The 288,358-nt window shown below is 38.8% G+C and overlaps 1 protein-coding gene and 2 long non-coding RNA genes across 7 annotated transcripts; 2 read left to right on the top strand and 1 right to left on the bottom strand.

Annotated features, from left to right (window-relative positions):
* The first annotated feature begins 156,432 nt into the window (after window positions 1-156,432).
* On the top strand, window positions 156,433-213,097 carry LOC112448033 (uncharacterized). 4 transcript variants are annotated; one of them, XR_009496003.1, is made up of 4 exons: window positions 156,433-157,411; window positions 157,948-158,004; window positions 162,079-162,179; window positions 212,673-213,097. It is a non-coding gene; the product is annotated as an uncharacterized lncRNA (long non-coding RNA). The 4 variants fall into 4 exon arrangements; XR_009496000.1 differs by lacking the exon at window positions 212,673-213,097 and adding an exon at window positions 200,712-201,366 and having other exon boundaries at window positions 162,079-162,217; XR_009496001.1 differs by lacking the exon at window positions 212,673-213,097 and adding an exon at window positions 200,712-201,366 and having other exon boundaries at window positions 157,038-157,411.
* On the bottom strand, window positions 183,636-288,021 carry FRK (fyn related Src family tyrosine kinase). 2 transcript variants are annotated; one of them, XR_009495999.1, is made up of 9 exons: window positions 286,860-288,021; window positions 227,268-227,389; window positions 205,882-206,045; window positions 203,582-203,750; window positions 200,724-200,882; window positions 191,899-192,080; window positions 190,061-190,226; window positions 189,352-189,681; window positions 183,636-186,990 (listed from the first exon to the last, which is right to left on the bottom strand). XR_009495999.1 is itself a non-coding variant. In XM_002690084.7 (8 exons), the coding sequence occupies exons 1-8, from the start codon at window positions 287,231-287,233 to the stop codon at window positions 189,473-189,475; spliced, it is 1,545 nt and encodes a 514-aa protein (XP_002690130.2). In that variant the 5' UTR covers window positions 287,234-288,021; the 3' UTR covers window positions 187,741-189,472. The 2 variants fall into 2 exon arrangements, 1 of the variants encoding a protein (XP_002690130.2); XM_002690084.7 differs by lacking the exon at window positions 183,636-186,990 and having other exon boundaries at window positions 187,741-189,681.
* On the top strand, window positions 219,788-228,594 carry LOC132346217 (uncharacterized). The gene is made up of 2 exons (XR_009496004.1): window positions 219,788-220,128; window positions 227,444-228,594. It is a non-coding gene; the product is annotated as an uncharacterized lncRNA (long non-coding RNA).
* Window positions 288,022-288,358: the final 337 nt, after the last annotated feature.

Genomic DNA, 288,358 nt, shown 5'->3' with positions numbered 1-288,358 from the left:
TAGACCTTGGAAATCACTTTTCGGTTGTCTGTCACTGGAGTTGGTACTGTTGGTACTGATGGGATTTGAAGATAAGAATAAATGAGATCTCTAAGCCTTAAGTCAGGCTTCTACCACTAAGGAGGATTCCAACTTGGCCAGCTTCAAATTTCCTTCAAATCTCCTTCTCTATCTTCCATTACAGTGATCCTTGCTTGAATAAAGAGTAAGGAAGGAAAGACAGCGGAGAGAGCAAGAGGCAAACACTGATAAAAGCTGGGGCATTTGGAGGGAGACAGTGGGAGTGAAAGGCTGAAAGAAGTGGCACGCATGGACAATAGATACGAAAGAAGGAAATGAAGTTGCAAGAGTTAGCACAGGGCATTGTGTCCTCTTCATAATAATTACAAATGGAAGTGTTGAGTCATTTTAAAATTTCACTTATTTGCATGTGCTCTTTTGATGAGCAATTAATTCCATACACACTTGTGGATCATGTCTTAGGAACAATATATGTGTCAGTGAATTTGGAATGGGTTTCAGCCCACCTTCTCCTGCTGTATCCACTGCATTTTCCTTTTCCACCACAGCCAGACAACCAGCTCTATGTCCTAGATAGATACATTCAAGTGGAACAAAGATTTTCAATATTGACCACAAAATAACCTAAGAAGGGCTGACCCTGATCATTCTTACTTTGTACGTTAAAAGTAGAACATCAATCAAAAACTTAAACAGTAAATAAGTTTTAAAATTTGAAGAAGTAAAGTGTAATAAAAGTCATGTTACTTAAAACAATCATAACTTAGTACTCTAAAGGAGGAATTACTTTGTTATAAGATAAATAGAACCTGGAAATTATGCCCACTAAGTAATCTAAGCTTCTTTCTAAATATCAGCAATTATTTATGTATTTGTTCTGAAAATGTGCCTTGCATTACACAGATAGTCATGGAAATTTTTTCTGTATAGGTAATAAGGCTAATGTTATTTCTATTAAATTAGATAAACTATCTTCTGAAAAAAATCCAAATACAAGAATATCTCCTTCCCTGTAATAAAATCTGTATAATTTGAACTCTTGTTCCAAGATAGGAAAGTGGACAGTGACCCATAGGAACTTTAAATATGGATTTGATTAAATCATGTATTCAAAAACGTCTTATATGCCCTAAGAAGAGCGATTTCATCACAGTCAGCAGTATCATTCTAAATTCCATCAGGAAATAGAAATCACATTGTAGGTTAAACAGTGGAAGTTTAATATAAAGAATGACTATGAAATTTTTTTAAAGTAACTATAAGATATAAGGCCACTTTATATGTTGCCTAGGGCTGAGGGAGAATACTCAGGGAAGAAAAAACTTGGAAGGGGTAGAGTAGGTGTGATCCAACACAGCAAATCGGAGAACAGTTCACCGACCCAGCCAGGCCAGAGCTGGCCTGTAACTGCTGGCAAGCAATAGGCCACCCTCCAGAGCGCAGACGGGGGGACAGGTGATTCAATCAATTTCTTGTAGCTAACAGGACTTATGGAGAAGGCAATGGCACCCCACTCCAGTACTTCTGCCTGGAAAATCCCATGGACAGAGGAGCCTGGAAGGCTGCGCCGGTCCATGGGGTCGCTGAAGGTCAGACACGAATGAGCGACTTCCCTTTCACTTTTCACTTTCATGCATTGGAGAAGGAAATGGCAACCCACTCCAGTATTCTTGCCTGGAGAATCCCAGGGACGGAAAAGCCTGGTAGGCTGCAGTTCATGGGGTCGCACAGAGTCGGACACGACTGAAGCGACTTAGCAGCAGCAACAGGACTTAGGTCCACGTTACCTCACTGGCTACAAGTTGAGGACTGCTCTCTGTTCACAGAGGCCACCCACACTCTTCACAGGTCCCCTCACTTCCTCTTCAAACCTAGCAATGAGGTGTCAGCCCTATTCATACTTTGAATCTCTCTGACTTCCCTTCTGCAATCACTCCCAGCTATTGAAGGGCTCTTGGGATTCAATAAGTCCCTCCCAGATAATCCCTCAAGATTAAGATCCACTAATTATACACCTGCAAGTTAACTTCTTTTTGAAATAACATAATCACAGGACTACTAGCAAGTAGCCAAAGCCACATCAAATTCTACCAACCATTCTAGTCAACTGAGGATGCCTTTTAGGCCACATTTTTGATTAATCAACTCTTACAACTAGAAAGCTGGGACTATAGACTATTAGTATACTGGTAACTAAGTTTATGTTCATTTGCCTGCTTGAACTTCTAGAGGGCTAAATTATGAGGCTTTTTGAGTCAGAGTGTTTATTAGCCATAATTTCCCTGTGATATTATATTAGTATATAATGGTTGGTGAATATTAATTTTTTATCATTACTTTCTCATTCTGCACTCCAGATGCCAAAAATTATGGGTGGATCAGTCAACCCTATGGAGCCTTTCAAGCTGGCATAAGGCAAACTGCCTGTTAGCTCCCAGGCTGTGGCGTCACTCAATGGGTTCCTTAGTACCTGCCAAAACAGACCCAACTCGATCTATTTCTTTGTAAACCAAGACTCATGGTTTAAAAGGTGGGAGCCAGCTAAGAGCTACAGAGAATCCATTTAAAAATATCTTGAATTCAACACACAAGCCTTCATTCTATCAATATTTAACATATATGTACCAAGGGTCTACTCTGACAAGCACTAACTAGGCCTCTGGGTACTGCAGTGAAGAAGATAGATAAGGTGTGTGATCTCAAGAAGTTTATATTCTCGTGGAGAAAACAATGAACAAATAAATATTAGACAATAATGTAAATAAGAAACCATCAGAACATGCTAACTGTTATGGAGAGAATTTAAGCAGGATGGTGTGAGAAGGAGTTAGTTACTGCATGTGTACTTTAGTTTGGGTGGTCAGAGAAGGCTTCTCAGAACCAAAGACACTTAATATAACATCTGAATGGCAAGGAAAGGTCATTGAAAGGGCATTCAGGCATAAGGAACAGCTAGTATCAAGGCCCTAAGTCAGGCAGAGACATGGAAAGGAACAGAAAGACCAGTGTGGCAAAAACTCAGTGGCCAAGATGGGGGGATGGGGTGGGGAGAGGGAGGTTATTAATATGTAATGAGGTAAACATCAGGCAGGGAGCAGATTTACACAGGGTGTTCTAAGCCAAGCAAGGCAATACATTTGGACTTTATTCTAAGACTCATGATAGCGTTTGGGATGTTTTAACAGGGAAGTGACGTGAGTCTATTATTCATTTTAAAAGATTACTCTTGGTACTTTAGTAAATGATAATGAAGAAAAATAGAGGTAGAGAAAGTATTTAAGAGGCTATTCTCGGCAAGAGAGGATGGTGGCCTAGACCAAGGAAGCAGTGTTGAAGTTAAAGGACACAAGGGATATGCTTTGAGAGAAAGATGACAGAACCTACTGAGTGAGGATTTCGGGTTGGGCTGGAAGGAAAAGAGAATTGAGAATCATTCCTAGGTTAGTGCCTTGAGCAACTAACTGGGTACATTGTGGTGCCATTTAATGAGGTGGAAAAGACAATGGAGAAGCAGGTCTCAGGAGAAAAACAGAAGTTCCCATTGTCTGTGTTAAAGAGATCTCAAATATATAGTAAGATATTTTTACTTTTTTGAGGTGTGGTAAAAGCATTGACTGGAAATACAGTTTTTGAAGGTGACACTGACAGCCGCAGGATTCACAAGCCCACCCAGAGAACACAGAGAGACAGAGGAGGAAGAGAAGTGGTGTAGAACAGAGAATACAGGAAATACCTAAAAAAAAAAAGTTCCAAGAAGACGAAAATAGTTGACTACATGAATCATACTGGTTCCTCAGTTGGGATTCAGAATAAACCTTCTCACATTTTCTACTCTGCTACACAGAAAAACATACAGAAAAGAGTAATTCCAAGCATATCATGCTGTAACTGTTTCTCTAAAAATTCAACTGAAATGTTAACAACTGAGGCAAAATAATATGCAAATATTTCTACCTCCAGTTTTCCTATTTCATTGTTGCTCTAAATTTAATGCTACTTAGAGGGGAGTCTTTGGTCTAAAATTTGGAGGGGAGGGTATTTACACAAATACACATATACTTACATACATGAACTGACTCATATGCACACGAACATACATTATAGATGCATGAGTATCATATATACATATATATATATATAATGTAGCAATTTTTAAAATTACCTTTTTTATGCTTGGACTTTTACCCAGCATTCCAGAGAAGTTGCAGTCATAGGAATAGACCGTCCTCTGCATCAGTAGATTCACCAATAGAATCCCTTTATCTGTTCAGGAAGGCAGGGTTTGCCTGGTTAACTCTAGTGCTCTTTGGTTGACCGACTTGGTTCCCATCTTCCTCTGGCACGTCCTAGTTATATTTCTACAGCGAGATTAATTAAAGGCTCTGGGACTCAATTACTTAATCATTTAATTTTGGTCAGAAAAACTATCCACCTCATAGAGGTTTCTCAAGATTAAACAAAATAATTTGTTGTTCAGTCACTAAGTTGTATCTGACTCTTTTGAGACCCCATGGACTGTAGTCCATGAAGCTCCTCTGTCCATAGGATTCTTCAGGAAAGAACACTGGAGTGGGTTGTCATTTCCTTCTCCAGGGGAATCTTCCCAACCCAGGGATCGAATCCATGTCTCTTATGTCTCCTGAATTGGCAGGCGGGTTCTTTACCACTAGCATCTGGGAAGCCCCCAATAACATGTGACAGACAGCAAAACCCACAGTGCTCTCCAAGACTGCCAGTGCCTCCCTCTGTGATCACGGCTCAACCAGCCCTGCCCAGGGATTCCTACTGTCTCTGCACTGCAAGCTGCAGTGGAACGGCCAGAATACTTTCCAAAAAATATTCTATTTCAGTATCACATTTCTAATACAGGCCATAAAAAATCTTTTTAAATGTATGAATCCATACTCTTTTTGTAAAGAAGGCCAATATATTTTTAGTTAATTTCCATTAAGTGTATCTAGATTTTCATGATCACTGCTGGCTTGTAGGATGAATGTTCTACTTAGCTTTCTGGCTGGGTAAGAGGTTGTCTGAGAGAGCTCCCTGAGGCCTGATTTCCATGTTTACCCACATACCTCAGCAGAGCTCCAAGCTCAGAGCTGTTGTTGAGGGTCCCCAGGTTCCTCTAGCCCAAGGCTCTGCCTGTGGCCATGAAGCTCACTCACTTCCACTCATTCCTTTGGCCATTAGTAATGTCTTCTGTCCATTTTAACTTTTCATGAGTTCATGTCTTCTGCCTCACTAAACAGATTTTAAGGCCCCTAAAGTCAGAGTGCTTTGAAGTGATCAATAACTCTGATTTTATTTGCAAATAAAACCAAGGATCTAGTTTTAAAGGTGTTTCCTATATTTCCTATATTTAACCTAACTGTTCTCTCATTATAAAACACTAGTCCCTACTTGTATATCTTAACAAGTAGGTACACAGTATATGTAATCAGAGAGGAAATGTAACATCTTTTAAAAGACTACATGGATATATAGATGGCTAGAAACTCAATCAATAACTTTGCAGTGAAATAACAACAATGAAAATAGGTACTCAAATAAATGCTCATTATCTGAGCATCCACTATATATCAGGGATATATGTTTACACATCAATTTTAAACCTCATAAAAATTTATCAAATTTGGTTTTATTAGCCTTGTTTTACAGATGAGGAAACTGAGTCTTGAGTAACACTCATACTCTCACAATTAGTCAATATTATACCCAGGGTCCACATCCAAGTCAGGCTAGGTATAAAATCCAACTCAGAACCACTATACTGTTCTTTCACCAAGTTGGCTAATGCTGCACAAGCTAGACTCTCAGTCTTGAGGAATGAGTCACCTAATTCCAAGCCCTTGCTGCAACAGCAACTAGTCAGGATCATGCTTATCTGTCTTTCTCAGTAGCCACGATGCCCAAGCCCACAACACCCTGGCTGCTAGTTCCAGAAAATTCTATCATTATTTCCAAACTCCTAAGAAGATCAATAACACAAATGAAAGGGGGAGCTGGATCTGCCTTTAGTCCTACCAGGATAAGATGTACCTGCAAAATAAGCAAACTTTTTTTCTCTTTCAAAAAGTCTTCCATTTAAAGAGAACAGTACTAACATCCTTGAGGAAAAACAATGAATTTTTGTTTGAGAAGTTATTTTGAGTTATGTAATTATTGGAAATACTTCCAGACTGGATCTACTAAAAAATATCCTGTAACCAAACTTTCTTTAGAAGGATTGCAAGATTTTCAGTTTGAGACTAACCTGTCAACGTTTTCCGAACTGAAATCATAATAAATAATTCTTAGTATACAAATTCTTATTTTATAGTCACAGTGCATGTGGCTGATATTTGGAAAAAGGCCTAGAAACCCTACAATTATAATCAAGTTTATAAATTCTCTTCTCACTTAATTATAAATCCTGATTACATTTTCTCTGCCAGATTCCTGCCTAATGTTCCCGTTTGATAATGAGCTCCATAAAAGCTATCCAGTGCACATGATTTCATGCAATGTTTCCCCAGGTACCAATGTACTCCGACTTGAAAAGTTTACTCTGAGTCCATGCATTTGGAAGTGAACTTCCCAAATTCTGTCAGTCTCTGATGTGCCTCCATGAAGCCCACTAACTAGGTCACAGAAGTAGAAAAGAAATTCTTCTAAATAGTAATGAGAATGACTTATCCTCCTTTCCTAAACGTGAAGATTCCTTTCAGAGATTAAAAGGTTTAAGTATGGGCTTCCCTGGTGGCTCAGTGGTAAAGAATCCACCTGGCAACACAGGAGACATGCAAGCCCTGGTCCGGAAAGATCCCACATGCCTTGGGACAACTAAGCCCGTGTACCACAACTATTGAGTCTGTGCTCTGAGCCCAGGAGCCAGCACTCTGCGATAAGAGAAGCCACCACCATGAGAAGCCCATGCACCGCACCTAAAAAGGAGACCCACTTGTTGCAACTAGAGAAAAGCTCGTACAGCAACGAAGACCCAGAATGGCCAAAAATAAATGCACATTTAAAAAAAAAAGTTTCTGTAAACCTGCAGTGAGTATAGCAAAATCTAGATACAGATGATAAAGATCCTGATATAATCATACAATGATGCAATTTAACCTCCTTCCAGACCAATTTCCCCAAAAGTAGTAGAGGGAAGTGCCTAGGAAACTCTTTACTACTGAAGATGAGTCAGTGTTGTATCTAACAGGGATTTCTCCCCTTTTTTGAGAGGTGTTCTCAAACACTGTTCTGGGACCTTCTTCTGTTAATTAAGAATGCCAAACAGCATCATTTGAATTTTTCTTAACAAACCCAGTCACTGTAATAAGGAAATACACACAATGAGCAAAGTGTAATGCTGACATATTCAAGTTAAACAAAAATGTGTGTAGACACATCTTATTCTGTAATTTATAAGAAAAACCTTATTTTCAGATATGTTTCTTAGGAAAATAATTAACATTCCTGAGTTTTTATGTCAGCCCCAGTAAATATCATACTCCATCAAGGAAGCTCCAGAAAAAAAGACAGGAAGGAGGATCACCAGATTATAAATTTATGGATTTTTCATATTGTGTAGATAAGAAGAAATGCCACTATTAGCTTTTTCCAAACCAAGATCACTTGTTGGAGAGCAGATGATGGAAGGAGTGAGATGCCACTCCTTGGGGTTAAAATGCTTGCTTCATTCTTCCCTTTTATTAATTCTACAATGAAAATATCAGGGTTCTTCTCTCTTTTCCTTGTGTGTGTGTCACTTTAATGCTTAGTCACTTTAGTCGTGTCCAACTCTTTGCGACCCCATGGACTGTAGCCCTCCAGGATCCTCTGTCCATGGGATTCTCCTGGCAAGAATACTGGAAAAGGTTGATCCCCTCTCCTCCAGGGGATCTTCCTGACCCAAAGATCGAACCTGTGTCCCCTGCATTAGAGGTGGATTCTTCACCCCCGGGCCACCAGAAAAGCCTTTTTCTTCCGCTTGTGTAATTTCATTATTATAAAATTCATATTTACATAGTGTCATGTATTCCTGTTTACAAATTTTGTCTCAGTCTAGCAATGAGTTTAATCATTCCACCGAATTTGAAAAACCTTGCCAGTTATTTTCACACATTAACAAGGAACTTCAGAGAAGAAGATGAGCCGTAACAGATGAAAACTGGAAATCAGTCACTCGTCACAAGGTCAGTCAGCTGATTTTAATAATTAACAGAGAGGAATTAAGTACATCTTGGAAACTTTTTTCAAAACAATGACAAGTCTTCAATCTTACTGTTTCTTTGTCAGGTATATTGACCTTTTGGTCTTATGACATAGCAATTAGTGCCCTACAGCCCCTAATTCCACAAATGGAGAAGAGACAGGTTTTTAAATGAAAAAGAAAAAGAAAAATCCGAGATAGTGATCATTTACTATTTTTCATCAAACTTTTGTTCTAAAGTGTTTTTGTATTCTAACTATATTGTGTTTTGTTAGAAATGAAGGAAAGAATATATATAATAATGGCAGTCAAGATTTCCAAGAAAAAGACAGTCTTAGAAAAAAAAATTAATGAAATTGCTCAGTGATGCTCTCAAAATAGCAGTCATATCATCAAAAACGCAGTCTAACAATATCTGTTGATAAATGTATTGACTTCAAGAAGGTTCATATCATCTTTAAAGTTCAAGTGTGTGAAATACTAATAAATATGTGAGGTTTTGTTCTATGAGCATCTATGTCTACATTTTTTAAGTAGATGTAGGAGATGATACATTGTAACTAGAGAATAATACAAAAAGTAATTTATGTAGAGTGTCCATGTTTATATATCCCATATACTTAAGAAAAAACTAAAAACTATCTCATCCCATCTTTCTCCTTTGTTGTAGGTAAATAAATAGCAATAATGAATTATAGATTTTTATAACACTTTTATTCCAAAGATATAACAAAGGGACCTGTGCCTTGAATGTGGTAAAGAATCACAAAATGAAAGTACAAGTGAGGAAACTTCTAGAAAATAGGATTGCCAGATAAAATGGAAGAGGCCCAGTTAAATCTGAATTTCAGATAAACAACAAATTGTTTTTCAATATAAGTATGTTCAAAGTATTATATGGGACTTTCATACTAAAAAATATATTCATATAAAATTTAAATTTAACTGGGAGTATAGTTTTTTGTTTTTGTTTCGAAATTGGACAGTGCTACTAAATATATTAATGGGTACCACATTGTTGTATTCAGAGGGCCACCAAGTCATTGCCACATTTATCATTTGCACAGGACCCTGTACTGCGTCATGCTATGTGTCTGAACACAGAGTTTTTATCCCCACTATCATTTGAAAATCAAGCTCATTTCCCTTTGAGCATAGTTTGAAGTCAACTCCTACCACCACATTTGCTGTTGTATGATTAGATCCAGTTCCTTAAGATTTCTCTTCTTTAATAAAATTAATTAAATTTAATCAATTTTTATTGCAATGTAGTTGATTTACCTTAATGTTTCTTTTCTTCAGTCTTTCTACTTGTGAAAATTAGGATATTGATATACACCTCATAAGTGTAGTGAAATAATTGAAATATTGTCCATGACTTGTGCAGTGCAATACTTGACAAATAGTAATAGATTTAGTAAAGCAAAGAATCTGCCTGCAATGCAGGAGACATGGGTTCAATCCCTGGGTCAAGAAGATCCCCTGGAGAAGACAATGGCAACTCACTCCAGTATTCTTGCCTGGAGAATTCCATGGACAGGGGAGCCTGGTGAGTTACAGTCCATGGGGCTGCAAAGAGTCATACATGACAGCGACTAATACACACACACAGGGATTAATAGAGAGGACTCTGGAATTGAATATCCTGGATCCAAAGTTTGCCACTTCCTAATCATGTGGCTTTGGAGAAGGCAATGGCATCCCACTCCAGTACTCTTGCCTGGAAAATCCCATGGATGGAGGAGCCTGGTAGGCTGCAATCCATGATGTCGCTAAGAGTTGGACACGACTGAGCGACTTCACTTTCACTTTCCACTTTCATGCATTGGAGAAGGAAATGGCAACCTACTCCAGTGTTCTTGCCTGGAGAACCCCAGGGATGGGAGAGCCTGGTGGGCAGCCATCTATGGGGTCGCACAGAGTCGGACACGACTGAAGCGACTTAGCAGCAGCAGCAGCAGCAGTCATGTGGCCTTAAGCAACTTACTACCTACTGTTGCTTCAAGTTCTTCATTTAAGCCTTAAGGATAATGATGATGTTTTTCATACCGTTGTTGTAGAGTTTAAAGAACTGCTGCTGCACATAAAGTCTGGACTCTGGGCTTCATGATAATTTTATAATGATGGATTCAAACAATTAATATTTTAAGGATGTAAATAAGCACTTGCTAATAAATGTACAATTTGCAACCTAACATTACCAAATTCAAGTATGTTGCATCCACATTTGAAACTATTGCATCAAAATTTTGCCTTTTACATTGAATTTTGTGTTAAAAATCACCTCCTAAATTTTAATCTCTGTCACTATTAGGATAAAAATGCATATCTAACCAATAGGTATGTTTACTAGAACAGCTGAAATAAAAATTTAGCAAGACTATATATTCTCTCACCTGGCTTGAAGTTAACAACCCAGTATCTATTTATAAACTGTCAGAGCTTTCTAAAAAATTGTTCCAATTTCTTCCACAAATTTAATATCAAACCTGGAGCATATGGACTGATTGAAAGATGACTTGATTGAAAGATGTTTCTACTGAAAGAAATAAAATGCTAAACTGATGAAATTACTGGAACCCTGTGAACCCAGCGTTCACATTTTTACCTGTATCTAGTGGTACTGAGAAGGCAATGGCACCCCACTCCAGTACTCTTGCCTGGAAAATCTCATGGACAGAGGAGCCTGGTAAGGTGAAGTCCATGGGGTCACGAAGAGTTGGACATGACTGAGCGACTTCACTTTCACTTTTCACTTTCATGCATTAGAGAAGGAAATGGCAACCCACTCCAGTGTTCTTGCCTGGAGAATCCCAGAGACGGGGGAGCCTGGTGGGCTGCCGTCTATGGGGTCACACAGAGTTGGACACGACTGAAGTGACTTAGCAGCAGCAATGGTACTGAATATGATCCCATTAAACAGCTCCCAAGATAAAAACAAAAGCTTTAAAATAAAACTGAATTAAAACTTAGAAATTATGGCAGTTTGTTTTCTACACTCTTTTCCTCTCTAAAATATTTGTTTTAAAAAATAAATAAATAAATACTTCAAAAGATGATTACAGGGCAACAAAATTAGTATGAAGTCTGAATTAGCAACACCTATGCAGTCGGTTCATCAGTATACACTAATTCATGATGTGGAACAAACTGACCCCCAAACTTACATGGCATAATACAACAAAATGTTTATTTCTGATTCATCTATAGTTCAGTGTGGGTCAGTGAAGGCTTCTGTTCCATATACTTATTTAGGGATCTCAGCAGGTTAAGATTTGAAGGTTCCACTTTGGTGTTCACAGTGGCAGAAAAGTAGAAAACCTATGCCTGTACAAAAATGCCTTGACCGAGAAGTGACAAGGTCACTTTCACCTCAACCTGTTGACTAGAAAGTCACGTGGTTGCAAGTAACTGGAATAAGTCAAGACTGTGAGAGAGAACAAGGACAGCTAGTGAAAAATAAATGTCTCTGCTAAGAGGCTAGTATTATCCAATAGTCAAGTGCAATTCTCACCATCACGGCTCTTCCGAAAGACGTGAAGGTCCTAGTAACAAAAGCCTGCCCTTGCTTCACAATAAACAGTTGCTGTTCTATTTCCCCCAGACAGTAGAGATAAAAGAGTGAACAAGCTTATGGTTCAAGGAATTTAATTATTTTTTTCTAACCAGCTATAGTTGAACTTGTCAGCCATGTTGATATTGAGTAATTGCCTATATATCTTGTCTTTCCTCACAATTTGATTTCTTTTCATAATGAAGGCTCAAGGAATTTGTTGTTTCCTTTAGTACAGATGTTCTTCATTTGATGTTATAAATGTGCTGCTGAAAAGTTGTGCGTAAATCAGATTTTTATAAATCGAATCACATTCCCATTAACTTTATCTTTGCTTCTGCTTCACAGTAGCTCCATACAATTTATCTTTAAATTAGTCTTAGTTTTACAGAGAAGAGTGACAGGTCAGAGGGTATTTCCCAATAGGCTGGGATAAGACTAAACCTTCCATCACCAGGCTATGGACTGTTTCTTCACATTGACAGGTTATCAGAGTCTACTTAGGGAAGAAGTGCTCAGTTTTTGAAAACAAAAGAGAAAAGGAAAAGCTGGCAGAGAAACAGGTATGAGACAAAGGGATTTAATTCCATTTTAAGAGTATATCAACCAATAAATATTACTTAATCTGAATGCAAGTGACTTTTATGTAATGCAATATGCTAGTCCAGAGCTTTGAAATCTATTTCATCAGACAAAGTTATCAAACATACTAGCAATCCCATTTCAAGGACTCATTTGATGGAAATGAAAAATTTGCACTGAAACAAGGAAAAGCAAGGAAGTGTAAAACAGGAGGCATAGGCAAAGTATTTAGTAATCTGTCCAGAAGTATGTTCCTGCACTAATTTTGTTAGCTACATACTAAGAAAAAAAATCCTGAACAATACTGTTAATTGAAAGTTGCACAGTACAACTTTCTTGTATTTTGTCTTTTTCCCCCAAATGATTTACTATAGTTTCTGGTGACTTGGAGAATAGTCAGTTCAGCATGAAAGAGCTTTCTTTAGCTGTTTTTTTTTCCCCTGCTAGCCCAACTTTTATTCCAATGGTCATTCACTGAGCCATAGCGGTCACAGAGTCTCAGAATCTTAGAGAAGAAACTCAAAAGACCACCAGTTCTCTTTTGTGCTTTCTGAGCCATATTCCACCAAAGTAAGAGGAAATAAAAAAGAAAAATTAAAAGACCAGAAGATGAGTAGCACAGAGTACAAATGCCTTTGTAGGAACAGCTAAGAAGATAATTCCTATTTGACTTAGAAAGATTAGCAAGGATGTTTAACTTTTCCAACCACATTGTTTTTCCATGTATTTTCCACATCTATACTGATTACATAATGTCATACATAGCCCTCTCTCCAGTTATATATGCATTGAATATACTGTTGTTTTGTTGTAGTACAGTTGTTATTTGATACATGCTAAATATCACAAAGATACTTGAGAATAGCAGTGTTTTGTCAGAATCAGTACTGAGTTTCAGAAATCAGAATAAACATTAAAGGAGAGATTAAGAAAAAGAGGTCCATTGACAAATTAGCGGGAAAAGCCAGAAATTAAATTACAAAGGATTAAGTTGCTTAGTTAAAATCAGAGATTAGAAGACAATTTGGGAAGCTATATGGAGGAAACAGGGGCTTCCCAGGTGGCACTATAGGTAAGAACCTTCCAGCCAATGCAGGAGACATAAGAGACACGGGTTCAGTCCCTGGGTTGGGAAGACCCCTTGGAGGAGGACTTGGCAACCGACTCTAGTTCCTTTCCTGGAGAAACCCATGGATAGAGGAGCCTGGCCGACTACAGTCCATGAGGTCACAAAGAACAGGACATGACTGAAGCCACTTAGCATGCACACCCACATGGAGAAAGTAACTTGTCAAACAATGAAATATTCAGGCTTTCTATTCCAGACTAAGAAGTTTCCTGAGACTCAGGACCATGCCTTGAAAATCCCTGGATTTATAATTTGTTACTTAAGATATATAAAACAATATACAGTATGCTGCTAAGTCTCTTCAGTCGTGTCCAACTCTGTGTGACCCCGTAGACAGCAGCCCACCAGGCTCCACCATCCCTGGGATTCTCCAGGCAAGAACACTGGAGTGGGTTGCCATTTGGTGCCAAATTGCTTTCCAGAATAACTAGACCATTCCACACTCCCACCAGCAGTCTATAAAGATTCCTGTATCCTCATATCCTTGTCAGGAATTGGTATACTCCATATTTCTGACTTTGGCCTACATGATAGATAAAAAGCACATTCCATCACTATTTTAATTTCTCTGATTTTTAATGAATTGAAGTATCTCTTCAAATGTATGTTAGAATTTTTATCTCTTCTTCTGCAAATTGCCTGTTTGTAATTTTTGCTAATTTTCCTATTATCTTTTATTTATTGCTACTTTTTTTGCTCCCTTTATATTCTAGATCAGTGCTTCTATAACTAATGTGAAGGATCTACTTTATTTTCAATGTAATACAATCAGTCACATATCAACAGTTTTATAAATCAGTTCAGTTCAGTTCAGTCACTCAGTCATGTCCGACTCTTTATGACCCCATGAACCGCAGCACACAAGGCCTCCCTGTCCATCACCAACTCCCGGAGTTTACCCAAACTCATGTCCATTGAGTCAGTGATGCCATCCAACCATCTCATCCTCTGTCATCCCCTTCTCCTCCTGCCCTCATTTGTTCCCAGCATCAGGGTTTTTTCAAATGAGTCAGTTCTTCGCATCAGGTGGGCAAACTATTGTAGTTTCAGCTTCAACATCAGTCCTTCCAATGAACACCCAGGACTGAGCTCCTTTAGGATGGACTGGTTGGATCTCCTTACAGTCCAAGGGACTCTCGAGAGTCTTCTCCAACAACCACAGTTCAAAAGCATCAGTTCTTCGGTGCTCAGCTTTCTTTATGGTCCAACTCTCACATTCATACATGACCACTGGAAAAACCATGGCCTTGACTAGATGGACCTTTGTTGACAAAGTAATGTCTCTGCTTTTTAACATGTTGTCTAGGTTGGTCATAACTTTCCTTTCAAGGAATAAGCGTCTTTTAATTTCATGACTGCAATCACCATCTGCAGTGATTTTGGAGCCCAAAAAAATAAAGTCAGCCACTGTTTCCCCATCTATTTCCCATGAAGAGATGGGACTGGATGTCATGATCTTAGTTTTATAAATAAAATATAAATAATTAGAAAATAACATTTAAGGATATGCAAAATATAAATATATTTTTATTATTAAAGTTAACATTCAATAAATATAATCAGAACAAAAATAATAGAGGGAAAAGAAAATTGACATACTGACTTAAAGTAAGTAATTATACAGGTAAACAATGTAGAAAATCACTATAAATTCAGAAAATTTTGCACCTCACAGACATAACTATTCAAAAAGCTGTATTCAAAAAAACAAACAATGATTTCCCCTATTAAATGTCTATAAGAAGAATCTGAATGAACATTTTTCACATCAATCTTTAAAGTCTCAAATTTGACAAACGGACTTGATTCTTGAATGTTTACGTCTCTAACCTAAGTTGGACTAGCATCAGTGCTATTGTAGAGGGTAAATTATCTCTGATGGTTTCTATGATTTGTCTTAATAACTCTCATAGTAGAGAAACCAGCCTTATAAAGGCATGTTGATGAAAATGTAAAGAAGAGATTTTAAAACCCATTTTGAATTCTGAAAATCTAGGATATTTATTTTAAGCTTTTATTTAAATTAATGTAAGTGATGTATTTATAAAATTCCTCACCAATCTTTCATCAACAGGTAGTTCCAATGATCTAGCATATAAAGGTGTGGTTCCATTTGAGTTATCATTCAATGAAAGAACTGGATTCCAGATTTATGTTTATATGTGGCTCTTTTGATGAAAAATGAAATTCAAACTGTTTGATAAAATTTGTATGGTTCAGTTATAATTTTTTCATAAATGGGTAATATCAAGATCACTATCTATACCATTGAAAGTTGCTATTTATCATGGCATATGTCATAACAATCTATAGAAACTGTGTTCTTCAAAGCCTCTAAATTTCCATTTTCATGTTTCTCTTATCTGACACACAAAAAATGTTGCCTTATTTGCTTCACATTTAAAATATCAAATGTGTAAGATAAGTAAGTTCAGATGTCCAATTCACATTCTTAAAAAACTGAGACCAAACTATTCTCTCACTTTATAAAATCACTAGACGTTTGTTATAGTTATACTTTCTTGAAATATTTTTCCCCTGAAAACTATCATACCTCAGCAAGCCATCTCTGACTTTCATCTGATGTAGCAATAGAGAATATCAAATTTCATGCAATAACCTTTATAAATCCACAATCTTTATTATGTCACTAAACATTCTGTTTAGTGCAGGTATAGCTTCTTTTTCACAGCAAGACATTTTTGGATGAAGGAAGCATAATGCTGACTTCCGTTCCTGGGAAGCTCCTTAATGTGAGTGACTACTCCAGGATTTTTATTGTCATTCCAGCTGGACCATCAGAATATTCCTCCACCACACTTAAATTTCTAAATGTATTCGTATATTTGCAATCTGGCTTCATTTTCTACATTTCAGAGCAAGTAGTGTTTATCAACAATATACTAGAAAAAAGAATTCTTTCTTATCACTATAATATTTACATCACACATATAGTAAAATAATGACCATGTTAGTAATATCTGTGTAATAATCAAGTTTCAATAAGCATATGTGCCCACTTTATTTGTTCTCTGACTTGGCTTTCTGTTCCATTAGCCAGTTACTGAATATATCAAGCTAATGTGTCATGAGAAAGTAGTACTTGACCTACTTCCTTTGCTGCAGATTCACCAACATGTGTAAGTAAACATCTCTCAGTGACTGACTGTAGTGTCTTAGTCTTCTAAACACAAAGGGCTACTTTATAAGAAAGCCATAAATCACTTATGTGACATACGGAACATCTGATTCTGTTGGTTTTATTTTTTGTTGTTGTTGTTGTTGGTTTTCTTTAATTCAAAGTTCTTCTCCTAAGAATTTCTTCTGGTTTTCAACTTATTTATGCTTTATATGTAAATGCCACTTCAGTTCCAGAGACTTTATGTGTTCATTAGCCAGGACAACTGTGCAAATAACACTCAGTGATTTAGCACTTCACCACTAAATTTAGTTACAAACTTCAACTCAGTGTGAAAGATCACACTTCCATACAAAAGAAGTACAAATCCATGTGGGTCTTCATTTCTTTCAAATTACTTCCAACATCAATATCTGTTCTAATAATTCTACCATATCAAGAAAAGATGTATCTTTTCTTAACCAAAAACCAAACAAAAAACCAAACAGGGGGAAATTTGTAACCATACGTATTTTAGGTTTAAAAATAAATAGCACAAATATTACTTTCCTAAGTTAGCTAATAATGTTAAACTATAAATTTAAAATCAACTAATTTACTTGCTACTTTAAGAATGTATATACACACAAAAAAGAATGCACAAGAAAAATGACATTCTTGCCCATCTGCAAACATCAGCAACTCCCTGAATTGACTTAGCATAAAAATTGGGAGAAATAAAAAAGGACCTGGATTCCCTGACTCTAGAGGAGCTAATGATTCCACTAGATTCAGGGGAGGAACAGAGAGCACGTGAAGCAGACAGAAGGGTTGACTTGGACAGACTGCAGACCCTCTACCTGCTGAATGTCTGATGAACGTGCTAGCTGCTTCTAGCACATGGTAGTTGATTCAAGACTTGTAGAAAACCTAGTAGGCATTTAAGTAGCTTCTATACATCATGTGTGCTTAGAAGCAATAATTATCGCCCTTGTCACTATCACTCAGGAAGAACAACCAATAGTAAATTGTGTGCTGATTGTCCAGCAACCATGAGCTTTATCTATGCCTTAGTCACATCTGAAAAACCAAAGTCCAGTAAATACTCGTAAACCTCAGTGACGGACAATGTGATTAAATACCTAACGCTATGATGATGGTATGAAAGGGGAAGTCCCCAGTGTGTGCACACAGAGGGGTGAGGAGGGATGGGGAGTGTAAATGGGGAAGAATATACTCCATTCAGTATATAATGATGCCAAGAAAACCCACTCTTAACAAGGAAAATAGCCAATACCTATTTCTATGGGGTTTTTTACTTTTTCTTATTTTACCCCCATCACTTTCTACACTATAAACTCCTGCCAGATGGAATCTGAGCCTTACTTATTTTTCTATCTGTAGCACCTGACACATTACCTGGCACATAATGCATCTTCAGTGAATATTTGTTGAACAAGTGGATAGGTGTGTGGATGGATGGATGGATAAATAATATAAATAACAAGGAAATGAATAAAGAAATTATTTTCCCCTAAAATCCAGAAAAAATTGAGACACATTTTGCTTACCATCTTGGACCAGACCCATCCATCAAAATGAAACTAAATTTCATCATCAGTAAAATGGAAAAAAATCATTACCTACCTCACCAATAAACTGTGCGTTAACACATGTGAAAGTATTTTGAGCAACATATAAATATATAAGCACTAGGAATTTTTATTATTTCATTTTATTGTCAGTCTTTGAGATATTTGTTCTCAACTTTAGTATACATGAGTCAATTAGGAGCATATTAAAAATACAAATTCATACTACCAGAGGTTCTCATTCAGAGTTTAGGGTAGGCCTAGGAATTCACATGCTTTACAAGCTTCCAAAGAAATCATGATGTCCAGAGAGTTCACTTGGAGAAACACCATTATAGGGAAGTAGTATGAAAACAGCATTTTCACCACATTCTGACCAAAGACATGTAGTACCGGAGTGCTAAAAAAGGAGTGCAGTAAAGCCATGTCTACACACAGAGCTCATCCAGTTATTTACAACAAAGTAAAATTGTAATCAAATATGCCAGTTTTTTTTTAATTAAGTTTTACTGGAGTAGAGCTGACTTACAATGTTGTATTAGGTTTCCGCGGTACAGTAAACTGAATTAGTTATACATATACATATATACACTCGTTTTTAAGATTCTTTTCCCTTATAAGTTATTACAGAGTATTGAATAGAGTTCACTGTGCTACACAGTAGGGTCTCATTAGTTATCTGTTATATTTAGAGTAGTGTGTATACGTCAATCCTGCTGCTGCTGCTGCTAAGTCGCTTCAGTCGTGTCCAACTCTGTGCAACCCCAGAGATGGCAGTCCACCAGGCTCCCCCGTCCCTGGGATTCTCCAGGCAAGAACGCTGGAGTGGGTTGCCATTGCTTTCTCCAAATGTCAATCCTAATCTCCCCATTTATCCCTCCACTTTTATCTTCCTTGATAATGTTAAATTTGTTTTCTACATCTGTGACTCTATTTCTCTTTCGTAAAGAAGTTCGTTGGTATTTTTTTTAAGATTCAACACATGAGCAATATCATATCATATTTGTCTTTCTCTGATTGGCTTACTTCATACAGTATGACAATCTCTAGGTCTATCCATGTTGCTGCACATGGCATTATTTTGTTCTTTTTTATCGTTCAGTTTAGACACTTAGTCGTGTCTGACTCTTTGTGACCCCGATGAGCTGCAGCACACCAGGCTTCCCTGTCCGTCACCAACTCCCAGACTTACTCAAACTCAAGTCCATTGAGTTAGTGATGCCATGCAACCATCTCATCCTCTGTCATCCCCTTCTTCTCCTGCCTTCAATCTTGCCTAGCATCAATCAGAGTCTTTTCCAATGAATCAGTTTTTCACATCAGATGGCCAAAGTATAGGAGCTTCAGCTTCAGCATCAGTCCTTCTAATGAATATTCAGGACTGATTTCCTTTAGGATGGACTGGTTGGATCTCCTTGCAGTCCAAGGGACTCTCAAAAGTCTTCTCTAACCACAATTCAAAAGCATCAATTCTTCGACACTCAGCTTTCTTTATAGTACAACTCTCACATCCATAACATGACTATTGGAAAAACCAAAGCTTTGACTAGATGGACCTTTGTCAGCAAAGTAATGTCTCTGTTTTTTAATATGCTGTCTAGGTTGGTCATAACTTTTCTTCCAAGGAGCAAGCATCTTTTAATTTCATGGCTGCAATCACCATCTGCAGTGATTTTGGAGCCCCCCCCCAAAAAAAGTCTCTCATTCTTTCCATTGTTTCCCTATCTATTTGCCATGAAGTGATGGGACCAGATACCATGATCTTAGTTTTCCAAATGTTGAGTTTTAAGCCAGCTTTTCACTCTCCACTTTCACTTTCATCAAGAGGCTCTTTGGTTCATCTTTGCCTTCTGCCATAAGTGTGGAGTTATCCGCATATTTGAGATTATATTTTTCCCAGCAATCTTGATTCCAGCTTGTGCTTCATCCAGCCTGGTATTTCACATGATGTACACTGCATAGAAGTTTAAAAAGCAGGGGGACAATATACAGCCTTAAAGTACTCCTTTCCCAGTTTGCACACAGTCTTTCGTTCCATGTCTGGTGCTAACTGTTGCTTCTTGACCTGCATAGAGATTTCTCAGGATGCAGGGAAGGTGGTCTGGTATTCCCATCCCTTGAACAATTTTAGACAGTTTTTTGTGATCTAAATATGACCAACCTAGACAGCATATTAAAAAGCAGAGACATTACTTTGTCTACAAAGGTGCGTCTAGTCAAGGCTATGGTTTTTCCAGTGGTCATGTATGGATGTGAGAGTTGGACTGTGAAGAAAGCTGAGTGCCAAACAATTGATACTTTTGAACTCTGGTGTTGGAGAAGACTCTTGGAAGTCCCATGGACTGCAAAGAGATCCAACCAGTCCATCCTAAAGGAGATCAGTTCTGGATGTTCATTGGAAGGACTGATGTTGAAGCTGAAACTCCAATACTTTGGCCAACTGATGCAAAGAGCTGACTCATTGGAAAAGACCCTGATGCTGGGAAAGATTGAGGGCAGGAGGAGAAAGGGATGACAGAGGATGAGATGGTTGGATAGCATCACTGACTGAATGGACATGGGTTTGATGGACTCCAGGAGTTGGTGATGGACAGGGAAGCCTGGCGTGCTGCGGTTCATGGGGTCGCAAAGAGTCGAACACGACTGAGTGACTGAACTGAACTGAATATAGTCAAAGGTTTTGGCATAATCAATAAAGCAGAAGTAGATGTTTTTCTGGTTTTCTCTTGCTTTTTTGATGATCCAGTGGATGTTAGCAATTGATCTCTGTTCCTCTGCCTTTTCTAAATCCAGCTTGAACATCTGGAAGTTCGTGGTTCACATATTGTTGAAGCCTGACTTGGAGAATTCTGAGCATTACTTTGCTAGCATGTGAGATGAGTGCAATTGTGTGGTAGTTTGAGCATTCTTTGGCATTGCCTTTCTTTGGAACTGGAATGAAAACTGACCTTTTCAAGTCCTGTGGCCATTGCTGAGTTTTCTAAATTTACAGGCATATTGAGTGCAGCACTTTCACAGCATCATCTTTTAGGATTTGAAATAGCTCAACTGGAATTCTATTACCTCCTCTAGCTCTGTTCATAGTGATGTTTCCTAAGGCCTACTTGACTTTGCATTCCAGGATGTCTGGGTCTGGGTGAGTTATATGGGTCATGAAGATGTTTTTTGTGTAGTTCTTCTGTGTATTCTTGCCACCTCTTCTTAATATCTTCTGCTTCTGTTTTTTTTTTTTTTTCAATTCTTTTTTAATGGCTGAGTAATACTCCATTGTATACATGTACCACATCTTTATTCATCCATCCAGCCATGTCTTGCCCATTGTGAACAGTGCTGCAGTGAATACTTGGGTGTATGTATTTTTTCAAATTATGGTTTTATAGATATCTTCAATACTATACAGGCCCTTTCAATACTATAATCATATAAATATCTGAATGAATTAGGTAAAGGTATAAAGAAATTTTAATTTTTCTAACACTTACACCAGATCTGTTACAATGTATCTGCAGAAGTCACCTAAATTAGACAAGAAAATCACTTAGTATATAGAAAATGTTCCCACAAATGGGTTTTAAACACAACTGTGCTTTTTAAATGCTCACATTCTTACAGTTTCTAATGTACACTGCCCTAGTTTGAATTTGTTGAAAAATATGCCTTTATACAAGTGGCATATATTAGGAAACATAATACTCTATATCCTAAGGTGTGAAAAACATCCTTCCAACTCTAATTCATTTAGTTGCAGGACCCCAAATTAAAAAAAAAAAAAAAAAAAAAACCCTTCCCTGTCAAGGAAGTCTTCACAATGCTTCTGAAAGCATTTCTGTCAACATGGCACTGGACTGATCCTTCCCTTTCTTCTCTGACAATCCCAACAACCATAGCATAAGAGAATGTGCCTCAGTGGGGCCACTTAGTACCCTCTCCTGCTGCTGGTGCAGAAGTCACATGGTATCAGTGCCTCAAGGCCGGAAAGCTGGCCTGTTGATGCTGATATGGGGAGAACGGCTTCCTCCTCACCCTTCAAATGACTCTGCACCACACTCTGTCATAGTTATTCTGAATGTTAACCTGCAGGGCAAAATTTTCTCCAAATGTCGAGTGTGAAAACCTGCAGGGCAAAATTTTCTCCAAATGTCGAGAGATGGAGAGTGCTCCATCTCTCATTCCCACTTTCCTCGGACTCAGACCATAAAACATGGGAACTGACCAGAAAATCAACCTCAAAAACCACTCTCCTTTATAAACAGCCTGTCCTGGAACACATATTGTCTTGCTCTGTCTTCCTCTGCCATCCACACACTCTTTGGCACAGTTTTGTAAATGGGATTCTGAAACCTCTGGCATCAGATATTCAAAAGTATTTGTGAAATAGGCAGATTCTCAGGTCATGCTTCAAGCTGCTGACTCAGAATCTCTGGGCTGGATCATGGAATTTGGTTTATGAAAAAGCACCCCTGGTATATTATTAGGCACACTAAATTTTATGGTTCTTTTTCTTTGTACCATTAGCTCATTCTACACAACGGTTTCATTGCATTTGGAAGCTTTAGAATTAATGAGCAATTAATCACATCTTAAAAACTGAGACCTAGATAGACCTGCAGTACTCTGCCGGAGTCATTTAGCCTCCCAGGTGGCGCTAGTGGTAAAGAACCTGCCTAGCAATGCAGGAGACGGAAACATGGGTTTGATCCCTGCGTTGGGAAAATTCCCTGGAGGAGGGCATGGCAACCCACTGCAGTGTTTGCCTGGAGAATCCCATGGACAGAGGAGCCTGATGGGCTATGGTCCACTGGTTCGCAAAGAGTTGGACATGACTGAAGTGACTTACGCACAAGCATAGGGTTGACCAGAAGGAATGAAGAGCAGAGATGTCTTAGCATTGCCTGCTATATGACAGAACTTCTCCAAAGTACTAGCAATATAAAAAATAAATTTCCCCTTAATGCCATATCAGGCAGGATTTAGGACATTAAACTAGATGGACCCTCTTTAGAAAGAAGCAGCCGTTTATATTGATATGTTTAAAGGTTGCTTGGTAACCCTTAGCCTGATGTGGAATGGCATCTTTGACTGACGGATCTGACGTGAAACCAGGGCAGCAGTTCTCAGCATCATGTAGATATACAAGGTATAGGTTAGGCAAATTTCAGGTTCAGTCCCTTGAAATAAAGTTGATATCAAGAACTGGAGAACTAAGATGAAGCCCCAGTTCCAAATAGAATGAGAAGCCAAAGCAAGTAGTCTATCATATGGTGAGAGAAGACTAAATGGGAAGATACTGCCAATTTTCTGAGAACAAGGAACAAACAAATTCCGCTGACTGATGAAGATGAACTCCTAATGTAAATCAGGCATTGTTGCTCCTCTCTTGCTCAGTGATTGGACATGGCCATGCACATAGGGAGTGTTCCATTTCAGATGCATTAAGGTTGTCAGGGGCCAAGTAAGTAGTGAACAATGTTTGCTGAAAAAACAAAAAGAGTTCTGAACCAAAAGCAAACTTGTATCCCAAATCTAAAAAGAAAACCAGGAGAAGGAATGAGGTCAACTGATTAAGTGACTCTCCTACATGACCAAAGCATCTAAGAATACATGCTCCCCAGATATGCTTTGCCATCAGTAGGAAAGTTCCCCAAAGTAATACATTATTTTAAATTGACAATAACTTACTGATGAGAATAAAACTTACAATGTCCAGAAGATTTCAAAATTTAAAAAAAGGAGGAAAACTGGAGAAATGTTTTCACTATGTTGCATGATTAAGAATTGGGAAAAATAATTTCACCAATGCTTCCATAACACAGTTCAAAAGGGATTTAGTAGTCAATTAACATAATTTTTATCAGAACAGTATTAACATACATGAAAATATTTTGGAATCTGAAAGTTACTGTATCAGCAGGGTTTTTAATTATCCTTCATATTCTGGAGACTTGAGGCATGTAATAAAGCAAAGCCCTTCATGGATTCCTCAGAATAGCTACTAACTTCAAATACAACCTCTGGTTATTCAAGTCTTTTCCCCAGGTATCTTGCTACTTCAGATGCAGCTAACATTTCTTATCTATTTTTTAAATGCCAAGGATTCAGCTAAGGGAGTGTGTGTGTGTGTGTGTGTGTGTATAATTTCATGCATTATTCTAGATAGTATGCTTTATTATATATTCCTTCATCTTCTGCACAATGTTATACTACATATTATAAATTAATAAATTGTCATAATGCTTTATAAGATCCATCTCTTATATTTAAAAAAAATGAATCAGTTCCTAGCGACTTAATCACTCCCTAAAAGACTAAGAATTATACATTCTAAAGAGTTGAACAATCTCTCAAAAATCCCCAAATCAGCTCACCCGTGATAGTCGTACCTTTACTACATTTACCTCTTACAAAATGTGCCATTCAAAATAAAAGCTCAATTTGTATTAGAATAACTTAAAGCCTATCCTTGGAATGCATGAAAATGCTTATTATTCTTTAAGATAGTTTAAAGTTTATTTCTTTTCTAGGCAACTCTCTTGTGGATTGTATACTTCCTTCAATCTTCCTTTAAATGAGGAAGCGGTGTTGAATAGTTCCCTAAACCCAACAGAAAAAAAGTCATTTTGCCTTTACTAGACACTGTCTTGGGAGAAACATAACAACCAGAGGAGATGCACAATAGAAGGACATAATAGGATACTGGAAAGAGAATCATTGTCTAGACATCTCAAACAGAGAAAGACAGTATATATTAATAAGATAACAATAAAATTCTTTCAACTTCTTCAAAAGAAAAAACTGCATAGAAAAATGTGATTTAACAAAACTTTTTAATAAATACCAGCACTGGATTATTAAGATGACAGATAAGAGCACTTAATAAAACACGTGTCAAGCAAAATCCAGGCCAGGATCATTTGAGATAAAATAGTCCTATTACCATACAATCTATAAAAGATTAATGAAACCTTTAATGCAAAGCATTTTAATGGAACTGGCTGCATCCTGACCTTACCTAGACTTTTCTAGGACTTTGGCAGTTTTAAGTAGGAAGAATAGCTTTATTCAAGAAGATTTCTTTTCCTTCCAAAATTTGTCCACATTTAAGGAAATGCAGAAATATGATCTTTCCCCTTAACATATAGTACAGTTATCATTCATATATAATCGTCCATAAACTCCTTGAAAAGTCTATTAATCTCTTCAGTATCCATGAACTTAATACCATAATTGTTCTTAACTGTAGCTATAGTAGAAAAACTGCTTGCCTGTTTTCTTGCTAATAACCCACTGGTTTTATGACTGAATTGAAATAAAGCCAGTTCTTCTAGCAATAAAGGTGAGGGTGACCCAGATGAATTAGATAATTGCCTTCACAGCCTATTGATCTTCTATTTGAGGTCTTTTAGGTCTGAATATTTTCTCTTTGCTAATAGAGCTTCACATTTTTTCAGTCGCTAATAAATGTAGCTAGAGTCTAAAGAATATTAGCGGGAAAAAATTGAGGGCGGGATTGTGTTACAATATACCTGAGTTCAAAAGTTCCTTCAGGTCCAACATTTCTACTGCAAAACATGGGATGTATAGCTTAACAACAGGTAACTTCTTCACTCAACCAGGTGTACATTTACCATATGCTGTTTGCTATGTTAGACCTACAGATGAAAAACAGAGAGCTGTCCTGAAGAAATTCAGAGTTTGGTGAGAAGAGTAACACGTATGTAGATATTTAAACATCAATGAAGCAGTATAGGAATGCACAGGTTAATATGAGAGCAGAGATGAGAAAACTTCAGCCCAGTCCAAGGTAAAGGAGTAGAAAAATACAGGCACTGTGAGCCCTTAAATCCAATCCCAAACTAAGAGTCCCTGCTGCAAAAAGTGAAAATGCCATCACAATGTTCCTTGGCTTTGCATAGAAAAAGGACACCTCAGTGAAACTAGAACTGAAACTAGAAACAAGTTAATCACGATAGTAGTGACTGAAACAAATTCACAAAGTGGGCATTTTAAGGGAAGTAGGGCATTGACAGTGTAGGAACAATAGGAAAGAGAGTAGGTAATTTAATATTTTACAACACAATTGCAAAAGAGTAATTGTGATTGGAATCATAAAGGTCATTCTGGAAAATGCAGTATAACGTTGTTAATAATACAGTGTTATTACAACCGTCCTGACCTTTTTTCAGTCAGATCACTTTCCTTGAGATCTACAATCTGTGTTTTGTTCCAGCCTTGGTGTCCTTCTTACTGAAATCCCCTCTCCTTCTCTTTCTCCAATAATCTAGTTCCTGTATGTGATCCTTGTGATTTACAATAAGAAAAGTCTATTTGGTCTCTGTCCTATTTCTGACACAGAGCTCTTAAATTTCTTGGGATTTCTGAACAGAAGAGAGCTATAAAGGGAGCTTTTGTTTTGTTAATGAGATGACTTTTAGACCCTAAGGATAGGAGCTGGTTGCCAATGGAGCCAACCGGGTATTTTTTAGAGGGTCAGAACTTACAGTCCCACCCCCAACCCTTGACTTCTGAGGAGGGGAGAGGGGCTTGAGGTTGGAATTCTATCACCAATGGCCAATGATTTAATCAATTATGCTTATTCCATTAAAGCCCAAAAGGACAGGGTTGGGAGAACGTCCAGGTTGGTGAATAGGTGCAGATTTCTGGAGAACAGGGTTCTCAGAGGGGCATGAAGGCTCAGAGCCCCTACTGATATACCTTGCCCTATACATCTTTTACATCTGACTGTTCCTGAGCCATATTTTATAATAAACCAGTAATCTATTAAGCAAAATGTTTCTCAGTTCTGTGAGCTGCTATAGCAAATTAACAGAAACCAAGAAAGGGATTGTCAGAACCTCCAGTTTGCCATGTGGCTCAGTAGTACAGAATCCACCTGTCAGTGCAGGAGACACAGGTTCAATCCCTAGGTTGGGAAGATCCCCTGGAGTAGGAAGTGGCAACCCACTCCAGTATTCTTGAAAATCCCATTGACTAGAGGAGCTTAGTGGGTTATAGTCCATGGGGTCACAGAGAGTCAGACACAACTGAATGCATCTGCACCTCGTTCAGGAGCCCAGGTAACAACCTGGACTTGTGATTGGCACTCTTAAATTGGAGGAGGACCAGTGGAACCTCCAATCTATAGCTGGTTAGGTAGAAGCCCAGGTGACAACCTGCGTTTGCAAAGGGCATCTGAAGTGTGGGTAGGGGATGCAGCCTTATAGGACTGAGCCCTTAGCCTGTGGAAGCTGGGACTCTCTCTGGGTAGACAGTGTCAGAATTGAATTGAATTGAACTGAACTGAATTGAAGGATGCCCCACTGATACCCAAGAATTGCCTGGTACTGCAGGGATTCCCCCCAAACTGGAAACTAGGTACAAAACCCTTTTACTGGATTTGTTGATGATCCAGCTCTAGACTTACTGACTTGTCTGATCTGGCAGATGTAACAGATTATCACAGACTGTGTGGCAAATAAACAACAGAAACGTATTTCTCACAGTGTCAGAAGCTAGAGGTCAAAGACAAGGTGCTAGCAAATTCGGTGCCTGAAATGTCTGGTGAGAGCCCTCTTCCTGCTTCATAAACAGCTATCTTCTCGCTGTGTCTTCACACAGAAGAAGGGGTAAGGGAGTTCTCCAAAATATTTTTTATAAAGTTCCACTCTTGTGGCCTAATCACCCACCAAAAGCCTCACCTCTAAATGCCATCCCACTGGGTATCAGGTTTCAATGTAAGAATTCAGGGGGGCACAAACATACAATCCATAACACCTACCTTTCCCACAAAGTCTACAAACCTACACTGCTCTTCTTTTTAACATCCATCCACACAACACAGCCATTTGAATCACAAGATTTTAGAACTGAACCAGGAGATATTAGAATGAGAAAGCCCAGTGAGTTTCAGTGACTTGCCCAGGATCACACAGTCAGCAAGGGTCAAGGTCAGAACTAAAACCTGCATCTCTTGAATTTAGTTTGAGATCTTCATTTCATGATACTAATTCTTGTTTTAACATTTGTACAGTTCAGATATAATCCTCACTGAAATTCTTTTTACTAACTTTGTGCAGTAACTGTGGCTTACCTTCAACCCACCCTAACTTCACCCTCCCTCTCTCCCCTGCCTCTGCAGAAAACCAGTGTGTTGATGGCTCCAAGCATCTCTATGCCCAAACCCATGAAAATCTCCTTTATTCCTTTGTGACCAGCTTACACTGAACTAACTGAAACTGAAAAATGTTTTACTCCTAAAATGATGTCACGTATAAGGATGCAGGACAAGGAAGCACTGTAGGTACACAGGATCTTATTAAAAGCCCCCAAATCACACGCATACATAGCTATACATGCTACAAATATCTGCCTGCAATTTGGGATTTTTTTTACCCCTCCACCAAGTAATCCCCAAGTTAAAAATACCTTGTCTTCTCCTTTTATAGTCAACGATGCCAGACACAAACAAATGCCTGATTAACTCATCAGTTTTATTCAAACTGACTTTTGACAGAATAACACATAGCCAGAAATCTCGAATATATTTTTATGTTGACATTCTTTCTATCTATCTAGGCGGTTTGCTTATTTAAGGACCTGGACACTTAGTTTCCTGAAATTAGGAATAATAATTTTTAAGGAGATGGTCAAATTAAATGAGAGAATTTAGATTAGAAGTGGCTGCCCCCATGATGGTAACAGTTCTGTCCCCTGTTGAGTTCAAGTTTTGTAATTTACACTTTGAGCCTGTTACTACCAAGTTACTTCTACAGGTCCAGGCGTGGGCCACACTGCACCCAGCATGTCCAAACATCAGTTTACAAAGGAAGAGAACATAGAGGAATGGGAAAGCAGCAAGGACTACCTGTGCCATCCCTCTACTTAGCGGTTTATGTCAGAGCTCTACATAGAGAGCACTGCTCATAAAATCTGAAGGTTTTCCTCTGTAAAAAAGAGCCTGAAAGACCCGGAGAATGAGCAGCGCTGCTTCAGAGTTTCTGTGGTGCAATGTGACACAGAGTGGAGAAAGCAGGTTTGCATTTCAGAAAAATTAGGAGACAGCACACGAGACACAAACTACACCATTATCCCGAAGAGATGGACTGTCCAGCAGGAACGTCAGCGACAAACACCCTCCAGCAGTTTCATTGGCAGAAGAAGTCAGTGAGTAGACCTGGATCAAAAAGGGAAAGAATCTACCAGATGTGTGTGGCAATTACAGATGAAGCACAAAAATAACAAGCAATTAAAAAAAAATGAGTGAAATTTTTATGAGATTTCAAGGTTATGACTTACACAGGTAAGAGGAGGAGTCAGGGATATATGACTTTCTACTGGTAATGTGATAAAATTGTACCAACCCCTATGCCTACCCAGTGACATCTAGCAGATGGGGTCTTGTAAATGTATAGTATACAAGAGAAATTTAACCAAAGGTTCCCTTTGTTGAAAGTACTTATTATTCAACAAATATTTATTGAAAATCTACTATGTACCAGGCACTGTTCTAGGCACTGGGAATAAGTTGGTGAATGAAAAAACAAAGATTCTTGCCCATATGGAATTTGCTAGTCTAAAGGATGAAAAATAGTAATTTATTTCACCTTAAATTTCAAAACTAAGTAATTTTATCTGGAGAAAACTGTCCGACTACTATAAGGGCAAGGTCCATGAAGACCATATCTGTTTTGCTTCATGTTGCACTCCTAGAAAACTTTATGATATCTGGAGTATGGTGGGCACTCAAAATTTGATAAATGAGACTAATTCTAAGTCATCTTATCTAACAATAGAGGGTGTCGAGGAGGAGGAGCTAAGATGGCAGAGGAGTAGGACGGGGAGAACACTTTCTCCCCCACAAATTCATCAAAAGAACATTTAAACGCCGAGTAAATGCCACAAAACAACTTCTGAATGCCGGCAGAGGACATCAGGCACCCAGAAAAGCAACCCAAGTCTTTGAAAGGAGAGAGAAATACAGCTGCACCCACCAGAACACTGACACAAGCTTCCCTAACCAAGAAACCTTGACAAGCCACCTGTACAAACCCACACAGAGCAAGGAAACGCCACAATAAAGAGAACTCCACAAACTGCCAGAATACAGAAAGGACACCCCAAACTCAGCAATTTAAACAAGATGAAGAGACAGAGGAATACCCAGCAGGTAAAGGAACAGGATAAATGCCCACCAAACCAAACAAAAGAGGAAGAGATAGGGAATATACCTGATAAAGAATTCTGAATAATGATAGTGAAATTGATCCAAAATCTTGAAATCAAAATGGACTCACAGATAAATAGCCTGGAGACAAAGATTGAGAAGATGCAAGAAAGGTTTAACAAGGACCTAGAAGAAATAAAAGAGAGTCAATATATAATGAATAATTCAATAAATGAAATTAAAAACACTCTGGAGGCAACAAATAGTAGAATAACAGAGGCAGAAGATAGGATTAGTGAATTAGAAGATAGAATGGTAGAAATAAGTGAATCAGAGAGGATAAAAGAAAAACGAATTAAAAGAAATGAGGACAATCTCAGAGACCTCCAGGACAATATTAAACGCTACAACATTCGAATCATAGGGGTCCCAGAAGAAGAAGACAAAAAGAAAGACCATGAGAAAATACTTGAGGAGATAATAGTTGAAAACTTCCCTAAAATGGGGAAGGAAATAATCACCCAAGTCCAAGAAACCCAGAGAGTCCCAAACAGGATAAACCCAAGGCAAAACACCCCAAGACACATATTAATCAAATTAACAAAGATCAAACACAAAGAACAAATATTAAAAGCAGCAAGGGAAAAACAACAAATAACACACAAGGGAATTCCCATAAGGATAACAGCTGATCTTTCAATAGAAACTCTTCAAGCCAGGAGGGAATGGCAAGACATACTTAAAGTGATGAAAGAAAATAACCTACAGCCCAGATTATTGTACCTGGCGAGGATCTCATTCAAATATGAAGGAGAAATCAAAAGCTTCTCAGACAAGCAAAAGCTGAGAGAATTCAGCACCACCAAACCAGCTCTCCAACAAATACTAAAGGATATTCTCTAGACAGGAAACACAAAAACGGTGTATAAGCCCGAACCCAAAACAATAAAGTAAATGGCAACGGGATCATACTTATCAGTAATTACCTTAAAAGTAAATGGGTTGAATGCCCCAACCAAAAGACAAAGACTGGCTGAATGGATACAAAAACAAGACCCCTACATATGTTGTCTACAAGAGACCCACCTCAAAACAGGGGAAACATACAGACTGAAAGTGAAGGGCTGGAAAAAGATTTTCCATGCAAATAGGGACCAAAAGAAAGCAGGAGTAGCAATACTTATATCAGATAAAATAGACTTTAAAACAAAGGCTGTGAAAAGAGACAAAGATGGTCACTACATAATGATCAAAGGATCAATCCAAGAAGAAGATATAACAATTATAAATATATATGCACCCAACATGGGAGCGCTGCAATATGTAAGACAAATGCTAACAAGTATGAAAGGAGAAATTAACAATAACACAATAATAGTGGGAGACTTTAATACCCCACTCACACCTATGGATAGATCAACTAAACAGAAAATTAACAAGGAAACACAAACGTTAAACGATACAATAGACCAGTTAGACCTAACTGATATCTATAGGACATTTCATCCCCAAACAATCAATTTCACCTTTTTCTCAAGCGCACATGGAACCTTCTCCAGGATAGATCACATCCTAGGCCATAAATCTACCTTGGTAAATTCAAAAAAATAGAAATCATTCCAAGCATCTTTTCTGACCACAATGCAGTAAGATTAGATCTCAATTACAAGAGAAAAACTATTAAAAATTCCAACATATGGAGGCTGAACAACACGCTGCTGAATAACCAACAAATCACAGAAGAAATCAAAAAAGAAATCAAACTTTGCATAGAAACTAATGAAAATGAAAACACAACAACCCAAAACCTGTGGGACACTTTAAAAGCAATCCTAAGGGGAAAGTTCATAGCAATACAGGCATACCTCAAGAAACAAGAAAAAAGTCAACCTAACCCTACACCTAAAGCAACTAGAAAAGGAAGAAATGAAGAACCCCAGGGTTAGTAGAAGGAAAGAAATCTTAAAAATTAGGGCAGAAATAAATGCAAAAGAAACAAAAGAGACCATAGCAAAAATCAACAAAGCCAAAAGCTGGTTCTTTGAAAGGATAAATAAAATTGACAAACCATTAGCTAGACTCATCAAGAAACAAAGGGAGAAAAATCAAATCAATAAAGTTAGAAATGAAAATGGAGAGATCACAACAGACAACACAGAAATACAAAGGATCATAAGAGACTACTATCAACAATTGTATGCCAATAAAATGGACAACGTGCAAGAAATGGACAAATTCTTAGAAAAGTACAACTTTCCAAAACTGGACCAGGAAGAAATAGAAAATCTTAACAGACCCATCACAAGCACAGAAATTGAAACTGTAATCAAAAATCTTCCAGCAAAAGCCCAGGTCCAGATGGCTTCACAGCTGAATTCTACCAAAATTTAGAGAAGAGCTAACACCTATTCTGCTCAAACTCTTCCAGAAAATTGCAGAGGAAGGTAAACTTCCAAACTCATTCTATGAGGCCACCATCACCCTAATACCAAAACCTGACAAAGATCCCACAAAGAAAGAAAACTACAGGCCAATATCACTGATGAACATAGATGCAAAAAATCCTTAACAAAATTCTAGCAATCAGAATCCAACAACACATTAAAAAGATCATACACCATGACCAAGTGGGCTTTATCCCAGGGATGCAAGGATTCTTCAATATCCGCAAATCAATCAATGTAATACACCACATCAACAAATTGAAAAATAAAAACCTATCTCAATAGATGCAGAGAAAGCCTTTGACAAAATTCAACATCCATTTATGATAAGAACTCTCCAGAAAGCAGGAATAGAAGGAACATACCTCAACATAATAAAAGCTATATATGACAAACCCACAGCAAACATTATCCTCAGTGGTGAAAAATTGAAAGCATTTCCTCTAAAGTCAGGAACAAGACAAGGGTGCCCACTTTCACCATTACTATTCAACATAGTTTTGGAAGTTTTGGCCACAGCAATCAGAGCAGAAAAAGAAATAAAAGGAATCCAAATTGGAAAAGAAGAAGTAAAACTCTCACTGTTTGCAGATGACATGATCCTCTACATAGAAAACCCTAAAGACTCCACCAGAAAATTACTAGAACTAATCAATGATTATAGTAAAGTTGCAGGATATAAAATCAACACACAGAAATCCCTTGCATTCCTATACACTAATAATGAGAAAACAGAAAGAGAAATTAAGGAAACAATTCCATTCACCATTGCAACAGAAAGAATAAAATACTTAGGAATATATCTACCTAAAGAAACTAAAGACCTATATATAGAAAACTATAAAACACTGGTGAAAGAAATCAAAGAGGACACTAATAGATGGAGAAATATACCATGTTCATGGATTGGAAGAATCAATATAGTGAAAATGAGTATACTACCCAAAGCAATTTATAGATTCAACGCAATCCCTATCAAGCTACCAACGATATTCTTCACAGAGCTAGAACAAATAATTCCACAATTTGTATGGAAATACAAAAAACCTCGAATAGCCAAAGCGATCTTGAGAAAGAAGAATGGAACTGGAGGAATCAACCTACCTGACTTCAGGCTCTACTACAAAGTCACAGTTATCAAGACGTATGGTACTGGCACAAAGACAGAAATATTGATCAATGGAACAAAATAGAAAGCCCAGAGATAAATCCACGCACATATGGACACCTTATCTTTGACAAAGGAGGCAAGAATATACAATGGATTAAAGACAGTCTCTTTAACAAGCGGTGCTGGGAAAACTGGTCAACCACTTGTAAAAGAATGAAACTAGAACACTTTCTAACACCATACACAAAAATAAACTCAAAATGGATTAAATATCTCAATGTAAGACCAGAAACTATAAAACTCCTAGAGGAGAACATAGGCAAAACACTCTCCGACATACATCACAGCAGGATCCTCTATGACCCACCTCCCAGAATATTGGAAATAAAAGCAAAAATAAACAAATGGGACCTAATTAAACTTAAAAGCTTCTGCACAACAAAGGAAACTATTAGCAAGGTGAAAAGGCAGCCTTCAGAATGGGAGAAAATAATAGCAAATGAAGCAACTGACAAACAACTAATCTCAAAAATATACAAGCAACTCCACAGCTCAACTCCAGAAAAATAAATGACCCAATCAAAAAATGGGCCAAAGAACTAAATAGACATTTCTCCAAAGAAGACATATAGATGGCTAACAAACACATGAAAAGATGCTCAACATCACTCATTATCAGAGAAATGCAAATCAAAACCACTATGAGGTACCATTTCACGCCAGTCAGAATGGCTGCGATCCAAAAGTCTACAAGCAATAAATGCTGGAGAGGGTATGGAGAAAAGGAAACCCTCTTACACTGTTGGTGGGAATGCAAACTAGTACAGCCACTATGGAGAACAGTGTGGAGATTCCTTAAAAAACTGGAAATAGAACTGCCTTATGATCCAGCAATCCCACTGCTGGGCATACACACTGAGGAAACCAGAAGGGAAAGAGACACATGTACCCCAATGTTCATCGCAGCACTGTTTATAATAGCCAGGACATGGAAGTGACCTAGATGCCCATCAGCAGATGAATGGATAAGCAAGCTGTGGTACATATACACAATGGAGTATTACTCAGCCATTAAAAAGAATTCATTTGAATCAGTTCTAATGAGGTGGATGAAACTGGAGCCTATTATACAGAGTGAAGTAAGCCAGAAAGAAAAACACCAATACAGTATACTAACGCATATATATGGAATTTAGAAAGATGGTAACAATAACCCTGTGTACGAGACAGCAAAAGAGACACTGATGTATACATCAGTCTTATGGACTGTGGGAGAGGGAGAGGGTGGGGAGATTTGGGAGAATGGCATTGAAACATGTATAATACCATGTATGAAATGAGTCGCCAGTCCAGGTTCGATGCACGATACTGGATGCTTGGGGCTGGTGCACTGGGACGACCCAGAGGGAGGGTATGGGGAGGGAGGAGGGAGGAGGGTTCAGGATGGGGAACACAGGTATACCTGTGGCAGATTCATTTTGATATTTGGCAAAACTAATACAATATTGTAAAGTTTAAAAATAAAATAAAATTTTTTAAAAAAACAAACAAACAATAGAGGGTGTCACTATGCTCCATAAAGTGAGTTTTCACATGCCTCTTCATATGGTAAGATAACTTCTACTTTTATTATCATAGCAGGACTCATACAGAATAAGATATACACTAATATATATAAAATAGATACCAAATTAAAACCTAATGTACAGGTCAAGGAACTCTACTCAGTGCTCTGTGGTGACCTAAATAGGAAGGAAATCCAAAAAAGAGGGGATATATGTATACATATAACTGATCCACTTTGCTGTGCGACAGAAACTAACACAACATTGTAAAGCAACTATACTTCAATAAAAATGAAAAAAATGAATAAAACAACCAACTCCTCTTTATTTTTCTTTACCAATTAGTTCCCAGTCTATATACAATATTTAGGAAAAATCACTTTTTATATTGGATTGCTTCTTAGCATTCCTATTACCTGCCTTCTGAGGAATCCATATACAGCTCAAGAAGCAACAGTTGGAACCAGACATGGAACAACAGACTGGTTCCAAATTGGGAAAGGAATATGTCAAGGCTGTATATTGTCACCCTGCTTGTTTAACTTCTAGGCAGAGTCCATCATGCGAAATATCAGGCTGGATGAAGCACAAGCTGGAATCAAGATTGCCAGGAGAAATATTAATAACCTCAGATATGCAGATGACACCACCCTTATGGCAGAAAGTGAAGAACTAAAGAGCCTCTTGATGAAAGTGAAAGAGTAGAGTGAAAAAACTGGCTTAAAACTCAACATTCAGAAAGCTAAGATCATGGCATCTGGTCCCATCACTTCATGGCAAATAGATGGGGAAACAATGGAAACAGTGACAGACTATTTTGGGGGGCTCCAACATCACTGCAGATGGTGACTGCAGCCATGAAATTAAAAGATGTTTGCTTCTTGGAAGAAAAGTTATGACCAACCTAGACAGCAAAGACATTACTTTGCCAACAAAGGTCTGTCTGGTCAAAGCTATGGTTTTTCCAGTAGTCATGTATGGATGTGAGAGTTGGACTATAAAGAAAGCTGAGTGCCTAAGAATTGATGCTTTGGAGCTGTGGTGTTGGAGAAGACTCTTGAGAGCCCCTTGGACAGCAAGGAGATCCAACCAGTCCATCCTAAAGAAAATCAGTCCTGAATAGTCACTGGAAGGACTGATGCTGAAGCTGAAGCGCCAATACTTTGGACACCTGATGCAAAGAGCTGACTCATTGGAAAAGACCCTGATGCTGGGAAAGACTGAAGGCAGGAGGAGAAGGGGATGACAGAGGATGAGATGGTTGGATGGCATCTAACTCAACGTACATGAGTTTGAGCAAGCTCCAGGAGTTGGTGATGGACAGGGAAGCCTGGTGCTGCAGTTCATGTGATCGCAAAGAGTCAGACATGACTGAGGGACTGAAGTGATTATCATATAAAAGGAGTTAGTAGAGTTTTTCACATATGATAGTTTTGGAGGATCACAAACAGATATACTAGTTTCATTAAAAATTTTATGTGATACATAAATTTCATATTCTGTACAAATCAGTTAGGTTAAGTAAGATTAAGAGACTTCAGCCAGCAATGGAAGAAAGGTACCATTAACTAAAATTAAAAAGAAAAAAAAAAGGCTCTACTATCATAAGCAACTAATTAGCAACTAAAACTATAATGTATTTCATTTTCTACCTGAAAAGAAAGGAATCAAAGTTGTTTTCTACCTGAAAAGAAAGGATTAAAAGAATGAGAATCACATCAAAAGAGCTGGTTGTCTTCAGGTAATTCACTCCAGATGTTGATCACGTTAACATTCCTTGGGAATAGACAATAAAGTATCCAGCAGTGGCACCAAGGACTGTCAAAGACTTTCAAGGAAAAAAAAAGAATTTAACCACTACTTTTGATGAGAATAACCCTGAAGTAACTAATAATAGAAACTGAGCAAAATATACTACTGATGTCAAGAACTCGATTTAATTTAGATCTTCTTTAAAGAGGAATATTAATAAAATATACCCTGAGATCACAGGGTGTATTTTTTATCACTTTGTGAAGATAAAATTTCATTAACAGGGACATAAAAAACTATAACAACATGCCAGGGAATATGGATGTAATCATATTAATTGTGATTATTTCACAATAGTGATAAATCAGACATAGAACCTTACTAACCTTCATTTTATTATTTACCCTACATTTTTATGTGCAAAGTTTAAAGTTGCTGTTCTTACAATATCTCAGAGAAAAGTCATTAATAACTGATTTATAGAATTCAATTGAAAAAATATGTACTGAGCTCCCCGCTCTCCACAAAGGATAAGGGCAATGTACTATAGAAGCTTCAGGAAATAAGAAGCAGTTCTTTCCCTCTAGGACATTTCACCCTGGATGTGGGAAATGACTTGTAAACAACAGAACTAATTGCTAAACAGTATTATTATTTTTTAAACAGTATTATTTTTAAAAGTGCAGCTGGGCTGAAGCACTGGGATGACCCAGAGGGATGGTATGAGGAGGAAGGTGGGAGGGAGGTTCAGGATGGGGAACACATGTACACCCGTGGCGGATTCATGTTGATGTATGGCAAAACCAATACAATTTTGTAAATTAGCCTCAAATTTAAATTAAATAAATTTATATTAAAAAATAAATAGAGTCCTAAACAGCTTCCAGCTGTAAATAAATAGAAAAAAAGATAAAAATAGAATTCTCTATATGTTACATTAAAAAAAAACGTGCAGCTGACCATAGAAATGTATTAAGAGGATGGATTGAGTACAAGTATTAGGATTAGGAAAAATTTTGCATTAAGTGGTGGTATTCGAGGCAGAGCCTGAAGTTGGGCTAAGATGTCTGTATTCATATCTGAGAACTTTCCAAGTAGAAGGAGTGTTTCAGCAAATATGGTTTGGAAGTAAAAGTCAAATGAGAGAATATATGTGAACACACTTGGATTCTATGTGCATTGCTTTTGTCAAGTTCTAAGTTTACAATCATTGTTTTTGTAGAGCACTCTGGTATCTAAGCACTAATGAGCACATTCTCTGATTTGAACCTTACAATATTCAGGAATTGTATGTATTAGAAATTAGCATCTGCATCTTATGTCTAGACTTAGGAGACAGAAACTGAAACTCAGAGAAGAAAAGAAATTAGGGAAACTCCATCATGCTAATAAGTGCACAATCCAGATTGGAAATCCTTATTGCTGCCCTTTTACTAAGCCTGTGGGTGGGCCACAATCTTTGTTGTTCCCTAAAATTCTAGTTGTCAGCTAGAAAAAAATGTGATCAGGTTTTAAAAAGTCATCTCTTATCTTTTTTTTTTTTAATTTTATTTTATTTTTAAACTTTACATAATTGTATTAATCATCTCTTATCTTTGCCATGAAAATACTAAGAAAATGTTTTTCTGCTTCCACAGTATTGATTCTGTCTTTGCATATTATGTGAAAGATTAGTTTTATTTTAAAAGAGAAGTAAAATTTCGAAGAAGGAATTCTATCATCATGAGGAAGACCATTTTATCATTTATAAAAATGTAATTAAAAACATTGGGCTTCTTTGTGGGTGAAATGAGGTACGGAATGTGAAAGACTGAGCACAAAATTGTTGCTCAATTAGCATATTTATTCTCTAGCTGAAGATCATCAATAGTCTTGAAAATCAAGTTTGTGTAACATAGTCCTTATACAATGTGCTGCTAAGTCACTTTAGTCGTGTCCGACTCTGTGCGACCCCAGAGACGGCAGCCTACCAGGCTCCCCCATCCCTGGGATTCTCCAGGCAAGAACACTGGAATGGGTTGCCATTTCCTTCTCCAATGCATGAAAGTGAAAAGTGAAAGTCAAGTCGCTCAGTCATGTCTGACTCTTAGCTACCCCATGGACTGCAGCCCACCAGGCTCCTCCGTCCATGAGATTTTCCAGGCAAGAGTACTGGAGTGGGGTGCCATTGCCTATCTTGTTATACCAATGCATGAGACGAAAGAGATGCAGGTTTGATCCCTGGTTCGGGAAGATCCCCTGGAGCAGGAAATGGCAACCCACTCCAGTATGCTTGCCTAGATAATTCCATGGGCAGAGGAGCCTGGTGGGCTACAGTCCATAGGGTTGAAAAGAGCTGAACATGACTGAGCAACTGAGCATGCACACTCACATATACCTACTAATAGATAACATTTTGGATAGCTCAAAATAAAATTTATCAGTATCATGCTCAATTAAGATGAAAATTATCATTAAAATGTCTAGAACATACTCATGAAATATTCTATTCACTCAAGTAAATACAAAAATTGGAAGTCATTTAAATTATTATCCAGTAAATATATAAATGTAAACATTTCTGATAGTTTCGTGGTGAAATAATCTGGCCTACAGTGCTTAATTTTTCAATCAATACTGACATAACATTTTCCTGACTAAAAAGGGTTTTGATTATGTTGAGGGAAAAAGTCAATTAACCTAATAGTGAATTAAACTAATCATTCTGTTATGTATGCTATCAAAGAAAAAGTACAAATCTTTACATTAATAAGGAAAATTTTTGTTAAAAGCACTCTTGAAATAATACAACGGACGATACTATTGCAAAGGGGAGAAGCCCCAAACCATAAACTCTGCAAGCATCTCTCAGTGAAAGAGGGAAGGGATTTTCTTGGTCAAGTCAACAGGCATTTTATCCATATTGGTCAGTAAAGATAAAGGTTTCAAATAATCAATTATGAGAAAAAGGATTGATGCTTTCAAATTGTGGTGCTCAAGAATACTATTGAGAGGTCCTTGGACAACCAGGAAATGAAACCAGTCAATCCTAAAGGAAATAAATCCTGAATATTCACTGGAAGGACTATACTGAAGCTGAAGCTCCAATACTTTGGCCACCTGATGCAAAGAGCTGACTCATTAGAAATGACTGAGGGCAGGAGGAGAAAGGGGTGACAGGATGAAATGGTTGGATGGCATCACTGACTCAATGGACATAAGTTTAAGCAAATTCTGGGAGCTAGTGAAGGACAAGGAAGCCTGGTGTGCTGCAGTTCATGGGATCGCAAAGAGTCTCAACATGACTCAGTGACTGAAAAACAACAATGATTTATGAGCCAAAGAATTGGAATTTGGAGGGTCTGTGTCTGACTTTGTCTTAAGACACAGCACAAAACAATGATATAAATTGTATAAGAACTTTGTTACAGAAACTTGATTTTTAAGACTATTGATGATATTCAGAGAGAAAACATACGGATTGAGCATCTATTTAAAGCAGGAGGCAAGCAAATTAAGCGAAGAAAACAAACAACAAAAATTGAAAAATCCAGAATAAAACCATTTCCCAGAACACACAGGTTGAGAAGATTTCTTAATTAATTCAATTTCCCAGGATCAGGGGGCTCAGGTAAAGTTCAGCATTGTCCCTGCTCATGGACTCAGTGAGTCAGGAATCCAAGCAAGACACAGTGGAGAATGGCTCTATCTATATAGGCTCCATGATCTCTGGTGCCTGGGTTGAGTGACTTAAAGACTATGACTGCCAAGTGGAACACTTTTATGTGGCCTCTTCATGTAGATCGGTTTTCCCACTGAACGGCAGCCTCTGGGTTGTTAGACTTCTTACATGTTGGCCCAGGGCTTTGAGCTCAAATGTTCAAATGAGTAAGACAGAAGCTGTGATGCTTTTATGACACAGGCTCAGAAGTCAGTGTAACTTCCAAAGTACTCTACTGGTCAAAACAAACATAAGCCCACACAGACCCTAAGAGAAGCAAATTAGCCACCTCTTGCTGAAGGAGTGGCAAAGTCACATCGTAGAACAGTAAATGAGAAGAGGACTTTATTGCTACCATTTGGAAAATATAATCTGTCACATTCTTCTAATCTATATTTATAAATATCAAGGGAATATTTATGGCTAAAATTACAAGAAAGTGCTATTTTAGGTGAATTTGGGGAAATAAAGAACCTTTCAAAATGCAATTGTTTTACCTCAGACTCAATAAAATTTTAAAAGACATTAATAATCACAGGCATGTATTAAATTGTACTGAATTATTTTTATTTGACTGCCTTTATTATTATTTCATTATATATTTTATGGGCTTCCCAGGTGGCACTAATGGTAAAGAATCTGCCTGCCAAAGGGGACATAAGAGACATGGGTCCAATCCCTGGGTAGAAAGATTCCCTGTAGGAGGGCATGGCAACCCACTCCAGTATTCCTGCCTGGAGACTCCCATGGACAGAGGAGCCTGATGGGCTATAGTCCATAGGGCTGCACACAGTCGGACATGACTGAAGTGATTTAGTGTGCACACATGTATTATTATTTGATTATATATTTTATAGATACATGTTTTTATAAAATTATGTAAATGTACATTTTCACCTAAGAATAAAGCTTTGCTGAGAGTTAGTGTGTCATAACAGAAAGAACTTAGGCTTTGCATTCTGGCTCAATCACACTGGTGATCCTCAGATGCATTTTCCACAAATCAGGAATAAAGCAGGATGCCCACTCTCATCATAATAATTCAACATTTTACTGGCAAGAAACATAAAAGACCTACTGTACAAAAATGTAAACAATTCTTAAGGACAAAAACTAAGTAAGCAATAAATAAGTCAAACATATCCTCAAATAGAAAAATATAGTAAAGACATAAATCACTAGGTTAATTCATAGCTTCAGCACAATAACAACAAAAAATATAAGATTTTAGAAACAAAATGAACAAACTGATTCTAAAGTTTTTGTGTAATTTTAAAAAATAAGCAAGAGAAAAGAATCTGATAAATAAAAGCAAAGGGGAAGGAGAATGTGTCCTACAACGTATTATAACATATAATAAAGTTCCTAAAATTAATAGTGCAATATTAATCAAGCAAAAAATGTCTATAAATTAAAATTTTACCCCATATAAATTCAGTCAAAACAGTTCATTTGAGGATATCCTAGTATAAGATGCAAAATATTTCTGATATATGCCTTCTTTGAAGTTATATTGATAAAGTATCTTTTATGTAAACAGCCAATGTTGACTGTTAACTTAAGCTACTGTCATTCACGGGCTTCCCAGGTAGCAAGAGTGGTAAAGAACCTGCCTGTCAGTGCAGGAGACATAAGAGACACAGGTTCGATCCCTGGGTTGGAAAGATCCCTGGAGAAGGAAATGGCAACTCACTCCAGTATTCTTGCCTGGAGAATCCCATGGTCAGAGAAGCCCGGCAGGCTACATTCCATAGGGTCTAAAGAGTCAAATATGATTGAAGCAACTTAGCATACTATCATTCACAGCTGATCACACTTTTAACATACAATTCCTTGACATATCACAGATTTCTGTCACATGTCCCATACTAAATATAGTGTTCTCTGACACCAAATAGTAAGGGAAATCTAAAATTGAATATATTTGCACTACTTATAGGTCACTAAATAGCCCTGAAGGCTGTGCTAGCTTTTATTTGAAATATTTTTGTATAAAAATTTAATATTGGTTTACACTCAAGTATTTAAAATTTTATATATTTTGCCCAGAATATATTAGAACACACTATCTTCTTGCCAAAGCATCAAGAAAATAAGACTTTCTCTCCTGACTTCCATACTTCTATCCATTATTCCAGTTTTATAATTCAGAAATTTGAAACTCCTGTTTCATGTCTTCATCTTCCTTATGTCATGTCTCCAGTCACTTTGGCCTCCAACAATTACCTAAATATTTCAGTGGACTCTCCCAACTACAGAGTAAGTACCTCCTCCATAAAAACTCATTATTTAGTGCACCAGAGAACTCCCCCAAAATGATAGAAACCCCTGTCTTCACCCCCTAAAAAAATAATACAAAAACTCAATAAACTGAAACCAGGGAGAGGAGTGGGGAGCAGAGGGCAATGACTATTGGACAAAGCAGAAAGGCACCACTGCCCTAAGAGTAAACCTTTGAGTAAGCGTGGCTGACTCTGAGACACCTGCAATGAGCTAGGGATGCTGGAAGGGACTTTAGGTTGCTAGAGCACCTGGCTGCCTTGGGAGCAATTGCAAATCCTCTCTGGAGAGGCGTATCTCAATTTTGGTCCCCAGGATTCCCACTGATTGTGGTCAAATAAACATGACTTCCTCATCAAATATCACCAAACACACAATGGGACCAGCCATCATTAGTGAGATTCTAGAGAACCAACAAACAACGAATTTATGTACTAAGTATCTAAAATATTTGAAATACCATTTAATGTGCATAATATTGAAAACTAAACATTTTAAAGGAAACTTTAATAAAAACAAAATAACAAAAGAGTAAGCAACAAGAGACTGTAAATAGAACTTATAAAAGTGAAAGATGATTTTGCAATGCAAAGTGTCTGCATCTCACAGATACCACTTCCTTACCGATACCACTGTCACCTTAGACTATTAATAGTGTCTCATTAATTTCCCTGCATTTAAGAAAAGGGATGTGGTACATTGATGTGCCACCCAGATTCCCCATTCCAGGAATGCAACATTCATTCTCTCAGATGCCTGGAGGGTTGGCTGACTACACATTTCAGCCAGTACCTCTCTGGGACTTGTCCTTTGCTCAAGAAAGATGCCTCCTAAGGTCATATCTCATGCTGAGAGCAGCTCATGTCTTATAACCTGTTGCTGTCACAATAAATAGACCCACCATCCTCACCCCAATTCAAGAAATCTCTAAAGGCTTATCACAGCTGGAGTTCCCCTCAGTTTCCAACCAAGGTCCTTGTGACTGACTGTGTTGCAGTCCAACAGTTCTCTGTGCCGAAGCCATCTCCTTCATTCCCTTGCTGCTGCTGCTGCTAAGTCGCTTCAGTCGTGTCCGACTCTGTGCGACCCCATAGATGGCAGCCCACCAGGCTCCCCCGTCCCTGGGATTCTCCAGGCAAGAACACTGGAGTAGGTTGCCATTTCCTTCTCCAATGCATGAAAGTGAAAAGGGAAAGTGAAGTCACTCAGTCGTGTCCGACTCTTAGCGACCCCATGGACTGCAGCCTACCAGGCTCCTCCGTCCATGGGATTCTCCAGGCAAGAGTACTGGAGTGGGGTGCCACCAACTTCATTCCCTTACTAGGTATTAATTCTGAGAGCTTGCCCCAATAAATGGCCTGCATGCAAATCTCTATCTCAGAAGTGCTTCCTGGGGAACTGACAATGTGCTAGGGCAAAAACTGCTCCGTGCTTCAGCTCTCTAATGCCTTCAGTCCCTTCTCTTCTAGCCCAATCTCCACAATTCATTACCTTATATCATCTTAAATGACAGAAACCTTCAACAGTTTTCCATTACTTCAAGCAAAAACACTACATTTTCCTTTTATCATTTAGGACAGTATATGGATTTTAATGTCTTCTTTCCAGCTCTATATCCTTTCATCAGATCCCTTTTTCCAGGGCACTCATTCTGTCCTATTCACTCAGGGGCACTGCCAATTCTGGTCTGGGCTCATGATCAATTTCCTACCTGAATTAAAAGCCTTCACTGCCCCCCAATCCAAAACTTTTCTTCACACTGCATGTGGGTGTGGGTGTGTGTGGGTGTGGGTGTGTGTGTGTGTTAGTCACTCAGTCATGTCCAACTCTTTGCAACCCCATGGACTGCAGCCTGTCAGGCTCCTCTGTCCATGGAATTCTCCAGGCAAGAATACTGGAGTGGCTTGCCATTCCCTTCTCCAGGGGATCTTCCCAATCCTGGGATCGAACCCAGGTCTCCCGCATTGCAGGCAGATTCTTAACTGCTGAGCCACTAGGGTAGCCCTTAGTATTCAACATAATTTCCAGTTTCTCCAAAATGCATGTCTTAGCCATAACAGCTCAAAGCAATGTCTGAGCCAGTGGAGTGCTGCAGCAACCCTGTATAAATTTGCAATCACTGATTATAAATTTATAGGAACTTTGATGGATAGTCAATTTCACACTAGCAGTTTAAAATGAGCCGAGGTGGGAATATTTAACACCACAGAAATCAGCAACACTACAAATGAGGGCTCCTCCCACCCCTTTTCCCTTCCTATTACACAGGACAACTCTGCTGCTCGCCTGGCGGTAGATTTAAATCCGGAACTGCTTTCTGATTTGCAAAGTTTGGCAACCATGACATCTAAACAGGATCATGTTTATGGCAGAGGGGACATTTTATGCTAACTCACAAAACTTTTCCTCTCTGCCTATCCCTCAGTAGTAATTCAGTAATTGATTTTGTAAGGGCAGTGTATCCTTCAGAGTCGTCTTGTACAAAGAACTAGAGGGGAAGAAAAGCAAATGACGGTCAAGAGTCCATTTTCTAAATGTATATCTCCTCTATTCTTTAAATTATTTAGCACCAGCATCCTCCTATATTTTTATTTCAGTCATTGTATCATGGATTTTTCTCAAATCCAATAGAAAAGCAGTCTATAATTTTTAGCTTATGCCACTTTGTTCTCAGTAAGCTATTTTCTTCATATATATATTTCTTCCTTCTTTAATAATTGAGCCTTCCTTGAAATGAACATTTGTTCAAACCTATTTTTGTAAAATATATGACTCAAGACTTTTTCTCTCCAAACATTCTTTGTTCAAAGATGTCATTTGTCACACTATTTCACCTTTCTGCCACTTGGGAACAGAATTTTAATACCACTAACAAACAATATTCTTTACTTATAATTTAGGATAATTAACACAACATAACAATTGACCTTGGTTATTATGGCCTTCCAAGAGAACAATAGAAAATAAAGAAATTCATTTGCCTTTCTTTCTGCTGACACTCCGCACTGTGGCTGGTCGCTCCTGAGACAGGAGACATCCTGCATATCACTTTAGATTCGTGAACCTTGACAAATAAGCTGCTCTCCTGCCGCAGGCTCCAGGGCTGTGTGCTGTCCCATACTGCTGGGTCAGCACCACAATCGAATCCACTCTTCTTTATCTCACTCTTGAGACCTGTGAGCTAAGCCTCACTAACCGAGAGCCCTGGATAACTCAGGAAACCAGGTGTGACAGAGCTGCACACCTGGGCTGTGTCTCTTTTCAAGGTGGTGCTAGTGGTAAAGAACTCACCCACCAATGCAAGAGGCATAGAAGATGAGGGTTTGATCCCTGGGTTGGGAAGATCCCCTGGAAGAGGGCATAACAACCCACTCCAGTATTCTTGCCTGAAGAATCCCAAGAACAGAGGAGCCTGGCAGTCCATGGTCCATACGGACACAAAGAGTGGGACATGACTGAAGCGACTTAGCACAGCACAGCTTACCCATGGGCTTCCCAGATGGCGCTAGTAGTAAAGAACCCCCACCCCCCCCACCCCACCCCCTCCAATGCAGGAGACATGAGATGTGGGTTAGATCCCTGGGTCTGGAAGATCCCCTGGAGGAGGGCATGGCAACTCACTCCAATATTCTTGCCTAGAGAAGCCCATCGACAGAGGAGCCTGGCAGGCTACAGTCCATAGAGCTGCATAGAGTCAGACATGACTGAAGCAGCTTAGCACACATGCATGCTTACCCATTTCTGATCTGTGGCAGAATAGCCTTACTAACACTTGCTGTCTTGCCCTTGAGAGAATCTGCTTGGTTCTTATTCCCCACTTTTCACACTTAATTCCCTGAATGGATGCTTAAGCATTTACACCAGTTATTGGAGACTTTATAGGACACAAAGAGTGTATCACTGAATACCTATTTTAAAGTTTCAAGCTCTATTCTAACACAGTCAAATCAATCAAATCTCAGCATATAAAGGCCTTGAGATTTCACTGTTGTGCTTTTCTGCAATAGTTGAGCAGCACTGGATCATTTGGGATTAGAATACAAGCAAAGATAATGTGGTAAAATAAATGGTGCAATATGTGTCAAATTTACCACAACTACTGGAGGATCTCTTAGCCAAGAGCTCCCACTTATAACTTCCATAGTGAGAAATACAGCCATATTTTGTTTTCATTAAGACTAAGTAAAAGGAGGGAAAGCAAGTAGAATGGGGTCAAGAAAGTATAACACCTGACCTCATGTTAAGTTCTGTACCTGCTTGTGCTGTGATGATTCTACATCACCTTTCATAAGTGATTTAAGCCTGAGCGCTGAGGAATTGATATTTTCGAACTATGGTCCTAGAGAAGACTCTTGATAGTCCCTTGGACAGCAAGGAGATCAAACCAGGCAATCCTAAATGAAATCAACCCTGAATATTCATTGGAAAGACCGATGATGAAACTCCAATACTTTGGCCAACTGATGCGAAGAACTTACTCCCTGGAAAAGACCTTGAAGCTGGGGAAAGACTGAAGGTAGGAGGAGAAGGGGACAACAGGTGATAAGATGGTTGGGTGTCATAATCAACTCAATGGACATGAGTTTGAGCAAACTCCAGGAGATGGTGAAGGACAGGGAAGCCTGGCGTGCTATAGTCCACAGGGTCGCAAAGAGTTGGACATGACTTAGCAACTGACAACAAGTGTTCCAAGATATTTCCTATTGCCCAGTTAGGATGTTTTTCTTTGATTCTGTTCCTCAGAGTGATTGTAGACAAATTATCTGTCTTGTTTGGAGATTTACTGGTCAAGACATTTACATAAAAAATAATCCCTGGACTTCCAGTTTTATCTCTAACAACTTGGAGGTAGTCACTCCCATAATTACAACAAGAAAAAACTGGACAAACTGAAAATTAACTTTTCTTAGATCCATCAAAAAACAGGCTGCCAGGCCTACCGCCATACCAAAATCTGGAGAAACAGTGCATCTAGAGAGTCATACCTGAGATATGTTTAGATGATGTCAAAACTGCAGAAGGCATAAGCTGGTAGAAACAGGTCAATGGTAATTTTAATAAATTGCTTGAGACTGAGTTCCTGAGGACCACACTCTGAGTGCAGTCCCCTACGCTGTCATGGTTTTTACCTCCAAGAACACCACCAGTTCCTTATGTGAAGATCCAAGAAAGAAACTTTATAATTCTAGCAGGAGAAAGGGAAAAGCAATTATTATGAAACATATCCAGAGTGTTTTCCATAATAACAGTTTATTCTCCAAGGACAAAGAATTTTGTAGAGATTCTGAGGGAAGGGCTTTCTCCCTACTCCATCCTGCTCTAGTTTTCCTGCCTCACATAAGGGAAGAAGAACTCAACAGAGTTAACTGCCTTAAGGAGATAGATTGGGAACACTGAATCCAGCGGAGAGTATAGGGGACAACAAGAAAAACTATACCGCTGGAGATCCAATTGTGAAGGTCACAGGACCATTTAAGGATTAAGATTTAATCCGAAAATGATAAAATGCCTTCTCTCTGCACTGGTCACTACTTGCCACTACACCAACAAAGCTCAAGTATAGTAACAGAGTATCTGGAAGGGTTGCAAAGTCTAGACTCTCTCTGGGTCGGAGAGAAGCCTACTTCCCTACTTAGGGAACCCAAAAGGAGAGAGACAAAAGCAAGGTCACTAAATAATTTGAAGTCTTTGGCCTCTATAGCTACAGGAAACACTAGAAGTAGCCAAACTTCTAACAGGTTAACATACATCCTCACACTAAAGAACTATTTATACAAGACCCTCTTCCCAGTACAAGATATACAGCTTACAACAAAAAATTACAAGGCGTCCCAAAAATCAAGAAAATAATAGTGTGAAGACACAAATCAATCATCAGAATGTAACTCAGACATGATATACATGTTAAAAACTCAGACATTATATACATTTTAAAATTATTAGACAGGGAATTTAGGATAACTGTAATTAATCTGGTAAAGACACTAGTGGAAAAGGTAGAAAACATACAGAAATGAGTGGATAATATAAGCAGAGAGATAAAAGCTCTCAGAAAAAAAAAATTAAAATAAAGGCTAGACATCTCAATACTACAACAGAAATGAAAAAATGCCTTCAATGGACTCATCAGTGGATTTGGCACAGAAAGGATCAGTCAACTTAAGTATACATTAATAGAAACTTCCTTAAATGAAATGCAAAGAAAAATAATAAAATAAATAGAACAACATGTCTAAGAACTCAGAGATAATTTGAAAAGGTGTAATATATGTAGAACTGAAATGTCACACAAGAGAGAACAAAGCAGAAGAAATATTTGATGCACTAATTGCCAAGAGCATTCCAAAATTAAGAAGAGATACCAAGCCAAGATTCAGAAAGCTCAAAGAAAAACAAGCAGGATAAGTACCCAGAAGTATCACACCTAGGGATATCAAATTCATAGTTCAAATAAAAATTAAGAATGAATAAAAGCATCTTGAAAGAAACCAGAAGACAAAAATACCTTACCTAAAGAGGAACAACAATAGAAATTACAAGGGACTTAACTTCAGAAATCATGCAAAGAAGAAGAGAGAGAAATGAACTATTTAACTTTCAAAATAGAAAAAAAAAAAAAAACACCTAGAAATATCCTTCAGAAATTATCCTTTCAGAAATGAAACACAGACATATAATCAAACAAAAACTGAGAGAATTCATAACCAGCAGACTTGCCCTGAAAAAAATGTTAGCTCTTCAGGAAGAATACTCAAACTACTGCACAACTTTCACTCATCTCACACGCTAGTAAAGTAATGCTCATATTCTCCAAGCTGGGCTTCAACAGTATGTGAACCATGAACTTCCAGGTGTTCAAGCTGGATCTAGAAAAGGCAGAGGAACCAGAGATCAAATCGCCAACATCCTTTGGATCATTGAAAAAGCAAGAGAGTTCCAGAAAACCATCTATTTCTGCTTTATTGACTACGCCAAAGCTTTGTGTGGATCACAACAAACTGTGGAAAATTCTGAAAGAGATGGGAATACCAGACCACCTGACCTGCCTCTTGAGAAATCTGTATGCAAGTCAGGAAGCAACAGTTAGAACTGGACATGGAACAACAGACTGGTTCCAAATAGGAAGAGGAGTACGTCAAGGCTGTATATTGTCACCCTGCTTATTTAACATAGATGCAGAGTACATCATGAGAAACGCTGGGCTGGAGGAAGCACAAGGTAGGATCAAGATTGCTGGGAGAAATATCAATAACCTCACATATGCAGATGACACCACCCTTATGGCAGAAAGTGAAGAGGAACTAAAGAGCCTCTTGATCAAAGTGAAAGAGGAGAGTGAAAAAGTTGGCTTAAAGCTCAACATTCAGAAAACTAAGATCATGGCATCTGGTCCCATCACTTTATGGGAAATAGATGGGAAAGCAGTGAAAACAGTGACAGACTTTATTTTGGGGGGCTCCAAAAGCACTGCAGATGGTGACTGCAGCCATGAAATTAAAAGACACTTACTCCTTGGAAGGAAAGTTATGACCAACCTAGACAGCATATTAAGAAGCAGAGACATTACTTTGCTGACAAAGGTCTGTTTGGTCAAAGCTATGGTTTTTCCAGTAGTCATGTATCGATGTGAGAGTTGGACAGCTCTTCTCTTTATAAGAAGGCTGAGCACTGAAAAATTAATGCTTTTGAACTGTGGTGTTGGAGAAGACTCTTGAGAGTCCCTTGGACTGCAAGGAGATCCAACCAGTCCATCCTAAAGGAAATCAGTCCTGAATATTCATTGGAAGGACTGATGCTGAAGCTGAAACTAAAAATACTTTGGCCATCTGATGCGAAGAACTGACTCATTTGAAAAGACCCTGATTCTGGGAAAGATTGAGGCAGGAGGAGAAGCGGACAACAGATGAGACGGTTGGATGTCATCACCAACTCAATGGACATGAGTCTGAGTAAACTCCAAGAGTTGGTGATGGACAGGGAGGCCTGGCGTGCTGCAGTCCATTGGGTTACAAAGAGTCAGACAGAACGGAGTGACTGAACTGAATTGATATGTATATATTATTCCATCAACAACTGCATAACAGATATCTTCTAACACTCACATGGAACTTTCACCAAAATAGACCACATTCTGGGCCAGAGAACAGACCTTTAAAAATTGGGAAAAACAGAAATCATAAAAAGCATGTTTTCAGACTGAATGGAATTAAAGTAGGAATTAATAACAAAAATATATCAGTTTCAAAGGACCCATGGGCCAAAGAAAAAATATGAAGAGAAATTTAAAATATTTGAAATAAATGAAAACAGAATATGATTTATCAAAATGTATAGGATGTAATAACAGTGCCAATTAGATAAGAATTTCTGCAAAATAATATTACACATTTCTTGTGGCCATAAAAACCACATCTTCCTTGACCTATTAAATAAATCACTGTAGGAAATCTTTTTTAAAATGTATCAGTTCAGTTCAGTTGCTCAGTCATGTCCGACTCTTTGCCACCCCATGAATTGCAGCACGCCAGGATTACCTGTCCATCACCAACACCTGGAGTTCACCCAAACTCATGTGCATTGAGTCGGTGATGTCATCCAGCCATCTTATCCTCTGTCTTTCACTTCTCCTCCTGCCCCCAATCCCTTCCAGCATAAGGGTCTTTTCCAACGAGCCAACTCTTCACATGAGGTGGCCAAAGTATTGGAGTTTCAGCCTCAGCATCAGTCCTTCCAATGAACACACAGGATTGGTCTCCTTTAGGATGGACTCATTGGATCTCCTTGCAGTCCAAGGGACTCTCAAGAGTCTTCTCCAACACCACAGTTCAAAAGCATCAATTCTTTGGTGCTCAGCTTTCTTCACAGTCCAACTCTCACATCCATACATGACCACTGGAAAAACCATAGCCTTGACTAGACAGACCTTTGTTGGCAAAGTAATGTCTCTGCTTTTCAATATGCTATCTAGGTTGGTCATAACTTTCCTTCCAAGGAGTAAGTGTCTTTTAACTTCATGGCTGCAATCACCATCTGCAGTGATTTTGGAGCACAGAAAAATAAAGTCTGCCACTGTTTTCACTGTTTTCCCATCTATTTCCCATGAAGTGATGGGACCAGATGCCATGATCTTCGTTTTCTGAATGTTGAGCTTTAAGCCAACTTTTTCATTCTCCTCTTTCACTTTGATCAAGAGGCTTTTTAGTTCCTCTTCACTTTCTGCCATAAGGGTGGTGTCATCTGCATATCTGAGGTTATTGATACTTCTCCTGGCAATCTTGATTCCAGCTTGTGCTTCCTCCAGCCCAGCGTTTCTCATGAGGTGCTCTGCATATAAGTTAAACAAGCAGGGTGACAATATACAGCCTTGACGTACTCCTTTTCCTATTTGGAACCAGTCTGTTGTTCCATGTCCAGTTCTAACTGTTGCTTCCTGACCTGCATATAGGTTTCTCAAGAGGCAGGTCAGGTGGTCTGGTATTCCCATCTCTTTCAGAATTTTCCACAGTTTATTGTGATCCACACAGTCAAAGGCTTTGGCATAGTCAATAAAGCAGAAATAGATGGTTTTCTGGAACTCTCTTGCTTTTTTGATGATCCAGAGGATGTTGGCAATTTGATCTCTGGTTCCTCTGCCCTTTCTAAAACCAGCTTGAACAGCTGGAATTTCACAGTTCATGTACTGCTGAAGCCTGGCTTGCAGAATTTTGAGCATTACTTTACTAGCGTGTGAGATGAGTACAATTGTGTGGTAGTTTGATCATTCTTTGGCATTGCCTTTTTTTGGGATTGGAATGAAAACTGACCTTTTGCAGTCCTGTGGCCACTGCTAAGTTTTCCAAATTTGCTGGCATATTGAGTGCAGCACTTTCACAGCATCATCTTTCAGGATTTGAAAGAGCTCCACTGGAATTCCATCACCTCCACTAGCTTTGTTCATAGTGATGCTTTCTAAGGCCCACTTGACTTCACATTCCAGGATGTCTGGCTCAAGGTGAGTGCTCACACCATCATGATTATCTGGATCCTGAAGATCTTTTTTGTACAGTTCTGTGTATTTTTGCCACCTCTTCTTAATATCTTCTGCTTCTGTTAGGTCCATACCATTTCTGTCGTTTATCGAGCCCATCTTTGCATGAAATGTTCCCTTGGTATCTCTAATTTTCTTGAAGAGATCTCTAGTCTTTCCCATTCTGTTGTTTTCCTCTATTTTTTTGCATTGGTTGCTGAGGAAGGCTTTCTTATCTCTCCTTGCTATTCTTTGGAACTCTACATTCAGATACTTATAGCTTTCCTTTTCTTCTTTCCTTTTCGCTTCTCTTCTTTTCATAGCTATTTGTAAGGCCTCCTCAGACAGCTATTTTGGTTTTTTGCATTTCTTTTCCATGGGGTGGTCTTGATCCCTGTCTCCTGTACAATGTCACGAACCTCTGTCCATAGTTCATCAGGCACTTTATCTATCACATCTAGTCCCTTAAACTATTTCTCATTTCCACTGTATAATCATAAGGGATTTGTTTTAGGTCATACCTGAGTGGTTTAGTGGTTTTCCCTACTTTCGTCAATTTAAGTCTGAATTTGGCAATAAGGAGTTCATGATCTGAGCCACAGTCAGCTCCCAGTCTTGTTTTTGCTGACTGTATAGAGCTTCTCCATCTTTGGCTGCAAAGAATATAATCAATCTGATTTCGGTGTTGACCATCTGGTGATGTCCATGTGTAGAGTCTTCTCTTGTGTTGTTGGAAGAGGGAGTTTGCTGTTACCAGTGCGTTCTCTTGGCAAAACTCTATTAGCCTTTTCCCTGCTTCATTCCATATTCCAAGGCCAAATTTGCCTGTTATTCCAGGTGTTTCTTGACTTCCTACTTTTGCATTCCAGTCCCCTATAATGTAAAGGACATCTTTTGGGGGTGTTAGTTCTAAAATGTCTTGGAGGTCTTCATAGAACCGTTCAACTTCAGCTTCCTCAGTGTTACTGTTTGGGGCATAGACTTGGATTACTGTGATATTGAATGGTTTGCCTTGGAAACGAACAGAGATCATTCTGTCGTTTTTGAGATTGAATCCAAGTACTGCATTTTGGACTCTTTCTCTGACCATGATGGCTACTCCATTTCTTCTAGGGGATTCCTGCCCAAAGTAGTAGATATAATGGTCACCTGAGTTAAATTCACCCATTCCCGTCCATGTAGCTAAAGCAGTGCTTAGAAGTTATAGCATTAAATGTATTTATTAAAGAAGAGAGATCTAAAATCAGTAATCACAAAGAGACACCTTAATGCAATTAAAAAAAAATACATTTAGGAGATTGAGAGAATCCCAGAATGTGAAAAAGAATCTAACTTTACAGAATTGTGTTGTTTTCTGTCAAACATCAGCATGAACCAGCCATAGATATGCATGTATCCCCTCCCTTTTGAACCTCCCTCTCATCTCCCTCCCCATCCCACCCCTTTAGACTGATACAGAGCCCCTGTTTGTTGTTTGACAGAAAACAATAAAATTCTATAAAGCAATTATTCTTCAAGTAAAAAACAATTTTTTAAATGAATCTAACTATATTACAAATGTATGAAAAAACTCACTGAAACAGGGAGGGGTGGGTACAACTGACCTAAATAACTTTGGAAATGAATGGATGGTGTAAAACTAAAGACAAAAGAACTGTGCATAAGCACTATGCTCCTGTTGATAAAGTTATTTCCCATCGAAACACAGGTTAACAATTCTGATATCACTACATATATAATGGAATTGAACAATTAAGTAAGTGGGAAATAGATGGTGGGAGCCAGGTTTCTCTGTATTGGAGTGGTAGTTTATAAGTAAGCCATGGGAAGAAGCTAATCCATGTGTTAATGGATGAGAGCTGAAGACTCCATATGAACTGATTTGGCTTGGTGGTGGTTTAGTTGCTAAGTCGTGTCCGACTTTTACGACTGCATGGACTGGAGCCTGCCAGGCCCCTCTGTCCCTGGGATTCTCCAGGCAAGAATACTGGAATGGGTTGCCATTTCCTTCTCCACGGGATTTTCCCAACCCCCAGATTGAACCTGGGTCTCCTGCATTGCAGGCAGATTCTTTACTGACTGAGCTATGAAGGAAGATTGATTTAGCTTATCATGATTTTGTTTTGGCTTAATGTAGGTACAGATTACAGATAGAAATGTTATTATTGACACACGTTTTTCTTGCTCTATGAGCTGAGAAATCCTGAAAGTAAGGCTATCCCAATAACAACTAGCACACGTAGGGCCCAGCTAGTAATTTCTAGTATCATTCTCCAATGAAAGGAACCAAGAATCCTCGAAAAAATGGCTGAATCCAGGACTGAGGTAGAAAGTTTACAAGATGAGTCTGGGGCATCTTGTAGTGTCAGAAAGTAAAGCAGTACTAAAATAAAATAATGAATGAATGAATAAACAAATAAATAATAAAGATGGTCAACTGGAAGCACTCCTAATAGCAAAGCAACAAAATAAAATAGCATTGAATTATAACCTGAAGTTAAAAAAATACCCATGCATTGATATTGACATGGGTTCAGGATGGGGAACACATGTATACCTGTGGTGGATTCATTTCAATATTTGGCAAAACCAATACAATATTGTAAAGTTTAAAAATAAAATAAAAAGACATAAATAAATGATTGAACAAGACAAAAAGTGGAGAAGAGACAAAATCTTTTCTGAAAAAGAATTCTACACCATATATATGAACACTCCACCTTCAAGAGCATAACTTTATCCTGTGCTACACATAATAAATATAGTATAGAAAGAGAGGAGACGCGGACCTGATAAAAGCAACCTTGGCCAAGTGATCAAGGTCGATATCATCAGCAATAAAACATATTGATATCATGTATCCTTGATATGACGTGATAAAAAACGGCATTTTATGCTCTGCTCCCCAAAACCCCCAACTCTAATCTGATCATGAGAAGAACATCAGATAAATCCCAACTGAGAAACATTCTAGGAAATACCTGACTGCGACTTCTTAAAAGTGCCAAAGTCATCAAAAAAAAATTTTTTTATGGGAAAATTTTTGTTGTCAAAGCAAAAACTGCACCAAAGCTAAACACACAAGGAAGAAGACTTTAAGACTATTGCAATATGGTCAAAAGACTGAACTCAACTCCATGGGGGGAGAAAAAAGGCAAGAGAGTTTTAGGAGCTGGGATGAACTAGTTGAAACATTACTGGAAGATACCAGGGGAGAAAAGTTGTCAATGAGGTACATCAAGTGTACTGACTTTTTAGAGTTTGCAAGTATTTTTCTCTAGTAGTGGGTCCTAGTGTTTGCTAGTTGGCACGTATGAAGTTCAAGTCAGGTTCCAACCCTCCTACAGAGACTGGGAGGTAGGGACACTCACTCCTTCCATGTTTATATTTCAGCGATGGTTCCCAGCTTCCTTGAGAAAAATTTCACAGGGTTATAAAAGTGGCAAAAAGCTAGGAGAAAACTTATATTACATTTTCAAGGTGCAGAGAAATATTTACAGTTGCATGTTTTCTAAACCAAATTCTCTAAGGAAGGGGACATTCCCCTTAGTTAAACTGAGGGGAATGTCCCTGTGAAAGCCAAGAGGAGCCTAAGGAGACATGACAACTAAATTTAATGTAGATTTTTGGAAGATCCATTACATTTCTGAAACAGAAAACAGATGATCAATAAAAACAAAGGAAATCTGAATTAAGTATAGAGTTTAAAGACAATACGTTGATTTCAGTTCATTATGACAAACGTACCATTGAAACATAAGATGCTAGTAAGAGGAGACATGAGTGTGGAATTTATGGGAACTATCTCTACTATCTTAACTTTTCTCTAATTCTGAGACCACTCTAAAATTGAAAGTCTGTTAAAAAATAATAATCACTCTTCAATGTTCCAGGCTTCTGGACCTGGTTTTCTTATTGTTTAAATAGTTCGTTTTATAGCAGCTATTGCTAAGGTAGCCACAGAATACAATACTCCAGTTTGTTCGCCATGTGCCAGGCAACGGATTCACTGTTTACAAATAAAAGCTCAGAGAAGGAAGGCTCTCTGTGAAGAATCATTGAAGTCATGTTTGAAAGAAGCACTAAAAGATACATTTCATTCTAAGAGTCTAGGTGAGTTTTTGGTTTGTTAACTATTCAGGGCAAGTATTGGCAAAACAGTTTTATTATCCACTCACTGCTTCTGCCTCTCACTGTTCCTAATGTCCAACACCCAGGGGCCCATACGGTGCTTCAGCCCATGCAGATGCTAAAGTGAAACCTGAGGCTTCAGTTTCAGAGAAAGCAAAGCTTAAGATTTAGGAAGTTTGATGAAGACAGACCCAGAGAAATTGGAAAGATGCCAAAAGGTCATGTTGCTACATGTCAGCTGTGGGTATACTAGCAGGAACCTCAAGATAAACAGGACATGTAACTGATAAACTGTTCAGTTCAGCTCAGTCGCTCATTCGTGTCTGACTCTTGAAGACCCATGGACTGCTGCACGCCAGGCTTTCCTGTCCATCACCAACTCCCGGAGCTTGCTCAAACTCATATCTGTCAAGTCGGTGATGCCATCCAACCATCTCATTTGCTGTCGTCCCCTTCTCCTCCTGCCTTCAGTCTTTCCCAGCATCAGGGTCTTTTCCAATGAGTCAGTTCTTCGCATCAGGTGGCCAAAGTATTGGAGCTTCAGCTTCAACCAAATAAGTTAATAGGTATTTGCATAAAATACCCTCCTAGACTGGGCTAGACTGGATTGGACTGCCTCTGAGCATTGATTTAGTAACTTATCCCTGGAACAGGCTCAAAGGGACAGGCTTTCTCAGCTAAACTATTCACAGCAGTGTACTGTTTTTTTGTCTTTACCAAACCAACAGCACATCTTTCCTTTCCAAATTTCCCCTATAAGAAATGGTTTACACAAAAACTGTAATACTTTTAATGGATCATTATATCAAAGTCACATCTCCCGGTTATGTTACTGGCAGCATAACATGTAACTTTAACACCTTTCATTGAACAAAGCTTGGTTGATGTTAATTAAAAGTTGTTATCAAGTTAAATATCATCCGTATCAGGACACTGTGATATATTTTCATAGTATTAACAGAGTTTCAAATAGCACAAGGACATAATGCAGTTTTACAATGAAACTGATATCTTAGTGATTCTCTCATAGAATTGTGATACTACTTGGTCTTGACCTATTTACAGCATTATATTTTGTGGAGTTTTGTTTGTTTTCTTTAATTTTATTTATTTGCTTATTGCTCTGAATAGACCATTAACTTCAGAGAGGCAGGGCCACTGTTTCCACTCACAAAATCAACAACCAATATATATCTGTTGTTATGACAAAAATCAGAAAAAAATGTGTTCTAAGTCAAAACTGGTTCAAATTTAGTATTTCTCAGAATCTCCATTTCCTCATTCTATTTCCTATTCCTCAAGCTGTCTTCTTTCTACAAATATGGTACCACATAAAATATAATCTATTAGTTTTAATAATTTTTTAAAATTAAAGTTGATTTACATCCTGACTTCCATTTCACATTCCTTCAAATACTTAAAGATAATTATTTACTATTTATCAAGCCTCCGTGGTGTGTATGCAAGTGATTGGCATTAATTAAAACACATAACACCTCAGCGATGTCCATAGTACTTTGCAGAGATCTTTGCTGTGTTGTGCTGTGCTCGGTCACGTCTAATTCTTTGCAGTCCCATGGACTGTAGCCCACCACGTTCCTCTGCCCATGGAATTTTCCTAGAATACTGGAGTGGGGTGCCATTACCTACTCCAGGGGATCTACCTGAGGCAAGGATCAAACCTTTATCTCTTGCTTTAACTGCAATGGCAGGTGGATTCTTTACCACTAGCGCCACCTAGGAAGTCCTACTAAATGATATACCACTTAATATATAAGGAAAAATACTTTCTCAAAATGTAGCAGTCATCCAACAAACAGTTGTTGAATGTATCTAAGGACCCAAGAAAAATAAAGCTTATTCAAATCTATTGAAATAGAATGAAATTACTATTGTTGCTGTTTGCTGTTCAATCACTAAGCCATGTCTGTCTGACTCTTTGCAACCCCATGGACTGTAGCCTGCCAGGCTCCTCTGTCCATGGGATTTCCAGGTAAGAATACTGGAGAGGGTTGTCATTTCCTTCTCTAGGGGATCTTTCAGACCCAGGGATCAAACCTGCATCTCCTGCATTGCAGGCTGATTCTTTACCACTGGCCACCAGGGATGAGGAGAAGGCAATGGCAACCCACTCCAGTACTATTGCCTGGAAAATTCTATGGACGGAGGAGCCTGGTGGGCTGCAGTCCATGGGGTCGCAAAGAGTCGGACACGACTGAGCGACTTCACTTTCACTTTTCACTTTCATGCATTGGAGAAGGAAATGGCAACCCACTCCAGTGTTCTTGCCTGGAGAATCCCAGGGATGGGGGAGCCTGGTGGGCTGCCGTCTATGGGGTCGTACAGAGTCAAACACGACTGAAGTGACTTAGCAGCAGCAGCAACCAGGGATGAAATTACTGTAGTATATGTCAGATTTATAGTTTATATCTCTGGCAATATTTTTTAAACTTTTGGAGATCCATATGTCCAATGTTCACATTTCAAATTTCCATCTTTCGAAGAAATCACTGTTCTGAGTGATGTTATGAGATATCTCTTGTCAGAAAAAAAATTAAGCATTAATTTATACAACAGATTATAATTAATGTTTTGTTCCCCTGCTCACCTTTTTCATTGAGTTTCCTTACTTTTACCAAGTGCCTAGTCACCCATTACTGGTAGAGAAATTACAGTAAAAGACTATAAATTCTTGACTGTTAGTTTCAAAATGCCTCAGACCAGACTTAAGATAGATAAGATTTGAAAGGAATATGACCAGAAAAATCAACAGCCACTCACTCCCCCTCTCCAATTCCCTCCCAATTAGATATTCATTAATAACAAAAGAGAAAAACAAACTGGAATTGGACCATGGCAAAAGGAACAGTTCTGTACCCTGCCAGGTTTTCCAAGTCAAGGGGGAGAAGAGCTAAATGCTCAAGAATGTTTGGAAATAGAAAAACAAATAGAAAACCAAATTCCTCTTTTCCTTTCTGATCAGGACAGCAACCTCCTCACCATTCATGCATAGAAAGTAAGAGAGGGCTGCCTGGGGAGCCATCCTGCCCCTCCCACATGACCAGGAATGGCAGAGAAGTGTAGGCTGAGCAAAGCAGAAGTCTCACAGGCAGGACAAGGGGATACTGCAGTGGAACTTGATATAAACTTATAGACAGTCACTGCGAGCACTAGGTGGGGATGCAGGAACCCTGCACAAACCAGGAGAAATGAACAAGATGACTAAACCTTCCAGAGCATGGCCAGGGTGGACAAAAGGTACCCATGGGCCAGATGCCTCCTCCTCCCCCACCAACACACCTTTGTATGACAGAAACCCAGGAGTTTAGAGCTACTTTTTTCAGGGGAGGAAAGGGAAGGAGAAATTTTCACTCTCTTAAGTTAAATTTGAACTCAAGATAGTGAGGCTTCCCTGGTGGCTCAGATGGTAAAGAATCTGCCTGCAATGCGGGAGACCTGAGTTCGATCTCTAAGTTGGGAAGATTCCCTGGAGGAGGGCATGGCAACCCACTCATCTTCTTGCCTGGATATTCCCCATGTACAAAGGAGCCAGGAGGGTTACAGTCCCTGGGGTAGAAAACAGTCAGACATGACTGAGCAACTAAGCACATGCAATAAGACAAATTTTGAAATGTTGGGATTTCCTTAGGATATCATAGATCAAGTGGTTTTCCATCAAAGGAAATGAGAACCTCCAGTAGTATTTTTAGGCATAAGAAAAAAACTTCATAATTTTGTTCATGAGCACATGCCGTAAAACTATAACCCAACACTTATACACTTATATGATAATGACAATAAATTTTATTTATTAGAAACACAATACCTTTTAACTACTTCAAAGCTCTCTGTATGCATGCGTGTATGCTAAGTTGCTTCACTCGTGTCCGACTCTTTGTGACCCTATGGACTGTAGCCTGCCAGGCTCCTCCTCTGTCCATGGGATTCTCCAGGCAAGAATACTGGAGTGGGTTTTCATGCCCTCCTCCAGGTCCCTTCCCAACTCAGGGATCAAACCTGCATCTCCTTCAGCTCCTACACTGCAGGAAAATTCTTTACCACTGAGCCACTGGGGAAGCCCATGAGAATATGTGTGCGTGTGTGTGTGTGTACACACATATACATATATATGTGTGTGTGTTTAATATATATACTGTGTGTGTGTGTAGATAGATAGATTTCTTTGTCACTTCTGACTACATGGAAAGGTAATTAAGGAGGAAAGTACTAAATGGTGCCCTAGAGTATAATGTAGTGCTAACAAGTGATTTCCCAAAGGTCAGCCTGTTAATCAGTGGGGTGAGACAAACCTAGAACCTTGATCTTTGACCACAAATCTGGTTCCCTTAATACTTTACCAAAATGTCACCTGCATTTGAAAGCTTAAAAAATAACTGGGCTAAGTTATAAAATAAATTGAGACATATGCCATCCCTAGGGGTAAATTATGCTCTGACCAACTCCGAGGGGAGATATGCTGGACACAGCTGCTTCAGGGCAAGCTAGATCTGATTAATCACTGACCAACTAGGCATTTAGATCCACTCATTCATGGACAGGCACAAGAACAGATGTAATATTTTATTCCTCAGGGTTTCCAAGGACAAAGGAGTGCACGGAAGAATTAATCAAGTAAACCCACAATGAATTACTCATTTAAAATAAAATATTGTACATACAGTAATAGGAAAGAACTGGCAAAAAGTATATGTTACAATACTAACCATCTTGTCTCCACAAACTTTAGTTTTTAGTATATAACATAAGTGATAGATTTATTAAAATTGTCTATAAGCTGCTATTCAGAAGCTCAGCACTTTCCCAAACATCACAACAGTTTGAAGGTCAATGACTCTACATGTACAACTGTCCGAGTCAATCCACTTCTATCAAGATACAGACCGCTCCATCGTCTCAAAAAGCAACTCTCTTTCTTTCCAAGTAAAAGAAATAAAGAGTATTTTCTTCTGGGACCTAGTAAGTAATCATACTCCAAGAAAGGATTCAACCATCAAAAGTAAGTAAAATCTGTATAATCATAAAATTCAGTCAGCATGCCTCTTAAGGAAGGAACTGACTTTGTCAAAGCAGCTTGAAAACCTTGTCTCAAGAGCTGAGGAGTCCTAATAACATGAAAAAGATACAATCTAAGAAAGCTTCAAAAGCCAGAATATTCAAGGTCTATGGGCTCAGATTTTCTCCCCTGGATGGTGTTGAAGAGCACTGCCAATGCTTGACACTTTTTCACTTATGTTTCCTACCTTTTTCTTTATGTATGTTGATACATTCATTCAGGTCACAATCAAGTTTTATAGCCTTGGGGCTTCTTTATACTTGCAATGTTCTGGTCTTGTTGTTCAGTCACTAAGTTGTGTTGGACTCTGCAACCCCATGGACTGCAGCACACCAGACTTCCCTGTCCTTCACTGTCTCCCAGAGCTTGCTCCAACTCATGTCCATTGAGTCAATGATGCCATCCAACCATCTCGTCCTCTGTCACCCACTTATCCTCTTGCTCTCAATATTTCCCAGCGTCAGGGTCTTTTCCAGTAAGTTGGCTCTTCATATGAGGTGGCCAAAGTTGTGGTCTATCCTGCATTAATTTTCCAACTCAACTCTCAGAATGCAATCATGTTTTTCTTATTCCCAACATCTTAAAAGAGTCTTACTGTAACTCCACACACTGACCACAGCACTAAAGTACTAGTCAGAATTCTTATCTTGTGAGTTGGAGGCCATCAGGTACATGGAGAAGGAAGAGGACAATGATGAACAGTAATGATAATTTATATTAACAATAAAAATGGTACCACACATATATTCAATTCTTAATAATGAACAAATGTATTCACATACATTATCTCACTTAGAGAAATAAAATATAGCCATAAATCTAAAAACTACTTAGGACATTTGGGTACCTCAAAACAGTACATGCTGGCTAATGAGAGAGAGAACAGAGCTGAAGACCAAGCTTTATCACATGCCATAACTTATGACCCAGGGAAAGTAAAAAGCACTAAGTCCAGGAAGTCTAGTTGAAGTTTATCTATGGGACAAGACACAGGAACCAAGGATGCAATTTCTACTCAAAGTTTAGGCAAATAAACTATGTACCAGGATTCCAAGTGGAAAGACCACAATCACTCAACATTGGGTGGAACATAATGATAAGAAGTTCAAGGCAAAAATCACATGCGAGTTCACCAGTTAGAAATGGTTTTGGCTGCAGATAGCAAACCAAACTTAACCGAACTTAACTGAGGCTTCTATTATTTATTTAACTAGGATTCCAAAAGCAGACATTCTGAGGATTGGCTGAGTCTCAGCAGTGTCACCAAGGACCCAGGTCGTTTGGGTCTTTCTTACATTGTCTTATTTCCATGCTTTTCCCTCCACCCCAATATGGATTCCTTGGCCTCACATATCATTTTAACGTTCCAGGAAAGAAGGAAAGCTTGGGGAAAGCTTTCTCCTTGTAATTTTAGAATGAAATCCCCTCAACAGGTTTTATGAGTGTCTCATTGGTCAGAATAAAATTACATGACCACTCCAGGCCAATTTTTCGCAAAGGGGAATGAAATTATCATAACTGATTTAAAAGGACCATTGCTCATCCTCTAGAGAAGGAGCAGAATAGAAAAGTTGAGATTGGGATTGAAAAAGAATGTGAAGAAAATTCCTTCCCCCTTTTTTAGGACTGAAAATTTAAAATAAACTTTAGCACCCTGCCTCCTCCTCTGTCTCCCTTTTCCTACCCCTCACATTACCCGGTGGTGCCCAGCATCCTGTTCTCTGAGAGTGCCATAGATGTCTGCCCTCACCCTTAGAGAAATTCATATTCGAGGGACATAGACACATTCTGGATCAATTTTGAGAGCAGAGTATATATAGAAGAATTAGATCTATGGCATTAAAAAAGAAGAGAGATGAGGATTAAATCAGTTTTGGGACCTGAACAACAAGAAAGCCAACAACAGAAATGGGAAAAAGGAAAGGAAAAGATACTCAACTTTCTTTCAACATCTCAGCCCACAGACAAAGATCTCTCTGTTCTTTGTTTGTTTTTCTTTATTTAAGTTCAATGAAGGCACCAGTCCTTTCCTCTGGAGGAATTACTCAGACCAAGGAAATCCGTGATCATTTGTAAGGACTGTTGAGTGGTTTTAAGCCAAGAATTTAGAGAAAAGAATAAGCCATTTAAGCAATGTCTTGAGATTGCAGAATAAGAGGAAAATCAGTGAAAATATTCAATTATTCTGACAATTAGTGATCAAAACAGAAAAACAAAATAAGGAGTACACTTTAATTGTTTTATATTAACAGCCTCCAATCCTGAGGTATCAGTTCTACTTTCATTATTTGTACTCTAAAGGGACCCCCCTTATCAGGCAGTCCTTCAAATCAAATAGAAAAACAGGAAGAATAACATCTTTCAATCTTTTAATCTGAACTTACACAATGGAAACTTTTTCCCACTATTATTCTTTTGAAATATTATAGCATAGTAAAACAGAAGGAAGTCAGATTCCAAAATCCACAGGGGAACAAAAGGGAAATAATATCTTTTTGTTCTTTCTCTACCTCCCACGTAAGTCATGCTGTACCTGTTACTTAAGATTCTCTGAATGAATAGCACCAAAAAGTGACTCCATAAAATCAGTAAAACATACACTGCTTAATTCCTGTCAGAGGCACCATCGATACAGGAATATATTACCATTCAATGAAGTTTCAACTGCCAGCTACTGAGATGACCAAGATAAATAGCCAGCATCATCTTAATCTTCAAAAGGTACTTGTTCCTACTGTCATGAAAAATTCCTTCTCTCATGTGATGGAGTTTACCCTGTAAATTAAATCTCTCAAGTAATGGAAGAAATAACCCATGACACTAGTGAAGGAAATTAAATTAGAGTCACTAATAGCAGGTCAGCACCATCTGAGTAGAGGTAATGGAAGTGACCACATGAATGATAAGCAGGTCTTCGTGAGGCTGTGACAGTGTCTCCCAGGAAGTGTGATGAGCATTCATCTAGGTGGCAAGCAATTCACAGTCAAGACACTAACATGTTTATAGTGCAGTTCGACCCGCATCTATGCCAGAGCATGTCAGCCTTTCTGAGGACGATGTTCTAATTCCCTCGTGAAGGCCATTAGGACGAGTTAAAAACGAGGCTCCCTGTTTTCTGGTTAAATCAATTTCTCATTGCCTAGAAACCTTTCTGGCCAGAGCAGATGACCTTTAGAGACAATAAGAATCCCAGAACTAGACTTAAATAACTTTATTTTCTAAAGGGTTAGAGGGAAACAAAAGGAAAATGGTTCCACAGTTCAACAGTCAGAGGGTGGCTGAAACAAATGGAGTTATTTTAGCCTAGTTGTTAGGGCTTGGGGAGCACAGCAGCATCAGTGACAAAATAACCTATTACGTGGGAAAGTTAAAATGGGGCCTTGTACTTTCTAGGTAGCCCTTCTGGACCTCAGCAGTGGTTTACTCTCTAACACCCAATTGAGATCACTGAACTTTTGATATAAAAACAATAACCAAGTAAATAATATGGCTGCTGAGAATGGGTACAAGAGCAGGAAGGAGAGGTGGTAGAAAGGGGGATGAGCAGTCAAGATTGACTTCTAGAAAACCACTGAGGATGGTCTGATGACTGCCATGTAATCCACTCTATTATTTTTACTAAAATCTCAGATTATAAATGGTAAGATCACAGTAAATGTCTGTATTGCCTGAAATATTGTTTAGGGCATTACCAGACTGAAAGGCACACCTAAATTTTTATGTGTCTGAGATGGTGATGCTGTATCTGTTACAGTACAATGCTTTTCCTAAAAGACTGTCCCTAGAGTTACTGATTTACAAAGAGAAATTACTATTGCATAATTTCTATTCTGTTCGCTTTAGTTAAATAGTAATTAGGCATTGCTTGTTGTAATATTTGATATTTTTTCATTTATTTTTATTTATTGCATTAAATATAGAAAATAGAAAGCACCAAGGATAGAAAGTCATTTAATAATAAGTTGATTTTCTACTTTTAAAGTAGAAATTTATTTCTTGATACATAAAACAGTATATGTTATTTTTCTTTTTAATAACTCAGTTTTTGCACAGTTAATCAAAATAAGCACAAACTTTGGATTTTGCTATTATCATGCTTCACAGGCATATGAAGTCAAATCAAAACCATAGCACTGGAGTCAGGAAAGAGAAAATGAATGGCAAGTTTAAACAGTATTTAATAGACTAGAAAACTTTTACACCATTTTGGAAAACACATGGCCTGCACTGGAAGAAACACAAGCTGGAATCAAGATTGCCGGGAGAAATACCAATAACCTCAGATATGCAGATGACACCACCCTTATGGCAGAAAGTGAAGAGGAACTAAAAAGCCTCTTGAGGAGACTGAAAGAGGAGAGTGGAAAAGCTGGCTTAAACCTCAACATTCAGAAAATGAAGATCATGGCATCCAGTCCCATCACTTCATGGCAAATAGATGGGGAAACAGTGGAAACAGACTTTATTTTTCTGGGCTCCAAAATCACTGCAGATGGTGACTGCAGCCATGAGATTAAAAGACGCTTACTCCTTGGAAGGAAAGTTATGACCAACCTAGACAGCATATTCAAAAGCAGAGACATTACTTTGCCAACAAAGGTCCGTCTAGTCAAGGCTATGGTTTTTCCAGTGGTCATGTATGGATGTGAGAGTTGGACTGTGAAGAAGGCTGAGCGCCGAAGAATTGATGCTTTTGAACTGTGGTGTTGGAGAAGACTTATGGGAGTCCCTTGGACTGCAAGGAGATCCAACCAGTCCATTCTGAAGATCAGCCCTGGGATTTCTTTGGAAGGAATGATGCTAAAGCTGAAACTCCAGTACTTTGGCCACCTCATGCGAAGAGCTGACTCATTGGAAAAGACTCTGATGCTGGGAGGGATTGGGGGCAAGAGGAGAAGGGGACGACAGAGGATGAGATGGCTGGATGGCATCACTGACTTGATGGATGTGAGTCTCCATCTCTCTCATCACCACCGGGAGTTGGTGATGGACAGGGAGGCCTGGCGTGCTGCGATTCACGGGGTCGCAAAGAGTCAGACACGACTGAGCGACTGATCTGATCTGAAGCCAGGAAATATGAACCTCAGGGAACATGGTGACTCAGTGACTAAGCACTATGTCAGGTGATGAGTTCTGAGACCCCAAATCTTGCTAACTTCTTAGATTACTAGGTCAAGTTACTTGTTTCTTTGGATCTGCTTTCTCAGCTATACAGTGAAATTATAAAAATAAAAATCTTATCAAATCTGTTTAGAAATAGAATTTTACACGAGTTTTATTGGACATACTGAGTAAAACTCATTCATTTATAGCTGAGTAAAACACGTGGAGCTGTGAATTCAAGTGCTGTGAAATATACATGGATTCATACTTAGTTCTAAATATACACACAATAATTAAAACTTTGCCCCAGTTCCAACTCACTGGTTCTCATGCTTAATAAGATAAAGGAAGAAAGGGGTCCCCATTTAGCAAATCATGAAATTATTTCTTTGAAATATTCATTTACAGTTATGGCTCTATTTTTATCAAAATAGAATCTTTTAGCTGTTAGTAGCAGTTTTCTTAAAACAGCATATCAGAAATTTAGTAAAGAGTATAAAATTGGAGAAAATAAGTCTTTATTTCTTTGTGGGCAAAGATATAAATTTATTTACTCATTATAACTTTTTGTTTTCTTTATAGACCTTTTCCCTTTGAAATGAACTGAGCAAGACTGATTGGCCCTAACAAGGTTAGTTTAAAAATTCAATGAAAAGTTATTATTTGTTGTCTGTCATAAATACAAAGAAAGATTGATTTCCTCCTCTCTCAGAATTGTCTATTCAATACAATAACACAGGAAATTGTTGACAATATAGCAGATATTGAAACATTAATATTAAATTTTACTTTAACTTTTAGTTTTGCTTTAAAAATATATGCAATATAAATACATAATTCTTATACATACTTGGAGATACATATTCACACACAACACACAAACACATACATGCACATATATAGTCATCATCATAATAATATAGTTGGAATATGGGTAATTTTCTTTCTTTTCTGAATTTTTCTGCATGTAAGTTTTTTCTACTGTAAATATATATAGCTTATAATTTTAAAATGTAACAAAATAAATGTAAATCCTCATTCACCAATGTGGAAGAGCTGTGCTAATTCATATTCTAATAATTCTCTTGAATTAATCATTTTTCCTAGGCAATTTTAAGTTAAAAAAAATTAAGATGTCATTTCACATAAAAATAGGCCAATCTCTTAAAAAATTATAAAATTAATAACATTATTTTGCATTTTGTATTATTATATTGTTAAGTAACTCAAAATTTCAGTTAACCTTTGATTTAATCCACCAATTCTGAAATGTTTTCTGCAAAAAATATATAATTTTTCTGTGCCATTGAGACAGGTAAAACAATTGGATATTTCCCATATGAATTGGGTATTACTTAGCCAGCTATCAGCTAGAGTAATTGACAGATTTGCCAATATAATATGTACAGAGCCCAGGCAATTAAATATAAATAGTGAAGTGAGAAACTGGGCAAGAACTGCATAGGGAATGGTAGAGAGTGAACCATAAGCTAGTTTACTCAGTTGATTGCTGCCATGCGGCAATGGCGGCTCACTGAAGGAGAGGCATTAGGTTTCATGAGCAAAAACAAAAACACGGATTTTCAGTTGTAATCTAGAGATTTTTTAAAGCTTTATGTAAGTTAAGCAAAATAACTGTGCTAGTCAAATATAATTTATTACAAACTTGCTCTAATTAGTGTTAGACTTGAGTATTTCAAATATACTTGATTCCTGAATATTATATTTGTGGCCATATAAGTTGCCCATTCAGATTTTCATAAATCCTAACATCTACTCCCTAAAGACTGATCATCTTTATGGTCAATTTGTATTTATATAATACTTTCATATTTGCATGTGTAAATTACTATTATTTATTAAAAATTAATCTAATTTCATAAATCAAAAAGGATAAAAAATATCTCTGGGAGAATCCTCATTAATGATCCCAAAAGATGTAATACGTGGGTATTTATTTTAAGAATTTTAAAAATAATTTGTTCAGCCAAATTAAATCTTACTAGTATTAACTACTTGTGTCCTAGTCATTTAAAATAGTTGCTTACCATGTAGCAACTTCATTCTTATTTATTTCGATGTTCAAAGTACTATCAATAATGAACATGGTATTTCATGTAAATCTCAAATCCTAATATATACATATATCTATGTAATGCACCATTAAGGAAAAGACCATCACCATAAAATCTTCCAGATAAGGACCTCTGTGTCACATGAAAAAGTCATTCCATCAATATGGCAATTCCTTTTGCTGGTTAATCACTTAATCTTAGGCTTTTCTTTGATTTAATTGACGTACACTGATTTACTGCTAATACCAAAAAAAAAAAAAAAAGGTGATGTCAGTTTATAGAATATGGATTTAGATTCACGATTGAGATACAGTCAGGAAATTGAATATACTTGAATATGTAACCTTCACTCCTCTATTAACATTAATTCAACATATTTTTATATGGTAATTATTATGAGCTAGCCCATGTTCCAAGGACAGTGGATAAAATGAAGGTTCTGATTTCATGATTCAAGCACAATAATGCAGACAATTAAAAAAGAAGAAGAAAATGTCAGAGAATAGTGAATCTTCTCTAAACAATTAAAGTAATGTGATAGTGTCAGGGTCACCTTAGATTAAGTGCTCAAGGAAATCTTTTCCCATGACATTTAAACTGAAACTTGAATTATCCTCCCCCCACCCCACACCCTCACCTCCCCCACACACACAGCCATGAAAAGATCAGAAGACAGAATTCCAGGAACACACAGACTAATGTGGCTGGGGTCAGTGGGCAAAGGGAGGGTGTTGAGGCAAGAAGTCCAGGACTTATCCAGAGACAGAGACCAGTCCATACGAGACACTGTAGGGCAAGGGAGGAAGTGAAGTTTGCTCTAAGTGTAGGTGGGAAGTTACATGATTTAAAGTCTGTCTTTCAAAAGATCCCTCTGCTGATCTGTGGAGAATGAACTATGGGGAGGCAGAAGTGCAAATAGACAAGTATTACAGGGAGGGATAATGATGGGTTGGACCATGTATTGTTGGAAGTAGAGAAGATATGTTTTTGCAGGTAGAATCAATTTCACTTGCTTACAATTTGGATGTGGGAAAGCAGGGGGAAAGAGGAAGTGCAGACTCCTCATAGATTTTTGACTTGAGCAGTTGGGTAGGTGTGCTGTGCTTAGTTACTCAGTCGTGTCCAACTCTTTGCAACCCCATGGACTGCAGGCTGCCAGACTCCTCTATCCGTGGTAAAACTATTTACTGAGATGGAAAAATGAGGGAGAAACCAATTTGAGTTAAGGGATGAGAAATACATTTCAGAACAAATTAAGCTTGAATGACTTTTAGATATCCTACAAGAATCAGAGAGTTGGATATCTGAGTCCAGAGTCTTGGAAAAATGTCTTGAATGGCAGCCAGCATAAGGATGGTATATAAGTTAATGTTCCAGGATGATGCTACCTAGGAAGACTGTGTAGTCCAAAAACAAAGAACCCAAAGACTAAGCCCTGGGGCATTCCAAACTTAAACATCAGGGAGGAAGAACCAGCAAAGTCAAAGAAGGAACACCCAGTGAAGTGGATGAAAAAAACAGAAGCTAAGAGAGGAACATTTCAAGAACGAAGTGGTTAACTCTGTTGAATGTTTCTAAGGTCAAATAAGAAACTGGCAGAGAAACTGGCCACTGGATTTGCCAACATGATGATCAATCACAAGAGAGTACCTGACATGGAGAAATAGAATGGATTGAAGCGTGAACAAAAGATGATTTATCAGAGCCAATGACTATAAACAACTCTTTCAAGAAGTTTTGCTTTGAAGACAAGTGGAGAAATGGAGCAGTACCAGCAGGAGAAAAAATTATACTTTGTTCTGTTTGTTTTAATATACACCATGCTGATGTTACCTGGTGACCAAGACAGTTTAAAGTTCTGCTCATCTTTACTAAACTTTAGACAAGCTTCTTCCTGATAGACTCCTGACCTTCCCTTTTACAGTATTTACATTAGAACACTTACAGCCATAAATTCATTCTCTGACCCATTTTAATGTAACTTTTTAAAGGCTCTTTATGTCTCATAAAAAAAGACTCTCTTTCTGAATGAACTGGGAGCCATCTCTTTGAATTGTAATCAAGAAAGATAGCATCCCCATTTCCTAGTCTCAACCAGTCCATTCTAAAGGAGATCAGCCCTGGGTGTTCTTTGGAAGGAATGATGCTAAAGCTGAAACTCCAGTACTTTGGCCACCTCATGCGAAGAGCTGACTCATTGGAAAAAACCCTGATGCTGGGAGGTATTGGGGGCAAGAGGAAAAGGGGACGACAGAGGATGAGATGGCTGGATGGCATCACTGACTCGATGGACGTGAGTTTGAATGAACTCCGGGAGTTGGTGATGGACAGGGAGGCCTGGCGTGCTGCAATTCGTGGGGTCACACAGAGTCAGACACGACTGAAGTGACTTAGCAGCAGCAGCAGCCCTCTACCTTCCTTTGAGTTCACCCTATGAGGAACACGAACAGAAGATCCCAGAAGGAAGGCTTTGATGGGAACATTGCAGTAAGCAGAAATTGTAACTTCAGATGAAGGTTGGCTGGTAGATCTGATTGGAGTGAGATTATGAGGCAATTCATAATTTTCAGTTGTCTGCAGATGTGTGAGGCAAGGTCACAAAAGGTGAGTGAGTTGTGGTGAGGTCTAGGAGCTTTGAAGGGAGGTGCAATGTGGTCTTTGTGAGGCATAGAAGAACCAGAGCATGTTAGCCTGGCAAACTACAAATGCAGGTGAATATTTAGTGCCCTTTCAGATTTATGTTCATAATTCAGATGTAGAATAATAAGCAGAACTGATTGTTCTTTCTTCTGGATGTATATTAAGACAGATAGTTGAGCATAACCAAGGTCAAATATAACTAAACTAGTCTGAGAGTAGGAAAGAGAGATGAGAGAGTTAGATAGTTGTCAAGGGATTGAAAATAATAATAATCCACAGAATCTGACCTGGGTACAGTGGAAAATGAGAACCACGTATCACATAAGGATATCATATAACAGCTACAGTCAAAGCTATGGTTTTTTCCAGTAGTCATGCACAAATGTGAGAGCTGGACCATAAAGAAGGCTAAGCGCCGAAGAATTGATGCTTTTGAACTGTGATGCTGGAGAAGACTCTTGAGAGTCCCTTGGACTGCAAGGAGATCAAACCAGTCAATCCTAAAGGAAATCAATCCTGAATATTCATTGGAAGGACTGATGCTGAAGCTCCAATACTTTGGCCACCAGGACTCATTGGAAAATACCTCAATGCTAGGAAATATTCAAGGCAAAAGGAGAAGGGGACAGCTGAAAAGGAGATGGTTAAAGAGCCCCACCAACTCAACGGACATGAATCTGAGCAAACTCCCGGAGACAGTAGAAGACAGAGGAACATGGCATGCTGCAGTCCACGGGGTCGCAAAGAGTCAAACACAGCTTGGCGCGTGAACAACAGATGCTTGCAACAGGATAAAGAAAGAAATACTAAAAGTCTGCCCAACAAAACAAATATGTAATACAGATTTTCTTTAAGAAGAAATGAACAAGTTCACTTTATCTTCTAACAGGGAAAATAAAGACAACCCAACTTGTATTTATTGATCATTTGTTTGAATAAAAATATGCTAAGCAGCTAAAACAAAAGGAAAAAGATAGTGTGCCTGAAACTTTTCTAATTTCATTCACTTCCAAAGAAACAAAGATGAGCGGATGGGCCTGAAGATAGAGAGTCCCAGTGTGGTCTGCAAGGACACTAAGAAACCTGATTATAGCATGAATGCTCTCCACCTGCTTCTGGGGAGCGGTATGAGAAGGTCCTAAGGCAGCCTCCCTTTGAATTACATGCTCCAAAATACCCATTTTGAAAGTTTATATATATAATGTATTATATATATATACATACACACATACATATTTGTATTTATACACATATATAAGCAAGTACATGTATATTTTACATACATACATACATAAGGGGCTTCCCAGGTGGCACAGTGGTAAAGAATCTGCCTGCCAATGCAGGAGATACTGGACACATGGGTTTGATCCCTGGGTTGGGAAGATCCTCTGGAGGAATAAATGGCAACCACACCAGTATTCTTGCTGAGAGAATCCCATTTATAAAGGAGCCTGGTAGGCTACAGTTCACAGGGTCCCAAAGAGATGGACATGACTTAGCAACTGAGCATGCATGTATACATAAATCAAAATAAAGAACCACCAGATCAAGACTTCGAGATTTTTTTCCAGCCCCAACAAAACAATGTTCAGTAAACAGAGCTTGGCTATAGTAATCAACAAGGGTTTAAACTGGTGTGCTCAAGCTCCCTTCTTTCAGCTCCATATAATGTCAGATGAATCCCCTTGCATTCTCAAGGCTTCAGTTTCCTTATCTATAAAATAAGGAACCTGAAACTTTCATTTCTTCTACAGCTTTCAGTCCAGCCACATTGGAGCAATTAAAAGTAGTTTCTTAAGGATGGAGTGATAAAATTAGACTGGATAAGTATGGAAATAACTGACTATAAAGGACCACATAAGTATAAGAAGTGTTTTTTATATTAGTAGGAACATATTGCTGTGATTTATACAAAGAAAACAGCATTTTAAAAATATCCCACTACCTGCTCATTCTGCATCCATCTGCATTGATAGATGCAACTTTGTACCTATAGGTATTTGGCTTCAAATTACTCAAACTAGGTTACAGATGTCATTGTCATTCTATCTTCCTTCCATATTACTCATCCCAGTTAACATCTAATAGAGTATTTAGGGAGCATTAATTCACTGATCCTTCCCTCATCTCTTAAAACAACAGTATACCCAATATAGCACCAAAGACATAAAGAAGTAGAAAATATAACACTTTCTCTAAAACCATTTAAATTATTGCTGTACATAAAAGATATTTATTGAATTTCTATCACAGTACCAAAACCATTCTGTAAGATAAATATGAATAGAGAACCATTACAAAAAATGAATATGACTAGCGTGAGACATTCAACTAGAATCTAGAATCAACAGTCTCTCACTTCTCTTCAGTATATCCCAATATGTACTTTCAGATCACCACAGCTTGTAAATATATATTTATGCACTGGTTTCAACAGTATGCACATTAGAGCAAAAAAAAAAAAAATTTCCAAAGAAGACAAGGAAACGGACAAAGGTTATGACTGACAGAAAATTCATCACCTCTCCTTCCTGCCCCTAGGCCATGGCACCAAGGTCTTAGAGCATTAGGTTAGCAGCATTTACTCATTTATAATGGAAAGTTAGCAGCATCGGCTGAAAGGATAGACAGAGAAGGAAATAGAACTGAATGATGGCTAAAGCCTTGGGGAATTACTGTTCACAAACAGTAAATGGGAAGAAGAAAAAGAGTCATCCAGAGGAATATTTTTTAACAAACCTAAAAAATAAGAGGGTAATAGTCAATGATTTTACATATTATCAGCTTCCTTTGGGGACCAGTTTTGATTTCATATTTTTGACAGAATATATTTGTAGCAATTTTATTCAGTCATCAACTGTTATTTCACAAATTAATACATGGCACTTGACACAAAATGCCAAAGGAAAAAGAAAAGAAAAATTACTTCTTGTGTAATGATATAATGCTTTCCTATGTTTGTAAAACACCTTTCTACCTAACAGCGTTTTGTGACTCATCTACACCCTTCACGTGCATTCTCATAATCCATCTGGGAGCTCATTAACATGGGACTCGTGTGCACAGATCCAGCACTAATACTTGCTTAGCATCACAGCATCTACCCCACAGGAAAGAAAGTATGCACACACAAACACACACACACAAAAAGATGGACTAATATAAGGCGAATGTGTTTCTAGCCAGCATATCTAAAACGTTTAATTTAAGTAGAGTCAAATTTCATTGTAAGTCAACCCCCCAGGAAGCACTGTTCAAAATGCCAGCATTGGTTTTGGAGAAATTATTCTAGAACAGCCATAGTAAATCTCAAATGGTAGCATCCAACCTCTTAGACACTGGTCATTTAATCCTTTGGCATGGCATTCTGCTCCTATAGGGTGTCTGTCTCTATGCCCATTAAGTCCCTGCCACTCTGGGTGTCATTTACAGCCATCATTTGGGGGCTTTCCAACCATTACTTACGCTAATTTCAAATATCCTGGGACTTAGTCCAATGTTAAAAATGTATTGTTTTCTAAAAGAACCTCTTAATGTGTCATCAGAAGACTAATTCTCTCTAAAAGAATAATTATCCAGCCCAGGGGCACAGAACAGAGGTTTGATTCCAAATAATAAAGCAAATTTAACTCCCCAAGCATACAAGCTGTTGCTGCTTTTGAATAAAAGCACAAATTTGGATCAAAATCCAGTTGCTAGCCCTTTTTTTATTTGACTCACTGCTGATCAGATCTGAATTCCAATGGAAAGACAAAATATTGCACTCAATAAGATATGGGCTTAACTTTTCTCCTTCTGATTCGGAAGAAGAATAGCAACATTTGGTACCCTTCTGACTTCTGCAGGGCTGACTATGTGAGAATATCAGGGCTTTAATCTTTTGTATAAGATCCTGGAAGCATTTATCTAGTCAGCAACAAAAACAAGAAATTCTAGATCTGTGACTGCAAACTTGCAAATCAAAAGCCATTTGACTGTCACATGCATTTTATATGAATAGCTCAATGTACTGGAAAACATTTTTCTACTTGATTATTCATAAATGAAGCACACATTCCAAGTCTCCTCTGCCCTTTATTAATTATACCAGCTTAATTATACAGTAGGTATTTAGTTTGCAATAAGTTGTGTTTGGTGGAGGAAGGAATATTTACCTGAATTCTAAAAATGAAATACTGTGCAATTGCTCCCTGTCAACTAGAATGAATCACTTTAAATCTCTGGCAAAGAACGAAGACCTTGTCCCACCTAAGGTCTCTGACTCTGACTGGAAACCAGACACAGAGTTTTTAAAAGAGCTGCACTTTTGTTTTAAATACCATTTAATGTTTGAAAGTTAGTCACTCAGTGATGCCCGACTCTGCGACCCCATGGACTACAGCCCACCAGGCTCCTCTGTCCATGGAATTCTCCAGGCAAGAATATTTGAGTGGATAGCCATTCCCTTCTCCAGAGAATCTTCCCTACCCAAGGATTGAACCTGGATCTCCTGCCCTGCAAGCAGATTCTTTACCTCCTGAGCCCTGAGGAATGTTTGCTTTACAATAATCGTTTAATGTTTCCTTTACAGTAGTTATTAAAGAAAATCTGCAGAGATGTAGAGAGAATAACCTGCAGGTCCCCCTATCAAACACAATCACCTCAATATTTTGCTATTTCTTTCTGGTCTTTTACTTTCTATACATAGGTTTGTCTTGCTTTTTATATGGTTAAAATCACACAGTGTAAATAATTTTCATCTCGCCTTTTCATTTGAAAATCTCTTAAGCATTTTTAAAATTTTCTGCTTTTCATGAGCACTATTATAAAAAGCAATAGTTTTCTTATTGTTTTTCATTTACTAGGTATACCATAATTTCCACCAGAAATAAACTTTTAAATTAATTTTTAAAATACATGTTTTTAAAACTTTTCCAATTTTTCAATATATAAACTACATATCTCAACATACTTCTGAATAACATTTTTCCATATTTAAAATTATTCCTTACTATAAAATTCCCATAACAGAGTGAAAGGTAATTATAATAGCTATTAAGACATTTCCATAAGCATTGACACATTTTCAGTGGTATACTGAAGAGTTTCATTGTATGTTTGTTAGAGACAAGAATTACCAATTTCTAAACATCTTTATTGTCACCCTGCTTATTTAACTTATATGCAGAGTACATTATGAGAAACACTGGGCTGGAAGAAGCATAAGCTGGAATCAAGATTGCCAGGAGAAATCTCAATAACCTCAGATATGCAGATGACACCACCCTTATGGCAGAAAGTGAAGAGGAACTAAAAGGCCTCTTGATGAAAGTGAAAGAGGAGAGTGAAAAAGTTGGCTTAAAGCTCAACAGTCAGAAAATGAAGATCATGGCATCTGGTCCTATCACTTCATGGCAGATAGATGGGGAAACAGTGGAAACAGTGTCAAATTTTATTTTGGGGGCTCCAAAATCACTGCAGATGGTGATTGCAGCCATGAAATTAAAAGACGCTTACTCCTTGGAAGGAAAGCTATGACCAACCTAGATAGCATATTCAAAAGCAGAGACATTACTTTTCCAACAAAGGTCCGTCTAGTCAAGGCTATGGTTTTTCCAGTGGTCATGTATGGATGTGAGAGTTGGACTGTAAAGAAAGCTGAGCACCGAAGAATTGATGCTTTTGAACTGTGGTGTTGGAGAAGACTCTTGAGAGTCCCTTGGACTGCAAGGAGGTCCAACCAGTCCATCCTAAAGGAGATCAGTCCTGGTTGTTCATTGGAAGAACTGATGCTGAGGCTGAAACTCCAATACTTTGGCCACCTCATGCAAAGAGTTCACTCATTGGAAAAGACCCTGATGCTGGGAGGGATTGGGAGCAGGAGGAGAAGGGGACGACAGGATGAGATGGCTGGATGGCATCACTGACTCGATGGACATGAGTTTGAATAAACTCCGGGAGTTGGTGATGGACAGGTAGGCCTGGCGTGCTGCAATTCATGGGGTCACAAGGAGTTGGACACAACTGAGAGACTGAACTGAACTGAACTGAAACATCTTTATAATGTGGTAAGCAAGCAAGGTAAATCTTTATTGAGCTAAATTTTTTTTTTAATTTCACCTTTATTCTACATTTTTCCAATGTTTTCCTCTTAAATTCAAAGAAATTCATAGTTGAGTGAAACTTTCAAAATCATCTATTCTAACCCTTTTATTTAAAGATTTGGAAATTGCAGGCCAAAAATATGAAGTGATTTGCTAGCTAGATTTGGTTTTGTTTGTTTTTGTTTTTAAGATATTAAACTTCAAACAGGGAGAAAAGAATGACAAGCAGTATCAGTAGTTCCAGCTGATGGGATCGGTTGAATTGATTCATTTATAGGGATACTTTTTGTCTATAAGTTTCTGGCCATGCCAGGGCAAGAACCATTACAATAAAAGAAGCTATTTTTCTTGGCTCCGATCAGCTCTTGTGTTATTATCAGAGTCACCTCTGCCGAGCTATTCTCAATGGCTTCATTTTCATTTCATCACTGGTACCCCAGTCTTCCTATCTTCTGTTAGCCCTCCTAGACTCCTGACATGCCGAGTGTCTTGGCTCGCCACATCACTTTTTGAATCTTTCATTCTCTCTTTGACTAGTGTCACAACACAATCTTGCTTAACCTGTTATCTGATTTCAACACACAACTCAGTCTTCTTTTCCATCCCACACCACCACCATCAATGAACTACAGGAATAACATAAATATACTAGATTCGGTTTTTTTCCTGCCTTACCTCAGCAACTCTTTTATCTTTCTTCCAATTAACAATTATTCTTATAGTGTGACCACATATAACTCATCAGAAATTGCATTAATGAAAATTAAATTTAAAAAGCCAAGTCTTTGACCATTGCTCCATCTCCTTATCTTCTTTTCCCAGTGCCCCTCCTCAATAGTGATCTCCAATTCATTGATCCCAGACCTTTATCATTTTCCATCAACCCCTTCCTAGCTTCAGTTTCCTCATTGGTCTGTCTAGATCATATGATGATATATCACAGTTAATCCTATGCAAATAGTCATAATTAATCCTCCGAAAATATCAGGTTATTTTCCTCTCCCTGTTTATCATCTATCGTCTCAAAAACTCCAATCCTGTATAAACCTGCCCATCTCGTTCTCCATGTCTACACCCAAATAACTGAACACTCCTGGAAAAAAATCACATAAGTAATTGATTTCATTTTAAATTTATGGATAAAAGCCTCCCCTGTCCAGACAACCATGCAATCTTATCATGTTTCTCTTACTAACTCATATCCTCCTTCCCAAAAACATTTCATACCTTATATCTTTTCTTAAATCTCCAAAACCCCTTCTTCTTAGCCCAAATTTCGGCTGGTAATTTATTTCATTTCACACTTCACTGAGAAAATAAAAGCCATCTAAGTCCACAGTTACAAACCTACCTGCATCTGAACCCATTCTCTTATCATAGGTCCTTTATTGAAGGCAAATCCATGTTATCAAGTATAATCCTCTCATGTCTTCACAAGGCTTTTGTTCCTGCAATTATTTCTTTTTCCTACACCAGCCATCTCTTCTAGTCTTCTCAAATGTTTCTATCAATATGCAAATGTGGTTGTGTTTTTAAAACAAAGCAAAGCAAAGGAAACTAAATCTTCCTTTAGCCACACATCCTCAGCTACTGTCTGAATTTTCTGCTTATTTTTACAAATAAATGTCTCTGGAGAGTACTCTTTTGTGAAATCAATACTTTCTTACTTTGTTTAACTCATTCCAATTTGTTTTGTTTCCATCCATCAATGTTGTTCTTACCAAAGTCACCAAACGACCAAGTTGTTAAATCCAATGAATACTTTTCTAGCTTTTTCTAACTAAATGTCAGTCTCAAAATGTGATCGAGGGATCCCTGGAGTACTAAAAAATTTTTAAAGGGGTTTATGTTATAAAATCTATTCTTATAATAATACTGATGACATCAGAGATGATGTTAATTAATGTGATTCTAAAAACATTGTCAAATGGAATATAACAATATTTCACCAATATGTAGAAATCAGTAAACCCATATTTCCTAGGTGATGATGATATTACAACATCACGCATGGGTGAAAATATCCATTCAAAATATAAAGTATACTGATAGATTTTAACATGGCAGAGTATTAAATTTTCACTGATATGGTTTTAGATTCTATATTCCAATTAATTGTTAAGAAATTGCCACTTATCAAGTTCTATTATAGTAAGAAAGAATATCTATAATTATTATTATAGACTGCTAAAATATTACTCCCTTTTCCAACTACATTTTTTGTGAGTCTATATTTTCTTCATATGCTTCGACCAAAACAACAGAACAAAACAGACTGGTAGAGAAGCAGAATTATTAAGCCAAAAAGATTTGCAAAAACATAAACCAATGTCACCATTCTCAATATTTTTGAGAAATATAGTTTTTTCCAAAAAAGTATATTACTTATATTAATGTGAAATGGATTTATTTTTGCTGTTTTTAAAGTAATACATACTTAAAATTTTTCTGCTTTAATTTCTAATAAAGTAAATATTGATGGATACAACCCACAAAAATAGAAGCCCCTTGGGGTTCTCTATAATTTTTAGGAGTGTAAAGACTTGCTGAAACCAAAATCCTGGAAAATATTCCTCCAATCTAATTTCAGTAATAACTGGCATTCTCTCCCTCCCAATATAATTTTCCTCTTTGCTTTTATAATACCATGATCTACTAATTTTCCACTTCCCTGATTTATATACATATATGTGTATATATCAGAGAAGGCAATGGCACCCCACTCTAGTACTCTTGCCTGGAAAATCCCATGAGCGAAGGAGCCTGGTAGGCTACAGTCCATGGGGTCGCAAAGAGTCAGACATGACTGAGCGATTTCACTTTCACTTTTCAGTTTCATGCATTGGAGAAGGGAAATGGCAACCCACTCCAGTGTTCTTGCCTGGAGAATCCCAGGGATGGCGGAGCCTGGTGGGCTGCCGTCTATGGGATCACACAGAGTTGGACATGACTGAAGCAACTTCGCAGCAGCAGCAACACACAATCCTCCTGTTTACCCATTCTCTAAATTATAGAGTGGTTTGGAGCTCTATGCTAGATCCTCCATCTTCTCTTTCTACATTTCCCTTTCTCCAAGATCTCATATACTACTATGACTTTAAATCCCATCTCTATAAGGATAATCCCCAAATTTTCATATTCACTGCACTATTCTCCAACCTTTCCTCTTTGCTCCAGAGTTTATAGACCACCACACATGGTATTTCAAATTGAACATTTCTAAACTATCATGTTGAAAACTTTATAATCAATTTTAACTTCCCAAAACAGTTCTTTCTTGAATTTCCCACATAAAGACCTCAGGTTAAAGACCTGAGGATCATCCTTGAATTTTCTTTCCTATTTTCTCAACATCCAATCTAATAACAAATGGTGATTTTTCTTCCTCTGAAATACAACAAAGCACCTTCTCCACTTCTTCCTATTTTCACTGCTACTAATTCAAGCCATAATCCTTTCTGTTCACCAGATTCTGTCTCTTGCCCAACCCAATTCATTCTCTAGAATGATCATTCTTCTATTATTCTCTCTGTAGTGGTTTAGTCGCTAAGTCATGTCCGACTCTTGCAATCCCATCAACTGTAGCCTGCCAGGCTCGTCTGTCCATGGAATTCTCCAGGCAAGAATACTGGGGTGAACTGCCATTTCCTTCTCCAGAGGATCTTCCCGACCCAGAATCCAACCTGGATCTCCTGTATTACAGGCAGATTCTTTACCGACTGAGCTACGAGGAAGTCCATTATTCTCTATAATAGCACCTTTTTAATTCCTTGTGCATTGCAAAATTCTAACAGTTTTGTGGCTTTATACAGTTCTTCTGTTATCTATCTTCACAACACTGCGAGTTCTATGAGGACAAGGATCTTCTCTGTTTCTATTCACTGCTCTCTCACCTGTTTTTGTTCACTGTTCTTTCTGAAGTGTTTAATATGGTGTGTGCCTCTAACTATGGGTTGATCTTAACCATCAGTCCACAGTGCCTGTGAAATTTCCCGTGGTGGTTTTAACTGAGTCCACTTAGATGAGCTGGAACTATATGTCCTGGAATTCCATTTGCTATGTAGTTCTAAGTTTGGTTTGATTACTGGAGAAATGTTAGATTTTAAAGGCAGAAGTGAAACAGTAACCATCATACTCTGAAATGCATAAAGTGGGAGACACCAGAGCAGAGGGCTCACATTATCATGACCTAATGGCCCACCTTGACACCACCTTGACACCTGACCTCTGCAGAGACTTCTCAAAGTCTTATATACCCAATAGAAAGTTCTAGATTTTCCTGCCAGTCACCTGCATCACTGAGGTCCACTGAGGTGGTAAGAAATAGACATTTCTTTTGTCTTTATGCCCTTCTCCACTTCACATTCAGCTTTTCCACTGGGCCCCCAGCCCTGCAGACCTGTAGCTACCTCAAGCTATATCAGAGATAATAGCTTTCCACATATTTCTTTACCAGTTCACTCAATTTCATAATGTCTAGACCCTATGATAAATTATTTTTTCTATATCAAAAATGTTCTATTTCTTGTATTGAACCCTAGCTGATACATCCCCCCACCAATGAAACAAAGAATTTCATCTAGCCCAACTAGTCTAGATTCCTATCACCAAGACACTGAAGTAAATTGAAAATTGCAGAAAGAAAAAAATCTCACAAATCTCTCTATCAAGTACACATTTTCCAAGGCCCTTGACAGTTTCCCTAACCTTAGAGTAGAAATAAAGATAAGATCCCAAAACTGAATCATGAAGGTTAAGCTCCTTTTATCACCAGAACCCAAAGGATTTTTAAATGTTTTCTGACAAGCATAAAATTCAGGAATTTTGTTTGTTTTTACCAAAACTGTTAAATTGGCATATGTTGCCGTGTGTATAAGCATAATAACAATGCAAGTCACGTAGAAACCAGTAAGGAAAGAGCACCCATTTGTATTATTTCACTAGTTTTTTGAAACACTTTATCAGAATTGCAAAAAGAACTCAGATCTGAAGTACAATCAGATAACTTTTAAAGCCTACCAGACTCATGCTCTGAAATAACCATTTCATATCCATGTAAGAAATTTTATGCTAGAGTTTTAAGTCTGACAATCAATCAGTACATATAAGCAAGCCTATAAGCCTTTGCTGCTCATTCTAAGAAAGATTGTTCTCCAAGTTCAAGTTTTCTGCCAACTACCGACAACAGCACCAATTATTTTCCTTCCATATTCAATCAGTGTATGTGGATAAGCCTGGGCCTCGCTGACAGAGTTGTAAATTTGCAGGTTGTTAAGATTTAATGGAGGGACCCTGCTAGTGATGCTCTATTTGTGGCTCAGACATTCTCACAGAGATGAAAGCAGTCTGGGTCTCAGGGCCCAGTTCAGTCTTTTTACATCTTATTACAGAACTACTCACTGTGATTTCAGGGAAGTTTAATAACTGTATACCTAGAAATAATATCAACTTTAACATCTTCCTGATATATCAATATCCACCTAAACATTGAATCACAAATGACCACCAGGAGGGAAAGCATGGTAGGCAGAATGCTGGACCCTGAAGTTCAGTTCAGTTCAGTTGCTCAGTTGTGTCCGACTCCTTGCGACCCCATGAAACGCAGCACGCCAGGCTTCCCTGAAAATCACCAACTCCTGGAGTTCACTCAAACTCATGTCCATCAAGTCGGTGATGCCATCCAGCCATCTCATCCTCTGTCGTCCCCTTCTCCTCCTGCCCCCAATGCCTCCCAGGATCAGGGTCTTTTCCAATGAGTCAAATCTTCGAATGAGGTGGCCAAAGTATTGGAGTTTCAGCTTCAGCATCAGTCCTTCCAGTGAACACCCAGGACTGATCTCCTTTAGGATGGACTGGTTGGACCTCCTTGCAGTCCAAGGGACTCTCAAGAGTCTTCTCCAACACCACAGTTCAAAAGCATCCATTCTTCAGCACTCAGCTTTCTTCACAGTACAACTCTCACATCTATACATGACCACTGGAAAAACCATAGCCTTGACTAGACGAACATTTGTTGGCAAAGTAATGTCTCTGCTTTTGAATATGCTATCTAGGTTGGCCACAACTTTTCTTCCAAGGAGTAAGCGTCTTTTAATTTCATGGCTACAATCACCATCTGCAGTGATTTTGGAGCCCCCAGATATAAAGTCTGCCACTGTTTCCACTGTTTCCCCATCTATTTCCCATGAAATGATGGGACTAGATGCCATGATCTTCGTTTTCTGACTGTTGAGCTTTAAGCCAACTTTTTCACTCTCCACTTAACTTTCATCAAGAGGCTTTTTAGTTCCTCTTCTCTTTCTGCCATAAGGGTGGTGTCATCTGCATATCTGAGGTTGTTGATATTTCTCCCGGCAATCTTGATTCCAGCTTGTGCTTCCTCCAGCCCAGCGTTTCTCATGATGTACTCTGCATATAAGTTAAATAAGCAGGGTGAGAATATACAGCCTTGACGAACTCCTTTTCCTATTTGGAACCAGTCTGTTGTTCCATGTCCAGTTCTAACTGTTGCTTCCTGACCTACATATAGGTTTCTCAAAAGGCAAGTCAGGTGGTCTGGTATTCCTATGTCTTTCAGAATTTTCCACAGTTTATTGTGATCCACACAGTCAAAGGCTTTGGCATAGTCAATAAAGCAGAAATAGGGCCCTGAAGTTACCCCTGGCCAAATCACCAGATCCTATGAATACTTTATGCTACTGCTGCTAAGTCACTTCAGTCGTGTCTGACTCTGTGCGACCCCATAGGTGCACAGCCCACCTGGATCTGCCATCCCTGGGATTCTCCAAGCAAGACTCTGTGCAACCCCATAGGTGTGCAGCCCACCTGGATCTGCCATCCCTGGGATTCTCCAAGCAAGAACCCTGGAATGCGTTGCCATTTCCTTCTCCAGTGCATGAAAGAGAAAAGTGAAAGTGAAGTAGCTCAGTCATGTCCGACTCTTAGCAACCCCATGACTGCAGCCCACTAGGCTCCTCTGTCCATGCGATTTTCCAGGCAAGAGTACTGGAGTGAGTGGCCATTGCCTTCTCCATGAATACCTTATATAACATGGCAAAAGGGACAGTATGGATATAATTAAGGACTTTGTGATTCAGGACTTTATGATTCTTCTGTTAGGTCCATACCATTTCTGTCCTTTATCGAGCCCATCTTTGCATGAAATGTTCCCTTGGTATCTCTAATTTTCTTGAAGAGATCTCTAGTCTTTCCCATTCTGTTGTTTTCCTTTATTTCTTTGCACTGATCGCTGAGGAAGGCTTTCTTATTTCTTCTTGCTATTCTTTGGAACTCTGCATTCAGATGCTTATATCTTTCCTTTTCTCCTTTGCTTTTTGCTTCTCTTCTTTTCACAGCTATTTGTAAGGCCTCCCCAGACAGCCATTTTGCTTTTTTGCATTTCTTTTCCATGGGGATGCTCTTGATCCCTGTCTCCTGTACAATGTCACGAACCTCAGTCCATAAAGATACCAAGGGAACATTTCATGCAAAGATGGGCTCGATAAAGGACAGAAATGGTATGGACCTAACAGAAGCAGAAGATATTAAGAAGAGGTGGAAAAAATACACTGAACTGTACAAAAGAGATGTTCACGATCCAGATAATCATAATGGTGTGATCACTCACCTACAGCCAGACATCCTAGAATGTGAAGTCAAGTGGGCCTTAGGGAGCATCACTACGAACAAAGCTAGTGGAGGTGAGGGAATTCCAGTTGAGCTATTTCAAGTCCTGAAAGATGACGCTGTGAAAGTGCTGCACGCAATATGCCAGCAAATTTGGCAAACTCAGCAGTGGCCACAGGACTGGAAAAGGTCAGTTTTTATTCCAATCCCAAAGAAAGGCAATGCCAAAAAATGCTCAAACTACCGCACAATTGCACTGATCTCACACGCTAGTAAAGTAATGCTCAAAATTCTCCAAGCCAGGCTTCAACAATACGTGAACCGTGAACTTCCAGATGTTCAAGCTGGTTTTAGAAAAGGCAGAGGAACCAGAGATCAAATTGCCAACATCTGCTGGATCATGAAAAAAGCAAGAGAGTTCCAGAAAAACATCTATTTCTGTTTTATTGACTATGCCAAAGCCTTTGACTGTGTGGATCACAATAAACTGTGGAAAATTCTGAAAGAGATGGGAATACCAGACCACCTGACCTGCCTCTTGAGAAACCTGTGTGCAGGTCAGGAAGCAACAGTTAGAACTGGACATGGAACAACAGACTGGTTCCAAATAGGAAAAGGAGTACGTCAAGGCTGTATATTCTCACCCTGCTTATTTAACTTATATGCAGAGTACATCATTAGAAACACTGGGCTGGAAGAAGCACAAGCTGGGATCAAGATTGCTGGGAGAAATATCAATAATCTCAGATATGCAGATGACACCACTCTTATGGCAGAAAGTGAAGAGGAACTAAAAAGCCTCTTGATGAAGGTGAAAGAAGAGAGTGAAAAAGTTGGCTTAAAACTCAACATATAGAAAAGGAAGACCATGGCATCTGATCCCATCACTTCATGGGAAATAGATGGGGAAACAGTGGAAAAAGTGTCAGACTTTATTTTTTTGGGCTCCAAAATCCCTGCAGATGGTGATTGTAGCCATGAAATTAAAAGATGCTTACTCCTTGGAAGAAAAGTTATTACCAACCTAGATAGCATATTGAAAAGCAGAGACATTACTTTGCCAATAAAGGTCTGTCTAGTCAAGGCTATGGTTTTTCCAGTGGTCATGTATGGATGTGAGAGTTGGACTGTGAAGAAAGCTGAGTGCCAAAGAATTGATGCTTTTGAACTGTGGTGTTGGAGAAGACTCTTGAGAGTCCCTTGGACTGCAAGGAGGTCCAACCAGTCCATTCTGAAGGAGATCAGCCCTGGGTTTTCTTTGGAAGGAATGATGCTAAAGCTGAAACTCCAGTACTTTGGCCACCTCATGCGAAGAGTTGACTCATTGGAAAAGACTCTGATGCTGGGAGGGATTGGGGGCAGGAGGAGAAGGGGGCGACAGAGGATGAGATGACTGGATGGTATCACTGACTCAATGGACGTGAGTCTGGGTGAACTCCGGGAGTTGGTGATGGACAGGGAGGCCTGGCATACTGCGATTCATGGGGTCGCCAAGCGACCAGAACTGAGCGACTGAACTGAACTGAACTGAACCGTGATTCTCTGATTATCCAGGTGGGTCCAGCGTAATCACTAGAGTCCTTGTAAAGCAGAAGGAGTTCCAGAATAAAAAAGGAGACACGACAATAGAAGCAGAGTCAGTGAAGGAGTTATGACAATGCTAGGTTGTTGGCTTTGAAGCAGGAGAAAAGGGCCATGACCAGGAATCCAGGCTGTGTCTGGAAGCTGGGGAAGGCAACATACAGATTCTCTCCTAGAGGCTTCAGAACAAAATAGAAACAGTCCAGCTGATACCTTGACATTAGCCCCCCGAGACTGACCTTGGTCTTCTGCCTTACATGACTGTTAAGATACTAACTTTGGGTTGTTTTAAGGCACTGATTTGTGGTCATTTGTGAAAGTAGCAGTAGGAAACAAACCGATAAGGGTTGTACAACCCAAACCCCTGGGGTTATTAGAATCCAAACCCCTGCCTCTTCCCAAATGCAATCAGAGACAGGTCAGGCTATAGCCTGCCTCTGACCACAGCTTCTGTTTGTCACATTTCAAGGGGCAAAGTCTGACATGCAATCTACTCCAATTGGAGAATAATAATAAAAGCCTGTAGAAGGATGGATGTAGTGACTTTTTAGAACTTAATCTTCCAGATTCATCAGATTAGAAACTGTGATGCGTTCTGGCCTCTGCAGTGCAAGTGAGACTTGCTCACTCCTCACCCCGCATGGTAGTCAAGGACCACCAAACAAATGGCGAAGTTCTGCTTACAGGACTTCTCTAAACTGGTTTCTCTTACACTGTGTAATATTCTTCAGTGGGTGTGTGAATAAAGAGTAAAATTATTTACTACTGATTATCTGCACATGGTTCCACAGAATTTCACTTAGAAATCTTTCTATTTGACATGTGTTTTTAAGATACACAAAAGGGAAAATCATGAAAATTAGAAAATACTGATAGCCAAACCATGAAGAACTGGTTAATTCTATTACAGGAATTCAGCATTGTTCAATTATTTTAAAGTACAACAGATGACTTATCAAAGTGAAAAAAATATTCATGAACTATTAGAGAAGGAAAAAGCATGTAGAATATAGAACTTTTATAATCTTTATGATATATATGATTAGAAAAATACTGAGAATATATACATTAAAATAGTGACTTTAGTTCTTGGAGGATACCTGGAGACTATTATGGATTATTTTCTTACACTTTCATCTGTTTCTCAAACATGTTAAATTTGTTATTTTTGTCATTAGAAAAAATATATTTTTAAAAATTAAAACTCTTAGAACACGTCTGGGAAGCCCAGGGTAACCCACCCAGTGCTACACTGTGGGGCTTCATCCTCTGCTTCTCCTAAGCACAGTCTGTAGCCTCCTAGCTCAGGCTCTCTCTGGGCAGATTCATCAGGCCTGTTGTGTAGGGTTGCTTTTCCATAGTGCTGCCTAATCAGAGTTGGTAACGCTGGGACTAATGGTGCCACTGTTTCAGTAGATGGAGTCTAGTTATTTCATCCCAAAGTGGCTTAACAGTAATAGCAATAATAATAATAATAACAACAGAAGCTAGGGTGTCTTTTATTAAGCACCCCCTATTTGTCAAGCACTGTGCCCGGCCCTTTACTTACATTGCCCTATGTTATGACAACTCCATAATCTAAAAATATCTCATTCTGACATAGAAAGAAACCAACACTGAGATTCTAAAGTATTTTACCAAGACAGGATATGCCAGATAATGTTCTCACCCCAAACTCTGACTTGACTTCTGGAATTTTCACTACCATGTTACTAGTGTGTGCACATGTGAATGTGTGTGTTTACGGAGTTAAATGGTTCACTTGACAATGGAGTACTTACAATGTGCTGTGCACTGTACTTTGTACAACCAAATGAAGGGACTTGCCTTCTCCCTACCTTGTTGATGTAGGAACTGAAGCTCTAAGAGTTTAATTTATCTGGCTGAGGTCACCCAGATGGTAAAGAACAGAACTGTTTAGCCGGGTTTGCTGATTCCAGTGGTCACTCTTCCCCACTGTGCTCCACTCCGTCCCTGAGAACATATACTCCCCTTCCTCTATCACTTTGGCCTCTGGCCTCTGTCTTTCTAGTACTAACAGTTTAGATTCCAGGCTGCCCAGGCCTAGCAGAGATAAAGCAATCCCTGTTCCTGACTCAAGGTTTACTGTTCTGTGGCTTGTCTCCAGGACCTAGCTGCTGTGTCTGAACTCCCTAAGACCATGACCTTCCTACCTTGCTGGCACCTACCCTGCCTGCCTGACTCCCCCAGAATAAACCTCCCCATGTGGGCCTGAGTAGGTCACCACATGCCAGTCCTATCTGCTCATCAGAGTTTAGCTTCTGGCTCTTTGAATGGAGTTCCTGGCAGAACTTTCCTAATTGGCCAAGTTCTTGCCCCATCCCCTGCTGAAGAGTCCTGCCTATCCACTACAGCCCTTCCTATGAAAGTGAAAGTGAAAGTCACTCAGTCTTGTTGGACTCTTTGCAACCCCATGGACTATACAGTCCATGGAATTCACAAGGCCAGAATACTAGAATGGGTAGTCTTTCCCTTCTCCAGGGGATCTTCCCAGCCCAGGGATCAAACCCACGTCTCCTGCATTGCAGGCAGATTCTTTACCAGCTGGGCCACAAGGGAAGCCCAAGAATACTGGAGTGGACAGCCAATCCCTTCTCCAGAGGATCTTCTAGACCCAGGAATCGAACCGTGGTTTTCTGCATTGCAGGTGGATTCTTTACCTGAGCTATCAGGGAAGCCATATCCTATGATAAGGTGCTATAACATGAAAGTAGTCTAAAATTTTCTGCTATTTAAAAATACCATGCTGGCCACTTACAGGAAAACCTAAACAAATGAAGACCACATATATCAAAAATACAAATGGAATATACAAACTGTGATCCAGACAAAAAATTATCGTGGAGACATCATGATGGTCTCTTATGCAAGCACATTATGCAGAATATCAATGCCGCCCAAGTTGATGAATGACCTAGCACAGCACAAATGGCAAATTGCCATCTGAATGTCAAAATCTCAGGTTCCAAGGCAGAAACTATTATCTCTCTAACAAGTCTGAAGGACCTCAGAGCTGCATATCAGACTCTTGAGTAAGCCATCACCCCACTGTTTCAGGCTCACAAAGAGCCTCAAGGTTCTTGCTTCACCGAGCGTGAAATATGTCACTGATTATCACTTTGTGACAGATTTAACATTTTTAATGTAACATCTAATACACAAGATGAATTTTCCACTTCTAAATTCACTAATAGAATCAGAGAGTCCTGGCCCTGCAGGGCTCGAAGAGGTCATCCAATCCATCCCTCAGGCTGCAGGCAGGCCCACACTTACCCTCTCAGATGTGAAAATCTCCCTGGTTTTAGAAGACCTTTCAGCCAGGATGGTTTAACAAATTTCCTCCATGCTCATGAAATGTTAACAGCTCTCACTGGCAGGAAATTTTTTCTTGCCTTTAACCTAAAGCCCTTATGCTGCCTTCTCAGCACATTGCAATGAAAGTACATGTACGCTTTTATTTTACAGTTTTCAGTACTCATTCTTCTCTCTTCATCTTACACAGTAGCAATTGATACATTTTATTATAATTATCTATCTTCTCAGTAGACTGCTAACCCTGGAATTCAGGGATTGGATCTTATTGATACAAGTTTCTAGCAAGATCCTAAAGCTACTATATATAGCCCTTCTATATGTTAGCTCCCTTCTATATGCTAGCTCCCTTCCTTAGCTGTTTTACAGAACTTAGGATATTAGTCATAATTCCCTTTTTAGTTTTTTGTCTGACACTATCTTCTCCACTAGGTGCTGTCAGAACAAAAGAAAGGAATGGGAATATACACCAAAAATATGAACAAAACCCAGATATATTTTGAAGCTGTTAGAGAAATCTTTCTACTTATGGGCTATGCAACAAATACTGTGAGCAGTTTCCTTCAGTGAGCCCTCAGAAGACTCTCAAATAAGCTCACAGGGCAGGATTTGCACAGCTTCCATCACAGATCCATCAGCAGTGCTCACCTATCACATACTCTCACAGGTGAATGTGACGTGGGCCCCCTGTCAGGCAGCTGCAACAGGCTACTGATTAAAATAGAGCTAATGTTTTTGAAAATCTATTTTTTGACCATTTGCTTCTGACTTAAAATTGGGCATTCTGGCTAAAGCAACCAAACTGATTTAGACAGTTAAGTTTCCAAGTTACCATATAGTAAGCAAATTTTAATGGCCCTTCTTCCAGGATGTCATGCCATTCTAAAACTGACTTAAATAACTTAGTCATTTCTTGTAGGTTAACTATATTAAAACTTAAAGGAAAAAAAAAGCCAGATATCCACATAGAGGAAGGGAGACAGGGACACATACGGTAATAAGATTGAGATAATTACTGTCACTGAGGAATAAATTTAGCTTTTTAGGAAGTCAAAACAAAAAGTCATAGGTTTAGAATTTCTAGGCAATGGACAAACTGCTGCTGCTGCTGCTGCTGCTAGGTCACTTCAGTCATGTCCGACTCTGTGCGACCCCATAGACGGCAATCCACCAGGCCCCTCTGTCCCTGGGATTCTCCAAGCAAGAATACTGGAGTGGGTTGCCATTTCCTTCTCCAATGCATGCATGCATGCTAAGTCACTTCAGTTGTGTCCAATTCTGTGCGACCCTATGGACAGCAGCCCACCAGGCTCCTCTGTCCACAGGATTCTTTAGGCAAGAATACTGGAGTGGGTTGCCATTTCCTTCTCCAATGGATAAACTGAATCACATTAATTAATGAAAGAAATCCTAAAAGCACATCTTAGAAGCAAACATTCCCCAGAATTAATTTATAAGAAGACCTCATAAGATTATCTCTTATTTTTAAAAATGAATAAAATATTAAAATAATATTTTCAACAACTGGTCTCTAGAAGCTGTAGAACTATGCTTCAAATTATCATTTCATACACTGACTCTCAGTAAAAGACAACAAAATCCATTGCATTAAAAACACTGGATTTGGTAATGATATCTTAGATATTAATACAATACCAAAAGCATGGTCCATGAAATAAGAATTAATATGTTGGGATCCATTAAAATGAAAAATGGCTGCTCTGCCAAAGATACTGATAAGAGAACGAGAAGACAAACCCCAGACTAGAAACAATATTTGCAAACCACATATCTGACAAAGGACTAGTATTTAAAATACAAAGAACTTTTAAAACTCAATAGTAAAAAAAAAATTACCGGATTAAAAAATGAACAAAAGATCTGGACATCTTACAAAGAAGACATACAGATAAAAATAAGCATATGAAAAGATGCTCTACTGCATAAGTCATTAGGAAAATGCAAATTAAAACAATAATGAAATATCACTACACATCTATCGGGTGGCTGCAATCTAAAACTGACAATATCAAATGTGACAAGGATGTGGAGCAACAGAACTCTTATTCATTACTGGTAGGAATGCAAAATGGTACAGCCACTTTGAAGACAGCTTGGCAGTTTCTTACAAAACTAAACACACTCTCACCATATAATCCAGCATTCATACTCCTTTGTCCAAATGAGCTGGTAATTTAGACAAAAAACCCACACATGAATGTTTTTATCGTATTTATTCATAATTGCTAAGACTTGGAAAGAACAAAGATATCCTTCAGTAAGTGAAGGGCAAACTATGGTACTACATACAATAGAACAATATTAAGTCAAATAATAAATAAATAAAAGCACAAAAATATAAGGAGGAATCTTAACTCAACAGAGCAAAGTTAAAACTTTTCTACCCTCTTTTTCCCAGCTCTTTAAATATTCATGCTTGGTCTCTCTCAGTTCAGTTGCTCAGTTGTGTCCAACTCTTTGTGACCCCATGGACTGCAGCACATCAGGCTTCCCTTTCCATCACCAACTCCCGGAGCTTACTCAAACTCATGTCTATTGAGTCAGTGATGCCATCCAACCATCTCATCTCGCTAATTAAAAGTGAAAGTCGCTCAGTCATGTCTGACTCTTTGAGACCCCATGGACCGTACAGTCCATGGAATTCTCCAGGCCAGAATACTAGAGTGGGTAGACTTTCCCTTCTCCAGGAGATCTTCCCAACCCAGGTCTCCCACACTGCAGGCAGATTCTTCACTAGCTGTGCCACCAGGGAAGCCCAAGAATACTGGAGTGGGTAGCCTACCCCTTTTCTAGCAGATCTTCCCGATCCAGGAATCAAGCCAGGGTCTCCTGCATCACAGGCAGGTTCTTTACCAACTGAGCTATGAGGGAAGCCTATCTCTCTAACTGGTCTCTCTAATTAATCCCTATTCCGCTTCACACATATTAAACACTATCCATCAGTTTTTTCCCCCCTACTTTGATCCTTTTCTTGTACATGAGCATTCTGCCTTATCTCATATACTCTATTTAACTAACACAAACCTCACCCATTTCACCACCTCCAAAATCAACTAACAACAAAACCACAAAGAAAAAGAAAAAAGTCTCTGCTCTTCTTTCTCATAGCTGCCCTCACAAGGTAGGTTAATGTTATCATATCTGTCTAAAGTAGAAGCGTTTGAGGGTATTATTATTATTACTGTTATTATCTCTTCCACAACTATCACACGCCATCAGCCATCAAGTCTTTTTTCAAAATTCCCTGTTCCCTCCTTTTCGCTTGTGTAGCCTTAACACAGATCTTTACCATCTCTTGCCAGGGCCATGGCAACTGTATCATTACTTATACTCAAACTTCAGATGTCTTTGTAAATACAATGAGTATCTTGTCAATTCCCTGCGTATCTTTTTTCTTTGACTTTTTGCTACCTGGTCCAAAACATTGTACCATACTGCATGAGGATTTTCATAATCAGCTTCTAAAATGTCTCTTCAATCTCATGATGTAGGATTCCATGTCATGCAACTCAGGCTCTGGTCACATTCTATCCTCTCTACTTGAAATGCCTTTCTTTTTTTCTTTCTCAGGAAAATTTCAACTTTCAGTTTAATGACTCAAATGTTAACTACTCTATGAATACTCTCCTCTCCCTTGCAAAGTTTTCATTGTTCCTCCTTTGTACTTCCACCACACTCTGCACATACCTCTTTTATTGCTTGGTACAGTCAGTACTGTCATTTTATTTCACTGATTGGCTTCTCTCAATAGAATGAGGAGGTCCTTGAATACTATATCTTTTATAATTTTGAATCTTCTTACCTAATGTAGTATCTTATAAACATATCCCCTCAAAAAATGTCTGTTGATAAACACCTAAATAATATCATTATAAAGTAAACTAATTTTTTCCAGTTTGTTCTGCCAGAAAGGCATGGATCCAGTTCATCTAAAATTCAACAAAGTTGTTTAGTCATGTATTTAAAACATGACAGACTGGGGCAAAGTCATTTGTACTCTGTTTAAAATTGAATACCATTTCCACTCATACAAATTCCATCAATAATCGAGGATCAGAGTTAAAATAAAGTTATGATTCATTCTATAACAAAATCATGGACCTTGGAGCATAGACACTTTCTGTGGAATCAGCAGTCCATACCAGATCAATAAATGCAGGAAAATTCTTATGTTGTTCTTAATTGACTTAGAAAGATAATAATGGCATAACAATGCTCAACAGGAAAACTGATATACTTAAAATGTTCTTATTCCTCATGAAAAAATATGAGATTGAAAGTCCAAGTCTGGTAAACTGGTAAAATTTGATGTCTAAACAAATAATGGCTTACTAATTTTGTCAAAGGGTTATTTTTTCTGAAAATGTAATAAACTCTGCTTCAATGCCATCCCTCTTTGTCTCAGTCATTGTCAAAGGTCAGGGCTGATGAAGGGGCATGGAACGTATGAGGGGCTTAATGAAGGTTTATTGAGTACATAAATGAAAGGAAAGTGAAAGTAATTACACTATATATAAGTAAATATGCATCTTTCAAATTAGGGTGTCAATATTTTTGGTCCCCAAAGATCTTCTGAAGTAGCTTTTCTCACTTTCTTATTTTTCAATAATACACTCAACAAATATTAAGTCTACATAAGCTGAGTGAAATAAGCCAGTAACGAAACAACAAGAACTTTATAATTCTGCTTACATGAGGTACCCAGAAGTAGTCAAAATCAGAGACACAGAGCAGCATGGTGATTCCAGGGGCTGGGGAGAACAGGTGTCAGAAGTTATTGTTTAATGGGTACGGAGTTTCAGTTTTATAAGACGGAAGAGTTTTGGAAATGGACAGTAGTGATGAAAGCATATTATAATCCCAAAGAAAGGCAATGCCAAAGAGTGCTCAAACTACCACACAACTGCACTCATCTCACATGCTAGTAAAGTAATACTCAAAATTCTCCAAGCCAGACTTCAACAGTACATGAACCATGGAACTTCCAAATGTTCAAGCTGGTTTTGAAAAGGCAGAGGAACCAGAGATCAAATTGCCAAGATCCACTGGATCATCGAAAAAGCAAGAGAATTCCAGAAAAACATCTATTTCTGCTTCAATGACTATGCCAAAGCCTTTGACTGTATGGATCACAATAAACCGTGGAAAATTCTGAAAGAGACAGGAATATCAGACCACCTGACCTGCCTCTTGAGAAACCTATAAGTAGGTCAGGAAGCAACAGTTAGAACTGGACATGGAACAACAGATTGGTTCCAAATAGGAAAAGGAGTACGTCAAGGCTGTATATTGTCACCCTGCTTATTTAACTTATACGCAGGGTACATCATGAGAAATGCTGGGCTGGAAGAAGCACAAGCTGGAATCAATATTGCTGGGAGAAATATCAACAACCTCAGATATGCAGATGACACCACCCTTATGGCAGAAGGTGAAGAGGAACTAAAAAGCCTCTTGATGAAAGTGAAAGACAGTGAAAAAGTTGGCTTAAAGCTCAACATTCAAAAAATGAAGATCATGGCATCTGGTCCCATCATTTCATGGCAAATAGATGGGGAGACAGTGAAAACAGTGTCAGAATTTATTTTGGAGGGCTCCAAAATCACTGCAGATGGTGACTGCAGCCATGAAATTAAAAGACGCTTACTCCTTGGAAGGAAAGTTATGACCAACCTAGATAGTATATTCAAAAACAGAGACATTACTTTGCCAACAAAGGTCTGTCTAGTCAAGGCTATGGTTTTTCCAGTGGTCATGTATGGATGTGAGAGTTGGACTGTGAAGAAAGCTGAGTGCCAAAGAATTGATGCTTTTGAACTGTGGTTTTGGAGAAGACTCTTGAAAGTCCCTTGGACTGCAAGGAGGTCCAAACAGTCCATCCTAAAGGAGATCAGTCCTCATTGGAAAGACTGATGCTGAAGCTGAAACTCCAGTACTTTGACCACCTAATGCGAAGAGTTGACTCATTGGAAAAGACCCTGATCCTGGGAGGGATGGGGGGCAGGAGGAGAAGGGGATGACAGAGGATGAGATGGCTGGATGGCATCACCGACTTGATGGACCTGAGTTTGGGTAAACTCCAGGAGTTAGTGATGGACAGGGAGACCTGGCATGCTGCAATTCATGGGGTCGCAGGAGTCAGACAAGACTGAGTGACTGAACTGAACTGAACTGAATACCACCAAACTGTATATTTAAATGGTTAGAATGGTAAATTAAATATTTGTATATTTATCATAATTTTTAAAAAAGAGTACATTTAAGTACCTATACTCAGCTTTGGGAAACAAACAAAACAAGTCCTAGTCTTCAAAAAAAAAAACTAACACAAACTGGTAAGGAAAAGAAAAGAAGATCAATGCCTGAGATATGGAGCATTTTCTAACGTGTTTTAGAAAACACTAGCATCTGAGATGCTACCCAAAACAAAGTGGTCAGCAGACTGGAAAGAGTGGGAAATGTTCAACATTCCGTCTTAGAGATTCAAGATGACACCAGCCAATTATGGTCTCTGAAACAGCATGCAGCAGGGAAATACATTTAACTCAAAAGCTCCCAAGCTTATCTGATGAAATTATTTTCTTTGCATAACAACTATTGATACACCAGCTTCACAGGATACGCTTTAGAAAGTGAGACATTCAAAAGTTCTATAAGTTAGGAGATCTCATGAAAGTAGAGAGGACAGAGGAGGAGCCTCTAACTCTGCCTGATGGAGCTGGAGGCAGAGGCCAGGATAGGGATGAACAAGGCACTACACAGTAGAGAAAACTTCCATATGAAATTCTAGGATGAGAAAAATCAATACCCATTAAGTCTAAAGAAACAATTCATACAGTCATCAAGGTAAATTGTGCTTCCGTAATTCCTAGTTTACATTCATTCTTAGCTCCTAGGCATGCTTTTCAGTTTTTGAAATTGAGGAACATCACGCTGTATAAGAATGTGAAAAGATCTGGAATTAAGTTTCAATTCCACCTGGAGATAGTTTAGTTCTCTGATAACCTTCACAAAGTAGTTCCAATAATCATACTTTTGTCCTGTCTCTGAGAAGTGAACACTCAGAAGTTTGAGAATGTAAGCCCTGTTTTATCACATATCCCTGAACCTGTTGTGGTAATTCTGTTCATATCTTAAGAGGATTTTGACTTGCTTGTAATGATGGTGCCTTCTCCAACACTTTGCATCCAAATTCTGCCCTGGGGTCTGCTGTTCAGCCCCATTCAAGCTCAACCCTGCCTTCTACAAAAGGACATATCTACTTGCCTAGACAGACATTAGTTCCCTTTTGTATGTAGACTCTTGCTTTGTTCCCCTTATGTATGATGATACTCTGTTTGATGCTTACAGGTCTCCCTAAAGCACAGAATAAAACTTTTGTCTATTCTTTTGTCATGAAGAGTCCAGGTTGAGAACAACTCATAACCTCAACTGTTCATGCCCATACTAACTCCATCTCTCACCTCTCTACCCATTTAGCAGGCTTACAAATACAACCAGCTTTCTTTTACCTTTTAAAGCTTTTAACACCAAATATGGGCTTCCCAGGTGGTACTAGTAGTAAAGAACCTGCCTGACAATGCAGGAAACTTAAGAGAGGCAGGTTTGATCCCTGAGTCAGGAAGATCCCCTGGAGGAGGGCATGGCAACCCACTCCAGTATTCTTGCTCAGAGAATCCCATGGACAACCCATAGGGTTGCAAAGAATCAGACACAACTGAAGCAACTTAGCCTGCATGCACACATACCAAATATACCATTAGAGACTTCTTTGGCCCTCTCACAGACTGCCTGGGAAGAGGGACACTGTCTTCCAAGCTTGCCTTCCCTTGCTGAATTCTGAGAACATGTCTTCTCTGTTTTTCTAGGATTTTATTGTTAACTGCTATGAGGAAACTGATGGACAAGTGAAAAAGAATAAGCATGGAAGAGGGACAATGTTTTAAAAATTCTTACAAAATTCTTAAAGTCATAGTATTGACCTGTAGATAACAAGGCCACTTATGCATACTTCATATAGACCATCTCCACACATTCTCAGAAAATAAGCACATACCTTACATACCCTGAAATCAAATCTATGTAAGCAACTGAACTAATGACAGTAGAAGAAAACAGGTTATCAATAAAACATAGGCATTAAAAGGTAAAATAATATTAAATGTTTCAGTGGAGATGTGTAAAGTCTGAGTGTTCAGAAAGAACAGAGAATATTTCTTACAAAAGGAAAAAACTCAAACCAAGCTACTTTAAAAGTGTTCATGTGTATGTCATGAATATAGACATCAACCTCTCCATCTGTGTGTATACATATCTTATTGCAAAGCAAGATTAAGATCTGGAGAAAGACTTTCATCAGATGTGGCTTGGAATTCAGAATTTATCCCTCTGATATTATCTAAAAACAGAAGAGTAAACCCACATTTATTTCCTACAAGGCTAGATTTGTATAAGGAATAGAAGCAAGAAGGAGCCTTGAATGTAATAAAATTTATCCTCTAAAAGTCAGGTGCCAAAGAATTGATGCTTTTGAACTGTGGTGTTGAAGAAGACTCTTGAGAGTCCCTTGGACTGCAAGGACATCCAACCAGTCCATCCTAAAAGAGATCAGTCCTAGGTGTTCATTGGAAGAACTGATGTTGAAGCTGAAACTCCAATACTTTGGCCACCTGATGCGAAGAGCTGACTTATTGGAAAAGACCCTGATGCTGGGAAAGATTGACGGCAGGAGGAGAAGGGGACAACAGAGGATGAGATGGTTGGATGGCATCACCAACTCAATGGACATGGGTTTGGGTGGACTCTGGGAGTTGGTGATAGACAGGGAGGCCTGACCTGCTGCAGTTCATGGGGTCACAAAGAGTTGGACATGACTGAGCAACTGAACTGAACTGAAAAGTCAAGACTTCAGTAAACCAATAATTTTGAATCTCCTATTCCAGGAAAAATCTTAGTTATTAGAAGGCACGTTCCAGAATGCTCTCAGCATCCAGTTAAATCCAACCATTTGCCTTTGGACACTCAGGGTTAAATCATTCATTTCTGATTTTCTAATATTAGTAGTGCTTAACAGAGCTAGTTTATCTGGACAAGTTCTTAGGGACACAATTTATGGATTTTATACACCAGGCCTTCTGGTGAAAGAATGACTTCAATAAGGAGTCAGTCCATGAGAAAAAATAAATATTATAAAAACCAATGGTTTGAGTAAGATTTCATAGGAGTGCAGACTGCCAAAATCATCTTGAAGATGTAGAACATCAAAGAAGAGATCTATGTAATAATAGGAGGTAGGATGGACAAGTAATCACACTAACAAGCTCGACAGTATATAGCTTTACAAAGGAATTGAAGAGGACAAAATGTCTCAGCGTTCTCAAACAACTAAATCCTGAACTGAAAATTAAATTTGAGAACAGATTATTTAAGAATATTTATTAATGAAAATGTTCCCAAGTTGAGAGAATTTATGTTAAGATCAATTTGCACATGCAAACCAGCATGTGAAACTTATAGGAGACCTTCCTCATTGGGGTCCCTGTACTCATAAGACTCCTGCCAGGGAGCCAGGATACAGCCCAGAATGGATGCAAGCTCTGTATTCATAAGGGTTCCCTGTGGTTCACGTGCTCTATCTTTGTACTTTACACATACATCATTCCAAAGTAATACGTTGGGTATAAATTTGAGAATTTAGATAAATTCTCTTTTTTCCTTAGAGATAAAATGAATATTTGTTGTTGCTTAGTCGCTAAGTCATGTCTAACTCTTTGCGACCCCCTGGATGGTAGCCCACCAGGCTCCTCTGTCCATGGGGTTTCCCACACAAGAATACTAGAGTTAGTTGCCATTTCCTTCTCCAGGGGATCCTCCCAACCTAGGGATCAAACCTGCAAGTCTTTTGCATTGGCAGGCAGATTCTTTACCACTGAGTGACCAGGGAAGCTCAGAATGAATATGAGAATACCCTGAAGTTGAAGTGAAGTCGCTCAGTTGTGTCCGACTCTTTGTGACCTCACTGACTGTAGCCTACCAGGCTTCTCCATCCATGGGATTTTCCAGGCAAGAGTACTGGAGTGGGTTGCCATTTCTTTCTCCAGGAGATCTTCCCAACCCAGAGATCAAACCTGGATCTCCAGCATTGCAGGCACACGTTTTACCCTCTGAGCCAACACATAAATAGTTGAGAATACCCTAAAAAGGATATATTTCAAACTCTTAACTGATAAAATCTAAATCCATCTGATAGGTTTTATCTTAGAAATAAGTTAATGTGGAAAAAATGTAACAGCTTAGTAATGGATCACCTACTATTTGCTCTTAAAGGAATTTTACCTGAAGACTGCCCTGGAGCCGCCCTGGAGACTGCGGATGTGTGACGCCAGGTAGAGGTTCTGGGGTACCCTCCAAAAAATAACATATAATAGCTCTTTTAGAGTGAAACTTCCTACTTGTTTCCTTCCAGGTTCATAACCCAAGATGTTTGGCCAATACAAAGAGGATCTACAGAGACCAGTCTTATCAGTTTGCTAATTTTTGCATAGATAAACACCAGAAATATGACAATAACACCATTATTGTAATTTTGCAAAGATGTCTCCTGACATTTTATTTCTAGGAAGAGGGTAGAAGAAAATAGGTTAGGAAACAAAACTATTAAAAGGTGTTATTATTCAGATGTCAAATGAGACAGCTTCTCAAGGTTTGTAAATGATTAAGAGATAACCTTATAATTCTGCAATGAAAACTGTGTAGTGATGCCTAGAAAAAGAGAAAGGCAATTACTTTATTGTCAAGTAGAGTTTATAGAGTAGCAGGACGGGAAGTTGTGTTGATTATTATGTGCTAACACAGCTCTTTAGGGAATTTCTCTCACTCACTATGCCATTTTATAATGGCTATTTAAGAAATTAATAGACTTAATTCAACTAAGCAAATAGTAAATAGCAATGATGATGATAATAGCAACAAATTGTTAAAAGATTAAAACAAACTCCTTAGCACAGAAATACAGTTCTCGCTCCTGTCCATCTCTGACTCTCTTGACCACAAGCCTGTGTCCCTGTCACCTGACCTCCCATCCTGCTCTTGTCAGCCTTTTGCCAGTTTTATAACAGAGGACTTTAAGGACCTGAGACCCATCCCTTTGAAATCCATCATGTAGGAAGACAGTACCCTTATCCCACAGTCTCTGTGGGAAATTAAGAGCCTGACTTAGATAAGTGCCAATCAGCAAAGACAGATATCCCAGTCACATTGACAACCTCCCCCTAACATCCTCCAGGTCTTTTCCATTAGCTGACACCATTGCTCCAAAACTCTCTCTGCCTTTTGTTTCAATGGAGTTGAGTTCAGTCTCTCTCCCTTATTTCAATAGTCGTGACCCCTACTGCAGTAGTCTTGAATAAAGTCTTCTGTGCCTGTTTAACTTGTCTCATGCAATTTTTCTTTGACTTGACAAGCTGAGCAAGCTACTGCACTGCTGCTGACCATTTAAGTAAGGCAAGTTTCACTGTGTCATCCTCTATCACCCTTTGATAAGAGTTAAATTGGGATGACAGGTAGTTAATGTCCCCACCTCTGTGATCCTGCGGTCATACGCAAAGGGTAAATAGGAGAAAAGGAATCCCACTTATTGCTTCTGGGATTAAATTCAGTTGAAGAAATACTCTTAAATAAATGGAAATTTATTCTGAAAGAATTAGTTGTGTTCCACTTCTCGCCCCAAATCTCTTAGCATTATAAATATAACCAATAATTTCTTATGATGATACTATAATAACTGTTCATGTCCTGGTGCTTTAATTAAAGGAAGTCTGATTTACTCTCGACTAGTTACAGTTTAGGAAACAGAGCAGACCCATTCATTTATTTAGATAGCATCAGTTCAGTTCAGTCACTCAGTCGTGTCCAACGCTTTGTGACCCCATGGACTGCTACATGCCAGGCTTCCCTGTTCATCACCAACTCCCAGAGCTTGCTCAAACTCATGCCCATGGAGTCAGTGATGCCATCCAACCATTTCATCCTCTGTCATCCCCTTCTCCTCCTGCCTTCAGTCTTTCCTAGCATCAGGGTCTTTTCTAACGAGTCAGTTTTTCATATCAGGTGGTCAAAGCATTGGAGCTTCAACTTCAGCTTCAGCATCAGTCCTTCCAATGAATATTCAGGACTGATTTCCTTTAGAATGGACTGGTTTGATCTCCTTGCAGTCCAAGGGACTCCAACACCACAGTTCAAAAGCATCAATTCTTCGACACTCAGCTTAGATAGGATAACCTTGTATCTTTTAAGCCTGTCCACACACCCACAAATTAAGGTAAGTACAAAACTATCTGTGTGTGTTTGGTGTGTGTGTATGTCTCTGTGCACACACCTGTGTGCTCAGTCACTCAGTCACAAAAACCCTGACTTTTTGCAACTCCAAGGACTTTAGCCTGGCAGGCTCCTCTGTATCCACACTTCTAAAATATATTTTTCCAACCATTCCATTAGAATATTCTAGCCCATTTTTTTTCCAATGTCTACTGTATCAAACAAAGCGTAAATAGTATTGGTAAGCTGTAAGAACAGGTATGTCAGTACAAATTGACAGCAATTTTTAGAAGTGTAGGGATAAAGCCAACAAAAAAGATGGAGACAAAATATGTTCAGAGTGTCATTCAAGAATTCACAAAAGACATGTTCTGTGAATCATTTTATGTGATGTATATGACTCAGATTTACGTTCCTCTTTTAAATTATTCTGTAAATGGCTCTCCTTTTGGATATTTCAGGATAATTTAGCCACAAAGCACTACATACAGAGGTGACAATTTGTGATTTATTGCTTATGATGCAAAGAAGGTAAAATATACAGAAAAGTTTGTTATTGCAATTTGAGAAAGCAATCCACAAAAGATTTCCTATATTTTTAATCTGAATTACATATTTAAACTGAACTAAAAATGGGATTGTGGGTTGGGTTAGGATTTTTTAATTTTATTCCTTTTGAATTTTAAGTAAAGTTCTCATGACAGGCCTTTTATCTTGTCAGAGTTCAGTGCTAAAGACATATGCCTAATTCAAGTAAGTATAATTTTGGAAATTTTAACCAAAAAGGTATATGCCAAAATATTAATAATGATCATCTTTGGCTAATGAGGGCAATAGGAAATTTTTATATTTCTTTCTCTTTGCTAGTTTTCTTTTCTAAAGATTCTGTATTTAATATGGATCAGTTATACAATAAAAAGCTAAACATGATCAAATAAGTTAGCAAAGGGTTATTCATCAAAAAAATTTATGAATGGGTTCTAAAAATTCCCTATAGGATTCACTAAATTATCAGCTACCATTCATTATTTAATAAATGAATTATCTAGTTAAACTTGCTTTTTATATCAGATTCACAAGGTCACATTATTCTCTGCAAAAAACAGGGAATACACACACACAAACAGCTATTTGATACATGGTGCTCAGACATTACCTTGAGTTGTGCAAAATGAAAGCGATTTTCAAGACCTGAACTAATTTCTCAAAAGTAGCTTAAAAATCCCACAGTGGCTCTCCACTGTGCCCAGGAGGAAATTCAGCAGTCCTCAGGAAGGCTTGCAGACTGTGGGTATCATAATAATGACGATAAAAACAGGTGTTAACAGTCATTGAAAATAGTTTCACATGTTATGCTAAGTATTTTGCAAGGATTAACTCATTTAGTCTTAAAAACTGCCCTCTGTTGTTGATATTATTATTCCCCTTCTTCAGATGCAGCAGACTCAAGCCAGAGGGGTCCAGGTGCTCCTGTGTCATTTGTCAGTCAGGATGAGATTATTGTGGTTCAATAGCAACATTTATTCTAAAATTGGCCAACTCTGGACCATGGTTACAAACTGAGGAACAAAGGGTAGGCTCTTTGAAATATTTTTTTTTTATGAAAAAGAACCTTCTAAAAGGTACAGTTAGTACTACCCAGTATTCATACTAAGATCTCAAATGTTACGAAAATACTTGGAGCTAACAGGCTATTGAGCCTGTCAATTTGTTAACACTAATGTGTTAAATTATACAGTATTTCACAGTTCACAAACCACTGTCATATGTGTTAAATTCATATTCCTCACACCAACGACATAAAACAGGAATCATTTTATAGATGAGAAAACTAAAACTTACAGGTTAAGTGATTTCCCAATGGTTAAACAAAAAACCAGGAGAACTGACATTCAAATGCACATTCTTCTGTTATTTTCACTCTGTTTCAAAAAGTTACATGTCCTTCTAATTCACTATATTATTATCAATATCCAAGGAACAAAAGAACTACACCTTGGGAGAGAAGTAGTAGGGCGCATTAGATTGCTCAGCTTGTCAAAAGTGAGCCGATGGCATCACACTGAATCACCTTAAATTCACCTTCCCCAACTCTCGCATTGATTCACTCTACCACAGGGCTTCAGAAACAGGAGAAGTCAAAACACATGCCCAGTGGACAAGGTAGAGGTCAAATTGCCTAGGGAATCTCCTCCTTAAATACTGAGCCAAGCATGGTATTCATGATAGGGGGTTTAATTATTTTTCTATGTTATGCATATTCTAAGAATAGAAGCTGTGACATCAGGCTGAAGTTCCAATGATGCATTTCAATCACAAATCGCAGGTTTCCACTTTGTCTGTTGGGTCTGAACACTCAATGTGAAGCTAACTACCAAAGAAAGTCATTTGGAGAATAGCTAGGCTGCAATGACGTGAGGCTGGAGTGACATTTCAGCAGCTCCCTCACAGCAATCTCTCCATAAGGACTTTTACAATCGTAGGTCAAGGCCTGTTCCAAATCTGGGTCACTAGAGCCTCATAAATGCCCGTTGGCTCAATCTCTGAGTTTTTGCGTGTGTCACTCACAAAGCAGCTATAATATGTATCACTCACAAAGAGAAAATTTTCAGTAGTTCTCACCAACAACATATAATGCACTCAAAGACACCAAAGAATATAATTTTACAACTGGTAGAAGATAGAAAAATTAATGCATCAAGCACTGTAAGGAATGGCAAAAGGAAAGCTTCCCAGCTCCTTACTGGATCATATGAGACGTCGGAGAATCTGGAGCCTGTCTTCCTTTCTGACCTCCTTGCCCAACTCTCCTGATCCAGGCCTTACCCAAATGAATATTCTTTCAATTCCACTTCCTTCCCTGTCACTGTCTTTGCACAACTACCTAACTTCTGCAGCACAAATACACACATCTTAAGAGTTAGCTCTCTTATGAAAAGCTCCTTTACTTTCCACTTTCAATTTTCCATCCTACATACAGAAAATTCCCAATCTTCCTCTATCCCTCCATATCTCCTGGGATGAACTTCTCTTACAATATCTGTCACATGAAATCATCATCACTTGTTTACATGTTTGTGAGCATTCCACTAAACAATAAGCTGCACTAAATGGTAAGTTCCTCACTGATATCATATTCATCTTCGCAGCTTAGGAAAGTGCTCAGCATAGAACGGAACTGGTTGAAATGAACAATGAATAAAATAAATCATATACACACAGAACCTTTAATCACTTAGCAGTTAAAAGCACAGTCTAAAACCAAAATTGCTTAGGTTCAGAACCTAGTTCTACCCCTTAGTAGCTCTGTGATCTTCAACCAGTTACCTCACCTCTCTGAGCCTGAGAGAGCCTCATCTGTAAAGTGGTCTATTGTGTGATTTCAATGAGTTAATAATAGTAAGTAGAAAAACACTTAAAACATAGCCAGACATCCAATAATTCTTGATAAATGTTAGCTATCATTAGTCATCATATCCCCACAGTATGGCAAGATAACATAGTAGCCAAGAGTGTGAGGTGCACAGTATCACAGGCCTGAATTCAAATCACACTCCTCTGCTTACAAGTTATGTGGCCTTGGGCAATTTGCTTAAAGTTCTTCCTATTTTGGTTTTCTTGTTGCTAGAAAAGGAATAATGCCTATATCATAGAATTTTTCAGAAAGTTACAATTAAATTATATATGATAAATACTTCATAAAAGTAAGTCATTCACTGTGGTAGGGTTTTTTATTGTAAAAAAGTATACAATTCTTTGGGTATTACCCCAAAATGGATGCCCTCACCTACCTGGCACTTGTATTTGTACCTCATTAGCTTTGGGGGGCTGCAAAATTAAGTCACTGAAGAAGCAGAAAGTGTGTTGTGTTTTGGACATTAAGCAAGATAAGTTCATGCCTCCAGTTCTAGTTCTCCAGGAAACAGAATATGCTACTTGCTGCTTTTGAACATAGTTATCTGTGCCAGTCCAGGGCCTGCTTGCTCTTAGATTCATTTCCAAGTATCCCACTGTACTCTATATACCATGGATATGGCAAGTGGAAAACTAGCTCTTGCAATGGAGAGGGTGTGGCAATAGGTTGGAGGGTGAGGGAAAACAGGGTATTTCTCCTCTTCCCTCTGCCTAGGGCAGCTTCACATCTCCATTACGGTTTAAGTTCCCACCAGAGCGGCCCATCCTGGTCCCTCTTTTGGGATGACTTGATCCCTAAGGACCTCTCTCTCTCCAGCCTAGGGCAATGGCTGTCATTGCTCATTTCTGGATTTCCTTACAATTCCAAAAATAACTCTCAGCTCATCACATCACCAATGTAAACAATTCCCTGCATTTATTCCCCTGTGGTTTCTGTTTTCCTAGCTAGACCCTGATTGATCCAGTAATCTCTTTCCTCTCTGCCTTTCATTTGACTGGTTTAGCAAAGACCTGCTTAGCTTGCCTTCCTTCACACACCCAGGAACACACACCTATGCACCGTGCTGCTCTCTCCTGCTTAAAGAACAAAGGCAGGCTTCTGTGGTCTGGGACAAACTGGCCACATGGGTTGATTCTGAAGTGACCGCAATATCATCTAATGCAGCAGCTCCTGGCTCTCCAGCGGGGGATAGTCTGCCTCTTGTCCATTTGCAGGGAACAATGTCTAGAGACATGGTTGTTACAGTGGGCTGTGGCAAGCTACCGGCGTTTAGTGTTCAGAGGCCAGGAATGCATGCTGCTGAATATCCTACAATGCACCAGAAAAGAATTCTCAGGCCCAAAGTGTCAGCAATCAGTTGAGAACCTCTGATCTAATGATACAAAACCCCACACTTTCAAGCTGCTAGATGTGTCTGAGTTACTGCAGGTCACAGAGACTACTTGGAATCTGAAACTACTGCCAGTGATCACGCAGCAGAGATCTTGCCCAAGGCTTGCCATGTACAATTCATATTGGTCGATCTGCATAAACTTGAATCTCACTAATATCTTTGTTTTGTCCATACGCATACTGAGAAGACAGAAGAACAGCGTGCATCCAAAGAGACTGGATTTTCAGATAGGGATCTTTCTGTTAAATCATTGTTTTAAAAATCTTACTACTTGATTGTACCAGCCCTCCTGTGCAGCAAATGATAAATTTTTCATAATATATTGTTTTTTTTTAAAGTAATCATCATATACTTCTACTAGAATATTCGTAATATTTTCTTTTACAAGAGAAGAACTGGCTCGCCTGCTCCCAATCATATTTCTCTTCCCTGTTGTGTCTGTTTTTATCTCAGCATGTTTTGCATACATGGAGCTCTGTGGCCGGGTCTCCCTGTTTTGTATATCACCAGCTGTGAGGCCTTAGAGGACCACTTTCTCATTTAAGACCTCATGGGCCAAACGAAGAAGTTGATCTAGTTAAAAGCTCTCTTCCCATTGTAAAACTTTACTCAATTACATATCTCCAGCACTTAAGTAACATATTTATATATTGGCTCTTTAGGGAGCAAAATTTATATAAAGCCAATAAAAGTTTTCATCAAGGCCTAGTTCATTCAATATCCAAGCCCTAATAAATAAAACTGAGACATGGAATGTTACAAGACCCGTGTTCCCTCCTCCTAATCTTGCTAAAATGTGTGTAAAAGTGCCTCCGAGAGATGACAAAGAACAAACCTGTCACACAGACTCAAATCACTGCTGGTCTCTTTCTGCCAACTTGGAGTGAGAACGGACTCCATGCTGCAGGACTGAGTTCCAAAAACACCAACTTCTGCAATTACCCAAGGATTTCTACTTCTCTGGGTTTCCCTGGTTGCCTAGACAGTAAAGAATCCACCTGCAATGCAGGAGACCTGGGCTAGATCCCTGGGTCAGGAAGATCCCCTGGAGAAGGGCCTGGGAACCCACTCCAAGATTCTTGCCTGAGAAATCCCACGGACAGAGGAGCCCAGTGGGCTGCAGTAGATGGGTTGCAAAGAGTCAGACATGGCAGATCGACTATCACTTTCCTTTTTTTTTTTTTTTTCCGCTTTCCACTTCTCTGTCTACTGAAAAGAAATGAAAATATATATAAATCTAGTTCCTTTCCCAAAAGAACAGTCAAAAGAGGCATAGGCAACTGTACTCTTCTGCAGGTTAAAAAGAGGCTGACTTTTTTAAGAATAAGCTTTGCCTGAGAAGGAAAAGCCTCAGGGATGCCTTTCGTTTACTGGCTGAAGCTTTAGAAAACAGCTGCTGACAGAGGCCTCACGCTCTCCCAGCTAAAGTCCCACAGGTAACCACCTTCCCTGATGCTCCCGCCTCCGCTAATTTCCAGGGGTCTTGCCTGTCTGTCTACTATGATACTAATCTCAGTGAGTAGAGATTATGTCTTAATTCTACTTTCCTCACAGCATCCCTTCTCATTCAATGTTAAATCAGAAGGTAGCTGAAGGTAAAACCCTAACCCTTTCTGAAAAGCTGCAGCAAATCCCACAGGTTTTATTCCCAAGATATCTGTATCCCCAAATGATCTTTACCCTCTTGGTGCAGTCATCAAAGCTCTGATAGGGAGGAGTTAGAATTAGTATCTGAGCCATCAGAGATTCTGAGATGTCTCAAAGAAGAAAAAGGAGGGGAAACGTGTTAACTTTTTGTGTTATGTTAATGAGATCCTTCATCCCTGTCACCTTAAAAGAAGCCTAAGACACATTTCTCTCTCTGATTCCTTTTTCTTCTCCCTCTCCTCCTCCTTCACCAACCTCCCCCATATCTAAAAATGAAGGTTAATATTAAGCATCACATTAACAGTTGTCAAATCAATCATGATTTCCTCTGAGTTATGTTACACAGAGCAACATGCTTTATCAGAAATCAAAGAAAGGACAGTGCCAAAAGTGGATGAGCTAATGTAAAATCACTTACAGGGCACTCTGGAGACAGAAACTCGTTTAATATTTAATATAGTCATTAACCTAAGAAAGAGAAGGAGATGGTAATGGATGGTCTACTCCTTTTGCCTACAGGACAGGGTACTGAAGTGAGCTGTCCCTTCTGGGATCACAGTCACACAAGTCTAAAATCTATAAAGTGGGTCACAGGTGAAGGGAACTGGAAAAGTCTCAAGTCTCCCAGATGTATTGTTTAAGAGCACAGTCCTGCTCGGCAGTCATGCCTGAAGTTGGCCACACTGGAGGAACCAGGAATCGTGTCAACTGAATTGCTCAATTAGTTTGTTATGGCAACAGACATACAGTTCCCAATACACACAGTCAAACCACAGCAAGTAATCAATTATTGAAGGAAACCATCTCCAAGAAGCATTAATCCATTGGGATATTGAAAGGTTTGTTTCTGTCTCTATTTAGACTTGGTTATCATTGAAGGTGGTTGTCTGCTTGACAGCTACCCAGAGATGTCCCTGACAGCCCGAATGTCAAAGCCAATTGAAAATGAAATGGGCGGGGCGGGGGCGGGGGGGGGGGGATGGGGGCGGAAGCAGAAAATTTTGCAATAGTGAAGACCATTTAAAAAAAAGCAAACTTTTTCTACCTGTAAATATTATGCTTTTGTAGGGAACATTTTATTTACACAGAATGAATGCCAGCATGTTCTTTTGTTTTTTTTTACCTTTTTTGTTTGTTTAATTTTTTTAAATTTTATTTTATTTAACTTTACAATATTGTATTGGTTTTGCCATATATCAAAATGAATCTGCCACGGGTATACATGTGTTCCCCATCCTGAACCCTCCTCCCTCCTCCCTCCCCATACCATCCCTCTGGGTTGTCCCAGTGCACCAGCCCCAAGCATCCAGTATCGTGCATCGAACCTGGACTGGCGACTCGTTTCATATATGATATTATACATATGTCAATGCCATTCTCCCAAATCATCCCACCCTCTCCCTCTCCTTGACATGAACTTTTAAACAGGGTTACCTTAAGCAAGTAATGCCATTGTAACTGCTTCACTTCAGCTGCAGCATCACTTCCTGATAAGATACAGCATACCCTAAAACTACATTTATTGCTTTCTTTAACTGTATCTTTTCTATCACATATTTTCTTCTTTGGTATAAATTTCCAGATGTCTCATAATTCCATCCTATCAAGGAAATCAATTACAATATTTGCATGCACACGAAACACCTCCATCTTTATTGACCCAGCCACCACCCTTTCCTCCCTTTTTTTTTTTTAACCATAAGTTTAAATTTGACCCTTTCATCCCGTAGAGTTTTTAAAATTCTAAAATGATTTCTGAATCTGAAAAGAAGCTCCAAGTAGGCCGTTATTTTTTGCCTCATAATTCTCGTGTTCTAGTTGTGGCCTTTTCTTTTTCTCTGAGAGTTGTCGTTTGAACATTTCTTGTAAAGCCCGCTTTTGTGGTTCTGAACTCTTTTGGCTTCTGCTTCTCAGTAAAACTTTTTGATCTCTCCATCAAATCTGAACAAAGGCCTTGCCAGGGAGAATACTCTTGGTTATAGGCTTTCCTCTTTCATCACTTTAAATATATTGTGCAACTCCCTCCCGGCCTGCATTTTTTCCTGAAAAGTCACCTAGCATCCTCATGATAATTTCCTTGTATATAACTTTGTTGCTTTTCCCTGGCTGCTTTTAATATTCTCTCTTTATCTTTAATTTTTGTCATTTTAATTACAACGTGTCTTGCTATGGTCCTCTTCAACTGACTCGTTTGAAAAGACCCAGACGCTGGGAAAGATTGAAGGCAGGAGGAGAAGGGGATGACAGAGGATGAGATGGTTGGATGGCATCACCAACTCAATGGACATGAGTTTGAGTAAACTCTGGGAGTTGGCGATGGACAGGGAGGCCTGGCGTGCTGCAGTCCATGGGGTCACAAAGAGTCGGACACGACTGAGCGACTGAACAGAACTGAACTGATGGTCCTCTTCTGATTGATCCTGTTTGGGACTCTCTGTGATTCCTGGACCTAGATGCCTGTTTCCTTTTCCACATTAGGAAGTTTTCAACTACTGTGACCAAATATGTTCTTTGTTCCTTTGTCTCTCTTCTCCCTCCGGAATCCTTGTAATGTGAATGTTAGTGTGCCCGATGTTATCTCAGAGGTCTCTTAAATTGCCCTATTTTACAATTCCTTCATTCTTTTTTCTGTTCAACTTGAGTCATTTCCACTAATCTGTCTTCCAGTTTGTAATCCATTCCTCTGTGCCATCTAATCTACTGCTGATCCTTCTAGTATATTTTTTAATTTCAGCATTGTGAACTCAGATTCTTCAACTCTGATTCGTCCTTATATTTTCAATATAAGGAAGATTCTTCAACTTGGACTCTTCAACTCTGATTCTTCCTTATATTTTCTAACTCTGTTAAAAACTTCTACCTTCTCATTCTGTTCATTTACTCTTCTCCCAAGTTCTTTGAGCACCTTTATGATCATGACCTTAAACTCTTTATCAGGTAAATTGTTTATCTTTATTTCATAGTTCTCTTTTTGGGGTTTTATTTTGTTCCTTGATATTTTTCTGTCATCTCATTTTGCCTAATTCTTTTTTTTATTTCTGTGCATTTGGTAGGCTGGTTACATTTCCTAATTTCAGAGAAGTGGCTTATACAGGAAACATCCTATGGGACCCAGCAGAGCCCTCTCTTCTCATCACCAGAGCTACATGCTCTAGGGCTGTCCTCCATGTGGACTGCACAGTCCTTCTGTTGTGGTAGGGTTACTACTGTGGGTGCACAAATAGACATAGCCAATAAAATGTACAACCTAGAAAAAAATAGACAAACTCCCAGGAACATACATTCTTCTAAGACTGAATCAAGAAAGAATAGGAACTATATGAACAGGCCAATTACCAGTAATGAAATTAAATCAGTAATAAAAAAATAAACTCCAAACAGAAGTCTAGGACCAGAAAGCTTCAGAGGGGAATTCTACCAAATGTTTAAATAAGAGCTAGCATCTATTCCTCTCAAAATATTCCCCAAAATGAAGATAAAGGCAAGCTACTGAACTCATTCTACATCACCCCAATACCAAAGACACCAAAAAAAAAATGAAAACTACAGGTAAGTGTCACCAATAAACACGGATGCAAAAATTCTCAAGAAAATATTAGCAAATTGAATTCAACAATACATTAAGGGACTCATAGGAAAAGGAGTACGTCAAGGCTCTATATTGTCACCCTGCTTATTTAACTTACATGCAGAGTACATCATGAGAAACGCTGGGCTGGAAAAAGCATAAGCTGGAATCAAGACTGCCAGGAGAAATATCAATAACCTCAGATATGCAGATGACACCACCCTTATGGCAGAAAGTGAAGAGGAATTAAAAAGCCTCTTGATGAAGGTGAAAGAGGAGAGTGAAAAAGTTGGCTTAAAACTCAACATTCAGAAAATGAAGATCATGGCATCCAGTCCCATCACTTCATGGGAAATAGATGGGGAAACAGTGTCAGACTTTATTTTTGGGGGCTCCAAAATCACTGCAGATGGTGACTGCAGCCATGAAATTAAAAGACGCTTACTCCTTAGAAGAAAAGTTATGACCAACCTAGATAGCATATTGAGAAACAGAGACATTACTTTGCCAACAAAGTTCCGTCTAGTCAAGGCTATGGTTTTTCCAGTGGTCATGTATGGATGTGAGAGTTGGACTGTGAAGAAAGCTGAGCACCGAAGAACTGATGCTTTTGAACTGTGGTGTTGGAGAAGACTCTTGAGAGTCCCTTGGACTGCAAGGAGATCCAACCAGTCCATTCTGAAGGAGATCAGCCCTGGGATTTCTTTGGAAGGAATGATGCTAAAGCTGAAACTCCAATACTTTGGCCACCTCATGCGAACAGTTGACTCATTGGAAAAGACTCTGATGCTGGGAAGGATTGGGGGCAGGAGGAGAAGGGGATGACAGAGGATGAGATGGCTGGATGGCATCACTGACTCGATGGACGTGAGTCTGAGTGAACTCCGGGAGATGGTGATGGACAGGGAGGCCTGGCGTGCTGCGATTCATGGGGTCACAAAGAGTCGGACACGACTGAGTGACTGAACTGAACACTATAATCAAGTGGGAATGATCCCAGGAGTGCAAGGATTGTTCACCATCAACAAACAAATCAAAGAGACACACATTTACAAACTAAAGAATAAGAATCATTTGATCACCTGAATAGATGCAGAAAAAGCTTTTGAAAAAATCCAACATCCATTTATGATAACAACTGTCAACAAAGAGGGTATAGAAGGACCATAACTTAACATAATAAAGGACATATATGACAAGTTCACAGATAACATTATACTCAAAGGCAAAAAGCTGAAATCACTTTCTGTAAGATCTGGAACAAGACAAGGATGCCACTCTCTCCACTTTTATTCAACATAGTATTGGAAGTCTTGGCCACAGTAATCAGACAAGAAAAAGAAATAAAAGGAAGACAATTGGAAAGGAAGAAGTAAAATTGTCTCTGTTTGCAACTGACATACAATTCGTAGATAATCCTAAAGACACCACCAAAAACTTACCAATGAATCTGGTAAAACTGAAGGATACAAAATTAATATATACCTTAAACTTATACAGTGCTGTATGTCAATTATATTGCAATAAGACTGGAAGGAAAAATATTTTCACAGTCACAATAATGTAACCACCAACACTAATTAATAAAAGTTGTGATATACCTACATTAGAAGGATAAGAGATGGGTGGTGAATACATGTGTGTGGCAGCAGGGAGTTAAGAAACTAAGTCCTTACCCTTCACAGCAAAAAGTCAAAAAAAAAATCTAAATATCCAAAACATGTATTTTTTTAGTCAGTTGGGGATAAATTCCAGAATCAGCAGGAAAAAATACTTAAAATTGCCCCTCAAAATCATAATTAAGGACAGGAAAGAGTAGATGAGAGAAGCAAGTACTTTTTTATAATAAACCTTGCAAAACTACTTAATCTTTAGGTTCAAAACATAAAAACTATGATACAAATAATCATGACCCAGATAATCACGATGATATGATCACTTACCTAGAGCCAGACACCCTGGAATGCGAAGTCAAGTGGGCCTTAGGAAGCATCACTACAAACAAAATTAGTGGAAGTGATGGAATTCCAGTTGAGCTATTTCAAATCCTAAAAGATGATGCTGTAAAAGTGCGGCACTCAATATGCCAGCAAATTTGAAAAACTCAGCAGTGGCCACAGGACTGGAAAAGGTCAGTTTTCATTCCAGTCCCAAAGAAAGGCAATGCCAAAGAATGCTCAAACTACCACAACATTGCACTCATCTCACATGCTAGTAAAGTAATGCTCAAAATTCTCCAAGCCAGGCTTCAAAAGTACATTAACCATGAACTTCCAGATGTTCAAGCTGGTTTTAGAAAAGGCAGAGGAACCAGAGATCAAATTGCCAACATCTGCTGGATCATCAAAAAAGCAAGAGAGTTCAGAAAAACATCTATTTCTACTTTATTGACTTTGCCAAAGTCTTTGACTATGTGGATAACAATTAACTGTGGAAAATTCTGAAAGAGATGGGAATACCAGACCACCTGACCTGCCGCCTGAGAAATCTGTATGCAGGTCAGGAAGCAACATTTAGAACTGGACAAGAACAACAGACTGATTCCAAACTGGTAAAGGAGTACATCAAGGCTGTATATATATGGTCACCCTGCTTATTTAACTTATATGTAGAGTACCTCATGAGAAACACTGGGCTGGATGAGGCAGAAGCTGGAATCAAGATTGCCAGGAGAAATAGCAATAACCTCAGATATGCAGATGATAACACTCTTATGGCAGAAAGTGAAGAGGAACTAAAGAGCCTCTTGGTGAAAGTGAAAGAGGACAGTGAAAAAGTTGGCTTAAAGCTCAACATTCAGAAAACTAAGATCATGGCATCTGATCCCATCACTTCATGGGAAATAGATGGGGAAACAGTGGAAACAGTGTCAGACTTTTTGGCGGGGGGGGAGGTGGGGGGCTCCAAAATCACCGCAGATGGTGATTGCAGCCATGAAATTAAAAGATGCTTACTCCTTGGAAGAAAAGTTATGACCAATCTAGATAGTATATCCAAAAGCAGAGACATTACTTTGCCAACAAAGGTCCGTCTAGTCAAGGCTATGTTTTTTCCAGTAGTCATGTATGGACATGAGAGTTGAACTATAAAGAAAGCTGAGTGCTGAAGAATTGATGCTTTTGAACTGTGGTGTTGGAGAAGACTCTTGAGAGTCCCTTGGACTGCAAGGAGATCCAACCAGTCCATCCTAAAGGAGATCAGTCCTGGGTGTTCATTGGAAGGACTGATGTTAAGGCTGAAACTCCAAATACTTTGGCCAGCTCATGAGAAGAGCTGACTTATTGGAAAAGACCCTGATGCTGGGAAAGATTGACGGCAGGAGGAGAAGGGGACAACAGAGGATGTGATGGTTGGATGACATCACCAACTCAGTGGACATGGGTTTGGGTGGACTCCGGGAGATGGTGATGGACAGGGAGGCCTGACCTGCTGCGGTTCATGGGGTCGCAAAGAGTCGGACATGACTGAGCAACTGAACTGAACTGAACTGAAAAGTCAAGACTTCAGTAAACCAATAATTTTGAATCTCCTATTCCAGGAAAATCTTAGTCATTTAGAAGGCACGCTCCAGAATGCTCTCAGCATCCAGTTAAATCCAACCATTAGCCTTTGGACACTCAGGGTTAAATTATTCATTTCTGATTTTCTAGTATTAGTAGTGCTGAACAGAGCTAGTTTATCTGGACAAGTTCTTAGGGACACAATTTATGGATTTTATATACCAGGCCTTCTGGTGAAAGAATGACTTCAATAAGGAGTCAGTCCATGAGAAAAAATAAATATTATAAAAATCAATGGTTTGAGTAAGATTTCATAGGAGTGCAGACTGTCAAAATCATCTTGAAGAACTGGAACATCAAAAAAGAGATCTATGTAATAATAGGAGGTAGGATGGACAAGTAATCACACTAACAAGCTCGACAGTATATAGCTTTACAAAGGAATTGAAGAGGACAAAATGTCTCAGCATTCTCAAACAACTAAATCCTGAAATGAAAATTAGATTTGGGAACAGATTATTTGAGTAAACTCCAGGAGTTGGTGATGGACAGGGAGGCCTGTTGTGCTGCAGTCCATGGGGTCGCAAAGAGTTGGACATGACTGAGTGACTGAACTGAACTGAACTGATGATACAAAGATAAATTTAATTTTAAATGAAAACAAATATATTTATTCCTCCAATATTTATTAAGACATTAACGTATAAAGCAACAAATATGCATTGAGCATTACATTGTGCTGGAAATGCAAAGATAACAAATCCTGGATCACTCATCTTTGTCCCCTAAGAGTTGTTAGACTTGGGTTCTTTTTTTTTTTTTTTTTTAACTTTACAATATTGTATTGGTTTTGCCAAATATCGAAATGAATCCACCACAGGTATACATGTGTTCCCCATCTTGAACCCTCCTCCCTCCTCCCTCCCCATACCCTCCCTCTGGGTCATCCCAGTGCACCAGCCCCAAGCATCCAGTATCGTGCATCGAACCTGGACTGGCGACTCATTTCATACATGATAGTATACATGTTTCAATGCCATTCTCCCAAATCTTCCCACCCTCTCCCACAGAGTCCATAAGACTGTTCTATACATCAGTGTCTCTTTGGCTGTCTTGTATACAGGGTTATTGTTACCATCTTTCTAAATTCCATATATATGTGTTAGTATACTGTATTGGTGTTTTTCTTTCTGGCTTACTTCACTCTGTATAATAGGCTCCAGTTTCATCCATCTCATTAGAACTGATTCAAATGAATTCTTTTTAATGGCTGAGTAATACTCCATTGTGTATATGTACCACAGCTTTCTTATCCATTCATCTGCTGATGGACATCTAGGTGGCTTGCATGTCCTAGCTATTATAAACAGTGCTGCAGTGAACACGTGTCTCTTTCCCTTCTGGTTCCCTCAGTATGTATGCCCAGCAGTGGGATTGCTGGATCATAAGGCAGTTCTATTTCCAGTTTTTTTTAAGGAATCTCCACACTGTTCTCCAGAGTGGCTGTACTAGCTTGCATTCCCACCAACAGTGTAAGAGGTTTCCCTTTTCTCCACACCCTCTCCAGCATTTATTATTTGTAGACTTTTGGATCGCAGCCATTCTGACTGGTGTGAAATGGTACCTCATAGTGGTTTTGATTTGCATTTCTCTGATAATGAGTGATGTTGAGCATCTTTTCATGTGTTTGTTAGCCATCTGTATGTCTTCTTTGGAGAAATGTCTATTTAGTTCTTTGGCCCATTTTTTGATTGGGTCATTTATTTTTCTGGAATTGAGCTATAGGAGTTGCTTGTATATTTTTGAGATTAGTTGTTTGTCAGTTGCTTCATTTGCTATTATTTTCTCCCATTCTGAAGGCTGCCTTTTCACCTTGCTGATAGTTTCCTTTGATGTGCAGAAGCTTTTAAGTTTGTCCCATTTGTTTATTTTTGCTTTTATTTCCAATATTCTGGGAGGTGGGTCATAGAGGATCCTGCTGTGATGTATGTCGGAGAGTGTTTTGCCTATGTTCTCCTCTAGGAGTTTTATAGTTTCTGGTCTTACATTTAGATCTTTAATCCATTTTGAGTTTATTTGTGTATGGTGTTAGAAAGTGTTCTAGTTTCATTCTTTTACAAGTGGTTGACCAGTTTTCCCAGCACCACTTGTTAAAGAGATTGTCTTTAATCCATTGTATATTCTTGTCTCCTTTGTCTTCTTAACCTAACCATGCATATGCTTCAATTTCTGTGTCAGAAAAAAGAATAGGAGGATTAAGCATGATCATGTAAATAGTCACCTCAATCTATTAAAATAATAGTAATCTAGTAAGAAGACACCAAATCCTAACAATTTCAAGATAATTTTATCTTTATTACTCTGAAGTTATATATCCAGTGAAGTCAGGATAAAGAGAAGGATCCTGTCAAACATACAGAGATTCGGTTCCCTCCATGAAAACAAGGCTTCTAGCTCATGCCAGGCCCCAGTGACAACAGGCTTGGGCTAGTTAGGTTTCTGAGTTTCCTTCCATCCCTCTAAGTCTATGAAATATTGTGAGGCTATATCTGGGTAGATATAAAAACAACTAGTTACTTCAGACAATTCCTTGATTTAGAAAGTTGACAATTCTATTTTAGTAATACTCTTTTAATCCTTTAAAAATGTTTCTTTTAAGCGTATGTGTAAAAGACACAATCTGTACTAGATCCTCAAATGAATTTCAAGAAAGACAGAACATAATGACTGTCCATGAGAACTTTACTAAGAGTTAGAGTAAGTGTCCTAAAAGTATATGTGAAAGAGATTAGTGAGTATTAGAACTACCTCATGAACATTTAGAAAATAACATGGATTCTTAAATATTGAAAACTATAAAGGTAAGAAATGTCAGTGAAGAAGAAACGTTCCTCTAACCTTCCAGTTCTTCTGGACTGGACTAAGAATTAAATTGACAAGAGACAGATTAACAAGAGAAAATCAAACAGAAGTTAAATAAAAGGTATACATGAGAAAGACTCAGGAAAACTGAGTAACTTGCCATAATGAATGAAACCCTCAGCTTCAATACCATCTTCAGCTAAGGACAAAAAAGAACGTTGGGGGTAATGGTTTGAGATATCAAAGAGGAGGAAGGTAATAACATGAAAATGAAAAAGCAAATGTTTGATAACCAAATGTTTGTTGGGCCATGAAGAGACAAAGTGACACAGAGTGAACCCTGATCTCTAGGCCCTGCAGTTTCTCCCACCCCAGCTAGCCCATATTCTTAGAAAGTGTCTCAGGAGATTTTCCAGGAACAAACCCTCCATCTAAATTCTTTTAGGCAGTTAGGAGGAAGGTCAAAGTTTCTTCCTGAGTCTTTTTGGGCCTTGACTGTTTACAGCTTGAAATAATCCGTATGCCAAGGAGATGTTTGGGGGAGGCAAATTTCGTTCTCCTTCCAAAGAATGGTTGAAAGAATTACTGATATCCAAACTGAAAAGGAGGGTACTTGGAGTAAATTTCAAATATCTGTAATAGCAGTCATATGAGATGAAATAAATATAATCTGCAAGTATTAGAGCACCAAACTGGGAACAATGAAGTCGGGAGAGGAGAAGGTAATGGTGAGATGACTTGGACTCATAAAAGAAAGAATATATAAATATGAAACTGGCTGCCCCCTGAAGAAATGGGAACCACCATGCTGGAAATAGTCAACAGAACCCAAAGAACATTTTATATTTTGGAGAGGAAATTCTTGCTTAGGGGTGAGGTTTCAGACTAAGTGAACTCCAAATTTCCATCCTTCTCTAGAATCCATTTATGTTACAGATCACAAGAACAGCCAAAGTTCAAAAGAGAAAGAGAATTCCATCACATGGTCAACTCAACAAAAAGAAAACAATCATACCAAGCAATCACATGGGGAACAAAAGGGATCATACCAGTTATACCATTGGCAAAGAAGAGTAGAAAGGAATCAAACAAGCAAAAATGCCAGCACATACCTAAACTGTTAGAATATTTCCATTTACATCTAAGCATTTCAGGATTGTCCCAACACAGCTATATTAAACTATAATGGAATCAGGCTTTCTCTTGCCCTGAGAGAAAAAAAGCAAAGAAAAGAGACGTTACCTAAAAATAATGGACTAGAATCCTAGTTAAAGATATTGAACTGTAGAAAGATGAGCCACCAACTGAATCAATAACAGCATTCTAGTTAGGACCTTGAGAGTCTTTGCTGGCCTTATTGAGTAGCCAGTTCCATTCTGTTTAGCCTGTGACAGCTGATGGGACTGGACCCTGGGGCGGAATTACTACCCAATTCATCAGTGATGCTCATTGAGCAGTCACTAGTGAATGAGACTCTGAAAAGTCTTCTTAATGCTAAATTATTTAGATTAAGGAATCTAATAAACATATTCTTTTTAAAAACTTTTATTGGAGTTTAGTTGATTTACAACGTACTATTTACAATGCTAGTTTCCAGTGTACAGCAGAGTGAATCAATCATACACATACATACGTGTGTGCTAAGTCGCTTCAGTTGTGTCCAACTCTTTGTGACCCTATGGACTATAGTCTGCTAGGCTTCTCTGTCCAAAGGATTCTCCCAGCAAGAATACTGGATTGTCATGCCCTCCTCCAGGTGATCTTCCTGACCCAGAGATGGAACCCACATCTCCTGGGTCTCCTGCATCGGTGGGTAGGTTCTTAACCACTAGCGCCACTGGGGAAGCCCCATACATGTACATATATCCGCTCTTTATTAGATTCTTTTCCCATATAGGCCTTTACGGAGTATTAAGTAGAGTTCCCTGTGCTATAAAGTAGGTCCTTATTCGTTATTTATTTTACATGCAATAGTGTATATATATCAGCCCCATTCTCCCAGTTTATCCCTCCCCCTCCATACTCCCTGGTAGCTGTAAGCTTGTTTTCTACATCTGTAACTCTAGAAATTGTCCTACTGAGTGAAGGAAGTCAAACAAAGAAAAACAAATATCATACAATATCACTTACATGTGAAAAATTTTTTAAAGGGTACAAGTGAACTTATGTACAAAACAGAAATAGAATCACAGATAAACATATTCTTCTTGTATCATCCCCATTTGCTTTTTCCTGAGCAACTCTTTATGACACCTGGCCACGGAAGTCATGCAGAAAGAGAGAGGAACACTAGATTGAAAATTGCTGTAAAGCCCTAATAATTGTTACTACATTTATTCAACAAATTTTAAGAGAAAGCAGAGGGAACTTCTAACACAGACCCTTATCCACTTATGAAGGATGGTATATACACATGGGTAAAGTAGTCTCAACAGAAATATTCCTGAAAAAAATCATTTGAAAATTGACTTCAGATAGTAAAACTGACTGGTGAATCACAGCACTAAAAGAAATGTTTGAAGTGAGAACCACCTTTTGTCTACAGTTTTTGCTGCTGCTAAGTTGCTTCAGCCATGTCCGACTCTGTGCGACCCCACAGACAGCAGCCCACCAGGCTCTTCTATCCCTGGGATTCTCCAGGCAAGAATACTGGAGTGGGTTGCCATTTCCTTCTCCACCTAACCTTGCTGCTGCTAAGTCGCTTCAGTCGTGTCTGACTCTGTGCGACCCCATAGACGGCAGCCCACCAGGCTCTTCTATCCCTGGGATTCTCCAGGCAAGAATACTGGAGTGGGTTGCCATTTCCTTCTCCACCTAACCTTGCTGCTGCTAAGTCGCTTCAGTCGTGTCCGACTCTGTGCGACCCCATAGACGGCAGCCCACCAGGCTCCCCCGTCCCTGGGATTCTCCAGGCAAGAACACTGGAGTGGGTTGCCATTTCCTTCTCCAATGCATGAAAGTGAAAAGTGAAAGTGAAGTCACTCAGTCGTATCTGACTCTTAGTGACCCCATGGACTGCAGCCCACCAGGCTCCTCCATCCATGGGATTTTCCAGGCAAGAGTACTGGAGTGGGGTGCCATTGCCTTCTCCGTTGTCTACAGCTAAGAGAAAGCAACTGGTAACATTAAAATGAAATACTTTACAGTTAATAACAATGCACTTGGAAATTAAACCTGGATGAGAGACCAGACCACAATTATTAATGAGACTTGCATGGTATGATTGAACTCATGTTTGAAATTGATGGCGCCTCCAAATGCTGTTACTGCAGCCAAAGTCTTTTGCTTGCCTACCTTTCACAGCATTTTAGTATCTTGATCAGCTCCTGGCTGTAGGATACTATGAGAAATTTATTTACTGCATGCCCTATTATTGAGTTATAGGAGAAACTAATTTGGCAGTACTAACATGGTTGCTAGGCAATAAGCAGCATATTTAAGTAGAAACAAGCTTTTAAGAAGTAGAATAAAAATTAGATACCTGATATACCAGATTTTTCATCATGTCCAAGAAATTAAAGACAGCTTCAACATTTTACAAATTAAACCCACTTTTAATATAGCTTAGCCCTTACTCTTTTGTTACCGGCTAACTTCTTTACCTTGTGGAGAAGCATGAACCCATAATTACACTAAACCACAGGAACCAAATCCTTAATAATTATAGTGTAAATATGCACACAGTTCTCTCAAAGATGCCAAGCAGTGTTTGAGTCAGTTTGCTCAGTGATGGTAAATAGGAAGGAGTACCTGCTAATCTCAGGTTTCAAGGTTTACATCACAGGTGGAAGGCACACGTGATCTGTAGATACCCAGATTCAGTGATTTTCACAAAGGAAGATGCTTTTATATTGTGAAAGAAATCCTGTTTATGAAACTGGTGCTACATTTTTCCCCCCAGGTATTTTTTTTTGTTTTGTGGTTTATTCTTGCCTCAAAAATAAAACCCAAAGAAGAAGAATAAAAGCAGTTTATGCTCATAGACAACATTTACCTTGTATTAAAATACTCATTTTGAAAGATGGTAACAATAACCCAGTGTACGAAACAGCAAAAGAGACACTGATGTATAGAACAGTCTTATGGACTCTGTGGGAGAGGGAGAGGGTGGGAAGATTTGGGAGAATGGCAATGAAACATGTAAAATATCATGTAGGAAACGAGTTGCCAGTCCAGGTTCAATGCACGATGCTGGATGCTTGGGGCTGGTGCACTGGGACAGCCCAGAGGGATGGTTGGGGAGGGAGGAGGGAGGAGGGTTCGGGATGGGGAACACATGTATACCTGTGGCGGATTCATTTTGATATTTGGCAAAACTAATACAATTATGTAAAGTTTAAAAATAAAATTAGGAAAAAAAATAAATAAATAAAACTAAAAAAATAAAAAATAAATAAATACTAAAAAAATAAATAAATAAATAAAATAAAATACTCATTTCACTAAGATGGCAGATAGCTTCTATAGCATTAATCAATGGAAACAAATTCAAGCACTCTTGAAGTTGAAGTTAAAAAGATTCAGTTTAGGGACATAAATAAAATGATGAACTCTGATTGTATATAAAAAGAAATAGTGCACTAATAGGAACATGTCTCATGCCATACCTTAATATGTTGTAGGTATAAATTGCACCATTGAGTGCATGATCAAACTGCTTTCATTTGTTCATGTATCTATTTATTGTCCCATCCATGTGTCATATAAAAAACAAATGAGATGCACTGAACATTGCTCTGTGTGAACAAGTAGGAATGTTTACAATCCTAAATCATGGAGGAAAGCTCTGTGAGAGAGGAGAAATTTAGAATAGGGAAGAATTCCTCAGAGGAAGTGGAGGAAAAGTTGACTGCTTTTGTTTTCTATCCATGTCTGCAAAGGGCATACAAAATAAAGAGTTGAGAGCTTTTTTACAACCTAGTAAAGGAACCAAGAGTCATAGCAGAAAGATTCTTACAAAATCAGAACAATGTGCTTTTGCAGTAGATGAAGTCAACAGTCTAGTTCTGTTGATGGTGGTTGAGTCATTAAGTCGTGTCCAACTCTTGAGACCCCATGGGCTGTAGCCTGCCAGGCTCCTCTGTCCATGGGATTCCCAGGCAGGAATACTGAAGTGCATTGCCATTTCCTTCTCCAGGGGATCATCCTGACACAGGGGTCGAACCTGAGTCTCCAGTTTCTCCTGGATTGCAGGCAGATTCTTTACTGCTGAGCCACCAGGGAAGCCTCAGAAAAATATATTTCTTTACATAAAGCTGAGGTTTGTTCATAGCTAAACAGCTCTGTTCATTCTAGTTACCATTCAAAAAAAGGGCTTGGTGAAATTAGGGAATGCCTAGCAGAAAGAAAAGCAGTGAGGCAGAGCATGGAAAATGGAAAGTGAAGCTGAATCATGGGGTAGGTGAAAGGTGAAATTTTTGCTCACTTTGTTTCAGTAGAACCTTCCTAGAAATGGAAACTTCTTGTCTTATCAACCACTTATGCTCAGAGATTCAAAAGAATGCCTGTTGTTCACCCTTATGTTCATTTCCTCCAGAGGGTATGATACAAGTAATCTAACAGTCCTCAGGTATCTTTGGTTATTCACAGGAAAGACATCAATCTTTCCTGGTTCTACTTCAGTCCCTCCATCAACTCTTATTGCCAAGGTCCAGCTCTTCATTATCCTCCCTTCTTATTTGAATTCTTCTGTGAACAATCTAATTCATATGTTGTTTCCAATAGCATTCACATATAAATACTGGCAACTCCCAGATTTATATCAGCTTCTCAAAAGTCTCTTCTGAGATCCAGACTAGTATAAGTAACTGACTACTGAACACCTTTACCTGAAAATGCAACTCAAACACATCAGGCTCAATTAATATATAAGTTAAATCATAATTTTTTCTTTGAAGCCAGCCCCTTCAATATTTTCTATCTTAACTGGTGGTACCACCATCCACCAAATCACCTATAAGTACTTCCTTATAATTCACATCCATTAAGAAACAAGACATTGCAGACACTGTTCTAAATATTTCCACACATTAACATGTTTAAAATTTTAGATATGATTGACATATTATATTAGTTTTAGGTGTACAACATAATGATTCAACATTTGTATATATTGTGAAATGATCACCTAATTGTGTAGTTAACATTCTTCACCACAATGTGCTTAGTCGTTCAGTCATGTCTGACTCTTTGTGATCCCGTAGACTGTAGCCCACCAGGCTCCTCTGTCCATGGAGATTCTCCAGGCAAGATACTGGATTGGGTTGTCATGCCTTCCTCCAGGGGATCTTCCCAACCCATGGATTGAACTCAGGTCTCCTGCATTGCAGGCAATTTCTTTACCATCTGAGCCACCAAGGAAGCCCAAGAATACTGCAGTGGGTAGCCTATCCCTTCTCCAAGGGATCTTCCCAATCCAGGAATCAAACCAGGGTCTCCTGCATTGCAGGTGGATTCTTTACCAACTGAACTACCAGGGAAGCCCCATTCATCACCATAGGTAGTTACAATTTTTTTCACCTGTGACGGATTCATTTCGATATTTGGCAAAACTAATACAATTATGTAAAGTTTAAAAATAAAATAAAATTAAAAAAATAAATAAATAAAGCTAAAAAAAAATCTACTATCTTAGCAACTTTCAAATATACAGCACAGTATTATTAACTATAGCTCCCATGGTGTACATTACATACCCATGATTTACTTTATAGCTTGAGTTCGTACTTTTAACCTCTTTCACCCATTTTTCCTATTCCCCACCCTATTCTTCTACCCTGTCCCCACGTCTGGCAATCACCAATCTGTTCTCTGTAACCATGAGTTTATTTTGTTTGTTTTGTTTTGTTATTACTGTTTAGATTTCACATGTAAGTGAGATCAGTATTTGTTTTTCTGACATTGCAATTAGCATAATGCCTTCAAGGGCCATCTATGTTGTCACAAATGGCAAAGTTTCCCTCTTTTTATGGTTGAATAATATTACACACATGCACACACACACTAACATTTAATCTTGGTAACAATCCCATGAGGTGGGTTCTGCTATTACCACCATTTGACAGAAGAAAAGACTGAATCTCAGAGAAGTTAAGCAACTTGCCCAAGGTCCAATAACCAATATGTAAGCGAGCCAGATTTTGTGCCTACCCTGTATGATACTACCATATTATATTGCCCCTTTATAAAGCTCGTCAACTCTACCTCTTAAATATCTCTTGATTGCTTCCTCCACGCCCTCATCATCAGTGCTACATCTTATTTAGGCATGTGTCATCCAGGCTGTCTGACTCTGTGACTGAAATAACAGCAACAACAAACATCTGGGCTATGGCAGGAATCTCCTAACTGGTTTCCTGGCCTCCAATTTTACCTCATCTTCCTCACTGCACTTTCTAAAATAGGCATCTAAAAGCATTACTCTCTGTTTTAAAACCATCAATGAGTTCCCTGACCTGTAAGAATGTTTCTCATCTTTTTTGGGTAGAAACCAGGGCCATTGCAAGTTAGTTCCCTAATTTACTAAATCAGTCCTGATACTCTAAACACATCCTATGTGTTCACTTCAATACCTTTCCTGGGATCTTTCATCTGCATAGAATGCCCTTCTCCCACCTTCACTTGCCTAACTCCTCAGAGGCTAGTTTAGGGGACCACATAGGAAAGCCTTCCTGGATTTATAGGCTGGGTCAGTGCTTCTGTGCTCCTGTACACCCCCATCTGTAGGTATTAACACCTGCTCTGCTGGACTCACACAGTAGCTAAGAAAATGAAGTTTAGTCCTAGGATTTTAGCACTGGCTTTGACTCCCAGCTTTGTCACCTGCCAACTTTGTGACATTAGGCACTTAAAAGCTTAGTCACTATTATTACTGTCCTCATCTCACTCTACCAGATTTATCTCTTGACTTGTTAATCTCCCTGCCAGACTGTGAATCAAAATTCAAAGACATCTACATCTCACTATCTCCAGCTTCTAACATAATGCCTATCCTTGATAAGAGACATTCAAACAGTATTAAACGAAACTAAAAATAAAACATGGAGTCCTACTTTACACTGAGAGTAATAAATATACATGACTTTGCACAAGAATTGAAGTTACTGCTAAAGCGATTTGAATAGATCTATGAACATAAGCCGTAAGAGTCTGCAAAAAGATGACGGTACTGGCCTCAACTTTACTAGTGCCACTGCGGTAAGGATGTGAAACCCTCTCACTCAGCTGATGACAGGACATAGTATATCTGACTTAGTATAGCAGTTCTAGGGTCCATGTTTGATGGGGTATGAGCAAACCAGAAAGGAGCAATCAGGCTAAAGAATTAATATAATGAAATGGGCACAGAACAACTTTGTATCTCCTTTGGAAGAGAACAGGTTATCTTAACTTCCACTTTGTATTTTGTGTCATACTTTTGTTCTGAAAGAGGACATGACGACCTCCATTCACAGCTATTTTTGCCTATGTAACACCTTTCTTGGTAATGACCTTTCCAATGGGTTTTCTTGTATGTTAATGTTAGCAAATTGAGTAGACATTTAGCTTTCATCTTAATAATTTTGAAATCAGAGATCTAGAAATACAAATACATTGCAATAAATTATACTTCCTCCTATTATCATGTTATTTTAACAGTTGGTTAATTATGCTTTGGAGAAAAAGTTTGAAATTTATTAACCTAAAACTTCTTCTCACAAGTTCTAATAATTAATTTGTTAATCCAATAAATACTGGTTTGCATTTGATACAAATGCTCTGAACCCAACTCTGAAAAATAATACTGGTCATTCTATCTGGGTCCCAAGTCCTAAGAACAATTAGACTTGAAAAACTTGTGTCAGCACATTAAACAAAATTTAGTAGGCTCTTTCTCTCTTATTTTAAACACTATGTGAAGTGAAACTAACTCAGTCCTGTCTAACTCATGGACTATATACAGTCCATGAAATTATCCAGGCCAGAATACTGGAGTGGGTAGCCTTTCCCTTCTCCAGGGGATCTTCCCAACCCAGGGATTGAACCCACGTCTCCTGCATTGCAGGTAGATTCTTTACCAGCTGAGCCACAAGGGAAGCCCAAGAATACTGGAGTGGGTAGCCTATTCCTTCTCCAGTGGATCTTCCCAACCCAGGAATCAAACCGGGGTCTCCTGCATTGCAGGCGGATTCTTTACCAACTGAGCTATCAGAGAAGCCCTTAAACACTGCTGCTGCTAAGTCGCTTCAGTCGTGTCCGACTCTGTGCAACCCCATAGACAGCAGCCCACCAGGCTCCCCCGTCCCTGGGATTCTCCAGGCAAGAACACTGGAGTGGGTTGCCATTTCCTTCTCCAATAAACACTACAGCTTGATTTTTTTTTTCATAATTTTGTTGTAGAAGAAGGATACCAACTGTCTTGAGTTTGAGAATGCTAAGGTAATTATCCAGGGGCCACTAGAAAGCTGCCACCAAGTAGCCCTTTGGTTATTAGAGGAAACAGAAACCAATCGACATCTTTGTTGTTGTTTAGTGGCTAAGTCATGTCTAACTCTTTGCAACCCTGTGGACTGCAGCATGCCAGGCTCCTCTGTCTCCTGGAGTTTGCTTAAACTCATGTCCCATTGAGTTGGTGATGCCATCCAACCAACTTATCCTCTGTCACCCCCTTCTCCTCCTGCCCTCAATATTTCCCAGCACCAGGGTCTTTTCCAATGAGTCGGCTCTTCACATTAGGTGGCCAAACTATTGGAGCTTCAGCATCAGTCCTTCCAGTAAATATTCAGGAGTGATTTTCCTTTAGGATTGACTGGTTTGATCTCCTTGATGTCCAAGGCACTCTCAAGAGTTTTCTCCAGCACCACAGTTCAAAAGCATCAATTCCTCAGCACTCTTAGGATACCATTACCAAGGATGGATCCTCCCTAATCATTTTCTACATTTGTGCTCTGTCTCCACAAAATGATTTAAATTCTCAGGAAAGAGACTAGTCAGTTCAGCTTGAATGATGAGCCCTTTCTTTAGCCAGGGAGCAATCTTGTGGTTTAGGTTGTGTATATATATGTGTATGTACATGTGCAGGCCTGTGTGTGGTGTGTCTACATTCATTACACCATCCGTGCCAAAGATGCATGACCTAGGCTGGACCAATGAGATACAAGTCCCAAACCGTTACAGGACCTTGAGGAAAAGAGGTCTCTTTCACTGGCATCACTAAGCTCATAGGATACAAACCAGGAGCTGCTGCTGCTAAGTCACTTCAGTCGTGTCCAACTCTGTGTGACCCCATGGATGGCAGCCCACCAGGCTCCCCCATCCCTGGGATTCTCCAGGCAAGAACACTGGAGTGGGTTGCCATTTCCTTCTCCAATGCATGAAAGTGAAAAGTGAAAGTGAAGTCGCTCAGTCGTGTCCGACTCTTTTCGACCCCATGGACTACAGCCTACCAGGTTCCTCCGTCCATGGGATTTTCCAGGCAAGAGTACTGGAGTGGGGTGCCATTTACTGGTAGTCATTTTGCTACTTGGTCACCTTTTCACTTTCATGCATTGGAGAAGGAAATGGCAACCCACTCCAGTGTTCTTGCCTGGAGAATCCCAGGGATGGGGGAGCCTGGTGGGCTGCTGTCTATGGGGTCACACAGAGTCGGACACGACTGAAGCGACTTAGCAGCAGCAGCAGCAGCACTTCTTGGAAAGACCCTTCCCTTCCTGAAAATTAAAACAAAGAAGCCAAGAGAGAGCAACTTTATGTTGTGAAAGTCTGGGAGTTGGATCTATGATTTCTCCCAAATAAAACAACTTTTAGGGCCTAAGCCCTTGGCCTCTACTGGAAGAACCAAGGTTTTCTTTGGAGAAAATAGTTCAAATTGGTCTCTGAAGCAATTGCACAAGCAGGATTTCACTCTAAGATCCTTCTCTCTATGAACTATTTTGAGAAGATGTTACCAGCTAACAACTCAACCAGAAAAGAACCTCACTGAGGCCTCTGAACCTAAAGCAAAACCTAAAATAAAGGGTCTCCTGTAATAGCCTACTTTCTGATGAATCACTCACACAGTAATGGCTCTAAAATACATCCTGGCATCAAGCAAGTAATGGTAGGTATCTATTTGATTTAAGATAACATTTATCCCCAGAACTGAAGAGTCAGAAAGGACCCTAAATTACAGTGACCAAGGTGGGGCAGGAGTATTTTGTGGACTGGACTGAGGTGGAGGAAAGGGGAAGGTTGGGCGTCTTAAAAAAAAAAAAAAAAGAAAAGTATACCATGAAGATCACCTACTAGGCAGTTCATATATCTCCAAAGAAGTGGCCTATTAGTTAATGCTCCAGAAAAATAGATTTTAAAATTGGATGTGGTTCTAAATGACAAAAGTTTAAGGAACAAAAGAAGATAAGTGGTGAGTGATTAAGCCCTGACAAATGAAATAACCAATAATGAGCTCCTTTAAAACTATGAATAACTAAGGCAGAAAACCAACTAGTGCAAAACTTAAAGAATATTCATTAGAGGGGACCATAAATCACTCGTTGCTGATACTGACACCTCATAATCTCAGCATTAGGCCAGTGTAGTCAGATATCAATGCCAGAATCTTCTGAACATAGAGCTCCATTAAGAAAGATGATTATGTTTAAAACTGTATCTGTGATGTGTTGATTACTGGTTATGAAAGATGAGGGCAGAAGAGGTTTTGAAAGTGAGGATAAAATTTTCTGGGCTTCCCTAGTAGCTCAGTGGTAAAGAATCTGCCTGTAATGCAGGAGACTGCCTGCAATGTTGGAGACATGGATTTGATCCCTGGGTCAGGAAGATCCCCTGGAGAAGGAAATGGCTAGACACTCCAGTATTACTGCCTGGGAAATCCCATGAACAGAGGAGTCTGGTTGGCTACAGCCCATGGAGTCACAAGAGTCAGACATGACTTAGCCACTCAACCACCAAAACTAAAGATTACGTGACCATATATGTATAATTTCACTTTTATAATTACAATCCCATATTTGTAATGCATTTCCTTCCAAGGTTTTTCTTTGCACACACCAAATGTTTAACAGGGATTATCTCTGAGTAATTGAGTTGTGAGTGACTTTTATTGTCTTTATTAAACAGTTCTATATATGCTAATTATTTTAACTTTAAACATTTCTCAATTTATATTTTTTCTTATTTTTATGTTATTTTTACTTGTATTAATTTTTATTGGAATACAGTTGCTTTACAATGTTTTGTTAGTTTCTTCTGCACAGCAAAGTTAATCGGCTATATGTTTACATGTATCCCCTCTTTTTTGGAACTCCTTCCCATTTAGGTCACCACAGAGCACTGAGTAGAGTTCCTTATGCTATACAGTACATCCTCATTAGTTATCTATCAATTCATCATTTTGAAGAAAGATATTCATTCATCCAACAAATTTTTACTGAATACCTGCTAGGTGCTATTTGAGGCATAAGGGCTACAGAACTGGCACAGAAACGTTGTCCCTGCCTTCTTGAGACTTGACTTTTTATTTTATTTCTACTTGAGTTGGATGGGAGAGGAAAAAGCAAACAATAAGTACATAAGATAAATATATCATATTCAGGTGGAAATAAGTAATATTTTTTGGTGGTATCATACAAACTAGGGCTCACATTAGTGAGTCCACATTAGTGCATGCACACAGATTTTTTTGTGAAAGTACTTTAACTTGCCAAAATCCCCAAAAGTAATTCAAATGCTTTAAGTTTATTCATTAATCATTTAACAACTATTTTTTCCCATATACCTCAAACACAAACTAAGTGTCTTTAAAGTAAAGATAAATAAAATAATTATTGGCCTGAAGGAGACAGCAGTCCAGGGAGCAGCAGATTGTGTGAGAAAATTGATAATTTGCTGTAAATATGATGGAGATGAATGCTCACATCACCTTTGACAAAAGATGGATTCAGGGGATTCACAGTTTATTGCTGTTTTATCCCTTATTCAAAAGCACTGAGTAATGATACAGTTGACAAAACACAAAAATGACAAGCATATGATAAAAACAATAGGCATATATATATACACACATCTGTATCAATTGGTTCTTACTTAATTTCTTATGACTATAAAAGCATTTCTTTTATAGTCATAGAGTAGCATTCTTTTAATGCTCAGAGTGGAAAATCCGAACATTAAAGAAACATTTCTAAAAGCAACAACAAAATTACCCATAATTTTACCATCCAGAGGCAATCACTATTAATATTTAATTTTCTTTCTTCTAGGTATATGGACAACATAAACACTTTTAATTGAAATGGACGACTTGACTGTATGACGTAGAATACAGATACACAAGATGGTAATTTTTATGGAAAGAGACTGAAATATTTTTTGGAGACTTCAGTCAGATCCAGTATGTCAGGGGCAGTTTTCATCGACCATTTTGGCTTCAATAATTCTCAAGCTCAGCATTTTAATGGGAAAATTTTATTCCTAGTGATCTTTATTTTGCCTGTTTTCTAATACCTTAGTCTATTTTCTACCTGGTGCATAAAGTGACATTCTTACATGGTTTAAAGCGAAAGTGAAATGTTAACCAATTTCCAAAGGCATCCATCAAGAAGGTGACAACTGGAATGTTGGTACGTACAGCGCAGCGACATGGTTGACAAGATGTGAATGCCTGTGGCACTGCACGTAAAGATGACAAGCAAGTGACAGAGCAACAGACTGTGTGTTGACCAGCACAGAGGGGCCCAGGCCGCCGCCAGCGACAAAGAAGACAGGAAGATGGAGATGAAATTGTCAAAAGCCCAGAAAAGACACGGGCATTCAAACATAGCAAGTGATGCACTGAACACAGGAAGTTACCCCAAGTTCTTCAGCATATAAAAAAAATAAAGACTCGGTTTGGGGGTTTTTCTCTCTTCCCAGACTTCTATTCATTTCTATTCCTCTTCCCAATGTTTCCATTTTCCCATAAGCGCTCTTGCTTCCCACTTTGTGGTCTTTAGATGCTCCTTATCAAGCTTCAAATAAGTCCACATACCCACCTCCCAAAAGTAATGGCTTACTCAATATTCTGTAATAACCTAAATGGGAAGAGAACTTGAAAAGAAATAGATGCATGTGTACATGTATATGTGTAACTGAATCACTTTGCTGTACACCTGAAACTAACACATTGTTAATCAATTATACACCAATGTAAAATAATTTTTAAAAAATCAATAAGATACAAAGTTCAGTTTAAAAACAGGTTTTATTGTTGAAGGTTATACCTGTGGTGGATTCATTTTGATATTTGGCAAAACTAATACAATTATGTAAAGTTTAAAAATAAAATAAAATTAGAAAAAATAAAAAAATAAAGAAAGCAAAGCAGAAATGAGTAAGTTCATGAGCCACAGAGTGAATTAGAAACACAAAAAAGCTTATTCTCCCCTCTCCTATGTCTAAGGAAAAGGAGGTGTAAGTTACACATGGCACTATCCCCTCTTCAAGGGCACATAAATTAGTGTTTTCTTGAATACAGTTTCAGAATCCTTTTAATGGTCTTTGCAAGGAAGTCTGTATTTCCTGAAACGACCCAACGTACCACATGTTGTCTATCATGAACACTTGCTTCCATTCCCAAAAAAATACCATCTCTATGTCAGCTTATTATTTTCATAACTAGTATTGGGTATAATAAAAGAAGAGATTACTTTGGGATGCTCTGCATTATGCTAACCACAGTAGATGAGAAAACAGTTTTGCTAGGGTCAGAGCTAGGTATAAAGTTCTGCTGTAGTGGGGCTGCTGAATTTGAGGTGACATGTGTATTGTTCTTCACAACAATGAGCAATACAGGTATTAAAAGTGAATGGAAATTCTCCATTCCTCTTGAGCGGAAATGGATGTGATCAAATGCTGGATTTTGCTCCCTGATATTTAGTCTCATAATACTTAGGTCTGATACTTAGGTCTCATGACATCTGGTCCCATCACTTCATGGCAAATAGAAGGGGAAACAATGGAAACAGTGACAGACTTTATTTTCCTGGACTCCAAAATTACTGCAGATGGTGACTGCAGCCATGAAATTAAAAGATGCTTGCCCCTTGGAAGAAAAGCTATGACCAACCTAGACAGCATATTAAAAAGCAGTGACGTTACTTTGCCAACAAAGGTTCGTCTAGTCAAAGCTATGGTTTTTCCAGTAGTCATGTATGGATGTGAGAGTTGGACTGTGAAGAAAGCTGAGCACCAAAGAATTGATGCTTTTGAACTGTAGTGTTGGAGAAGACATAGAGTCTCTTGGACAGCAAGGCAATCCAACCAGTCCATCCTAAAGGAAATCAGTCCTGAATATTCATTGGAAGGACTGATGATGAGGCTGAAACTCCAATACTTTGGCCACCTGATGCGAAGAACTGACTTATTGGGAAAGACCCTAATGCTGGGAAAGACTGAAGACAGGAGGAGAAGGGGATGACAGAGGATGAGATGATTAGATGGCATCACTGACTCGATGAACATGAGTTTGAATAAGCTCCAGGTGTTGGTGATGGACAGGGAAGCCTGGCATGCTGCAGTCCATGGGGTCACAAAGAATCGGACACGACTGAGTGACTGAACTGAACTGAACTTAGGTGTCAGGGCTTTATGCTTAGAGCTATATAAAAGTCCCTCATGATTGAAATTTCAGAAAGAAAACAATAACTTCATTATTGTAGGTCTAAAGTATTTAATCCTTTCCCTCTTTTTTCTTATTGAAATACTACTTTTATAATGCAAATTTAATAACATGTTTCCTGAAAGCACTGCAATTGAGTTGTAGTAGAAGAGACTATTTCAATACATCAACTGTGTTGCTGCTAAGTCAGTTCAGTCGTGTCTGAGTCTTTGTGACCCTATGGACCGTAGCCCACCAGGCTCCTCTGTCCATGGGATTCTCCAGGCAAGGATGCTGGAGTGGATTGCCATGACCTCCTCTAGGGGATCTACCCAACCCAAGGATTGAACCCACATCTCTCAAGTCTCCATTATTGGCAGGCAGTTTCTTTACCACTAGTGCCACATGGGAAGCCCATAGATTAATGGATTAATAGGCAGTTTCAAAAAACAATTAATTTTTTAAAATAATTTCTCCCCAGCTCACTAAAAGGATTGAGTACATTTATCCAATATTTTACAAGCTTCCAAGATAAAATAGTGATTCTTTTTAAAATACTACAAAGTTTGCACAGAATGGGGACATGAAGTAGACTATGTACTCATGAAACTGATAAAAAAGGTAGTGAAAAAAGCCATTCCCCCTCCACCAAAAAGATCTGTTTCTGTGTAAACTGTTTGTATGTATACATCATGTGTGTGCATGTGTGTGTGTCTCTGTGTGTGTGGTGACTCATTCTTATTACCTAAGAATTGCCATCTTTTTGGTCCTTTTTAACATTCAAAATAATCTGTTTCATTCTTTCAATTATTCCCTGTCTGATTAATGTCTTTGTAAGATTCCTTTTTGTGCACTTAGTGCCAGGATGGTACATAAGCAAAAGATACTCGATACAGGAGATTAAAAAGTTTCCTCTATTGACCAGGACTGCCCCTAAAATCAAACATCCCAAGACTTACAAACTGATGTTACTGAATCTTACCAGATAGTAAACATCACAAATTTTAAATACTGTGGGTCTGTTGTGGAATCTGTTTACAGCATCATAATCATGATTTTATTCAAATAATGCCAAAAGACTTTAATAAAATAATTGACCTGCCTTTTACAATGTGTGACTTTAAAATAGATTTGCCAAATTTGAATCACATGTATGTTATTTCTTTATAACCAGAGCACAAACTATTTCCTAAAGGAATTCATATACTATATTCCAAGAGTGGATGGATCAACCAGAAAATATATTTCAAAACCAGACTCTCACTATAAAGCAAGGGCATAGCTGAATTGCACATGACTGAATAGGATAATGGTAAGGGAAGGAAAACACACAAAAATAAAACAGTGAAGAAGAGAAATATTTTGCTTTTAATGGAGGCAAAGATCCTTAGGAAAGTAAAATTTTCATTGACAGGCTAGCTCTTGTGTGCCTGTGCAGCATGCTGTAAAAGGAGAAGGTTAAAACCATCTATTGTTTCCATATCATGACAAAATGCTCATCTTTGCAATCCTACTGACACTGATCTCAGTGGGCCTCTTATGCCACCAAAAGAATAGTTCTCTGCTGCCATTAGCACCTAATTGGCCCAGCAGCTAACCTAGCAGCAACTTCTCCCTCCGTGGTCAACACCCCCCGCGGTGATTTGCACCTACTGACACCACAGCGGCTAATTCACCTTCAGGACCTGTCAGCTTCCACTTGGGTCACTTTAACTCTGCCTCCTTTGTGACATGGATCTGCTTTTAAAATGGTGATAATCTAGGAAGCATTCCTCTTGGGACCCAGTTGTGATTATATAATCTGTCACAGACCCAAAGGGGTTCTAAATACAAGCAGACACTGAGATTCCATGAGGGAAAAGGCACTGGAGGCCCTTATGTCAGATAACTTACTCGCTTCCCCTCGGAAGCAGTTCTGTATTTTTATTCAAGTACAAAAGCACACAATAAGGGCAGCACTGTTATCAAAAGAGGGAGGTAGGAGAGCGCTCTTAGGGGTTAGCCCAGCATAATTTTCCAAGTTCCCCTCTGATCTAGGCACCGAAATCAAAAGCACACACTTTGGAATGAATGGTAATGGGAGCACTAAGTGATTTGAACGGTGATAATTGGTGTGTCATTGCCCATATAAACAAAAGAAAATGCATAAATAGGAATAATCCTGCCCTAGTCCATACACATTTCACATCCATTATGCAACGAAGCTACAAGGACCCATGGTCCTGGCACCCCTGGCACCTCAATTACATTATGTTCTCTTCAACACAGCTTCAATTTCCACTTTAAGCTCACAGTTAACTTTCTTGCAATTTTTAAAATATAAATCCTATATGCCAGCAGATCTGTATGTGAAATTTGGTAAAGAAATAGTATTCTTGGCTTAACGCCAGTCACCATCTTATGCTGGCCTGAAACCAGTCATGCTGAAAACCGATTCTCACCTTGTCTTACACAGGAACTACTGGCATAAAGTACATCCATCTACACCCACCTGCACACTCACTCAAGAAGTGACACATTCCCTCATGCAGGCATCAATTCACACATGCAGATAGGGAGCCAAGAGAATAATGCCTCCCACAGCCAGCAGTCATTATAGATAGATATATGCATGCGTGAACACACACAGCCAGACCTTGATGCATGCAGAAGTATTCACACATATGCAACTACCACACCTGTTTTCACTCAATAGAAACACAGCATTTCCCCAAATCTCTACCCTGCACCACTGCTCCCATGAAATATTTGAAAGTAAAGAGATATCCCTTGACAAGATTCCCACAGGCAAGCATGCTAAGGAGTACTGTCCAGTATCCCCCACCTCACAGAGCTTCTCAGTGAACATTAGCTAGCTTTTCATTAAAGGGTCACACTCCTTATCACTTACTAATATTAGTATCAATCAATATTTCCCACATTTAATTGTTCTTTGCCCGCATATTCTTCTGTTCCTGAAACACTTTGCCCATATGGACATGGCTAAGTCACAGGTTTTACAGCCATTCCATATTGACTCGTAGGAATAAGTGGGAAAAAAAAAAAGAAAGGAACATTTTCCTGGCTGTTGGTAGAATGTGAAGCATGGATGAAATACCTCAACAAAACAGCACTAAACAAAAACAGCACTAAGCCTGTTTAAAACCAATATTTAAATCAAGCAAGGTTAAAAGCTATTCATTTTTAAAATCCAGTGCCAGAACTAGAAGCTCTGTGTCAAAATGCAGTCTGCTTCTGAAAAGAAACCGTGACTAAGATTTATTGCAAGGAATTTAAATTTCAATGTACATGAACTCCAGTGACAGGCAGTAAAAACAACATTAAGAGTCGGGAGCTATTTCTCTCTTCAAAAAAGAAGGAAAGAAGATTTGCAGTGAAAATTCTAAAGTAAATAGAACTCCACTGATAGCAAGTATGACATTTGTTTCTGGTTTCACAGGAAAAGTAAATAAATAAAGTGGGTTTAAGAAGGAGTCTCCACCCTAGGAGGAATCACATCCCACTCACCCACCTGTCTGCCCCATATGTCTTCAGGACTGGTTGAGGGACAAGTGTGCTCACAGCCAGAAGTGGAACCAAGGATGTTCACAGACCTGGGCCACAGATACTCCAGCAGTTTAAAAAGCGAGCAATTGATAAATACAACAGCCCAAAATGTCTCTCTCTGAAGCCAGACATGAAAAAAGAGAGGACTGGGAATCTGAAAAGTAGAGAGTCAGAAAGGCAAACCACCATATAAAAGCTGCTGTTCTCATTAATCTATTTCAAGACATGCAGTAATTTTAAAGTGTTTAGCAACACATTCATTTTGATACATTTTAACAATGGGTTCTACTTTTTATTTACAGAAGCCACAAATAAGGAAAAAACAGATAATTGGGGAATTTGGATTAAAACACATCTTTATCAATCAGACCTCTTGAAGCACCAGAGGTCACCTGTGGTCCTACAACTTCATCACAGATTCAAGTCTTCTAAGTTAATTCAGCAAACATGCACGCATGCCGTAATGAAATACATCACGAGAAAAAAAAAAAAGGCTGACTGTGGCAGCCACTGAGGCATTTCTCCATTTTCTGTTGACAAGATCTTGATCATAATCCTTCTGAACAGACCACTGAGCCACGGGCTGTCCACCAAGAACACGCTGAATGATGAGGTCAAGTTATTCTATACAGTCATGCTTCATGTCTCCAACATAATGCTCAACCTTTAAGACAACACAATCTATGGCCTTTTCTCCAGGCTACGAGTTAACCCCTCTACAAAAGGAGCATAATGATTGGCCATCTCAATATCTCAATTTTCTTTCACTTTTAATCAGCACTGCAAATGGACCTAATTATAGAAGCATCAGACTATTTTTTAAGTCTTTCTTGAATGTTACAATATTCCTTCTGTTATATGTTTCAGTTTTTTTGGCCACAAGGCATGTGGGATCTTAGCACCCCAACCAGGGATGGAACTTGCACCCCCTGCATTGGAAGGTGGAGTCTTAACCCCTGGACTGTCAGGGAAATCCCATCAGTAGACTTTGAACACTGGGGCAGAGAGAGCTAGTTCATATAATTTGCTGTCCAAACTGAGACACTTTTGAGAGTGAAAAAAGAAACAACAGGATTCTAGGACAATGGTTATCAACTGATTGTCTTGGGCAAATGGAAACATATACCCAATGGAGAGGGGCCCAGTCTTAGATTCTAATCTAGTCTGGTATTTACGAACCATGCCTGTGGAATTTCAGATCAGAGGTACTAGTGTGAAACTCTCACTATGGGTAGTTTTGGCATTCTCTCCACTGTTTCTAGACTTTGCCCATTTCTGTCCCATTGGCTATGACCTTACATTTAGACTCTATGTTTCATCCAAGTGAATCTTTCAATATTTTACTATTTTAAACTATCTAAATAGCAAGTTCAGAGTTCAAAAGGAGCATGATGAAAACATGTGGCAAACATTTTTTTTTCAAAAGCTATTATAAGATCAAATAACAGCTCTCTTTTCTCTGCTCAAGCTTTTTTAAAAAGGGGAATCTATAATGTTCTATTTTTAGATCTATTCTGATTTCTATTCTAAAAATAAAAAAGAAAAGGCATCACACTGAGAATATATAAAGAATGAAAGAAAAAGTCAGGAGACTTATACCAAAGAAACAAAACCCAAGGTTACGAACATGACAGGCTCTGTGTGAACCCTAGCCGTGCTGGCAATAAACCCAAGAGGCAGTCTGAATAAGCACGAACAGGATTAAGACTGTGAGTTAATAGTTTTATTTGTTGGCTCTTGCTAAGAAGTCAGGTACTTGAGTTCAAGGTCATGGACTTCAGATAATCTATTTTCAAAATTCTGTCCTAAGTATGGGACAACTGCCTTCATTATGTGATCTGACGTGTTCCGAAACTGTTCACTGTTGAAAAATACATCTCACTAGGCTGTCCCGGAACCTGCAAGCCCTCATACTCTGTTGCCTGCCATCTTCTGTTACAGTTTTATTTTGTCTTGTCACAGCTCTTTTTTTGAGAATCTGACCCTTCCTCCTTACTCCTACCACCAAAACAAAAATGCATGGGTGATATGCACTAAATACTGTGAATAATTTCAGAAGTTCTAGGAGCTTTCTGCACCCCTTATTATGCCCATTTACAGGCAGGTTAAGACTTGCTCCTTTAGGGCTTTTAAAGAAATGCATTTTTAAAAATGGGTTAGGGAATTTGCCCACTTGAGGGAAATATGCTCATGGTTTAATTATTTATATAGTTATGTAATGTTTGTTAAACTATTATTATCTGATAATTAGTAGCATCTTTATGAATTAAAACACCAAAAACATGAAAGGCAATAAAACTAAGTCTAAATTTTTCTTCATTCAATTAATACTTATTATGCATCAACTGTGTTTCAGACATTATGTTATGCCCTGGGAATGAAATGAAAACTAAGTTAACATATCACCTAATGAATACAATAAAATGGCAAGGGCTTTAGGGAGAGAATTGATTTTTTTTTTAATTTATCAAGAGCATGCTGAATGCCACGCTATGTGGTCCATCTTTCTTTATAGCCAAATGCAGTATTTTTATTTAAACATTATTTACAATATTTTATAATGAAAACACTAACACAGAAAACCAAGGTCACTTTTATACTATCTAGATTTTTTTTAAGCTAACTCTAGAAGGCAAATGGAGGGTGAATACACACTTAAAGGGAAAAGGGTACTAGTTTTGGGCTGTTGTCCGTGTTATTGATAAGGCTGGAGAGGAAGTATATTTGAGAGATAGGACTTAGAGACTAATTTAACCTCCAAAGAGGTTAAAGGTAAGTAAAAATTGGAACTGACTCCTAAGTTTCTGATATTAACGACTTAGAGAATGAAGGCATCTGAGACAAGAAATGAAAAAGAAGTATCCAGATAGGAATTTTTACAGTCAAACCTAGTAATTAGGGGTAGTGATAGTCAGTCGTGTCCGTCTCTTTGTGGCCCCATGGACTAGTCAGTACATGGAATTCTCCAGACCAGGTAACAGGAAGTAATATACAGTAAAGCTTCAGGAAATCTTTCTGTTAATCTTCCTGGTTTTAAAAAAAAAAAAAAAGCATCAATCTGTGTGACCAAACACAGTATCTCAGGTCTTAGGATCATCGAGCTCTAGAGAAAACAGTACCTCTACTAAAGCCAAGTATCTTTAGCTTTTGTGCAGCTTAAGTGTGTATGTGTATACTAGTGTGTACTTGTTTGTGAAGAATAGTTGCCTCGTGAGTTTGTTCAACAAATTTAAAAATATATACAAAACCCCTCATTTTTTCCCCATTTGGACATGTAGAATCTTAGGACCATAGAGTATCACTACCTCCCCACTTGCATGTCAGACTATCCACATTGTCCATCCAAGGAGCAAGACTGTCAGGCAATAAACCCTCTGTAGGAATGGGTCATTGTACACCGCAACAGCTCAATGACACCCTCTAGTGGGAACTCTCCATGAGGAGGGAGGAGGTATATTTTAGTTTCTACTTTGTCTTCTATTTTTATGTACAGAATTCTGAAAATTTGCACATTTTGTAAGAAAAGAAATTCTCTAAGGGTGAGTATGTTCTCAATGGAAGAGTGAATAGAAAATCTGAAAATCTGGTGTCTAAATGGACTTAGATTCATACAAAATATATAAAAAAGCAAACTGACTTCTGAATGGCGAAAGGAACCTAATAGCTGCAATGACCCACTCAGAGTCCCCAGAAGATGTTTTTTGGCAGTGCAGTCTGACTGCAATGACCAGAAACATCCTTCCTGCAGAGACATATTCAAAGTAAAAGTAAGGTGAAAGTTTGTTATAAGCACAACAAAGTCAAAACAAAGTCTATGTGAGAAAGAGAAAGAAGAAAGAAAGGTATTTTTATATGTCAATATACCTTTGCTGGGGCAAAAGTCTCAGGTGGGCTTTCTTGGCTTAGGAGATAAGAGAATATTCAGACAAGCTGAGGAAAGAAGAGGGTCTGTAAATCGTTCTATCTTGGGTGGAGGGTTAAAAGGGCATTTGTGAACATGAATCGGCACAATTTAGGGCATGATGGATAACACGTGCCTTACGCCACCATTGTGGGTGTCAATTGGTCAAGACCCAGTACTCAATTCGCTGAAGTTGGGTCCACTGCAAAAGTCAATACTGAGACTTAGTTAAATGTCTAAGGCCTTGCAAGCAACCCTATCAGGAGTGAATTCCCTGAGGCACTCCATGGAGGAACCCACATGACCAGCTGCAGACAAATCTCAGCCTCAAGTAATGCATTTTCAGCAAACTCTTCATAAGCAAAAACTACAAAATAATATCAGAACTCATTGCATATAGTTCATTTTATGTCTGCTGATTATTTACACTTTTCCTTAGTGTAGGTGCTGGGCACTAAGGAAAGATCTTTTCAAAATGCTCAAGTTAATTCATATAAATGTTTAAACTACATAGACCTGATCTGATCTTTCAGATCAGTCTCTGGTCCCCAAGTAAGAAGCCATTTCTGCATCTCTTTCATTGAACTTTCTTTCAGTCTGGATGTTTGATAAACATTCTGTATTCTAGAAGAGTGGAGAGATCATCTCAATGCAGTGTAGCATAAAAGAGGCCACTGGTGACTCTCTGAGTCCAAAGACTTGGATTACAAGTTTGGATCCTGACCCTGCAAATGGCAAGCTGTGCGGCCTCAACTGAGTCATTAAACAGCCCTGATGCTATTTCCTTGACTGAAAAAACAATAGGGGAAATTGTCCATGATCTTTGTACCTCATGGGGCATGCTGAAGGATTAATCAGACCACATATGCAAAAGCACTAGTATATAGTACCTAGTTAGTATTTGGTTTCCTAAATCAGACTTTATCTTTTTTTAATAGTCATAGCTATCTTAAGTTTTGCTTTTAGTCATTTTTTATTCAACAAACTGATGTTCAAGTGAAGGATATTTTTCCCCAGCTATAAATGACAAAATACAAGCAAGGTTGGTTAAGTGTGGAGATTCAAACTTTTCAAAATAAGTGTCTCCTTGCTAGTATGTGTTCACCATCCTTTTTCCCAACACCTTCCTCTTTTCTGAGAGACAGGATCACACGTTGATTTCTATCAGTAGCAGATCTACTACATCTTATTATGTAGATGATATTGGCTGCTTAAGAATTCATACAAATGTTTTGAATCCTTTTATCTTGAACCAGGAAGGCTTCCTCTGCCATTCCTAAATAAAAATACAATGCACAGCATGGTAAAACTACTTAATACTGTATTGCATATTTGAAAATTGCTAGAAGTCTTAAAAGTCCTCCTCACAAAAAAAACGGGTAGCTATATTAAAACTAAAATGCATTCCAGGTGGACTCAGAACTATGACGTTGGAAATGCCTCTACACTAGGAAATGTTTTGCCTTCAAAAAAAATTTTTTGAAGGAATATATGTACATTGCTTGGTTGTTTCCTGTTAGGAGTTTATCAATATCATTACAGAAAAACTATAAAACTGGAAAAAGAAAATACCCAGTAGAGGAGGAAAATGCACTTTTGTTGTTTTTTTTGTAACTGTATCTGTTCCCAAGGACTTTTGGAACAAAGTACTACAAGCTGGGTGGCATTAAAAAAAACAGAAATGTATCCTTTCATAGTTCTGAGGCTGGAATCCCAAAATCAAGATGTTAGCAATGTGGATTTCTGCTGGAGGCTCTGAAGGTGAGTATCGCCTAGACTGTGGTTGTCCTTGTGAGTTTCTCAGTTGTGTCCGACTCTTTTGCAACCGCATGGACTGTAGCCCCTCCAGGATCCTCTGTCCATGGGACTCTCCAGGCGAGAATACTGGAGAGGGCTGCCATTTCCTTCTCCACATACTGTGGGAGTTGCTGGCAATTCTTGCTGTCTTTTAGCTTGTACACATATTGACTCTAACCTTTGCCTCTGTCTGCACGTGGCATTCTCCGTTGTGTGTTTCTGTGCCTATGTCCAAATTTTCCTTTCCTTATAAACACACAGTCACTGAATTAGGGCCCACTGTAATTGTTTGACCTCAACTTAGTTTCATGCGCAATAACCCTATTTCCAAATGAAGTCACATTTAAAGGTTAGGATCTGAACATATATTTTAGGGTGACACAATCCAGCCCACAACAAATGTCTGACTCAAATGTACTGAACAGATCCAAATATAAACTTCTGCATAATCCTTTTCAGAAAATAATTTCCCATGAATTTTTCAGAAGTTAAGGCAAACAATAACCTTCCATAAATTTTTTCAGAGGTAAACATGTGCTCAGTTGCTCAGTTGTAACCGACCCTGCAACTCTGTGTACTATAGCCGCCATCCTCTGTCCATCGGATTTTCCAGGCAAGAATACTGGAGTGAGTTGCCATTTCCTCCTCCAAGGGATCTTTCTCACCCAGGGATCACATTGACAGGTGGATTCCTTACCACTGAGCCACTTGGGAAGCAATGTACTGACACATTTTTTTTTTAAAAGATAAGGAATGAAAGTTACAACTCAATTTCTATAAAAATAAAAAACCCAGGTGAAACCTGCTGGGTGAGACTTTGCCTGAGTCCACAGGTACTGGTGTGCCAAGTTATGGGTGAGCCAAAATTAGTACATAAATTCTAACCCCAGCCAAGCAAAGCACAACCCCCTTCCTAAACACCATTTAAGATGAAAGTAAACAGCAAACACATTTAAAATGAAAAATATATTTTAAAAAAACTGTAATTTGAGCTAAATACTTTAAAAGAATGTTTAGTATATCTAGCAATATTTATATCTAATAAAACAGGGTCAATCATACTTTATGCAAGCATAAGAAAGAATGAAAAACTTTTATTCCCTTAAAATACTGACTTTAGATTTATAGGTTTTACATTGTGACTCCTTTTTTGAGTCACAGTTTTCTACATCAGAAAGGGAATTTTTAAACTTTAAAATTATAGTTATTAAGCCCAGTTTTAGTTTGAGGCATTTATTTTTATTTTTTAATTATTATTATTATTTTTAATTTTATTTTTAAACTTTACAATATTGTATTGGTTTTGCCATATATCGAAATGAATCCACCACAGGTATACATGTGTTCCCCATCCTGAACCCTCCTCCCTCCTCCCTCCCCATACCCTCCCTCTGGGTCGTCCCAGTGCACCAGCCCCAAGTATCCAGTATCGTGCATCGAACCTGGACTGGCGACTCATTTCATATATGATATTATACGTATTTCAATGCCATTCTTCCAAATCATCCCACCCTCTCCCTCTCCCACAGAGTCCAAAAGACTGTTCTATACATCAGTGTCTCTTTTGCTGTCTCGTATACAGGGTTATTGTTACCATCTTTCTAAATTCCATATATATGTGTTAGTATACTGTATTGGTGTTTTTCTTTCTGGCTTACTTCACCCTGTATAATAGGCTCCAGTTTCATCCACCTCATTAGAACTGATTCAAATGTATTCTTTTTAATGGCTGAGTAATACTCCATTGTGTATATGTACCACAGCTTGCTTATCCATTCATCTGCTGATGGACATCTAGGTTGCTTCCACGTCCTGGCTATTATAAACAGTGCTGCGATGAACATTGGGGTACACGTGTCTCTTTCCCTTCTGGTTCCCTCAGTATGTATGCCCAGCAGTGGGATTGCTGGATCATAAGGCAGTTCTATTTCCAGTTTTTTAAGGAATCTCCACACTGTTCTCCATAGTGGCTGTACTAGCTTGCATTCCCACCAACAGTGTAAGAGGTTTCCCTTTTCTCCACACCCTCTCCAGCGTTTATTGCTTGTAGACTTTTGGATCGCAGCCATTCTGACTGGCATGAAATGGTACCTCATAGTGGTTTTGATTTGCATTTCTCTGATAATGAGTGATGTTGAGCATCTTTTCATGTGTTTGTTAGCCATCTGTATGTCTTCTTTGGAGAAATGTCTATTTAGTTCTTTGGCCCATTTTTTGATTGGGTCATTTATTTTTCTGGAATTGAGCTGTAGGAGTTGCTTGTATATTTTTGAGATTAGTTGTTTGTCAGTTGCTTCATTTGCTATTATTTTCTCCCATTCTGAAGGCTGCCTTTTCACCTTGCTTACAGTTTCCTTTGTTGTGCAGAAGCTTTTAAGTTTAATTAGGTCCCATTTGTTTATTTTTACTTTTATTTCCAATATTCTGGGAGGTGGGTCATAGAGGATCCTGCTGTGATGTATGTCGGAGAGTGTTTTGCCTATGTTCTCCTCTAGGAGTTTTATAGTTTCTGGTCTTACGTTTAGATATTTAATCCATTTTGAGTTTATTCTTGTGCATGGTATTAGAAACTGCTCTAGTTTCATTCTTTTACAAGTGGTTGACCAGTTTTCCCAGCACCACTTGTTAAAAAGATTGTCTTTAATCCATTGTATATTCTTGTGAGGCATTTGTTTTAATTTCCTCTTTAGCAAAACTTTTTTATCAGAGCTATACTAAGTAGTAAGAATGATGAATTTTATATCCTACCTTCTTTCATTTTCCCTGGAGCAGGTAGCTAACAAGAAGCTGGTAGGATGTCAAAAAAATTGAGAAACTCAACCTCTATACCATCAAGCATAGAAAAATCCAAGTAAAATTGAGTAAGTGGATAAAGGTGGGCTTCCACTCAGACATCTCTGTTCGTCCTTTCACTAACTACATCCCTACATCATGGTATTGTTGTGGAGAGGTTAAGAAGCAGGCAAACACAAAGCAGTGGGCCAAAATTAGGTGCCTAGTTCGTAATTTTACTGATTTTCAAGTGTTAATGATCCTGAGCCTGTTTGTACTTGCCTCAGTTAATGAGAATCTCAGTGTCTATGAATGCAGACCTTAAAAAATATTGCCTATCAAGCAAAAGAATACACAGCGCAATTTCACTTCCAAAAAGCACATTCTTTTACCTAATCAGCATAGTTTAAGAAATGGATTTTACTGCAAAAAAAAAAAAATTTGAAAGTACTACATCAACTTTGTGCAAACATGGGAAGCAAAGTGATTATATTTGGTATAGTCAGGATAACAAGAAGCAGAGTCAATCCATGAACTCTCAATAGCAAGATGAACAAAGCTTTCATAAAAGAACATGCTGACAAACATGACTCTCTCGGGCTGGTCCTTCCTTGCTTGCATTAGAACCAAGGTGTGTAGATACTTCAGCTGTGTTCTCACTACTTCAGCTGTCCTTCCTTCAAACCACCCTCCCTAAGGATCTTCTTTCCTTCCATCCCTCCTTTCCAGAAACAATCCTAAGGAACTCAACACAGCTAAGTCCACCTTCCTCAGTTACCACTTTGATCTCATCACTGCAATTATCTATCAAGTTACAAGTAATGCTCACAGATTTTATTCCTCCAACCAAACTTCCCCAGTTCAAACCCAACTCAGGATCTAGCCTAAGTATTCACTCTTCTTAAAAGTCTTATATTTTTCACCTCTGGGATGTTTTACATGCCATGCTCTGTAACAGCACAGTTTAGGAAATAGATTTTATTATTAAAAGGAAAGGTTATGAATAATACTGTGAAAAACTAGAGTGCCAGAGTGATAATATATAGCTATAAGCAACAGGGTAAACTAGCCTCTCAAAAAACTCAAACTCACATCTCTCCTTCCTCGTGATCTTGCCTTACAACTCTCTTCCACAGAGATTTTCTAGACCCTGGCCTGCTGGCTTCATGCCCAGGCATGTCCTCACCTGTACAACAGCCTCTCTGTAACACTTAGCACTCACCGCAATTCCACCTGTGGTTGGTGGAGCAGGTGCTTGCGTGTGTCCACCTCTTAGAAATGCTTTTCTGTACTATCATTTCTGTATTGTTTTTATGGACTTTCTGTACCGTTTCCCATTAAATGGAAATACATATAATTTCCATAATACATAGTAATTACAGATTCCTAAAGAAGCTGTGGATCAGGAATGCACCTCTCATACTGGTTGTCTATGTGCCCCCCAAAATACTGAATACCTTCCTTAAAAGAAGTTTATAATCTAATATGGTCAAATGAATTTTAAACAATAGGTCGTTGTCAACAAAGTCACTGTATTTCAGTCATAACTACCATATTTCCTTGAATGGATATAAATCTCTAGAAAGTAAGATCCCTAAACGAAAGAACAAAGGAATGTTACGTTTCCCTGCTTTGTAGTTTTACAAGCTGTGCGCCATCCTTCTTTTCGAATTGCCACCCCGTCATGTTTGAGAAGCGCTGGACGTTTTGTGCTCAGCTCCATTCATTACCCTGACATCCTTTGATTCTGGGCCGGCTCCCCAGCCACCATCCTTCCGAGGTGCTGCCAGTGCAGCTCATTCAGTAGCCATCATCACAGTGAAGTATATCCCAGCAGCTCCAGATGGAAGATGGGGGTAAACAGCTCCCCTAAGAGTGCTCTCCGATGCAGTGCCATCAATCAACCCGCAGCTGGGACCAAACCGCTCAGTGACTGAGCCAGTGACTCTCTGCCAAAAGTGTAGCACACTTCTTAGCGCCCAGCTTCCTTTAAAAGGGAGATGTCACAGCTAGGTGTTTCAGCATTCAAGAAGTCCTCAATACCTAATATTTATGCCTCACTTTCTATAACAGTGACCCACAATATTTTTTATCTAGGTTTAATTACTTTATTATAACAGACAACCAAATTGGTAACTGTCTCTCCACTCTACTTCCCTCTGGAAAGGCAAAGTCTCTTATTTGCTTGTTTCTTTAAGAAGTCATAAAACAGAAAACCAAATAATAGGTTATTTTACAACATGAGTTGTTTCATTAAATAAATGTTAGGGATCATGCCCAGTTAAAGGCAGTAGTAACATCTGCTGACACAGTCATGTAGCAGCAATGGAGAGTGGTTTATTTTTTCCTGCAAGTAGCAGATGGGGGGTGGTCGTTCCTTAAGCCAAGATCAAAATTGAGAGCTAACAGTTGGAACTCTGCAACACAAGAGCCTTGGCACCCACACACTTAGGATAAACATCCTCATGATGACTGCCAGGAATATATTTCTCTCTACTGTAATGTGAGCGGGAGAGTGGGCAATAAGACACTGCCACGGAGTATAGGAGCAAAAAGAACCATGAGTGAAAAATAATCAACTCCATTTATAATCATATATTCCATTATAAAAATGTTGAACTTAAAGTTATGGCACTTGCAAGTCTCAGCAATATATTCAGATTAACTGGTAAAAATCATTTCCTTGGAATAAACAATATTAGTTGCATCACATATTTTTAAGAAGGATATCCTCCCCCAAAATTGTACACAGGTTCCCTATTCTCTGCAGCTATCCCTCCAAGATGTTGTAGGTCTCCCATGTCTCAGTGTCCTAATTTGCAGGTAGCAGGAGAATTCTTAAGAATTCAGCAAATCATCCTTTATTGGTTCAACATATTAATTTCCTTTTCTTCTCTTACATAAGAAAAATCAGTCCACCTACAGATAACAAAAGTCTATTTTTGCAACAATTTTCCCATTTCTTACACACACAAACACATACATTCCTCCTTCCACCTAATTTCTACTTCAAATGTGTAAGGAAGACCTAGGGAAATTTGACACAGAGAGAATGATAAAGTCATTAATTCCATATGACTGTGTGTGTGCCCTAACATGAATGAGAGATTCCAGGCAGGAGTTCAGTTCAGTTGCTCAGTCGTGTCCGACTCTTTGCAACCCCGTGAATCGCAGCACACCAGGCCTCCCTGTCTATCACTAACTCCCGGAGTTCACTCAGACTCATGTCCATCAAGTCAGTGATGCCATCCAGCCATCTCATCCTCTGTCGTCCCCTTCTCCTCCTGCCCCCAATCCCTCCCAGCATCAGAGTCTTTTCCAATGAGTCAACTCTTTGCATGAGGTGGCCAAAGTACTGGAGTTTCAGCTTTAGCATCATTCCTTCCAAAGAAATCCCAGGGCTGATCTCCTTCAGAATGGACTGGTTGGATCTCCTTGCAGTCCATGGGACTCTCAAGAGTCTTCTCCAACACCACAGTTCAAAAGCATCAATTCTTCGGCCCTCAGCTTTCTTCACAGTCCAACCCTCACATCCATACATGACCACTGGAAAAACCATAGCCTTGACTAGATGGACCTTTGTTGGCAAAGTAATGTCTCTGCTTTTGAATATGCTATCTAGGTTGGTCATAACTTTCCTTCCAAGGAGTAAGCGTCTTTTGATTTCATGGCTGCAATCTCCATCTGCAGTGATTTTGGAGCCCAAAAAAATAAACTCTGACACTGTTTCCCCATCTATTTCCCATGAAGTGATGGGACCAGATGCCATGATCTTAGTTTTCTGAATGTTGAGCTTTAAGCCAACTTTTTCACTCTCCTCTTTCACTTTCATCAAGAGGCTTTTGAGTTCCTCTTCACTTTCTGCCATAAGGGTGGTGTCATCTGCATATCTGAGGTGGTTGATATTTCTCCCAGCAATCTTGATTCCAGCCTGTGCTTCTTCCAGCCCAGCGTTTCTCATGATGTACTCTGCATAGAAGTTAAATAAGCAGGGTGACAATATACAGCCTTGACGTACTCCTTTTCCTGTTTGGAATCAGTCTGTTGTTCCAATTCTAACTGTTGCTTCCTGACCTGCATATAGGTTTCTCAGGAGGCAGATCAGGTGTTCTGGTATTCCCATCTCTTTCAGAATTTTCCAGTTTATTGTGATCCACACAGTCAAAGGCTTTGGCATAGTCAATAAAGGATAAGTAGATGTTTTTCTGGAACTCTCTTGCTTTTTCCATGATCCAGCGGATATTGGCAATTTGATCTCTGGTTCCTTTGCCTTTTCTAAAACCAGCTTGAACATCTGGAAATTCACGGTTCACGTATTGCTAAAGCCTGGCTTGGAGAATTTTGAGCATTACTTTACTAGCATGAGAGATGAGTGCAATTGTGTGGTAGTTTGAGCATTCTTTGGCATTGCCTTTCTTTGGGATGGGAATGAAAACTGACCTTTTCCAGTCCTGTGGCCACTGCTGAGTTTTCCAAATTTGCTGGCAATTTGAGTGCAGCACTTTCACAGCATCATCTTTCAAGATTTGAAATAGCTCCACTGGAACTCCATCACCTCCACTGGCTTTGTTCATAGTGATGCTTTAAGATCCTCTATTTATGAAACTTTTAAATACAGCATCTCATTTTATCCTCACACAGGTCCTAGGAGTCGTCAGACAATTATTAGAATTCCCAACTCACAGATGAAAAGCCATCCTTGACTATGATTCCCAAAAGGTCGGGGACAAAACTAGAACTTGATTCTAGCCCTCGTGACTGTGAAGCCTTTGTTCCTTCCACCACACCATATTTAAACCAAATGCAAATTTTGTTCATGATAGTATTTTTTAAGCTTGAAAAATACTCGGGTCTTTAATGTGCTAGATTTTAGATGAATAAATCAAACCGGCACAAAAGAAATATCCACTCTCTTCTCAGCCAGAACATTTTCTTCAAGGTAAAGAAACAAAGATATTCATGGATGGAATCATTGATGAACAAGTTAATGTAAAGTTAGTTGCTAATTACAAAGTACAGTTAATAAATTCCACAGGGAAAAACAAGTGTGAAACTTGAATAACAAAATGAACTTGAAACACAGCCCCTGTATGAAAAGTGACTGATGGTTCCTACTAGACTAGAAAGTGGAAATTGCTGGGCTTTAAGAAGGAAAAAGTAGGATTAGAAGTAGACAAAGCTCTAGAGACAAACACACTGCCGAGAAGCCCTACTGCTGTCTGGCTTTTCACTGCTGAAACTTTACAGACACCAGAAAAAGTAGAGCAGAAACAGCATGTAAATTATTGAAGGGATGCTGCCATTTCCTGAAGCAGCTGGGATAGTCTGTCCATAAAACATTAACATGACATTTCTGAGTTTTGACAGGTCATTTGGAAGAGAAAGGGTAAAGAATACACAAGTCCTTTGGTGGGAATGGAGACATTTGTTCTGATAAAAAGAAACAAGCACTATGGCTGGTCTGCATGCCGGTTTCTACTGAATAACAGGTAGAAAACATAAAAATTTAAAGCTCAACCCTGAAAAGGATTAAACTTGATTTGTTCACTATAATATGAACAGGCAAGATTAGAAACTTCTAAAGCTTTTCTCTCTCCTTTTACTTTTTCAAGAAAGAAAGATGCTCTGCCTCTTGAAATATGCTCAGCATTTAATTTATGCCTCTAGTAAATAACTGAGCTGCAAGCCCTTTGTACACAGTGAATTAATGTGTTGATCATTGTGACTAGAGGAGGGTAAAAAGTATTAGTTTCCTTAGCTGGCAAAAGGACCATTCCTTTTTTTAATAATGATTTTTCACATTACTGGCTTATAGGTAGGGCCAATCTTCCTTGCATGAAGACCATCCTGAAGAATACTGGCAAAGAACCATCTGCAGAAAATAAACTCCCCATCAAATTTTCACCCCTAGAAACCAGAGTCATTCCTTGGATGTAGCCAGTGAGGATCCAAAAGGATCCCCATCATTAATAGTAACATTTGTTGAGGTAAATATACCTCAATGCCTGAGAATGGATTCATTATTCCCTGAGACCATTTCTATATAAATAATCTTTGCACATATATGTAAATCCAACCATGTTAGAGGCTTCCTAGGTGGCTCAGTGGTATAGAATCTGCCTGCAATGCAAGAGACGTGGGTTCGATCCCTGGATCAGGAAGATTCCCTGGAGAATGAAATGGCAACCCACTCCAGTATTCTTGCCTGGGAAATCCCATGGACAGAGGAGCCTGGTGGGCTACATAGACTGCATGGGGTCACAAGAGAGTCAGACATGACTTAATGACTAAACAACAGCAACCATGTTATACTTTCTCAAAAAATGGTTGATTAATGCCACAATGTCTTCCTTTAGAATACAGCCTATTAAAAAAAAAAAAAAAAAACACACACAAAATCAAGGCATTTATAGAAACAAACTTTAAGACATATTGTGAAATACTTGTACAGATAAACATTTTGCCCTATTGGCATAAAGAAATGGGCACAGAGCAATGTAATTTTTCAAATTCTCCTCACAGAAGTATGAAAAGTAAGCCAAAGGAGAAAAACTACAAATAAGTGAGTTAGTAATGATTATGATACTAAATGCTAACATTCTACAGGAAATTTTTGTATTTTCTCTTTTGTGGCTTAACCTATTAACTTAAAAACAAAAATTGATAAACTTATAGTTCTTCATGTTTGTACACTTTTCTGAGAGTGACTCCAAAACAAGTTTATGAGAGGTAGGATTGTTCCATAGGCATTAACTTCCAAAAGTCATCAATATATTCTAAAGAGCCTTAGCTCTTTTAAATTACTTATTAGGAATCCAAAATGATTCATTTAGACTTTCTGTGGAGTTATTTACATGATTTCTCTTTGCATAACACCTATTAATACATGAGCTTCACAGGGTATGCTTTAGAAAGTGAAACATTCAAAAGTTCTATAAGGCAGGTGATTTCATGAAAGTAGAAAAGAGGATAGAGGAGGAGCCTCTAACTCTGCCTGGTGGAGCTGGAGACAGGGGGCGACTGAGACTGAACAAGACACTTCATGGTGGAGAAATCCTCCATGCAGAATTTATGAACTTTGATTAATCTTCCTTTCATCTTGGCTGGCCAAACTATGCAATCTTAATCTTTTGAAGTTCACCTTAATACCCAGCCCTCTCCAGCTGCCCTTCTGTGGTCCTTCTCCAATCCTTTATGCTTTCTTAAGTTTTAATAACCAACATTACACACAAAATCCAGGGACGTATTCCACATATGCATGGAAGATTATGTTCTCTATTATTTATACTTTATTCTTATGTTGTCAAGTATTTCACTAACATTTTTTGTACGCAGCAGCACATCCATTCATCCAATAACTATTTCCTAAGCACCTACCATGGGCCAGACTTTGTTCTAAGCACTTAGGATACTTTAGTGAGCAAAACAGACAGTGACCCCTGCCCTAGTAGAGCTGATATTTTAACAGAGATGGACAATAAACATAATACAAAAGACTGTAGAGTACTGAAAAAGCGGTAAGTGTACAGAAAAAAGAAAAAGTAGAACAGTATAATGTCACAGAGACTGCTGAAAGATGGAGAAGAAATATTGACGGAATCAACCAAATATGTGTATATATATATAGGCTTTCTAGGTGGCACTAATGGTAAAGAACCCACCTGCCAATGAAGAAGACATAAGAGACATGGGTTTGATTTCTGGGTCAGAAAGATCCCCTGGAGAAGATTCCCTGGAGAATACTCTAGTATTCTTGTCAGGTGAAGCTCATGGACAGAAGAGCCTGGCAGGCTACAGTCTACAGGGTCACAAAGAGTCAGACACCACTGAAGCTACTTAGCACATATATATATATATATATATATATATATATATATATGTATGTATGTATGTATGTATGTATATGGCTTCCCTGGTGGCTCAGACAATAAAGAATCTGCCTGTAATGCAGGACTGGAGTTCAATCCCTGGGTCGGGAAGATCCCCTGGAAGAGGGTATGGAAACCCACTCCAGTATTCTTACCTCGGGAATTCCATGGACAGAGGAGCCTAGCAGGCTACAGTCCATGGGGTCACATATATATATGAAATATACAAATTGATTATGATATATATATACACACATATATATATGAAATACACATATGTATAAATGGGATAAATTTCTCTGATGTAATGTACACCAAAGTTGGCATGGAAGCTCCAAGGTGTTATTGATACTTTGGCTCGTCTCTCTTTTGGCCTACCAGTCCCATGGCCCCAGTGCTGAAGTCCATCTTGTGGTCACAAGACAGCCACTGTTCTCCATCTGTCACGTCTACCCCAGGTAACAGTAAAGATAAAGAGGCACAAAATGCACTTAGCACTGCATGAGTACCCTTAGTAAAAATTCCTGCTTACAGATCATTAAGGTTTGTGTCTAAAGAGAGGCTGGAAAATGGTTTTTAACTGGGTAGAAATACATCCATTGATATAAAATTTATTTTACTGAATAAATGAAAGAGCAAGTGGATACTGGATAGACAGCTAACAATTTCTGCCACAGTAGTGTTAATGTAAAGTTGTAATTCTTCTTAGTAATCTTATCTTCCTGAGAGTCTTAAACTAATGGCATAAATTCTAGTATTAAGTACTTAGGGTTTTCCCTCCAGTTGTTGCCTTAAATATTCACAAGCAGTACAACTAGCAAGTGCATGCCTGCTCAGTCGTGTCCGACTCTTTGCTACCTCGTGGACTGGAGCTCACCAGGCTCCTCTGTCCAGATTTCCCAGGCGAGAATACTGGAGGGGGGTGCCATTTCCTTCTCCACGGGATCTTCCCAACCCAGAGATGGAACCCACATCTCTGGTGTCTCCTGCATTGGCAAGCAGATTCTTTACCACTTGTGCCACCTGGAAAGCTTAACATTCACACAGAGATCCCAAGCCGCCATTTTCCCCACTCATAGAGCCGGTTGATTCTTGAAGTTTTTCTCCATGCTTGGCATTTTGTTCTCAGTCTTACCTAATTGCTTGACTCTCACAAATGGGGGATATTTTCCTTTAGTAAAAAACAGGAAAATGTGTCATATTACTGTCTACTGAATTGATAACTTTAACAACAAATAACACTACTTTCTTTGGAAATTTTCCATACATTTCAGCATAAGATTTATTAAAGTGGGCAAAGTCTCAAGTTTAGTAACTCTGAGATATCTGGACCTTTACAATTAAGAATCTCCTGCCCAGAGATGGGATGACGGTGCTCAAGAGGGAGGGGAATGAACTGAGAAAGTAGAACTGACATATATATACTATCGTATGTAAAACAGACAGTGAGAAGTTGCTAAATAACACAGGGAGCCTAGCCTGGCAGTCTATGATGATCCAGGAACTGGGATGGGGGTAGGAAAAGGAGGCTCAGGAGAAAAGGGATATACATACATAACTATGACTGATTCCCCATATTTCTACCGCAGAAACCAACACAAAATTGTAAGGCAATTTTCCACCAGTTAAAAAAAACATGTTTTTAAAGAGGCAGGGGATATATGTATACTTATAGCTAGTTCACCATTGTTGTACAGCTGAAACCAACACATTCTAAAGCAACCATCCTCCAATTAAAAATAAATAAAAATAACAACAACAACAAATCTCCTCAGATGATTTTTATCTAACAGGAATCAAATCAGAGCCCAGTTTGCATCTACCATCTGCCAAAACACAAGTCACTCAACTTCCTTGAGTCAAGATTCTAGCTATGAAATAGGACTAATTATTTAAATGAGCAGATACCGTTTGTCTTAAAAGTATACAACATTGGTCCATTTCTGCCTCACTCTGGAAGAACGTCATAGTGGAGGTGAGGAGCGTCACTTGTGCGACGCCCCTTCAGGTTCCCCTACCTGTCGCCTGCACCGCCTGCTCTGGGTCGGCCTTGACGTTGGGTCTTGACTCGGAGTCTCTGGGTCTCTGTGGTGGGGAACCTGGGACCTCTCACCCAAGGGCGTCTCAGCGCGCCCCCCTCGGAGCCCTCGGGGACAGGCGGGCTGCGGGGACCTCGTGAGACCGCCCGGCTTCGGGCCTCGGAGGCGGCCAGCCTGGTCCGTCCCGGGTGTATTTGACCCCATTCAGTGTGACTTTCGTTCGTCATTTGATCTCCTGGTCCCAGTGTTCTCACCTGCAAAAAGGGAAGGTGGTTTCTTTCTCAGCGGGTCTTGAGACCTAAGGCGCAAGGTCTGCGCTCAGCCGGCGGGTGTCGTCTGAGTGGTAGCTGAGATTGGGGTTGGGAAGCTGGACCGGGGTCACCATGCCTGTGACGGGAGGGCCGGGGTGGGGGGTGGGTTTGTTCAGTCCCCCCAAGCCACACCTACCCAAGGTCTCAATGCAGTCAGTGGGCGGGGGTCTTAAAGCCTTGGGAGGCGGTGAGGTCTGCGGGAAAGCTAGCGGGTGGGGGGCGGACCCCGCCTCCTCTCCCAGTAAAGAAAAAGCGTATAGCGTTATACCAATTTTGACAAATTAGCAATAATGAAATGATGAGTCAAATAGTGGTTTCCAGGTGTGTTCAATTTCATGTCAGCAACTGTAGGTCTTTAAGGTTAGGCATAGAACTCAAAGGTAAAACTGAATTCATGATTACAATCTTAGAAAGACTAAAAAACGTTCTTGGAAAGTAATGTTTCACTTAGATTTTAGTTGGAGGAGGAAGATAGAAAATCATAGCTTTGCGAAGCAAAACCAATTTATATTTGATTTCTCTTCTTGTTTGTTAGAAAAATGATGGCTACAAGGTTCCATTTGCTGCAGACTTTGGCAGCACAATCCCTCAGGTGAGTAGGAAGAAAATAATAGGCATAGGAGGAAAACAGCCCAAATTAGTTAAACTATATTCTCTGTAACTCATTAACACAGTACCACAGGTGTAGGGTGTTGTAGCTTCTCTTATGAGATAAAAAATAAGTATTCACCTCAAGTGTCTGGCTACAATGACACAGCCTCAAAATGCTAGTAATTAGTATAATTACCTTTGCCAAAGAATGAAACATAGGCAAGATTGTATCTGGTATATTTATAATTATTCACAATCAGAAGGAGTGCCAGGGTGAGTCCAGCTGAGCAGTGTGAGAGACAGCTTCCTGGTGTGAGGCGACAGTCATTTGGATCCTTCTTTTTCAGGGATAGCATGCCCCAGTTGGTGTTGAAAGGGTTCCTCATTGTTATCTCTTGCTGCTGTCTCCAGGACAGCCCCTTCCACTGCCCCCCACTGTGGGACCCACCATCCTGCAATGAGCCATCTGGAGAGGGAGAGCTGGCCCCAACTCCCGCTGGAAGTTGTTAGCGCTGTCCCACACTTGGCACCCAGAGTCTCCAGGGAGTTGACCTCTTAACAGGCTTTCTTCCCGTGTCAAGAAGCTGATTGTACCCTTTTCACTACATTGTCAGCGTCCAGCAGTTCTTCAAATTACAGGACAAATCTCTAAAGCAGACACAGGCTCCCCATGGGATGCAGTCTGCTATCCTAAGATTCCTTCTTAACAAGCACGAGGACCTTGCGGTTTAATTTAAGGGGAAAGAATCCCACCCTGTTTCCCTTTTGTAGTTTTGAGAATAATTTAAAATCTAAAATATATAGAAAAAGAATGAAGAATAGAAGAAGCCAAATATATCTCCCAGTATGGTAGTCTCTGACCATGAGCTCGGAAGTTTGAAAACCTCATGTGCTCCATCATTGACCAGTTGTGTGATTTCAGGCAGGTTACCTAACCTTGCTGCTGCTGCTGCTAAGTCGCTTCAGTCGTATCTGACTCTGTGCGACCCCACAGACGGCAGCCCACCAGGCTCTTCCATCCCTGGGATTCTCCAGTCAAGAATACTGGAGTGGATTACCATTTCCTTCTCCACCTAACCTCGCTACTCATCAGCTTTTGCACCTGTAAAAGGTGTGCATGTGTGTTGTGTGTGTATTCGAAGATTCATAGAAATGACTTAACATATAGCACTGTTAGCTATTAGTATAAAAATAGAAGACATCAGAGAACTACTGGTGTGCCTCTAACACATCCATTCATAAGAACAAATAATTTAATGGCCCTACTAGGTAGCAGGCTTCTGTATTAAGTCCTGGGAAGCAAAAACAAACAAAAAAACCTTCCTTCCTCTCAAGGAGATTCTTTCTAAAAATGACATGAGGTCAGACAATCCTAATGCAGCAATCTTTCACATTCCGAACACAGGACTGTGAAGTATCATAAAAGACCATCTAGTCTAACCCCTTATACTGCCCTTTGATTCCTTCTCTTTACTATCTTTTCTGAAGGAAAAAAAAAAATCAGCTCCTCCACAGTAAGACAGTTCTATGTGACAGACCTTAGAGAAAGTTGAAGCCTTAACAAAATGATAGGTGTTTAATACTTCACTGGTTTCAAGGTTTTTTGAAATGCATGAAATCAACACCTTTTGCAAACAATCTTTTTCAGATTTACTCACTTCCAGATCCACCTTCCCCACATCACATAGTATCATAAGGTCTCCTCTCCTTTCCCTGGGTGTTATGACACCCTCCCCTCCTGCTAACCAGCAGGCAGTGGGGGGACGTGATCTCAAGTAGCACTTGCGCAAAAGAAAACCGGTAATTTTGATGTGTCAAGGAACTCAGATGTAAACATCCCACACTCCTTTTTCCTGCAATGCAGTTTGTGTAAAAGACAAAAGTCTACTTTAAATTCTGAGCCCACGCTCTTTTATTTTCTCTAGCACTTGTAGCCTGCCTGGGCTTGAACATGAAAACCTCCATTGAGAACCATTCCCATTTTGGATGATGCAGCCTGCTAGAAACCTCTTTTTACATTGAGTTCAAGTTATTTGTGTCCCTTTCTTGTCACATCTCCTGCCATCCCTGCTCTGATCTCTATGCTCCCACTAAGACAAACTGGTTGATGTTCCTCATGACATGCTCCACTCTCTTCTGCCCTGAGTCTCTGCCTTTGCCTTCCTTCTCCGTGATTATCCCTTCTTTCCCCTTTTCTTTCCCTTCCTTTCTTTATTTTAAAATGGAGCTCAGACATGCCCTCTCCAAGGAAGCAAACTGTGACTACCCCCAACCCACACTTACACTTTCATCCCAGGTTTATTCAGCACTTTCTATGACCATTTTGTGTCCATTTTGTAATAAAATTATCTCTGAGCGTGACACCTTGATTCTATACCGGAACCCACTTGAAAGCTTAAACCATGTCTTATTCTGCTTGAGAATTCCAGTACCTGCTACAAAATAGTCTCTCAAAAATGGTTGTTGAAAGAACAAACTGTTGTGTTTTTTTTTTCTCCCCACAATTGTCATTCATTCATTCTAGTTTGATCACACAGAACTAAAAACAGGGCTGTCTTATTTGACACGAGTCATTTCTACATTTGAGGAGAGATGTCATCTCATGTCATATCATTCATGTATTCATTCATTTACTCATTTGATCAGCAAATATTTAATGATAGCCTTCTACCTGACAAGTATTATTGAAGACACTACAGAAGAACAGATAAATGAAGTGCAAACCCTGTCACTAGGAAGAATATAATTTGGATAGTGTCTCTGTAGCTTACGTACTCCATTGTAAATTTCAACCACCCACTTCACCAGTTTCATCTTTTAAATATTTTTAAATTTGATAATACTTTAACATGGTCACAATAAAATTAAATTTAAACAGGTACATTGAGAAACCTTATTCCTACCCCCTCACTATTCTATTCCTACTCAGCCTGCTCTGGGCTTTAATTCCTTTATTATTTTTATTCCACATTGTTTTAATTCCTTTTTTTATTAGTTTGGAATTTTTTTATGTGAACTTAAAAAATAAAATTACATACTCTTATTTTATCGATTTCATAAATAAGAGGTAGCATGCTATAGGTACATCATGCACCCTCATCTTTTGCTTAACAATATATTCTGGAAATCCTTCCAAATTAGTATACAGAGAGCCTCCTTATTCTTTTTCAGAACCACTGAGTATTTCATTTTGAGGATGTATCAGAGTCTGTTTAATTAGTGCCCTAATGATAGTGCTCCTTCTGCCCCAATTTTAGACATTTCACATATCATAATTATAGACCCTCCTGCGGTGGACTCTAGACTCTCCCAAGTCATTAAACTTAGGTTTGCATTAGCTTTGTAGCAAGTATGTTACCCTTCTGTAATACTAGTAATACTAGTATGTAAGCTTTTTATCAAGTAAAATGCTACTCTTTTCCATATGAAATGGTATAAGTCATTTATTCTCCTTTCTGTACTTTAAATGATTTATTTCGGTATCAAGGGAAAATTTTGCATTTATCACCACTAAACTTCATTTTGTTTCAATTCATCATTTCCACATTCCAGCATGACTTCTTGAATCTTACGTCTATTATCAATCACATTAGCTACTCCACACAGATTGGTAGCATGCACAGATTTGATAAGTGTGTTTTCTATTTTTATCCAAGTAATTGATCATCTCACTCTACCACAATCAATCTCTGTTTCAGAGGATGAGATCTCCTTCCTCATCCCCACCACCTTCCCTTCTTCCTGAGCCCTTGCTTTAATCCTTTCCGAGTTCCCTGGTTCCACCTGCCTCAGTCCTGCGGTCCACGCCATTTCCACTCTTTCCTCTCCGATCACTTTACTCTTCTCCTACCCTTGGAATCCTTCCTTCCCATTTATATCCACCTTGAAGAAAAGCCACCTGGACCTTGCTAATGTCCTAATTTATTTTCTTCCTTTTACAGACAAATTCAAGTGCACAATCTGCACTCAGGGTTTCTACCTCCTCCTCCTTATTCTGGCCACCACATGACTAAAACATACCCACCAGCGGTACCAGTTACCCCCATGTCACCAGACTCCTCTGCATTCTTCACAGGGGCTGAAATAGGAAGACACGGTTCGGAGCCTCCCTACAACATTTGATATTGCTGAACAGCAGCCACCTGCTCTTGCCAGAGCCTCGTTCTCAAACTCACGGTATTTCCTGCTGTCTTATTCCCAACCCAAGTCACTCAGTGAGTCTGCAACCCTGTTTTGTGGTAAAAAGACTGAGTTCTAAACAAATACACCAAAACCACTCATTCCAGGGGACCCTTTCAGAGCAGGCATCTTTGCATAATATGCATTTATCCCAATGATATAGCCATTGCTTAAAATGGCTTTTATGTAGTCTTAGTGGTAGCAATTTTTTTCCTTAAGGGGATATTTAAATTCACCTTTTAACTGATAGCTTATGGTGATTGGTTGTCAGATTCTTGATCTCCAAAGAAGATTTAGCTTTGGGACCTGGAACCAGGTTTGATCACTCAAGAGCTTTTGTGTAGCAGAGTTTTATTAAAGTATGAAAAGAGAGAAAGCTTCTGACATAGACATCAGAAGGGGGACAGAGAGTGACCCCCTCACTAATCTTTAGCAAGGGAGCTATATGCTTTTTTAATTAGTTATTAACAAGAAATCAAAAGAATGTCTCAATGTTGTAAAGATCTTACTAGACCCACTCCCACAATTTACATTTTAAGATAACAGTATTAGAACTAATAATACAAAAATCTTACCAAACCTACTCTCATAATATACATTTTAAGATAACAGGATTGGTCAGAAGGTTTTCAAGAAAAAGAAACTGTCCTCAAGCAGGATATGTTGTTGTTATATAATCCTTAGTACAGAGTTTAACTGAGTTGTTTGTTGTGTAATCATCAGTTCTGGGCTTAAAGAAAAAAATGTTTTATGTGACTAAGACTAAGGAATGTAGAGAAAAAAAAATACATTTGTCCTTTCCTCTTCCTTGAGAATTCCAGACCCCTATCTCCTCTTTGAGAGTCCTAGACCCCTCTCTCCTCCTCAGGGACCCCGGACTTCTTGTCAACCTGCCTAGGAATTGACTCTCTCATAACCAAAAGTTATTTAAAAAGGTGAATATTCTGATTTGGTTATTCATGTTTTTTAGTCAAAAACAAAGAATAACTAATTTACATTGTCCAAAATTTTCTTGTGAAATTGTTTTAGAGGGCAATTCTGAAAGAATAACAAATATTTTCTGAATACATGGCAGAATCTTTATTAAAATAAGAACAATTTTTCAAGGAGACTATTTTGATGATCAACAACCTTTTTGATGTATATGGCTTGGTTTGTTTAAAAGTAAAGCCTCTTTACTTACCAAATTGGAAAAATGAAACTCCATTCCCTACTTCCCTAATACCTCCTCTAATGGGGATTAAAGAGGAAGAGACTTCTGGGCTAAGAATTTACTGATCCCAGTAAGCTTTGGCATTGCTCTTGTGTCACTAAGAGGACAGTCACTGACAAGCATATGGCCCAGTAATGCAGTGGCTCTTATTCCTAGAAAGATCTAGAAAGATCACTAAAAGGAAAAGGGAGGTGAAGAAAGAAAAGTCACTAACACTATTCTACATATTAACCCAAGATCATATCTTCATTTTGAGATGCAATGAACTTTGAAATGTAGGGAGCAGCCAAGAAATGCTGACCTGTACTCTTACATATTTAATATAAAATGATGGCACTGGTCTTCAGGCACGTCGTATAGGACTTCATGCCATTGTTGTGTTTTACTTGAAACAAAGCCAATAAGCACTATATGTATATATGTGTAAGTACGTATATAGAGAGAGAGCAGGGGAGAGAGAGAGAGTGAGTGAGATTGGAATTATTGCTCATATAATGATGGAGACCAAATGGAGACCCAGGAGAACCAAGGATGTACAGTTCCAATCCAAGTTTAAAGACCTGAGAACCAGAAATGCTGATGCTGATGGTGTAAGTTCCAACTTTAAATCCAGTAATCTTGAGACCCAACAAGATCCACTTTTCAGTTTGAATCCAAAAGCTTAAAAACATCAATGTCGCAGCTCAACCACTCAAGCAGGAAGAACTCCCTCTTATTCAGTATTTTTGTTCTCGTCAGGTCTTTAATTAATGGGATGAGTCCCATCCGTGTTAGGGAGGTCAACCAGCTATATTCGGTCTATTTATTTAAATGTCCATCTTGTCTAAAAACCCCCGCACAAGCACATCCAGAATAATGTTTGACTAGATGTCTGCACACCCAGTCAAGGTGACACATAAAATTAACCATTACAATACTTAAACTGTTTTCCTACTTACTTTGAAAATACGGCTTTCTAGCTCCTCTTGACATAATTCAGATTGTACAGCAGCACCGCAGACCCTCATTCCCATGTAGTAACAGAAAGACGGAGCCGAGCAGAGGTTGTCACTGTCCCCATCTCTCCCTGAAACACTGTGCCCCCACACTCACCTGGTCTTCCTGGCTGGCCTCAGCACATTCGGATTTGGGACCCCCACGTGTAAGCTGTATTGTCTACGAGAGCTAATGTTGGTCTTTGGGAGTGACTCTGTGTGTGTTCCTATGGTAACTATTTTAGACACTGAGAAAAACTAAGAGGCGTATACACAACTTATCCTAATGGAGAGACCTCAAAGGAGAACTGAAATCAGGGTGGACATGACCACCCTAAAGAATTCTAAAGGATTTGAAACACCAGGATTCCTTCTCCTGACCCCTAGTTACCCTGAGGTGCAGAGAACAACAAAAACCACCACGAACTAGAACTCCTGGGGCATCATTCTAGAGGGAGTTAGGCAGACACAAGAGTGTGTCATGTTGAGGAAAAGGGACTAGCTCTCAAGGCAGGACTATAAATCCAGAGCTTTCGCATTGATTGAAGTAGACGTGATTCTGAAAGTGAGTAAATACCCAAGGAAATTGGTTACTATGCACTTTTTTAAAACCATTGATTTCTCAATCCTTAATTTCAGGCAAATATTGGCAGTTTCTTCATGCTAAAAGGTATGAGTGAAGATTAAGCACTGAACCAGAAAGCAGCTTTAGGCTAAAGGGAGAGAAAGTCAAACTCCATTACAAAGTGGTAAATACAAAAACCATATCAATTAATGAGTGGTTTTTACATACCTGGTGCCTGGGTTCGTCTAACAGCTCCTTCACTATTCACCAGTAACCCTCCAGGTGAACTTTTACAAGCTTCATTTTGGACGCTGGTGGTCTATAAGTTCCTTTAGGGGAAAAAGTATATCCTATTCTCCCATTCCCTAAGACTCTTAAAATAGAATTTTCACATCATAATGACTCAATAAATATGCTACATTAAATGAATGGATTTAATTTCCTTAAATTCATTCCTCCCAGTTAAATATAACATTCAAGTTAGCAAAAGCAGTGCTAACTAAAGAAAATGAAATTGTGATAATCACACACAATTAAAACACACTATCAGAAAAACATCTTTGACTATGCCAAAGCCTTTGACTGTGTGGATCACCACAAACTGTGGAAAATTCTGAAAGAGATGGGAATACCAGACCCCCTGACCTGCCTCCTGAGAAATCTGTATGCAGGTCAGGAAGCAACAGTTAGAACTGGACATGGAACAACAGACTGGTTCCAAATAGGGAAAGGAGTACATCAAAGCTGTATATCGTCACCCTGCTTATTTAACTTATATGCAGAGTACATCATGAGAAACACTGGGCTGGAAGAAGCACAAGCTGAAATCAAGGTTGCCGGGAGAAATATCAATAACTTCAGATATGCAGATGGCACCATGCTTATGGCAGAAAGTGAATAAGAACTAAAGAGCCTCTTGGGTGAAAGTGAAAGAGGAGAGTGAAAAAGTTGGCTTAAAGCTCAAATTCAGAAAACTAAGATCATGGCATCCGGTCCCATCACTTCATGGGAAATAGATGGGGAAACAGTGTATAGGCTTTATTTTGGGGGGCTCCAAAATCCCTGCAAATGGTGAGTGCAGCCATGAAATTAAAAGACGCTTGCTGCTTGAAAGAAAAGCTATGATCAACCTAGATAGCATATTACAAAGCAGAGACATTACTTTGCCAACAAAGTCTGTCTAGTCAAAGCTATGGTTATTCCAGTAGTCATGTATAGATGTGAGAGTTGGTCTATAAAGAAAGCTGAGCACCCAAGAATTGATGCTTTTGAACTCTGGTGTTGGAGAAGACTCTTGAGAGTCTCTTGGACTGCGAGGAGATCCAACCAGTCCATCCTAAAGGAAATCAGTCCTGAATATTCATTGGAATGACTGATGCTGAAGCCGAAACCCAATACTTTGGCCACCTGATGTGAAGAGCTGACTCATTTGAAAAGATCCAGATGCTGGGAAAGATTGAAGGCAGGAGGAGAAGGGGATGACAGAGGATGAGATGGTTAGATGGCATCACCAACTCAATGGACATGAGTTTGAGTAAGCTCAGGGAGTTGGTGATAGACAGGGAGGCCTACCGTGCTGCAGTCCATGAGGTCACAAAGAGTCAGACACAACTGAGCGACTTAACTGAACTGAACCTTGTTATTTAATCTGCATGGTGGATGCAGGAAGGAGTCAATTCTCCTATTTATAAATGTGTTCTCAGTCACATGTATATAATCTTTTTGTAATATATATTAGTTAAATCTTCCAAATAACAAAAGATTCCTAAATTGATATGTTTTCCCCTACAACTAACATGTTCACCTCACTTATGCTGGAAGACAGTGATATTCATGGAATTTCTGTTTCCTCCATGTTCAGAAAAGAGTACAGAAATCAGAAAATCAGGTACTGAAGACCTACGCTGAAAAAATAGGGGATTAAGGATAAAGAGAACGAGGTTAGATTGCAACGCACTCTAATGATGGGTCCTTTGTGTTGAAATTGTGAAGACTTTAGTAGCTTTTTTTAAAGGGGGGCTAACATGATGAATTGATTTTTCTAGGAAGACATAATCTGGTAGCTTCTTCAGACCATCCCCTTCTGGGGTGTGGCGGGGGGAGAGAGGGCATACAATCAGAGGATGTTGTGGTAATCCAGTGACCCAGGGAAGAAGTGGGCTTGCATTAGGGCATTGCTGCTAAGAATGGAAATATACTGACATGTGTAAGACATCTGTTGAAGCAACAATTTATGGAGGCTCATGCCTGATAAAGGGAATGAGAGGAAAGAAAAAAAGTGAAATAGCAAAGTTTCTACACCATGGGATTAAAATAATGAGAATTCCATTCATATAAGTGAGTCTGATAAAAGGAGAAATAATCAAATCGGTACTGGATCTGCTAAGTCTGAGATGACAACAGGATATATCTTCTCTGTGCTACAGTTTCCACCTCTATAAAGTGGGGGAAATAGCCTCAGCTTTTAGGATATAATTGAAGACTAAATGAGATAATACTAAGCACTTGCAACAGTGTCTGGCACTTGGCAAGTACAATCTAAGTCTTTGTTATATAAATATACATCTGTAAACAGCTTCAAATGCAGGAAGAGATTTTACATATGAGGTCTTCTACTTAGGTATAGACTGAAGTATCATTGACTTCTCTTCTGCCTCAGGCTCTCCATATTTGCTGATTTATTTCTCCTGCCCTCCCAATGCCTACCTTACTTCTAATCACTGATGTCTTACCTCATGTATTACCCCCATGGGAACATGTTTCCATGTCTAAATTAGCTCCATATCCTCACATCTGTCTGCTTTTTAAGTGCCCTTTTTTTTTTTTTTTTTTGGTACCATAAATTTTACAGTAAATGGTAGCAGTTGTTCTTACTTTTAGTTTGCTAGCTCATCAACTATGCCCAGACTAGGATGTTAAATTCCACAGAGACAAAACTAGGATGTTAAATTCCACTGAACCTGTTTAGTTCACCACTGAATCTCTAACGCATACATGATTCCTGGTGCCCAAAGACAAGCAGCCACTGTCAGGATCCGAAGTGTGGCGGGATTAAGGGACTCAAAAGAGAAAGTCACACAAACTAGCAACAGAAGGAAACCGCAGTTAACTCCAGATACAAAGGAGCAAGAGAAGAAAGTCATGTTACCTGAGCCCAGTGGGAGCTGGTGGTAGAGAAGAGACCTGGCAACAAGAGCTAAAGCCAGAATCAAGGTTCAACAGTGAGGAGGGAAGATGTATAATGACCCTAATTCACTTTCCTCCCATCCTTCCATTGTCTAAATACAACCAGAGGGCAGGGCAAGGAGCCAGGGTCGTGCAGTCTGTGGCAATCAGCCTCTCATGGCACAAAGCAGGGCAGAGAAGAACTCAAGGGCAATAAGAGAATAACCAACACAGCATCCAGTGAGCACCAGTAGCTGTTTAATCAATGTAGAGATGACAATTAAAGCCAAAAGCATAGACCAGAATTCTAGCAGAAGTATATTTAGAAATGAACAGAAAATCCAGGAGCAAATCTTATGACCAGATTTAGGGACCAAGAAAAGAAAGAGTTTAAAGGAAGGAATGTGATGTCTGCTGCATGTCACCCATTTTTTCATATCTATTTCTCATGTGCTGATTCTATAATTTTACCCTTGAGTATTTTCAGTAACCAACTTTCCCATCCCACATTTCAGTTGAGACACATTTCTCATCCATTTTGAAGCTTGTGGTGTTTATTAGAATGTGAAGTTCTGCCTTTGAGTCCACTGGAGAGGAAAAAAAATGATAAATGTAGTAAAAAGAAAAAAAAGAGAGGGGGAAATCAAGTGACTGCAATCACCATATCACTAAACAAATTAGTTTCACTAGCTAACTATAAAAGCAAACTTGGAAAAGGTGAAGTAAGTAGTAGATATCAAAATGTCCTGCTTCATCAGAGAAGCTGGAAAAGGAGGGGGGCAAACAATCATGAAAAAGATAACAGACAAAAAAGGAAATTCCATTTCAAACCTACAGAGAATCCTACCTACAGGGTCCAATATCTGTTTAGAGTACGATACCTACAACAAAGTTAATTAGAATGTTTGCAAAGTTTTGGAGATGCAGAGTTCAAGACAGGATCTAAGCTTCTTGGCAACAGGAAATCTCATAAGGCCCTTTTCAGCTCTGGTCTACTGATCAGATATTTAATAGAACACAGAATTATTGTTGTTTTTGTTATAGTTGCAGAAACACTCCAAGTGACAAAATTTGGATAGACCCTTATAGAAAAACTGAGTGAGATGCTTGTCAGTATTTGTATCAGCAGTATTTGTATTTTCAGTTTCTCTATTAAAAGACCTGTAATTGCTAACAGTGCTCTCTTGTAGCTCCTCTAATGTACACTATGATAATCTAAGCCTTAAATGTTACATTTTTTACAAAACAAAAATGTTACATGTAGGCACTTAGATCATTTCATGAGTTCTGCCTAAAATATTCCTAGAAATTTTATAGTATTAAAAAAGTCTAGTAATCTTTATTTCACCAAAGAGATGGGATTGTCAGTTCTCTATTTCCCAACATAGGACAATTGATACCAGTTTCAATCATCAAGCCCTTGGAATTTGGCTTGAGGTAAAACTCAACCATATATGCAGTGTGAGTAGACAGAGTCTTTTAGAACTTTGAAGATTAGCTACATAATTAGAAGCATTTTGGTTCTATTTCACTCTTATATAGGGCTTCCCTGGTGGCTGAGCCTCAAAGAATCCATATGCAATGCAGGAGCCACAGGAGACACGGGTTCGATCCCTAGGTTGGGAAGATCCCCTGCAGGAGGGCATGGCGACCTACTCCAGTATTCTTCCCTGGAGAATCCCATGGACACAGGAGCCTGGCAAGCTACAGACCATAGGATCACAAAGAGTCAAACATGACTGAAGTGATGCAGCACACACACACGCATGCTTGTATTCCCATAATACGACCCTTCTGATTGTGTAAACTGCAGGATTCAGGCAGAAATAATGGATCATAGTAAGGGTAAGGGTGGAATCATCCTTAGAATGTGGGGCAGAGACTTGCTCTATTTTGTTTGCCTCATTATTCCTAGAAAATACCTGGCATATAATAAGCACTCAAAAAATACTTGCTGAATGAAAATGAATGAATGAACGATCACTTTCAGTTCAGTTCAGTTGCTCAGTCGTGTCCCACTCTTTGCGACCCCATGAATTGCAGCACGCCAGGACTCTCTGTCCATCACCACTCCCAGAGTTCACTCAAACTCATGTCCATCGAGTCGGTGATCCCATCAGCCATCTCATCCTCTGTCATCCCCTTCTCCTCCTGCCCCCAATTCCTCCCAGCATCAGAGTCTTTTCCAATGAGTCAACTCTTCGCATGAGGTGGCCAAAGTACTGGAGTTTCAGCTTTAGCATCATTCCTTCCAAAGAACACCGAGGACTGATCTCCTTTAGAATAGACTGGTTGGATCTCTTTGCAGTCACAGGGACTCTCAAGAGTCTTCTCCAACACCACAGTTCAAAAGCATCAATTCTTCAGCGCTCAGCTTTCTTCACAGTCCAACTCTCACATCCATAATGACTACTGGAAAAACCATAGCCTTGATTAGATGGACCTTTGTTGGCAAAGCAATGTCTCTGCTTTTCAATATACTATCTAGGTTGGTCATAACTTTCCTTCCAAGGAGTAAGCGTCTTTCAATTTCATGGCTGCAATCACCATCTGCAGTGATTTTGGAGCCCAAAAAAATAAAGTCTGACACTGTTTTCACTGTTTCCCCATCTATTTGCCATGAAGTGATGGGACCAGATGCCATGATCTTCGTTTTCTGAATGTTGAGCTGTAAGCCAACTTTTTCACTCTTCTCTTTCAACTTCATCAAGAGGCTTTTGAGTTCCTCTTCACTTTCTGCCATAAGGGTGGTGTCATCTGCATATCTGAGGTTATTGATATTTCTCCCAGCAACCTTGATTCCAGCTGTGCTTCTTCCAGCCCAGCATTTCTCATGATGTACTCTGCATAGAAGTTAAATAAGCAGGGTGACAATATACAGCCTTGACGGACTCCTTTTCCTATTTGGAACCAGTCTGTTGTTCCATGTCCAGTTCTAACTGTTGCTTCCTGACCTGTGTACAGATTTCTCAAGAGGCAAGTCAGGTGGTCTGGTATTCCCATCTCTTTCAGAATTTTCCACAGTTGATTGTGATCCACACAGTCAAAGGCTTTGGCATAGTCAATAAAGCAGAAATAGATGTTTTTCTGGAACTCTCTTCCTTTTTCCATGATCCAGCATATGTTGGCAATTTGATCTCTGGTTCCTCTGCCTTTTCTAAAACCAGCTTGAACATCAGGAAGTTCACGGTTCACATATTAAAGCCTGGCTTGGAGAATTTTGAGCATTACTTTACTAGCGTGTGAGATGAGTGCAATTGTGCGGTAGTTTGAGCATTCTTTGGCACTGCCTTTCTTTGGGATGGGAATGAAAACTGACCTTTTCCAGTCCTGTGGCCACTGCTGAGTTTTGCAAATTTGCTGGCATATTGAGTGCAGCACTTTCACAGCATCATCTTTCAGGATTTGAAAGAGCTCAACTGGAATTCCATCACCTCCACTAGCTTTGTTCCTAGTGATGCTTTCTAAGGCCCACTTGACTTCACATTCCAGGATGTCTGGCTCTAGGTGAGTGATCACACCATCGTGATTATCTGGGTTGTGAAGATCTTTTTTGTACAGTTCTTCTGTGTATTCTTGCCAATATTAAGAGATATTCTCTTCTTACTATCTTCTGCTTCTGTTAGGTCCATACCGTTTATGTCCTTTATTGAGCCCATCTTTGCATGAAATGTTCCCCTGGTATCTCTAATTTTCTTGAAGAGATCTCTAGTCTTTCCCATTCTGTTGTTTTCCTCTATTTCTTTGCATTGATTGCTGAGGAAGGCTGTCTTATCTCTCCTGCTATTCTTTGGAACTCTGCATTCAGATGCTTATATCTTTCCTTTTCTCCTTTGCTTTTCACTTCTCTTCTTTTCACAGATATTTGTAAGGCCTCCCCAGACAGCCATTTTGCTTTTTTGTATTTCTTTTCCATGGGGATGGGCTTTTCTCTGTCTCCTGTATGATGTCACGAACCTCCATCCATAGTTCATCAGGCACTCTATCTATCAGATCTAGTCCCTTAAATCTGTTTCTCACTTCCACTGTACAATCATAAGGAATTTGATTTAGGTCATACCCGAATGGTCTAGTGGTTTTCCCTACTTTCTTCAATTTAAGTCTGAATTTGGTAATAAGCAGTTCATAATCTGAGCCACAGTCAGCTCCCAGTCTTGTTTTTGCTGACTGTATAGAGCTTCTCCATCTTTGGCTGCAAAGAATGTAATCAATCTGATTTCGGTATTGACCATCTGGTGATGTCCATGTATAGAGTATTCTCTTGTGTTGTTGGAAGAGGGTGTTCGCTATGACCATTGCGTTCTCTTGGCAAAACTCAGCCTTTGCCCTGCTTCATTCAGTATTCGAAGGCCAAATTTGCCTGTTACCCCAGGTGTTTCTTGACTTCCTACTTTTGCATTCCAGTCCCCTATAATGAAAAGGACATCTTTTGGGGGTGTTAGTTCTAAAATGTCTTGGAGGTCTTCATAGAACCGTTCAACTTCAGCTTCTTCAGCATTACTGGTTGGGGCATAGACTTGGATTACTGTGATATTGAATGGTTTGCCTTGTAAACAAATAGAGATCATTCTGTCGTTTTTGAGATTGCATCCAAGTACTGCATTTTGGACTCTTTTTTTGACCATGATGGCTACTCCATTTCTTCTAAGGGATTCCTGCCCACACCTGATCTAATACATGTATCTTCAGAATGGAGAAAAGCACTTATAGTGAATCACCCTGGGATCTAAGTATAAAAGTAAATTTGTGAAAATTTCCTTTATGACTCAGGGAGCTCTTTTTTAAGAACCAGCTCATAGTGTGGAAACTTCTCAGTCTAATATTTGACAGACCATTCCCTATTCTGACTTTCAAGTCTCCTCAAATTATTAAGTCACAATCCTGACAAACATATCAACCAAGGTAGACTCCATGAGCACTTAGCTTTTGTTCTTAGCATGGGGGGAAATAGAAACAACAAAAGTACTTCTTGTATCTAATTTATGTAAATGAGATGATCCATTTTTATTACTAAATTTGGATTCTATCGATCCCAGCCACAGTTAACTTGTTTGATTTCACATTGAGAGAAGGGAATGGAGATAAAGAATCCTTGCAAAATATAACCCTAAACAAAAAAGAATTTAATAATACCTTTGTTTCTATTTATTCTGGAAGCAAGTATTCTTTTTTTTTCTTTCTTTTTTTAAAAATTTTATTTTTAAACTTTACAATATTGTATTAGTTTTGCCAAATATCTAAATGAATCCACCACAGGTATACCCGTGCTCTAATGAATGTATCAGGAACCTTATCATGTGTCTCTTAGTAGACAGCTTTCAAGAAAAGATTTATTATCACCTAATTTTTTTGTAGAAGCAGGATTGTGAGTAGATGACTAGTGGAAAATGTCTTTTGACCTGACTTTCAGGCTCCATTATTCACATCTGCTCTATGGCTCCAAATGCATGATGTCTTAACTAGAAACAAATTTTCACCATGGGACAACCAGACACCAACTAATCTAGGTATAAGCAAACCACACCATTTCCAGTGTGCCCTTAGTGTGTACCTTCAACCTGCTGAGGGAGACAGAAGCTGTGCTTTAGTCGTGGAGGTTTTCATTGTCTCACTTTTTAGTTTATTAATGCAAATATTATATATCGCTTGCCTATGTATGCCAGTGCTATACTAAGATTTGGTCATCTGTAATGTAAGGCCAGCTTCCTCTAGGACAAGAAAATCATTGTAAACTCCAAGGGGAGTTCTGTCCATGAGCACAAACTAGAACCAACTTAGATCGTTCAGAATCTTTGGTGTGGTGGCCATTTTCATGTTCATTATCCCATGTGATATGCATATATTTAAGAGTCTTAAAAATGAGGCTGAGAGTGATTGCTTAGTCTGCTGGAGGTGACAGAGTTAGGGAACAGGACTTCTCTTCCACAAAATTCATTGCATGCTACATTGCTACCCTGGAGCCACCTGTCCTAAATCACTGCTTTCTCTTCTACAATATATCCCATACTGAAAGGAAATTGTGAGGCAAATAAACATACTTTGCAAGGACTAAGAAATTCCAAAATCCTCTAAATAAAGAGATTAATTTTAAAATAGAAAAAAAATGTACAGAATAAATTGAAAAATATGGCTAATGAAGGTAGATAGAAACTGGTCAAAAGTAAAAATGATTTTTAAAAATTTTATTGGATAAAGGGATCCCTAAAAATTAAATCAAATATTTGATGGGCTAAAGAGTCAAAAGCTTAAGATGTAAAACTAAGTTCTTTCATGTCTCAAGGGAAACAGTTTTCAAAGATCATCTGAGCTTGAAACTCAGACTAGATGCTTGTAAATTTTACACCAATGTTTTTTCAGACTAGAATATAGGTCCTTGGCTTAGCATGAAATTCTCTTCAAAATCTGGTGTTAACATCCTCTTCCATTTGCATTCATCTTCTAGTCTGATTTCAGTGTGTCTCCCCAGTCTTCCTAATAGACCATGTGTGTCTGGGTGACACAACTTACCACAATGTTATATTCATCAGTTACTTACCCAGATTCCCCATAGATGCCTGAGACTTGATTTTCATAGCTAACATATACTGAGTGCATACTGAAAATGCTTTTCTCATTTAATTTTCAAAACAACTCTCTGACCTAGGTACTATCCTCATTTTACAGATATCGGGTCAAAGACATTAAGTACCATGCTCAAGGCGAAGGACTAGTAACCCAAATCTAGCTCAAAGCCTTACCATATAACCACATCAGGCTTTCTCTAGTATTCATATTTTTATTCCCAATTCTAACCCAGTCCCTCAGATGGAGCAGATGCTGAATAAGTGTTGGAATGATGATTGAATGAAAGCCCAAATTAGTTCCTCCTCCTCCTCCACTCCCCCACTTCCTTATATCTCAACCTTCATTGCAGGAGATTTACTGCCCAGACTGAAATTAAATTAGATTGCTTTCCTTAACTACACACTGACTAACTTGTGAAGGGCAACAGCTCAGAAATATACTTCGTAGCAAGGGGATATCAGTCCGGAACTAAATCCACACATAACCCACTAAGTGGGATTTGAGAGTTGGCTGTATTCAATAACACATACTTAGATCCAAATATCTCCAGATCTTCATGAAATATTCATGGCTTTATGTTTATGAAATCCTCATTGCATTTCATAAATACTAACAATAATATTTCACCAAGAGCAAAAAAAAAGGCTTATAGAATTAAGTGATTTGATTTGGCAAAGATCTGTCAGTAAATCTCTAGCTAAGACCAAAATAGATACTATAAATCTGACTACTTAGTCTCAAGAGAGAAGAACTAGTTTTCTTCCACTAGCTCACCATCTTGCTAACTACATTTTTTCTTCTTCCTACGTCCCTTTTTCTCTTTTCCCTCTTATCTCATTCCTACCCTTTGCCAAACACAGGAAGTATGTTGTAGGGGAAATAGGACCCCTTGTCGGATCCATTAAGAAAAAAAATCCCTAAATTCCTCAGAAAGCATCACCCTTTCCCTTTCTGGAACCCATGTCTTTTCCCTAAATATTCAGTAATTACAAAGGTTTTATGAGGGGGAATGTTTGTGTGTATGTGTGTGTGTATTAGTCACTCAGTCCTGTCTGACTCTTTGAGGGGGAATGGATACAAGTATAAGTAATGGCTGAATACCTTCACTGTTCACCTGACACTGTTACAATATTGTTAATTGGCTGTACCTCAATACAAAATAAAAAGATTTTTAAAAATAAGTAAATCAAGTGTTTTCTTAAATGGACCCCAAAGCAAATTTTCTCTTAGCACAGCATTATGTCAGAACCAGACTGGGATTCTAACATTCTATATTTTTTCATCCATTTTACCCCGGAAATAAGAACAATGAGATGCAAAAGCAACCTTTCATTGGCATTTTTCTAGTATTAATCAAGTAGTGCTTTCCTTTCTTAAAGCCCTCTCACTAAAGAAGAGACTACCAGAATTTAACCACGTAATATCAAAGGTGAAAAAGAAAATATTGGATTCACCTTCATTCAGGTTTTTTTCCATAGGATGTTATGGAAAAACTTGAACAAATTTTTTGGCCAGCCCAATACAATTGTATCATTTATTCAGAAAAAGTGCATGAATCTTACTAAGTCTTTTTCACAATATTAGAAATCTGATTATCATAATCGAATGAACTTGAAGGACATAATTCGTCTTCAGTCAACAAATTAACTTAAAATCATAATATTGAGTAGATAATAAAGTACAGATCAACTTGTTTTCAGAGCCACCAAAAAGTATCGATGTGATTTAGATAGCCTTAAAATGTTAACACAAAATCAATATTTGACATATTAAAATATTTAAATTCTGTGCTGAAAATGCATTAAAGATTTAATGGAAGAAAACAAAATTATTATAAGGTTCCAAATTAAGTAGAGTTAATGCCACAAACAACATATCATTTTTACTGTTTCATGAACTCAAAATTCTAAACCACGGTAGGGAAAATTGTTCAATTTTTCACTGGTATAATAATTTAACTCTCCTATGGTTGAAAAAATGGACTATGATTAGTTGTCAGCTTTGCAAGTTAGTACTGAAAATGTTTTACTTTTTGTGCTAATAACAATCTAAACACCTGTAATTTTTTAAAATTAATTTTACAAAAGTCTCTTCATACTTCTTTGTTAAAAGAATGGATAAGCAAAGAAAACAAGTGAAGATACATAAAAAATATTTCAGTGCTTTGGAAACATAATTGGGCATTGTAGGAAGATAACCAGAGTGCACATAAAAATAAGAGCTGAAATACTAGAAACTGTATATCAAAAAAGTAACATTCATGAGGACTGCTGCTGCTGCTGCTAAGTCACTTCAGTCATGTCCAACTCTGTGCGACCCCATAGACGGCAGCCCACCAGGCTCCCCGGTCCCTGGGATTCTCCAGGCAAGAAGACTGGAGTGGGTTGCCCTTTCCTTCTCCAATGTATGAAAGTGAAAAGTGAAAGTGAAGTCACTCAGTCGTTTCCGACTCTTAGCGACCCCATAGACTGCAGCCTACCAGACTCCTCCGTCCATGGGATTTTCCAGGCAAGAATACTGGAGTGGGATGCCATTAACTCTACTTTGGTGAGGAGCACTCAGTTACTTTGATAATTAGAGTTTGATGAGAAGGGAATTATGTCATCTTGCACTTCTCTCAAACTGGGAGCACTGTGTCATAATCTGTATCAATGTCTTCACTTCACCTCTGTCTGAGCAGAGGTACTTATGATCAAGTGAGCTTACTTCCAGAATTTTTTTTTTCCACATAGACTAAATATAAGGATTTTAGAATACTTTAAGGTCTCTTTTTCTCTCCTAATTATAAACTGTTTGGCAGCAATCTGGGCCCCCACCTGCTGGTCAGTTTGAGAACTTGTGGAATTCATTTATCCTGTTGTTTTGACTTTTGCTATTACTCAAGATTGGCACTCATTCCTATTTGCACAACATTGCACACTTTGCACGCTTTAAAATATTTTTAATGTGCAGCCACAAAATCAATTCTTGAATCTTATCCTTACTATTCTCTAAATTAAGTGCTGTACATTTCTCCAGAAATATAGGGAAGAGATAATTAACTTGAAACAATCTTATTTATGCCAAGCCTTTTTCTGAGATTTTCAAGTAATTCTGCAAGGATTTTAGGAGTATATTAAGCAATTTTATTTGAAAAAAAAAATCTCTCTCAAATGACTAAATACCCCTTGCTTTTTACTATTTTTGTTTCTGAGTTTTCACTCCAAAAGAAAGAAAACTCCTGAGAGACTGACAATATGATCTCCAAAGTTTCTACCAGCTCTCAAATTCTGCAATTCTGTGAAAATAGATCGATGCAGATAATGCCCAGGAAAGATTCTATGGCAAAATCACTTGTTTGACGCAGGTCCTAAAACTCAGCTTGAACTAAGGATATGTTAAAATCAAATAAGACCGTTTTTGCATTATTCATAAGATGAATAGCCAAATAAAGGAAGAACCATTTTTCCTAAGATTTGATGATAGGTTTTCTTAAAACAGTTTTGCCTTTCTTTGCTTTATTTTCCTTTCTTTTTCCCTTTTATTCTTTCTTATAATTATATTCTTGGGGGTAGTTCAAATGTCTTCTCCCTGAAATATTAAAACCCCAGTTTTCTTATCACCTCTTTAAATGGGTTTCATAATTCCTCTACAATGAGCCTTATTGTAATATTTTGAACAATTAGACCTGACATCATGTTCAAGGAAAATGAATAGATACTTTAGTTGAAATTACTTGAATTTTTTTTTTTTTGCCCTATTTCTTTAATCCAGATAAAACTTACATTTCCAAAGAAAAGCCACCTATCTACTACAGAATGTTAGGAAACTAGATCAATCTTGAGCAAACAGCTAAGAAAAATTTACCATGACATTTGCCTTAAAACTAAATGGTCCTGGAATAAGAGATGTGTCTGTTCAAAATGTGTTTTTATAGGTTCCAGGCCTTAGTTCTCCTAAGGCAAAGATACTTAGTTTAACAACGAAATATTCATATTAGATAGCTCGTACAAATGCAGTGAGCAAGACAGCAGTTATTCTTTCAGATTTATTTGAATTGGTAAATGTTCCTACACTGCAGACTCCACTCCCGCTGAAATAAGGTCCAACAAGCATCCTAATGGCAGCCAAACAATATCTGGTCTCCCCGATTTTTAGAAACACATCCCCCACCTCGAATCCCACATTCCCAGTGAGCTGATGCCTCTCTCTGACATTCACAACCCCGTGGGGAGAAACTGCCAGGGCCCTAGACGTGGTCCCCACTCATCACTCACTTCTGCCTCAGCCCACTCCAGTCTCACTTTTGATCCTGTTTCTCCAGCAAGAACACACTTCCTCAGGAGGGCCAAGTTGCTAAAAGCTAGTGGAAAACTTTCACTTTCCAAAGTCTTTGACCTGTCATTAACATTTGATACAAATGTCTGCTCCTTAATTGTTAGCTTCTGTGATAACACTCCTGATTTTTCACCACTTTTCTGGCTTCTTCTTTTCCACCCAAATTTAAATGTCCACCTCCCCAGGGAAAAGCGCTGATCCCTTTTTGGCCCTTATTCTCCACCCTCTCCTTCAGTGGCCCCCTTTTCTCATGTGATTTTCTTATGCCAACTCCTCCGAATTTACACTTCACACGTCACTTCTGAACTCCAGGTGCAAATATTCAACTCCTTAATTAACATTTCAAGTTGGATGTTTTATGATGACCAGTCAGCTAATTAGCTCCTATGATCATTGTCTCCCCTACTTGCTTCTTTTCTGTTATGTCATATCTAGTTTCTCCTAGAGGACAGGTCCTCCTTGATACCTAAGTATTCCTCATTCACAGAAACAAACAGTACCATTGCTTCTACCTCCAGAGTCTCATGTGGGTTTGTTTGTTTTCTCTGTCTCCTGCCATCCACTCACTTGACCCATTATCACTGCTCCCCCAATCAGTCCTCCTAAATTGTCTCCCCATATCCATTCTCCATAGATTAGTGAAAAGAATATTTTAAAAGTTCAAATTTGATTATGCTATCAATTTAAAGGCTATCAATGTCTGTCCATTACTAACCTGGACTACACAGCCTCCCACAATTGGGGCAGGACTGGCCTTGCCAGCCCTAATTTGTGCCTCTCCCCCTCACTCCACACACTCCTAGAAGTCCTGCCAAACAACTTTCTCTTACATCTCATAGGTACTCCTAGCTATAAAAAGAGGATAAGAAATGTGATCTTTTAGCTGGGATCCAAGAACACAGATTCTGTTGTTAAGGGGCAAGGAGAGAATGAATAGTGGATAGCAGATTGGAGACAATAAATTAATTCTTAGGGACATAGGAGAAAGTAAGATTGCTTATAGGTTTATGGGTTAAGGTTCACATGAACTGGACATGGAACAACAGACTGGTTCCAAATAGAACAAGGAGTACGTCAAGGCTGTATATTGTCACCCTGCTTATTTAACTTATACGCAGAGTACATCATGAGAAACGCTGGGCTGGAAGAAGCACAAGCTGGAATCATGATTGCCGGGAGAAACATCAATCACCTCAGATATGCAGATGACACCAGCCTTATGGCAGAAAGTGAAGAGGAACTCAAAAGCCTATTGATGAAAGTGAAAGAGGAGAGTGAAAAAGTTGGCTTAAAGCTCAACATTCAGAAAACTAGGATCATGGCATCTGGTCCCATCACTTCATGGGAAATAGATGGGGAAACAGTGGAAACAATGTCAGACTTTATTTTTCTGGGCTCCAAAATCACTGCAGATGGTGATTGCAGCCACGAAATTAAAAGACGCTTACTCCTTGGAAGGAAAGTTATGACCAACCTAGATAGCATATTGAAAAACAGAGACATTACTTTGCCAACAAAGGTCTGTCTAGTCAAGGCTATGGTTTTTCCAGTGGTCATGTATGGATATGAGAGTTGGACTGTGAAGAAAGCTGAGTGCCGAAGAATTGATGCTTTTGAACTGTGGTGTTGGAGAAGACTCTTGAGAGTCCCTTGGACTGCAAGGAGATCCAACCAGTCCATTCTGAAGGAGATCAGTCCTGGGTGTTCTTTGGAAGGAATGATGCTAAAGCTGAAACTCCAGTACTTTGGCCACCTCATGCGAAGAGTTGACTCATTGGAAAAGACTCTGATGCTGGGAGGGATTGGGGGCAGGAGGAGAAGGGGACGACAGAGGATGAGATGGCTGGATGGCATCACTGACTCAATGTACATGAGTTTGGGCGAACTCTGGGAGTTGGTGATGGACAGGGAGGCCTGGCGTGCTGCGATTCACGGGGTCGCCAAGAGTCGGACACGACTGAGCAACTGAACTGAACTGAACTGAATCTGCCTCTCCCAATAGATCATAAACTTAGGAAAGCAAGGTCTATTTCTCTCATGTTCACAATTTTATCCAAGCATTTTGCTCACTATCTGCTACTCACAGGCAATCAATATATATTTGCTTAACAAATGAATAAAATAATTAAGGAAAAATAATGGGTAAATGAGTATACATGACCTTCCACCACTCAACATCCTTTAAATATTACTTGACATTTTAATGTGGTATGCTAGTGTTAGTGCTATTTACTAACACTAATATAAGTATTTCTGGCACCCTGTCACTGGGCACATGGTAGGATTACACATACAGTGCTCCTTGTGTCTGGGTGAAGTCATGTCACTATGGCCAATGAATTGCAAGCCAAGGATTTAATTGCCAACACGGGACCTACCAATACTGTCATTCCCACTGCCACAGCTACAAACTACATAAGAGCTGGTAGTTTTTCCATTTGCTTGGGTTTCTGAGAAAGGTGGCATAAAGCAGCTAGCCTGCTATAAATATGTGGCATAAAAAAAGACCATATTCCCAAGGTTCACAGATGTACTTTACCCATCACACAAATATAAATTCTTTTACTATAATCAACTGAGGAAATATTTTACTTGCTATGAAATAAATTAGTGACTTCACAATCAACTTGAACTCTGAAACAGCAAAATCAACTTTAAAAGTCAAGTTAAAATCCTTAATTTTAAATAACTAGCATAATAAACAAATCCAGTACGAATGAAGATAGAACACTTAGGGTAAAATATATTTTTAAGAAAACCCTTTGCTTTAGTATTTTGAAGAACACAATTAATTTTTTTAATTTAATACTTGCACATGTATGCATCTGAATGCAGAGTTCCAAAGACTAGTAAGGAGAGATAAGATAGCCTTCCTAAGTGAACAGTGCAAAGAAATAAAGGAAAACAATAGAATGGGAAAGACTAGAGATCTCTTCAAGAAAATTAGAGATATCAAGGGAACATTTCATGCAAAGACAGGCACAATAAACCACAGAAACGATATGGACCTAACAGAAGCAGAAGATATTAAGAAGAGGTGGCAAGAATGCACAGAAGAGCTATACAAAAAAGATCTCAATGGCCCATATAACCATGATGGTGTGATCATTCACCTAGAATCAGACATCCTGGATTGTGAATTCAAATGGGCCTTAGGAAGCATCACTACAAACAAAGCTAGTGGAGGTTATAGAATTCCAGCTGAACTATTTCAAATCATAAAAGATGATGCTGTTAAAGTGCTGTACTCAATATGCCAGCAAATTCAGAAAACTCCAGCCAAAGGACTAGAAAAGGTCAGTTCTCAATCCAATCCCAAACAAGGGCAATACCAAAAAATGTTCAAACTACTGCACAATTGCATTCATTTAACATGCTAACAAGGTAGTGCTCAAAATCCTCCAAGCTAGACTTTAATAGTACATGAACAGAGAATTTCCAGATGTTCAAGCTGTATTTAGAAAAGACAGACGAACCAGAGACCAAATTGCCAACATCCATGGGGTCATAGAAAAAACTAGAGAATTCCAGAAAACATCTACTTCTGCTTCATTGACTACACTAAAGCCTTTGACTGTGTGGATTACAATGAACTGTGGAAAACTCTTAAAAAGATGGGAATATCAGACCACCTTATCTGCCTCCTGAGAATCTAGTATACAAGTCAAGAAGCAACAGTTAGAACTGAACACGGAACAATGGATTCATTAAAAATTTGGAAAGGAGTGTGTCAAGGCTGTATATTGTCACCCTGTTTATTTAATTTATATGCAGAGAACATCATGTGAAATGCCGGACTGGATGAATCACAAGCTGGAATCAACACTGCCGGGAGAAATATCGATAACCTCAGATATGCAGATGACACCACCCTTATGGCAGAAAGTGAAGAGGACTAAGAGAACCTCTGATAAAGGTGAAAGGAGAGTGAAAAAGCTGGCTTAAAACAACATTCAGAAAACTAAAACTATGGCATCTGGTCCCATCACTTCATGGCAAATAGATGGGGAAACAATAGAAACAGTGACAGACTTTATTTTCTTGGGCTCCAAAATCACTGCAGATGGTTACTGCAGCCATGAAATTAAAAGATACTTGCTCCTTGGAAGAAAGCTATGACAAACATATTAAGACAGCGTATTAAAAAGCAGAGACATTACTTTGCCAACAAAAGTCCATCTAGTCAAAGCTATGGTTTTTCCAGTAGTCATGTATGGATGTGAGAGTTGGACTATAAAGAAAGCTGAGTGCCAAAGAATTGATGCTTTTGAACTGTGGTGTTGGAGAAGACTCTTGAGAGTCCATTAGACAGCAAGGAGATCAAAGCAGTTAATCCTAAAGGAAATCAGTCCTGAATATTCATTGGAAGGACCGAAGCTCCAAAACTTTGGCCACCTGATTCGAAGAGCTGGTTCATTGGAAAAGACCCTGATGCTGGGAAAGATAGAAGGCAGGAGGAGAAGGGGATGACATAGGATGTCACGGTTGGACGGCATCACTCACTCAGTGGACAGGAGTTTGAGCAAGCTCTGGGAGATGGTGAAGGACAGGGAAATCTGGTGTGCTGCAGTTCATGGGGTCGCAAAGAATCAGACACCACTGAGCGACTGAACAGCAAGTAATAGCTTTATAACAAGTGGTACAATTAAAAGAGGTATTTTTTAACCTTTTATTACACAGATAAGTTACAGAGATGTGTAATATATTCACAAGTAATTGTACAACATAAATAGTATTAAAGGGTACACTATAGAAACACACATTTTTAGAGAAAAAAGTCTCACTGAGATACCTTTAAAATATACTAACTGGCTAATCTGCTTTGCTTCCCACTTTCTGAATCTATAATTAAATGTAGATTTTGAAAAACGACTGAAAGCTAAGATATATTTTATTCTGCAATTGTGTGGACCATAAAAATTAAATCTAATTTGGCTAATATCAACCAACTTTTTCCTTTACACTTAATACAATTAAAGCCTCTATTCTAAAATTTCAATAAATTGTTACTAGACGATGTTTAGATCCTTCCAAACCAAGCAATTTTAGTTGTTTTTAACCACTTCACCCTAACATACAATTCCATGATTCCTATGTTATTTGATTTGAATCTCCTGCATAGCAATACATATAACTAGATGGTTAAGGCATGTTCAAGATTTGCTACCCTTTTCTGGAAGAGTTGACTACTTTCTACGAGGATGAAAAAGATGTTACACTGAAGTCTGTTGCTTTAGACGACTAATAGATTAACTACCCAAGCAAGAAAAGTAAAAGGAAATAATTGGGTGTCTCTTTCCTTATGACTTAATCTTATAACTCCCATATAGATAGTATCACCTGAGTGCAGACTGAAGCTAAACTAGTTAAAGTTCTGAGATTCAACATTTGTACATTATTTTTATTCTCCAGCTCATTTCTAAATGTCATAAATAATCTAAGAGTTTTACCATCAGTTCCTTAATATAAAAAAAGCAAATCTGAAGGCGTTTAATAGGGCAATGTAGGCAGTAAAAGGATGATACAGTGAAAATTAAAATATTTCTGGGGTCATGGATTTAAAAGATTTCTAAGTATTCTCCATCAAACCTCCCACCTTTTTTCTTTTAGCCCATTCCATGGAATTTGGGGATTATGTTGAAGACTGTAGACCAAAACTCTGTAATGATGCCAGGAAATACAAAAACTGAATATTTCCAGATGAACTCACTGGCAATTCCACTCCCCATGTATAAAAGCCTCATTTGCTTTTTTTTTTTTTAAGTGGCCTTTCACACAATCTGAATAAGTATCCAAATTATCGCCATTGTAGTTCACATATCTTTGTGAAGAGTCCTGAAAAGTCACCAGAAAACACACTACCAACCAGACCATTTGGACCAGAAACCACATGCTCGAGTTCACGAAAAACAGGATTGCAGATTGGGCATATGCTTGGCAAAGCTACGGATCACCAGCTGAGCCTTGCTTCCTCTAGGAAACACCAGCTGGGTGACAGCCGGCATCCTTCCAAGGGCAGCGGTTCCCATTGGGCCACCAGAGAATGGAAAAAGCTTGGGCCCCTATAGTTCAGTCATCCGTGCAGGCACCATGCGGACGCACATTGTGAGCAAAATACGCGAGCTGATGTGGCCGGCCTGATATTTCCCCATGGCTTGTTCTTTGGTGTCCTTTAAGACGACCCGTTGCGCAGCCCAGTTTGCAGATTTCTGGTCACTTAGATTTATGCCTCTTTTGACCTTAGACAACATAAAGCTATTTCCTTCATAACCTTCTTAAGAGAGGCTTATTGGAATTTTGAGGGTTTTTTCTATTTTAAAAATCCTTAGATTTTTGTCAACAGAGATTTGAAATACCACATGAAATTATGTACTCACATCCCTCACCACCACCTCCAAATAACTGAATTACATAAATAAAACATTACATAGAAAATGCTTTGCTTCAATTTATGGGAGGTAAATTTAACAAGAGCTGGCTCATTGTAGGAGAATTCAACTTATCTTTACCTGAGCCTTTTATTTTATACAGGGAAAGAACTTTATATCAGTTTAAAAATCTATTCCTGCTTCTCATAACTGAATCTATTATTTTTCTCTATGATCCATCAGGTAAAAACAAGAATAATAGATTGGTTTGACAGAAACTTGAACATAAATGTCTCCAAGAATCAAACGTGTTAAGTCAGAGGGTTTCAGGTAGTATAAAAACAAGAAAGGATAACCTTCTTTTTACATTTCAAAATCAGACCTTATGAAAAAATTTATTGTTATTAGCTACTACAAAAAGAAAATGATATAGTAGTTGAATTTTCAAAATGAAATGGGAATATTTTAATTCATTTCTGTATATGTTCAATCAGGATTGAACTCCTAGAAATAAGCTCAAAGAAAATGAGCTATTTTCTTTTAATTTCTAATAACTGGTTATTTATAATTTGCTCTTTGCATTAGACTCTTTGACTTTAAGTAACTGAAGTTGCCTTCAGTTCAGTTCAGTTCAGTCGCTCAGTCGTGTCCGACTCTTTGTGACCCCATGAATCACTGCACGCCAGGCCTCCCTGTCCATCACTAACTCCCAGAGTTCACCCAGACTCACATCCATCGAGTCAGTGATGCCATCCAGCCATCTCATCCTCTGTCATCCCCTTCTCCTCCTGCCCCCAATCCCTCCCAGCATCAGGGTCTTTTCCAATGAGTCAACTCTTCACATGAGGTGGCCAAAGTACTGGAGTTTCTGCTTTAGCATCATTCCTTCCAAAGAAATCCCAGGGCTGATCTCCTTCAGAATGGACTGGCTGGATCTCCTTGCAGTCCAAGGGACTCTCAAGAGTCTTCTCCAACACCACAGTTCAAAAGCATCAATTCTTCGGCACTCAGCCTTCTTCACAGTCCAACTCTCACATCCATACATGACCACAGGAAAAACCATAGCCTTGACTAGACGAACCTTTGTTGGCAAAGTAATGTCTCTGCTTTTGAATATACATAGTCAAATAATTAGAAAGATTAGTGTTGACCTTCCCTTACAAATATTTGCTATTCAATAATCCTTGTGGCTCAAACCTTAAAGAATCTGCCTGCAATGCGGAAGACCAGGGTTCAACCCCTGAGTCGGGAAAATCCCCTGAAGAAGGGCATGGCAACCCACTCCAGTATTCTTTCATGGAGAATTCTACAGACAGAGGAGCCTGGCAGGCTACAGTCCATGGGATTGCAAAGAGTCAGACACCAATGAGCAACTAACACACACATACTCACACACACACACATAAAGGAACCAAATGACTCTATAATTGTTAGCTCCACATGGCCCATTTTAGTTTCAAAAAGTTTAAGTGTATATACACACACACTATTATATGTATATTGCATAGCTACTTTATTCTAGGGGACTACTTTCTTAACGGACACCTACCCAGGCTTCTCTAATTTTATTCAGATAAGCCAGCCTCCCAGCCTATCTCCAGAAAAGGTACCCATATTCCCAGCTTCAGTGGCAGAACATATTCTGAAAAAAAAAGCAAAAGTGTTAGTCGCTCAGTTGTGTCTGACTCTTTGTGACCCCATGGACTTTAGCCCACCAGGCTCCTCTGTCCATGAAATTCTCCAGGCAAGAATACTGGAGTCGATAGCCATTTCCTTCTCCAGGGGATCTTCCTGACCCAGGGATTGAACCCAGATCTCCTGCATTGCAGGTGGATTCTTTACCATCTGAACCACCAGGGAAGCCTAGAACTTATTCTAAGTCAGCACAAAACAGTCTATTATTGGTCTAGGGCTGGGCATATGACCCCAACTTGCCTTAAAAGAAAAAGAATGATTTTTATACAAGCTGAAAATGCAAAGACAGAGACTTCCCATTTTTCTTGCTGGATGGAGAAAAGGCAAGCCCAGTTGGCTCTGATGGCCGTCTATGATCATAGGAATGAGAACAATGCTGATGGCAGAGGGAAGGTTGGGAAAGGACTTCAATCTTTGTTAACACCATTGATGGGATTCCCAGGTGGCCACTGGTAAAGAATCCACCTGCCAGTGCAGGAGCTGCAGGTTGGATCTCTGGGTCGGGAAGATGCCCCAGAGAAGGAAATGGCAACCCACTCCAGTGCTCTTGCCAGGGAAATCCCATAGACAGAGGAGACTAGCAGGCTACAGTCCATGGGGCCTCAAAAGAGTTGGACAACAAGAGCATCACTGAATTGCTAATGGTATTGTTCATGAAACCCTGTCTCCTTTGTTAAATAACAAAAATGCAACTGAGTAAATTTAAAGATCAAATTGGCTTTATTCAGTGATTCTTGAATCAAGACCGCATCTCATTTAACAAATAGAAAACAGGTAGGCCATGCCATAGAAAAGGAAGGACTTTTAAAAACAGAAAAGAGAGTGGGCAAAGGAAGTTATTAGCCAAGAATGCATTGTTTTGGACAAGGTTGTCCTCCTAAGTGGGATGGAAGGGGTCTATCAGGAAGATTACCTCCCTCGTGCTGGCCCAGTGATTCCAGGTTGACTGGTTGGTTAAAGGTTACATTCTTGGGAGAGGCTGAAACTGCAATTAGGTTAAGTGTTAAGTCTAGGTTTGCTGACATGGGGCTTAGCACGAGTGACTCCCTATCCGGGGCCTGTTATCTCCTTTTTAACCACTTCTGTCTTCCAATTAGAGAGTTACAGATTTACTTAGTGCTTAATCTACTTTGTGTTGGGGCTTCTGTAACTGCTTAGAAATGCTCTTCCTTCCCTTTAAAGAAAGAAGAGAGAATATACTCAAAATATTCTCAATGTACTCAAAATTTTCTTATTGTTTCATTCATATTGCTTTACATTAGATCTTTAAATATATATTTTTATTTGAAACCTTCTTTGAGGACTCTCTACACTTATCTAATGAGGCACAAAACTTGATAAACCAACTGCTTAAAAGAAAAAAGATTCTTGCAAAGGTTAATTAAAACTTAAGATGAGTAAAAAATCCTTTTGGCCTAACCAGACAAAAAATACAGTTTTAAAACCAAGGTTATGAAACCTTATTATTCCTGATTCATACTCTCTAGATCTGAAGCAGAATTTGACCTGTTTTGTAGTCAGTTTGAAAATCTGGCCTATATACCAAAGGTACATTTTTTTTAATTATTCAGAAATCCTAGGTCATAAAACAATCCTACTGATCTCCTCTCATTTTCCTGAACTATCCTGATACTTATTTCTCAGATCTTGCAGGCTATTACATGTTTCTTGCATATTTCCATAGATAATAAGTCATCAGCTTTGCAATCTGATTCTTAACATTAAGAGACTAAAACTAATGTAGATGAATCTCAGATGACACACATCGAGGTATAGAAAAATTCCATCATTTCCTCCTACAAAATGAGGGAGATTTTAATTCTTTTTCTCAACAGCTGCTTCATTTTTTTATGCATAGAAAAAAATATGTGCAATTACTCCAAGTACAATCAAGTCATTTAACATGGCTTTGCCATCATTGTAGTTACAGGATATTTTAAATGAGAAAAAAAAAAATCTCAAAGCACAGGTCCTGCTGTGCAGCAAAGCAATCAAATTCCTTCATAACAACAGTCTGATGGGATTCAGCAATCCAAGGAATAATGAATAACCACTTTAATCAGTAAACAGGAAAATGCTACAACAGTCACTGAGTAAAAATTGACTATCATCTCTTGATCCTCTTGATCGGCATTTCAAACAATAAATAGAAATGTATGTCTCTTTTAAAAAGAAAAATAACTCTGTTTAGTACGTTTGATTTGGCCAGGCAGTGGGGAGATGATATTTCATCTTAGACTGTCCTTCAGTATTGCCCAGTTGGTAAAATGCACATTTAATCTTTTTTATATCATATGGCCAAATTTACCTTATCACTTGAATATGTGAAGAGAAATTCATTTTTACAGTTGGTTAATATGATTGTATTGCTGAACTGATTATTCGGTTTTATTGCTGCTTCATTATTTGTTCTTCCTCTTCAGTGTTCCTCATAGAAAGTTATTTGTATCCGAATATGAAGACTCTGTTACAAAATAATCCTCAAATTTCCAGTGCAGTGTTTCAAATGTTGGCCGGTCCTTAGGCTCTGCATTCCAGCACTCCAACATGATATTGTAGAATTGCAATGGACAGTTAGATGGTTGAGGGAGTCTATAGTTTTGACCCAACATCTGGATTACCTGAGCACCTGTCATACCTAAAACATATACAATGGAACCAACAAAAAACAAATTGAAAATCAGAGTCTTAAATCCACAGATACTGATACCCTAGAGGACAAAGCAAATTGACTTCCTCGGAGAAACTGTGAAGTCCACCATTCTCTTCCCAGGCTGTCAAGACTAAATCCTGCAGCAAGTACTGTCTATAAGACTGCAATTCAAGAGCAAAGGATAAGGAGGCAATAAAGCACCTCATTAATGCAAATCATTATCATCAAATTTTATCTATTATGCTCCCACAGGCGCATGGTGTGGTCAGCCTCATAACTCTGCCCTCTAAGTCTGGGCAAAGCAGTTAAAGTCACACCTAAGTAAGTGACCTACAGCAGAAAGGCCCACTTTAGAATTACTTACCACTATAAGGCATTTTGCCATAAGTAATGATTTCATAAAGAAGGATTCCAAATGACCACACATCGGACTTAATGCTGAATTTATTAGTACGAATGGCTTCAGGCGCAGTCCACTTCACCGGCAGCTTTATTTCGTGTTTAGATTCATAGATGTCTTCATTCTCTACCTGTTAATGCATTAAGGAATCAAGCCAAGTTAAAGTGGTATTTTTTTTGGCCACCCTCATTCGTCTGTAATCTACTTCTCATTAAAATATAGAGGGAAAAGATTCAAAATGAGTTTAGTTCAGGTGATAAGTACAGCAGCAAATTAGTCATTAATGAAACATTATTTGAGAGCCTGAAGTGAAAGTGTTAGTGACTCAGTCCTATCTGACTCTTTGTAGTGCCCTGGCTCCTCTGTCCATGAAATTCTCCAGGCAAGAATACTGGAGTGGGTAGCGATTCCTTTATCCAGGAGGTCTTCCTGACCCAGGGATCAAATCTCCATCTCTTGCGTTGCAGTCAGATTCTTTACCATCTGAGCCACCAAGGAAGCCCTATTTGAGAGCCTGTGTATGCGTGCTAAGTTGCTTCAGTCATGCCTGACTTGCAGTTGGCTGGACTGTAGCCCACCAGGCTCCTCTGTCCATGGGATTCTCCAGCAAATAACACTAGAGTGCGTTGCCATGCCCTCCTCCAGGGGATCTTCCCAACCCAGCGATGGAAACCAAGACTCCTGTGGCCCCTGCATTGCAGGTGGGTTCTTTATTGCTGAGCCACTGGGGAAGCCCTTTGAGATCCTACTATGTGCTAAAAGTAGTACTGGAAGGAGCATTATATTACATATGGGAAATTCGTCTGTGATGACACGGGTTTTATACCTGGTCTTTAACAAACTAAAAAAAGTGAAAACAAAGCCTTTTTTTTTTTTTTTTTACTGCTGGTATTGAAGAGCCACTGACTTTGAGAATTACCATATAACCATTTTCTAATACTGAAATGTAGGATCCAAATGATTTAAATTACTATATCAACTCACTGGGGATCTAATTAATTTACAAAGAGGAAAGACAACTTCATAAAATCAAAAGAGAATCATATACTTGTGTTTCATGCTCCACACTCATATTTTAGGATATAATGCAGAAATAAATATTTAAATTCAGAGAAAAACAGCTAATACTACACTTTCCATATCAGTGTCTTCTGGCCTGATGTCACAAAATTGAGGGAGGTAGGGGAAGGCAGTATTTTAAAAACCAATGATTGCTGTAGAGTTCTGGCAGCATGCATATTAGTCTGGCACAAAGTGAACAGCAATACATACAGTGGCTATACAAAGTGTGCTGCTTATAAATAAACAAAGGCAGACAGAGGCTATCGTTGTTTAGTCGCTAAGTCACGTCCAACTCTTCTGAGATCCCATGGATTGTAGCCCACCAAGCGCTCTGTCCATGGGATTTTCCAGGCAAGAATAGTGAAGTGGCTTGCCATTTCCTTCTCCAGAGGATCTTCTCGACCCAGGGATTGAGCCCACCTCTCCTGCATTGCAGGCAGAGTCTTTACCACTGAGCTACCAGAGACTGATATGAAAATAACTGATCATTAATTCAACCACAAACTTAATTACATACTTTCCCATGTGGTTGGTCATTGTTTTCTCTGTTTCTTTCAAATTGATGAAGAAACAGAAATAGAAGGTAGTTTTGTCTGTAGGGCCTTGGTATCCTGACAGGATCTATGGACCACAGGACTCTCAGAAATATTGTGGAAGAAAACCAGCAGGAATACTACTAGTCTCCTGGCCTGTGCGCCTTTTGACTCATCACCAACTAATTAAAACAAAGCCAAATCCACCTTAAAAACTCTGGCAAGTCCAAAATCTGCCACTTTGTAGATATTATGTTCCCCAACAAGGACATTTCTGGCAGCCAAATCTCTATGAATATAGTTCTGGGATTCCAAATAGGCCATTCCAGAGGCAACCTGGGCTGCCATGTCTACCTGCTGCGTCAGATGGATTTTTGATCCAGCATCATCTAGGCAAAAAGAGAAAATAAGAGGTTCAATTTGGAGAATATTTGAAATATTGAAGCAAATTCTAAGAATTCTGATGACTGAGCTCTCAGTGGGATTAAGTGCCATAGCACTGATCTGTTGAGAAAATAAATATAATCAGTACAAACCGTCCTATTTCCTGTGAAGGGTTAATGAGGCAGCAATTTTCAGAGTTCAAACACATTTCAAAGCTGAGTCCCTCCCTTCCCTAAATGAACATTACTGAGAGAAAGGAGCAAAAGTACCACATTATCCAAACACAGCTATAAATATCTGAAAGAGTCCAGCTATTGCCATTTTGAATACCACATGTCACTGACTCATCTCTTCCTGGAAATTATTTGGTTGCCTCTGGATTTCTTTCATTGTATAGTTTGCTTTAGTCTTTGAACCTAAAAATAATGCTAATTTGCATGGTTGAGCCAATGAAAAGGTCTCATTCTTCCATCATATTGTTCTTAAAAACTAGCTCACAAAAAAATGAAGGCTCTATATGTGTAGTTATAAACTGTGTATATTACATTTGTACTCCATCAAGTTTGATGCATGTGTTAAAGTTTCTTTCTTAGTCTGTTATTCTTAGAATAGGTTGCTCGTCTCTCCAGGCATGGTATACCTTTCATAGACATAGTTTCTCCTACTGCTGATTCTGCATAATGAAGTATAGGAAATTTATATAGTAGAGCCAGTCTGATAATTACAGAGAGATTAGTGTTATCTTATGATGACTTTGTGAAACAGTGTCAGCCATCCCTGGATAGTTGAGATGCTATACTGTTATTAGATACCTTCAAATTTCTGGAGAATTGAAATTGTCTCACATAAATCCAAACTATCATTATCCTTGTCTGAATAAGCCAAACATTACCAAAAATGCATTGAATTTATGGTCAAGAGTCTTACACACAACTCCTGACTTTAGAGGTAATTACAGTATAAGAGGGGGGAACACTGGTTTGAAGCTAGAGTGCCAGCTTTGAATCAGGGCTCCACCTTAGATTTCTTCCTGACTTTGGGCAAGCTGCTTAATACTCCTGTGCCTCAATTTCCCCATATATACAGCAATAATTACCATTAACCTCATGGTGTGCTTAGTCGCTCAGTCGTCTCCGACTCTTTGTGACCCCATGGACTGTAGCCCGCCAGGCTCCTCTGTCCATGGGGATTCTCCAGGCAAGAATACTGGAGTGGGTTGCCATGCCCTGCTCCAGGGGATCTCCCCAAGCCAGGGGTCAAACCCAGATCTTCCAGATTGCAGGTGGATTCTTTACCATCTGAGCCACCAGGGAAGCCCTTACCTCATGGGATTAGTTGTTAAAAGAGAATTAAAATGAGTTAATACACATAAAGCACTTGAAATAGTACTTGACATAGGAAGAACACAGTAAAGTCTACCTGTTCTTATTAGCTATCATTGCTGCTGCCTTATCAGAATTAAACAGTTTAAGATCTGTGAAACTAGAGATGCATGTGGATTACCCAAGTGGAAATGTCTAAAAGAAGACAAGCATATGGTTTGGAAGCTCAAAGGAAAGCATGTAGCTAGAGATATGGATTTAAGGGTCATGTTTATGGGTGGAAGTTAAACATTAAAAGTTGCTGAGATAGCTACAAGGTGATAGAATCATGAGAAAGACCAACATTTACAGTGGGCATAGAAAAATAAACCTGCAAGAAAACTGAGAGGAATCAGCCTACAGAACGAGAGAAGAACCAGAAGGGAACATCCTAACAGTCAAAAGTTTGAGAAGAGAAAGTCACCACTAGTGTCAAATAAATCCAGCAAGATAAGAGCTAAAAAGCATTTCTTAAATATAGCAATTAATAAGTCATTGGAGACACTAGTGACAGGAAGAAAATCCCACTGGAGATGGGGTATAAAGGGTGAAGGGCTGAATGGGAATTGAGGACATGGAGATAGCAAGAAGAGAAATCAATTTCCAAAAGCCTAATTAAGACAGGGAAATAACAAAACGCTAGCAGAGGAAAATGAAGTCAAGGAAGAGAGAGCAATTATCCTGAAGTTTATGATAGTGAGGGATTGTCATTGATAAGGTACTAGAGCAGTTTCTGGAATGCTGAGTATCTTATTCTTGATTTGCATATCGGCTGCATAGTTGTTTATTTGCTCACTTTACAATTACATGATAAATATATATGTAGAAAGGGCATAAATCATACATGTTCCATTCTACATGTCTGTCATCTTTTATAATTAAGAAAACGAAATTAAATAGAGTCAAGGAAAGTTTTCAAATGAGAAAGACCTAAGCATTGTGTGTGTGTGTTTAATACAGCAGTGTATTTAAATAGGACTTGAGTAATATTGATTTATGCCAAAGCCTTTGACTGTGTGGATCACAATAAACTGTGGAAAATTCTTCAAGAGATGGGAATACCAGACCCCCTGACCTGCCTCTTGAGAAACCTATATGCAGGTCAGGAAGCAACAGTTAGAACTGGACATGGAACAACAGACTGGTTCCAAACAGGAAAAGGAGCACGTCAAGGCTGTGTATGGTCACCCTGCTTATTTAACATAGATGCAGAGTACATCATGAGAAACGCTGGGCTGGAAGAAGCACAAGCTGGAATCAAGATTGCCGGGAGAAATCTCAATAACCTCAGATATGCAGATGACACCACCCTTATGGCAGAAAGTGAAGAGGAACTCAAAAGCCTCTTGATGAAAGTGAAAGAGGAGAGTGAAAAGTTGGCTTAAAGCTCAACATTCAGAAAATGAAGATCATGGCATCTGGTCCCATCACTTCATGGGAAATAGATGGGGAAACAGTGGAAACAGTGTCAGACTTTATTTTTGGGGGCTCCAAAATCACTACAGATGGTGACTGCAGCCATGAAATTAAAAGGCGCTTACTCCTTGGAAGAAAAGTTATGACCAACCTAGATAGCATATTGAAAAGCAGAGATATTACTTTGCCAACAAAGGTCCATCTGGTCAAGGCTATGGTTTTTCCAGTGGTCATGTATGGATGTGAGAGTTGGACTGTGAAGAAAGCTGAGCGCTGAAGAATTGATGCTTTTGAACTGTGGTGTTGGAGAAGACTCTTGAGAGTCCCTTGGACTGCAAGGAGATCCAACCAGTCCATTCTGAAGGAGATCAACCCTGGGATTTCTTTGGAAGGAATGATGCTAAAGCTGAAACTCCAGTACTTTGGCCACCTCATGCGAAGAGTTGACTTATTGGAAAAGACCCTGATTCTGGGAGGGATTGGGGGCAGGAGGAGAAGGGGATGACAGAGGATGAGATGGCTGGATGGCATCACTGACTCAATGGACATGAGTCTGAGTGAACTGGAGTTGGTGATGGACAGGGAAGCCTGGCGTGCTGCGATTCATGGGGTCGCAAAGAGTCGGACACGACTGAGCGACTGAACTGAACTGAACTGATGACAAACTTAAAGCTAACATCATACTCAATAGTGAAAAGCAGAAAGTTTTTCCTCTAAGGTCCAGAATAAGGTAAGTATGCCCACTCTCACCACTTCTATTTAACACAGTATTGGAAGTCCACACCAGAGCAATCAACAAGGAAAGAAAGAAACTGGAAGAGAAGCAGTAAAACGTTAACTATTGGCAGATGACGTGACACTGTATACAGAAAATCTTAAAGACCCCATCAAAAATACTCCTAGAGCTAATAAATAAATTCAGTAAAATTTTAGGATACAAAATTAATATACATAAATCTGTTACATGTCTATACATTAATAATGAACTATCAGAAAGAGAAGACAATAAAACAATCCTGTTTACAAGCAAATAAAAAGACTGCAGCCTTGTGAGAAACCCTGAGCCAGGAGACCTGGCTCATCTGCACCTGGATTCCTGATTGCAAAAGCTGTGAGGAAATAAATGTTTGCTGCTTTAAGCTACTAAGTTTTGGGGTAATTTGTTGTGCAGCAATAGATAAAAGTTTGATATTCCGGAAAATATCAGTGCTATGTATACAATTTAAAACACGGACCATGGGGCTTCCCTAGTGACTCAGTGGTAAAGAATCCACCTGCCAATGCAGGAGACACGTACTTGATCCCTGATCCAGGAAGATTCCACATGCTACGGAGCAACTAATCTTGTGCTCCACAACAACTGAGGCTGTGCTCTGGAGCCTGGGAAGTAACAACCGCTGACACCTGCATTCCCTAGAGCCTGTGCTCTGCAACAAGAGAAGCCACAGCAATGAGAAGCCCTGCACAGCAACTAGTGAGTAGCCACTGGCCACAACTGGAGAAAAGCCTGGGCAGCAATGGAGACCCGGAACTGCCATAAATAAATAAAATTATTTTTTTAATGGATTATGGAGCCAGATTTCCTAGGTTTGAATTCTCACGCAACCATCTTGAATAAGTTACTATACTTAACCTCTCCATACCTCAATTTCTTCAACTGCTAAGTGGGGATGATGATGATAAGAATTCAATAGGTTGTTAGAAGAATGAACTAAATTAATGCTTGTGTATGACTTAGAAACATTCCTGTCACATAGTAAGTGCTATAAAGTTTTCTTTAAAGAAAAAAATTAAAAATATATGCTCCTCTCCTACCACCATCCCATATGGTTGATTTCCAGTAAGTCATCTCATCTAATACTCAAAGAAACTACAGGAAGTAGTTTGCCCTGTTTGATAGGAATTCCTGGGACTCAGAGGAACAAATAATATTTTTTTAATATTTTATCGATTGATTGATTTTTGGCTTCCCTGAGTCTTCCTTGCCGTGTGGGCTTTCTCTGGTTGCCTGCCATGAGCCATGGCTACTCTCCAGCTGTGGTGCACAGGCTTCTCACTGCTGTGGCTTCACTTGCTGGGGAGCGCAGGCTCTAGGATGCCTGGGCTCAGTAGTTGGGGCTCACAGGTTCCAGAGCACAGACTCAGTACTTGTGGTGCAGGGGCTTAGTTGCATGTGGAATCCTCCCAACCAGGGATCGAACCCATGTCCCCTGCACTGGCGGGCGGATTCTTAACCACTGGACCATTGGGGTTGTCTGGTAATAAATTGCAGAGATTCAAATCCAGGATATGTTGGAGACTGAAATTTCATGACTCAAATTTATTCTATACTGCCTCTCTAAAATCCGCCTTACACTCCAGAGCACCCAAAAGTCAGGGGCGATGAAGAGACTTCCATTCATACAAACAGTAAATAGCTCTATAGTTTTGTTCAGTTAAAGGGTATCTCAGTCAAAACATCCCTGTCTGCATCAGTCCACTAGGTGGACTGTCCATGAGAATGATGAACTACATGCTGGAGCTCGATTCGTAGGAAAAGAAAATATACTGACATATACTAGATGCTCTACAAGTATTTATTGGAAAGCAAACAAGCCCAACTAAACTTAAAAAGATGCAGGTATTTATCCTCTTTAAGTTTCAATAAGAAATACCAGGCATCAATTACCCATAGTGCTAAAGTTTTTTGACAGGCTTCTCCCATTTTGGAGAAGTTTATTACAAAAAAAAATATTCAGCCAAGCTTAGGGACTACAAAGATGGTTCTGTAGAAAAATGTGTTATTTCAACTATCAAATACAACATCTAATCCTATTACAGTGGATATAAAAAGGTTTTCACTGACAGGCACAATAGTGAAGGAAATTGAGTAATACATTTCCTGCCCTGAAAGAGTGCAGTGGCCTAGGAAATGTGTACAACCTCAGAGCACACTTCTAATACAACAGCCATATGTCAAAACTGATATAAGGGTTCACAGACCTGCGACAATTTACATCTGCAGCAAGGAAATATTTTCATTATGTTCCATTACTCAAGAGCCTTTCAGCTTAATAATATTTATCATGATGGGCTGTTTAAGAGTGGAAGATTCATTTTAAGACCACTTTGTTGAAATGAAACCCTCTTGATTGGGAAGGAATTGCCTGTAATGAACACACCTTCATTACTCCCCCTGGCTACTAAGAATCATGGCAAATGAAGGCCTTTGTCAACTCGACCCTGATGGCTCAACCCAGAAGACAACAGAGTTCATGCTCAACCCTGAGTAAAACACAATGGCCTCAGAAATCCTCAATGTCAAAGGAGTCTGCAACATAATATAAGTGTACCTGGCATTCAAGCTGAATATCAAGAGTCTTAAAACAAGTGTAACCCCAAGTCTCAAATTAGGTTCACAATAGCCCCAACTTAATCTATTCATCATTTATTCATTCAATTAGTCAACACAGAGTTAGTGCACACCTTCTGTGCCCCTGACATTGTTCAAGCACTAAAACTGAGTTGTATTTTAGAAGAGACTAAAAATAAGCTATCTAAACAAATCATTCATTACAAAATGAGTAGGGGCTTCCCAGATGGCTCAGTGAGTAAAGAATCCATCTGCAATGCAGGAGACTTAGGAGATGCAGGTTTGATCCCTGGGTTGGGAAGATACCCTAGAAGAGGGCATGGCAACCCACTCCAGTATTCTTGCCTGGAGAATCCCATGGACAGAGGAGCCTGGTGGGCTACAGTCCCTAGGGTTACACAGAGTCAGACACAATTGAAGAGACTTAGCACCCCAGCTACTGTGTTAAGAAGAAATGAAAGGGGTCAAGAACCTGAAGAGGGACATCAATTAGAAGGCTACTGCAGAATCCAGGAGAGGGTTGATGATGGTTTGCACTGGAGTAGCGGTATTGAGAAGTGGTAAAATCCTGGATATGTTTCAAAAGCAAGCCAGTGGGATTTGCTGGTTGGTCTGACATAGGATGTGAGAGTAGAGAAGACTGAGATAGTAAGCCTGTGTGTTGGCATCATGAGAGAAGGAAAAACCTCAAGAGGGGCAGGTTACCGAGGATAATATCAGAGATTGGTTTTTGGACATGTTATTTTGAGATATCCAATAGACATATGTAATAGAAATGAGGGCTATTTATAAACTTTTGTTTTTTTCTTGCTCTTAAGCACTTTAGAGGGTTGTGCTCCCCTATCCCTTTGATTTGATTTAATCAAATAAACAGGGCACAGAAGTTACCTCTGTCACTCCTGGTCAGAAACTTTAACAGACAGAATGAGATTAGTCATATTTCCTGCTCCTGACAAGGTGATCAACAGACCTGAGACATTAGCCAGTCTATTTTTCATATGTAGCATGAGCAAGAATAAATACTTGTGTCAAGCCTCTGGGATTTGCAGGAGTTCATTACTGCATTATACCCACATTATCCCACATCATCCAGACTGATACAGCATTCACATAGAGAAGTTATAAAGGCAGTTAGATTACGACTCTGAAGTAATGGAGGGATATGATTTGGGCAATTGGTAACACATAAGTGTTACTAAACAATAAGAGTGTTGAGATTAGCAAGGAATCTAGTGATGTTGCAATAGAGTTTTGGAAAATCCCAAGATATCCAGAGGTAGGGGAGATGAGGGAAATCACATAAACTGAGAAAAACCAGAAAGAAAGAAAGGAGAAAAGGCCACTGGATGAAGTGCCCCAGTAGCCAAACGAAGGTAGTGGTTCCAGAAGGAGAGAGTATCCATTGAATTGAACACTGCTGTTAGTTTTGAGGACTGAGAATTGACGTTGCTGTTTAACAGCCTGAAGGCTTATCATTTGACAAAACATTTTTGTTAGAGATGACCTGAGATGGCTCCTGCACTTTTCTCCTTGGGGATAAGGCAAAAGGAGTCAGTGCTGAGGTTAGTCTCCCTATGGTGGGTAACACAATACTGTTAAATATGATATATTTATGCAAGGGAGCTAGGTATATTTTTTGTTTTTAACAGTTAGCAGGTCTTATGCTCTTTGTTCCTATCTAGTTTTGCAATTTAATATCACCAGCTTCACCAGTCACCCTGAAATAAGAAAATTCTATCTTTCTGACATCTTTGTTCTGTTTTTCTCACCTCCCTTTACCTCATACATTGTATCAGTCCCACTCTGGCATGTCAAGAAAGTATAGAAAATGCCTCTTCTTTAAGCATGAATTGTTCTCTCAGTACTTGATCTCCATTTCTTTGAACATCTCATTTTAATGCTTATAATATTGTTGTTTATTAAATTATTCATTTGTAATAAACACCAAAATTCTACAACACCCTTAAGTCTTCTCAGACTACAGGAAGCAGATGTAAAAATAAGGTAATAGTATGTGTCTGCTTTTTAGCCTGAACATTCTAATGTTTTCTAGCAGTTGGAAGTATTTTAAATACCAACAAGCACAGTGTTGTCAAAAACTGGCAAAGACAAAAATGAGGGTAACTTTCCCTCCCTTCCCCGCAAACTATTCTATGTCTCCTAATTCTGGGCCACGGGAAATACTGCTCCATGACTGATATTGTTCAATTACTTACTGTAGGAAACAAAGCATCAGGCAAAACATCTACTCTTCAATTTTCACATTGCATTTAAGTACTCTGATATGTCTATGGTGAACAGTTTGTTCTTCCACTACATAAACATTTTTCCTCCCTTTGAGTACACAGCATACAGCCTATTAAAGAGTAGTTGAGCAATTCAATGTTAAGACATTCATTGTCACAGATATGCCATAGTAAATATCCTTTGGGTTATAGAAGGCTTGCTAAATTGACATTTATAGGATTCGCTAAACTAAATTCCTCTTTTTTTTTCCTTTTATTAAGTCTTCAGCTTACTTTGGAGATATTCTTGCAGACTTCCATGTCTCATCAACTCTGTAATAATATAAATTGGATCTTCTAAAGTGCAAACAGCATAAAGCTGGATAAGCTTTGGATGTCTTAGGTTCTTCATTATCTGTGCCTCCCTCAGGAAGTCATTTGGATCCATTGAACCTGAAACAAGAAGAGGGGAAAATCACTTTATGTTATTGAGGCATTCCTGTCCTCAGAGCAGCCTGGTGGGAATCACCGAGATTGCTTCCTGCCTCTCAGTAAAGTAAGAGCATTGGTGTCACAAATCTTCAGATTTATCAAGGAAGAGAATCAGTTCAACCAGGGCAACCTAATAACTGGTGTGTTGGTGCATCAGGGCTGTGCAGCTTATGTATTATGACCTGTCCGTGAAGAGAGGTTGCTTCAGGTCCATATGAAAAATGAAGGAAAAAGGAGAGACTGACAGTCTAATTGATAAAACAAGGCAGGCATCTTAGGAACACAAAGAGAAAACATTCTATTAACATGAACGCTGGAAGACACTGAATGTTTAATCACTGCAGCGAGTTTTTCTGCCCAGGATCCAAAGACTAATCATTGCCCTGTCCTTGGGACACACTGTGGGAAGAGCTGGATAACTATCCTAAAAAACAATGACATCTACCATGTTTGTGTCTTTAATTCTGTAGGGACATAGAGTATAGGCCAAGCAGAAAACATTCATGGGCCCCTCCCACAAATTAATGTTTTTTTCACCACTTGAAACTGCATTCCACATTTTCTCATGTATTAATACCTCCACAGTTGGAGTTGTAATAGCTTGATAAGAGAGACATTGGAGCCTATTTTGAAGACTCATCTAAGTTAAATTGCATTTATATTGGCTCGACTCTGACTCACCATGCAGAGTGCCAAGTAGTTACAATCACATAGAATTTAAGAGAAAAAAGGCTACCTGGAGTTTACATTTCATTAGTCATTTTAAAATCTTTTATTTCTTATACAATATGATGTTTCAGACTCACTGATGTAATTGAAGGAATTCTGTCATTTCACCTCTCAGTATTCACTATAGATAGTGCAAACATTTTCAGTGATGCTCAGAGAGTCCATTTTGTTCCTTATTCTCTCGTTTTGAAGACTTCACAGCTACTATTTGAACCTCAAGCATGGATAAGCTTTGACACTCCAAGCTAACACTCTGACTTGTTCATTAGTAAGGCTATTTATTAATAGCCTTATTAATGAAATGCAGGCTATTCCACAGAGGCAATCTATCCTTTGGTATGCCATTTGAGACTCTAGAAGTTCACTACCCAGGCTCAATCAAGCCCTACCTCACTCTGTGATCTTAAACAAATTACCAAACATCTCTGAACTTCAGTTTCTTCATCTCTAAAACATGGCTAATAATTCCACTGACATCATAGAATCAGTGTCAGGGTAATAGTATTGTCTGGCACATATGTGTTCAATGAGTGTTGGCCATATTTGTACTATTATTAGCAATCACATTCTTAGGAAAACCAAACAGATCAACTATAAATATCTCTTCACTGACTAAGGAGAAGAGGCAAGGACTTACAGAGAAAGAATATGGGGAAATGGCCTATTCTCTTCTCCATCAATTTTTACTGAGCTCGCTTATTTCAGTTTTTACCACTGGTTTGCTCCACATAATCAAATAGGATTAAAGTCTTGAATCAAGACTTAATTTAAGACTGTGGCAAAATGGAGCTAAGAATAAAAGAGGCACCCACACCATAATAAGGGGCCACTTAGGGTTGTTATAATTAGTTTGGCCTATGGTCAATTACATATATAGTGGTATCGTGCCCCCACCCCCAAATAATCTGATTCATGATGTTTCCAGTGAGAAACTTCATTCAGACAATTATGATCTTCATTCAGACAATTTATCTACAATACGTTTTTATGTTGATGCTTTGGGTGGTCATCAGATTCATGGAATACAGGCCACTTATGTATGTGTATGTTTTAGTTGCTCAGTTGTGTCCAACTCTTTGTGGCCCCGTGGACTACAGCCTGCCAGGCTTCTCCATCCATGGAATTATCCAGGCAAGAATACTGGAGCGGGTTGCCATTCCCTTCTCCAGGGGATCTTCCCAACCCAGTGATCAAAACCAGGTTTCCTGCGTGGCAGGCAGATTGATTACCATCTGAGCCACCAAGGAAGCTTAAATCATTGCCAAATCAGACCATCCACTAGAGCTGGAACCACAGCACATCAGGAGCCTCTGCAGGGGAAGCTTGACCAGCTGCACAGCAAGAGAGACCCAATCTCAACTCAGCTAGTAATGCAACATTAAATATTAATTTTTGCCTGTCAAAGCTACTGTGGGAGTTGATTTCAGGCTCGTCTTTATTGCATGGCAGTCTGCTAAGCAATAAATAGCTGAGAAGATTGATTAATGACCCCAGTGAAGTGAAGACATTTAAGCAATCACCAAAGCTGTTTGCTGCTATTACACTGTAAATCAATAATAATTATTCCTGTTGGAGAGAAAACTATCGTGGAGCTTTTTTTTAATAAAAGAAATCTAATTTTTTTGTTCTCTTTTGACCTGTGAAAGGCCTTCCTTAGAGAGTGATGTTAGGATGGATAGCTAGCTGTTTCTTTTTTGGAAAAAAAGATGATAAGATTGGACAGTAAAGGTTAGTCTCAGTTTTCAACAGGATTAGGATTCAAAACCACACATCTGCAGTAACTGTGAAAATCTCAGGTACTGGGATTGAGTACTGTGGTCACCTAGCAAAACACTTGCTTGGTGTCCAAACCAGCTGTCCCATGACCTCTTGAACATTTATAATGGCAAGTAGGTTATAAAAATCAATGTATGCCATTCTGGTTCTCATACCTGGCTTTAATGTTTTTACTGCTACCGGAGTGGTATTGTTCCACAGGCCTTCCCACACTTCACCAAACTGACCAGATCCTAATCGCTTCAAAAGTTGTATGGAGCTGCGGTCAATCTCCCACTGGTCCACAGTTTTATATGACAAATCAAAGGGAGCTGGAACTTGTATCTGTTTCACAGAATAATTAGAATACTGGTAAGAAAAAAGTTATATTTAACAATTTTTTGGTTGAAAATAACCTAGGTACTTTTAGAGTCATCACTTTTAAAAACAAAATATTGTAAATTTTATCCCAATTACCTTAAAATGAAAAGCAGTAGTGGTAGAATCTGCGCTATCACCTCGTCCAGCTGCTCTCCTCCCAGATCCTGCTGCATCAGGCACCTTGCTGTCCATCTGTCCCACCCCAAACCCCAATGTCCCCTCCCACCTATCTGGTATGCATTCTCTCTGTATCCTTGCCTACCTAAATCAAGGTTCAAGGTCAAATGAAGTTCCATCTCATCCACAGTTATTTCCCCAACTCTCTGACCCGTAGCATCTACCATATGTATCATCAAATTTCTCATAATTAATTTCATCTTTTTTCAATTTCATTTACTTATTTGTTGATTCATTTACTTAATAAATAAATATTTTTCAACACCAACTAGGCTTCACTGTGTAAACAAAGCAGGCAAGGCCTCTGCTCTCATACTTCACAGTCTAGCTTGTCATCCGTCATTAGATATTTATCTTATTTCCTCCACTGAGTCATTGGCATCTTGAGTGCACAGAAGGTCACCCAAGTTTTGTAAATCTTTTCCCTATCTGAATTCAAAACTATGAGTTAAACTAAGTATTTTTAAGTCATGTCTTGGTATCAGGTGAGATATTTCTTAGCATAAGCTTAGATTTTCTTGTGAGGTCATTTCTGTACCATCTAAGATGTATATGCATGCATGCTCAGTGGCTCAGTCATGTCTGACTCTTTGTGACCCCATGGATTGCAGCCCACCAAGATCCTCTTTCCATGGGATTTTCTAGGCAAGAATACTGGAGTGGATTACATCTTCCTCCTCCAGGGGATGTTCCCAACCTAGGTATCAGACCCACATCTCCTGCATTGGCAGGTGGATTCTTTACCACTGAGCCACTGGTGATACCCTAAGATGTATATACTTATATCAAAATTGCATATTCACTTGGCAGGATTTAACTCAATAAATTCCCTACATAATGATCAGGATTCTTCAGCTTCTACTTGTCTATAGTATTATAATCAGGCATCACCAGGACACTTTCAGCAGTCATCCAGTTATAAACCATAGGACTGGCTATACCACTGACGGTACATGAGACCTAAACTCTGATGAGGAGCTGAGGGTTTGCCCAACTAAGGTGACTGACCACTATCTAATTTTAAACACATTTAGGTAAAACATGCAAACAGTGGAATTTAATGACAGATGTAGATAAAATTTCTATAAATGTTATCTCCTTCCACCAAACACCAGGCCAAACAAACTGTTAAACAGTTAAATGATATCTATTATATGCAGACAACTGGATAATGAACCTGGTCATTTCATGTTAATAGTCTTGAATACAGATCATCTAAGTAAGAATTATATTCCAACACTTTTTTCTCCTCCAGCTGTATCATTAAATGCTCCAATATCAGGATATTAGATTAGTGTCTTAGTGCAAAGAATGAATATTTTCTGTGTTCAGTGATTGCTTAAGGTCAGGACTTGGCAAACTTCTTCTGCAAAGGATGAGATCATAAATGTTTTAGACTTAGTGAGCCATATAGTCTGTTTCAACTACCAAACTCTGCTATTATAGCAAAAAGGCAAAGACGATTGTAAATGAATGAGCGTATCTATGTTCCAATAAAACTTATTTATAAAAATATTGGGGCTTCCCTGGTAGCTCAGTCAGTAAAGAATCTGCCTGAAGAGAAGGAGATTGGGGTTCGATCACTGGGTCGGGAAGATCTCCTGGAGAAGAAAATGGCAAACCACTCCAGTATCCTTGCCTGGAAAAATCCCATAGACAGAGGAGCCTGGTGGGCTGCAGTACATGGGGTCACAAAGAGACAGGCATGACTGAGCAACTAACACTTTACACTTTCATAAAAATATTAATAAGTGTGGGGTAGTATTGGCTCATAGGCCATAGTTTGCCTATCCATGCCTTAGGTATTCAATGACCTTTTTTTTTTTCCTGAGCTAGCATATCATATGACAAAAAACTCCTATATCTGAAGGAAAAAAGTAACTTCGAAAGTAAGGAACACAGCTTGAAAGCATTTCACCTTTAAGCATGGTTTTCCCAGCTTGACACACAGGCCATCACTTGTCTTGGTGTAATGACTCACGAATTCATTCAGTGTTGAAAAGGTTCTTCTCCGGGTGAGGAAAAAGCCCCCTTCATCCAGTCTTCTGATTCTGTAGTGTTTCACAACCCCTTCATCTAAAACTGGAACCCAGAATAAGTCCTTTTAATAAACTTGCCAAAGCAAAAGAGATTTGCTTTTTTTTTTTATGATGATAGCTCCATGCATGGAATAAAATTTTAACAAATTCTATTTATTTCTCAACTTTTCTTTCAGAAAAGGCTTCAGGAGGCTTACAAAAGCATATAGCAGAATAAAAAGGAAAAAAGAATGGGAAAATTATATTTTAAAGGAAATATAAAAATAAAAGAGTATGGTTAGCACTAAAAAACTATGCTTTGAGGCTTAGTATACTTGTTTAAAACAAGCTATAAAAGTGACTGTATTATTCTAGCAATGTAAAGAAGGAAATAGTTTCAGAAATCACAGTGTTCATAAGATAAAATCACACAAGATATTTAGAAACAGTTCTTTCTGGTACAGAGACAAAGGATAATTTTCTCCCATTAAATTATATAACATGGACACTGAAATAAAAGCGCTCTCAGGAAACAAAATCTATGTACAGACATATAGATACAGGTATAGGAAGGGAAGGAAGGAGAGACAGAGACAAACATTATTTAGCCTTTAAAAAAAGAAAAAAAAGGAAATCCTGTCATTTGCAACAATGAATGGAACTGGAGGCCACTGAGCTAAGTAAAATAAGAGAGGAAGACACTGCATAGTATCGTTTATAGGTGGAATTTTTAAAAAATGAACTTAGAGAAATAGAGTAGACAAACGCTGCCTGGGGGTGGGGTGGGAGGAACAGGAATAGGGAGGAACTGATAAAAGGGCATGAAATTTCAGCTGTAAGAGGAATAAGGTCTAAACATCTAGTATATAACGTGGTGACAGCAGGGGATAACACTATATTATACAGGCGAAATTTGCTGAGATTGTCACATGTTCTCACCAAAAAAAGAGAGAAATATATGAGGTGACAGATATTTTCATTAACTCAGTGTAGGGAGAGGGAATCCTTTCATGATGTATATGTATTTCAAATCATCATGTTGTACACTTAAATATCTTTTTGTCAATTAAACCTCCATAAAACTGAAAAAAATCACATCATCTGCATCATGAAAATATTTTACTTTCAGTTCTTTATATTAAATGCAGAGGGCAAAAAAATAAATAAATAAATAAATAAATGCAGAGGGCAGGCAAACATTTAGCTCTTCTAAAAATAACATAAGGTTCTTAAATCATAATTTTTTAAGTGTCTAGAACACATTCTTGTACTCTGATCTGTCAAGTTACCATTCCCTTTGACTATAACTCTTGAGGCAATGTTAATTGCCTTATATAATCATCACCAAATAGAGGGGTTTTATTAGGATATAGAACTAAATGCATACAGATTTCTGTATATGGATTAAAAAGCTAAAACAAAAAAAAACAGATGTAAACAATATTAACCTCAATGTATTTCTCCACAAACCAATAAAAAATATTAGAAGTAGGTAGCTATGTTATAAATCATACCTGCAATTTATATAAATATTGGCCTGAAAATTCCAGTTGCCATTTAGCAAAAAGAAAAGTACATAAATTATAACTGAGATGTCTAGCAAAGCAATATGTCTCCAACTGGAAATGATAGGAAGCATCAACATTTTTTTCCAATAAAAAAATTCTTTTTTAATCAAGATGGACCATATCTGGCTCCAAACTAAAATGGAATACCCGGAAATTAAACTTAAGAATTATCTTTTAACACATCACAAAAGGCCTAGTGACTTCTAAGCCAGAGACTAAAGTCAACAGATGACTGAAGGGTCAAAATACTCATGATTTTCTCAACAAGGGATGCAAATCCCAATGATTGATATGGCTTTGGCAATTGCTATTGATTATAGAGAAAACCTAAGTAAATGTTTACCAACTATTTATAGTTAAAAATTTAAACTCTTAACTGTAAAAACCAATATTTTCTAACTAGTATGTGACCAAAACACAGCAATGTCACTGAACAGCCATGTCTTCAACATTAAAATAAAAGAGCAGGCCTTAAAAAATTTCAAAATTTCCAAACGTTTCTACCGTAATGTTCCAACATTTCTAATAACTGTTGCTTTCTCTTTCTGAATTTTAATTTCTTTTTGTAGTCCTTTCAGAAGACTACAAATTGTGAAAACTACACATTACCAAAAGAAAAAGTCATTCCCACCTTACAACCTTAAATACCCCTTAAATGGTTTTCCCATGAATTTTCTAAAAGCCAGATCTTCTTCGGGTCTCAGTTTAAATCCTCAGAACCAGCCTCCTCCCATCACCCTGTTGCATGTACCCTTGCAGCTCCTTTCTCTCACATCACCCAGGTTAATTGTGATGATGGATTTATCTCAGTAGAAGTGGCTCTGTGAATTGCAGGGTCTCTGTGTCATGAACTAATACCTACTCAGAGCCTGAGACAGAGTAACTAATACAAATATTTGCTAGTTGAGTGAACGATGTCACTAACTTTTAGATTTGAAATAAAATGTAAGTTTCTTAAATGTCTGCTGCAAAATTAAATAGCTAGCATTACTGATTCAACAGACATGAATTTGAGCAAACTCTGGGAGATAGTGAAGGACAGGGAAGCCTGGCATGCTGCAGTCTGTGGGGTGGCAAAGGGTCGGACACACCTTAGCGACTGAACAACAGCAACAAATTTTACAATTGTAAGTACTTTGAAGTCAAGACTTCCCCAGAATTTTATTTTTAAATAGAGGAAAACAAACCTAACCCCAGTGTATAAATACCATTAAAAGACAATCATTCATCTTTATATCCAATTTTTTAAGTTTTGCAATAACACAGGATGTGTACTTCATCTCTGATCAACATCACAGATTATTTATGTATAGTTCATTCAAGTTTTCAGTCTAGGCAAGACTAAAATATATATACACACACATATATATTTTTTTAATTAGATCACAGAAGCCACCTAAGGTAAATTCAATACACTGGGTTAGGATGAAAGCACTTTAAGTTATATTCCTGAGTAATCAAATCCAAAATTCATGTTGTTTTCTTAAAGTGGTTTTAATTTGTTAGTAATGGGTCCACACATTTGTAAATTGCCCATTCCTAATAAAGATTGAATTCAGAAGATCTCAGAACCAAGGAAAAATGAATTTTCTATTCCTGTTCTAGTTCACCGTGATCTCTTTTATTGAACCAAATCTATTCTACATTCTACAGGCTATAAGTGAATGATAATGCTTATGCCATTCTTATTGTGAATTACTTTGAGTTCAGACTAGTTAAAGTATTCTGGTAGTTTAACTGCAAAACATACAAGGCTAGCTATACAATGGAATCATCCATCAACAAACTCAGGAGCAGCACAATTGAATGAATTGAGCTACTAGAAGGCCAGACATCCTAAATTGGCATCTTGACTTGCATTTATACTGTTTGACCTAGGGGAAAATATTTCACCTGTCAACTGATTAATCTACCAAAACATGTCCAAGAAGTAGGATATACTGCAGCGATGCAGGTAGGCATGTATGCAGAGTACAATAAAGGCTTATCGAACATTGAAAGAATTCAGCTATTTCTGCCCAGGACCTTCTATTAGGATTGTAACACTGGTTACCTGATTATTATTATTATTTTTGGATTGTAACACTGGTTACCTGATTATTATTATTATTTTTTTTTTTTTTGGCCACCTTCACAATGAAGGCAACTGATTGTGCAGAAATCCATGTGATATAGATGCAGTCTTACGATTTCAGTCCCATATGCCAGGCCCAAAAGCATTTACAAGGAGTTGGTGGCAGTTATGGAAGCCCAGTTTTCTCCTAATGGTGAGATCTTATTTTCGTCTCTAATGTTAGAAAAGGTGTTTGTTCACCACTGCACAAATGAGTGGTATTTCATCAAAAAAAACACTTTTGAAGAGTTTTTTCCTCAATTTACCACGACTAACATATTCAGAACATATTAAATAATTCTGATACTCCAAAATTGTTTTTAAAAGACAGAGCCTCCAGAAATTAACTTTAGAAGGCAGTATAAACATTGAGTTAGAGGCTGTGTCTGCAAGACATGAAGACAACTTATTAGGCTTAGTGAAAAATATCAGAATGAGCAGTTTGGCATTTTGCAGATAAACAAATGGTTGAGTGAGCAGATTTTCATTTTTCAGCTGGTCTTCTGGCATCATCTGGGCATAGCGTTATTCCTACTGACTGATAATAATCTGCTCTCATACTGAGTAAAACAATGTGACTTAGATGATTGAGCAAATGATTGAAAATCAAGAACTCACTGCTCTAATCTTATTCTGCCAGTGATATGTTCTTTGACCTTCGGCAAAGAATTTCATTTCAGTTTCCTTATCTAGAAAATGAAAATAATGATCTTATCTATACACTCCCACAGGGGTAGTTTGAGTGTCATTATTCACAAAGGATGATAGATATTTCTAAATGTTCAATTGTGAGTACTGTATTAGAATATCAGTATTATCAAATAGCATTGTCAACAAAAGAGAGCCACTTCCACAGTAAAATTTTCCACTCTTTGCACAATAATGACTACATAACATAGTGGCTACCAAACACATTAAGTAAAGAAACTGCTATAAATTCATGTGAGAGAACTCCTACACATGTAAACCCCTGTTTATTTGGCTTCTCTTTAGTAGGTTGGTTTGTACTTTTTAAAACTATTATGCTCATTGAAACTACTATGCCATTGCTTCAGAACTTATGTCAAGATAGTTCTACACCAGTAAGTAAATAATTTTTGAGTCATTACACTGAATCCCCCATTAAAACAGAAGTGAAAGTCGTGAAAGTGCAAGTCGCTCAGTCTTGTCAACTCTTTGTGACCCCCTGGACTATACAGTCCATGGAATTCTCCAGGCCAGAATACTGGTGTAGGTAGCCTTTCCCTTCTCCAGGGGATCTTCCCAACCCAGGGATGGGACCTAGGTATCCTGCATTGCGGGCAGATTCTTTACCAGCTGAGCCACAAGGGAAGCCTAAGAATACTGGAGTGGGTAGCCTATCCTTTCTCCCCCGGATCTTCCCGACCCAGGAATTGAACTGGGGTCTCCTGCATTGCAGGAGGATTCTTTACCAACTGAGCTATCAGGGAAGCTCCCATTAAAACAGAATCCAAACAAACATCCATTTTGCACTGTATTTTGTTCTACAGCAAACAGAGTAGAATTCCAGTACGAGTAGTTTTGGAAGAACAAAGTATCGATACAGCTATCTAAAAATATTAAAGTGGCATCATGTAGAAGACGTGTTCTTTTTTGGTGAAAAAAAAAATCCGCCAAAACCAAAGAGAACAAACGATTTGACTCTTTTCATGCATAAAACTCAACTACTGTGTTAGTCCCCAAGGTCACCTGCCTCCCTGCAAGGCATGTTCAGTGAGCTACGAACATCAGTCAGTAAGTCTGACTACTAAACTGGTAGGTTAAGTGAAGACTCTTTAAGAGAATATCTGTATTAGGTGACTCAAACAACTTAACTAAAATAAGCTATTTGAAGGGTGGGGCATGGGAGGGAGGTTCAAGAGGCATGGGACATATGTATACTTATGGTTGAGTCACGTCGTTATGTGGCAGAAACCAAAACAACATTATAAACCAATTATACTCCAGTTAAGAATTTTTTGAGAAAAGCTATTTGAGGACACATCTGACAGCTCTCGTGTCCTGAGGTCTTCCAGCATTGTTACTGGTTCAGGAAACCCGTTGACGTACGTTTTAGTCAAAGACAATATAAACAATTATACTTACAGGCAAAAATCAACTGCCTCTTCCATATTATATAGCACAGAAATCCATGAGCTTGAATCACATGTCTGTCCAAATACTTAGAATATTTTTGAGAAAACCACTGATCTTATCCTCAAGACCTATATGGTCTAATTCCTTACAAAGGCAGGCCAATCCCTGTCAAAGCTGGCTCTTAAATTTTCAGAACAAAATAATCAATTTTGTGGTTTATACCTATAATATCATACAAAGATGAGCATCACTTTAATTAATACATAATTATAGCAATCGATATTTTGTCATAATTTAATTTAAAAACATCTACCACAGTTTTACATGAAAAAAGCATTCGCAGCCTCTGATATTGCACAGAGCTAGAGACATGATGCTGAAGCTGAAACTCTAATACTTAGGCCACCTGATGCGAAGAAATGACTCATTGAAAAAGACCCCGATGCTAGGAAAGATGGAAGGTGGGAGGAGAAGGGGACGACAGAGGATGAGATGGTTGGATGGCATCACCAACTCGATGGACATGAGTTTGAGTAAACTCAAACTTTGAGTAAGCTCAACATCGCCTGTTGGCGATAGACAGGCGTGCTGCAGTCCATGGGGTCGCAGAGTCAGACACGACTGAGTGACTGGACTGAACTGAACTGATATTGCACAGAAAGTCTCTGGGAATCAATTTGACTGTTTATTCCTCTCAGGACTCTAACTTCTCACTTAGTATTACATGGGCAATAAATCACCAGGAATTTACATCCATGGATTATATTATCTCAGTTTCCTACTGATAATTTTTCACTGGGTTAAGATTTAATGTGACACGAAAGCCAGTGCTTCTACTTTTCAAAACTTACCCTAAGGAAATAATTCAAGTATTTACATGTATTTATTTAGTTATATCTCTGCTTTGTTCCAGAAAGCTCCAAAAGCTTGCATAAATCATCAAAATAGAATAAAATTTAAGGGAAGTGGATGAAGGAAATAGGACAAAAAGGAAAGAAAAGGATGATGACTCCAGAAACGAGGCTGGTATACTGTATATAAGGTATTCTTTAGATTTCCATTCCATTCATGTTTGCTAGATATGCACCGAAGATTTGGCTCTCTGCATTTTTGACAGCTCACAGCCATGAGGGAAAATCATTCAGTTACCTGATTCCCTGAAGAAAATATTAATAAATTCTTATTCAAAAAAACACATGATTTCTGGTACTGAAATGAGAGAAATTTCTCACATGAGTCCTCATAAAGAAAAACACAGAAAATGTAATAAGCAATATCACCATCAACATTCTTAAGAGTAAATACATCAACACATTGCAAAGGGCTGGTTATTAGACTGCCACTAAGGTGAGCCAGTTTCCAACTTGAAATTCAATGAGAGCATTGTATGGGAAACTAACCACTGTTCATCATCCAAAACAGGGAAAGCAATAAGTGTAAGGATATTTATGCAACATTTTTATAGCATGAAATGACTGGTAAATTGCAGTAAATCTTAAAATTGAGAATTAAAAATAAAATCATAAAAATTGTGTAGTAACAAGAAAAATATATAATGTGTTCAGTGTAATAAGTGGGGTAAAAAATTAAGAGTATAATTACAAACATGAGGATACATTTGGCTGCTGCTATGTCCTGGGGTCCTTTCCTGCTGAAGAAACCCAGCTGAGGTTCTTGTGAAAACCATAATTGCATGAGGGCTGAGATGATTTAATTTGCCAACAGGATAATAGTTGTGCTAGATTGGCAGATTTGTGAATATTTTACTCATTCTGTTTTTTCAAACCAACTGTAATAAAAGTATAGTGAATTTAAAATAAAAGCATATACATAATGCTTCCCACTTTATAGAGAGGCAACATAATTAACCACCTGAGACAATGTCCACACACATTATTCAAGACTGTCTATTAAGATACTTGATATTCTTTATATAAAGACCTCTATGAACTCATTTCTCTTTGAACTTGACACTTAAAATCATAATGCATCTCTTCTCACATAACCCAGTGAGAAGCACAATATGGTTCCATTTCTGCCTTAACTGCAAGAGAACCCCAAGCTAAACTGATTTCTAAATTGTGATAATTATCTCCCATTAGAGGCTCAGCAAGATCTATTTCTCTGTTCTTTTTCATTGATTTGTCTTTTTTACTGTTTAGCTGTATTTTACGGGTTTTTTTTTTTTAATGTTTGCTTATTTTTTTATGTTTAGCTCTGTTTCAGCAATGTAAGCCAACTTGAAAGCTTTTGTAGAAGTAAACACATTCACAAATGAAATGATATACAATCAAATAAAATGGCATATCTGCCAAACATAAGAAAGAATTTCTAATTAAATGAATTGCCCAACACTGGGACAGGCTGGTTCTCTGGGGTTTCTGGGAGGTTTAATGCTCCACTTAGAAAGTTAAAATTGTAAGGGATTTCTTGGGAAAAGCAATATTACTCTAGACAGCTTTTGCAAATTCTACTAGTCTATCAAAAAAAGGAAAACATGATACGTGAATGGCAAGAAACTTTACATATGACTGAGTCTAAATCCCTCTTTTACTGATGAACCTAGAGTTTCAAAATCAACTGCTAGTAGTTTGCAGGGCTGGAATCCACGTCTAGTCATCTAGGGTGCCCTGTTAATGACAGTAGAAATAGGAGAAACCTTTAACAATTATTTCCTGTTTCCTGTTTTGTTTCTCTTTTTTTCAAGAAATTGACTGATTTCTTAGGATAATGTTTGAGGACTTTTAGAATACCACCTTTATCTTCCCTATCAAACTCACCCCAAACTCTCAGGAAGCCTTCTCTGTGATGGAGAACTCAAGCCCTGAATCCCTCTTCTCCTTCTTTGCACCCCGTCTCAGTAAATAGTAGACATGTTAAACAGAATGAACATGAAAGTCATGGAGAAATGTAATGAAAGATAATTGAAATACTTTGAAATGAATTTTTACCTCCTTGGGAAAATACAAAGGACCTTCTCATGTATTAACTAATTGATTTTCATAGCAGAATACTGTCTCTTTCCATTTTTCATTGTTTTCACATATGCAAGACAACTTTTGGTCATTTGCTCATTATTCCTTCACATTTCCAAAAGCAGAGAGCTCTCATTCTCCATACCCAATGAGGACCCTTGATATAAGATGTGTTCCTGCTGTTTAGTTCAGACAAGTATTAGGTGAAGTGTACACAGGTCTGTTCAGATTTGGCTTCATTTGTCATAGCTGGTGGCAAACACAGCTCTGGTCATGTTCAAGTAAACACGTCACATAAAGACAAGCCATCTCCTAGTCATAGGCTGCTTTTGGAAGGCTGGCCAACCATCTTCCTAATGCCTGTGACTAGTTCAGGTATGAATCAGGTGAACAACCATGGATACTCACCATGATTCATCACTATCCCCAGAAAAAGAGTTCAAAGTACATGTTTCAGTGCAAGGGGGGCGTCAACACCTCCATCTTCCTGTGCAAAAGGGAGTACTCTTTACGCACAAACATAAAACCAATTGGATTTTTATTGAGCACCCGCCTTAAGCAAGCACTGTGCTAAGTGCCTTTTTATGTCGTATTTTATTTAATTTTCATACCAACCCTAAGGGATGTGGATATTTCTTCATTGTTTTACAGAGCAGAAAACAAAGTAGAGGGAGATTAAGTAAATTTCCCCTGGATACAAAGCAGGTAAATTTTCATTCTATGAGTTGAAACCAGGCAACAAAATGCTGAATCCCATACCACACACTTAATCCCTCCACCAACTGTCTCCTTCTATTGCCAAACAGCAAGTATTTTTAAGCTACTCTCACAAGTCACTGCTCACAGCTCAGGGAGCAAGTAGGCTTATGGGTACTATTTAATCCCAAGATTAGGATAATGCTACAGAGAAGGTCTATTTCTGCAACTGACACCTTTTAAGGGAAACACAGGTTGAACATTCTTCCATCCAATGCTGTGATTCCACTTTTCTTATTCTTACTAGTTCTGAGTCTTCTCTGCCTACATCTTCTCCTTCTATATTGGTTCTGACCTGGACCACCACCTCAGCTCTCACAACTATCTTTGATAACACTAAAGACACGCGGCTTCAGCTGACTGTACTAGAGGTGCGATGACCCCCCAGTCTCTCTCTCCAGTGCACCTTCCTGACACCTGCAGCACCTCAGATGTACCAAGTCACAACTTTAATTCCCATGATCTTATTCCCCAGTTTCCTCCCCACTTGAATATTCTCTCTCAGCGAATACCATTGCCATCCTGAAACCCAGACAGCAAAGCTAGAGATTCAAGGATCACCCCTGATTCCTCTGTCTTCCTGATTTCTCATCTCCAACTGAGCATTATATCCTATCTATTTGTACTCCCCGTCACCATCACCCTATGGCGTGTCCCCTCAGTTTCTCTCTTCTGGGCCACTGCTTTCCCTGTCTCCAACATCTCTGTCTATCTTCCACAGTCACCAGAGTCACCTTCTAAAACCCAGATCTGAATTTATGATTCTCCTTTTTAAAGCTCTTCAAGTGTGCCCCATTGCCTAATGGTCATACACCTTAATGGAATTCTCTTCTGCACCCTACCCTCAAGGTTTAAACACTTATTGGTAGTTTCTGGAAGGCACCATGATGTTTCCTGTTTCTGTGCATTTGCACGAACTAGTTACTCCAACTAGAATGTTGTTCTATTTATATATTAGAGACAAGTTCATTTTTCAAGCTCCAGCTCAGGCTCTCCTCCTCGATTAAGCCTCCAGACCTGAGCAAGCAGTGACTCACTTGGTCCTTCATATCCCACTGTTAATAGACTTCTGCTGTTGAATTCATTCCACAGTGCTGCTCCTGCATATTTACACTGGCCTTCTCCTACTGGCTTTTGAGCCCTTTGATAGCATTTAATTAGAGGCGCTAGTGGTAAAGAACTCGCCTGCCAGTGCAGGAGAAGTAAGAGACATGGGTTCAATCCTTGGGTCAGGATGATCCCCTGGAGAAGGAAATGGCAACCCACTTCAGTATTCTTGCCTGGAGAATTCCACGGACAGAGGAGCCTGGTGGGCTACAGTCCATAGAGTTGCAAAGAGTTGGATACGACTAAGCAACTGAGCATGCACACATACACACAATTATGTGAGACATGAGGCCAGTGAATCAATCATTCTTTCTTGGCTTCTAATAGGTGCAGCATCCTTCCCCATCACTTTGACTTAGGATGTGGGTGTGTAACTTGCTATGGAGTGGGGGCAAACAACATATGGCACATCCCAGGAAAAGTTGTAAAGAGTTTGAATAGCAGGTCTCCTCCCACCTTGCCCCTTCAACCTTCTGCTCTCCACCAGAAGAGTGCCATAGCTGGGTCAGTGGCTACTCCTTTGACCTAAGTCCCAGAACGAAAGCTATAAGGAAATAAACCTAGGCTTTCTATCTGGGACAGAATCTAACCAAGTGTGACCAATCAACGTGTCACAGGAGTAAACCACTGAGATTCAGGATCAACATCTGATTGATCCAGGATATTTTAAAGAAAGCAATGTGACTTCTGAACAAGATTTAAAAGCTGCCCAAAGATCCAATTTTGGAACTAGCTATGCTCAGATCTTGGAGAAGGCAGTGGCACCCCACTCCAGTACTCTTGCCTGCAAAATCCCATGGATGGAGGAGCCTGGTGCTGCAGTCCCTGGGGTCACTGCAAGTTGGACAAGACTGAGCGGCTTCGCTTTCACTTTTCACTTTCATCATTGGAGAAGGAAATGGCAACCCACTCCAGTGTTCTTGCCTGGAGAATCCCAGGGACAGGGCAGCCTGGTGGGCTGCCGTCTATGGGGTCGCAGAGTCAGACACGACTGAAGTAACTTAGCAGCAGCATGCTCAGATCTAGTTAGGTTACCTTTGATGAGCAACTTACTCTGTCTTGTCTCCAGTTCCATCAATTACAAAATAAGTGTCTTGAAAGTCCTTTCCAGTTCAGATTCTCTAATGTCTAGCATTCTAACAAGGAAATAAACATAGTCATCATAACATTCGAATGAGGTAGAGAAAAATTATGACTGCTACTTTCCAGAAGAGAAAACTGGGACACAAACTTAAACATTTATATAAAATCTGAAAATTCTGAAGACTCATCGTTATGACAAAGGCACCTGCAGGAAAAGACAATGGGCTGCATGTGGAGTATAGTGCTTGACGCTTAGGATTCTGCCCTGTCTACTGGGCAACCCTCCCACCCAATAGCAGCTTCATTAAAGTATCCAACCCTCATTTTTTGCAACCTAAATTACCAAATAAATATAGCAAAGTGCTGAAGTTACAGCACAAATTTCAAAGAGAAAAGAACAAAGCCAATGTCTTCTTCCTGCCATCCCAGACAGCAATGACCATATTGACAGTTTCAGAGTCCCATCATTAAGCCATGACACTAAGCTAGGATCATGGTACAAGCTCTCCAAAGGCTTAGGTTTGAATTTTAATGACAATAACATATATTTACATTGCGAGCTTAGTGCCAGGCAGTGTTCTAAGCACTTCTCATGCATTAACTGGTCTAACTCGTCTAATCCAAATACCACCAGGAGATAGATACTATCTTTAATCTCCATTTTACTAAAGAGGGCTTCCCTGGTGGCTCACACAGGAAAGAGTCTGCCTGCAAGGCTGGAGACCCTGGTTCTATCCCTGGGTTGGAAAGATCCCCCAAAGAAGGAAATGACAACCCACTCCAGTATTCCTGCCTGGAGAATCCCTTGGACAGAGGAGGTCCATGGTGTCATAAAGAGTTGGACACAACTGAGCAACTAACTCTCTCTTGCTTGCTAAGGAGGAACCTGAGGCACACAGAGGCTGAGTGATTTGCCCAAAGCCACATTGCTACTAAGAGAAAAAAGCCAAACCCATGCAACCATGCTGCTGAGTTTATTACTATTGACGGGAGAATCCAACTGTCACTCTGATGACCTCATCGTCCCAACCTAGATAACCTCAGAATAAAATTCTGCTTCCAGATTTCTCTCAAATTTCCAGTGTAAGGAAGCAATCCCCATTTCTACTCCAATCCATCACTATTCAATATAGAAAATCAAAATGTTTTCCCTGATTTCAACTATTCGCTTAGTCTTGTAAAAACCACAGTTAACGCAACAAATAAGTAGATACCTTTCCTATAAAAGTGTGTCTTTTCTATTTAGTTGGCATTTCCCCTCCACTGCCAACTAGAAGGTACACTTCATGAGGGCAGGGACTGTCATGTTTACCATTGTAGCCCAGCCTTCTGAATACCAACTGCACATAGTAGGCATTAAATAAGTATTTGATGAATGAATGAATAAATCACAAGTTCTTTAAGGCTTGGATCATCATTTTGTTCAGGATTATACACATAAAAGATATAAAGAAAATGATGCTTACTAAAAGTACATGAAAATAGAAATATAATTTTTGCTTCTTTCCTTTTATGGTTTTTCCTCCATATTTTACTTCTGGAAAAAGATTTCTGCAAGTGAAAAGGAGATAGCTATGAAAGAGGATTTAAGGAAGGCCCCTGACCCACTGAAACAAATAGGAAAATAAATTTAGTCTCTGCCATGGCTAGACTTTTAAGACAACAGAATACTTTCTTAATTTGTAGTTCCCTTGCCAAAGCATCTAATAACCTGAGGCAAAGCATGTTTCTAAGATGCATTAGAAATGATTTCATGATTGATGCAATGCTGACAAATAGTTATAAAGTAGCTAATATACGTGTATCATTTGAAATATATAGTTTAAAAATTAGAGCTACTCATTTATTAAATTGGATTGTGTATATTTCGTTTACTTTGTATATCATGAACACATCTTATGTAACTATCAGGACAGGGAAAATAGATAACCTGAATCATTAAGAAAATACAAAGCTTGGTCAATTTTTTGAAATTAATAAAATTATTGCCAGTTGGATGTGGTTTTATTTATAGCACAATATGCTAGAGATATTTTAAAATTAGAAACTTCTTTTCAACTAAAAATCAGATATTCTTCCCCTTTCTATAAATTAATGAGTCGTGGAAACAGAAAATCTAAACCAAAAAAACCTCTATTGTTTCCATAACGGCATGCTATTTCTTGATATGCCACTAGAGGGAGCACATGCTTGACTGAAAGCCCTGCTTGGCGGCCGTTGCGAAGAGGGGGGACCAGAAAATAGAAGTCAGCGTAGTGTTTTGGTTTTAAAATAAAGGTACACATATAGCATTCAGCATTGTAGACAACATCCATGTTTGTGTAAACATCGTGTGAAATATTCTCGTTAGGCTTAATGTTACAATTTTGTTTTGTTTTGTTTTTTCAATAACATGTTTTCTCCACTTCGTGTAACAAAAAGAAATTGGACACTTTATTTAAGAATCAGGTAACCTTGAAATATAAACATTTATTTAGTTATTATTTCCCTGAGATATAAACTAAACTAACTTTCTCAAGGCTGGTGGTAAGGAGGAGGAATTGGAAGGCCTGTGAGTCTCTGACTTTCCTTTCCAAAGTCAAGATATCTTAGTTTCCTGTTCAATCAAAAACTCAGCACAATGCCTCAAATGTTCTTCCTTATCTATGCCTCCTTTGTATTCCCCTGCTCAACTCTTGTCCTAATCCTTCCCCCTTTTCCCCAGTTTGAAAGCATCAAGTTCATATATTATCAAAGCCCAAGATCCAGAAAGAACTGGTTTGACACCTCAGGTCTGGCAATGTCCTACTATCCAAAAATATAATAATCCATATTGAATTTGGATGCCTGGAGACAAAAGTTTTTTGCCTGTGTATCGTGTGTGTGTGTGTGTGTGTGTGTGTGTGTATGTGTATACAGACATAAACATAGATATATGTACTACATAATAAAATGTTCATTTTACTTTATAGAGTAAAACATCTGAAATATAATTTATCAGTAGTAATGTTAAGAAAAGGCAGGCATAATATGATTACTTACCAAAAAACACCACTTGCTATTATGGGCAGTGATATTTGCAATTAAGTTGAACACAACTAAATTATGACTTTAATTAAAAGGCATTTTCTAAGATGGCACCAACATGTTTAAAATTTAATACATTTTATGTGAGATACTGGAATTGTTAACATAGAATTTTCTTTCTGCACCGTTTGCACTTTTTAAAAAGCAAAACATCTCTAACCAATATCAAAATGCTCCCTAATCCATAGACATTTCATTGCATAATAAATTGAAGGAGCACTTTTTTCCCAACCAATTATTACTTGCCCTTCCTTGGGATATACGATTGTATTTATATCCATGGCTAATAGTAATAGAATTCCTGACATTCTCTTGTGGCCACTATGTCCACATTAATTTTAAATGAAAACTAAATGGAGGCTGGGGGGACTGATAATGAAACACACAGCCTTTGGCCATTGGTCAGCATTCGATTAGAATGAGTCAGCAGGTCTTAGAAAGTTTGGGAGCGATAGTGGTATCTCAGCGGTTACTGAAAAGTGGGTTTGGGTCTGAATTCTGGGCCAGGCAGAGAGATACAGGGCCACAGTGCCAATGACATCCTTCTCCAATTCTGTCTCCCCTACAAGTCTTATTACCTGCAAACAACTAATTTGTTAAGGGGAGAAGCTGTCTTTTTTCTAAAAGAAGCCTGAAACACAGCACACAGGATTATTTGTGATCTTACATTGTCCAGACCTCTGAGGTTTAACAAAGCGACAATGGCCTTGCTTATCTTTGCTGCTGGTAGACGACAGGGTAAATACGTGAGTGTTTGAGCATCTACCATCTTTACAAACTGTTCTAGAAACCATGGAGATAGAGAAGAAGCATGAAACAGAAGCAATAAAAGTATGTTGCTTCGGCTCAAGGAGTGTATCACCTAGTTTGAAAAGCACGTTTTTACCTACACTGAAAGAGTAACTCATAAATGTAAATGAGTCTTTGAATATGTAAGTTCAACATGAAGGATACACACAAGGTCAACATGAAAGGGTACACTTCTTCCCTGACGAAGCTGCTGCTGTTCGCATTGTTTTTTGAATTGCCTTCAGAATGAATTTAGAAGGCATGCAGAAATATTTACCAAGTTATAAGTCCATGGTATAACTCAGGTTAATCAGCCATATGATTCAGAAATTTCTTCCAGTGATTCTGGCCACTTCCAAGTATTGAAGCTGCCCTTAATGAACATATTAACATATTAAATTGCCCCAGCTATGGCCTTTCACATAAAGTGATATCCTTTCTGTAAAGGCAGTTCTGCTATTTGTGTGATACTTCAGTTCTAAAAATTCTAGTATATTTATTTTAAAAATTAAATTATGTTGCTGCAGAGACCTACCTTATATTCTCAAGAGTAGATAGCAGGCTTCAAAGCAATCACAAAGTACTATTATAAAAGTGTTGCACATTCCATGGGACCTATGTGTTCAATGTAATGGAGATGTATCACAGTGAGTTCTCAGTTCAGCAGACACAAGTTAAAAAATAGATATGCCCTCCTGCAATTGCTTCAAACACCTCTGAACTAATTTCCTTTGGTTCCCTCTCCTCTCTCCAAGCAATGTCTTCGCATGGACTTCATCATGGCTCAGGTGACTAGTTTCCCCCAATCACAGTTACCATAGATTATCCATTCTCCCTTATTTTATCTCATTTCTGATCAGCCACCAATTCCTGTCGGCTTTATCTTTTAAATATTTCTCACCTCCATGCCCTATCCTCTATTTGCTAAACCTCTGCCCTGATTCAAGCCATCACTGACAGAGACAAACAGGACTCTCTAGCAAAAAGCCCCAGGAGCTCCTTCTAAACTGCATGATACTGGGCCCACTGGGCCTGTCCCCCCACAACCCGCTTTGAGCAGTAAGAAGGGCTGCACCTGAATTCTATTATACTTCTGACAGGTCCTATGGTTTCCTTTTCCACAAAAGAGGAGCTACAATTTCCCACAGTGCCAAAGCCCAGAGGAGCTGGGCTTTCCAAACCGCCCTGCAAACAGCTGATATCCAAAATCAGGCTAAGAGGCTTGTGCAAGTTTCCTGATGAGAGGGACTGGCTGTGGGGAAAACTGGGTCTTGCTCTAGTGGGCAGGGTCATGCTCAGTAAACCTTTAATCCAATTTGCTGATGGGTGGGCCTGTGCTCCCTCCCTGTTAGGTGTTTGGCTTGAGGCGACCCATTCCCAGAAAGGCAAACCAGTCCTGGAGCCCATGGGCTGTATGGCAGAGCTAAAGAGGACTTATGCCAACATGCGCCTCCCAGGACTGCTCCTGCTGCCGGTGCCCATGTCTGCACAGCAGACCACGGCCAACGCACCCCTCCGAAGGAGACCCTCAAGCACTGGCAGGCAGGTCTGGCTCAGTCTCCTTTCCCCAGGCTCCTGGTGCACACAAGGTTTCATCTGTGCCCTCCACGAGTCTCTGTTTCCCCAAGTCCCATGGAAGTTCTGTAATCAAATCCCACTGTCCTTCAAAGTCAGATTCCCTGGGGACTCCCAGTCCCTTTGCCGGATCCTCAGGCTGGGAAGTCTGACGTGGGGCCTAGAACATTTGCAACAGTGTGAGAAAGTCTTTGTTTCTATTGTTCTTCCTGTTTGTGGGCTGCCCACCTGGCGGGTGATTTTAATGTGGTTGTACCCTCCTACCATCTCATTGCTGCTTCTCCTATGTCCTTGGACACGGAGTATCTTTTTTGGTGGGTTCCAACGTCCTCCTGTTGATGGATGTTGCCGCATCCATCCATGTGTGCTCACAGGAGAAGATGAGTGAAAAAGCTGGCTTAAAACTCAACGTTTAAAAAACTAAGATCACGGCACCCAGTCCCATCACTTCATAGCAAATTGATGGGAAAACGTAGAAACAGTGATAGGTTTTATTTTCTTGGGCTCCAAAATCACTGCTGATGGTGACTGCAATTATGAAATTAAGACACTTGCTCCTTGGAAAAAAACTATGAAAAATCTAAAAAGCATATTAAAGACCAGAGATATCACTTTGCCAACAAACGTCCATATAGTCAAAGCTGTTGTTTTTCCTGTAGTCATGTATGGATGTGAGAGTTGGACCATAAAGAAGGCTGAGCACTGAAGAATTGATGCTTTCAAACTGTGGTGCTGGAGAAGACTCTTGAGAGTCCTTTGGACAGCAAGCAGATCAATCCAGTCAATCCTAAAGGAAATCAACCCTGAATATTCTTTGGAAGGACTTATTCTGAAGCTGACACTCCAATATTTTGGCCACACACAAAGAACAGACCTTATTGGAAGAAACCCTGATGCTGGGAAAGACTGAGGGCAGGAGAAGAAGGGGGAGACAGAGGATGAGATGGTTGGATGGCATCACCGATGCAATTGACATGAGTTTGAGCAAACTCCAGGAGTGAAGGACAGGGAAGCCTGGTGTGCTGCAATCCATGGGGTCACAAAGAGTCAGACATGGCCTAGCGACTGAACAACAACAACAAACTCAGACTGCTCTCGAGCGCCCTAAGGCCACTCCTGCACTTGCCCCATAAAAAAAGGAGAGTAAAAAAGGGGCCGTGCAGCTTCTGGGGACAAGCAAAGCATCAGTGCAGCTGGCTAACTGTAGGTTCCCAGGCCCCACTCCATGGAATGCTGACTGACTGCTGTCTCACACCTGTGATTTCAGACAGCAGCGATGATGCTTCTGTGTTTACCTGTCATTACTCCCCAGAGTGAGTGAAGTCACTCAGTTGTGTCTAACTTTTTGCTACCCCATGACCTGTATAACCCACCAGGCTCCTCCATCCATGGTATTTTCCAGGCAAGAATACTAGAGTGGGTTGCCATTTCCTTCTCCAGGGGATCTTCCTGATCCAGGGATCAAAGCCCAGTCTCCCGCACTGCAGGCAGACTCTTTACCATTTGAGCCACCAGGGAAGCCCTGCTCCCCAGACCATCACCTATAAATCGTTCACCTGTTCTGCTTTCCACACTGCCACCAACATTTAGCCCAAGGCACTTTCTACCTAACACCTCCTTCTATATTTGAACCTAGAGAAAAAGGTCCACATTTCTCACGCTGGTATACAAGGCCCTGAACAGTTCAGCTCCAACTTTTCAGGCTCATTTTTGGCCATTCCTGCTCTCCTCCATCACTGCTTTACACACACACACACACACACCCCTGCACTATCCTTCCCCCTTTCCACCCTCCATTCCACATAACACCGGACATATCACAACCCTGTGCGTTGGCCTTGCCAGAAATAATCACTGTCACCCCGCTACCTTGTGAGGCAAACTGAACACAAATGCGGCCTCCTCTGGGAAACCTTCCGAATGCCCTCTCCTAGACTTAGCCCCTGCCCTCTCTCATCTCACAACAGGAGGGTTATAACCCTCCTAAGACAGTGCCCTGCTCTCCCTGATGCCCTTGATTTAACAAAGGCCTGGCACAGAGTAGGCACTCAAACATTTGTTCCAGAAATAGTATTAAAAAATGATATCAGCTATTAGATGTATCAACCTGAATATTGCTGATGAACCCTTTTGTCTCATGTCCTCAGGGTGGTCATTTCTTGACTATCTTCAGTCTAGTATCACCTGCTTTTGAAAGGGTTTCACTGAGGATGAATCTGGAACTCCCTCTCCTCCTCTAGAGATTTTCCCATGCAGTTACCTAAAGTAAAATCACTATGTGCAATGCAGTGTTTTTTCTGAAAAACTCAACTGAAAGTCATTTTTCAGCCTTCAATATGTATTTTTCTGAAAGTGTACCTTAAACAATAATATAAATGCTTATGGGACACCAAACATTGAATTAATATTAATGGCAATAACAATGATCATTTCCTGTAGAGTAATTGATTGAAGTCAAGAAATAGCCGAACCAGTTGACATGAAGTCAGAATTTTACATTTTTCATCAGAAAAACAACTCTCTACCAATGACAAATAACAGTAAGGCCACTAAAACTACCTGTCATGCATCTAATGAAGACAGATTCTCCGGCTACCGCATATAATATGTAATATCCAAAAGCACTGCTCTAATCCACAGCTAATTAGTGTCATGCCATTATGAGAGGTGTCACGGCCCCAACTCTCTCCCCAGATCAGCGCAGACCTCACAAGAGCTGACAGCCGTGCAAGGATCACAACAAGCCAATTAGCACCCACCCCAACCTTGGGCTGCTGCTTCTCAGCGCCTGCCCCAGCATCAATAAATCACGCTTCCTCGTGAAGCTCTTCTCTGACAGCTACGAACCGTTGCTGCTGGAGGAATAAAGACAATACTTCGAAGGAAAACTCACGTGGGAAAGACAGAGATAGAAAAGGGATATTATTTGCCTTCCTTTAGTGGCACAACTGTCAGCAAAATTGAAGACCATCAATTCAGACTGATTAGGAGACAACTGCACTAAGAAATAAATTCATGACTGATATACCTGAAGATCGTTAGTGGTAATCAAAGTCAGCAATTGGCTTGTTCGGTCATTTGTTTGTTTGAATGTAGATATATCAAAGACCCGTTTTCCCCATTTTTCTCCCGTATCACCCTCCTTCTGGCTAATGAGAAAATTTCCCTTTCAGCAGAACATAAAGGTCTGCATTTACTTGCCCCCCAGTGAATACACAGCAATCAGATAATTTGTTTGCAAGACTCTAAATGGCTTGACTTCATTGAAAAGGAATCTATAATGATATGCTGGTCTCCAAGTAGAACCTATAAAGCTTCCTAAATCCATAGGCAAGCGCTAGAGTATTCTCAGCACATAACAGCCAATATCCTTGTAATTTTATTCTAAGCCTATAAAGCTGTTTTGTTCCATAATATTCTACTTATAAAGTGTTCAGAACAGTCACTGTAGCCCGGGAATTATTTAAAGATATGACTCAAGTAATCCTACTTTTCCTGTGTTTTTCTCATGGAAATATTCTTCTTCTATATTTTTAATGCTAGGATCTAAAACATTTAATCTAGCTTTTGACTGATGACTACCTAATATATAAGCACCTGTAATGCTTAAAGATAACTCTGGGGTCCCCTACGCTTCTTGTCTTCTAAGATATTATTAAGTAAACACATACTTGACTCTTAGCCAGAAAACTACATTTGACCAAATGTTACATGTCATGGGTTAATTAAGCACATTGGCATTCAGGATTTCAATTCATTTTCTATTTACCAGGCAAATACAAATGAAATGTAAAACAAAAAAAAAGTATTATGGCAAGATCAATTCTGACAAGTTTAGACTCTGCTTCTTGCTTATCATTCTCTAGAAGGATAGACTAGTAGATAATGCAAAAGTGTGAAAACACAGGCAGATCCATATAGTTTTCATTTCATACCTAGAGAGTATGTATTTGAAACTATTTACAGATACTTCTAACCATAGATAGAAAATTTTTTTTGCTAATTTTTATATTACTAGAGCGGTTCAGTACACTTATTGTTGATACTATTCTGAAGATAGGAAGGCAAACTTAAAATTAACATGTCCATGTTCACACAGAAGAACATGACTACAGACTCTCAAATCCATACTTAAATCACACAGACAATTCCCATACCTGAAAGGGCGAAATCGCCTTTCTGACTTTCACTTTCTCTGATTAGAAAAGCTCCCGTCTGGTTTTCTGAATATAATAGCTGTTTTTCAGCATCTGTTCTCTTGATTGCTCCAAAGAACCACCTAAAAAGAGAGAGATAAATTTTAATTAACCAATCAACATTTGTTTTTTTTAAGGAGGAAGAAGTTTGTCAAGAAAGTATTTCAATATCACAGAGACTTGATACTCTTCAGTGAAACTATAACAGGTACAAATGGTAGCTTTCGATACTTGACTTGGTTCTTCTGGATGTCTTCAATCCTCATCAGGAGTCTTTAATACATTACAAAATAGGAATTTGGGTGATGTCTGTTATGACAACCCTTCTCACACATGCATTCTCTCTGAGAAATCCTGTATTCACTTTCTGTCAAATGCAAAGCTTCCAAGGTGGGATTACCACCACATGGTTAAGTTTGCCATGCTCCATGATTCAAAATTGCTCATCATCACCATCAGACTGTCCACTAACTCTCCTAACACCAGGTGTTAGGAGGCAAACATTCCAATCCAGGGATTCATATATTTCATATCAAACTGTGAACAGTCAAAAATGTAGTTCTCTGAGCTTTTTTTCTTCTGCTTCTTCTTTTTATTATTCCTTTTTGCAGCACACAGGCTTAGCTGTCCATAGCATGTGGGATATAGGATTTTAGTTCCCCAACCAGGGATCAAACCCATGTCCCCTGATTGTAAGGCAAGATTCTTAACCACTGGACCACCAGGGAAGTCCCTCTCTAGGCTTTAATTTCCACCTTTCCCCATATCCATTGCTGTCAACTCCTCCAGTAATGTAAGATGATTTTGCATGTTTAGAAGGAAGTTTTCATCCATGGAGTGAATGAGTGAAAGTCACTCAGTCATTTCTGACCCTTTGCAACCCATGGACTATAGAGTCCATGGAGTCCTCCAGGCCAGAATACTGGAGTGGGTAGCCTTTCCCTTCTCCAGGGGATCTTCCCAACTCAGGGATTGAACCCAGGTCTCCCACATTGCAGCTAGATTCTTTACCAGCTGAGCCACAAGAGAAGCCCAAGAATACTGGAGTGGGTAGCCTATCCCTTCTCCAGCAGATCTTCTCCACCCAGGAATTGAACTGGGGTCTGCTGCAGTGGATTCTTTACCAACTGAGCTATAAAGGAAGCCCCTTCATCTATGGAAAGATTATATGGAAAAGATACTTCTGCCTGAGTAGTATCTTCTCAGTGTCCCCTTCACTTCTTATCTTTACCTTCTTATCCAAAAAATTCCAGAACTACAAGAGTCAATAAAGGTGAATATGATCAAATCCAACAAAGAGTTATGGATATTAATATCACAGCCAGTTTAAAACTGGCTATGTCAAGTAAGTAGACACCAATATGATAAAGAGGAAACTGAGATAGCCAGATTTTCATGAATAAACTTTCACTATGGGGTCATAATTTTGATCTTTATCATTAAAGATTTTAGGTAAAACATTTATCTTTCCAGATTATCATCTTTTAAAATATAAGCACTGAAAAGGAAATGTAGGCTTGAGGGAAAAGATTCAGGCTGAGTGAGGAACTGCAAACTGGAAGAGGCTCTCAAAATTGGCTCCAGTTGTTTGAAGAGGGCACAGGAATCAGGGAATATGAGGGCACTAAGGTGATATAATTGAAAGAAGAAGTGGAAGAAGTTGGGAAAAAAGGACATTAAAATATAATTACCTCCTGACAAAAGTAAGATGTTTGTTTACCATTTTCCTAATTATCAAATTTCAAATTATATAATATTAACTGTATTAGCCAGGAAATGCCAGATTATGTTAGAGCAATGAACAACTCCAAAAATCTCAGTGGTTTAGAGACACCAGAGATTTATTTTGTACTCAGCTGCGCGTACACAGAAGCTCATCTGTGTACATCCTACATCCATCTCTATGTCTACCAAAGAATTTCCACCTCCATGCTTCCATGACTGGCCAGGAAGGCAGGATTGGAAACTGTGGCAAATCACAGGCTGGCTTCTGGAGCTTCTGTTTAAAGCTTCTGCTCAAGAATGAGCCTATGGACAAAAATGATCAGATTAGATCAGTCGCTCAGTCGTGTCCAACTCTTTGCGACCCCATGAATCGCAGCACTCCAGGCCTCCCTGTCCATCACCAACTCCCGGAGTTCACTCAGACTGACGTCCATCGAGTCAGTGATGCCATCCAGCCATCCCATCCTCTGTAGTCCCCTTCTCCTCCTGCCCCCAATCCCTCCCAGCATCAGAGTCTTTTCCAATGAGTCAACTCTTCGCATGAAGTGGCCAAAGTACTGGAGTTTCAGCTTTAGCATCATTCCTTCCAAAGAAATCCCAGGGCTGTATGTTCATGCCTAAATGCAAAGAGAAAATGCAATCCTACTCTTTCCTCGAAGGCAGAAAACTTGGAAACACTGGGTGGACTACACTAATGACTACCACACTGATTCAATAACAGGAACCAAATTAATATCCATAGACTATTGTTTGCCCAGTTGAAATTATAAAAGGCTTGGAAATGTTCCAACCTAGACAGCATATTAAAAAGCAGAGACATTACTTTGCCAACAAATGTCCATCTAGTCAAGGCTATGGTTTTTCCAGTGGTCACGTATGGATCTGAGAGTTGGACTGAATATTCATTGGAAGGACTGATGCTGAAACTCCAATACTTTGGCCACCTGATGCTAAGAACTGACTCATTTGAAAAGACCCCCATGCTGGGAAAGATTGAAGGCAGGAGGAGAAGGGGACGACAGAGGATTAGATGGTTGGATGGCATTCCCGACTCGATGGACATGGGTTTGGGTAAACTCTGGGAGTTGGTGATGGACAGGGAAGACTGGCATGCTGCAGTCTCTGGGATCTCAAAGAGTTGGCCACAACTGAGTAACTGAACTGAACTGATTGGAAATGTTCTAAGGTGGGAATAGAATAAATTCATAGAAAAATAGAAATTTATTTTTTTCCATCACTGAATAAATAAGTAAATAAAATAATGGAACATAATTAAAAACTCAAACAGAACCAAACATACAAATTAATGATGAAAGTATAGATTAGTCAATAAATGATGCTGGTACCATTCATATTCCATATGAAAATATTAATTCATGCTTCTTACAGCATACACAATAATTTTACATAGATTAAAGACCTAATATAAAAGGCAAACTTTAAAACATTCTGAGGATATTGGAGTAGGGAAGTTTTCCTCAACAATACAAAAAGAAAAGGAAGACATATAAGCTTTAAGGGGAAAGACTAATGACATTTATTGCATCACAATTAAAAACTAACAACACCAAGATTGCCATGAAATAAAATTTAAATATAAGCCACAGACCTGGAAAAGGTACTTGCACAGCATATAACCAAGAATAAGATTACTATTCAGATTATATAGAAATCTATATTCACTAAAAAGTAAATAAGACACAGTATATACTATGACAAAAATTGACATAGTATATACCTGATAGATGACAGAAAAAAAAAAACCTAATAACCAGTAAAGAAAAAAAAAAAAAAGGAAGGTAGTACAGCCTTTATCTATTGCCAATAATTATGAATATTAAGAATATTTAAATATAAAAATGAGAAGTGATTTCACTTTTCAGGCTGGACAAAATTTTAAACTTTCACATTCAGACAGTGGGGAAAATGTGAAACAAGAACCTTTATACAGTACTAATACTAGTGGCAAGGTAATGGGTACAATTCATTCAGGGAGCATTTGGCAATACTTGGTAAAACTGAATATTTGTATACTACTTAACTTCCTTTCTAGGTTGTATACTCTATGTGCTCAAGGAAATATACCACAAAAACATTTACTAAAGAATTCTCACATTGAAAATTGGAAACAACCTAAATGTCCACTTCAGGGGAATTGATACATAAACTTAATTATGCATATAAAATAGATTACTATATGGGAGTTAAAGCAAATATATTGTTGAGGGACAAAAGGAAGTTCAAGAATGATCCATAACATTATAATGCCATTTATACAAAATTTAAGCAAACACATTAAAAAAAAACATAGATTTTTATGGATAAATGCCTATTTAGTGAAAGCTAATGTTGAAAATTCTGAAAGAGATAGGAATACCAGACCACCTGACCTGCCTCTTGAGAAACCTGTATGGAGGTCAGGAAGCAACAATTAGAACTGGACATGGAACAACAGAACTGGTTCCAAATAGGAAAAGGAGTATGTCAAGGCTGTATATTGTCACCCTGCTTATTTAACTTATATGCAGAGTACATCATGAGAAATGCTGGGATAGAAGAAGCATAATCCGGAATCAAGATTGCCGGGAGAAATATCAGTAACCTCAGATATGCAGATGACACCACCTTTATGGCAGAAAGTGAAGAAGAATTAAAGAGCCTCTTGGGTGAAAGTGAAAGAGGAGAGTGAAAAAGTTGGCTTAAAGCTCAACATTCAGAAAACTAAGATTGTGGCATCCGGTCCCATCACTTCATGGGAAATAGATGGGGAAACAGTGGAAACAGTGACAGACTTTATTTTGGGGGGTTCCAAAGTCACTGCAGACGGTGACTGCAGCCGTGAAATTAAAAGACGTTTACTCCTTGGAAGGAAAGTTACAACCAAGCTAGACAGCATACTAAAAAGCAGAGACGTTACTTTGCCAGCAAAGGTCCATCTAGTCAAGGCTATGGTTTTTCCAGTGGTCATGTATGGATGGGAGAGTTGGACTATAAAGAAAGCTGAGCGCCGAAGAATTGATGCTTTTGAACCGAGGTGTTGAATAAGACTCTTGAGAGTCTTTTGGACTGCAAGGAGATCCAACCAGTCCATCCTAAAGGAGATCAGTCCTGTGTGTTCATTGGAAGGACTGATGTTGATGCTGAAACTCCAATATTTTGGCCACCTGATGCGAAGAGCTGACTCATTGGAAAAAGCCCTGATGCTGGGATAGATTGAAGGCGGGAGAAGAAGGGGACGACAGAGGATGAGATGGTTGGATGGCATCACTGACTCAATGGACATGAGTCTGAGCAAGCTCTGAGAGTTGGCAATGGACAGGGAGGCCTGGCGTGCTGCTGTCCATGGTGTCACAAAGAGTCGGACAGGACTGAGTGACTGTTGAAGTGATAGTTAAAGTACTCAGGCAATTTCTTTTTAGACTCCATTTCCAACAATGGCAAAATTTCTTCAGACAAATATTTCAAGCAAAGAAGCAACATGGATCAAATATATTGATCAATCCCATACATTTTCCTGATTTCTGGTGCATTAATTATCCAGCAACATTAAAATGTTTGGTCCAAATGTAAATATGTAAACCTCTATGAGAATTATAATTCATCTTATAGATTAAATTCTTAGAAGTACAACTATATCTCCTATATCTCATTTTTCTAAAGAATAAACACTCCATTATGTAAGTTTTACATGCAAACATTACATTTGTATTTTGGATAATCAAGTTTATAAAATGACATGTTTTCTCTGCCCAATATACATATAAGCAAACAGTTCTGTAAATCAAATGGTTAAAGATACGGTCATTTTACGACATTTGAAGAGAGGAACTTCTGTCTCACCCATTCTGGATTCTTGGACAATCACTTTACAAGGCAAATCACACCAGGGAAAAATTGATAATAACAATGAAATACATGAAACTATTAAGTTGGCATAAAAGTTTGTTCAGGTCTTCCCATAACATCTTGTGGAAAAAAACAAACAAACTTTTTGACCACCCCAATACTTAACTGGATGTATCAGCTCACGTAATATCTGGAATTTGACTTGGCTGAGCTACCATCAAGAAATGAAGAAAATAGGGCTTCCCTGTTGGGTCAAAAGAATTTGCCTTGCAATGCAAGGGATACCGGTTTGATCCGTGATCTGGAATGATCCCACATACATTGGAGCAACTAAGCCTGCACGCCACAGCTACTGAGCCTGTTCCCTAAAGGCCCGGGAACTGCACCTACTGTGCTCATGAGCCGCAGCTACTGAAGCCCGTGCTCCCCAACAAGAGAAGCCAGTGCAATGAGAAACCACAACTAGAGAGAAGCCCCCACGCCTCACAGCTAGAGAAAGCCCTTGTGCAGCGATGAAGACCCACCGCAGCCAAAAAACAAATAAATATTTAAAAGAAGTGAAGAAAATGAATAAAAATAGTTTTCTGGATGCAGCGGCATTATAATGCCATCTTTCACACTCAAAGATGATGCATCTGCTATAGACTGTGATCACTAGAGCGTATGCTGTTGTATGGATTAATGGGCAACTGATAGTGCAGTCCACCCTCTGCATATGTGAAAATTGTTCCTTAATTTGTGGTCCGAGCCTTGGGCACAACTGCCATCCTCCTCGGTTCTGCCTTCAGAGCCCTTGCTGGCTGTGTTCTGTAGGAGTACATCCACCGCAGCCATTTTCAGCGCTTTCTGTACGCTTTGGTTCTTATGTGCAGCAAACAGTGAATGCCAAGAAGAAATCAAGAAATCCTAAGAGGATATAAAACATCAAAGAAGAGTCTTATAGAGCTTGATCCTCAAAATGTGGGTCAGCATCACATGGAAACTTGGAAATTTGCATGCTTTACATCATAGCTACTGAATCAGAAAGCCTGAAGGTGAGGCCCGGCATCCTGGGTTTTAATAACTTGTCCCCCAGTAAATCTGATGCACACCAAAGACTGAGAACTACTGAGGTACAGAAACAGTAAAGAGGCTAGAAATTTACATAAGACATCAGAGAATAAGTTAGATTTGGCACTTACATGTGAATAACTATCCAATAAAATGACACTACACACATACACATATACATTTTATTGATATTTAATGAAAATAACCTTTATTACTATGCTTTATCCACCATGAAAGAGACCTTGATTAAGACTAGCCAAAAAGAAGAGGAGCTTCGTAGTAACCTATAACCTTGGAGAAAAATGCTTCAATTAGATGAAAATGGAGGAAAAAATACAATACTTTTTTAGACAGAAGGAGTATGTAATTGAAATCTAAGATTTATTTTGCAAACATTTGAGTGTCTACTGTGTGTAAATTATATAGCCCTGAGATAGAAAGATGTGCAAGACATATTGCTAGATAAGAAAGGGTAAGATCTTCACGACCCAGATAATCATGATGGTGTGATCACTGACCTAGAGCCAGACATCCTGGAATGTGAAGTCAAGTGGGCCTTAGAAAGCATCACTATGGACAAAGCTAGTGGAGGTGATGGAATTCCAGTTGAGCTATTCCAAATCCTGAAAGATGATGCTGTGAAAGTGCTGCAGTCAATACGCCAACAAATTTGGAAAACTCAGCAGTGGCCACAGGACTGGAAAAGGTCAGTTTTCATTCCAATCCCAAAAAAAGGCAATGCCAAAGAATGCTCAAAACCACACAATTGCACTCATCTCTCATGCTAGTAAAGTAATGCTCAAAATTCTCCAAGCCAGGCTTCAGCAATATGTGAACCGTGAACTTCCTGATGTTCAAGCTGGTTTTAAAAAGGCAGAGGAACTAGAGATCAAATTCCCAACATCCACTGGATCATGGAAAAAGCAAGAGAGTTCCAGAAAAGCATCTATTTCTGCTTTATTGACTATGCCAAAGCCTTTGACTGTGTGGATCACAATAAACTGTGGAAAATTCTGAAAGAGATGGGAATACCAGACGACCTGACCTGCCTCTTGAGAAACCTGTATGCAGGTCAGGAAGCAACAGTTAGAACTGGACATGGAACAACAGACTGGTTCCAAATAGGAAAAGGAGTACGTCAAGGCTGTATATTCTCACCCTGATTATTTAACTTATATGCAAAGTACATCATGAGAAATGCTGGACTGGAAGAAACACAAGCTGGAATCAAGGTTGCCGGGAGAAATATCAATAACCTCAGATATGCAGATGGTACCACCCTTATGGCAGAAAGTGAAGAGGAACTAAAAAGCCTCTTGAGGAAAGTGAAAGTGGAGAGTGAAAAAGTTGGCTTAAAGCTCAACATTCAGAAAATGAAGATCATGGCATCTGGTCCCATCACTTCATGGGAAATAGATGGGGAAACAGTGGAAACAGTGCCAGACTTCATTTTGGGGGGCTCCAAAATCACTGCAGATGGTGACTGCAGCCAAGAAATCAAAAGACACTTACTCCTTGGAAGGAAAGTTATGTCCAACCTAGATAGCATATTCAAAAGCAGAGACATCACTTTGCCAACAAAGGTCTGTCTAGTCAAGGCTATGGTTTTTCCTGTGGTCATGAATGGATATGAGAGTTGGACTGTGAAGAAGGCTGAGCGCTGAAGAATTGATGCTTTTGAACTGTGGTGTTGGAGAAGACTCTTGAGAGTCCCTTGGACTGCAAGGAGATCCAACCAGTCCATTCTGAAGGAGATCAGCCCTGGGATTTCTTTGGAAGGAGTGATGCTAAAGCTGAAACTCCAGTACTTTGGCCACCTCATGCGAAGAGTTGACTCATTGGAAAAGACTCTGATGCTGGGAGGGATTGGGGGCAGGAGGAGAAGGGGACGACAGAGGATGAGATGGCTGGATGGCATCACTGACTCTATGGAAGTGAGTCTGAGTGAACTCCGGGAGTTGGTGATGGACAGGGAGGCCTGGCGTGCTGCAATTCATGGGGTCACAAAGAGTCAGACAGGACTGAGCAACTGAACTGAACTGAACTGAGGAATATTATAGTTTTATTTATATTCCAAAAGCCAACAAGTCAAAAATTATATGTGCTTACTTCTTTGGAGATTAGGGACAGATAAAAAATGATGACAAAGGACTTTCCATTTTTATTCTGCATTCTTCTCTGTAATTTGGAGGTTTATAATAAGATGCAGTTATATCATTTCACAATTTATTCACAAAAAATGTTGAAAGAAGTCAATCAGGTACATACTACAAAAAAACTGCACGTTATAAAGATCTGGACTAGAAATTTGGGCAGTTAGAATTGAAAGCTACAAGAAAAATCTCAAAGGAGTATGAAATAAGTGAAAGTGGATAAGCAGTGAAACAGATGGAAGATCAAACATGACACCAGGGTATCAAAACTGCATCACAGAAGGACAATGTACTCAGCAGCACATCAGAAGGCAGAGTGTAATGAGAAGTAAGAGCTGCAGCATCTCACTGGGAAGTTATGCCTATATTTCCTCATTTGTCAGTTCAGTTCAGTCGCTCAGTCGTGTCCGACTCTTTGCGACCCCATGAATCGCAGCACGCCAGGCCTCCCTGTCCATCACCAACTCCCGGAGTTCACTCAGACTCACGTCCATAGAGTCAGTGATGCCATCCAGCCATCTCATCCTCTGTCGTCCCCTTCTCCTCCTGCCCCCAATCCCTCCCAGCATCATAGGCTTTTCCAATGAGTCAACTCTTCGCATGAGGTGGCCAAAGTACTGGAGTTTCAGCTTTAGCATCACTCCTTCCAAAGAAATCCCAGGGCTGATCTCCTTCAGAATGGACTGGTTGGATCTCCTTGCAGTCCAAGGGACTCTCAAGAGTCTTCTCCAGCACCACTGCTCAAAAGCATCAATTCTTCGGCGCTCAGCCTTCTTCACAGTCCAACTCTCATATCCATTCATGACCACAGGAAAAACCATAGCCTTGACTAGACAGACCTTTGTTGGCAAAGTGATGTCTCTGCTTTTGAATATGCTATCTAGGTTGGACATAACTTTCCTTCCAAGGAGTAAGTGTCTTTTGATTTCTTGGCTGCAGTCACCATCTGCAGTGATTTTGGAGCCCCCCAAAATAAAGTCTGACACTGTTTCCCCATCTATTTCCCATGAAGTGATGGGACCAGATGCCATGATCTTCATTTTCCTCATTCATACATGGGACTAATAATCATTACCCTGCAGTCTTGTTTTGAGATTAAGGGAAATTATGTGTAAAGTGATCAATGCCTGGCCACACTCACACTTAATAAATAGCACTTACTTTAAGAGAACTTATTGAAGGGACAAGTTATATATTTGTTTTTAGACATGGTGGCTTGGAGGAAATGATAGAACACAATTGAATATGTGAACCTGATTTTAGGTCTCTGTGTCTGAACTGACTTCTCTGTCCTGCCTGTCCAGTCTTGACTACGCCATACCACCACTAGGTGGCAGTAGTCATTTTACTAATCCAAAAAAGCGAACTACAGCAATCAGTTCAGTTCAGTTCAGTTCAGTCGCTCAGTTGTGTCTGACTCCAACCCCATGGACTGCAGCACACTAGGCTTCCCTGTCCATCACCAACTCCGGGAGCTTGCTCAAATTCATGTCCATCGAGTCAGTGATACCATCCAACCAACTCAATTTGTGCTGTCCCCTTCTCCTCCTGCCTTCAATCTTTCCCAGCATCAAGGTCTTTTCCAATGAGTCAGTTTTTCGCATCAGGTGGCCAAAGTATTTGAGCTTCAGCTTCAGCATCAGTCCGTCCAATGAATATTCAACACTGATTTCCTTTACGATGGACTGGTTAGATCTCCTTGCAGTCCAAGGGACTCCAAGAGTCTTCTCCAACACCAACTCCAACACAGTTCAAAAGCATCAGTTCTTCGGTGCTCAGCCTTTTTATGGTCCAACTCTCACATCCATACATGACTACTGGAAAAACCATAGCTTTGACTAGATGCAGCTTCATCGGCAAAGTAATGTCTCTGCTTTTTAATATGCTCTCTAGGTTTGTCAAAGCTTTTCTTCCAAGGAGCAAGCGCCTTTTAATTTCAAGGCTGCCATCACCATCTGCAGTGATTTTGCAGCCCAAGAAAATAAAGTCTCTCACCGTTTCCATTGCTTCCCCATCTATTTGCCATGAAGTGATGGAACCGGATGCCATGATCTTAGTTTTTTTAAATGCTGAGTTTTAGGCCAGCTTTTTCACTCTCCTCTTTCACTTTCATCAAGAAGCTCTTTAGTTCTTCGCTTTCTGCCATAAGGGTAGTGTCATCTGCATATCTGAGGTTATTGATATTTCTCCCAACAATCTTGATTCCAGCTTGTGCTTTATCCAGTCTGGCATTTTGCATGATGTACTCTGCATATGAGTTAGATAAGCAGGTTGACATTATACAGCCTTGACGTACTCCTTTCCCAATTTGGAACCAGTCTATTAGTCCATGTCCAATTCTAACTGTAGCTTCTTGACCTAACAGATTTCTCAGGAAGCAGGTAAGGTGGTCTGGTACTCCCATCTCTTGAGGAATTTTCCACAGTTTGTTGTGATCCACACAGTCAAAGGCTTTAGTGTAATCAATGAAGCAGAAGTAGATGTTTTTCTGGAATTCTCTTGCTTTTTCAATGATCTAATGGATGTTGGCAATTTGATCTAAATCCAGCTTGAACATCTGGAAGTTCTTGGTTCACGTACTGTTGAAGACTCACTTGGAGAATTTTGAGCATTACTTTACTAGCATGTGAGATGACTGCAATTATGTGGTAGTTTGAACATTCTTTGGCATTGCCTTTCTTTGGGATTGGAATGAAAACTGACCTTTTCCAGTCCTGTGGCCACTGCTGAGTTTTCCAAATTTGCTGGCATATTGAATGAAGCACTTTCACAGCATCATCTTTTAGGATTTGAAATAGCTCAACTGGAACTCCATCACCTCCACTAGCTTTGTTCTTAGTGATGCTTCCTAAGGGCCACTTGACTTCACACTCCAGGATGTGTGGCTGTAGGTGAGTGATCACACCATTGTAGTTATCTGGGTCATGATCTTTTTTGTATAGTTCTTCTGTTATTCTTGCCACCTCTTCTTAGTATCTTCTGCTTCTGTTAGGTCCATACCATATCTGTCCTTTATTGTGCCCACCTTTTCATGAAATTAAAGCAATAACTATATATATATATATATATATATATATATATATATATATTAAGCTAGCTATAGAAATATATATTAAGCTAACTAAAGCTATAGTATGGTTAACTGGACTATATTTTACAAAAAAGACAGAGTGTGTCTTTTTTTAAAAAACAAAATTTATGCAGTGTAACTGAATACCAACATCTAAATAATATAGATATCAATCAAAATTTAGGAAAATAAACCTGTGAATACTTGTGGTATCTCCATTAATGTTTCCTTATTTCATTTACTAGAGCCTTATTCTATTCGCTCTGCTGCCTCACTGACTGGCACAAAGTAGACACTCATAACTCCAATAAGATGGAGGTGATTTCCTCCTATCTTTTTAAAAGGGGGCACTCATTCTCAGTAATTCCCGGCTAATGTTTAGAAATTTAACAAATAATTTCTTTTCCCAATGTCTCCCTAACAACTAAGACAGCTAGCCTTAAACTCTAAAGATGGCTGCTGCTGCTGCTGCTAAGTCACTTCAGTCGTGTCCAACTCTGTGCGACCCCGTAGACGGCAGCCCACCAGGCTCCCCCATCCCTGGGATTCTCCAGGCAAGAACACTGGAGTGGGTGCCATTTCCTTCTCCAATGCATGAAAGTGGAAAGTGAAAGTGAAGTTACTCAGTCGTGTCGGACTCTTAGCGACTCCATGGACTGCAGCCTACCAGGCTCCTCCATCCATGGGATTTTCCAGGCAAGAGTACTAGAGTGGGTTGCCATTGCCTTCTCCTAAAGATGGCTAGCTAGACTCTAAAAAATAGATCTCTAATACCAATACTTGTATCCTCCCCATAAATAGCAAAAAAGAAAGTGGGTAGATCAACTTGGCATAGCCACCAATGGGAAAGTACCCAGGGATGACTCCCCTGATGGAATGCAGGTTAGGGGTGTTTTTATTGCTGTCATCACGGTAACACAGGTTATTATGGATAAAAAACCACCTATTGTCCCCACCCGTGTAGTTTGGGAGAATCAGCAAGACTAACATTTTTGCAAAATATCTACAGTTTGCAGGGTACATTCATAATCACATTTAGCCATTTATGGTACCTAAGGCTTCCAATGGGCTTCCCTGGTGGTTCAGAGGTTAAAGCATCTGCCTGGACTGCGGGAGACCCAGGTTCGATCCCAGGGTCGGGAAGATCCCCTGGAGAAGGAAATGGCAACCCACTCCAGTACTCTTGCCTGGAGAATCCCACGGAGGGAGGAACCTGGTAGGCTACAGTCCAGGGTCGCAAAGAGTCGGACACGACTGAGCGACTTCACTTTCACTTAAGGCTTCGAATCATGACCCCTTAAGCTATGGAGGTTCTATACGACTTGCCTGCACTAATCTGTGTTTCAGTAACATTGCCAGGAAAGCCTCTATCAAAGTTCCCTATTCAGTTCAGTTCAGTTCAGTCGTGTCTGAACCTCAGATATGCAGATGACACCACCCTTATGGAAGAAAGTGAAGAGGATCTAAAAAGCCTCTTGATGAAAGTGAGAGTGGAGAGTGAAAAAGTTGGCTTAAATTTCCCTGTGGTCCAGGTAATTTTCACGTCCTTTCCCCTTCCCTCCCCTTCCCTTCCCTTTGGCTCAGCATCCCTCTTGGCTTGTAGTAATTAACCCTGTCACTTTTCCCCGCTCCCCTATTATGGTAAGGACAAAAAGATAATAATAATGCTGATCAATGTATTCTCTTAGTTTTCCCTCCTTTCCATTTCCCCCACCACAACCTTTGTCCCATGCATCATCACCATTTGGACTATGGAAATGTTTTACTGCTACCTTTAATCTTAATAGCTTCTGCTTCCACATCACACACAAGGAGCCAGGCACTGTGGCTACAAGCTTTATGTGCATCACCTCAGTCTCTCTCCCACTTGCTCACCACCACCGCTAGATTAATCATCAGAAAACATGACCTGGTACATCTCACCAGTACATACACATAAAAAAGTTTTAAGGGTTCCCTTTGCTCATGGAGTAAAACCTTTTTTAACTCACCTCCATGTGGCCACTAGTCATTTCTTCAGCCTTATTTTCCCTATATTAATTCTGCTCCAGCTAGACACATCCTCTTCCCACTATTGGTGGTAGCATCACTTAAAATCTGCCTCCCTAGCATTCCTTCAGTGCTCAGCCACTACTCCTCTGGTTTGGCAAGACGCACACAAAAGCTAGTGCTGCACAGTATTACTTTTTATTTTGAGATTAGTCCCTGTGTTCACCTGAGGCTGCAGACCTCCCTGGCATAAAGACTGAGTCTGATAACACCAGATATGCTTTTGAGAGCAGTTCAAATAAATACTTGCTGATGAAGCAGTTAACACATTGTATTTCAGTGTGGGCATTTTATATAGTCTTTTGATTTATACTGAATGTTGGACTTAATGCCTGTGTTTCACGTAATCTTTCATTTGTTCTTGCCAAAGAGTGTGGAGGGCAAAGCATTTAAGGAAGAAGCCTTATCTGCTCTTGGCCAGTCGCAGCACAGATTCGCATGTTAATTGGCCTCAGACCACAGATTTCAATCTAACCACTCTTCTGCCAAAGGGAACAGTTCTGCGTGAATGTAGAGACCAAAAATGAGACTGACTTTTCTGTCCTCCAAAACACAGGGATATCAGGGCTGCACACAGGAAAAGCGTGTGTGTTAAAGTGACAATGTCACATCCAGTATCTGAAGTAGAACTTGCAGTCACAGAAAAACCAGGAAATTCCTTGTATGGGTCATTTGATAAAGCTTTGTTGTTGCTATTGTTCACCTTTGTAGTCATCATGAAAGGGGACTTTTGAAAGAATTTTCTCAGGGAGGAAGTAAGGTTAACTAACTGGTACTTTCCCCACTGAGGAGGGTACAGCACCACGTGTTTATGAGAGCATCTGATTGTAACCTGAATCCACTTCCCTGAGTCTAGTCATCAAAAGTACACAATTCCTCACAAAAAGTTTAGGAAGAATACAACCAAGTTTAGACAAGCATTCAGTCTCAAGGCACTGTTTTTGCATCCCAACCATTTCAACAGTGTAAAAGGAAATAAAAGTTAATATTGTTAAAATAAAAAACAAAATGTGTACATATATGATGGTATTTCCAATCATCAAGCCTGAAATGAAAGTGTAAAATTTAACCTATGTACTCTGTTTTTGTACATTTGTGATAATGCTTGTCCTAGAAACTAGCAGAATATGGATTAGAGTTGAAAGCGTTAAACATTAAATAGTTTCTATCTTTGTCACATCCAAAGAAAGTAAACTGATTTTGTAATTCCTGGGGAAATGCTTTACTTCACAAATCACCACACATGTTCATTCACATTTCTTTCTTACATGAATAAGCTTTGAGGTACTAAGGTTTCTTTTTAATGGTTATATGGGTCACTAATTTCAGAGTGACTTAGTTTCCTACCCTTCAAAAATAGTTACCTTCCTTCATGAATCATTTTCTTTCTCACTCCAAGACAGAAAGCTAAAAGGAACTTTTTAATTCACTTTATAGAATTTTAATTTCCAGTGTCATGAATGATATTTATCTCAACCCACTTTGTTTAAAGCATTGAGTATTATTTAAAAAGCTACAAAATAACTTTTTCTTTGAGAACCATCTTCATGAGAAAAAACAAGACCAAAGGTTTGGGTCGAATCAGTGGGTGGTCCCTGTGTGTGCCTGCTCTGGATGGGTTCATAAAGCCATGTTTTGGATTTGGCAGGCCAGTCTGGATTTTCTGGATAAAAGTTTCTCATACAAAGAGGAAAAAAGAAGGAGCATTTATATCCTTTTTATAAATATCAGAGATTATATTCAAAATATTTTGTGATTGATACAGCACAGGTACCCATTATTAGAATAGACACCAGCAAAACCAGAGGCTGATGTTTAACTTTCAAACATGGTATTTATCATTTTAACACTAAATGATGCACTGTGTCATCCCTCACTTTCATTGAATTCTTTATCCCATATAAAAGATAGGAAACATCTTTAAAGTATCTTTACCTTCTCATTACCATACAGGGTAATACTGATATAATTTTCTATATGCTGAAATATATCAGTTATATTTGCTTCATAAGTATATGAAGAACAGATGACAAAGCAAAAGAGGAAAAGAAGAGTACATTTCTTTTCCTTTGAGAATCTTAGAGTATCAAGGGAGGGACAAAAGATCATTTTAACTGAGTAATAACTCAAAGAGAAAATGATCAAACAAAAAGAACATTTCATCACCGAGGTGTACTGTCAGAGATGTGAACAACTAACAGTGAGTCAATGATGGAAACCTTCTTAAAGAAAACACACTTTGAGTACAGGTTTGGAAAAGATGAGAAATCCAAAGAAATGAAGGGCAAGGACATGTGCACAGCTGAAGAACCAGCAAGGTGTCTGTGAGCAGGGTGGTTTGGCTGGCCACAGTGAGCGGGGGAGGGACCATTAAAGGAAGAAACAAGAAAACCAGTTCTCTGATGTTTACAGGTAATTGCAGGTGGAAACCACTAACTCAATGGGAGAAGCAGATCATCAGCAAAATTTTAAAAGTTCATTGGGAGGGTAAGATATTCCACTTAAGATTTTAAATGGGAGATAGTATTAAGTTTGAGGCACACCAGCAAAAATGACAGAAAATTTCGATTTGTACTTTAAAAATGATTTAACGAACAAATTTAAGAGATGACAATATGGAGTGTGGGAACAAGAAAGAGTTCTTCTGTGGGAGGAATACAGGAGAGTTGATCAGAAATTTAGAGGCGCAAAGAAATTTTTATGTGGGTCCACGAGTAAATCTTTGAAATTCACTGTAAATGTGTTTTAATGAGTATATGCATTTTTCTGGGACATGAATCCATCATTTCTTTAAATTATCAATGATGCCTATGACAGAAAATACTCATCTTCCTCAGTAAGTTTAAGTGATTTTTTTCAGGTTCACACAAGAACTGGTGACAAAGTTATAACTACAGTCTACCAGCATAAAATTTATCCACTCATTCATTTTTCACTCAACAGCGACAAGGATTCATGCAAACACCTACTCTGTGCATGCACAGTTCAGGCTGGTAGAATTACAGCTGAGAATGGAAGGAACACGAAATCCTGCCTTTGTGGATCTTGCATACTAATGGGGAAGGACAGCAACAAACAAAATACAGGAGTAATTATACATTGTGTTCAAAGGCGATATGTGCAAAAGAGAAAGAGAAAGAAGCAAAGGAAGGAAGAGGGAGATTGCATTTTTAGAATCACTCTTAGTAGGCAGCAGTATGTGGCAGGTGGAATTCCAGAGGGTTTTGTCTTGTGTTCCTAAACTCAAAGTAATCAAAATAAATAGAGATGTGGAGAAAAACTGAACTGCATCTTTGAGAGGAGTAAACGAGTAAGGATCATAATCTACTCTAGGACTGAAGCCAATATCCAGATTTTTCAACTGCAATTTGGCCAAGATCTGTTAGAAGATTTTTTTTCTAATTAAAGAACAAACAATGCCCATCCACTTCACACATGTTTTTCAGTGACGTTTATGAAAATGCAAAACACCAGGAGCTACAAGTATCCTCCAAGGGTTTCCTGGGAAGCAATGGCTCTTTAGCCAAAGAAAAGTGAGCAAACTGTTTAATGGGAAGAGTATTGTTTTATGAAAAATAACTGTACATAGGATAGAAATCCTATTTCTGATTATAGTAGAATAAATAAAGTAGGATTCGTTCATAGATATCTCTTAAAGCCATATAAAATTAAACTATTTAAATAAAATTATCTTTCACATTTGGCAAATATACAATGAAGAACAAAATCTCTGTCTAATCTTAACCCATACATGGCACAAAGACACACACATATGTGTGGAAATGGATGTGTAAATACGTGTGTGGGTGGGGGGGCATGCATCTGCAGCTAGCATTAATCAGGTGTGCACTAATTGCACTGCCATTTTAGGGATTTAAATGAAACAGGTGTTCCCAGGCAGACAAGGAGTGAGACAAAGAATTCAGTAAAGGTCAGAAAAAACATTGCTTTTCCTTTTTCTTTCCATAATCTGACCCTGTGTACGCAGCTACCCACTAAAATTGGATATAATTAACAATTACCAATAATAACCCTAGCATAAATAACTGAAGCTTATAATCTTCGTAAATGCCACCCACTGGACTTTGAAATGCTAGAAGCTGAACAGTCCACAGAGCAGCTGGTTCTTGTCAAAAGGAAAGCCAGAAGCAGTGCCAGAAAATACACCTTTTGTTTTCAGTGTCAACAAGCTATTTGTCAGGAAACAAAAGGAAGGCTCCGCCAGCCCTGGTGGATGTTTCTGAACCTGAAAGTTGGTTTTCTGCCTGATTTTGCTTAGAGTTAGAGAAAAAAGCGGTTGCAAAAGTATATTAAAACCTCACTCCTGGGAACTGTTAGGAGGAAAGGCTGTCTGAGAGAATGAAAGCCGTCACCCAACACCCACCCCGCCACACACACACCAACCAGCACCACTTAACTTCCTCCAGGGCCTCAGTTTCCAACCGCCTAAGTCTGCATAAGAATCAGGCAGAGCAGGTCCCAGACGAATGCACCCAGGCTGAGGTGGAGCTGAGGATGCTGAAAGTTCCCAAGTGTAGCACACAATTCAGAGGCAGGAAGCCAAGTACCCAGGGTCTGAAAACTACAGCCTTGTTTAGGTTTTGTTTTTTATTTCTTAGAATGGACTTGTGGACATGGGATGGGGAGCTGGGGGAGGGGGACGAATTGAGAGAGCAGCGGTGACATGTCTCAGTTCAGTTCAGTTCAGTCGCTCAGTCGTGTCCGACCTTTTGTGACCCCATGGACCACAGCACACCAGGCCTCCCTGTCCAACACCAACCCCCGGAGTTCACTCAGACTCAAGTCCATTGAGTCGGTGATGCCATCCAGCCATCTCATCCTCTGTCTTCCCCTTCTCCTCTCACCTTCAATCTTTCCCAGCCTCGGGGTCTTTTCAAATGAGTCAGTTCTTCGCATCAGGTAGCCAAAGTATTGGAGTTTCAACTTGACATGTATACACATATAAAATAGATAGCTACAGAAGAATATAATAAAGCTCCTTTCTAATGTACTTGTGCTGGAGAACACTTGAATAAATGGACTGTTTTTGTGCAAAAAGAAGAAAAAAATAGCTAGCTAGTGGGAAGCTGCTATAAAGCACAGGGAGCTCAGCTCTGTGTTTTGAGGAGACAGCCTTTCTCTTACATCTGTATCTTCAACCTCACACCTTTGTTCTCTCTGGTCCACTCTGCTCCATGTTGGACTCCACTCTCTTATTTTCAACCCATCCAACAAGTCATAAATTTAAAAATTCAAAGCAAATATTTAGGGACAATCTAGAATTAGAAAGCAAGCTCGCACATACCAGAAATCTTTGTTCTTAAAATTTTAATATTCTTTCCCCTAAAGAGAAAACTTGCCAACACCTTCTTTTCCCTCAGATCCAGGGCCCTACTTTTACAGAGTTTTACAGTAAAATAAACCCTGCTTCTGTAGGCAAGGCAATTTGGTCTGGGCCTCCTGGAGATTCCAACAGACATCAAATTATTCTTTCAGTAAAGGTTCGGGAACTCCAGGTCTTGATTCTCATCAACACCAACAGTGAGAGTTTTGAAAATAGAATTTTCTTCAGCACATCAAATCCTTAGGCAAGCAGCTCTCCCACCACTGGCCATATCAGAGCATGGCCGTGTAGTTATGTATATTCTTGTGTCAAGGGCAAGGACACACCCAGGCTTAAGGGTGAAGGGGCAGAGTTTCTTCCAGTTACAATTATCCTTTAAATAATGCAATATTAAAATAATGGACTTCTTGAATTAGGTTAAAATATTTGCTCTCTCAAAGTGTCTTGATAAGGGGATACATTCCAATGATACACAATGTAAATATTATATATAAATAGCATATAAGTTATTTGTATACAAGTTCCCAGGTGGCATCAGTGTTAAAGAGTCCACCTGCCAAGCTAGGAGATAAAAGAGGTGCAGGTTCGATCTCTGGGTTGGGAAGATCCTCTGGAGAAGGAAATGGCAACCCACTCCAGTATTCTTGCCTGGAAAACTCCATGGACAGAGGAATATGGGCAGGCTACAGTCTGTGGAGTCACAGAGTCCAGTACAAATGAGCACGCACACACTGGTAAATTGATATGTGTTCTAAGAAGCTGAACTATGCCCTGCATGGATGGCTACCTCACTAATTAACCAACTGTAATTCAGTAAGATTTTATTTCATACTTTTCGTGATACAAAGACTTTCCCACCTACTAAAATACTAGTAGCCTGGGATTAATTAAAGAACTCAGTGAAATATATAGTATAGTAAACTCACCTGTCAGTTGTATCCCAGAAAAGGGATTTTTTTTTAATTGGAGGATAATTGCTTTACAATGTTGTCCTGGTTTCTGCTATACAACAATGTGAGTCAGCCATAAGTATACATATGTCCCCTCCCTCTTGAGCCTCCTTCCCAACCTCCATCCCATCCTCTAAGTTATTATCACAGAATACCAGGTCGAGCTCCCTGTGTTATCCAGCAACTTTCCACTACCTACTATTTTACATATGGTAATGTATATGTTTCAGTGCTACATAAAAGATTTTTAAAACTTACAGATTTGAAAAGACCTGCTGTTGAAATGACAACACAGGACAGGAACACTCAAGAGCTTCAAGATTGGACTCTCAATAGGCATGAGGTTTTTACCAGACTGAGTGATGATAGATTTATTGCATAAGACCCCCTCCTTCCCACTTAACTCCTACTCTTCCTTTGGATTGTAGCTTAAGTATCTCAGGCTAAGAAATCCTTGTCTGCAGGCCAGGTGAATAGGAGCACCACATTCCTTTCCTTGTTGTTTTTTAAAAAATATTTTTTTATTAATTCTCACTTCCCTACCGTATTTGTAAGTGCCAAGAGAGCAAAACCCTATTTTTCTGCTCATCACTCCAATGCTCAGAGCCTACCACAACACCTGGTATTAAATATACTCTCAGTAAAGACCATGAATGAATGAACAAATGACTATTTGGGGATGTGAGTCTTACCGAGTCAAAGAGTCCTACAAAGTTAAAGCTGACCAAATGACTTCTAAAAATAAGACATTAATATAGAGAGAATCGTCTGAAGGTTTGGAACAGAGAACAAAAAAGTAAGTCAGATTTTATCAGTCATTAATATTCTCATATTGGCTATCTGATTGGCTAATCAGATGATCACAGTCCTACAAATAAGGGGATAATAACAACAATCACCATAAGGACAGCACCTGGATTTCACTTCACAAGTCACAGTGTCATCAAACCTACATCATGGAACTCATTCTCATGGCAGATCTTGGGGTAGTCAAAGCAGGTGCTTCAGTATCCTCATCGTGTGGAGGAGAAAACTAGAGCCAAGAGAAACAGCACGACCTGGTCAAGTCTTGCACGTAACAGGCAGTGCCAGAGTGTTAGCAGATGTGCAAAGCACTTCGGTACAATTTCTCTAACACGGTGCAGAATGTGGAGGAAGAAACATGTCCACAAATCAAAATTTTACTCTACAGAGTGGGTCAGAAATAAAAAGAGATGATTGCATAAAGGGGTTAAAATATTATAAAAAGATATTTTAAAAATTTTACCTCAATTTGTAGAAAACTGCCCCCAAAATATGGTCTTGATAAAAAACAGGATATTTAGGGATACATCGTTTTCATTGTGAGTACATAATCTCTTATGCTATCTTCCAGAGAGAGTGCTAAACAGAGTGAACCATCGCATTGGACTATTGTAATAAATCATGTATTTTTGTTTTTCATTTTTTACATTTCTCTTCAACTTCACTGATTTCCTACAAAACTAGAAAATCACACGAGGATATTTGCCTTTTATTTTCTTTGACATCCTGCCTAAAAAATACTACATACAACACAAAGGACTTTCAACAGTCTAGACTTACTATGAATCAACTTAGTGAAAATGTTCTCATAGAATAACAGAATACACTTTTACAAAGTTAAACGCTAATTCCTGTTTGTTGTTCAGAGGCAGACTTGGCTGCACAAAGATCAAAATTTGAAAATGGAAAGCAAAATAAGATTCAAATAAATATTTAAATAAGTAAAACAGCCCTAAAATTATAGATGATATTGCAGATAATGAATTATGAAGCTTAAAGCAGATTTTCTATACTACCAACCAAAAAATTGATTAGACATCTCAAAAATAAAACTAAATTATTACTTATTCTTTCTATACAAAATGGTATTATAAAATCATTTTCCCATGAAGAGCCAATCAAAGAAAATGAAGTCAAAATATGAAGGAAAAAAATTCATAGAGAAGGTAGTTTATCTAATAAATGTGATGTTATGTTTATTATTTGTCAGCTTCTTTAAATAATTTGCAGTGCTTTAACCTTCTAGATAAACATTCTCCTTCTTACAAATTTGGTCCATATAGTTTTTAATTCTTTTTTTAAAGAGAAGCTCCTCCTCTAGACTATGTAAGCTGTAGATTCATGAAACCTAGATCCACCCATGTTCAGATATATTTTCTTTAAAAAATCTTAATAAGACGCAAGCTTCCCATTTCCTTTGGTTTCATACTCATAACAAATTTTTAAGCTTAGTATTATAGCAATTTTAAGACATATTCCAAAGTAGAAAGAATAGTTTAATGACTTACTTTTACCCAATTGTTACTTTATCAACATTTTTGAAGTCTTATTTTTTGTAGGGCAGGCAAACCTTGGAGATACTGAGCATTTTCGATGGTTCCAGACCATCAAAATAAAGTGTATGTAATAAGTGTATATACAATAATAAAGTGTATATACAATAATAAAGAATCTGCCTGCAATGCAGGAGATGCCGGTTCGATTCCTGGATTGGGAAGATCCCCTGAAGAAGGGATTGGCTATCCACTCCAGTATTCTTGGGCTTCACTTGTGGCTCAGCTGGTAAAGAATCCACCTGCAATGTGGGAGACCTAGGTTCGATCCCTAGGTTAGGAAGATCCCCTGGAGAAGGGAAAGGCTACCCACTCCAGTATTCTAGCCTGAAGAATTCCATGGACTGTATAGTCCATGGGGTCACAAAGAGTCAGACACGACTGAGCGACTTGCACACACTCACTCACTCATCACAATAATAAAGTGAATCACTGAATTTTTTAATTTCCCAGGGCATATAAAATTATGTCTACACATATTGTAGCCTATTAAGTATGTGATGGGCTTCTTTAGTGGCTCAGTAGTAAAGACCCTAGCTGCAATGCAGGAGACATAGGTTCGATTCCTGGGTCAGGAAGATCCCTTGGAAAAGGAAATGGCAACCCACTCCAGTATTTTTGTGTGGGAAATTCGATGGACAGAGAAGTCTAGCAGGCTGCAGCCCATGGGGTCTTGAAAGAGTAGGACATGACTTAGCAACTAAACAACAATACAGTATGGGATAGCATTGTGCCTAATTAAGACAATTTACATTCCTTAATTTAAAAACATTTTATTGCTTTAAAATGCTAACTAGGATCTGAGCCTTCAGTGAGTTGTATTCTTTTTGCTGGTGGAAGGTCTTGCCAAGATGTTGATGGTTTGATGGCTGCTGACTGATCAGGGCAGTGGTTACTGAAGGTTGGGACAGTTGTGGCAATTTCTTAAAATAAGACAACAATAAATTTTGCCACATTGATGGATGACTTCTTTCCTTAAGCCTCCTAAATTAACGTGTGCTAGCTTCAAAGTTTCTTCTGCAGCTTCCTCACCTCTTTCAGCCTTCTAGAAGTGAAGAGAGTTAGCACACTGCTCTGAATTAGGCTTTGGTTTAAGGAAATGTTGTGGCTCGTTTGATCTTCCAACCAGACCACTTAAGCTTTCTCCATATGAACAGTAAGGCTGTTTTGTTTCCTTATCATTCATGTGCTCACTGAAGCAGTATTTTTAATTTCCTTCAAGAACTTTTTCTTTCTGTTCATAGCTTGGCTAACTGTTTGGCACAAGAGGGCCAGCTTTCAGCTTATCTTGGCTTTCAACATGCTTTCCTCACTAAGCTTAATCATTTCTAGCTTTTTATTTAAAGCAAGAGACATATACCTCTTCCTTTCACTTGAACACTTAGAGATTCCTGTAGGGTTATTAACTGGCCTAACTTCATTATAGTTGTGTTTCAAGGAACAGGGATGTCTGCTGGAGGAGAGGCAGAAAGATGAGAGAAAAGCCCATTGGTGAAGTTGTCAGAACACAACCAACATTTACCAATTAAGTTCTCTGTTTTGTATGTGGTACATGGAGTCCCAAAACAATTATAATAGTAACATCAAAGCTCACTGATCACAGATCAGTATAATAAATGTATTAATAAAAATAAAGTTTGAAATACAGCATGAATTACAAAAATGTGACAAAGACATAAAATGAACAAAAGGTGTTGGAAAAATGGCCCTAGCAGACTTACTCTAATTTGTGAAAAATGCAATAAAGCAAAGCAAATTTAAACAAGGTATGCCTGTATATGGGGCTTCCCTGGTAGCTCAGCTGGTAAAGAATCCGCCTGCAATGCTGGAGACCCTGGTTCAATACTTGAGTCGGGAAGATCCACTGGAGAAGGGATAGGTTACCCACTCCAGTATTCTTGGGCTTCCTTAATGGCTCAGTGAGTAAGGAATCTGCCTACAATGCGGGAGACCTGGGTTCAATCCGAGTCAGAAAGATCCCCTGGAGGGGGCCATGGCAACCCAGTCCAGTATTCTTGCCTGGAGAACTCCCATGGACAGAGGAGCCTGGCGGGCTGCAGTCCATGGGGTCACAGAGTCAGACACGACTGAGCGACTAAGCATAGCACAGCACATGCCTGTATATATCTAACTGATACGAGTACAAGTGGTTTCCAAAATTTGGTGAGAAAATTATAGTGAAAAAAATTAACTACAAAAATTTCAATGGTGTTATGTTAGTTTTTAAAAATGATATTTTATGATCCACTAATATTTAAAATCAGATTCTGCTTGTTCTTTAGAAACTAAACAAGTAGATTTTAAAAAGTTTTAAATGTTGAGAATTCTCTAAAATGAAAAACATTACAATAAATATTTACTGAGACCTACTCTAAGACTAGGCTTACTTACAAGTTTACATTATAATTGGAAAAACATACATGTATACCAGTATAAAAAGACAAAAAGTCAAAAAACATATGCTACCTAACCATATCATACATCATTATGCTGTCAGATAATTGGAGAAATACATTTTAAAAGAAATGTATTGTGAGAAAGTACTTCATAATGTGACATGTATGATCAATACATCAATGGTGCAGACAAAATTTCACATATAATGGCTGATAAGGCAGAGACTATGAAAAAAAAAAAAGACCTATGCAGTATACTTGCTTGAAATACATAACTATATTTCTACTTTCAAATTAAAGTGCTATTTTTAGGAGTTTGATTTGACAAACAAAAAACAAGGCTTTTCTGCCTTATTATTTCTCTATGCCTTATTATTTCTCTATTGTAAATATTCATGTCTATTGTATGTAATTAATTAAAATTAAATTTATAGGAATAATTAGGTTACTTGAAAAGAAATCCTTGATAACAAGAATAAGATTGTAAAACTGTTTAACAAATTTCCTAAGCATACATATACATCTCTCTAGTGCTTTTTCAAAATCATACCAAATAGTCCCTTTAAAAATAATAGAAGAAAAAATTAAACCTAAGAGACAGTCAGAAAGAAATAATAAAAACAATGGTGGGAAAAACAAAAAATAGAAAAAATCCACAAGACAAAAATTGATTTTTTGCAAAGATTAATAAAAGGTATAAGCCTCTAGCAATATCTCTCAAGAAAACAATCAAAAACAAAATATCAATATCTATAATTAAAGAAGGAACCACCACAAATTCCCACAGACATCAAAATAACAATAAAGGAATATTGTTAACAACTATATGTCAATAAGTTTGACAATTTGGATGAAATAGACATGTCCCTTGATAAAAAACGTCTTACCCAACAAACACAAGGAGATGTAAAATCTTAATAACCTTATATTCATTAAAGAAATTGTGTTTGTAATTTGAAACCTTCCCACAAAGAAAACTCCATATCCCCAAGGCTTTACAGGTGAATTGTGTGAAAATTTAAGGAAGAAATAATATCAATCTTACACACAAACCCTTTCAGAAAATACAAGGATATTTTCCAATTTATTTTATGAGGTCAGAATTACCTGGTATCAAAATCAAAGACATTTCAAGAAAAATGTCTCTCATTAGCTCAGATGCAGGACCTTTAAAATATATTGGTAAAATAATTCCAAGAATATATTCATATATACATATATATATATATATATATATATATATATACACTCTGATTTTACCATTGACTTCAATATTAGGTTAGGTTATATAGTTATGTATAAACCCCATGTGGTAGTAAAATGATATATCTTACAGAATAAAGATACAAGCAGTTATATTCCTTGTAGGAGGCAAAGTTTACCTCTAGAGCCCAGTCATTTTAGCTACCTACTAAAATAGAACGCCACTAATTCTCAGAAGAATGTGACAGAATCTAGAGTAGCTACAAGGATGTCCTGTATTCATTCAAAAGTTAGCAGTACTGCAAAGAAACAGGAAAGTGTGATTCACACGCAAGAAAAAACTAATGCAGTCAATAGAAATGAACTCCAAGTAGGCCTAGATACTGGGTTAACAAAATGGACAAAAAGAACAGACACTTCACAAAAAGGAGGTATAAGACTGGCCAACACACACAAGAAAACGTGCTCAACATCATTAGTCATTAAGGAAATGCAAATTTAAACGACAGTGAGTGGGGCTTCCTTGTAGCTCAGACTGTAAAGAGTCTGCCTGCAATGCAGGAGACCAGGGTTTGATTCCTGGGTCAGGAAGATCCTCTGGAAAAGGGAATGGCAACCAAACCCAGTATTCTTGCCTAGAGGATCCCATGGACAGAGGAGCCTGGTGGGCTACAGTCTGTGCAGTCTCAAAGAGTCACAGACAACTGAGCGACTAACACTACTTTTTCTACTACTAATGAGCAGGAAGATTATTTCAACTATATGGGCTTCTCAGATGATACCAGTAGTAAGGAACCCTCCTGCCAATGCAGGAGACATAAGAGACCTGGGTTTGATCCCTGGGTTGGGAAGATCCCCTGGAGAAGGAAATGGCAACCCACTCCAGTATTCTTGCCTGGAGAATTCTGTGGACAGAGGAGCCTGGTGGGCTGCAGTCCATAGCGTCACACGGAGTCGGACCAACTGAAGCAACTTAGCACGAGATATTTATACCCGGTAGAAAGGCTAAAATTTTTTAAAAAGCCAAGAATATCAAACACGGGCAAGATACAAAGCATCTTTCATCTGTTGTTGCAGGAGTACAACCCTTTGGAGACCTATTTGGCAATATCTTATAAACTTAAACATACATAGGGTAAACCTATGACACAGCCATTCCACTCTTGGGTGTTTACTTCAGAAAAATGAAAACATAGTCATAAATAGACCATACTGAGTGCAGTTTTACTTGTAATGGGCAAAGATGGGAAACAGCCCAAACATCCATCAAGAAAAGGATGAAAAAGCACCCTGTGGAACAGTCATCCGGTGAACTAGTACTTAATGCTAGAAATCAAACTAATGATACATGCAACAACATGGCTGAGGCCCAGAACCATCATCTTGAGCAAAAGGAGCAAGACCCCAAAAAGTAAATGTTGTAGGACTCCATTTATGTGAAGGACCAGAAGAGACAGCAAAATGAAGAACTCACAACAGTGTTTGTCCAGAGACAAAAGAAGGGAGGTGTCTGGAGAAGGACTGTGAGGGGTCTTTCTCAGGTGATGGGAACGTTCTACATCTTAATTGCTGTGTCGTTTGTACAGGCATAAGTACACATTTACCAAAGTTCACTGAAGTTTAGGATATGTGCATTTTGTGGTGTGTACTCTGTACTTCGTAAAATTTACTTTTTCAAAAGCCAATACTATTTAGTTTTTATAATGCCAATTCTTCCTTAGTTCAACTTGAAAATACATAGGTTGGCATTTGTGAAAAAGATTCACTTGGAAAGTCTGAGCTTCTCAGAAATGTCCCTTTAATAAAATGTACCTTCGCTACCATCAGTTCAGTTCAGTTCAGTTGCTCAGTCATGTCCGACTGTTTGCAACCCTAGGGACTGCAGCATGCCAGGCCTCCCTGTCCATCACCAACTCCTGGAGCTTACTCAAACTCATGTCCATTGAGTCAGTGATGCCATCCAACCATCTCATCCTCTGTCGTCCCCTTCTCCTCCTGCCTTCAATCTTTCCCAGCATCAGGGTCTTTTCTAGTGAGTCAGTTCTTCACATCAGGTGGCCAAAGTATTGTGTTTCAGCTTCAGCATCAGTCCTTCCAATGTATATTCAGGGCTGATTTCCTTTAGGTTAGACTTGGTTGGAACTCCTTGCAGTCCAAGGGACTCTCAAGAGTCTTCTCCAACACCACAGTTCAACAGCATCAATTCTTCAGCACTCAGCTTTCTAGAAACCCCCACTTTTTAGATGCCCCACGTGAATATGACTGTCCTGGCTTGTGCTTCCTTAGGGTCATATTCTCAGGAAAATGGCTGGTATGGCTATGTGAATCTCTTGGCGATATTAATATCTACTTCCCTGGTAAGTTATTTTCCTTTGTAAAAAAAAAAATCTTCTGGAAAGAAGGCTTTAACTCAAAGGACAGCAAAAATTCCAGGCTCCATGTAAAGGAAAGTTGGGATTAGTGCAACCTCATAACATCTGTCAAATGATACCACATAGACTGCTACTGCTTCTTGGATTATGACAGTATAGATACATATTTTCAGGGGACTAACGTGGGGCTTAAAGCCAGAAGACAGGAAAGCAGGTATCTAATCTTCAATAAGTCATACAAAGCTGTGCTTCTGGTTAGCTAGTTTTCTTAGAAAGGAAATATTAAGGCCAAGAAGTAAACAAAAACACACTGTTTGCTGTCACTCTTTGAAAAATGACCATAAGTTTCATATTAAAATCTATACATGGACTCTGTGCTTATTTAACTATAAAAAACTACTTTAAATTTCGGTTCTAAAAGGAAACCACCCCTACTGATGATGTCCTTGTGAACTTATGCCTGAACTACAAACATATTTTCAAAGTTATCAAGCCCTTTTTAGAAATAATGAAGCTGCAAGCCACACCTTTACAATTTTGACCTTTTGAAAGACCAGGCTTATAAGAAGCCCCAAATACTCAACGTATGTGATGACATCTTTCTCTGATAGTCTATTTCTCAGCAATGTTCTCAACTATTACTAACCTTTCATCTGTCATAATCCTTTGTTAATACTATGAGTCATGTTACATGGATTTCATAATCCAGGATGGTAAACACTCAGGAGAACAAGCTAAAAGTTCTCCACCGATGCTAGAGTCCAAAGTCTTCCATTTAATCTCTGGATATAAATATGTTCCACATGCTGTATGACCTCTGACCTCAGCTTCCTTATCAACATTTCTATTGGATGTCCCTTATTCTGGTAATCTACCAACAGCGCTATAAGGCACAGAGAGCAAGGGTCCTAACTTTCCATGCTCTTCTTCCTCCATGACAATACCTACAGTTGAGGCACTCTGTATTTCTTTACAATGCTAGAGCCATCAAAAATATTTTTTAAAGACTCCAGCAAATATAGAGACTATGGCTAGTTCATCCATGTATTCATTTACATAGTTTATGACTTTGGAATCAAGACTACTGATTTCAGTTCAGAAGAGTGTAGCAAGTAAGTCTCCAATTAAAATGCAATTAAAATACCTTAGCAGCAAGGTAAAATCAAAAACAAAATCTTCAGAATCTAGGGCTACACAAAGAGATCTTAAACTTTCCACCAAAAGTATGACACATATTAGGAAAACATGATAAAATTAACCTCAGCAAAATTAAAAACTCTTCCTCTGCGAAAGATCCCATTAAGGAGATGAGACAATTTACAGACTGAAAGAAAATGTGTGTGATATAGGCAAACTTTGTATCTGACAAAAGATTAGTGTCTAGAATGTATAAAGAATTCTTAAAAATCAATAGTAGAAAAAGTCCCTCAAGGAAATGAGCAAAAGACATAAAGAGACACTTCATGGAAGAGGATATACAAAGGGTAAATAAACACATTAAAAGATGTTCAACATCATTAACCACTAGGGAAATGCAAAACAAAATAAAAAAAATCATTACTACTTTTCAAAATAGCTAAAATAAAAGATAATGACAATATTAAATGCTGGTGAAGATGCAGAGCAGCTGGATCACTCATACATTGCTGGTGGGAACATAAAATGGCACAGCCACTCTGGACAACAGTTTGGCTGATTTGTACAAAACTAAAATGCAGGTTAGACAGCAAGATCAAACCAGTCAATCCTAAAGGAAATCAATACTGAATATTCATTGGAAGGACTGATGCTAAGGCTGAAGCTCCAATATTTTGGCCACCTGATGCGAGGAACTGACTCATTGGGAAAGACCCTGATTCTGGGAAAGATTGAGGGCAGGAGGAGAAGGGGATGATAGAAGATGAGATGGTAGGATGACATCATCAACTCTATGGACATGAGTCTGAGCAAACTTCAGGAAACAGTGAAGGAAGGGAAGCCTGGTGTGCTGCAGTCCATGGGGTCTCAAAGGGTCAGACATGACTTAGCAACTGAACAACAAAATGCAGTTACCATAGGCTTAGCAATTGTACTCTTGGGCATGCATCCTAGAGGAATGAAAACTTATATTCACAAAAACCTGAATAAGAATGTTTATAGAAGCTTTACTTATAATAGTCAAAATATGAAAATAACTCAAATGCCCTTCAGTGGGTGAATGGTTGTGTGCATCCACATCATGGAATACTATTCAGCAATGAAACAGAACAAACTACTAATACCCGCAACCACCTACATGAACTGCCAGGCAACTGTACTGGGCAGGAAAGAAATCCAATCTCAGAATGTATACCTTCAGTTATGTAAGATTCTTGAAGTAAAATTAAGGAAATGGAGGTTAATAATTTTCAGGGGTTGGGGCCAGGGGCTGAAAGGGTCGCAGCTGGTGAGAAGCAGGGCAGTAGTTGACACAAAAGAGTAAGAAGAGGGATTCTGGTGGTGATGGAACTGCCTGAATCTTGACAGCGTCCATATCAATTTCTTGGTCCTGACATTACAGCACAGTTCTTTGGGTGTTTTTTTTTTTTGCTGCGCTGAGTCTTCCTTGGCCATGCAGACTTTCCTCTAGTTGCGGTGAGTGGAGGTCCTGTTCATCGTGGTGTGCACGTTTCTCATTGCAGGGGCGTCTCTTGCAGAGCACGGGCTCAGGGCGCGTGGGTTTCAGTAGTGGCCGCATGAGGGCCGGGTAGTTGCAGCACCCAGGCTTAGAGCACAGACCCAGCACTTGAGGCTCATGGGCTTAGTTGCTCTGAGGTACGTGCGATCTTCCTGGATCAGAGATCGAACCTGTGTCTCCTGCATTGGTAAAGGCAGATTCTTTACCAGTGAGCCACCAGGGAATCCCAACAGTACAGTTTTGAAAGATGTTACCATTAGGGAAAAGAGGGCGAAAGATATACCAAATATCTCTGTATAATTTCTATCAACTCCACGTGAACTTACCATTCTCTCAAAATAAAATGATTAACTCAAAAGCTGATATTTACAGCTACTACATTTAGAATGGATAAACAATAAAGTCCTATGTTAGAACACGGAACTATATCCAATCTCCTGGAATAAACCATAAAAGTAAAGTGTTAGTCACTTAGTCATGTCTGACTCTTTGCAACCCCACGGACTGTAGCCCACCAAGTTCCTCTGTCCATGGGATTTTCAAGGAAAGAATCCTGGAGTGGATTGCCATTTCCTTCTCCAGGGGATCTTCCCTACCCAGGGATTGAACCCAGGTCTCCCGCATTGTAGGCAGATTCTTTACCATTTAAGCCACCAGGGAAGCCCCTGGAATAAACCATAATGAAAATAATATATTTTTTAAATGCATATATGTGTAAAACTGAGTCACTTTACTGTACAGCAGAGATTAGCACAACATTGTAAATCAACTATCCTTCAATTTAAAAAAAAACAAAAAACAAAAAACTGATGCTTACAGATCACCCAGTTTCTTAAAACTCAGAGTGGAATCAGTTATCCCACTTGCTTATAATTCAATGTGCTTTATTGTTTAATAAATAAAATTGTTTAATTAATAAAAATATTAATAAAATTAATAGAAAGAAGAAACAGGTTTATTTCATCTGTGCCACAGGCATGAGTAGTTGTAGCAATTACAAATTACTGTGGTACAAGATGTTGAAATATTAACTGTGTCTTGTGTTTAAAAGTATCCAAATTATTAGTATTAATTGTAATTGATCTGCTACTGTGTTCAAGGAACCAAATTTGAACAGCAAACAAAAATAACATATATTGATAGAGAAAAAAAAAAGTAAAGAAAAAAACAAGAAGATAAACATCCACTTCTAGAAAGAGGACAAGGAAAAAGCCACAGGGCACCAATTCCTGTGCTCCAGTTTTCCAGTTAAATGTTTGAAGTCAGTGAGATGATGAACAAGACCTATTGATTAGTAAGAAAATTCTAAGTGATTGAAGAAGAGATGTGCCTAGAGTAATTCTTGAGTAATAATGCCCCAAAATTTGACGTTATTGAAAGTGAAGTGAAAGTGAAAGTCATTCAGTCATGTCCAATTCTTTGCAACCCCATGGACTACATAGTCCATGGAATTCTCCAGGTCAGAATACTGGAGTGGGCAGCATTTCCCTTCTCCAGGGGTCTTCCCAACCCAGGGATCAAACTGAGGTCTCCTGTACTGCAGGTGGATTCTTTACCAGCTGAGCCACAAGGGAAGCCCAAGAATACTGGAGTGGGTAGCCAATCCCTTCTCCAGGGGATCTTCCTGACCCAGGAATCAAACTGGGGTCTCCTGCATTGCAGGCGGATTCTTTACCAACTGAGCTATCAGGGAACTTCAGTGTTGTTATTACTGGTTTTTAAATAGTTACCACATTTGTGGTAAAAGCATAACAGAGACAATAAAGGGGCCAAAGTAGATCAAACATCAGTTACTATAAGAAAGTAATATTAATAGATGATGGATCAATAGATAGAAAATTAGATTTGTTTTCACTAATGAAAAAGTGTCAAGAATGTGAATAATACATCCTTCAAGGAGCCAAGTTCTTAAGGACTTAAGTTAGAGAAAGCTGGCTACTCTTCCAAGAAGAGTAATCAGGAAAGAAAAGGTTTTGAGAAGACAAAAGCTGAGTTATTAGAAAGAGAATCTTTACAACTGATTTACCAGAAGAAGGGAAACACAGCCTATAATAAATGATGGCATGACTTGGGACCTGAAGAGATGTGTCAAATGGGGCAAGAAACAAGGGTATGGATCAGGGAAGGGGTGATAAGGAGTAATAAACCCCAAAATGTATTGCACATGGCCATCATATTTGTTTTATGCAGAGTAATATGCTCACAACAGGGTTAGGATCGGGCCTTAAAGAGCACGTCCTAAACTGACTGCTGTGTTGAAGATAATAAGTGTTAACGACTTCACATGATGAAGGGACTAATAAGAAAACATATTTAAATCATCTAGCAGTGTTAAAACACTTCTATTCTTTAAGATGGAGAAGGCAATGGCACCCCACTCCAGTACTCTTGCCTGGAAAATCCCATGGATGGAGGAGCCTGGTAGGCTGCAGTCCATGGGGTCGATAAGAGTCGGGCACAACTGAGGGTCTTCACTTTCACTTTTCACTTTCATGCACTGGAGAAGGAAATGGCAACCCACTCCAGTATTCTTGCCTGGAGAACCCCAGGGACAGAGGAGCCTAGTGGGCTGCCGTCTATGGGGTCGCACAGAGTCGGACACGACTGAAGTGACTTAGCAGCAGCAGCATTCTTTAAGATGAAATAACTTCCATCCATCGTGTTAGTAGAGCAACATAAAACAGTCTCAAATAAAGACCCTCAAGAAAAGGAGCTATAATTTTTAAAGTGTCAAATAGAATGATAAGTGACAATACCTATAACAATAAACATTATATAAGCAAATTAATATTATTTAATGAATAATGGATATAAGCAGCCTAAATGGTCCTTCAAGTCATAGAATTTAAGACTAGTTTAAAAGACCAGACCTAACTGCATGATTTATTGTTTGGGGCACTAAAGATAGAAAGACCTAGAAATAATAAAAGTCAAATGTTAGATAGATGCTTATCCACTTAAATTTTTTAATCTCAAAAAAACACTAATTTAGAAAAAGAGGAGTTTGGAGTTTTTTAATAGCATCAAAATAAAGTCATTGTAATTGATAAAAAAATTATAGTTAAAAATTAAAATATGTTCATATATATAATAGGATAAATCAAAATAACATAAAGAAAGAACTATTTGAAATTAAAAGTGAAAACAGGAGATTTTTAATCCAGTATTATAGGTCTACAACAGATTCAATAAACAAAAATATGTTAATGGCTTAAAGAAGAAAAAAATATGATTAAAAAGATTGAGATCAGTTAGAAGAAAAGTGAAACAAGAACTTTGCAGGCTTTTTTTTTTTTTTTTTCATGGTAATGTACAGGAGTAAGGGGGCTTCCCAGGGGGCGCAGAGGTAAAGAACTTGCCTGCCAGCACAAGAGACTTAAGAAACATGGGTTCCATATCTGGGTTGGGAAGATCCACTTGAGAAGGAAATGGCAACCCACTCCAGTATTCTTGCCTTGAGAATCCGATGGACAGAGGAGCCTGCTGGGCTACAGTCCATGGGGTTGCAAAGAGCTGGACATGACTGAACAACTTTACACACACACACACACACACACACAGCAGTAAGGCACGATAGTTGGAGACACTAATCAAAAAGAACTATTCAGAAGTAGGATCAGGGCTCAAGGGGGAAGCCAGCCAGTATCTACAAGGAAAAGTGAAAATCATTGTAATATTCATAAAAAGTGTCCAAGGCAGGGACTGTATAACATAATGTCATGAGACGATGGGCAGCTAAGGCACAAAGCCATTCTAGACACACGCTCCTTGAATGAAAACTAATGGTATCGATGTTATGAGTGAATAGAATCCACAAGTAGCACCACCTGGGAAACGCTTTTATCTGAGTTCTTGGATTCACTGGAAGTAAGTTTACAATCTCATAGAGAGGCCAGGCATACCACACCCAAAGAAATAGCATTTGTGGGACACCTGAAGGGTCATTCTCTCTGCTTTCTGCTCTCCCCTCCCCCGCCTCACTCACTCTGAGACTTAAGAAAAATAAAACACTAACATAACCAAAATCAAAAACAGAAGGCAGCTTTGCTTCTCCCAAAACCACACCTCAAATCAGCCTCTCACCCTGCATACGCAGACCATGGAGCCTGTGCTCAACACTACAATAGCCTCGGGAAGGAGTAATATCTACAGAACAAATACAGCAGAAACCAAAGATTCACGTGGGAGACATAATAAACCTGTTTAATAATGCAGTACTCAAAAACAAATCTTTACTACCATGAGGTATATTGACGAATGTGCCTAATCTACTCAGCATTGTTACAACACTTCATGTTTAAGGCATTTTACATTGTTAATTAATGTCGGCCAATATTCATAGTCCTGTTAATTACAACTAAAATGTCAAGTAGCATTACAGCAAACACATATTTATTTATATTTCATGTTTGTGTTTAATTTCTTAGGGGAGGGAGAAACATATTTGAGATGCACAGGATAATTTTACATGATGACAACACAGAATTACTCATAATATTTTTGTGTTCAGAGCTATTTTTAGATGTGCATACATTGCATTGAATCCATTAAGAAAAATTCTCTTATAAAAGACATAAATAAGAGAAGATCAAATGCAATATGAAAGGTTTTGAAATGCCTAGGACTGAAATCTAGATACCCATTTATTAATAACAGAGCCTTTCATTGATGTTAGAAGTACAAGGGATCAATCTGTTCAACTCCCAGATTTTCCATTTTTGCCCTCAGCATCCATGGGCAAGAAAGACTGTGCTCTCAAAACTTTACAATGGCCTACAGGCTGCCCCTTATTAATAAGAGTCAGTTTGAAATGCCAAATACAGATGAAATATCAGCACAAGCTAATTAAAAGGCCACTCTTCAATTCGGAAAATCTAAGTGAAAATAATAATCTTTCCTACATGAATTAATACAACTGAAACTGGTTACGTTCTCCAATATTCTTAGGATGAATGTACATATTCATGGACCAAGAAAGATGTCTCCCTTAATATCAAAATAATAATTTGGGAGTATTTTAGCCACACCTTGTATATCAATGGTTCAGGGTAGAGCAAGATATTGCATCTGTGAGACCATCTACAAGGTTCTTCATTTCTCCCTATTTCTTATAGGTTTAATGAGCAATACTAATTCAAATTCCAGACTGTAAACAAAACTTTACAAATCATTTTCAGCTAGACCCACACTCCCTCTGCCCGCACCTTCCCAAAAAAGTCATGTGGCAGAAGTATAAGCCAAAGGGAGAGAAATGAAGAGTGAAGTCAGAAGTAAAGGGGGGCATGGCGGGTCGCTTCAAGGAGACTTGGGGTCACTAGCTCTGAGTGACATAGGAAATTGCTGGAGAGTTTCAAGCAGAGAAGTCATTTTAACTTTTGGCATTTTAACAGTCACTCTGCCTTCTGGGTTGGGCACAGACTCTATTTAAGGCCAACAGTCAAATCAGAGAGGCCACAGTAATGCTATCACAGTAAGCCAGACTGAAAGATCAAGGTGAATTGGACCAGATAATGGCAGTCAGTGATTCCAAGATATTTAGCCTGAGTAAATGGAGAAATTGTTATTGACAGAGCTGGGGAAGACAGTGGGATAGGTTCACAGGAGAAACACAGAAGCTCAGTTTTGGAAACGTTGGAATGTTGGAAATGCCTGGAATTTGGAAACTTTCACGAGGATATAGTGATGTCAAGTAGATCACTGAATATACATGCATCAGGTTGAGTGAACTGACACAGAAAATGAGGTCAGATTGAGAAGAAGATCAAAGTTAAAGGACTGAGCACTCCTATATTTAATGGTCAGGAAGAAGAAAAGGTGCCAGCACAAATGTCTCAGGCAGTGACGTAGGAGTAAACCAGGTGCCAGGTGAGTGGGTGTCCTTGTGATCAATTAAAAGAAGTGTATCAAGGATAGTGGAATTATCAAGTGTGTTAAACAGTATTGATAAGTTTGCATTCCCACCAACAGTGTAAGAGGGTTCCCTTTTCTCCACATCCTCTCCAGCATTTATCGCTTGTAGACTTTTGGATAGCAGCCATTCTGACCCTCATGAAATGGTACCTCATTGTGGTTTTGATTTGCATTTCTTTGATAATGAGTGATGTTGAGCATCTTTTCATGTGCTTGTTAGCCATCTGTATGCCTTCTTTGGAGAAATGTCTGTTTAGTTCTTTGGCCCATTTTTTAATTAGGTCGTTTATTTTTCTGGAATTGAGCTGCAGGAATTGTTTGTATATTTTTGAGATTAATTCTTTGTCAGTTGCTTCATTTGCTATTATTTTCTCCCATTCTGAAGACTGTCTTTTCACCTTGCTTATAGTTTCCTTCGTTGTGCAAAACCTTTTAAGTTTAATTAGGTCCATTTGTTTATTTTTGCTTTTATTTCCATTACTCTGGGAGGTGGGTCATAGAGGATCCTGCTGTGATTTATGTCAGAGAGTGTTTTGCCTAGGTTTTCCTCTAGGAGTTATACAGTTTCTGGTCTTACATTTAGACCTTTAATCCATTTTGAGTTTATTTTTGTGTATGGTGTTAGAAAGTGTTCTAGTTTCATTCTTTTACAAGTGGAGATTCCTCAAAAAACTGGAAATAGAACTGCCATATGACCCAGCAATCCCACTGCTGGGCATACACACCGAGGAAACCAGAATTGAAAGGGACACATGTACCCCAGTGTTCATCGCAGCACTGTTTACAATAGCCAAGACATGGAAGCAACCTAGATGTCCATCCACAGACAAATGGATAAGAAAGTTATGGTACATATACACAATAGAATATTACTCAGCCATTGAAAAGAATACATATGAATCAGTTCTAATGAGGTGGATGAAACTGGAGCCTATTATACAGAATGAAGTAAGCCAGAAAGAAAAACACCAAAACAGTGTACTAACACATATATATGGAATTTAGAAAGATGGTAATAATAACCCTATATGTGAGACAGCAAAACAGACACAGATGTATAGAACAGTCTTTTGGACTCTGTGGGAGAAGGTGAGTGTGGGATGATTTGAGAGAATAGCATTGAAACTTGTATATTATCATATGTGAAACAGATCGCCAGTCCAGGTTCGATGCATGAGACAGGATGCTCGGGGCTGGTGCACTGGGATGACCCAGAGGGATGGGATGGGGAGGGAGGTGGGAGAGGGGTTCAGGATGGGGAACACATGTACACTCATGGCTGATCCTTGTCAATATATGGCAAAACCACTATAATATTATAAAGCAATTAGCCTCCAATTAAAATAAATTAATTTAAAAAATAGTATTGATAAGATAACTAAGATGAGGACTAAGACCTGACCAATGGACTTTGACCTTTAATAAAATCAGCTTCCCGAGAGATAAAAGTCTAACTGCAGTTAGTTCAAGAAAGAATCAGTCAGCAAAATCCAGCTTGGGAAGCAAAAGAAATACATAGCAAGGAATAGACATAGAAGAGGAATCCATGTTAAGAGATATTAAAAGAGATAAACCAATTGCAATATGTGGGCTTTAAATGGATTGACAAACAAATCCCAAAGTAAATCCATAAAAATTTAGATTCAAAGTATTAAAAATACATTTATAAAACTGGGAAGTTTCACATTAACAGGGTAGTTGATGATATTAGGGTTATTTTATATTTTTAGGAGTGATCACTATATTGTACTTATGTTTGGTTTCTTGTTTCTTAAAAGTATTTTGTGTATTATATTTCAGAGCTAGCTACAAAAGAATTTATGGATACAATTATATGATCCCTACTGAGAGCATACTATGTCACTTCAGTCATGTCCCACTTTTTGCGACCCCATAGACTGTAGCTCACCAGGCTCCTCTGTCCATGGGATTCTCCAGGCAAGAATACTAGAGTGGGTTGCCATTCCTGCCTCCAGTGGATCCTCCTGACCCAGGGATTGAACCTGCGTCTCCTGTGGCTCCTGCATTGTAGGCAGATTCTTTACCACTTGAGCCACCAGGGAAGCCCATGATGCCTAGTATTTGCTTCAAAATAATCAGCCCTGGGATTTCTTTGGAAGGAATGATGCTAAAGCTGAAACTCCAGTACTTTGGCCACCTCATGCGAAGAGTTGACTCATTGGAAAAGACTCTGATGCTGGGAGGGATTGGGGGCAGGAGGAGAAGGGGACGACAGAGGATGAGACTGCTGGATGGCATCACTGACTCGATGGACGTGAGTCTGGGTGAACTCCGGGAGTTGGTGATGGACAGGGAGGCCTGGAGTGCTGCGATTCATGGGGTTGCAAAGAGTCGGACACAACTGAGCGACTGAACTGAACTGGACTGAACCCATTGGTAGGGTGGGAGTAGGAGTTGGAAGAAGGATTATCAAGAAATTTGTTGAAGCTGAGTGATGAGACATGGGATATAGTTTTCTATAGTTTTGTAAATGTTTGAAATTTTCTGTGAAAAACATTTAAAAGAGGACCATGGTTGAGAGAGAGAAAAAGAAAAAGACTCCAAGTAAAGGCAACTTTTCAAAAGTTTGCTGTACAGGAGAGGAGATTAATGTGCAATAGCCAGAGGCAGAGAGGAGCGAAGGGTTGCTTTTAAGATTTAAGAATGTTGATTTTATTTGCTTGCTGCTGCATAGCTTTCCAAGAGGAAATTAGTTCTGAAAGATAATTTAATTCTTTACTAACTGGGATGTAAATTATAGTGATGAACTTAAGAGAGGTCTAGAATTTTTATAAGAAATCAATATCCATAGATTCAATTTCAGTTGAACCTACAGAATGCTAAAGATTCAAGCACATTCTAAACTTGCTAATTCTTTTCCAATATGCCCACAGCCATTATTCACTCTTATCCATTTACCAAAAACATACTGTCAGAAACCTTCTACCTAACAACATTGATTGAAAATTCAGTTTCAAAGTTATAATCTGCTAACATATTTGGTTATCCAAGTATTGTCCATGATAGTTAATTCATTTGAATTAAATGTAACAAATGACTGAATCAAAAATGGTAGAAGCAAGAGAAATTGTCGTTTAAATTGTGTAGCCACTCTTTACAATCAAGCTTTCCAACTCATTAACCTCTTAATAGAGTTATTATTAAAGATTTTCCTTAATACTCCACTGTACTGACTTTTTTCAATATTGGTGGCTAAACTAACAGGTAGTTTTTGTGTTGCAACAACTTCTCACAAATAAATAGTGAGCAGGTGAATGTCTGTTTCTATGGTTTCTGTTTACAGTAGAGAAGAACATGCACAACGATTGTTTGACATGTTACTTTCCTCTGTCATAGAAATTTAAGTATTGCCTTCTTATCCTTTCCTTCATCTCTTCCATCTTATCTTCATTCTATTTTCTTTCTCTTCATCTGACTCTTTCTCAATGACCACTACCTCTAGGTTCCATTAAACATGATTTCATTTTAATTTTTTATTCTAGGCAAAGTGTCTGTAAAAAAAAAGGATCATCCAGTAGGAGATCCACCTGCCTTTTTAAAATGTTTGTCTTACAAAATACTTGGTTTCTAAAATAGATCTGCAATTTAAGAAGTAATAACAGGTACTTTCTTTGCTTGGACAAAGCTTCTCTCATGACAAATCCTCCAGTGATAAGATTAGTTTGCTCCCCTCTTTCAGCAGGGACTAAGATCCAGCAGATAAGGTAAACTCCAGGAATGCAGTAACCTTGCCAATTACTTGGGTTACACTTAGCAAATATACTTACTTTCTGCTGGATCAAACTAAACCATATGTTATTTATACTCCTATCTTTTTTTTTTACAATGGCCCAAAACTATAGCAACCACAAGTTGCTGACATATGCCGAACGAATTAGAATGTAGGTTTGAAAAACATCTTGGGATCACTCTTCTCTCAATACCGTCTGTACAAAACTAAATCACTAGGCGTGTTCAGTGACCTCCATCAGCTGCAACAATGCAGTTAGAATGCTAAAACAAAATGCTTTCTAAATATTTTATATTCCCAGAACAGTTGAGCAAAAATTCCTGGGAGATGTTCTTCCTTTGCATTTGAAGATTAGCTTCTATTAAGTTAATTTCAAAGTCAAATTAACTGAAAAAGTTCCAGAAAGGAAAAAAATACTATTTTGTCCATTATATAAATGAAATAGCTTTATAAGATAAATATGAGTCCTCTTAACTGCAAATGTAAATGTAGAGATAAGGTGAACAAAGTAAATGAAAAGTGAAAAGTCATCATTGGAACTGTGCAAAAGCTTACGTAAACCTGACCTGATAAATACTCAACCATCTATTCTTTTAAATCCTCAAAAGGAGATTTCATAGTCTATATGTGAACATGCCATCAGAACAAAAGTGGTTTTACTATTGTGAACATAGTATTTGACTATTAAATCAGCAATTAATAGTTTGTTAATTGTTAATTGTTAATAAAAACAAATCCTTCTTGTTTGCCTAAATGGAGAATGTCAGACTTTCTTTGTGAGACCTTCTCAATCAGTGCGAATGAGCAAGGCTACTAATTCCTCTAAGTCCCTGCAGAAGTCTTCTGTTTTACTACTTCGCCCATACAGCCAATTTTCCATCAGTGAATGCAAAAGGCTTCTTATCTCACTATCGAGTTGCCTTAATCCAAACTGCCCACAGTCCAGGCAGGAGGTCAACTCATTCTTGGATCGCTGAAGTCAATCACTTGGTTTCATTCTCAGTATGATGAATATTTTTGTGGGTTCTTTTCTTTTTACATTGTGAAAGATGATCAGCACTAAAATGTAACATATCATTTGGATGGTAGAAAAAGGTAGAATGAGGGAAGAAAAGGATGTAACTCACTTTCAGCCACAATGATTAGCATTTTATTTTCTTCACTATAGGACCCAACAGAAAGCCTGCCTTTGAAAAGTTACATCTGGTTATAGTCTCCTTAGTATAAACACTTATGTAGCACAAATGCAAAAATTCCACGGATATTTTTTAACACAGTTAACATACCATAAGCCTAGAATTATGGACTTCCCAATTGCACACATTTGTCTGACTTCCATTCTTAGCATGGAGATGCTAAGTATCCTTACCAGCCTTTCCTCAACTACAAACCAAGCCATGCTATTTGTCTACTCATCAATCCCCTTTCCCATTCTCTCTAATCCCTCACATACTCTCACTTTGTTTTTCTTAAACATCAGTTTTACTTTATATTCTTTTATTTTAGCTTATGAGAACTTCAGTTTGCTCCTTACATCTCTTCTTCTGATGGGGTTTATTAAAAATTCATCCCCTTTTTCTGAGTCCCTTTGCTCTTCACCTAAAAACTGTCACAACATTGTTTGTTAATTGGCTATACCCCAATGTAAAATAAGAAGTTAAAAAAAAATTCATCTGCCTTTTTATTCACATTTTAAACCTCTGCGTGCCTTCCTTCCCTTTTGTTCTTGGCTCTTTGTATGTTTCTCTAACGCACGTGGGCCTCACAGAAGGCTAAAGCCTCTAGGGAGGGCACTTTTCTGCCTTGCCTTACGGATCAAGAGATAACCAGAATGAATCCTACACACATACACAAACACACTGACTGCTACCCTGGAAACAAGGAGAAAGGGCCGGGAGGTTGCATCAAATTCTCCAGCAGACAAAGATATGTGCCCCTGGTTGAAATTGAAGAGAAATGAAACAAACAATTATGAGGCAGGAGAGACAGCACCAACTAGTGTTAGACCCAGAAACGCAAAGTGGGAGCAAGGTAAGGGAGCAGAGGTAGGTTTTTGGCCAAGTCTTTAATTGTATTCTATCAAGCAACCTGTTAGTTTGGCTTAGAATTAGTCTCTTGACAAAGCTCAAAAAAAATACAGTTTTTTTAAGTACTCTTTAATCAGTAAGTAGATTAAGACAAAATTTTTTTCTTTATAATTCAAGATCCCAAAACATTAAACATGTCTAGACCTCTACAGACCCCTACAAAACTCAATATATGTTCTTGAGAGTAGAAATAGAAAAAGAATTCAAAAACAGAAAGAGAGAGAAGGAAGAAAATAAGCTAGCCTTAAGGTCAAATCCAATTATTATGAACACACATTTAACCGGACTCTGAACTTCCTCGTAGCTAGGAATAAAAATGTGATGTGTAATAAATTAAGAATTTACTATCTGCTATAAGGAAGTAAATCAATTTCTCAAGAGAAGCAAACTATGTGTACTAATTTAATGGCAGGTTCTTATATTTTTAAAACATGATTCCTTTTAGAACATGATAAAACCTATAACACCTTATCCTAAAAAACGCACAAATATATATCACACAAATTTTGTCTGCCATTTCAGAGGGCTCATGAACTCTCTCAGGCCCCTCTCTGGAACCTTTAGGAATCCACAGTCTATAGGTTAAGAATTATTGTCACCGAAATTTGGAGGAGTATCTTAAAAGTCGTAGTGGATAAAGACAACAGTAATTGCAAAAGCTCTATTTTTAGGTCTTTCTTATATTAGGAGGACAATATTAAAGAATAATTCAGCAAAAACCATATTGTGAGAAAGGCAGAGTCATGAATGACGTAAGATTAATCACAATATCTACATTTGACCTTTTGGCCAACATTGTTACCTTTAATTTTCCTGATTGATGCATGAAAATCACTCTTCTACTCATTTCTTTAAATGTTCAACAGAAGCATAGAATCTACAACACTCAGATAAGCAAATCCAGCAGCTGTTTGTCATTCCTTCACCTTATATTATAGTTTACTAACATATATGCCCAAACAATATATTGTTTGGTTTTATTTGTAGACTTCAGGAAATATAATCATATTATATGCAATTTCTTAAAATTTTCTTTCCACTCAACATTATACTTTGAGAACATACCCATGTTGTTGCATGCCACTCAATTCATCATTTTCACTAATGTATAATATTTCATTGAATAAATAAACCACAGTTTATCCCTCTCTTATAATGGACATTTGGATTGATTCCAGTCTTTCACTATTAGAAATTGAATTGCTATCTACATTTCCTAGGAAACAGTTAAATTTACCATGGAGAAGGGGGAGGGGAAGAACTCATAGATTATTTGTGAGTAACAGTCAAGGTCATGAGCTGGCTGGTTAAGTGGATGTTCATTATTCATCATGCTTTAAATCTTACCTTAAGCTTCACACATTCTTTTGTATTTATAAAATGTGTTTTTCAAATAGAACTTTTTAAAAGCCATTGGTAAACTGGAATATTTTGTAATATTAAATTTTTCATAAAGTGAACCATGATGCTTTAAAAGCTATCAGTGGTTTCACTAAGCACCAACACTATCATAAGAGAAAAATCATCTGTTGAGATCCTTTGATGTCCATTAATTCTCATGTAACTATTTCACTTTCTACCACTTTACCAGGACCTACAAAATCAATAGCATGAGACTTTCCATTCTCCTAAACTACTGCTTGTTAAAGTAAAGTTTTTGATAAGAGATAGTACAGAGTTCAGAGTGATTCGTATGAAAACCAATAGGTGCCTATAAACTATTGCATAAGATAGATACAAGAAACTGAATCACTTTTGTACTGTTTTTATCTGAAACATTATTCTATTCTCTCTATGATAATATCCTGAAGTTAAACCAGGAGTATCCTATAACTATAGTATATAATAGAAGATGGAGAAGGCAATGGCACCCCACTCCAGTACTTTTGCCTGGAAAATCCCATGGACCGAGGAGCCTGGTGGGCTGCAGTCCATGGGGTCACTAAGAGTCGGACACGACTGAGCAACTTCACTTTCACTTTTCACTTTCATGCACTGGAGAAGGAAATGGCAACCCGTTCCAGTGTTCCTGCCTGGAGAATCCCAGGGACGGGAGAGCCTGGTGGGCTGCCGTCTATGGGGTCGCACAGAGTTGGACATGACTGAAGTGACTTAGCAGCAGCAGCAGCATAATAGAAGATAATCAGGACTTACCTAACAGATGCCCTATTTGTCTTCTAAGAAAATGCAGAGGGCTACATATTGCTTTTTTATTCAAAGGAGGACTACATAATGCCTTTTTATTCTGCAACAGGTGTATCTGAGTTCATTCTTTTTATTTGTAAAATAGTACTACAACTATACCATAAAAAAAGGATTAACAATGTAGATGAAGATTTATAATAAAGTATGAAGTATTTTCAAAGAGCTTTTAAAGTGACTAAGTATTTCCAAGTAAGTTTTGATCATCAAGCCTATTTAATATACAGATCTTCCTAGACTTAGGATAGAGGTTATGTCCCAATAAACTTATCATAAGTTGAAAATATTATAAGTCAAAAATTCATTTATTACACTTAACCTTCTGAACATCATAGCTTAGCATAGCCTACATTTTATGTGCTCACAACACTTACATCAGCCTACAGTTGAGCAAAACCATCTAATAGAAGGCTATTTTATAATATAGTGATGAATATCTCATGTAATGTATTGAATGATGTACTGAAAGTGAAAAACAGGATGGGAGTATGGGTACAGGATGATTTTAAGAGTACGGATTGTTTAAAAACTCACCATCGCATGGCTGCCTGGGATCCAAGGCTCACTGCCGCAGTCCAACATCATGAGTGAGCATAGGACCCTGTAATGCTAGCCCAGGAAAAGGTCAAAATTCAAAACTTCAAATTCAAAATTCAAATTATGATTTCTGCCAAATGCATATTGGTTTCACACCATCATAAAGTTGAAAAATCTTAAGTCAAACCATTGAAAGTTAGGGACCATCTCTATTTTCCTACATGTTTCTTTTCCTTCACAGACAAACTTCTTTAAAAGTTATTTATGTATTTGCTGCTTCTACTTTAAGACCTTGAACTAAGCTCAGTCTTTCCACATGACCCTAAAACTTGAGAGTATAGCACCCAAGAGAAAATTTTTTAATTTTTCCAACAGTTTTGGAAAACCCAAACTGCACTAGAGCTGAACCCTTTATTTATCTTCATTCTGCCTTAACTTCCAAATCAAATATCTAATTCACCGAAGGATGTTGCAAAGCCGCCAACTCTGATGCCCTAAAGAGGGTGAAACTTTTGGAAAATCCCAACCAAACATAGTCCTTAAGACCCTGAATATTCTGCTCAGAGATGGAGGCAGCTAAGTTCCACTGCGTCTTTTGATTTTGCCTTTCCTCAGCTCTGATTCTCAGGATGGACGCAAGTCCCATGAGTAGAGCCCTATCATACAAAACTTCTATGGCTCAGCCCTACACCTCCCAGTGCAGAGTCCCAGTCAGAGCATGAAGTTCCTTGTTATAACTCACTTACACTCTTCACTGCATGATCTCATCCATAATTACATGATAAAACTGCTTTTTAGTATCACCAGCAGTCTTCCAATAAATCTCATGGTCTTTACTTCTTCCTCATTACTCTGACCTTTGCTTAGCACTTGACCCAAAACCTCCCTCTTGACATTCCATTTGCTTATTTTGATAAGATGCTGTTTGTTTTTCTTCTACTTTTTGAATTCTTCAGTTTCCTTCAGGAGCTCTTCTTCCCTGTATTAGTTAGGTTTTGCTTTCTAACAGCTAGTCTTCCCTCCTTATCGGAGAGGGTTGGTTCCAGAATACCAATATCTGTGGATGCTCAAGTCCCCTATATTAGTTAAAATTATATATTATTTGCATACAATCTACACATATCCTTTAGAGATACTTTAAATCATCTTTGGATTGTTTATAATACCTAATACAACAGAAATGCTATGTAAACTGTTGCCAACATGTGACAAATTCAAGTTTCATTTTTTGGAACTTTTTTTTCCAAATATTTTCTATCATATTTAGTTGAATCAGTTCAGTTCAGTTCAGTTGCTCAGTCGTGTCCAACTCTTTGCGACCCCAGTACACAGATATAGAACCTACAGATATGAAGAGCTGACTATATTTGGTTAACTCAGGAATCTAAAAGTGAGCAATTTGGAGTGAGTTCAACTGATCTTAGCTGGGCTTGATCATGAGTCTCCACTCAGCTTGTGAGTCACCTGGGACAAACAGGACCTCTCTTCACATAGTCTTCCATCATCCAGGAGGTTGCTTGAGCTTTTCATAGTAGTTGCAGAACTCCAAGAACAATAAGAAAGCAAGCCCCAACATGTAAGCCCTTTTCAATCTCTATTTTTATCATGTTTATAATTGTTCCACTGGACAAAGCAAGTTTCTTGGCCAACTGAGAGTTTGTATGGGAGGAGATTACCCAAGAGTGTATAACAAGGAGGTGTGAACAACACAGTTATTTTACAATCTACTCACCACATCTACTCACCTAAACTATGGGCATTTCTAAAGAGTTAATCTTAGACTCCTCCTGTTTCTTAGCCTCTCACACTGTAGTTCTGAAATCTACAATGCCTGCATTTCTCATATTCCTGAAACATCTATAACAGATGAATGGGAATTCCTTCAAATATCTATCTTTATAAAATAGACCTCTTTTTGTCCGTATTTTTTTATTTCTGCATTTCTCCTGGACATTTTCACTGAGATGACTCATTAGTACTTCACATTCAACTTTCTTAAAAGTGAATGTATTGCCTTTCTTTCTGATTCAACCATGCCCCCAATAAAAAGAGGACTTTATGAAATGTATATTTCTCTTAATATTTCACGTGGTCTCAAAAACATATTTTTAAATCCTCTCTCTTTTTCTTCTAATTACTTTTGCCTCTAGTATTTACCAGATAAGAATGCTCTTGCATTCATTTAAATCTGAGTTTCAGCTTTCTTGTCCTAAAAGCAGTGATAAGAAAACTTGCCTTGCAGGACTATTACAAAGATTAAATTAGCTCATGTATACAGTTTTGTGTGTTCAGCACATCAAAGATACTTAAAAATGTTAATTATTTCTCTTCCCCTAAGTCCTCTTGATTTTTCATTCATGGAATTCCTATATTCCTACTCTTCCTTTTTTAACAGTACCACAATTAGAAATTAAACCCTGATAAACTCATGCTGGAGACATTGGGTACAGCTTCTCTATCACCACCTAGCCTGTCTCTTCTCCATTTTACTTCCACATCATCACTGCCTTTTCAAAGCATGACTTTCCATCTGTTTCTTATCAGACAAAACCCAAAGTCTTTGACTTGGCACACATGGTCTTTTCCAAAACCTTGTCCCAACCTCTTTTTCCAGATTTATTTCTCATAGCTCTCTCCATAAATACTTCAGTTAAATTATTCATCTTCCCATTCCCTGAATGTACTTTTACTTCCTTTCCCCCATGTTCAACAATTTGTACTGAATTATCTCAGGGATAAGCATTGAGTAAAATTAAATCAGACAGTGCTTCTACCACAGGGAATTAACAATTTCAGGACGCAATAGAGAGTCTCACCTCCTGGGATTACAAATTGTCTGGAGCACAGACATTGTCTTAAAGAGTTTTCCAGTCATGATGCAGGAAATGTAAGTAACCTGCCCTCTAAGACTTCACAGTCTCATATGAAAGACAGAAGTCATGCAATTAGCCATTATATGATAAAAGTAGAGACTCCAGAGGCAGGATGGAGGCAGGCAAATCTCACTTTCATCATTTATTAGCTGTGTAACTTTGAGCAGTTCGCTTAAATTCTCTTAGCTTCAATTTCTTCATCTGTGAAGTGTAGTGCTAGTCACTCCATTGTGTCCGATTCTTTACGACGCCATGGACTATACCTGGCTGGCCTCCTCTGTCCATGGAATTCTCCAGGCAGGAATACTGGAGTGGTTTGCCATTCCCTTCTCCAAGGGATCTTCCGGACCCAGAGATCAAACCCAGGTCTCCTGCATTGCGGCAGATTCTTTACCTTCTGAGCCACCAGGGAAAGTAGGTACCTCAGCAGGTTGTAATATATAAAGATAATACAAGTGCAATTATTTTGTATTTTTTGAGTAGGATAATGATAAAGTCTCAATAAATACCAGTTATTAATTATTATTCTGGAGGCGGCATGGCAACCCGCTTTGTTATTCTTGCCTGGAGAATCCCATGGACAGAAAAGTGTGTGGGCACTACAGTCCATAGGGTCACAAAGAGCTGGACACAACTGAAGAGACTTAGCTTGCACATTATTTACTATTGTTCTACTAACAAGATATACAAGATTGTGGGGGAAACAAACTATGAATTATTTTTATAAAGGTTAGAAAAAGACTCTTGGAAGGGGGTCATGAGAGCGGAACCCTGAAAGAAAGGTGTGATTTTCCCCAAACCAGAATATATCTCTTCTACCTCTGCACATATTCATTCATGTATTTGTTTCTTCAACATCCTTTAAAATACTACTTTTAAGTGCAAGCTATATGACAGACAGTTGTGCTACTCTCTGGCATCAATCAGCATCTGTCCTATGCTGGCTGAGAGAGAAAAGCAGCCCTGGCACCAAAGAGTTTGCCTGCCACTTCAGACTAGGCCTGGGAGTTCTCCTGTTGAACATAAACAACCTCACAGAACACCAACAGCAGACAAGGCCACTCTGTGACCCTGACGGATCAAGACAAAAACAAGATCAGCTCACCCTTAATCATATCTGAACACTCACCAAAAAATGGACATTGTCCAAGCACAAAAATGACCTCCACCTATTTTGGTTAACATAAGTGACTGCTATTTCTTTACCAACCATAACTTTAATCTTGATCTAATCTTCCCTCTTTCTCAATAAGATTAACTAAGATACAAAATCATACAGTTACCCTGCTTCCTGACAGTAATCCATCCAGAGCAGTCTTGCTTCCTAAACTCTCCCCAAAGTCAATGCCCCAAATCCTCTCGTGTGTCCCAATACTCCTACTGAGATGCTCCACTCTTGTCCATGCAGTGTCGTCTCTTTCCTTGTAATGAATAATGAACTACTGTAGGTGTGTTCTTGGTAGTCTTTGTCTAATAGGCATTGACATACATTCTTGGTTTAATAGTCTTACCTCCAGAAACTGTAAAATTATCTGGAGAAAAAGCACTGCCCTATTCATTTTGTTATCTCCCATTGTTCAAAAAACAATGCCTTTAAACATGGTAAATAGACACAAAAAGTGTATTCAATGGATACGTGAATCTGGTAGACTCTACTTCTTCAATAACTAGAAATGCTGAAAAGATTTGCAGAAAGTATCCTGAGTCCAATTTCACAGAAATAACACAGGCACCTCCAGAGACAACGTTCTGGCAGCGACTTTGCAAGAAGCACAATTCTGGAGCTTGCAATAGTGTCCCTTATGGGAATCTTGGTATGTTGTAACTAATTTTCAGAAATGGCTAAAAGATATAGGTGATACTGGAGTGACTTTAGTCTATCTAGTTACTGGCCTTTCACTGGAACTATATGGCTTCCCAGGTGACGTTAGTGGTAAAGAATCCACCTGTCAGTGCAGGAGACACAAGAGACTGGGTTTGATCCCTGGGTTGGGAAGATCCCCTGGAGATGGACATGGCAACCAATTCCAGTATTCTTGCCTGAAGAATTCCATGGACAGAGGAGCCTGGCAGGCTATAGTCTATGGGGTCATAAAAAGTCCAACACCACTAAGCAACTGAGCACACATATCAAATCATCCAAATCAACTGCCAGTGTGTTATGCAAGATTTGTGTTAGTGGAAAGATTTATTTTAAAATAAGATTCTAAATGTTCTTCACATTAGAAACCTAATATAAAGTTCAAGGGTTTCCCTAGTGGCTCAGTGGTAAAAAAAAAAAAAATCCGCCTGCCATGGAGGAGACCCAGATTCAATCTCTGGGTCAAGAGGAGCCCCTGGAGAAGGGAATGACTACCCACTCCAGTATTCTCGCCTGCAAAATTCCATGGACAGAGGATTCGGGCAGGCTATACAGTCTATGGGTCACAAAGTCAGATATAACTGAGCAACTAACACTTTCACTTTTCATAAAGTTCAAAAGTTCTCAGCAATAATATTTCTTGAATTGTATTTTCATTTTACCCTTAAGAAGGTGCAAAATTAATGGATAAAAACTCTAATTGAGAAATTTATTCTGAATTTAAAGGCTGTATAAAATAATGTCATATGAATAAAAAAGAAAACATGAAAAAAAATTAAAGGCTAACACTAAAATTAGTTCAGTTTTTAAATAAGAAAAAACTCTAACTGAAAAACCTTGTGGGAAAAAATGACATGACAAAGATATTACACGAGGGTAGTTTATCTGAAATTAGCCAAATGAGCAATAAGTTGGGTAATACAGATCACATGTTCTACGTTTGAATCGATGCATTTTAGAAAAATTCTTCTGTTATGTTCATCTTCAAAGGAACATTCACATAGACTAACTGCTAAAGTTGCAGTCTTCAGGAAAATAGCCTTAGGAGGTCTGAAATATTATTCAAGCTGCAATTAATCTGCACAACTACCTTCCCCAGAAAGTCCTTCCAGTGCTATGATGTGCTAAGAACTGGGAGTCAGAGAATGCTGCAGAGAAATTAACAGCTAATTAGTAAGAAAGCTAGTAAAAAAAAGACAATTATTTTGTTTGGTAATGTTTTAGAAGGTAATAGTGACAATCCTAATATTCAGTAAAAAAAGTCAAACTTTTAGCATGCGCAAACTGAAAAATATTTCATACACATAATAATTTGAAGTTGTATATGTTCAACATAAAAACTGAAATTATAACTCTGGTCCCACAACATTAATTTTGTAAATTGGGTTTTGGTTTCCATCCATTAAAAGCTCAGGCCAGTGATTCCTTTACTTTAAATTAACCACAGTATAGTTTCAGTTCAGTTCAGTTCAGTTCAGTCGCAATGAATACCAAGCCAGGAACTGATTGTGAATCTCACTGAAGTGATATCTAAAAATAACATATATACATACCCTTTAGGTATTCATTCTACCTTACAAAGAATATTCAAATCAGTCTATAACTCCCTAAATATTTTTCCCTTAGGGACCGAATGAAGCCACTAATTTCTAGGAGCCTGGAAATTATGTTATTATGACTATGAGTATAACCAGAAATTGAGGCATGCACAATTCATTGAAAAAAAAAAATGCAAAATAGCCTATCCCTAAAATGAGGAAACTCAGTAGATTTTCTTGGTAGGTTGAAAAAAAAGTAACTCAGAGAGAAAAAGTCAAAGAAAAGAGGTGCTTCTTATTTCAATAAAAGACCTGAGATTTATAGATAAGCAATCACTATTTAATTATTCATTTACTCAACCAACATTTATGAGTGTTTATTATGCACAGGCACTACACGAAGTTTCAGAGCCCAAGGCAATAGCTCATCTTCCCACCTCCCACAAACAGAGTTTAGAGCCTTAGAGAAAATAACGAGAATAATGAAAGCTGATACTAAAGGCTCTGAGCAGGAAGACCTGATGTCTTCTAGAAAGTCAGGAAAGCCTTCAGGGAGAGAGGAACAAGCAAGGTAAGACCTGAGGGATGAATGAGAATTGGTCAGGAAAAAAAAAAAGAGGGAGAGTTTGCAAACGCAATAACCCACTCCTGGGGTAAAGAAGGCAGAAGATGCAAAAGACTAAGGTTCAATCCATAGGTTGGGAAGATCCCCTGCAGAAGGAAATGGCAACCCACTCCAGTATTCTTGCCTGGAAAATCCCTTGGACAGAGGAACCTGACAGGCCACAGTCCGTGGGGTCGCAAAGAGTCGGAAGTGACTGAGCGACTGAGCACGCATATACAGGAAGCTAAAGACCACAGGGAAAGGAGAGTATGGAAGAAAGATGGAAAGATTGTGAAACAACATCCATCATTGTGTGTATGCTGTTATAGGGAAAGATGTGAGTTGAGGCTGGAGTGGGGTGTCCAAAGTGTTATCCATTTAGGCAGAGGTAAAGGAAGAGCTGGCCAGCTAAATAACAGATAACATTTCTTAAGCCCTGACTATGTGTCAGGTTCTCTATGGTGCATGCTTTCTGCACAAAAACCTATTTAATTTATGTCACATGTTGATCCAAGGAGATAGGGGTCATTTTTATTCCTGTTTACTGTAAGTTGCTCAAAGTCACATGGCTTGGTCATGACAGAGCCAGATTCAAATTCAGATCTTTGGGACCCATAGCCTGGTTTTTAAGCACACTACAGGCCAGATCAAAAAGGGCAACCAGCATTATACCTCAATCAAAATTCTATACCATTAACATCTGGACCAAGTTAAAATATCCACCAGAAGAACTAAAAAATGTCTCTGATTTTTATTTACTGTATAGATTCTCACTGTGGTATAGGCCGTTGTGAAATGCAAAGTTTTCTGAGCTGAAAATCAGACACTTAATTGAGGCAAAGTCTTGTTTGTTTCTCTTTGGGAAGCCTCAGGATCTAGTCCATAGGACACAGTGGTTGCTTAACAATAGTCCTACTTTACTATATAGAAGGTTGTGTCTACTTTTATGTCAGTTTGGTGAAATGCTTGAAAAAGTAATACTAGGATCTATCTACAGAGACAAACCTAACCTTTAAATAAATTCACTTGAACAAAATCAAACCAGTTAAAAAAAAAAAAAAAACCAATAGAATCTTTCTTCTTTTTTCAAAGAATGAATTCAATCAAGCTGGAATTTAAGTTCTAATCTTTAGGACTGAAGCACAGTAGTTTATGAGTTATTAATATTCCATGCACATATAATGTTTTCCCTCACTAAAAATTTGTTGAAAACCTGAAAAGGAAAAAATAACCCATACTTTTATTAAGAGAGACTGGTTCTGAAAGGCATATTGCAGCTGAAACTTCCAAATTAAGTTTACCAATTAAATGACTGACTCCTGACTTATTTTGATAATTCCATACTATGGTACTTCATTGCTTCTCAAAGAAATAATATTTTGAGATGCATGTAATCAAGTTTTACAGCTATTAATCAACTATTTTGAACTGTTAATTACACTTATACTTTTACTCTGACTTTAATGAAGTTCTGCTGATTTCTCTTTTCCTCATTTCTATGATTTTGCCATTGTTCTTATAAAATGTATTTAATGTAGCAGTTAATTATCATTTTTCTTAAAAATGATGAAAATAATATATAATGCATTAAATAATGGACATAAACACAGTTATATAAACATAAATGTAGTATAATTATATTAATATGAAAAATCATGTAATACTATACCTGAAATGTAATTTTTAAATAAATTTTAAAAACACTTACTTCTTTTTTTTTAATTTTATTTATTTATTTCTGGCTTTGCTGGGTCTTAATTTTTTACAAAGTATTTGAGCAATAAATTTATCACACTGTTATTTTATATCAAAAGATAAAGAAATAAGATAATATCATAATTTTAAAAGAAATGCAGTCATTTAATTACAAAGTTTTCCAGTTACTCTCAGCATAGAAGTATGCTTTTGTTGATTTAAATTATTTGTCTGAAAATTCTTATCTTGGGATTACCCAAAACATTTAATTTGATAAATAGCCACATGTATTTTTATTTATTTATTTTTTTTTAATAAACGGCGGAGGCTGCGGGCGAGGGGTCCCCGGGGGCCGAGCAGGTCCCGGCGCAGCGGCGGCGGCTACCGCAGTGCCCTCTGCCCCATTGTTTCCCTTCCCTAGCCACATGTATTTTTATAATGCATTTTACTTTTATATAAAAATAAACACTTTACTTAGCTTTTTAAACTATAGATCTAAGAATACTTTGTCTTCAAGGAGAGAAATTGAAAATATTTTATTTTCCAATTCTACCTATATGCATTTAGTCTTCCCTGAAAACTAGAACAAAGGAAAAGAAATAAATGATGTGGATTAAGAATATTTATGCGATGCATGATACTGGATGCTTGGGGCTGGTGCACTGGGATGACCCAGAGGGAGGGTATGGGGAGGGAGGAGGGAGGAGGGTTCAGGATGGGGAACACAGGTATACCTGTGGTGGATTCATTTCGATATTTGGCAAAACTAATACAATATTGTAAAGTTTAAAAATAAAATAAAATAAATTAAAAAAAAAGAATATTTATGCGACTGCTTACCCATAGGTGATTTTCTAATGATTTCAACTACTCAAAGTAGATATGTTAGATTGATTTGTGAATATCCTGATGCCTTTTTCTTTATTTATTTATTGATGGTAAATAATTTTTAAAACACATTGTTCCTCTCTCTTTAAGACTCAAATGCAGGCTTCATATCCTAGCAGAGAAAGACATCTACTGACATCTAGGAAATGGCAACCCACTCCAGTGTTCTTGCCTGGAGAATCCCAGGGACAGGGGAGCCTGGTGGGCTGCCATCTATGGGGTCGCACAGGGTCGGACACGACTGAAGCAACTTAGCAGCAGCAGCAGCAGCATTCTGGGGAGAAGGCAATGGCAACCCACTCCAGTACTCTTGCCTGGAAAATCCCATGGATGGAGGAGCCTGGTAGGCTGCAATCCATGGGGTCGTGAAGAGTTGGGCACGACTGAGCGACTTCACTTTTCACTTTCATGCATTAGAGAAGGAAATGGCAACCCACTCCAGTGTTCTTGCCTGGAGAATCCCAAGGATGGGGGAGCCTGGTGGGCTGCCGTCTATGGGGTCGCACAGAGTCGGACACAACTGAAGCGACTTAGCAACATACAATTACTGATCTTTTTGCTTTTCATCAATATATTTCATCACTTGAATTTTTAGCAATAGAATTTAAAGCCATTGTTCTTGGCTCCAAGATTCATAGGTAATTTCCATACCATTATTTTCTGGAAGAACTTTAACTATATCTCTAAGAACATTGAATTTTAAAAGGGTGCAGTGAGTTCTGAGTAATCAGTGCCTAAGAGTAAGATTTTTGAGGGATTCCATGTTGAAGATGTGGAAGAAAAACAGTCATCTATGAAAGTATCTAGGAATTAAAATTGCAGATAAACCAGTGATTCTTCCTAGAAACAAATAAACCATTAAGAATGAATTTATTATATCATTTAATGTAAAGTATTCAGAAAAGGTAAAGCATTTCTAGGTGGAATTTAGTAATCAATTATTATATTAGTTTGTCTTTTAATAATAGTCTAGTTATTTTTCTAACATCTTTATTTCCTAATGTTAAAAGAAACAAAGGAACAAACCAACACTGAAACTTAACTGACATGCCCTGCCACTAATTACTCCAAAAGTATTTGCACTGTCTTCTTATTAATGCAAGTCAAGGATTAAGATATTAACAATAAATACTAAAATGCATTGCACTAAACCAGTCTAATAAGGAACTGGATGATAACTTTCCTTGATTCCCCACTGCCTCTCATCTCACACATGTGAAGATAATAATCTTTACTTAATACTATATACTGAGCTCCTTGTAAAATAAACATTAACTTTCATAGAATTCATAAGGAAAAAGAGGAAGTTTATTTATTTATTCATAAGGAATAGAAGTTTAAAAACTCACATAAGAAAGTTATTAAAAGAAGCTTTTAAAAATAATAATAATAATAATTCCCCGGGGTATTAAGGCACTGTGGGTCACTTGGATACCTTCACTTAGAAGACTAAAATTGCTTCTACTTGAAATGGGGTGAAATTCTAGAGGCTACAGCCACCTGCATAAACAGCACTGAAGCAATTTAGCTGTTTGGTTGCAAGAACCTCAATTAGCAACCTGGGTTCACAGGTGAAAGTCGTGGTGTACACTTAAAAGGAAACAAGTGGCTCTTGCTGACCAGGAGGCATGAGAGCAATATCTGAGCATCAAAGGTTTTTTTAAAAAAATTATTTTCTAACTGGAGTATAATTGCTTTGCAATGTTCTGTTAGTTTCTGCTATATGGCAATGTGAATCAGCTATATGTATAGATATATCTCCTCCCTCTTCAGCCTCCCTCCCACACACCCACTCTCACCCCACCCCTCTAGGTCATCACAGAGCAACAGCCGAACTCCCTGTGCTACACAGCAGCTTCCTGCTAGCTATCTACTTTACACATGGGAGTGTGTATGTCAATGTTACTCTCTCAGTTTGTCCCCCCTCTCTTTCTGCCCCTGTGTCCACAGCTTCATTCTCTACATCTGCGTCTCTATTCCTGGGCAGCAAGTTTTTATGCCGGTGGATGTGAAGATCCCAAGAAAAACCTACCACAAATATACAGGATTGTAGTAACACATGGGAACACTGCTGAGGACTAATTCCAAGAGGAAAGGTCAGGAGTTTCGTACAGAGGGAGAAAAGTATTCTTGGCTACAGACAACCCCTGAGAATCGAAAAATAGCCATGATAATGTAACTGGCAGAAAGAATCTAAAGAAGTAAGTAAGGGTGCTGTGTTTGATCCTGTTACCCAAAACATTATTGCTTTTGAAATGCTTATTTCAATTCACTTGCTGTCTTCAGCATTTATTGTTCTGTCAAGTATGAATGTAGTTGAACCACTACATTTGAAAATAAGAGGTCATGTTCCTATATAATAGAGAAATCTAGAGGACTAGGAGACCCCAGAGAACTTACAGATGAGGAAACGGAGCCCTAAGCAGTTAAACGAATTTAATATATTCAAAACTAGTATATTATGACCCACTCCAGTGTTCTTGCCTGGAGAATCCCATGGATGGACAAGCCTGGTAGGCTGCAGTCCATGAGGTCGCACAGAGTCGAACACGACTGAAGCGACTTAGCAGCAGCAGCAGCAGCATTAATAGTATGTTAAACTGAATATAAAACATATATAATACCATACCTTACATGGAAATCACGTAGTAGAAAAAATCATATTATAAATGCATATAACTAAGCATTCAGTGAATAAAGACATTTCATATAGATTATCACAGAAATAAATGTTCATACAGCTGATTTTCTCATCTGAGAACAGATCAATTCCATTTGTCAGAAGTCTAGATTTCAATTCATTTCTATTTAGGTTTAAAATAAGGCACTTCTTAACATTCATAGACCCCTGATATTGGAAAGAATCGCAAAGTCCCCTAACCCTCTCTGTATTTGAATTTGAGTTTGGAAAGCAGCAACAATGCACCATAGCTCTTCCTACAATATTTTTCCCCAGACCAGTAAAAAATGCTGCAGTTCACATCAAACGAGAAAACACATAAGAAAATGAGTGAGTCCCCAGAGGTTCCTCCACTAAGAATATACACTCTATAAAATGAGTCCTGAGAAACATTCCCAGTCTTGGGTTTCATTGGAACGAGGTGGAAACAGTTTGGGCAAGTAACAGTCAGAGCCTGCTTCTCATCTCACCACACACCAAGAATCCATTGTCAAGACCTTGCTCTATCTGTTTTATATTCAAACCACCACTAGCATAACCTTGCCCTTCCCCCAACTGCCCATGCCACTGCTCCACCTGCCACTTGCATGGATGGATGGATAGGTGCACAGATGGATGGATAAGTGCCTAAGTACATAAAATTTTCTTCCTTGGTTCCACTATAAGTCATAGGATTTATTCAAATATCAGGGTAAAGTCTATCCCCTTCTCTGGAGAAATAACGTCATTATTTTCCTTGTTAAAACCTCTTGAATATCTGTAGCTGGCTAATTTCTAATTATAATAAAAACCAAATGGGATTCAAAGAAGAATATCCAGTCATGATTTTACTAGGAAAAGGTGACATCTTCTAAATGTGACCTTCTATTAATTCGTTAGTTAGCCTTTGTGTGTCTATCAGGACTGGAGTTGATGCTTCAAAAGTTTAGAAAAAGAGAGAGCTGGACTTTAGGTTTGAAAGTGTGGTTTAAGGAAGACCTGTGATACACCTGCTGGTGGTGGTGGTGGTGGAGTCCCTAAGTCGTGTCCGATTCTTGCGACCCCGTGGACTGTAGCCCACCAGGCTCCTCTGTCCATGGGATTCTCCAGGCAAGAATACTGGAGTGGGTTGCCATTCCCTTCTCCAGGGGTTCTTCCTGACCCAAGAATCGAACCCGGGTCTCCTGCATTGCAGGCAGTTTCTTAACCGACTGAGCTACCTGCTAAAGAAACACAGTTCTATGTTAATGTGAGGCATGACTTCTTTTGTGCTTAGTTATTCAGTCGTATCTGACTCTTTGTGACCCCATGAACTGAAGCCTGCCAGGCTCCTCTGTCCACGGGATTTTCCAGGCAAGAACACTGGAATGGGTTGCCATCCTCTTCTCCAGAGGATCTTCCCCAACCAGGGATCAAAACCTGGGTTTCCTGCATTGTTGCAGGCATATTCTTTACCATCTGAGCCACCAGGGAAGCCCTGACTTCTTTTACAGCCAAAGAAAAGAGAGAGTATTAAATACACCGTTTGTTTACGTTGATGAAACTGCCCCTAGGACAGGTGGAGTATGCCACTGTAACGGAAGTCACTTCAACAATTACCTTCCAGTTTCACTCACACCTCTCAGGGGAGGTGGATTTCAACTAGAAGGATCTTTCCAGTACTTCCTCATAACTTTCTAAGTAGCTCTTTGAAAATTAATGGGTTTGCAGCTAGGTAAGAAAGAAAAACCCATTACCCGCCCTCAGAGAGTTGAGAAATAGTGTGTGTGGTACTCACGGCTCTGCCTGGAGGCTCCTGTCTTCAGCCACGTAGTTAGAAGGAATGTAGCCCTGCAGCTGCTGGCTGGAGCTGTCGGCCCTTTTCTCCAAGTGCCTGGCCAGCCACCAGCCCTTGTGGGACTTGTCTAGGACTTGGAGCTTGTCACCCGCGTGGAAGCTCAGGTCCTCAGCTGTCCGAGCCTGGTAATCAAATAGAGCCACAAAGAACTGGCCCTGGCTTCTCTCGGGCTCTGGAGCTGGCAGCCGGGGAGGATCAGGAGGGCAGTCAGCCCATGGGTTCTGAATCACCCCAGGCTTGTCCACCTCCTCAGACCACCAGCAGGGGAAACAACGATCCAGGTAGGTCCAGAGCCTCAGGCAGAGGTTACCCATGGCGCCCCCGGGGGGAGTGGGGGAGGGGGGCTTCTCCCTCTCCCCTCACTCTCTGCAGATCCACTTTCTCTTCCTCCACCCGGAAACTTTGCAATCAGCACCAGTCCTGCCTGCTCTGGGAGAGTGTACAAAGCCCCGTTCACAGCCGTCCGGCCAACCTGCTTGCAGAGACTCACCGGCTCGCTTTCTGTGGCCCCCAAGGCAAAACCAGGTGGAAAGTGGGCAGCTGATCGGTGGGAAGGTTTCTCAGGATTCCCACCACAAAAAGAAATTTGAGAACGCTTTATTTAGACAAACGCCTGAGAACAGAAAAGAGGCATCTTGGTTCTTGTCCCAGGAAAAAGTTACCAAGAGAAACAGGCGAACTCCAAGTAAGCCTGTCTCCACGTCTTGCCTTTGCCAGCAGCTCTCTCCCCACCTCAAGTCCGTCTCAGAGGTTTGACCGGTCCTGACCCTCAGCGCTTTTTCTTTTCTGCTAATGACTAACCAACCTGCCCAGGCTATTGCCTTTAACATCCTGAGCGATGAACAGAGTGTAATAATTTCTTCTTACTTCCTGGTTCCTTTGTGCCTGTGATCTTAAAGGGATTCCAGTCCCCTCTGCCTCTCCCTTCTCCCACACCCAAGGGAGACCAGCGCCCTCACCAGGGAGCCAATTCTTGAAGCAGCTGCCAAAATCCTTACTCCTGGACAGACAAACTAGCCCAGGGACTGTTTTGTCCTGCTGAGCTACCAGCACAGAAAATAAAGGCAGAGATAGGTCCTTTCATAAAGACGAGTAGGATTGTTTTGCCACCACTAAGGGAAATAGAAAGGAAAAGTAAAGCATTTGGGTATTTGCTACTAGACAAAAGGGCAATTGGGAAAGAGTCATTGAGTCCCTATCTTTTTTTTTTTTATCACCATGAATAGATTTTAATAGCCTCAAAATAAGTTCACAGTCTGGAAAAATACAAGAGCAGATGACTAAAATGCTGAGAACCCAAAATAGTACATTTTCCCACAGAGACAATTTCCCATCCTTCGTGTACTATTTCTGAAATACAGGGGCACACACACACACACACACACACACATACACACACACACAGACTAGGTGACCAGTAGAGAGAAAGAGTACAAGGG

The sequence above is a fragment of the Bos taurus genome, chromosome 9 (genome assembly GCF_002263795.3).
Source record: "Bos taurus isolate L1 Dominette 01449 registration number 42190680 breed Hereford chromosome 9, ARS-UCD2.0, whole genome shotgun sequence".
Classification (NCBI taxonomy): domain Eukaryota; kingdom Metazoa; phylum Chordata; class Mammalia; order Artiodactyla; family Bovidae; genus Bos; species Bos taurus.
The sequence above is the reverse complement of the archived record's forward strand: the minus strand, read 5'-3'. Positions and strand labels throughout refer to the sequence as shown.

What these genes read in the sequence shown, in the direction of transcription:
- FRK (XM_002690084.7), bottom strand. Translation starts at nt 287,233, where the DNA reads ATGGGTAACCTCTGCCTGAGGCTCTGGACCTACCTGGATCGTTGTTTC. An exon ending in AGGCGATTTCGCCCTTTCAG is followed by an intron (nt 206,046 to 227,267) that starts GTATGGGAATTG and finishes TCTGGGTTCCAG; the next exon opens with TTTTAGATGAAGGGGTTGTG. An exon ending in TGGCAAAATGCCTTATAGTG is followed by an intron (nt 189,682 to 190,060) that starts GTAAGTAATTCT and finishes TATATGTTTTAG; the next exon opens with GTATGACAGGTGCTCAGGTA.